At 35.1% G+C, this 244,625-nt stretch overlaps 5 protein-coding genes across 6 annotated transcripts; 2 read left to right on the top strand and 3 right to left on the bottom strand.

Annotated features, from left to right (window-relative positions):
- Positions 1 to 8,405: 8,405 nt before the first annotated feature.
- LOC123684525 lies at positions 8,406 to 9,737 on the bottom strand. The gene is made up of 4 exons (XM_045623817.1): positions 9,340 to 9,737; positions 9,117 to 9,247; positions 8,720 to 9,048; positions 8,406 to 8,445 (listed from the first exon to the last, which is right to left on the bottom strand). The coding sequence occupies exons 2-4, from the start codon at positions 9,189 to 9,191 to the stop codon at positions 8,406 to 8,408; spliced, it is 444 nt and encodes a 147-aa protein (XP_045479773.1). The 5' UTR covers positions 9,192 to 9,247; positions 9,340 to 9,737.
- Positions 9,738 to 27,837: 18,100 nt separating this feature from the next.
- Positions 27,838 to 97,087, top strand: LOC123684660. 2 transcript variants are annotated; one of them, XM_045624001.1, is made up of 16 exons: positions 27,838 to 28,015; positions 28,899 to 29,320; positions 29,387 to 30,586; positions 53,645 to 53,920; positions 65,257 to 65,457; positions 76,879 to 77,119; positions 79,773 to 79,953; positions 81,463 to 81,655; positions 87,056 to 87,265; positions 89,075 to 89,368; positions 92,845 to 93,215; positions 93,471 to 93,648; positions 93,965 to 94,269; positions 94,543 to 94,709; positions 95,891 to 96,065; positions 96,228 to 97,087. In XM_045624001.1, exons 1-16 carry the CDS (start codon positions 27,978 to 27,980, stop codon positions 96,399 to 96,401), a joined length of 4,626 nt encoding a protein of 1,541 aa, XP_045479957.1. In that variant the 5' UTR covers positions 27,838 to 27,977; the 3' UTR covers positions 96,402 to 97,087. The 2 variants fall into 2 exon arrangements, with proteins under 2 accessions (XP_045479957.1, XP_045479956.1); XM_045624000.1 differs by having other exon boundaries at positions 28,899 to 30,586.
- A 4,051-nt stretch (positions 97,088 to 101,138) lies between these two features.
- On the bottom strand, positions 101,139 to 230,035 carry LOC123684447 (cholecystokinin receptor-like). The gene is made up of 6 exons (XM_045623719.1): positions 229,919 to 230,035; positions 209,493 to 209,791; positions 198,355 to 198,520; positions 108,668 to 108,865; positions 105,291 to 105,467; positions 101,139 to 103,242 (listed from the first exon to the last, which is right to left on the bottom strand). The coding sequence occupies exons 2-6, from the start codon at positions 209,688 to 209,690 to the stop codon at positions 102,728 to 102,730; spliced, it is 1,254 nt and encodes a 417-aa protein (XP_045479675.1). The 5' UTR covers positions 209,691 to 209,791; positions 229,919 to 230,035; the 3' UTR covers positions 101,139 to 102,727.
- LOC123684449 lies at positions 167,251 to 168,140 on the bottom strand. Its single transcript, XM_045623721.1, has one exon. The coding sequence runs from the start codon at positions 167,858 to 167,860 to the stop codon at positions 167,273 to 167,275; it is 588 nt and encodes a 195-aa protein (XP_045479677.1). The 5' UTR covers positions 167,861 to 168,140; the 3' UTR covers positions 167,251 to 167,272.
- On the top strand, positions 171,935 to 172,606 carry LOC123684448. The gene has a single exon (XM_045623720.1). The coding sequence runs from the start codon at positions 171,936 to 171,938 to the stop codon at positions 172,557 to 172,559; it is 624 nt and encodes a 207-aa protein (XP_045479676.1). The 5' UTR covers position 171,935; the 3' UTR covers positions 172,560 to 172,606.
- Positions 230,036 to 244,625: the final 14,590 nt, after the last annotated feature.

The following is a 244,625-nucleotide window of genomic DNA, read 5'->3' on the forward strand; positions in this document are numbered from 1 at the left end:
ATAATATACACGCATATCCTAACATATTTGTCTTGAATTTTCTGTGATCCTGATGAAGCTGTTCACTCGAAATTTTTCACGATGCTTTGAAATGCTTGTGCAATATATACGCGCAAACTTTCAACCCGAGCAGATCTGTAATCACGAAAATATTGGGTATTATTTTTTCTTTTTTAATTTTATATAATTCTGATTTTCTGTATCACGTATTCGACAGATAATAAATAAACCCCTGACAGGAGAGTTCCGAGTACCTACATATAATATTGAAATGAAAATGAAATCTGTGTGAAACTGAGATACCTACTCCCGTACAATTTTGTTCTACAAGGTATGACAGTATAAACGAATTTGTCACAGAACGGAATTAGAGAAAAGTAATTAAGAAAGCTACATTTTCAATAGAAATAGATGGGTGAAAGATACCGAACAAGTGAAAAATAGGAATTGAAAAATTCCAATTGTAATAAAAACTAATCTTCGTAATGAGTCGTCTTCAAATTTCAACCACCCTTGCACAATCTCTCATATTTCCACCCCTTATCGATGAGGGAAGGATAAGAGCGACCCCATTATTGGAGCATTGGAGATGGAGGGCAGATATGGGGGAAGTTACAGGTAAAGCCCTGTTTGTACTCAGCTACAATGCGGGATTTCATCGAAGTTGTGCTTTGAATACAACAATCTCTTATCTTCCAGTCTTTCACTTCCACGAAAAATGTTTCTACTGGGAAGTGCGACAGCGTTAAAAACATACTCATTCGCTCCTTCAATCTCCACTTAATACCTTATACTAAAGAAATTGCTTCTACGTGAATAAGTACGTAATTCTTGATTATTCCAACAATGCATCATTCGAAGAATTCGAATCTTTTCGCGAAAATACAGCTTTGTTCAAGATAATAGGCGAAGACTCGAAGATTTATAAGAAAAAATTCGAGAGAAGTCTCCTTAAAATCAACTCGAGTTTGGTTCATTATTTCTAGTAAAAAACATTAAGAATTAGTAAGGGATTTTCTTTTAACCCCGCTGAAATGTTCAGAGTGTACGTTTTGCGATGTGAAGAATAAAAAAACTGAATGAAAAAGCTCGTCCAGAGTTTTTCTCGAAAATCATTATAGCTAATTGCATGAAATAACAACAATCAGATGCTCTTTAGTATTGATCATTTTAAAGACAACAAATCCAGGAATAAAATCTTAAAAAATTCATCATTCTGCAAACTAGCACTATATCACTAACGATGTTTCTTTCTCACAAAACTTTCAAAACTCAGAGCTTTTCCTGTAACAAATCAATCATAAACACTTGGCAAATTCAATAGTCTATTCGTTTTTAAGGGATGATTGAGAGATAAAAGATGTTAAACAAGTGCATATTTGAACGAATTTCATTTATGAATAGTTCGAAATACTCAGTCATAGCAAGAACCTATTTGTTAGATTTCAATAATCCCTCGATTTGAGGATATCAAATTCCAATCGATTATATTTCGGAAATTGAAAAGCAAAAAATCCTAGCATTTTTCAGCAGAAGTGGGGAAGCTGCTACATTTTTTTTTAATTCTGTATAATCTTTAATCTCTTTTATCAAGTCCTAGGTTTAGCGCACAGATGGCACCTCCAGTGTCAACTAGCCATACCACTTTTTTCTCGTTAGTTCCAAGCTTCAAGAGAAGTGTATCAAAATTTTCTTAAAGTTAAGTCTGGATGGAAATATTGAAGGTGAAGTGACGCTACATTTATTGTAGTTTAAGAAATGGATGAAAACGAGTTTCGTGTATTGATAAAAAATAAAAAATGAGATTCTATTGGTAAGGCTGGAGTGAATTGTTGTATCCATTCATCAAAGCTGCTTCGTACATTTTCACTATACTCGTTTCAACAGTGACAGGTGTCCTTGTCGGAAAATGAATTGAATTTATATTGAATTACGTTATTCTGTTTGTCGCGTATACATAATAAATATTACAATAGTTTCGTTAATATAATAGCAACGTTATTTTACATTGAACAAAACTGTGAATTATTCATGAAATTCCAATTTCATTGAAGTTGTTCATTTCCAGTGATTCGATCAATTGGAGGGAGTAACTGAATGCTTGTTCCAGGTGGAACTCCATGATTTTAAATTTTAATTTTGAACCAACTGGTCTCAAACGATTTCGTTGAACTCGTTGATGAAGAATTCAAGATAACTCGAAATGGAATCTGCTGGAGACTTGAAATTTTCAGTGTAGGTTCAGCTTTTCAATAACTCGGTTGAGTTAAAATTGAAAAAAATCCCATCAAGTGAAAATCGTGTCAATCCAATATTTGATACATCAATGGGCGAAAAACATCACAGAAAGTAGTACCATAGAGTACTCTTCGGTGTTGTCAAGTTGACATCAAAATATTTGTTTTTCTATGGACTAATTATTACCAATGCTAGCTCATCAATAAGAGTGTTAAATTATTCCATTTTCAACAAATTTCAAATTGTCTATATGGAAATAATAATAATAACAATAACTCTTTATTCAGTGAAAAACACTAGTTACAACAGAAAAAAGAAATATCGAAAGGCGAGAAATCGAACCTCCCTCGCCAACCATTAATTATTTTTTTTGCTTTTGGTGTTTCCTTCAATAATAAATCTTTGGAATAGCTCAAGGAAAGAAAAGTCACATACCTGAAATCTTCACAGTTAAAGTTTTGGAATATGTAGAATGCAAAAGCGTCCAGCGCTTTTCTTGAAAACTATTTCAGATATTTGCACGAGAATTGTTTCAAAAATTGATAGGAACAATGCCTCACCAAGCTGGAGAACAAAATCCATGCATTTTAGTGGCAAAATCGAACAATCTGAAAAACTCGTCAACTAAGAACATGCTTTGCCACGATTAAACTGAATAATATTTTGTCACCGCAATACCCTAGCGTTTATTGTTTCACTGTTATGAATTTTTCAATACCTATTTCCTCTGAATATTTAATTTCCCCGAGAGAACCATTCCCAAGAGTTGATAAAGGACATTGTGTTGAAAGTTTCAGGTAATTCTATATTTTAATGGCTTGTTACCTTGATCAAGCACTCTAATGCTCATGACTTTTCTGCTCTTCTTATTTTGCTCTATTTAGACATGTAGGATTTTATAATTCTGATTGAAAGTATGTCGTCTCTTCAATGTACTATAATCCCAGCTAGAAATTGATTCAGAAGAAAAAAGTTTAGGAATAAATCATGTACCTATATATGATGGGTTTCATAAAACTTTTATCGTGGTGATTGGCTCGATTAAATCACTTGTGTTTTCAATTTTAGTTAATTTTTGACGCTTCCATAGATTTTAAACTACAATCAATGAGTTTATTGATCAATCAAAGTTTTATGAAACCCGTCCTTAGGCTAAAAAGCGAAAAGGTCCTGTTCACATAAATTAAGAAGATTCTTGAATATTGACATCCAATTGAAACCACACCTATATATTTCTACGGTTGAAGTATAATTCCATTTCAACTGCGGAATATAGTATTCACTGGCTGTATAATGTTTGAAGTGAAGACATTGTTGAAAATCGACCATTGTTTAGCGATCCCAAACTTACTGAATTCAGTGTTTGTTTTAGGTTCATTCTCATGAGATTAAATACAATATTGTAATGGAATTATTGAATTCCTTATAATCTCGTAGCATGAGGACTGGGTTCTGCAAGGATTCAACAACCTCCTACTGAAGAGGAAGAGGAAGGTGAATTGGATATCCATATTCACCGTTTCAATGTATTTTATCCCAATTTTCATGAATCTGTGAGTGAAATCTTAAAAGCTTAGACTTTGTTCGAGTAAGGAGAATTGGTTATGTTCTGTATAAGATTTTCCTTTGTATCCCACACAACCTAATTGTTTACCCAACAACGAATGGTCGAGATATGAACATTTCTTTTCAGTCTGGGACTTGAATTCCTTACCCTCGATTAAGAACGTAACGATTAAGAAAAAACTAGACCAACTATATAATCTTTCAGCCTTGAATTAATGAAAACCATTCATTTTTCTATTCGAGCTCTTCTGTTATTCTGTTGTATTTTGTAGTGTAGATTAGTGGTGAAAGACTGAAATAAGAATTCTTTATAAAATGCCAACGTTTTGATCTTTGATTACGGTCTAGATGCTAGTAAGTACAATATGAAACCATTATGTGAGAAAATAACCTATAGCAAATAACACAATTTTAAACATTGGAGACCATCCATATTGCATAAGAAAGCAACCCGTTGGGATTTATCTTGAACATACCAATTCATATAAAATATTGTAACATTATACGCAGTGAAAGAAAACTCAAATAAGAAATATAAAACCTGATAGTAAACGACATCGAAGAGTTTGATGTTTTCTGAAAAGTTGAAAAGATCTCTTGTCAGTACGCTAATATCAATATTTTCATTATACAAGGTGCGGCACGGAGGGCGGACGTTTTTCAGATGGGCATAACTTTCCCCCACTGAGGACGAGAGAAGTGGGGAAGGTGCCGTTAGACTTGTGTGTTCCTAGCATTTATTTACCAGTTGTCGTCATGGAGCCTTGGACGGTGGAGCATCGTGTTTTCGCCTATGATAGTTTCGTCCGAAATAATGAGTCAGTCACGGTCGTGCAGCGTGAGTTTCGTCGCCATTTCCACATTCATCGGAATAGAGCTATTCCCTCTCGAAACACCATCCTTCGTTGGGTTGAATCACTTCGCAGACGTGGTGAACTGATCAACAGAAGACCAAGAGGACCTGTGCGAACAGTTCGAACGCCTGAAAATGTTGAACGCGTTCGACAAGCCATTCTTCGCAGTCCGTCGAGATCTGCTCGGAAACATACTGCTGCACTTCGCCTCAGTGATCGTTCGGTGAGGCGAATTTTGCATATGGATCTTCGCTTTCACCCCTACAAATTGGCCATTGTGCAACAGATACACCCCGGAGATTATGCACAACGAATGAACTTCGCACGTGAGATGGAAGCACTGATCGATCAAAATGAGAACCTCATTTTGTTCATGAGTGACGAAGCCCACTTTCACCTCAACGGCATGGTTAACCGGCAGAATTGCCGTTATTGGGCTAATGAAAATCCGCAACACTTACACGAAAGACCGCTGCACAGCCCAAAAGTTACGGTTTGGTGCGCTGTATCGCAAACTCGCATCATTGGCCCTTACTTCTTCGAAGACGTTAATGGTCGTGCTGTTACCGTGAACTCAGAGCGGTTATTCGCCCTCTCTTCCCTGGTCGCCTTATTTCCAGGTTTGGCGATGTTCATTGGCCTCCCCGGTCCCCAGATTTATCCATATGCGATTTTTTCTTATGGGGACACCTCAAGGCTAGAGTATACGAGACCAAGCCCCGAACTCTGGACGAATTGAAAAGGGCTATTCGCGTGGAAGTTGCCCAAGTTGAGAGAGCGATGTTGGAGAGAGTCTACGCGAACTTCCAAGAGCGCCTCCAGCACTGCATCACCGATTTCGGCCACCACATGCCTGATGTGATTTTCCACACTTGACTGTCTCAAATGCTATTTCCTTGAGAATCTGATTCCGTCAATAAATGTGTTTTTGAGTAAAAATTAACGCTTTTATTATTTTTTTAAAACCATCCATCCTCCGTGCCGCACCTTGTACAGGGTGGGCAAATAAGCGAGGTAAGCGGCTATATCTCAGGATCCACTCATCGTAGAGACTTGCGGTAAAAAATTTTACCACTAAAGCAAACAAAAAAAAACACTGGAAATTGTTTTGAAGTTCATACCTCCACCGCTAGGGGGCGTAATAGCTATCGTCGAGTAGAAAAATGCATTTTACTCGAAAAATTTTCATATTAAGTTGGAAAAAAAATATCATCACTGTAAACCTTGGAAAATTCGCTATTTGTTTGAATTGTCACTTTCGATTTTGCGACATCGAATAAGGGTGGCGGAAAGATAGAAATCTGACTGATCGAAATGTCTGTAACTTCAGTTTGGCTCAAAATTTTTGAGCAAATTAGATCTTATTTGAGAGACAACATCTTGTTGATTAAGGAAAAAATATACTCATGATGAATTTGATTCAGCTGCTTCCGATAGGGAGCGCTAAGTCAGAAGTTCATTGTTTTGTTCATTTATCTCTGAAATTTCAAATGTAATGATAGGATTTTCTTAACAGAAACAAAAATTTCATTGAATTCGCATGAGAAAACCTGAAGGTCGCAAAGCGATCATTTCAGGCGTTCTTAAGTTATGGCCGAAAGAAGATATTTTTCAACTGATGCACTGCGAAAAACCAAATTGAGTCTTCAAGTTCTAACAGAAACAGAAATCCCATCAAATTTGTATGAAAAAACCAAAAGGTCGCAAAGCTATAGCTTCAGGCGTTCTGGAGTTATGGCCGAAAGAAGACACAATTTAGTTTTTCAGTGCATCAGTTGAAGAATATCTTTTTTCGTCCATAACTCCAGAACCCCTGAAGCTATCGCTTTGCGACCTTTTGGTTTTTTCATACAAATTTGATGGGATTTCTGTTTCTGTTAGAACTTGAAGACTCAATTTGGTTTTTCGCAGTGCATCAGTTGAAGAATATCTTCTTTCGGCCATAACTTCAGAACGCCTGAAATTATCGCTTTGCGACCTGTAGGTTTTTTCATGCAAATTCAATGAAATTTTTGTTTTTGTTAAGAAAATCCTATCATTACATTTGAAATTTCAGAGAAAAATGAACAAAACAATGAACTTCTGACTTAGCGCTCCCTATCGGAAGCAGCTGAATCAAATTCATCATGAGTATATTTTTTCCTTAATCAACAAGATGTTGTCTCTCAAATAAGATCTAATTTGCTCAAAAATTTTGAGCCAAACTGAAGTTACAGACATTTCAATCAGTCAGATTTCTATCTTTCCCCCACCCTTATTCGATGTCGCAAAATCGAAAGTGACAATTCAAACAGATAGAGAATTTTCCAAGGTTTACAGTGATGATATTTTTTTTCCAACTTAATATGAAAATTTTTCGAGTAAAATGCATTTTTCTACTCGACGATAGCTATTACGCCCCCTAGCGGTAGAGGTTTGAACTTCAAAATAATTTCCAGTGTTTTCTTTTGTTTACTTTAGTGGTAAAATTTTTTACCGCAAGTCTCTACGATGAGTGGTTCCTGAGATATAGCCGCTTACCTCGCTTATTTGCCCACCCTGTACATGTCTTTCTGTGATTGACAATTTTGATCTGATACTTTTGCAACGCTCGACTTATTATTGACAAATTCAAGCGCCAGTTACACCTTTGGGTACCACCTATACCTATATGCTGTCTCCAAGGGTAATATTGCCGCATGAAAGAACAAGTGCCGAGAGATTCTGACTTTCCTGAATTTTTTTAAGACTTAGTTTATTTTTGTGCGAATATATTTGTGATATTTCACTATTTTGAACTAACACATGGACTTTTTGAACACAACTTTGTTCAGACTGTGTATATAGGATTTGGTGTATTTACTAGATTTAGTGGTTTTCATTTGATTGATTGCGGATAGCATACACAGATTACAACTCCAGAAGGGGGTTAGAATTAATCCATTTAAGAGTTGCGGCAGTTGTCCAGAGAACAGTATCCAATTGTCGAATGAACTAAATAATTAGTGGAAAAGCAGGAGACGAACTAGTTCGCAATGTAGACTCTCCAAGAGTCTGTAGACCTAGACCTTGACATTTTTAAGGATGATAATTTCTTGGAGGCAACTAAGCTTGATATTGAACTCGTGGAATAATATCAATCCCTTCTGCAATTATATTATGAATAACTTTTCTTTATATACAGTATACACGCAAATTTTCAACCTGATCAAATCTGGAAATATTGTAAATTTATTTCTCAATATTTTCTTGAATTTTTCATAGTTTTGCTTATATATTCAGGTTAGGTTAGGTTAGGTTAGGTTAGTTTTGCTTATAGGGCATTCCAAATCACGTGACCCAATATGGCGTTTGCCTACTGACGCCATGTTTATCTGTTGTCTGTTGGCGCCAATATTCAAATCATCAGGGTCATTTTCCTTTTTTATCATAGATATTGGTATGGAATCTTTGAAAATATTGAATTTATTTTTAACATGCCAATTGTTCTTTCCACATGTATTCTTACATGAGCTATATGTCTTGTAGCCTCAATATCCAGAGGATGTAACTGCTTTTTACCCTTCGTGAAGGCAGGGATAACCAATTTACTTTGTAAAACTCCTAAAGTTTCTTTTATTAAGAAACCCCTATCAGCTAAAACAATATCCCAAGGGATATGATTTAAAAAACCACTGTTCTCAACAATTTGTTTGTCTGAGGTACGCCTACCCCATGCCTTACTAATATAGCTTACTGTACCTTGTGGTGTAATTCCTATTAAAAATTTTACAGTGTTGTGGTGTTTATAATGTGACCAGCATTGCATCTGTGTTTTTAAAGACGCGGGTTTTTCAATAAAAACTTCAAAACAATCTAAAATGATGGTTGTTTTATCTTGAAATGCTTCTTGGAAACAAGATGGTATATTTTTGGAGGCCACTGAACGCTCAGGCCATATTATTAACTGCTGTAATGTTTTATGGAGAATATCTATGACCTTTCCAAAATATGTTGAAGCAGTTGATCGGGAAATTTTAAAATGAAAAGCTAAGTCTCGAAAATGTAAATTTAATCTTAACTTAATTAGAGTAAATATTAACAGATTGAAACAACTGAGAGCAGTAATACTTGTTGTGGGAATATCATCTTCTATAATCTTATATAATATACCTTCTACAAAAGTATACGAAAAACCTGTATAGTAAATCCATTTGATATCATTACTAGGATCGTCTCTGAGACCAAATGGCGATGTGTCAATTTTTTTTTCAAGTCTTTCTATCGTTTTTGAGGCAAAACTCAATTGGTCGAATTTTAAAGTTAATTCTTCCATAGTAATGTCCGTCTGAGATGCAACCCCAGTATCGAAGTTACTACCATGGTCTGGAGCCTCTGAATTAAGTTCGACATCAATATCTGCGTGTTCAATCTGCAAAAAAAAAAAGTGTTTATTTCCTTTGCAAAGAATGATATAAACGTGTTGATTGTATTACTTACGCTCAATTTCCTCTGTTTATCAAATCTTCCTTTCCTCTCAACATCAGCCTGTTTCCTATGAGATTTGTGCCCCATTTTCTGTGATGGAACCCAATCCGGATGATTTTCATCTTCCAAAGCAGCAGGTTTTCCTAGAGGCAATTCAGACTGGTGTAAAATACTTTTAATGTAAATATCATTATAACACTTGGTCACTTAGGTTGATTTCAACTATATCACTTACAAGTTAAAAATGTTTACTGCAGACTCTCTGATTCTTTAGTTTCGATTCAGTAAGATCGTCCCTCTTAATTGCTGCTATCCATAGTGCCCTACGCCTTTCAGACAATTCGTTTTTATCCGTAAGAAACCCGTGGCTTAAAACCGCAGGCACTGAAAAGAATTTTACATCATCCCTGTTGGAACAACTTCTACAATCAACTACAAGGCATGTCAAAGGAATTTTTTCGTGAGAATACCACTAATAAGCTCTAAACAATATAAAAATCATTTGATGCAGTCACGAAAACAAAAATCTCACAACTTTAAGATCAACTTATAACAGAACAATATGAAAACTCAATGACAACAAAACAATGTTTTCAAAACATTGGCCTACAGCCGCCATATTTGACAGGTCATTGGAATGCCTTATATATTCAGGTTAAAATCATGCAATTATAGATTCGTGTTTCCTTTTGAGGACATCAATTTTCTGTAAAGAAAAACCAGAATCAGAAGGTATGTCTGCAGGCATTCTTTGGGTTAGTACCTACGTCATCGCCCTTGGGGCATGAACATCTTATTTATGCCTTTGGCACATAAATAATTACTGCTACGCCGATTTTTTGTTTATTTAGCATTTGCCAGAATTCAGTAGTTGAAGAACGACGAAATGATATTATTAATTTTAGTTTTATATCTGTTGTACTGTTGTACGTATTTAAAATACTTCAGAAACTGAGAAAATGTTTTGAGCTCTCGATTGAAAATTTTTCCACAACTGTTATAACCCCTTACCATGTTTGTGTCAAATTTGGAACATGTGCTTTTCAACAAATGAATTGATTCGAAGGTGTAAAAGCATTCTATTATTTATTCGGCCCTCTAGCATTTTGGCTTTCAGAAACTGTTGGCGCCATCCGACGCTTATTTTGTAGGTTACACAAGTTACAGTTTTTGTGGTCGAAAAACCTGGAAAAATAGGATTTGAGTTGAATAATAAATATTCTTCATACAGTAGGTGTTTCTTATTTTGATTTCTTCAAAGAAATACCTTCCACCTTTCTCCTTTTTTTCTTGAAAGTTGTTTGTTAACTTGTGCCATATTCGGAACAGTTCACAATGAGTTTTGTGGCAATTTGGCAAACTGTACTTGAGAATATTTTTCCATTTCCTATATATGGTGTACCGAATGTATGGTTGGATATTGTGGAGATCATTAGTAGCCAAAAAATGGAATGGCTTTTTACCACTGACTGAATTCAAACTTGGTCTAGCAGAAATTCTGACAAGATCTTACGTGACACCTAAGAAGCGAGGTCGACCAAGTATCTCAATGCAGCCACAATTGCATTACAAAAAAAGAAATATCATTCATCACAGATACCTGCTCCAGAAATACTTGCAATTATATAGTACATTTTTCTGAATGTCACGAATATCGCCTGAGATTTAAATATCTCGAGTGCAAAGCAAAGTTTCCTATGAAAAATACAATGTTACATTAAATCTCAACAAATAACGAAATTGTGTTTGTAAATGTATTCCATTTAACAATACTTCAACCTATTTCTTATAGATTGATTTGAATAAGTGAAATGTTTCATTTCCCTTCAACGCGAGTTGTGCCATATTTGGCACATGTTATAATAGCAAAGTTTTTCGCGGAAAATTTGAGGAGACAATTCTATTAACATTTCTTATGGATGCATACTTACCAATCTACAACACCAAAAAAATTAAAAAAAAAATGCCCGATAAAAGGATAAAATATAAAATTGCTGGTTGAGCTGAACCTCTGATTTTGTCCACTTACTCCCTTACGAATTCCCAAATTATTTCCCGTCGATTCGGGTTATCAACTTTTATTACGGTCCTGATTATACTCCCTCCATCTGCCAGAATTTGACTCTATTCCATAATCGCAACTGCTGCGCGTAGCGTAATCTTGGCTCGAAAAATTATTTTCTTGAGAGGAAAGCAATGTTTTCAGCATTCGCATTCGGAACAAGAGTTCATGATTAAGCTTTATCTTATGGCTACAACCATTCACAATGGAAAGTAATATTTAGCGATCAACAGATTCTTCCCAGGAATGTCGAAGAAACCAATATTTCGTTATTGGAGGACTCGTCCTGCCGGCAAGTAAATTTTTCATTTGAAAAATTCTTTTTCAGCAGAATGGTTTGAGACAAGGAAAAGATCTCTGTTCTTAGAAAGCTCTTATTATATTTCCCTCAGATCTGGCTTCAGGGAATTATCTAAGGATTCAATGATTCTATCTTTAAATTCGAGAATCCCATCTAAAACAATTTCTTTATTTTTATATACAAAAATAGGAGAATTACAAACCAATTATTTTGAGGAAATTTGGGAAAAATTCAATTTCCCTCCAAAAAACGTTATATCTCCTGAAGTATTCGTCACAGACCTCTCAAATAAAACGTTTTTCGAACATCAAGTTCTGATCTAAAACATAGTGAGGTTTCAAAGGCGTAGCTCACGTCCAGAAGAAGTTGCAGTCTCGGGAATACTATCAAGTATTTTTCGAAAATTTCAGATTTTTACCTATAATTTCTGACATAATGCACTATTCGCCCAACTGCAAGCATTTTCGTGATCTTAATAGTCGCATCAATCAATAAACTGATACAAAATCCCCATGAAGGAACTTTTATTTTTTTACGAAAGTTATTCGACAATAGTAATTCACGTGACAAGTCCGGAAAATAGGGTTTTTTTGGACGAATAGACAAAATTCCAGGACGAGCGTAAGCGAGTCCTGGAAGTCTGTTAGTCCAAAAAAACCATTTTCGGGCGTGTTGCGTGCAATATTTTTTCGGCAACTGTGTAGAATAACACTATCGCTGCTGCTCTCCATATTTTATTGCGATTGCGATAAAAAAACATGCAAATTGTTGACAACTTATTTCATATGAATTGTCAGTCGTTTTCTCGGTTGCCATGGTAATGATCAACTGAATTTTAAAAAATATACCTACCAAGATTTTCATATTCACAATGACACAAACGACGTGATTCTTTTCCGGCCTAGTCCGGGAAGTACGTACTTTCCGGACTAGGCCGGGAAATGCTACTTTCTCAGAGAAAAAGCGTCCGGGAAGTGAGCACTTCCCGGACGGTTGCCGAAAAAAAATTTTTCCGGTGAGATCGAAATTCGGCTAATCAGAGATCGTCAATTCTGGCATCGCTCACCGATTCTTCGTAGAGTTCATGGTTTTGAAGAAATTCGAACTCGAAATTCCAGTAAAAATTAAATTTTCCCCTAAAAATCGTTATAACAATTATTCGTCACAGCCCCTTCAAATGAAAAGGTTTTTCAAACATCAAGTTCTGATCTAAAACAGAGTGAGAGGTTTCAAGAGCGTAGCTTACGTCCAGGAGAAGTTGCAGTGTCGGGAATATTATCAAGTTTTTTTTCGAAAATTTCAGATTTTTACCTATTATTTCCTTCTCATTCATAACCAAAACTCAAATAAATGCCAAAAGTTGATGAATATTCTTCTCACACGATCCAATTATGAAACTGAAAAACAAGTATTCCGTGATGAAGCCCTAGTTTTTATCGGAGGTATGAATTTTTGGAATTTTTATTCGAATTTCGTGATGCATATTCTCTAAAATTGTTTTCCATCAGTATTTTCATACTTGCTTTTTACAAGTCGAGAGATATTTCGAATAAAAATAGGAAATAATGAACCATAGTGTAGAATTTTTACAGTAACCTCTGGACGGCGCGCGTAGGGATACTTTTTTTAAAATTTTTTAGTTCATACATTGCAAAACGTAAACTGTGCAAATTTCATCTCACCAATAAGCTCACATATCTAAACATAACTTTCATTGATCAATAGGCTCTGAATATAAAACAGTGCAAAAGTTTTCAACTTGAAAGATTGATATTAATCTGGAAATACAGCGTGATTGAACAATTCATTCGTAAGCTGTCACTGAACGAGAAAGCTGAACAAAATAAAAAAAGTGTCAAGACTTCCTTCCGAATTGGATTATTCTTGGACATTTATTTGATTAAGAAGGTTGGTGCGGTATTTCTACTAGGGAAACGAAAGAACTTCCGAAGGTAACGGGAGAAACTTTTGACAGGAGAACTATTGACAAACAAAACACCACTCTTGAAATGGGTATTTCTCGGAGATGAATTTGATCGGATGTTACCTTAATCGTCTGAAGTTTTGAAGCAGAATACACAAAAGGAATAGAAGGTTTCTGTTAGTTTTGTATTTTCAGTCTGAAGTTCTACAACAATGAGCATAAAACTCTCGATAAAACTTGTAGAGAATTTCTGTTAGTTTTGACCATTCAGATAGGTAACTATTCTTCAATATATAGGTACACACCAGCAAAATTAGGAGAATGGACAAAATCTCAACAAAGTTAACTGTTTATTTCCTCTTGAAGTAAATTTACAATTTTCGAATTGTAGCTCAATTTTTTGAGAACATCACTGTTCATACTTTGTCCTCAGTTATTTCGTTTTTTGTTATATACAGGGGTGAACAGAATGAAGAGTAAGTTTTTATTCAGAACACCTGTGGTGTGAGAGAATTATTTGAAAGATTCTATTTAAATCGATAACAGATACGACAAAACAATGAATCGAAAAGTATATTACTGGACCGAAGTTTCTTTTAAGCCTTTCATAAACTATGAATGGTTCACAAAAGAAAAAAAATTGGAGGAAAAAAGCGTGAACTGTTCCAGAAAAAATATCACACTGTAGATTTGCATTCAAAATTCATATGCTATGATGAAAACGTCAAATTGAAATATCTATGTAGGCTTGGTTAATCGATCGTCCAGAGGTATGATTCGATTACCTGGCCTTTCGTCTTTTTCTCCGTGACTTTGTTGAATTCGTAATGATTAAACTCTTTTGAATTATTTACATCTATTTACAAAGCCACACTCATACAGTACAAACTCAGTATTGAGAAGATCCTAATTACGTCTTAATTACAAGGTTCTCACTACGGTACTGAATTTCGTCTTCAACTCTAGTTTTAATTACTCGAAACGTCCTCGATTATCACGTCTTTGTCGTACTTCAAGTTTTCGGTCGTCTCGTCTTTGATTTGTTCGCGACTCTTCTTAATCTAGTCCGCGAACCGTCTTTTCGTCTTACGTCTTAAGTTTCAATTGAAAAAACTTACTCTTACTTCGACTTAGACCGAACTTTACTCGTCTTCCTCTTAACTTGAACTCGAACTGTCTCTCTGCCGATTGGAACTACCCTGTCTCGAATATCGACCTCCCTTCTTTCGGCTTGACCACACCCTCAGGGAAAGTACCATCCCCTAGTACAATAAGAGCTTCGCCGTACCGCCCACAAAGATCTTCGCGGATTCCTGGAAATCGAATATTCTCGAAGGACTAGAACCTGATACACAGATGTGACACATCTGGTACGACCATATTGTCTTCGAACTTTCACAACCCCCCAGTAAATCTCTTCAAGATTTACAACTCCATGACATACCTTCGACACCTCGAAGAATAACACATCCTTTTTACATTATATGTACAATAACAATTCGTTCTTTGTAAATTCATTGAAACTGTCATGCCCTCGACAAATCAAAGAAACTAATAGGTCTCCAAGCATCCGGTTGACCATCTCAATTATTTACAGGGAACAATAACTGGATCCTACATCTATACTAAATTTAAGTTCAATATCTTGGAAAAAAGTGCTATGAGAAAACAAATTTCAACACCCTGTATCTCGGAAACAAAGTGTTTGCGGACCCATGTTTATAAAATTTGTTTTCCTAAAATGTTCCGAGGAATCATTTTCGTTTGTACCTCCATTTATTCGTGTTGAATAAACCACTACAAATATTGAAAGCTCAATATGAGAAAAACTTGTTTGTCTTCAACCGTCGAATTCTCTCCAATATTGTGGAAATTTATCTGAACGAAGAGTGACACATATTTCGTTCTTTTGCTCTGAGGCTATTCTTGTTGGGATGAAGGAAACAACATTCTAGAGCTTTCTCCTTACATTGGGAGTCTATGCTATCCATCTTATCCTGAGGCTACACTTCAGAATAAGATAAATCATCACAACAAAATTATTTCACCTGTAAAATATTTATCTACACACCTGAAGTGGATGAAATTTGGATCTGAACAATGAGAAATATAAAGGAATATTTGAAATTCAACACGATCGAAATGGTATCCCTGTTGATTGATATATCTTGAATAATCAGATTTTAAATGTCATGTAAAAGTTTTACTTCCGTAATTAGGATAATAAAATGTATTTTTATAACTAATTTAAGTTTTTTTCCTGGTTATATTCTAGAAATTTCAAAAGGAGGATAAATAAAACGTAAGTTGAAATTAGTTGACTAGTGCAAGTGACTTTCAATCATAGTCTCTCCGCAATGCCTGGTCCATTTTTTTTTAAATCAAAGAAACCGAAAACCGTATAGATATTCCTCTTAATTTTCTCCAGATTGGCCTATGAAAGTCAACATTTTTGGGAAAAAGAAATCTATTACAACACCGTCTCAATAAAAAAACCGATACTTATTCATTTTATACAGGTTTCATGTTATTGTATATTTTATTGAACTAAGACAAGTGTAGTCTGTTGGTGGGATCGGTTCGTCCTTTTTTTGAAATGATGTCTAAAGAGCTATGAGATATCATTTCTTTTTCTACCGAAAAAACTGAAAAATATTGAAAATATTTGAACTAAGGACATGTAGTTTCAACAAAATTGGGCTATCTGTCATAGACAAACTTTAAAATCACTGCATACAAATTTTTCAGAACATGTATTGCCAGTTTCGTTGAGGTGAATTGGCCTTCAAGATTCTGTGATTTGACACCGTTAGATTTTGTTCTGTTTGTCATAAAAAAACACATGACTAAAAGGATAATCCAAGAAAAGTTGAAGCATTGAAAGTAGGAATTATTCGAGTTTTTGGTAACTAGCAAGAGAGAATCGGCTACTGTAGAGACGACAGTGATGCTGGCTCACTAATGATAGCTATCGAAACGGGCACTCAGGCAAATTATAGGAAAATGAAAGAATTAGGTGTGACATGGAGTGGAAAAAGACCTCACACACTTAATTCACTCTATACCCTATTTCAGAGGGAAATTTAAATATCAAACTGTGAAGTCTGCTAAGCCCAAGTCATGAATGTTTTCACGAAATTAACCAGCCAGATCCTGAACCATGAATAAACCAGGAAAAGAGAAGAAAAAACATCAAATCGACGGACATTTCTGAGAGGAAAACGATTCAACAAAAGGAATTTCATCATCAGATCTATTCAATTCAATTTGCAGCGTCCTTTTTGTCATCGGAATATCGAGGAGCTATTATAAAATCAGATGCTTGTCTCGAAGGAAACGAGGTTATTTAGAATCAAAATGGCATGTTTAAATTAACGTTTAAAAACGACAATTTGAATGTTTCGGACGACGAGAACTCGTCGTTATGCAGTGTTCGAGATCCTCGAACCCATTTCGATTGCAAATTGAATTTGGGAGAAAGCAACTGGTATTCCACATCGATTTTGGGGGGTTTAGATTATTTTACATAACTCGTTTCTCGGAGAATAATTTGAGAACGCTCCGAATTCGATACACACTCTTGTTCTTTGAATATTTTTGAACACAGTGCAATATCATTTCGTCACGATGAATATGTTTCTTAATTTTGGGCTGGGAATGGTCTGAAACGATTCGACTCATCAATGAAATTAATTTACATTTATATTAGAAATGGTGATTTGAATTTATCTGATGCTTAAATATTGTCTGTTGAGGAGATCAATCGAATCACATGTTTCAAAACAGATAAGAACGAACAAAAATTGAAAACTATGGGATATAAGGTGAAAACGTTGACTGGGACATTGAAGAGACAGAAAAAAATTATTATGAATTCCCAACAACAAGAGCTGATAAATATTGACAAATTGAAAACACTGGAATTATACAATGATCGCCTGCAACAAGAGAAGATAAACAATATTTGTATTCATGGAATCCCTGAATAGCTTGAAGATGATTTGTAGTTCAGAATCCGGAGCATCCAAAAAAGCACAAGCCAATTATAAGGCTTGTAACCATACCGATACAATACCAAATATTGAAAAACTGCACCACATAAATTGTTAAGATAGAGCGCATTCGCCATTTTGTAATGAATTGTATTTAGTGGTGATCTTCTCAACTCTTCTGAATCTTAGTTGGAAGTAAACAATTTCAGTTCATATTTTGAGGAAACAGAATTGGATTGAGGAGAAAATAGACGGTAATCTGAAAAGCATCCCATTGAAACGTTCGCAAATCATTGCAGCATCCTTCATTTTAGAAACACCTGTTAGTATCCCGATTACAAAGTTTCCATACATGCAGATTACGCTCTCCGACGCTAAGTGAAGCATTCAGTTTAAGTGCAACACACTTCGAAAAACAATTTTTAATGAATATTGTTACACATGACAAGCATTCAGAACGTTTTTATTTTGGTATAAGTGATTCCTTTTCAGCTCATGATTCCCATAGAAGTGAGGGAACGGTAGATGAACGATCATGAAGGCAATATATTATAACTTTCAAAATATTGCATAATTGAGCCAAAACCTTCAATATCGGAGATATATTTTTTATATATACTTCTTGGCTTAGAAATATAATTTCAACTTAGATTTGCATATCCATTTCACAAGAGAGTAAGAGAGAAGGTCTTTAACTACCTATTGAGATTTATATCTCTGAAAATATCAGATACTGAATACAATGATGTCATAATTTTGACATTCATGCCAGTTAAATCACTTATCGACATCTTCGTCCTAGCAAACAAGACCCAGCATCTTGGGAACCTATATCATGAGTGTTTCACAAAGCTGAATTTGGCAAAAACTTTATGCTATAGTTTGGGAGGCGAACACGCCAGACGTTAATCTGAAAGCATCCCATTGAAACGTTCGCAAATCATCGCAGCATCCTTCATTTTAGAAACACCTGTTAGTATCCCGTTTAGAAAGTTTCCATACATGCAGATTACGCTGTCCGACGCTAAGTGAAGCATTCAGTTTAAGTGCAACACACGTCGGAAAACAACTTTTAATGAATATTGTTACACATGACAAGCATTCAGAACGCTTCGTGAGACAAAGCAATCGGAGGGGAATGGTGGTCGGAGGTCTCCCTCCCAGAGCAGGGCGAAAAGTTGGCCAAACCAGGCCTAAACGAGGACCCCTCAAGTCAAAACCCGGCCAAATGGATCCAGAGAGCGGACGCAGAAGGTTGGTTTGTCGTCCACGACTGTAGGTCTCGACTGCGGCTGAGCGCCATTGACGTCATCTGCGTAGTTATAAAGACGCGTGTGCATTCTATCGGTGTTCAGTAGAACCTCGATTCTTGGCGAGGTAGGCGGTGCAAAGTGCGCTGTTCCTGTGCGTTGGGGATGACCGTTGATGTACCATCCTTAGAGTTTCCACTACCGTTCCCTAGTCGGAGCAACAGGCTGACAGGACTCCTGGCAGTTCCCTCCAGCACCTTCAGTTAGGGGACTTCTGAAACTCCGCTGAAGGAAAACCTTTTATCCACTCAGAAATTTTGAATGCGTGATCGCGGTTCAGTTGAATGTTGCTGAAACGCATGTCAGTCACTGTGGTGCAACGAATCCCGTGGTAGATATTTGTCGAGGATACCTCCGTGAATACTGGATGTGAACACTAGTTGCTCTTACCACCTGTTACCACTGGCACTCTCCGGAGGCTGTGCTGTATCCGTTTCAACCGTCTGGGCTCTCGATCAACGACGTTTCTCCTTTGTCTGATACACATCAGGGCATGAGGTGAATAAAGTAGGTGATTTGAATTTATCCAAGTGTAAATTGTTGTATTTATTATCGTTGGTGGATCAAGACTGGAAGTCGGTTCGGTAAAAAAAAAATTAAGCATGGTTTTTTTTCTTTAAACGTGGATCATTGTTTCTTATACTATATTGTCTTTGTGTATCACTCTGTTTTGAGACTTTCTTCTTCTCTCAATTGTTCACATATTTCCATTGAATGTATTCTTGGTTCAGTTCAATCAATCTTTGAATTATTCCATTCTTTATTTTTTAATTTAAGTGGATCTTTGATTTGTTATCGGATAATGATGAAACGATTCAAGATGATATTAAAATTGCTGTTCGTCATCTTCTTTCACTGAGAAGATTTAATTTCAATTCATTCAAGTGAAAAAAATTGAGCGTTAAAATAATAATATTGATTGAAAAGAAATCACCCTGAAATCATACTAATTTGCACCTCATAATTTTCATGAAATACTGAATGCAGCAAGTAATGATGAGTCGTTCGATCACTATTCTTTCGTAGAATGCTATTGAAATGAGTTTCGAAAGTTTCACTAAATTCCCAATCCCAATGTAATCAAATATATGAATAAATAATCGATTGAAAAGTTTGTTTAAAATAGTTTTGAATTTTGCTTGCTATATTTGAAATTGTAGAGAAGTTAATTTTTATTTTAATAATCCTTTCATTCTGAAAATTTACACCGTTCAAAATAATTAATGAGATTGATATCGCCAAGAGAATATTCATCTCAAAAAGATTGTGGAATGAAGCTTTCGAAGGTCTTTCGCATCCCAATGTATTCTTTGTGAATGTTTCATCGTGTGTTCTTAGTAGTAGGTATAATTTTGATTTTTAGAAATAAATGTTTTTCGTTATCATCTTTTATAATACCTTGTTTTATTTATCAACCATATATTTTTCAAATTTATCACTTTGAATCATTTCTGTATACATTGATTCACGGGATTTAAAATACATAAATGATTTTTGATAATATATAGAGTCATTTTTCATAATATGGAAAGAACCCGAAATGAGTGGATTGGACATCAGAAACAAGCACAACAGCAGATATTATTCGTAGTCAAATTTTACCTTGTTTATGATAATTTTTTTCTTAATCATAAGAGGAAATAAAATAAAATAAAATATAGAAATATAAAATACAATTCGAATGGATTTCAATGAGGTGAAAGCCCTGCCAGTCAAATATGATAATAAGTTCAGAAACATTTTTCTATGTATATTTGTTGAGTGCTCGTTCCCCGAACAAATCATTTTATTAAATTCATCATGATATCTGTATTTTTCGAGTATTGGGCCAGTAATAGTCCTAAATTCAAAGTAAATTTTGGCCGTCGGTTCAACCATAAATTCTCGCAACAGCGCAATAGACTTCGCTAGTGGGTAAAATCCAAATCAGAGTTCCGTAAATATGGCAGTTCCAAATCCTTCAGATATTAATCACAATTTCAAGCAATTCAAATTGAAGTAGTTATCAGCTATCTGAGGGTGTTATAGGCCCTGGTTCATGAATAAATACCAAAACAAGCAATATAAGCTTTTTTTCACAAAGTCAGAAGCTTTTTTTCATATTTTTGAGGGTTCTTGCTATATAAATAACAACACATCTGTATGATTTACACAGCTAGGTTTGCTTATGGATGTCATTATTTCAGTTCATATTTTTGATACTGTATATAAAAATGAGGAAAATTTGCAATAAATGTTAGCATAATTTCACTTGCGTAAACGTAATACTACATACTAAATCGTGTACGACCAAGGGATGAATTTTCTACAAGTATGACAGGGAAGGGTCTTAGTCAATTCCAACACTTAAATAAATAATTCAAGGGAAAGGATTGAGAGGGGCAGGTTAACCTAGTATGAGACAGTTGATTCAGGTATAATTCCAGGTATGTATATCGCTTATAGCTTATAGAAAAAATTTGGAATCAGTTTTTGAAATCAGCACATCAATAGCATTCAAAATCAATTTTTGAATTTCTGGAACCAGATTTCATTTCACAGATTTCATTTCATTTTGTCGGCTTGAGTAATAAACCTTTGAAACCTGTATAGAAAAAATATTTTTAACCCTCTCTTAAAATTTAGTAGTTTTGCAATATATACCATCCAAAAATAGAATGGAAAAATAGGCAATAATAGCATTGTATCAAATGAGCTTCAATCGGATAATAAACATTTTCAATTAAACATAAAAAAAGAATTTGTTTTAAAGATCCCCTGATCTCAAATGAATGGATTCCATCACATAAGATACAAAAAAAAGTTGCTGGATGAAAGAATAAGTTATGCTCATTTATTTGTCAACTATGTTCTGCAGTTTCATATGACAAGAAGTTGAATCCAGTTAGAATTGAACGAATCTGCGGTTGTGCTTGTCCTGGGAAAATGTTTTCCATCCCTTAGGGTACCTATCTCTATAAATATCTCGGTGAGATCAAATCCAGGAGAATTACCAGTTCTACCCTTTCAAATACTCAGATGAGAAATCGATTACCTAGCCGACCTCCTGCATCATATTCTTTGATGTCTGTGGTTCATGGAACATTGAATTTGTGAAATAGAAGTTCAGATATATGGAGATCAAATACGTTATATTGCTTATGTTAATATAGACTTTGCTTGAACAACGTTTTCCCAAGTGGAAACCTAACTGAACTTCTATTTCTTATATCCGTTGCAAATGTATATTTATTTAAATACGATCTATGATGATGAGTGTGTAGACAATTTGTTAATTGTATTCATCTGCTCATATTTAATTGATGCATTATCATAATTTTTTCACCAGTATCTTAATCAATCAAAGATTGATATGTATAAATTTTTTTGGTGGGTGAGTACACAAAATTAATCTTATTCTGAAATGAGTTAGGAAAGACGATAATCATGATTTCAATATATAATTCAAGTGCATTTATTATTGATGAATATCAATATCAATTTATTACAGTATTGAATTTATTTATTCAAACTGGGTCAAAATATAATAGACTCCACTTTAGCCATATAATAAAAATTTATTTCAGGAAATTGTTTTTTTGAACAGAAATTATTGATTCGCAAACTTATTTCATTGAAGATAAGACTAGAGAATCTATGAATTATTTGGGAGAAGATTTTATTTCGGTGGACAATTCCAGTAAAACTAACCTCTATCATTTACTTTGGCTTTGGTCTCATGTTCAAGTCGGTAAAATGAAACTTGATCAGAAATCGTGTTCAAATAAATAAGTACCTCGAAAATACCTTGAAAATGAGGGTTTTCCTTATTACCTACTATTATAACGTGATATTTATAGTTTAAAACAATGATTAGGATTATCTTGGTTGAAATATTGACACTTTTTCCCACGCAGACTATCTATGTGTTCAACGCCTTTTCGACAACAATATTGTCAGCTTTAGAAAGTAAATTTTACTGACCTAGTAACTTACCTCATTTCATCTCATAAAATAACATAATACGGGGGTTACTATTTATGTATTGAGAATACAAGAATAAATAAGCGATTTTGATGCAAAATATTTTTATTGCTTTCCAAAATGATCGCCTTTAAGATCTATACACTTTTGCAGGCGATTGAACCATCATTCAGAAAATTTTTTTCAGTCAGAAATTGGTATTCCTAAAACATGCATTTTGAAGACCTCAACCTCACCTTCAGGCGATTAAAATCGTTATCCACGAAGTTTTTTTCCAATTTCTGGGAAGAACAAGAATCAGTTGGGGCAAAGTCGGGGTTGTAAGGCGGATGACCCTTAAATTTGATTTTTTATGTGTCCAAACACTCATTCGTTGCGTTTGATGTGTGTGAGCTCGCATCATAATGATGCAAGGTGATTCTACATTTTGGGTTTGTTTCTCTCAATTTACCCGAATACTTTAGGTGAACAAATGGTTCCTTACCACTCTGAATTAACGGTCTTTCAATTTTCAAGAGCCACAAACTAGTTCTCGTGAAGAAAGAGGCCACTTTTTGCTTCTTAACGCTTCAAGAACATATAACTTTTGTTGGCTTTGCTTCACATTGAAACACCCAAATTGCTGACTGGCCTTTTCTTTCTGGCTCCTATGCAAAAATCCACGACTCATTACCTGTGACGATGTTGTATACTGCTTTGGATGCACCACAGTCGTATTTCGGAATCATTTTACGGCACCAATCGACACGAGCAATTATTTGAGCATCATTCAACAAATGTGGAAGTGGAATCCAACTTGCACAGACCTACCGAACACACAAATGTTCGTGCAAAATCTTATGTATGCTAGTCATACTAATGCTTAAACATCTTTCGATTTCCTGATATGTCTCATGACGATCTTCTCCAATTAGTTTTCGCACAGCATCAATATTTTCCGCCACAACGACGTATTTTGGACGACCTTCTAACTTCGTCCGTGAACGAACTACGTCCACGTTTGAATTCAGTGTACCAGCGATATACAGTGGCTTCAAATGGTGCTTCATCGCCAAAATTTGAATTTAGTTGATACATGCATTTTTCTTAAGTTAAACCACGTCGAAAGTCGTAATTTTCATAGTTCGAACATTTTCACGAGTTAAATCCATATTTTGGCAGAGATGAAATTTCCAATTAACTGTAAACAACAAAAATTGTGCTCGTTCGTCAATAAGTTATGGGTACTTATAACACAAAAAAAGTCAAATTTTACGATTTCAATATCAGATTTCACCTGGCAATATCAGTTTTGCTAATTCTCAATACATAAATAGTAGCCTTCGTATAATCGATTAGAAATGTTTTCGATCCATAAATCAATCGCAAAAATGTGAAGCTTTTCAAATATTTTGTAGTGTGCAAGTAACGCTTCCAAGATTCAGCTTCTGTAATTCAAGAACGTTCTTAAGTTCATCTCATCCGTCTCCATAAAGAAATTATTCAGCATCGTCAGTTCCTGGTTCATTTGTGTTCTCCTCTGATTACTAATCGAATTCTAGACTAGACGCCTCGAATATAGAAGGAAAATATTCTTGGTATTTTCGTGAGCTGCATTCTCGATGTTCGCAGTCGAGCCTTTGTGCTGTTAGTTATTATTGTAGGCTTTCTACCCCATACCAAGTCAGGGTTCGTCGATGTTATCTATTTGGGTTAGCAGCAAGAATAGGTTAGCTGCTATTCAATGATTTCCACCAGTTGCGATATTCATCGAAATTGGACACATATGTAGGTCACAATATTCTACAACTTTTATTGGTTTGATCATTATTGCTGACTGCATCACTACACATTGGAAATATGATAGTTTCGGAAGTGACAACCTTGAGAAGTTGGATACTAATATCATCTCATTTATACTTTGCTTGCTATCTCTAGTTTGAACAACGGAAGAGTGTCTGCCTTTATTTCATGTATTAGGTACTTCACCATTTAAATAATTGGAAAAATTGTTTCCAGCGTTACGCACTGCCAGAATAATACTTGAATAATTCATATTCGTAAATATGAAACCGACGCATCCGCCATTTTGCAACGACGTCTTTTTTGAGCTCTTTCCCTCAAAAGAACGATATATATTATGATTTCGTCACGATGTCTATACTTTTTGAATTTTAATCTGGTATGGCCTCAAATGAATTAGCCACAATTCGAAATATGGCAGTTGAAAGTTTTGTTTATCTGATAATTCAAAAACTGCGTATCCAATCTAAATTAAATTTGACATTTGATTGTAAAATAACAATTGTAGGCCTCATGCAAAATTGTATGTTGATCGTTCAATCAGAAGTAGATGAAATTAAAAAAAAATTCGAAAAAATACTCATTATTTTATGGATATAAAATAACAATTCCATAATTGATGCAAAATTGAGTATTGATAACATCAAAAATTAGGACAGATAATAGTAATTCACAAATTCCCAATAATGAGTTTTTCTAATTTGAAATGTTTTTCATATGAGAATATGAGATAATTTTCAATAAAAAGAATCCGTTGTATAGGGTGTTTTTTTTTCGAGGTATATAACTTCAAGTTTGCATTACTGTTCAAGATGGCGACCGACTTAACAGTTGTTAAGCGATTTATTCTCAGTTTGGTTTGGCAATTCATCATGAATAGACTCACGCCTGAACAACGCTTGCAAATAGAGCAATTTTATTTCGAAAATAATGGTTCTGTGCGGAATACGTATCGCGCACTACGTCCATTTTATTTTGTTTAGCGATGAAGTGCACTTCTGGTTGAATGCCTACGTCAAAAAACAAAATTGCCACATTTGGAGTGAAGCTAATCCTCAAGTGTATGTCGAAACACCGTTACATCCAGAAAAACTGGCTGTTTGGTGCGCTTTATGGGCTGGTGGAATCATTGGTCCGTACTTCTTCAAAAACGATGATGGCCAGAGCCATGATTACTAACTTCTTCATTCCTGAATTGAACAACCATGATGTCCAGGAGCTTGGGTTCCAACAAGACGGCGCAACATGTCACACAGCTCGTGCCACAATCGATTTATTGAAAGACACGTTTGGTGACAGCCTAATTTCACGTTTTGGACCTGTGAATTGGCATCCAAGATCTTGTAATTTAACACCGCTAGACTACTTTCTGTGGGGCTATGTAAAGTCATTGGTCTATGCGGATAAGCCACAAACCCTTGACCATTTGGAAGACAACATTCGCCGTATTATTGCCGATATACGGCCACAAATGTTGGAAAAAGTCATCGAAAATTGGACGTCCAGATTGGACTACATCCGAGCCAGCCGTGGCGGTCATATGCCAGAAATCATATTTAAAATGTAATGCCACAAGATTATCTTGCGGATAAATAATATTTATGTCAATCGAATAATCCATCGTTGTTTAATTGCAATTTAAAGTTCTATAGCTCTAAAAAAAACACCCTTTATATTGAAATTCCGTTTGAGTATTCTTTTAAAACCATTGGATTTAATGACATTCTGTTAAATTGGCACCAGTTCCTCATGATGATTGTTAGATGAAAAATGTCGCTTTCCTCAAACAATTGATACAGAATATCGAGGTCAGGCTATTTAGGTACCTTCTTGATAAATTTCTTTGTGCGAGTCTCGTAGAATCTAGCATTCATACTCTTTGCGTATTCTTCAAAAATTTCTCCATTAGCCAAATTACCTCATCTTCTGAAGGAGCTGCTGAAAAGGAGCATCTAATCAAGAAGGTAGAGTGGGATGTTAATAATGAAGCATCCATGAAGTTTACTTTACCTTCTTGACAGAGTTTTCATTCGATGCGTTTTCTGAAAGTCTATATTGGAATCAGAAACATACTACAAAGAGGTTTTTATAATCTACCTCTTCGTGAACTGTCCTACAGTTCCAGTTATTGAAACTACGTTCTGTGAAAATTTTGGAAAATAAGAAAATTCTCAATTAAGTCAACAATTCTCACAAAAAGTCCGGAATGAAACAAAAAAAATTTTTTTTTCTTGAAAATTCGAATTTACATCGTCTGCCCCAAGACTGATACATGTTCTCTAACGATTCTCTAACTTTTCTCTACTTTTTCTGTAGGAAGTTTCGTCTTTGATTTCGGAAAAGGCTTCAACCTCAACTATCAAATTTTCATTTTAGCCGAATGTTTATCTCGGGAGTATTCTTTCGAGCTCTGCAAATAGCACTGGTATCCAGATCTGAAAGAAAGCTAGATTGGCCAAAAAGGTTATCTAATATTCACTGTTGTCAAAACAATCAATAAAAAATTTGAATATAACAAAATATTTTCTATAAATCAATATCAAAATAAAAAAAATACCTACAACAAAATTCAATAAAATAGCTAAGAATCGAATAAATACAATTTATCTACCTCATTGTTTTATAGTTCAAAAACAAAATGAACAAACTTGAAATTTGCACGAATTGAACATGAGAGCTTACTGATATTGTTCATAGGGGTAACATATACACCTAAAAAAGTCTTAGGGTATCTCCACTTCAATGAAACGAATTGCGAACCAATACACAATTTCAGTTCAGAATGACAATTTTGAATGGAGTACTTCTTCAAGTAAGACTACTTATATTGCCAAAATATCAAGTTGAAGAAAATATTCGTTCTAAGTTTCCTAAGTCATATTCAACAACTGAATATATAATTATTAGTTATCAAGTAAGTGGTAATCAGACTACTCATTTCTAAGAAGGTTGTATTAACCTTACCCTTGTCCATGAAATTTTTATTTGTTTTAACGCCGTTTCGACAATTTAGAGATTATGAAGTTTACTCTTACATAGTACGTTATAGTTATAGTATCTTGGATATTCAGACAGAAATAACACAAATCAAAATCTCGTAGACAATAATGTAGTTACGTCATATGTACTATTCTTAACTTTCTCATTGTGCTTCCACTATTTTTGGGAGGTAAGCGGAAAAAATTCACTCTTGATGCTTTTCTTTAGAACAAATTGATATAACATCTCAAGATACCGATACTGAAAAGAAAGTTATTGATACTGATGAATTCCCATATCTCTGTATATTTTTATTGTCAGTCGATGATTGAACAATGAAGTTATAATAAAATTCATATTGGGATTGACCCAAATTTAATAAATATGAGCAGATATTCAGTGTTTGGTGTTCAGCAGGATGTACAGAGTGTTACCGACGGCCACTATGACTATGAGGCATCGAGTAGAGGAAGATGCGTCTGATGCAGCGATTATAGAGAGGAGAAGATAAGAAGATTGTTGTTTTTGGTCGAAGAGGTGAAGATAATCCAGAATGAGAAATGGCGCAGATACCATCGCCGCGCTTGCGGCACTACAGGTCCGAGATTGAAATTTCTTCGAGGCCATATATGGTCATTTTGAAAAGGGTTTTCATTCATTTCAGTATTTTATGCCAGTGATATTCGAGATGATGAGGTTTTGATTATTGCTAATAAATAATATCATTCCATTTAGAGAATCCCCTTGAAATATCACTCGATTTTCAATGAGGTTCTTTTGACTGAGCAGTTCAAAGTCGGCGGATTCAAAAATTTCGAAGTCAGATTCCGCAATTAGAGAAATTCAGAGATAACAGACTAAGGTTTATGAATGAGATCAGGAAATATATTCATTCTTCAAAATCATGTCATGAATATTCTCTCAACATCGAGTATTTGTGATTTGAAATTTTCCTATATTTGTCAAAGACGTCAATTTTCGAATTGCTGAATCCAACTCTCATGCTAATTTTAAGATTGCTTGGCCAGAATTGTATTTCTGAGGAGTGATTCATTCGCTTCGTTGAGTTGAAATTTTGCCACCTCTAATCAATAGTAATCACTCAGTTCAATTTGTAGAGTGCTCTTTTTATTAGACCTCTTCCATTTATCTTGAAATTTCAGCACAAATTGCTTTCATTTCCCATTTCGAACGCAGTTGCATGCAAGTTAGCAGTAAACAAAACTTCGATGTAATTTAGGAATAAACTGTATAAAATTATCTTCGATTACATTTCTCGCTTCATTTTAATATTTGATGAATCGTTCCACCTTATAATCTCGAAAATTTCTGGCGGAAACACTTCTTACATGACATAATGTTTTCCATTCTTCAGCATGCACGAATTGCACTTATACAGAAGTCGAATCTGCACTTTACTTAGACGGTATTTCATTGTTTTCTGTAAAGACCAAATATTTTCTATTTGAAATTTTTTTCAGAACAATGACGGCGATCTGCTTCGTTTGCAACCTTCCTATTCTATCACATCAAGTTGGACTTGTTTGGCAAGGAGGCAATGGATGGGACGATCTGGTTCGCGAGCAAGTGGAGGAATCTACCATCAGACAACGTCTCGGTGGAAGAAGAGACTCTTCAACGCAGATATGTAACATTTCACCACCAGATCATGAAAATTCTCCCCCACAAACATCAAGACGCAGGAGAAGCTCTTTGGCTCAACTTACAGACCTGCTGAGAGAGTGGAGTGGAACGTCTAAAAAACAGAAGCAACTATGTCGTCGCGAAACTCTTGCAGATCTTGCCCGGTCTTTACCGTGGGGAAGACAGACAACAACGGATGGAGGGGGTCCCATTACATCCATATCAACGAGAAAAAGGAGGGAATCAAGTGCAGATTCAGGTATAAGAAGTATTAGTTCGAAATCTCGCAGAGACTCTCATAATGTAATTTCCGATTTCAAATCAGAGGTGGCTAGACTCTGGCATAGGCGGGAATCGAACTCTACCACCATAATGACTGCAAGCACTTCCCCTAGAAGAGGAAGCGGAGAATCTAGCAGAAGCGGTAGAAGAGATTCTTCGGGACATTCCGGTCATTCTAGAGGTGCATCAAGAAGAGGTTCTGGTGAAAGTGGAAAAAGCGCGAGGAGAGAATCTTCAATTATGACACCATCACCTCCTAAAACCATGGGTAGTACTAAAAAGAGGAGAGAATCGAGAAATATAAGTGAAACTCCATATTACAGACAGGATCAAAGGCCATCTACTTCCTCGACCGCCTCAGATTCTGCCGGACCGATGAATAATATCCCTTCAACTCTTGTCATTGGTGTTACATCTACGAGTGATTTTGGCACACAAGCTTTACCCCCTCCTACTATAATAACTTCGAGTGTTACTCCACCAGCAACCTCACCAACTGTTCCCTCTCAAACTACTGCTACAACTCCAACACATCCTTTGTTAAGTACGAGAAGGGATTCTACGACGCAGTGTGGAAGGGTGAATAGAAGAGATTCTCGAACTCCTGTTAGCCCAGAAAGAGCGAGTAAATTGTCTAGACTCCAGAGACAGAATACTGCATATGATGAGAGTTGCTTACCTCCAGGTGGTTGGAGTCGCAGAGGATCTCAACCAACCGCACTCAGTCCAGATGTAGATGAATCTGGTAGAAAGGCTAGAAGAGATTCTCTGAGTCCTGACTCAGCTTCCAAGGGAAGGCGAGATTCACGAACACATTTAAGTCCAGATAGATCTGGCGAACGCGACCTTAGTCCAGTAAGACGATCGAGGAGAGCCCGTTTGCGAAGACAATCAACAAGTATAGCTCGAGGGCCCACAGTCAAATCACCGGATTCCTCGAGTTGTTCAAGTAGGGACCCCAGTCCATGTAATAGAGCTGCACCTCCTCCAGCTGAAACTCATAGACCTATGATAAGAAGACAATCAACCACTGAAGAAATTCTAATAGCTAGAGGATTCAGAAGACAATCAACCACTGAAGAGATGATAAGATGTAGAAATTTCAGAAGGCAGAGCTCTCAAAGTGACGACTGCCAGAGGTATAGAGGCAGGAGAGATTCCAGCGCCCAAATACTAGATGGCACCATTGCTTCCATGACAGTCGAGACTTCCAGTACATTCTTCGACTCCAGTACACAAACAGGTGGGTGGATAATTTATATACCTATATTTATAATTCATTTCCAATTTATGGAATACTAACATACACTAAGGTACCATACTTATTGCTTGTTATTATTATTATTATTATTACATATAAATGAAGGCTGTGGTCTAAGTCCTATGTAAGCCTAAAAACCAAAGAAATCAATAAGCTGACTGAATGCATGCAGAGAAAAAAAAAACAATTAATATATGCACAGAAACAAATTAACCAAATAAGCAACTGTCTATTTTGTTTTTAAAACTATTCACTGAGTCAGAATTCACCACATCACCAGGTAAGCCGTTCCATGTCTCGAATATACGGTTGAACAAAAAATATTGTCTCTGTCTTGTGGAAAACTTCTCCTTTTTCAATTTGAAAGTGTGACCTCTCAACCGCGGATCATTGTTGAAGATGAGAAGTTCTCTAAGGTTAGCATAATTGTACTTGGCTATACGGAAAGATATGACAAGGTCCCCACGGAGTCGACGTTGGTCAAAAGCTATCAGTTGTGCCATCCTCAGTCTTTCGGGATAGGTTGGCAGCACTTCACCAAAAGTCATACGCGTGGCCCGACGCTGAACACTCTCCAACAAGTTCCTGTCGCGCACCAAGACCGGACACCACACTGAACCTGCATACTCCATAATTGGACGAACGTAGGTTTTGTATAGTTTTATCGAACTTGAAAATGATAAATGGGAGAACGTTTTGCGGATGAGGTAGATCAGCGTATTGGCGCGCTTGCATGTGGATATTATGTGTTCGGACCAAGTTAGGTCAGCGTTAATAGTCACTCCCAAGTCCACATGTGACGACACTATGCGTAACGGTTGACCGTTTATCGTGTACGTGCGGAGTGGATTGTTCTTTCCTTGGTGAAGTACAACGCATTTGTCAACATTAAGAGGTATCAGCCATTCCTCACACCACTGACTAATCGAATCTAGGTCTTCTTGAAGGAATTGATGGTCTACTATGGCATTTCCATACAGTTTAGTATCATCGGCATAAAACGACTTGCGGGACTTTATATGAAGCGCAAGATCACTTGCATAAACAACGAAGAGGAGTGGGCCAAGAATAGACCCCTGGGGAACCCCACTTGTGACTTGTCTGTCCGAAGAAAAAGAATGACCCACCTTGACAGTGAAAGTCCGGTCCGTCAAGTAATCTTGAATCCATAGGCTTAGTTGGCCCCGGATACCGAATGTGTCGAGTTTATGCATTAGCCTCCGCACTGGGACCCTGTCGAAGGCCTTGGCAAAGTCAAGATAAACGATGTCTGTCGGTATTTTTTTATCGTAAGCAGTCGTCCAATCGTTCAGGCACTGTAGAAGATTGCTGGTGGTGGACTTACCCTTGACGAAACCATGTTGCTCCGATGGAATGATTGGGTGTTTTGTTAGAAATCTTGACATATCTTCCACAATTATTGATTCCATTACTTTGGAAGGCACGGAAAGAAGACTAATGGGCCTGTAGTTGATTGGATTGAGTTTATCACCCTTTTTGAAAACAGCAGTGACAGAGGCCCTCTTCCAGGCCCGTGGGATTTGCGATTTTGCGAAAGAGACAGACATGATTGTTGACAATGGAGAGCAGAGAACCTCGGAAAATTTGTTGAGAAAAAAGGAGCTTATTCTTTCGTGGTTTTTGGTGGTTCTCGGAATTAAACGCTATGTGATTTGTATTTCAAGAATTTCGAGCCGCTATGATTTCTTCGTTCGTTGCTAGTCAATATTCTGTTAATTGAGGTGTGGTTACTTCGATCTTTCAACTGAAATTCATGTTTAGCTATAAACTTCACGCCCGGAGAAATGAATACGTTATCTGAAAAATATTCTGTGATAGGCTGAAGGACCCAAGGTCGATGGCCATTTGCTCCGCAATAAATGACAGTTAAATAAAATAAAACGAAGTAATTTCCACTATGTTATTTAATTGTTAGCAACAATTGTTTCGCCACACTGTGGCTTCATCAGGCTACATTTCTGAACTGATAAGAGTACAAAGGTTTTCGGAATCTTATATAGGAACAAAATTGACACAAAAATATTCGAAAGGGTATAAATTACAAAGTTATATTGGACCATTTACAGCCTGGGATTTCCAAACTATCGGAAGAAATTCAATAAAGGGGATGAGTTTACATCCGTTTGTTCGTTCAACAGAATATTTTGGGTATTATACCTGTTTATTTCCAGGGATTCTAAGAGTGTTAGTCTTAAGCTCTTGTTTTCTAAATGAAGAATTTTAAAGTTATTATTGAAGGTATGGTCCCATTCTTTTAAGTGATTCGCGTAGGTTGAAAACGAACTATCAGATGTATAACTCTTTTGGTGTTCCTTTATCCTTTTATTGAACGATCTTCCTGTTTGTCCAATATAAACCATAGGGCAATCATTACAGGTTAACTTGTAGACACCGGATTTAGTTTCTTTATCTGTTTTGTCTTTATTGTTTTTAATGAACATCTCTAAGTTGTTACTTGTTTTGAAGGATATTGTGTAATTGAATTTTGTTTCCAGGTATTTAGCAATCTTTTCAGAAAGCTTGCTTTCTTTGTTTAGAAAGCAAGCTTTGAGTCTAACATACCCTAAGGTAAATTATGGTATTGATACTAAATTTTTTTCGTTAACTTATGTTAATAATATTTCTGAAAAGATTGCTAAATACCTGAAAACAAAATTCAATTACACAATATCCTTCAAAACAAGTAACAACTTAGAGATGTTCATTAAAAACAATAAAGACAAAACAGATAAAGAAACTAAATCCGGTGTCTACAAGTTAACCTGTAATGATTGCCCTATGGTTTATATTGGACAAACAGGAAGATCGTTCAATAAAAGGATAAAGGAACACCAAAAGAGTTATACATCTGATAGTTCGTTTTCAACCTACGCGAATCACTTAAAAGAATGGGACCATACCTTCAATAATAACTTTAAAATTCTTCATTTAGAAAACAAGAGCTTAAGACTAACACTCTTAGAATCCCTGGAAATAAACAGGTATAATACCCAAAATATTCTGTTGAACGAACAAACGGATGTAAACTCATCCCCTTTATTGAATTTCTTCCGATAGTTTGGAAATCCCAGGCGGTAAATTGTCCAATATAACTTTGTAATTTATACCCTTTCGAATATTTTTGTGTCAATTTTGTTCCTATATAAGATTCCGAAAACCTTTGTACTCTTATCAGTTCAGAAATGTAGCCTGATGAAGCCACAGTGTGGCGAAACAATTGTTGCTAACAATTAAATAACATAGTGGAAATTACTTCGTTTTATTTTATTTATAATGAATTTCCGCCAAGTAAGGACCGAATCCATTAAATGACAGTTATCATTCTGTTCATTGGTTCAAAGGATTATGAGATTCAAAAAAAAACTCTGTATGAATACACACGATATTTTAGTGGAATCTTAAAGATAGAATCTGGGATTTTGATATTTCACGAACATTTTGTTTCAATCTCCAAATTATACATGATTATTCCAAAGTTTGGCATGAACATTAGTTTCATTGTTTTGCGATTAAGTTCTGAATTTTAATACCATTTGCTGCGGAACCATCAAACGGATTTTGTCTCTAAATAATAATTGTCGAGACAATTGGTCACGGAATTTAACCTTCACATTGAAGCCATTTATTTCCTTGAATTATTGAAATTAGATGTATGTGTCAATAATGTTATTGTTAGATAGGCGTACAACTTTGCTTTCGCCGTTTTTTTTCGAAATTCGAGGCTTTATAGTAAAGAACTGGTTATACATTTATTATTCAAAGTATTGTCCATTGCTGGTCACTGACTTCTCTCGTATTTCGGACAGCGTACGAATCCCGCGTTGAAAAAACTGGTCATGTTTTGAAGTGATCCACGAATCGATCCAACTTTTTACTCATTAATAAGAGCGGAAGTGATGGTTAGCCAGACCGTGTGCCTTTGATCGAAACAAGTGACACTCCAAGAGAGCAACGTCTGGAAAATACGGCGGGTGGGGTAGGACTTCCCATTTCAACGTTTCCAATTATGTCTTGACCACTTTCGCAAGATTGGTTCGACCATTGTCATGCTGTAAAATCACTTTATCATGTCTCTCGTTGAATTAGAGCCGTTTGTCTTTCTATGCTTGGCTCAAACGAATTCATTGCGTTCGATAACCATCACCTGTGATAGTTTCAGTCGGTTTTAACAATTCATAATACACTACGCCGAGCTGGTCCCACTAAATACTGAGCATGACCGTGAATATTCGGTTTGGCCGTCTCCATGATGTTCTGCGCTTGGGATTATCGTAATGAACCCATTATTTATCTTCAATCACAATGCGATGCAGAAATCTTTTCCGTCTTTGCCCTCCAAACAGCTGTTCACGCCGTTCGATATGTCTCGGCTTCAACTCGTACGGCACCCAATTTCCTCGTTTCTGAATCATTCCCATGACTTCCAGGCGATTTGAAATGGCTTGTTGCGTCACTCCCAATGATCCTGCCATTTCTTGTTGCGTTCGACACGAGTCTTGATTAAGTAATGCCTCCAATTCTGCATCTTCGAAAACCTTCTCTCTTTCACCGCCATGCTGGTCTTCTACATCAAAATCACCGTTCTCGAAGCCACTCTCGCACGTTCTTTCACTAATAGCAACCTCACCACAGATATTTGAGAGCATTCTATGATCCTCAGCCACAGATGTCTTCATTAAAGCAGAAAATTAAACATCCCGCAAATGACGAGAATTTGGCTCGTAAGCTTATATGTTTGATCGAGAATTACTTTATTATGCAGACGCAAATCGACTATTATTCCGATGGCGTTATGTTTACAAATTTCTAAGCTCATTGTATGACATCTACGATCTATTAATGTCGACTACCGCTTACTACCTAATACACCTAATAGAATTTTAAGATCTTTTATAAGGAAAAATTTATCGGTTGAACTTATCTTCGCACTTAAACAAAAAAAAACACTAGAAACTTGTATTATTGTGGATCCAACACTTCTTCATGCATTGTTTTCGATAATTCATGGTGGATTTCACGAAACTTTGATTGACTTGTTGATTGTGACTTGGCATATATGGTGGAATCAGAAACGAACTGAAATTGAACACAAATGATTATATCGTTTCAATCACTACAATAAAGAATTAAAATATTCATAGATTTTAAATAAATTTGAAAATAATACGAAACTCAAAATTTCCAATTTCTCTTCCGACAATAAAAGCACAACTAGTCCTCGATATAACGCAATATAACGAGAGACATGATAAAGTGATGACAATGCTCGACTCCATGTTGCAAAAGTAGTCAAGACATACTTGGACGTTGAAATGGGAAGTCCCATCGCACTCGCTGTATTTTCCAGACGTTGCTTCCTCGGACTATCACTTGCTTCGATCAATGACACACGACCTGGCTGTCCAGCACTTCTGGTCTTATGAAGAAGTAAAAGATGAATCGATTCGTGGAACGTTTCAAAAGATGACCAGTTTTTTCAACGCGGGATTCGTACGCTGCCCGAAAGATGGGAGAAAGTAGTGGCCAGCGATGGACAATACTTTGAATTACAATTGTATAACCAGTTTTTCACAATAAAGTCTCGAATTTCGGAAAAAAACGTCGGATGCAAAGTTGTACGCTTATGTAGATTCAACTATTCTTTATGCATTATTTTTGATAGTTTATGGCGGATTTCACAAAACTTCGATACATTTATCAACTTGTGGATTGTGATTTGGTATCGAAGAAATGAACTGAAATTGAAAACAAATAATAAGATCGTTTCAATGACCACAACAAAGAATTAATACTATCATAGAATATATGAGAATTTAAAAAATTCAAAAATCAAACTTTCAAATTTCTCCTCCAACTCCGAAAGCACAACTAGTCCTCGATTTTTCCCGATAAAGCCAAACAAAACTCACAGAGCCGTTCAGTCTAAACATATTCAATTGAAGAATGCTTGCACTAGGTGCCATCATCGCAATTATTGCGTTTGAGCCGAGTATTGAAAGACAAACGGCCGCAATATAAAGAGAGACATGATAAAGTGATGACAATGCTCGACTCCATGTTGCAAAAGTAGTCAAGACATACTTGGACGTTGAAATGGGAAGTCCCATCGCACTCGCTGTATTTTTCAGACGATGCTTCCTCGGACTATCACTTGTTTCGATCAATGACACACTGCCTGGCTGTCCAGCACTTCTGGTCTTATGAAGAAGTAAAAGATGGATCGATTCGTGGATCGTTTCAAAAGATAACCAATATTTTTAACGCGGGATTCGTACGCTACCCGAAAGATAGGAGCAAGTAGTGACCAGCGATGGACAATACTTTGAATCATAAATGGTTAACCAGTTTTTACTATAAAACCTTGAATTTCTGAAAAAAAAACGGCGAAAGCAAAGTTGTACACCTATGTAGATTCAACTATTGTTCATGCATTATTTTCGATAGTTTATGGCGGATTTCACAAGGCTTTGATACACTCATCAACTTGTTGATTGTGATTTGGTATCGAAGAAACGAACTGACAATGCAAACAAATAATAAGATGGTTTCAATAACCGCAACAAAGAATTAATACTATCATAAAATTATAGATGAGAATTCAAAAAATACAAAAATCAAACTTTCAAATTTCTCCTCCAACTCTGAAAGCACAACTTGTCCCCGATTTTTCCTGATAAAGCCGTTCACAAAGTTCGAACAACCATTCACTCTAATCAGATTCATCGGCCAATTAAAGAACGCTCGCACTAGGTGTCATCATCGCAATTATCTGCCTCAGTTCTCATTATTTTGACAACAGACTTAAATGTGCGCGTCGGCATTTTCAGTAATATCTGTGATAACACAGTCGAAATCGATCGGGGGTGGGGTTCTAAACGTTCCGACGCTACTTCAGTGGCCCCGTGGCGTTCCGAACACGTGGACCGAACGTCGTGACGCTATTGTGCACCGTTATTTTCGTGTCATGACTCGTTTATTGGTGAATTTCCTGATCGGAATTATGATTTGCCTATAGGTCTTTATTGCTGGGCTAACCAGCCGGAAGAACCCGCTTTGAACGTGCCGACAGGGTGGAGGAATTCGGGGATCATCCCCGAGGCGGCCTTCTACAGGGCGAAGCGTCTCGTAGGTATTTCCAACAAAAAAAATTAATAAATTCAAAGAATAACAAATTGTTGTTGCCTCTTGCACCCTCCCCTCAGCTGGACGAAACATTACATTCGAGGTAAACAGCATACCGTCGAATTTTAAGGTTATGCCACCTGATTCTCCGTGAAAGGGAGAGTTTCGCGTTATGTAACGATAAGAAAGTGGATTCTTCCATTTTTCCAAATTCACTCGAATTAAGTTTTCGAAAGTAGTGGATGTTGTCGTGGAAACGACTCATTCGGTTTGTTGTTTGCGAACCACCAGTTGCGTTTATATCATCAAGTTAGTGACGTATTGATTCTGAAGGGGAAAGTAATGTAGGCGGTGCACGGAGAGACGGTAAACGAAAAGACAAAAATAGAACAAATATTTGAGAGGTGCACATCCGTAGAAATACTGATCCTGTCAAATGGAGTTATATGGATCTGTTTACATGAGTTTGAGAATGAATTGTTAATTAGATTCATGAATATTCATAGATGAATTTAATCAGGAAATTGCTAATTGAACACAGTCGTTTATAGGTTCAGACCTAGAACTTTCTGAGAAAAGAATATTTTATTCAGTATTATTGCAGTAAATTTACTTAATTCAAAATTATATGTCTTCAATAACTACACTTGTTCGTATTATTCAGAAAATCAAACTTCAATCTCAGAAGAGCGGACATGTATTTCTGAATAGGAAAGTATAATTTAGAAAAGAAAAAATGGATTTGAGAATAGTTAATTTGATTTCAGAAAAACGTAATTGAAATTCAGATTAGGGAGTTGGAATCCAGTAGAACAAAGTTGTAATTCAAAATACTGAATTGAAATTCAGAAATAGCAAATTTTTTTTCAGAAAAAGAAAATTGTATTTCAGAGATTATCTATGAATTTAATTATAGCTAATGTTAAATGTAAATCAGAACAGTACCGAATGTGAGGTTCCAGTACAATATGCAACACAGGTATTACATGGATATGGTTATTATAGATATTATTATTATAATAATGAGGTGAAGGTTAATTGTTATCATTTCTGGAGTACATGTTACCAATTCTGAATTAAAATTTTGTGTTTTTGAATTCTAAATTAGCAAATCACAATTCCAATTGGTATTTTCTGAAATCACGCTTTCTTTCTTTGAATTTACATATTGATATTCTAAAATACAAATTACCGTTTCTGAATTCAAATTCCCTATTCTGAATAACAACTTCCAATTCTGAATTACAATTTCGATCTCCTGAAATTCAATTAGCTTTTCTCAATTACGTTTTAAGCTTTCTGAATATAGTGATTCCAAGTTTGTTTTGATCACTCGCAATGCAGGGTCGAGCATTGTCATGCTGTAAATTCACTTTTTCATGTCTCTCTGTATTGCGGCCGTTTGTCTTTCAATACTTGGCTCAGCCGCATTAATTGCGTTCAATAACGATCGCCTCTAATTGTTTCAGTCGGTTTCAACAACTCATAATACACTACACCGAGCTGGTCCCACCAAATACTGAGCATGACTTTGGAACCGTGAATATTCAGGTTGGCCGTAAGTGGAAGCAAGGCCAGGATATCCCCATGATTTTCTACGCTTGGAATGATCGTAATGAACCCATCTTTCGTTTCCAGTCACAATGCGATGTAGAAATTCCTTCCGTCTTTGCCTTGCAATCAGCTGTTCATAAGCAAACAATCGCCGGTCAACATCTATCGATTTCAACTCGTACGACACCCAATTTCCTTTTTTCTGAATCATTCCTATGACTTTCAGGGGATTTGAAATGGCTTGTTGCGTCACTCCCAATGATTCTGCCATTTCTTGTTGCGTTTGACATGAGTCTTGATCAAGTAATGCCTCCAATTCTGCATCTTCGAAAACCTTCTCTCTTTCACCGCCATGCTGTTCTTCGACGTTCAAAATCACCGTTCTCGAAGCGTTGAAACCCCTCTCACACGTTATTTCACTAACAGCGGCCTCTCCATATATATTTGAGAGCATTCTATGATTCTGACGAGAATTTGGCTCGTCAGAGAATAACTTTATGATGTAGACACAAATTGACTAATATTTCTATGGCGTTATGTTAACAAATACCTTAGCTTATTGTATGATATCTTCGATCTATGACGGAAGCCGAGTTGTATACCAATACAAGAATGAAATTTTGTGTTTAACTAGTGCCAACGAAATAGCACTTCCAGATTGTAGGACTCACCTCGAAAAGATGAGGAAAATCATTCCTCAAAAACTTTGCAATGAAGAATTTATTGGATATTTTTCTGGTTGTTAATTTTTCAAAAAAAATTGCATGAAAACAAATAATAATACATGTTGCAATTGAACGGAATATCAAGCTACTACTGTGTTGGATGCTCAATTTAATAATATATGACCAAAGACTAATAAACGATTTATTTGAGAGAAACATCTATGTAAAACATCAAGAGCTTTCGAGGACGGTTACGGTTGATTGGTTCGTATCTCTCAAAAACGTAATATAATTTTTTATTCCACCTGATTCCATCTAATTTCCAAATTGTCAGAGTACATTCCACATCCACGCATTCATCCTAATTCACTCCTGGATTTTGTTTTCCATCCACTATTTAATGAAGACTTAACTGTCCGCAAACACATCAGCTATGCTTCTGTGTGAACAGGCACTAAGCCAATTTCTCATTTCCACCCTATTTATCATGTTAGCTATATCTAATGTGACTGAGTAATTCAAAGTGAATTTCAGCAAAGCTAAGCTTTTTGATCTTTGGATTTTTGTAGCCTCTGATGACTTCTCCCCTTGAATCGAATATTGTGGTACGATGTGAACAAAATACATCAAAATAATGCTGGAGGATTTAACACAGGATGGTTCTACATTATCGAAAGAATATTACGCAAATTTTGCCTGACAACAATACTGATTTGGTTGAGAGTTAGGATTTTGGGGATTGATATAAATACCAATTTCAGAAATAGTAGAAAATTTAATAACTGATTACATCATCAGAATCATGGATGTTTCAAGAGGAAAATTTGATATTTGTGGCCTCCACGAAAGCAATGGGCGCATGAATGAAAGAGAGCGCGAAAGCTCGCAATTTCTTTCTCCATTGTTTGAAATATTCTTCTTGGATTTTTTATGAAACTGATGACTCTATCTGCACGAAATTTTGCAAGAAATTTTGAATTTGTTATTTTCTGTATACACGCCAAATGCAACTGGGTTGGATATTTTGTCATTTGAAATATTTCTCATGTCATTTTTCAACACGTTCATAATTGAATTTTCCATACAGCAGATATATAAGTCTTATAATATTATAAGCGATTATATTCGATTCATTGCAACATACACTGTTTACTTTTAGGAAAAATAATTGGATTTGAAAAGCAACAATAAACGGTAGGAAATCTCATTATCCACAAATACTCATTAGAAAATATAATCAATGAGGAATTTTTGCCGTCTAATTTTATTATCGTCTTTTTCATCGTCCCTTTCAGAAAAGACGGTTCTCCAGTTAATGAACTGCTTCTTCGTGTAACCTGGAAAGGCAATCTTAATTTAATTTTCATCTCTCAATGATTTTAGCCTCATTGAATTCAATCTAATTGGAGAAACGGTGCTTTTCCAATTTTTTTTCATTCACCATTTACGTTACCTTCACCTTTTCAAAAGATATGCAAACACATTCAAAGTGGAATTCATACCGTACTTGAGTTCGATATCGTTCGAGTTTGAGATTTAGGTTCGATATCAACTTTTCCATTACGCTCTCTCACATATGAATCTATTCTTGAAATAAACTAGGGTATTACTAAAGGAATTGAAATCGAGTTTTCTTATAACGAAGCACTATCAAAATAGTTCGAACGATCTGTCGAATTGACGGACAGAAAGAGAATGAATGTGACAGGTCTATTAGGTCCTCACGTTTTGCAATATCTTTTGTCAATAACACTAAAGGCAATAAGCCCCATACCTAACAAGTATAAATATATAATGTAAGGTGTACTAAGAAGAAAACCATTATTTTTGCATGAAAAACAACACTTTAATTTCCAAGTAATAATATGACGCCTTTTGTTCGATAACTAGTTGCCATTTTGAAGGTAATATCCTTATGCTTCTCACATAGAAACCCTCGTCCTTATTGGCAAAAAATTGAGACAGTCGATTTTCACAAGCCTCTATTGAAGCGAATTTTTCACCAGCAAAATTATTCGCCATGGACAGAAACAAATGGTAATCACTTGGTGTCAGGTCTGGAGCATAAAGTGGTTGCATAAGAACCTCCCAACCAAGCTCTCGGAGCTTCTAGCCAGTCACTATTGATGTGTGTCGCCTGGCGTTGTCCTGATAGAACACAATTCCTCTCCTACTGACCAAAGCTGGACGCTTCTGGGTGATTGTTTCCTTCAGACGGTCCATTGGTTGGCGGTACAGTTTCGAGATAACAGTTGAGCCGTAGGGGATAAGCTCATTGTAGAGAATTCCCTGCCAATCCCTCCTAACACACAGCAAAATCTTTGTGGTTGTCAATCAAATCAATTCAAATGAGATATGATTACTTCATTAAACATAATAATCCTAGTTTGGCTACTGTTTTCGTCGGCTCTCCGCATTTCTACACGACCGTTTTTGCTTGACGTTGTCGTAAACTGTTGAACAACAGTCAACAAACGCTTCAAAATAGGATTGATTTTGTTGCGATTCGTAGATGGAAATTCGGTCCATGAGGTTTCTTGCATTAACTACCCATACATCGAGCTCCATTTTGAGACCAGTTTTATGAAAATGGTTTCAAACAGTTTTTTGTGCAATCTTTAGCTCTGGGGCAATCGAAACGATGCTTACATAGAGGTTGGACACGAAAATGTTTGTGGTTTTATCAACATTTTCCACAATTGGCCTTTCAGTGTGTGGTGCTTATTTTATATTTCTTTGGAAGCGATCAACACAAAATTTTGCATCAAAGATTCACTACTGGTCCAGTCTCATTTACGATATATCCACTTGTGTAGATCCAGCTAAGGGTATGATAGATTAACTGAATATTATAAATATTGTCGTCGATATTGGCTAATCCATCATAGTAATTGTCTGCCATGACAAGTGAAGAATCGCTGGCCAAAACACCTAAACATCAATTTTTCACTTTGGGTAGGTATTGAAGATAGTTAAAATGTGACAGGGAGATCTTACTGAAGGTTCAGACTCCTCTGTGCATTTATATTCTGCTTCAAAACCCAAGAGAAGTTTTTACAAGTCCTGATCTATTAGGAAGTCATCTATTAATCATTCTGCATCCATATAAGTGCGGAATAATTCAAATGTTTTAGAATGTTTGCACGAGTTCACTTTTTATTTCCAACCCCTAGGGGTAAGACGCTGGGATGAATACAGCATTATCTTATTTTTGTATACAGAATACATCGCAGGTGGAAGAACAAACCCTTGGTTAAATATTATTCTCCAATATATTCTCGATACGTATGTATCAGAGAAAAAAATGATAAAGCTATTACGTCTAGTCAGGATCTTTCGAGCGCTGGTTCATTCAGAGCCAATTCCGCTGTTGGATACCAAATTCTTGGATGGAGGGTTTTTCAATGAGATGTTTCATTTTGTTTAAAAAATAGTATTTTTCGAAAGAAATCGGAGAATGCTAATTTCATTGTCATTTGTGTGCCATAAACGATGAAAAACGATATCAACCGAATGGCCGCCACTGCTATTATTGCAGTAGCTTATTCTCTCCATAAAAATTCGCATTTTTGCGACTATATGGCCTCGATAATTTGACGAATTTGATCTCGAATCGTTTGTGGAGCATTGGTATGAACCTTATATTTTGCGTGGCCCCAAAGAAAAAAGCCTGATGGTTTTAAATCTCAAGATCTCGGTGGCCAGTTGTGATTACCTCTTAGATAAATAACACGGGCAGGATACTTTTCTGGCAACATTGCGATTGTTTCGTAGTTTGTGTGATACCTTACTCCGTCTTGTTAAGAATGAACGTCGTTAACATAAATATCTTCCAATGCCGGCCATAATTATCATGACAAGAAAATTTCGAAGATATCTATTGTCTGGTTTCTGTTTTTATATCTAATGATTTGAAAATCTTTGAAGATTTTTCTCTGAGTCTTATAATTCTTGAATGTTCATAGTGAGCATCAGATTTGGGACTCCCTATACAATGTCTTTCATTGTACAATGACAAAATGCCCTACCGTATCGCTTACCTCTACTCGGTATGAAATTTTCATTGAATACAACTTTTGACAACTTTTATAATAATGGTCGCCCCTCTTAATATATTACCCTGTGTATCTCAGAACCTGGTCATAGCAAATCCAATAGTTTTCGATATTATGATAGGGAACTCGAACTAAGATTAATGACAATAAATTATGCAATTCCACGGACGAATTCTTCAATTACAGGGTGAATTATGAACTAAATGAATTTCATTTTGAATAATGTTTGACTCACCCCGTATCTAATAATTTTTATTGAAAACCAGTCTGAAATTATTACGTTATGGGTAAGCAATATTTGTCGCTCAAAAGTGTTTTATTCAAGATGTTATCCTATGAAGAGTGTTACTTAAAAGAAATGCAATTTTCCAACTTCAACACCTTGTATCTTGAAAACTAGACATAGGATTGAGTTGTATCCTCAGAGAAATAAACATAGATAGAGAGAGCATATGTCATTTTCAGTAAGCAAATTTTGTCCCCAACATGAACTATCAAATTTGACATGAAGCGCGCGGAAATGAAAACATATCAGTGATACGATATTTCACTCAATTCGCAAGTTTCTCCACAAAGAACGTACTTCGTATGTCCAATTGTGAATCAAGGTTTCATATTAACTCAAAATATAATGAAATAAATACCTTAATATATCAGAAAGTGGGAAAACAAATTTCAAGCGCGCCAAATAACGTGAAACAACCGATGACACTAAGAGAGCAAAAGTTGCCAAACCTTGGAATTCAGCAGGTAGCTACAGAAAATAATAAATATTCTACATACTATAAATTCGACAATTAGGAAAAATATCGGATTCCAAATATTCAAATTTGCATATTCAATCGAGAATCTTTCAATCAAATATATTTCATTCAATATAATATACATTCATAACGATATAGTAAAATTGTGGATTTGAAAATATATCACAATCCAACAACGTAATCTAACCATGTTGGGGACATGTAAAAATTGCGTATAATCACTCTATCTACGTTCATTACTCTATGGTTTCTAGACTTTCTTGTTCAGGTCATATTCCACAACAGGCGAAAAATCCAAAAAAATTTACCGGTGACAATTTTTCCATCAAGCTGCTGCCTGGTCTTTCACAGACATCCTGATGAAATGACAAAACGATCAGTTCGTAGAACGACCCCTCAAAAATGATTAACACAATCGTAGCAAGTGAAAAGAAACCTCACATTCGATCGCAGAGCCACTCACGACAAAAATTATGGCTTCGACGAACCACTCAGCAGCTTAGGTTGGAGCTCTCGTTGACTTTTTCTTTCCAATTAATGTAGGAATAAATCTGAAGAACATCAATAGGACTCCGTTCTCTCGTTAGGGTCGTCATTATGATCGCAGTAGGTCTTGCAGGAATATGAGTTTCCCGTGGTGTTTTCAACGTAATTCCCAGTTTGCAAGAGAGAGGATATATATTTATACGTTGCCTACAATGAATGGATAGAAATATTCTTATTGGGTGAAATCTCAATAAAAAGGGATTTATTGGATGTAGAGGACGTTCGAGTATTGAATACAATGGCATCCAGACTTGTGTTTTTCATTTTTGAGTTGCATTCATACATTCAACAATGAGCATTATGAACATATTTCCATTTTAGAGGAATTCGAAGTATTCAAGTAGTTTTTAATATAGTTTTATCTTTCTTGCATTTACTGAACCTTTTCATTTGGTCGATAATATTGAATTATGGGCATCATAATGTGATGGATTTGGAACATCAATGGAATTGTTGAGAAATCTTTTAGTTGAAATAAAATAATAAATTCGAATGATCTATTTTACGAGTTCATTCATTAATATTTTGGTTCTTCTATTTATTGTATAAAATTTGTATTGGAGCATTAACGAACTAAGTTAAGATATCTTATAAAGAGATTTCCAATAAGATGCTTTGTTTTGTTATTGAAAAAACGAGAGTAATGTAATAGAAATCGATGAATTATTTATTCAATTCAATTACTTAATTTGGTCATTTCGAATAGAATGACAAGCAATTTCTACTGACGATATACAGGGTGTTCTGATTTGTTTCCGACAAACTGAAACGGGTGATAGATCACATCATTTTAAGCAAAAAAGTTTTTATAAACATGGGTCCGGAAATGCTTCGTTTCCGAGATACAGGGTGTTAAAGTTGAAAAAATAATTCGCGTTTTCTTAAATATCTTTCGACTGATACCAAATAATTGCATGAAAGTTGGTACATAGGGTTTTTTGAGGTGAGAAATTCAAATTTGTGGTCGATTTGGTTGTATTTTCTAGAGGGCGCCACTGGCAATCATTTCGTCCCCTTTAAACCGTAGCAACTTTTCTGTGTTACCCTGTACGTCATTCTGGACTAAAAAAATCGATTCCTCTGACTTTTCTAGTTAAAAACGGTATAACTCATTTAAGTTGCTAGGGGCAACCGTTTCAGAGAAAAACGCATTTAAAGCCAAATCCATATTTTTGTAATCTCTAAAACATGTAGAAACAAATTTGTAATAATTTTAAATTAAATATTTATCAGAAGTAACAATTTAGAACAAAACAAAATAACATAATAATTTTTAAAGAAGGTGTTCGAAATGTCCACCGTTCTGTTGAATGCACAAATGACATCTTCGAATGATTGATTGTTTTACATTCAAAAATTGTTGCGGCAATAGATTTAAAATGGCTACACACAATGACAGATTTAAAGTGTGTTAGGTTCAGATGTCATTAATTATAATTATAGTTAACTAAGTTAATAGCTTATCAACAAATACAGGAAAATGGTATTGGTTACCAAAGGCCCGAACGAAGCATACAAAGAAGAAATCATCTACAGAGAAATAGGATTTTACAGACCTTCGAAGAAAATAAAAACTCAGTATTCGTAAAGCATCCCAACAACGCAATATTTCAGGAAACAGAATATTCAGAACACTTAAAAACAACAATTACATAGCATACCACTTCTACTTATTAGTGGGCAATAGAAAATCCGCATGCATTACGCCTTAGAAATTTTCAAAATGAATTTAAATTTAATATTTGAATAGGAATAATTTCATGAAAGGATTTCGAAGCAGTCAAAACATATTAAAGAAAACGCGAATTATTTTTTCAACTTTAACACCCTGTATCTCGGAAACGAAGCATTTCCGGACCCATGTTCATAGGAACTTTTTAGCTTAAAATGATGTGATCTATCACCCATTTCAGTTTGTCGGAAACAAATCAGAACACCCTGTATAGGGGATGCCATTTGAAAATAAAAGTGAGGGGTAGCTACCACAAGGATGTCAAATGTAAGAACCTTTTTTATACATCATTGGGAAGGTACTTTGATGTTATTCAAAGCAATTTTTTTATTTTTTCATTATCTCGTCAAATGAGCGAGATATTGCAGGGGGACACCCGGTATATGAAAGAATGAAAGGGCGCTAAAATGTTTCAGACTTCAAGGCAATATGTTCCTCTAGTTATTATAGAGGGTGAGTCTTCGACTTGTACATACATTTCAACAGAAGATTACTGAGGTCAAAAGAAACACTTTTTTCCTTGGCTATTTTTTCCGAATTGATTTCGTTTCCTCACTTATTATAGCGAGTTCACCGGACTTTGATGGAAATTTATGTTTGGTGAATATTCATCACATTGCGAAAATCATTTCCTTCGATTTCATTCTATTTGCGAGTTTAAACTAAAAATTACATTTTTTTATGGATTTTCAACAGCCTGTAGCTTTTCATCCTAGCCGAATCGAAAAAAATGGTAAAGGAAAAAAGTGTCCTTCGACCTCAGTAATATTCTGTTGAAATGTATTCACAAGACAAAGACTCACCCTGTATATTGTTTGAATTATATGTAGAAACATATTTCTGGCAGACGTCGGCCAATTATAAATGTAATTTCCTTTGGTATACAGTAAGTTCAATAAAAACCCAATTGCTTAGGAATCTTATCCGTTTATTCATTAAATCGAGAATGTTCATTTCAAGTTCAGCGGTCTAGTTTATTATACTTTCGAGTAGAATGAAAGAAAGAGAAATAAGTGGATTTCAAGATCAAGCCCCAAACCATACTTAGCGTTAATTTGCTGAAAAGCATTGGAGTGGGATAGTTATGGAACAAAATAATACTTGCTATATTTCGAACTTCTAGGGCACCTAAGTTTCTTATCGAGTTCTCCCAGGCAACATATTATTTTGTGGAAATAGTATCCATACACACAAATGATTAATTGTTCAAGAACTTGCACTAAGTACTCAATCTCCTGCAGATTATTTGATATTCTGGATATGATCTAGTTATTTTTTCATGGTAATTTTTAAGTGCCATCCAAGTGCGTTGTTCGAAATTATCACAAGATTTTTCGTATTAAGATGCAGGGTAGATAATTTAGAGAAATTTACGGAAAGTGAATCTATTTGTTGATTTTCAGTATGTCGGTTGTATGAAGAAATTGAATTCTTATATCATTCTATAATTCGGAGATTGAACTGAAGATTGAAGTTAAAGATAAAATAAATAATTTTGAATATCCAGTTTTCTTTTAGATTTTCTTTGCCAATCTCAAATACGTTTTCAGGGGGTAGAATCAGTTGTTTCTGGTGTGCGCGTCGGTACATACAAACATACAAAATATGTTGGGTAATCCAGATATGTTAGAAAATGAAGGCACATCACATTTTTTGAATCAGTTTTTCGTATTTTTCGAAAATTCCTTCTTCCACAACTTGAATTCACATTCAAGGGTTATTTCGTTAAGTGTTTCTAGATACATTTCATATAATTTTGTTACATTTTTGAATCAGTTGAAGAGTCATTACTCCGATCAATCAAAAACGAGAGTGATGGATGATAACACAGATTGGGAAATTTGTCACTCAATCGGAAATTTTGAATTAAGATATTTCTATTGATTTGGAACCTTTTCTCAGTATAATAATTGAATATTTTTTATAAGCGAGCAATCTCAGCATCAGCCGGTAACTAAATATTTTTAAGGACGCGTTCAACCATAATAGTTGATTCAAAGAAATAATAATATTCATTTGACACATAGTGTTCGACTATTGAACTACTACCTGCAGGTAATAAAATCCAATTTTTATGGTTATCTTTGAAAAGCCACCCCAAGAAATTCTTTCTATATAGCAATCGAAGAAATAAACGATGCTGGGTCATAAATAATAAACGAAAATCCATTGGGGTCATAATGTTCTTTTCAAGGATAAACTTTCTCTGAATTGTTGGGAATTTTGAAGGGGGTGCTGAAGTCCTAAAGCACATGACTCGTTTGTTCGTGCAAAATTTGTTCCCTGTTATTGATCGGCTTCCGATTTCAGATGACCCAAGTGTAAATAATCAGGCGTTGTTAGGTTAAGATAGGAATATCTATGCTATTCTTCTACCTCGCCCAATCTATCCATTAGGATTAGTTTTAATAAGAAATTTGGTGGGTCACCGAATTGGAAAATATTCCTCAAATTATCCTGATAAAGGACCCCGCACGTTTAGTATGGGAAATGGCTTTCCGTGTATTTGCCTGAATTTTTGATATGTTGTAGTTCTTGATGAACTGATCCGAAAAGTCCTTAGCCGCAAAGCTCAAAAATGGACAGTTTTCGAGATATGGAGCTTTGAAAATGGATTTTTTGCAATTTTCGGGGTTTTTGCTCATCAATCGGGGAGCTCTCATTTCTGGTTTTGATGGAATTTGGATGTTCGGCGGCCAGAACCCGACTGAGAAATGATCTTCCTTGGTTATATTAGGCACCGCCATCGATAATTTTCTATACACTGCTCCACATTGGCTATGAAATAAGATACAAAATCCAAGATCTTCCATACATCTTTTCATGCCACGAGATGACGTCAGAATAATTCACATGACCGAGAAACGACATATTGTGAGATTTTTTCAAGAGAGACCATAATAACTGAATCCTCATATATCTGATGTCCGATAATATCAAATATGTTAGCCGAAATGTTCATAACCAGGCATCGCGAGCTGTAATGGGGGAAAATGGGAAAATCATAATCATATATCCTCAGGGATAACAATTGTGATCACTATTGATGTAATTTACATATGATATGTGATTTGTTTCTCACAAATCTCGATAATCTGACAATGGGGTGCCAAGACATTTTCCTCAGAATGTCTCGAAATTGATGAAAGCATCTCACAGACAAACGAATCCGTGAAAATGTCTACAGTTTTGATACAATATAGTACTATCCGGGTAGAATATAGGAGTTTATTTCCACTAGGATGTTCATAGAACAAAAAGCTTTTAAACTAAAGCACGTCCACCCCTTTTTTTTAAATCTTCAAAAATTCTTCGTTTCTGAGTTCTGTTGAGGCAAACTTTCGTTGGGACGTTATAAAATATTTCCTGCTATGAAAAATTCCGAACATAAAAGATCATTCCGAGGATGTTGGGTCGAAATACTGCATAATTCGACAAGGGCTTCGCTTGCCGAAGCACCGAAAATAAGTCGAGTGACCGAAGAATAAAAGAGCAAGGGCCATCAAGGTTTTCTGTATTCAAGACCGGACAATCCCTCCAAAAGCCCCCAAGAAAGGGGATTCTGAGGAAATACGTCACGCATGTCAATTAACATTTGATTCGAAGAAAGCAGGATTCAGAGATATCGGGCTGTCTTGAACAGAGCTCAGCACGACCCCTAGGGGGTGTTGATAGAACGTGATTTCTGCCAAATGAACACGAAGAATGAAAATGGAAGTTCGAACGTTTTCAAACTTCAACCTTGTTATGAGAGATTTATCAGGGAATTTGTTACCCGTGCTCTCCCTGTCTACTTGATCCATGAATTAAACATGAAGGCCATTAAATTCGATTTCTGATGTCGAAATTCCATTACAAGTTCCATCTCCCGTTTCTCCAGTCGATGTAATGCTCAGATTTTTTATTAGATTGATGAAGATGTGATCGTGTTGTTCACAATAAGTCAACGAATAATTTTGTTTTAAAAAGAAATGATTCATGAGCATCTTTAGGTCCTATAGAATGATATTCTGTTATCATTTCAGCCATCTGATTGTCTTTTACTGTTTATGAGTTTATTAATTTCCATTCAACAACACATTGAAATTGTTAAAATTCACCTCAGAAGGGTAAACATTTTGCAGATACAATTCGCAAAACTGCAGTACTTTTGTCGATTCTTTGTCGATCTTGGGAATTAGGCCTTCCACAAATGACATAACATTGCATTTTGCATGAAGACTTTTAAAGTACTGTTAACACAAGAACTCAAACCGGTCGAGCACTAGGAACTTCGCTGATTGGGCCATTGAAATGCATCAAAATGATCCGGATTGTCATTGAAAAATCATCTTCAGTGATGAGGCCCATTTTCACCTCGACGCCTACTTTGATGAGCAGAATTGTTGCATTTGGTGCTTCGAAAATACAATAATGATTGGGAAAAATCGAGAACTTTCAGCCGTAAATGTGCGAAGTGGTCTTGGAAAATTTCATAAAAAAAATATGAGGCTGTTACCTTAGCCGTGGTGGAAATTGGTCTGATATCGTTTTAGATCGATTATGTCATACCTCTCTAGTTTAAATGAAATAAATATATAAATAAATAAATAACGTCTTTATTCAGAGAAGCAGGATTATAATATGCCTGGCAATCATGACATCAAGGGCGAAGTCTAGCAAGCTATTCAACTCAACCCCACAGGGTTTGAGTGGCAGAGGCATCATCGAATGCCATCTGAACTTCGCCCTGGGATTGTTTTGATTTTCTGTTCATTTGTAAAGAATTTAAATCAATAAAGTCCTATTATGTACGAAGCCAGACTAATATTGCATAATTTTAATGAAAATTGAAATATCCATTGATTTCTCTTGAAATATATTCCTATTTTCTTATAAAATCGAATTGGAAAACCTTCTATATACAAATGGAATAGGTAACCCAATTCTCGCATAGCAAAATGTTTTTGAATGATTAATCATCTCTCTTGATATCCAATATCGGATATGTCTATCGGATTATCCTTCTTGGCGTAAAAACAAACCTTTTTGAACATATCCGAGATACCAAAACTGATGCTCTATTTTCTACTCTAGTTTGAATAATGGAAAGTAATTAGCCAATTCGGCACCTGTTGATCCCGATGTATTCAAGGAATCTTTTTGAAGAAGAATACAGACACGAAATGGTTAATATCTAGACAATTGATGTGTATAATGAGTAGCGAATGACATAATTAAATTTTCTACCTCACTCTAGAAGATGTAGACAAAGGGGAGTAATCGAAGAAAGTTGTCTAGACGGCGGAATAGCCTAACTTTTCAGTAGAATCCTAGAGAAATTAATTAAAACAGTGTTTGTTACCGCATTCAGTGCTGCAGGCGAGAAGAGAATAATGCAAATTATTCTTTATTCTGATTGAAGAACTTTTTATAAATAATATGAAAAGTATTGAAGTCAAAATGTGCTGAAGAATAGGCAAACTTATCATATCCGCAATATTTGCGATATACGTATCAATAATATTGTACAAATATAGAATTATTGAACCCTGGCCTTTTCATTGGATATATACTATGTTTGTCAAAATATACAATTATTCCAAAATTTGATATATCGATCAAAAGAAGAAATAAAATGATCCTAAACTACAAGAGTTTTTAAATGGACGAGTGGTAGAATCTGTACCAGTATTATACATTATTTCACTTCACTAAATTTCATTATTTCAATTCACTAAATTTCATCGAAATTAATGGAATATTCCCATAAATATCGTTCAGTGATTTTGGCATTGAAAAATGTGAGTTGGTAGAACAGTGTTCTGTATCACAAATTTGACAGATAATGGATTCATTCGTGACAAGAGAGTTCCAAGTGCCAACATATAATAATAAAATATAAACATAAATTCTGTGCGAATCAAAAGGAAGATTCAAAATATGATTCAACTCTTCTGTAGAACACGAGCCGCCACTGCAATACAACAGTAGCTGTTGAAATTCATCACAAGAATCCTTAGTAGGAATTCAGCAACTTAATGATCTTATCCACCTACCTCTTCAATTGTAGGTCAAGACATAACGGAAAAATGCACAACAAGCAAAAAAATATACTTGACGGAATTCCTTTTAGATCTCTCAAGATCAGGGTGAACATCGTCCAAAATATCCTCTCAGGAGATAAAAAATAAAATAATATATGTGTATCGAAAGTAACTAGACCAGCAATCACACTTTTAGAATTCAAATTAATTCAGAGAGTGACACAATACACTCTTTTGAACATGCTTCAATAACTCGAAAACAAACATAGCTTCTTGTGAGAAGTTGGCGAGAAAGTCGAATGATCTCAAACTAATCTTTCAAAAAAACATTACTCAGAAAAGGGAACAACTATAACGGCACGTTTCAGTGTTGTTTGCTTTTTTATTAATTTCGTCCTCTCTTTATCTACTGTTCTGTATACCTTTTATCTTTGAAATAACTCCAAATATCATTCAATTTCGATTGAAAATCACTTCTTCACACATATACATTCTAATCTGAACTTGATGAAGATCTTATAGAAATATTTAAAATTATTTTTCTTCTCTTTTCAGAACCATCACCCTTGTATGACAATAACCACTACCACGAGGAATGTCTCCGTTGCAACTCTTGTGGACTGAACCTGACAGGACCGAACCAAAAGCGTGCAAGACGGTTCAAAAACATAATCCTCTGCGACTTACACTTTGCTGATGTCGCTCTAATGGAGTGCTCTGATTTCATGCAACAGCTGCGTTCATTCAAACCACAATCCTTGGGATGTGCAGTTGCTAGGAGAAAAAGTTCAACAACGCTTATTTTTCCATTGCCACCACAAGCATGCTCAGGTAGGTTATTGATGGATGTGGGGAGTGAAATGTCAAGTTCTGAGGATGTAAAGGGGCGTTTTAATACAATGTAAAAGATTTAAGGATGTGATATTTTCACGGAAATGAGGAAGGGGCTTTGATATCTCTTTATTTGTTCTCAGCCTGTTCCCTTCCAAGTTACCATACCTTGCAGTTGGGGTAAAAATATCATCGACAAGAAATAAAGCAATATTTCTCCTAATTAACATCAACTAAATTATTTATATGAAACAGGGTGCGGCAGAGCCGATTGACGAGTTTTGACAGGTCATTGCTCGGGATGTGGTGGGGGCTGGTAGGTGCGAAAGGGGTTTTTGTGTTCCTTAGAGTCAGTAGTTTTTAGTCAGCAACATGATTTGGACCAAAGTGAAGTGAGGCATTGTCGTTCACGCGTTTTACGCAAGCAACCGTTCTGTGATCATGATCTAGCGGGCATTTCGGCGCCATTTCGGCATTCTTGTTAACGTTTCAGTACCCTCTGGAAACACAATCAAAACTTGGCTCGTTCACTTGAGTGAACAGTAAGTACACGACGAGGGGTGTGTCTCAATTCGGAGTGATAGGCCCTTATTTCTTCGAGGAGAAAAATGTCACCGTCACAGTTACTTTCCAGCATTATGTGTCAATGTTGGACCCTTACTACAGCCTGAATTGGAAGAACTTGCTGGAGAACACGATCTTGGTGACATATGGTTCCAGCAGGATGGCGTTACAGCCCACACAGCTCGAACTTTATTAGCTGTTTTGAGACAGATGTCCCCAAGAAGACCGGTCTCACTGAGAGGGGACATTGGTTGGCCAGAACGCTCACCAGATTCGAGCATCTGCGACTTCTTTCCTTCTTTGACTTGATTATGGATACGCGAGGCCACAAAAACCGATTAAGACAGAAAAATCCAAGGATTTTTATTGATTTTATGATATACTTTCATTATACGATATACTTTCATTTCTTGACAGTATGCTTCGTGGCTTTCTTCACTTTATTATTGTAGCACGTTCATTATAATATACCTAAGGCTGAAGGAATTCACTCCCGAAGAGTTCAAGAGAGAAGAAAAAGGCCGTGGTTTTCCAACTCTGTTGAAAGTTTATTATGAATTGCTGAAGTTCTCGAATGATAATTGATATTGCAACTGTGCCCCATAAAATGAAAGATGTATTTTGAAAAACACTCGAAGATATAACGAAAATAGACCTAATGACACATGAATTCATGAACCTGCTGAAATTATCGTGACACTTCGAATGAAATGTTCAATGACTACGAACCTAGTAGAATAATTGATATGCGGACTTAAATGTAACAAATATATTCTGTAATTCTTCTCAAAAAGTTCAAAAGTTTCACAAGAAGATAATTGCTTTGTGTCTTTGAGTTAGGTTAAAATTGATTTTTCTTCGAAGAGAAAGAATATGGTGGCGTAATTTATGTTTGTTTACAATGTTGGGCGCCTAATATTATTTTGGCTCAATAATGTCATTTTAGTTTGAAAATTAAGTAGAAAAAAAAGTAGGTATTTAATTTCAAGGGATGGCAACAATTGAACTGCGGTGCCTGACGATCCACCATTGTCTACTTGAATAAAATCTCGACGAAATTTCGAGTACCTCATTCCTCATTCCTTTGAAGTAAACGAACGGAATTTTCTCAGGTACAAAAGATTCACCCTAAAATATTGTTCACATTATCCTCTGCACGAATAATGTACAATAATCTGTATTGTTCTAAATAACAGTGAATTTTTTCTCAAAACCTGCTGCATACAATAACGTGAAAAATATGGCAGCCAGGACATAAATCACAGAGATTTCATAGGCGAAGAATAAGTTCGCGTGATTAAAAAAAAAAATTTGGGTAGCGGTGCCTTACCGCTTCGCTTAATCCTGATTTATTTCATCAGTATCATTCCTTAGCGGAGAGGCAGACAGATTGGCTTGCCCCACCGCAAGCATTAATTCAAATATAATCGAGAAATTAAACTTTTTGACATCACATTTAAGTACAACAAATGAGATAAGGTAGAGACAAGAAAAGGTGGATTACTTCTCTTCTTATCCTTGATGAAATGAAAAAGTTGAGGAAAGAAGCATTAGAGCGCTCGTAATCCATGCGCCCTTTGAGACCACCGAAATTTATATCTGATTAAGTGATAAGATCTTCTGACGCAAATATCATATCGAATTTCGAGACATGAACGAAAATTGCAATTCTACGTTTTCATCAATTCATAACAAATTCTACATTCTCTATGTTATTGCTATAAAGTGAAATATTCCATACAGTTCGATGGTCTTCAGTTTATCTCGATTTGGACTTATGGGATAAAGTTATGTTGAATGACGATGAGAACTAAATATGTCGTATATATTCAGTGAATATTCTAGGTCAAGGATTTTATTCATACAACCATCCTTTCGTTTCAACTTCATTTCAAAGTCTTCATCAGGGCTCTGAAATGAACAACATTAATAATTTGGGTGGTCGAAACTTTACATTACAACCTGATTATTATACCATTCTACAGCCTAAACCAATTACAGAATGGGAAAAAATACGAAATCACACTAAACAATACAAAATGAGAATACACAAACAGATTTTTATGTAAATTGCGACTCTAAAACAGCCTTTTTCATATCAAATTGAGTACAGCAAAAAATGTCCAAAACATTGGAACATTGCAAAAATCTCGACAAATTCTGAAATAAAAATTTTGAGCTTCATGCGTAATTTTCATGCTGAACATGTCATCTGAATTATTAGAATGAAAAATTCGAGAATAATAACGAAATAAAATTGAGAGATAATTGTACATACTTTATATTCCTGGTTGGAATGGTGAATTAATTAATCAAAAACAATATTCAAGGGTTTTGAAAATTTATGTTTGATGCCCTCATTTTCACCATTCACAATGACAAACTTGAAATTTATTTTGAGATATAAGAATATTCATTGACCAATAACTATTGAACGGAAATAATACTTCAAGAACCATTGAGTTCCATCGGTAGCATCGAGTTAGATATGTGGACTCAGAGATGAGGTGAGGACCGCCTTCCCCATATGAATGATTCTTAGGCCAGCCAGCTGTGGACACGTGCATACCATGTGTTCAGCTGTTTCCACTTCTGATCCACAGAGCCTGAAAATCTCATCTGCTGATTTTCCCATGCGGTACAAATAATGTTTGTACCCACAGTGCCCCGTCAGCAGTCCCACCCGAAGATCAGCTCGTGACAGCTTCAAGAGCTTTCTGGCATAGGTAGGTGAAATCATCACGATTCCCTTGGCCTGAGTAAGTCCAAGAGTGTTTGTCCAGTGGGTTATTCTGTTATTCAACTCCCATTGCTGGACCACTGCCCTATATTGGTCTTTTCTTAGCTCACAGAAAAGCTCAGGTCCAGCAGGAGTTAACCCTGATGCACTTTTTGCAAGTTCATCGGCTTTTTCGTTTCCTTCAACACCACAGTGGCCTGGTACCCATAGTAGCGTCACTTTATTCCCTCTATGAGGTGAGGTAAGTAACACTAGCATAAATTCTAAAAGTGAAAAGATAGATAGATAAAAGCCTATAATAATAGTAGAAAGTGATCCATTATATATTTTCAGATCTCTTACATTAAACGAAAAAATGTTTTCTTATCATAGTATAACTTATTAATCTACAATATATTTCGTAGAATTTAATGTTTTTGAAATAATATAGTGACTCTTCGGATTCAGCTGATGAACTTGTGCAACAAATTTCGATAAACTGAGAGAAGATGCAGAGAGACTACTGTGTGTAGTCAGATCACTCTAAGATTGAACACCAAGCTATTTTATTTCGTTTGGTGTTCTACCTTACAGTGAGCGGACTGCACAACAATATACCACATCAGCAGTGAATTATTTATCAAGAATTTTGTGTTTTCTTCATATTTTACGGATATTATTGAAATAATTTAATGTAAAATGAAAATTCTGTAATTGGTGAGTAATAAATGCTCTTTTGAAATTTTTGGATTCTTTTCAACATTTGCACTATCTAGATCCCTGGGAAGTGAGCCCTCTATTTTGCAAACCGAGACACTAGCTATCTATACTGGAGAGTGTCTCAAAAGAAACCTGAAAGGGCCACGCTGAGATCCCTGGAATCATATAGGTATTTACTGACATGGAAGTGACGTAATACCATAAAGCAACTGGCCAGAGGGTATAAAGTAACTCTTCTATGGGTACCGAGGCATTGTGTTATTGAAAGAAACGAAAAAGCCGATGAACTTGCAGACAAGGCATCAAGGTTAACACCTGTTGGTCCTGAGCCCTTCTGTGAGTTTGCAAAAAAACAATTTAAAGCAGCGGTCTAGCAATAGGAGGGGGACAATAGAGAAACCCCCTGGAAAACAACTCCGGGTTTTGCTCAGGTAAATAAATTTATGGTGCTTTCACCGACCTTTACCAGGAAGCTTCTGAAGCTACCACAAGCTGAGCTTTGGTGAATGGCGAGACTGCTGACAGGACACTGTCGGTGCGAATCCTGTATAATAGGAATAAAGCTGCGTTTTGTTGTAACGAAATAATTCCATCCTTTTGTATTTATTTGTTTCTTATAATTTCTAAGCCCCAAATAGAAAAAATAGAAAAATATCAGTCTTATTTTTCGAGGTATGTGTTTCCACACAAATAAATTAGAAATTTCAGGGTGGACGTTCGAAACTTCTGTCCCTTGAAATGTAGGAGGATTTATCATGAAATAATAACCAAAGCAATATGGCTGAATATGAATTTCCACTTCAGTAGAATGAAATAATTATCTTCCTAATTAATAAGGAAATAAAAACAGAATCTTCAGAAATTTTTCATAATTGAATTAAAGCTCCAAAGAAAAGCACTGACGTGAAGTCAGGAGATTCTTACGATTGTTGGATTCATAATTTTTTCACAAGTAGATCTTGCTTCAATAAGTATAATGAAGCAGTGTTTTTTTATCTTTGTTTGCAGGTATAATTTAATTATGAAAATATTTATGAAGGAATTGTGTATTGTTCTCTCCTTCAGTCTCCTGATCACTAATATGAGAATACTTCCTGGTTTCCTTTCATGAATTAAAATATTTTGCACACAAAATAATTTTTACTTTAATGATTTCGAGAAAAACTGAAGTATATTCACGAATGATTCAATAAAAATGTCATTATTGAGTTTTGGATTGTAGTCCAGACTCTAGAGCAATTATTGAACCTTATTTTACGAAGGAATCCTGGTAACAAGTGAACTCAGTCAATTTCATGTTGCACCATCTTTCGGAGATTGCGATGTTTCATTCCGAAGTACTATTACAATCGTCAGTTTAGCAACTCAGCGGCCCCTGCCATATACACCCTCCATCTCCTTAATGGAGAGTGGTGGGTTGGGTTCATGTCTCAAGTGGTAACGTTCTTCTGAGAATGGCGAAGCCTTCGACGCGATCTCTCGGTCTAGCAATAAACGACTACAGAAGTCAATATGATTGTCTACAGAAAAACATGTTTCGTTGAAGATAAAATTCTTGCATTCTCATTGAAACCCAATATTTCGAAAATATTTTCGTGAAGAACGTATATTTTCAATCTGCTGTTAGCCCTACATAAATTCATACAGTGTTCATTGAGGATTTTTGGGATTGGTATTCTCCAATTTTCCTATCGATTTTAGATAATTTTGAAATAAATGGTACCTCGATGCTATATAACCGAAAACCTGGCTCAGCAAAAACCGTATCAATTCAGGGAGTGGCTACATTAGAAATATTAAATGTCAATTTCCATTTTCAATAACGGGTCCCAATAAAACAGATAACTTTTTTGCAGTTACTAACAGTGATGCTATTCTAGAAAATTATTGCCTGGATATTGTGCCAAACGAAAATTATGACTTTTTGCAGTGTGCCATTCAGGGTGGATAAACCGAAGCTCAGTTTTATTGATGATATATGGGAGCGATATCACGTTTCCTAGTATCGATTTCACTGGGAATATTCAAACCCCAAATGAAACATGTTCTGAGAATATACTCAGTTATAGTTTAAGTGTTGTAACATGAAGGAATAATTCTTCAACTTCATGTTTGATAGGAGGACTATGTTATGGATGATGATTAACTATTCATTTATTTAATTCATTCCAGAAATTGACTTGTCCAAAAATACAAGGAAATTGTGAAAAAGTTCAGAAAGTGAAAACATAAATAGGTAATATAGCAATAAATAGGTAATATGCCAAACGTTCAATAAGATGCCTGCTATTTCGTTTGTTCGTCATCTTGGGTTGAGTTATACTGATGATCCTTAATAAGGGTGAAACCGGTATATCGCTACTCTCCCTTGATGACATGCATTCTCCTTGGTTCACTTTCGATTATGATTCCTATGAAATAGCGTGGAAATCTTCTGTTTGACAATGGTTATGTTGATGGCATTTTTTTTTGTTGATACATTAACCAGATAGATAATTAATATCGTATGATATTACACACTTGGAAATCGTACTTCTTTTTCTTTTTGTATTTTCTTTATTCATTACCAAGTGCAGGTCTTAGCCTGCATATCACGATACACCATGGGACATTATTTATAACTGGATTTCACCCGCAGTTCCAATCGCTTTCAGTTTTTATGGAATATACAGGGAGATTCACCGAGATGGCCTATTAGACGTCAACGGAAAACTAATAATAATTTTGAGCTGAAAATTTGAATATTGGGATTTGAGATATTGATCTTTCATTGATTGATATTTTCAGATCTCTACAACATTCGGTTATACCGAATATTTCCCTCCTGTCAAAAATTCTATGTATATGGAGAACAATTATCGAAAATTACAGCGATAATTGCATTGTAGGAAGCGAAATGGCACTGCGATAATTGTTCTGTTCACAGATGCATAGTTTCTATGCATCTTACACAGTTCGAATCTATGGCAATTCCATTCTACATCAGTTTGACAAGTGATGTAACAGTTTATTCGGGAAATATTTCCCCGAATTACACTCGTGCATCAAAATGACCGGATAATTTCGCATTCCAGCGTGTTTTCTTTGAAAAACTGCATTCGGTGCATGAACTCATGCAGTTTTTATGAATATTTCCCTCCTGTCAAAAATTCTATGTATATGGAGAACAATTATCGAAAATTACAGCGAATATTTCCCTCCTGTCAAAAATTCTATGTATCTGGAGAACAATTATCGAAAATTACAGCGATAATTGCATTGTAGGAAGCGAAACTGCACTGCGATAATTGTTCTGTTCATAGATGCATAGTTTCTATGCATCTTACACAGTTCGAATCTATGGCAATTCCATTCTAAATCAGTTTGACAGGTGATTTACAGTTTATTCGGGAAATATTCCCCCGAATTACACTCGTGCATCAAAATTACCGGATAATTTCGCATTCCAGCGTGTTTTCTTTTAAAAACTGCATGAGTTCATTTTCATTTTTGGAGAAAGAGCCCTCCACCTTCGGTGTCGGGCTCTTTCTCAAAAAATGAAAATGAACTCATGCAGTTTTTATGACAACACGCTGTCATGCAAAATTATCGGTAATTTTGATGCACTTGTGCAATTACTTACGATAATTGCATTGTAGGAAGCGAAACAGCACTGCGATAATTGTTCTGTTCATAGATGCATAGTTTCTATGGATCTTACACAGTTCGAATCTATGTCAATTCCAATCTAAATCAGTTTGACAAGTAATGTAACAGTTTATTCGGGAAATATTCCCCCGAATTACACTCGTGCATCAAAATGACCGGATAATTTCGCATTCCAGCGTGTTTTCTATGAAAAACTGCATTCGGTCATTTTCATTTTTGGAGAAAGAACTCATGCAGTTTTTATGACAACACGCTGTCATGCAAAATTATCGGTAATTATGATGCACTTGTGCAATTACTTACGAAAACAGGTTACTACTTCCTTATTTCAAATAGCAGACCCAGTATATTATTGCATCATTAGATAGCTTTTTTAACGAAAATTTCGGCAATATGCCATACCTTAGGTAAAAACTCAATGGTTCATAACATGCAAAGAAATATGAGTCCTCATCGCCACCATTTTTTTCATAAGAATCTCATTAACTCATGAACCGTTGAGTTTTTATACAAGGTATTGCATATTGCAGAAATTGTCGTGAAGAAAGCTATCCAAAGATGCAATAATACACTACTAATATCTCCAAAGTTGAATATCTGTCTAGTTATCGCTGAGTGAGCAATACACCCTCTATCTAAATTATCGTTTTCGTGTGAAAAGGCATTCCCCTAATTCCTGTAATTTTTCATGCAGTCTGCAATATTTTACAAACATAATAATTCAAAACTTTTCGAAATCCTGAGTAATTCACGGCATAATATATCAAAACCACTAAGGCTCCAGAAAATGGATCCGTTATTTTACTACACCTTAATTCCATCCCCCTCATGTTGGGTATAACATAAGTATACATTTTATATGAAGATGGGGCAAAGTATAATGGCCTAGAATATCGAAACAGTCATGCTTTTGTTCGCTTGTGGTCCCCTAGGTCTTCTCCGTAGAATTTTAATATTTGATGTGAAACAATTTCTGCAACAAAATTTTCGGGCTCCATAGAGGCACTCTCTTGTACTCATTCCAGACATAACTCTGTGTCCCTGAAGCAACTCGCGCAAGAACAGACAGAAAACTATAAGCATTTCTCGTTCGGTTTTGTGTATGATGACGCTTGTTTCGAATTGGATAGGAACTTCAAACTCTATAGCCTATTTACTCGTAGTTGAGCTGTCTTTTTGGTGGAGCACGTTGGGGATTCAATTCGAATTTAACTTTCAGAGGAACCACCTGCTAAATCACTTTTATTGATCGTATAAACACTTTATTACCCTCCCAAAATATCATACAGTTTTGATATTAAAGATTAACTAACAATGTAGGAATTTGTAAGTTTTATTCACTCATCGAGTTCATCCTGAAATTAATTTTAAATAACTGCATATTATGTACAGGCCGATTGTTTATATTTTACTCAAAAGCTATCTCAGTTAATTTTAGTCAAAACTATTAAATGGACAAATATGACGTATTTTTTATGGGGATTCAGAATTCAAATATCATGTGAGTATATAGGAATAATAATTTCGACAAAATAAGTTTTCCTAGACATGTGGATATGCGTGCAGGAGACAACGTTAATATAAAAAAAAAAAAAATAGAAAAACTTGTTCTTGATTTTAATCACTTAACAGGCCAATTGAAAAGTCCCCGGTCTACCATAGTAAATCACATTTTTCTGCCAAAATCCGATTTAATATTCAATATAATTGCCTTCGAGGTCGATAAAGCGATTATAGCGATCTTCCAACTTTTCGATACCATTTTTAAAGTACGATTTGTCTTTCGCTTCAAAATAAGCGATTACTTCTTCATTGGCGCTAAATTTCTTTCCAGCGAGCATTCTTTTGAGTTCTGAGAACAGGAAAATGTCGCTGGGGGCCAGATCTGTCGAATACGGTGGATGCAGAAGCAGTTCGAAGCCCAATTCGTGCAATTTTGCCATTGTTTTCATTGATTTGTGACACGGCGCATTGTCTTGATGAAACAGCGCCTCGTTTTCTTCAAATAGGGCCGTTTTTTAACGATAATGATCCAATAACGCTATATAATATTCGCTGTTGATGGTCTGGCCCTTTCGAAGGTAATCAATGAATATTATATCTTGCGCATCCCAAAATACTGATGCCATAATTTTGCCAACTGACTGTTGTGTTTTTCCTCGCGTTGGATTCTGTTGATCGTGTGCAGTCCACTCAGCTGACAGTGGATTGGACTCCGGAGTGCAATGATGGATCCATGTTTCATCCATTGTCACATATCGACGCAAAAATTCAGGCTTATTGCAGTTAAACTGCTTCAAAGACTGCTCAGAATCATTAACACGTTGTTGCTTTTGATCGGTTGTAAGCTCGCATGGCACCAATTTTGCACACAGCTTTCTCATGTACAAATATTCGTGAATGATATGATGTACACGTTTAGATGATATCTTAACAATGTCTGCTATCTCGATCAACTTCACTTTACGGTCATTCAAAATTATTTTGTGAACTTTCTTGATTTTTTCGTCGGTGATAGCCTCTTTTGGGCGTCTACTGCGTTCGCCGTCTTCGTTGCTCTTTTCACCACGTTCAAACTTAGAATACCAATCAATGATGGTCGATTTTTCTGGTGCAGACCCCGGAAACTCTTCATCAAGCCAAGATTTTGCTTCAACGCAATATCTCACAAACTAATGGTTGGACTGCTGTCAAATTTTGACACGCATCGTTCGAAGGTTGGTACTAACTAAAAATCATATGGATTTAATACTAGCACCGACATATGTGCATCAGACCGGGGACTTTTCAATTGGCCTAATATTATAGTTAATGAGTTATATCAATTCTCAATGAGCATCTCAATTCTGCGAGATGATTTGCATATCTATTTCACAGAAGAGTAAGAGTAAATAAGGGGAAAATGCAAAATAAAATACGAAATGACACTCAAACTTCATGTGAGTATGGAAGGAACTAATTTCGTCAAAGAATGTATTCTAACAGATGTGGGAATGCTTTCAGAAGACAACGTTAACATCGGAAAAAAGAAAATAACTTGTTCTTGGTTTCGATCGATCACTGATATTTAATGAGTAGCCGAATTCCAATGATTGTTGGAATATTTTCATTTTGGAATTCAATTTTTCATAATTCAGAGAAATTTGAAATCACGAAATGTGCCTTTCTCATATATTTGACTTTCTCGTCAATTATTATAATAATCGGGATAATATTCATTCGAATATCGAAGCAATAAGCTGGACTGAGAATCCAGCTTATAATATAATGCTTCGGAATCATATGATCCATCTGAATACTTAATCGATAACTATTGAATGTCAATTAGAAACGGAACTAGCGATATAATCAATGATAACTTAGTACAGATTGCTTGTATTATCCAACGTCTATCCTCCACAAGTGTATTAATTAATTCTGGATATAATATAGCTCAGGTATTTAACTACAACGATCCGGAATCTGATGAATTTCCATAAAAGCTCTGAAGGATATCAGGCAATAAACAGGGGGTTAGTATTATCAAGCGAGTTTGAAAAAAAAAACTATAAACTGTACATTGCTGAGATTCCCGGAATTCGATATCCGGTTCCCTTCTTTATTCACAGAGTAATGTCGAATTTATTATGTGTTGAAGCAACCCTTGATTTGTGTAGACAATTTTCACATCAAAATGTTTTTCCAGATGAATTCTGCGAAGAGTTCCCGCACAATTTTATACCAACGCCAGGCTACTGGATCGAATGTTCCAGGCAGAAAATCAACACGGATACGATATGGGATGAGTCAGAATCGGACCATGATATCCGGGAGAGCGAAGAGCTCAACAATATCGACGGCATGGACCAGGAAAATGGTCATCCATGCATCCGGAGGAGAGATAGAAGTGAGTAGAGGGGTAAAGGGACGGGATGTCATCTTGTTTTTATCGAAGATGGATTAACCTCAAATTGAATGTCCTAACTAAGTGATTATATCGATAAACTGCATGAAATATATTGGTTCGATAAGAAACTCAATTTTATTACGTCAATGCAGCTCATTCGAATCATATTTTTGGTCTTACTACCACTTAATACCATGCATGAAGGCTGGAACATCTATTGTTTGGTATATTTCAATACAAGAAAAATATTTTCAGTGAAAATTATTATGAACTTTGAATGAGTCTACTTTATGAAGAATATCTAATAGAAATATCGAAAAATGTATAATATAAAAACCAATCAAAAATAAACTATTCAAAAGTGTAGATTTGAGTAAACGGCTGATGAATTGAATAACTGATAAATGAATTAACATGAAGACTGACGTACGTTCCAGAATTTTTTTCCAATAGATTTTCTCATCTTCTCATCAGTGTCTCATTGTTCAAAAAATTTAAAGTAATCAGATATATTCATTAGAATCGCCCTAAAAAAGAATGAAATGAAATTCTCGAAAATTGTTATTTTATTTCTAAATGATGATTTGCATACCCATTCACAGAAGAGTAATGGTACATAAGAGAAAACTATAATACAATTTCAAAATACAGAATCTTTTTAGAGCAGAAAGTTACTACCTACACTCCAACTACACAATTAGTTGCACATTAGTTTCTTTATCTTGAAACTGTTTCTGATTTTCATTTCGATTTATTCAATTATTTGGAGAACCATATTTTCCATATAAGAATACTATAAGTTCTACATACGAGCTGAAATATTCGATATTGTCCTGTGTAGGCTTTGTTACTGTGTCCAAGCTTCACTTCAGACATAACTAAGACATAATTTATGACCTAACAGCGAGTAGTTGGATGGTCCCCTGTGACTAGAAAATTTATATTCTTTCAGGTAGAGCGCTTTGAATGATCGAACAGATTTGCTGACAATAAATACTGTGTGAGTACGAACCTGGCTGAAAATAAATAATTCACAATAAAGAAACGAGACATTCCGAGACGCAACTAACGTGAATTCCATTTAAAAACCTTGTATTTTCGAAAATTTATCTGAAGGATGTTATTTCATCACCGGTAGAAGACGTCCGGAGTGGTTGCCCAAAAGGGGACTAGGCACGTGTCCAATTTACTAAGGAAACATTGCCGGCAGCATTTGTTTGCTTACAATATCCACAATCTGCTTAGTTCGCTTATTCAGCACACATTCCTTCATTGCCTTTCTCATTTTGAATTCTCAACTCCTGAGGGTAGATGAAATATAATTTGATACATTTTTATTGTCTAATATAGCCTTTAAATATAAATGGTGGACTTGTAAAACCTTTGAAATTATTATTACGTGAAGGAGAACCACACCACACCACTTGAAGGCATCATCGTACACCTATTGCTTTGCTCACAATTTGTCCCTCCTGAAATAAATATTGTATTTCAGGATAATCTTATAAAAGGTTTTCCCATATGAGGTGTCTTTTGATACTAAAACTTTTATATTTTGAGAGAACTCACTATGGAAAACGATATCAGTCAAATGGCCACAGGCTACGGTTTCAACACAATATCCTGTTCAAGAAATATCCAATGACCAATCCCCACATTTGCGGCTGTATGTTCTTCGCGAATTCCATCTTTAGGGTCTTGAATCGGTTGTGGAGCATTGATCGATCTCATATTTCACGTGGATAGTCTTAAATCTAGTTTTTATTCCTAAGATCGCTGAACTGACAAACCTGGGTTTTCATCAACACTACGGGCTACAGCAGCAATATTCCCAGTTATTCTTGTGCGACGCACACGGTGTCAATTCTTCACATTACTAACTTGTCCCAACAGCTCAACTTTTTCCACCAGTTTTACTATTGCTGGCCTAGAAGGAGCTTCACCACGACCCAAAATTGCTTTAGTTTTGAGACTGCAAAATTTTCAACCATTTTGTGGTGCCATTTGAGAATGGCGTAGTTCTAATTTGTGACACGATGACAAAAGATTGCAGCTTCAAAAATTACAGATCCAAAAGGATAACACTCTTTTGTTCGGGTGGAACCCATTCCTGCTTTAGTTATAAATGTAAGCTTAGAGCGAGAGAATATCCACAGGAAAGTCTAATGGACTTGTATGCCAGCCAATGCTTCTACATGTACATATATCAAGTAGTATTTCGAAAGTTTGATATTATATCAAACTCAAGCTGGAGGAAGTAGGAAATGTAATATCTCAGGATTAATATTACTTCAAGTTGAAAAGTTTGGGTTAGTGAGTGGCACTATTGAGGAACCTAACTGAAACTCTAAACCCTGCAACAGTTTGAATAAGGGTTTGCAAAGAGGAATAAATTCACCTTCATATATTCAAGAATCCATTAGTTATTTTCAGATGTGTATATATATTGCTTTTTCTTTGTCTCCATATATTCCAAGTTAATCAAATCAGAAGGATTTTTTTTTCATGCAGGCAAATAGTTTTATATCATACTTCTTATGAAGGAAGAGAGAAATCAACTTTATTGAAATAATTCGAATCGCTAATGATTTCTGAAAGATCTGTCGAATGTCTTTATGTTGTTCTTCGCATAATGCATGCGTTTGATAATGTCGGCATCACAAACGCTTAGGAAAGTTCATAAAAAAGTAGAAATATTATTCCGTCCATATTGCTCTACTTGAATAATTTATTACCCTGAATTTCCTAGCTAGAAATTGAAAGAATATCCACCTTTCGTTCTAATCAATTATCCCATCATACTATATCTGTGGATATGAATAACTGTACATCGTTAACCGCTACAAGGTCTTATTAGAGACATATTGCATAATATGTCCTTAAAGGGTATATTCGATGTGATATTTATGTCATGATAGCTGGTCCCTGCTCTGAGGGGATTGCTCGACCTTGCAACTATACGGATACATGATATGTTACTTAGATGTCAGTAATTGAATGAGGAAACTATATGCTCATGGTCTTTGATGGACTCATTAAGATATATGAAATCGATAAAAGAGGCAATGGTGCTAGTAGTCTCAAAGAAAAATTTTTATCTCCGGAACTGCGATGTCATCGTAGCAATGAAATATTTCCAAGTTCATTATTGAGCTGTTAATTTTCTGAGATTTCTCCTGAATTTTTTTCCATGATTTCATCACAACGTAGGAGGATTAATGCGCTATCGTAAGCGAGTTTTGGTGCAAATTTCATATTTGCATCATAAAGTTATTCCTGATTAAACATGCCAGCTTGCGAGCCAAATTATTGTATTTTGCGGGAGGTTTAATTTTCTGCTGATGTGAAGAAAACAGCGGCTGAGGCTAATCGAATGCTCTCACATACATACATACATTAGTGGAAGTACGTGTGGATAGTGGTTTCAACTCTTCAAGAACGGCCATTTTAACGTCGAAGACCAGCAGGGCGGCAGAAGAGAAAAAATTTTCGATGCAGAATTGGAGGCATAATTTGATCAAGACTCGTGTCAAACGCAACAAGAATTGACAGGATCATTGGGAGTGACTCAACAAGCTAGCCTGAAAGTCATAAACAAGGAGATTGGATGCTATAAGAGTTGAAGCCGAGATATATTGAACGGCGTTTGTTTGCTTGGGAACATCAACTTGCAAGGCAAATACGGAAGGGATTTCTGCATTGGATTGTGACTGGAGACAAAAATGGGTTCATTACGATAATTCCAAGACCAGAAAATCATGCGGATATCCCAGCTGTGCTTTCACGGCGACTGCCAAACCGAATATTCACGGTTCCAAGATCATGCTCAGTATTTGGTGGGAACAGCTCGGCGTAGGGTATTATTAGTTGCTAAAACCGACTAAAACAGTCACAGGTGATCATTACGAACGCAATTAATGCGTTTGAACCGAGAATTGAAAGACAAACGTCCGTAATACAACGAGAAACATGATAAACATTACAGCATGAAAATGCTCGACCTTATGTGGTCAAGACATCTTAGAGAACGTTGAAATGCCGTATTCTCAAGACGTTGGTCCCTCGGACTATCACTTGTTTCGATCAATGGCAATCGGCCTAGCTGACCACTACTTCCAGTCTCATGAAGAAGTGAAGAATTGAATCGATTCGTGGATCGCTTCAAAAAGGGGATCAGTTTTTTCAACGCGGGATTCGTACGCTACCCGAAAGATGGGAGAAAATAGTGGCCAGCGATGGACACAAATGAATCATAAATGTATAAACAGTTTTTTACAATAAAGTCTCGAATTTCGAAAAAAAAATGCGGCAGCAAATTTTACCCCCATGTAGTTTCTGAGTTCCAGAGTTCTGGACAAGATACGACTGCAGACGGATTTAATGAATCTAATTTGTGATTCTACACAACGTTCGGAACTTACGTAGGGGGTTAATTTTTTCCTTTGGCGATGTCAAAGATTCATCATTCAAAATAATGAACCAGATCGATCTCTACCAAAATTCAGAGAGGTTCTGCAATGAATAATTCTAGAGTGGTTCTTCATCCTAAATCCGATATAATCCTCTTCTGGAAGATCATTCAGTGCACAAAGCGCTATTCAATCATATCGCATATACTTCCCAATATGATGGACCTCGAAATCCATTTTGTTAAAAGCATCTCCCCAAATCCTCAAACTCGGACTCTCTTTCTTTCTTAACATCCTGCTCAGAAGAGCGCGAAGCGTATAACTTCAGCAGATACCCTCTAACCTATTTGGCGGAAGTCGTCGATCATAATAATCCGGCTGGAATTCCGGTTTTGAAGCTGACTAGGAAATCAGGAGTTTACTATCTGGGCGCCTTTTAGTTTCCACTTCGTAAACAGGAAAAGCGAATTCACTCCACGAGCATACTGGAATTTCTAAGCTGTATTATTCCTTTGACAATATCCATTTTCTTTCAGAATATCCTCGTGTCGTTTAATGGAGATATTGAACCTTTCGCGAGCGCTCGTTCTCGGAGACAACCCTCAATTATTTCATGCGAGTTTTACTCTTTAGTAGGATACGGTCTCGTATGAAATTCTGTTCGTAGGTTCGAATATAAAGGGTGTTTTTTTTCGAGGTATATTACTTCAAGTTGGCATTACTGTTCGAGATGGCGACCGATTTAACAGCTGTCGAGTGATTTATTCTCAGTTAGATTTGGCAATTCATCAAGAATAGACTCACGCCTGAACAACGCTTGCAAATAGTGCAATTTTATTTCGAAAATAATGGTTCTGTGCGGAATACGTATCGCGCACTACGTCCATTAGATGGACTTCTGGTTGAATGGCTACGTCAACAAACAAAACTGCATTTGGAGTGAAACACCGTAACATCCAGAAAAACTTACTGTTTGGTGCGCTTTATGGGCTGGTGGAATCATTGGTCCGTACTTCTCCAGAAACGATGATGGCCAGAACGTTACAGTCAATGGTGATCGGTATAGAGTCATGATTAATTTTCATTCCTGAATTGAACAACCATGATTTCCAATAGCTATGGTTCCAACAAGACGGCGCAACATGTCACACAGCTCGTGCCACAATTGATTTATTGAAAGACATGTTTGGTGACCGCCTAATTTCACGTTTTGGACCTGTGAATTGGCCTCCAAGATCTTGTGATTTAACACCGCTAGACTACTTTCTGTGGGGCTATGTAAAATCATTGGTCTATGCGGATAAGCCATAAACCCTTGACCATTTGGAAGACAACATTTGCCGTGTTATTGCCGATATACGGCCGCAAATGTTGAAAAAAGTCATCGAAAATTGGACGTCCAGATTGGACTACATCCGAGCCAGCCGTGGCGGTCATATGCTAGAAATCATATTTAAAATGTAATGCCACAAGATTATCTTGCGGATAAATAAAATTCATGTCAATCGAATAATCCATCGTTGTTTTATTGCAATTTAAAGTTCTATAGCTCTAAAAAAAACACCCTTTAGTTTCGAGAGAATTCACAGTTTCATCAAGAATAGTCCTAATTGATATTTTAAGCATCCTGTTATAACAAGCAGTAGGTGCTGAGGGTTTACAATGAAATAGAGTTGAACAGAAAGCTATAAAATCCGAAAAATTATCAGATTACATCAAATATTATCACAAAAGGAATAAAAACAGGACCATATTGTAACGTTACAATTGCCCATGAGACTCTAAGGACTAATTTCTAGGGGTGGTTTGGCTTATTGGGCAACAAAACTCCTACCCAGGTTTTTACAAATTTAATAAAATTAAAATATACAATGATCGATCCTTTTCACTCCAAACAAATAATAAAATAGAAACTTAACTTAAAACGATTTTAAATGAGTTACTCTGCTACTAGGATGGAACCTCTTCTGTAAACTATCTTCAGCCTTCTGAACACCAACCCTCATCAGGATGCCACAGTACTCCAATCCCCATTCAACGAAGTTGATGTGATAATGCCAGGTATTTCGCAGGTATTCTCTCAGATTCAGGAAGTAAAGTGGTCTAACATACGTACTATTCCAAATTCTGTATCTCAAGGAAGTAGTTCTTGATATCTATCAATCCCAAGAAAGGTTTTCTTTGTTCTAATCCCACGGGAGGTTTCTTCGTTCTAATCCCACGGGAGGTGCTTTGAGAAAATGAACAAAAATGATATCAGAATATGTTAACTGAATTTACAACTCCTTCTCGGATTTCTAACCAAGAAATTACAAAGAAATCATTACATTTATTATCAAATAAACCTGAGAAGGAGTTTTGCTGACATTATTTGACACAAAAAGAATTCTTCCAAACCTGAAATACGTTTCAACAAGATGGATAACTCTAAAAAAAACTACTGTTTCAAATTAAATTCATTCATTCTGGTGAGATTATTACTTGTTGAATACAAATATTCATGTCAACACTTACCGAGAATCCCGACACAATTCTCGCCGATAAATAAGATTCCGAGCCTCAAATTAAATTAATAATGACTGAAATCTAAATCTAAGGTACTTATTCTTGCTGAAGTTTCAATAATCATTGAAAATCTTTCAGAAGATTCTCTCTAAATCCGCGCATGTGCGTTCCAACCGATGGTACACGATATGATACGATTAATTGACAAATTACCGCGTCTTCAAAAATTCCAGTAGCGTAACATGGAATGAAGCGTGCACAATCGTTGCAATATTTCAAAAAAGTTACATAACACATGAATTCTTTCGTTTGCTACTCCTTTGAAAGAAGTGTGCCATTCAAAGTTAAAATTGAAATCATTAGACAAAATCATGTATTTTCTCAATCCAATTACGATATTTCTCTAAAACGTGTAAAATATATGGATTTTGAAGTCTAAAGAAAAAATAATCTGAATACTGCCCTGAAATTATTGAAATTACATTAATTGCTTTGAAGGGATGCATGAAGTAAATAAACTTACAAAATTTTAATAAAATTGCACTGCTGACTCCCAAGTTATGAAGATCAGAAATTCAAACCAATTTGCATGAATCACCCTGTATCTCCCCGAAGCTAACAGCCTTAGGATACAAAACAAGTTGATTTTCTGAAAGGCCTGAATGACTTACATTCACCACTAGGTTATGGCCAGTTACACCTTGTATAGAAACAATAGACACAAATTAATATAGATTCGGCAAGAAGGCTTGTAGCGCATTCGGAAGAAATACCTGTTCCTTCATTCATCAGTTCCCGAACTCCCAGAAGGTGATATAGAAACGTCGTCTGATAAGTTTTAATAATTCAATTTGATAACGGCAGCGAATTAAAAAAAAATTTAATAACCCTGCAGTGTTTCAATCCAAAAGAATTCGACGATCTCATAAGAGACCTAAACTTCTCAAAGGAGTTTGCTGAAATACTTGCATCTAGATTGAAAGACATGAATCTACTCTATCCAGGTACCTACTTATATTACATTTTATCGTCAAAGAAATGAGCATCTATTGTTTTTTGCTGCGACTAGAAATCTGGTATTTTATAACAATACAAAATAACTCTCAGTAAAAATGGGCTTGACAGAATTTACTCCAGACCATTGAAACATTTTTATTGGCAGTTCAAAACGTAGATTAAAATGTATTCTTCTGCATATCGGTTACAAATATTGTTCAATTCATATTGGTCATTCTAGTAGAAGGAAAAACTAGTTTTGAAAAAAATTAATTACGAAGAATATTGATAGAAAATGGCAAACTTTCTCTTTGAACAGCCAAGTGGATATACAGAATATCCGTGTATTTTATGTTTTTGGGACAGTATAGCTGAAATGAGAACTGGTTTAATATGAGATATTATGTTTCATATAAAACAAAACGTAATCAACGAAGCTTTAGTTACGAGAGAGAATAGCCTTTGTATATTAAGTTGGAGCTGATGAAGCGTATTGTGAAAGCTTCAAATCGAGATGAAATTTCTTTTGGGTACTTGTCAGTTGAATTTCATGAGATTAGCACATAAAAACTTGAAGCCGGTATATTTGATGGTCTTCAAATATGACAACTTGTTATGATTCATTATTATTCATCACACCGATGAATGAGACGGAATCTAACGTTGGCTGTTCATTTGTTCGAATAGTTTATTTTAGAATTTTCAGTTATAACACCATTCCTGCAGTCATCTAGATAGATTTCCAGAAAACCTGAGATATTTCAGTGAAAAACAAGGGGAAATAATCTATCAAAAAATTAAAACTATGGAATATCGATATCAAGGACGATTGAATATTCAAGTACCTATTCAAAAAATTTTGAAATTTTCAATTGTAACACTACCTTCACAGCCAATAAAAATCGCTTTCCAGATAACTTGGTTTAGTTTAGTGAAAAAGAAGAGGAAATATTCCATCAAAACATTAAAACTATAGAAGACCGATTGGTATCCAGAACAATGGAATATCCATATGTTGGAGCCTTCATCGGAACTACTAAACTGCTAGAAAGTCATATCAAAGAAAATTTTTAAATGATGAGTTATAAATGCATGTAAATTTTGTTAGATACCTAAATCTGTGTTGACGAAAATCAAATTCTAATATGAAAGTATTTTAAACACATATTCCCTCAATTTCAACGTATCTATGAATATATCCCTATAAAATTTCTTCCATTTCAGGATGTCAAAAAGGGTTCACTAAAGGATGTCATCCACTACGGGATTTCTCTCGATGAAAGTCGATGAAAGTATCGGGAATATTTTTCAAGTACCTACGAGTTTTTGAACTCGGTGAAAGAACGCCTGAGGAATTAGAGTATATGAAGCTCGCCCACTATTTCGATACCAAGCGCAACGTGAAGAAGCTTCGTTACTTGTTTTCAAATACGGGCCCCATTTGCATGCGGTTGATCCTCGCAGATGCAACATTCTCATTCATCTTCATCATGTTTGAAATAGAGCGTTCACGAACTTCAGAAGCTACTCAGGGTCTAATTTAATTTCGTTCCAATGGAACCGGAATATTTCCTCGAATTGAATTGAGTAGGTTTTGCTGTACTTGCAGCACGATAAATAACATGAAGCAACAGATCGATAAAAACAATGAGGGTACCTTTATATATGTCAGGAGAGTCATGTTGTTCTATATGAACTAGACGGTTTTAACAAATTTTTGGCTTTCCCAATGAGGTTTTCCATCCTAAAAATATCGGATCCTTTCAATTGAGGATGGTATTCCATCACTATCGAGATCTGTATAATATTGATCTATACTAACTGACAAAGAAACTGCAACACCCAGAAGGAGCTGTTTAAATTTTGAATTTTTTTTTTATAAAATATTTTTTTTTTTGGAAATATATTTTGTTACTTAAATATTGTAGTCGTTTTTTCTAGTTTTTTGAATTACTAAAAAAACCAGCTGTTCGATGAGATCTAAAGTCGATGTCTAGTTGTTGTTAAAATGCCTAGGGCACGTGTACGCAGAATTTATCGCCAGCTAAGTGAATTTGAAAGAGGTCGAATAATTGGCCTACGGGTGGCGGGGTTGTCATTTCGAGAAATCGCTAACCGTCGAACTGAAATCCAACTTCTCTTATGATGTTGTCAAGCGTGGTTTGATAATGCCCAAAATAAAAGGAGAGTAGGCACAGGATGTCGAAGGGCACAAATGAAGTTCAAGATCGACGTCTAAGACTTATGGCCATTAGAGACCGAGTTGCGACAACTCGATCTTTGGCTGATAAGTGGTTAGGAAAACAAGGCCATCCTGTAACTGTCCGAACGGATAAAGTCTTTTGTTACCTTTGACGATTGAGTATCGCCGGTAACGATCACAGTGGTGCAGAGAACGTCAATATTGGAATGTGGAATGGAATCAGGTATTCTTTTCTGATGAATCCCGATTCTCCTTGGGTGCACATGATGGCCGAAGAAGAGTTAGACGACGTCGGGAGAAAGACGTGAACCTCAGTTTAATGTTGAGCGTTATGTACACCGGACAGTAGGCGTTATGGTATGGGGTGCTATTGCACATGCAAGTAGGTCACTTTTAGTCTTTATTCGAGGTAACATGACAGCGCTGCGTAACCTTCAAGAAATAGTGAAGCCATATGTTTTCCCTTACCTTAACCAGCTCGAGAATCAAATAATTCAGCAAGATAATGCCCGACCTCATGTTGCCAGAGTTAGTTCAAACTTTTTCGGAGAGATCCATGTAAATCTAGCCTAGATCTCTCGATCTTTCACCCTAGAGAATCTTTGGGACATCATGGGTAGAAGGCTTGGAAATTATCAGCCTCCACGGACTTTGGCGGCTCTGAGACATGTATAGGAAGCTTGGTATAGTATCCCTCAAGAAGAAATAGACCATGGTATTGTATCAATACCCAGACGTGTTGAGGAGTGTATAGATCAAAGCGGTGGACAAACACATAATTAACAAATTTATTAATAAGAATTGTAAACCCTTCGTTTTTTTCTCGAAATTTCAATCATTTACTCCTTGCTATACTTTCTATGTTTCAACAAAAAAAAATGAATTTAAACAGCTCCTTTTGGGTGTTGCAGTTCCTTTGTAAGTAAGAATATATTGCATTTGATCATTCGTTATTTAGTGAGGAAAATTCAGAAAAATTAACCGGTGACAATTTTTCCATTAGGCTGCTTCCTGTTTCTTTCATAAAATAAGAGGATATAATAAACTAAAGTGTAAAATTTGAATTGGTTTTTTATAACATAGTTATAGTTAGTGGACCAGTCGAATAAAAATGAAATATTATGAGTGCACCTCATTATTTTGAGTTTTATTCCTCTTTGAAATCACAACGCTATACCTAATTAAATTTTATTTTAAAGACAATTCGTCCTCGTCAAATTCCACCCCTTCTGAGAAGTACCCAATTTATTTCTAACGAAATTAAAATTCTACCGGTAATATTTATTCATGACCTCCCCCTTCTTTCAGGCTGCAGTGATTTATATGAGGACGATGAGGAGGACGATATGGCGCCTCCAAGAAAAAAGACGGCCATCGAGGAACAATGGGAGAAAAATCAGGGTTTTGAACTTACAAGTGTGGAGCAAGAGACCTACGAAAAATATTTTTATGGGACGGAGCACTGGAATTATTTCACAAACGATGAAGATTTGGGACCTGTTGTCTTGTCCATCAAACAAGAAACGCTCAACTCTCGAGATCAATTCCGGTGAGAAATTTTTCGATAATTCAATTTTTTTATAGGATAGGATCAACCTTTTTTTCATGAGAACCTATACCTACATAATAATCTACAAGGTTGTTCCTTAATTCTTGAAGGGTGTGAGATCAGAGCTTTTGTCACAAGCATATTGAGTTTTTTTCATATTCTCATCGAATTTTCAAAAATGTCCAATTTGGCGTGTGTCATTTGAAATGATCCCAATATTCACAATAAAAATCGTATATTTGGTCATTTACACTTTTTTAATTCACCGTGTCTATTTCCAAGCAATTTGAGAAAAGAAACCTTGGAAAAGAACCTTATGATACTGTGTCAAAAAATATTCGAATATTTCAACGCTTAACCTTAATAAAGCATCGCTTCAATAATGAAGCACCCTGTGTTAGCTTCGTATAGCTTGGAGAATATTTAAATTGTCAAAATACATTAGATGTTTCGGAAAAACCTGGTATTTATACAGAAAAACAGAACACGTACACTTTTATTTATTGGGGATACTTACTCGTGTATTTTTCAACGTCGTACGTTTCCTACTACAAAGGGGTTGTCACCCTTCAGATCATTTCAATAGGAAAGGAAAGCCGAGTTTGAAGTCATTTGGAAGGCTTTACTGAAAGGTGCTCAGGAAAAGTTTCGAACACTTCAATCAAGGGTGACCAAATGAATGAATATTGTTCAATGTTTTTGCCTTGAAAGGAGATTGTGTCTGATAAAATAATAAATGAAAATGAAAAACTTTTCTAATTGTGAATAATGAGGTTTTCACTATGACATGACACTTTTTTGTTTAAGGAATAACGTACGGCACGTATTTTTATCGAAATAATAAAAACCAGGTACTCAAAGAAATTGAAGGGTTTTATCTACTCCTGATAGTATTTTATCTGATTTATTTACTGCATTCATATATTTGAATGATTCAGCTTATTCATTCAATAATAATTGAAATTACAGTTATATACCATATTTCTCCCTATTAGGCAATATATCTCGAATTTTGAATTTTCAGATGGAATTAATAACGTCTTTCCATGTGATTGAGCAATATGATATATCAATTCTGAAATCAAACAAAGGGGTGTAGAATGGAAACTCCCATGATGAAATTGTCACTCTCATTTGAAATAACCACGAAAATTTGAAATGCTTCGAATTGAAAACATTTTAATTCGCTATCAGATTCTGAAAATAAAACTATCAAAAATTCGGAATTATTATGATATCTTCAGGCCTTAATGAAAGCAATATTCTGAACATGTTCATGGTTTCTATGTAACATTTCTTTGACAGTTCAAAGGCCTCTGAAACCTCTGCTGAATCTCTCTGTCTACATTATCAGTTGCGATATGAAATCTTCGGATTTCATTTCCATCTAGAATCTAGATTAACTTCGATGTCATCGCTTTGATCTGAAGGTCATGTGAAATATAAGTAAAAAGTTATTAGAATGCCATGAAGAGTAAAGGACTCCTCAGAACTAATAATATGTATATTGCACGACTATAGTTGGCCAATTTTCGTACTTTTACTTAAATGAAAATGCATAGCTGAAAATTGAAACGATTCAACTCATCAGGAAGAAATAAAACACGGAGAATAGTTATCCAAGTCCTCTGGGAACAGCTAATTACAACTTTATTACGTATTTGTTCAGAATGTTACCCCTGGGCAATTCGATTTTTCATTTTTTTTAGGCCAAAGTTTGAAATTTATTGGCTGCTTCTCTGCAATCTAAAATCATGTCGTGTACTATACTTTTTTCCATATTTAGAAACCCAATTGTTGCATTTTAAAGTAGGTGACGACATATTTAAAAAAAAATAAAATTGTGCAGCACAAACCCCTGACAAAAAACGAGCTACAATACGTTCGTTACAATACAATTCGAATTAATTTCTATTTCAGCCCTTATTGATCTGATAAAATGAAATATAAGGTGTAGTGTGAAAAATTAATCATTTTTTCAATAGATGCCCTTAGTAATCTGTATCTCGTGTTGTATAAGCGTTGGAAATATGATATTTCATTCTACAAAAACTTTCCTGATAGTTTTGTGATTAGCTGACTCAGTTTAGTTTGAGCACGCGTCGAATATGGACACTAGCAAAGGAAAATTACGCTATATTTTACAGTTTTTCTCCGGTAAGAGAGAGAATGCAAGCCAGTTGACTAAAAGTGTAAATAGGGTTTATGGTCTTAATACTGTAAGAGCCAATTACGCGCAATTTTGGTTTCATCGATTCTGTTCCGGTTATATTGATGTTGAAGATGCACTACGCACTAGAAGGCCAATTGTCGAAAATGTCAACAAATTCATGGACATTTTCGAGTCCTACCTTGATGTCAACACTGTTTTCATTGTCAAAGAGCTTAAGATTGCAAAACTATGGTAATTAAAGCCTTGTTTTCGATCCAATAATGGATTTATTTTTACTACATCATAAAATTTTCAAACTCTTTCAATATTAATTTGAGAAGAGTTCATTATTCGTAAATACCTAATATTGAAAGCAGATGTAGAAAATTTTCAGCATCATTTTGAAAGGGTCGATGAGCGAAAAACTATAAAAAAGATACCCTTCCATTTTTATCTTCGGCGTTAAGGCTATCTTAGTATTCTTCGGATCGTTTGTTTCAGGATATTGGTGAGGGCGATAAGTTACACAGTGCATGGGTTAATACCTGCCAGTTGTGTATTTGCTGACAGATACAACAGAGAAGAAGTAGTACGGTCATTAGGAAAAGAAGTGAACATTAATCCTCCTCTTACGTTAGGACAGCTTCCAGATACGCCAGAGGAATTACTCAAATTGGATCAAGTAAGTGAAATAGGATAAAATTTTTCATTTCAAGAATAAAAGAGTTCTGATTATTTATTGTCAAACAAAATTGTATTGTTTCATTTAATTGAAATAATCCAATTATTCTATCTTCAATTCATTCTGTTTGCACATTCGAATGATGAATTCAAACTGACTGGGCATCAGTAACTGAATTTCGTGGGAATGATAAATTACCTGAGGTTCTCAATAATTCAAACTGAGCCATCTATCTTCATTTGAAATGCCTCCAGCCACCTCAGATAAACTTTTTTCCGAGGCATCTCTTCGAAAAAAACTTTTTGACCTTTGAATATTCAATAACATTCGTGAAAATAGAAATGTTCCCTTATTCTGATGGCTTGTTGGAAACATCTATCTCTGAGAAAATGTGATGATTTATAATTAACCATAATTGACTTTCTTATTGACACTCTTTCATTTGAGTATCGTAAGCAGATATATAAAGGGTGTTTTTTTTAGAGCTATAGAACTTCAAATTGGAATAAAACAACGATGGATTATTCGATTGACATGAATTTTATTGATCCGCAAGATAATCTTGTGGCATTACATTTTTGATATGATTTTTGGCATATGACCGCCACGGCTGGCTCGGATGTAGTCCAATCTGGACGTCCAATTTTCGATGACTTTTTCCAACATTTGTGGCCGTATATCGGCAATAACACGGCGAATGTTGTCTTCCAAATGGCCAAGGGTTTGTGGCTTATCCGCATAGACCAATGACTTTACATAGCCCCACAGAAAGTAGTCTAGAGGTGTTGAATCACAAGATCTTGGATGCCAATTCACAAGTCCAAAACGTGAAATTAGGCGGTCGCCAAACGTGTCTTTCAATAAATCGATTGTGGCACGAGCTGTGTGACATGTTGCGCCGTCTTGTTGAAACCACAGCTCCTGGACATCATGGTTCTTCAGTTCAGGAATGAAAAAGTCAGTAATCATTGCTCTATACCGATCACTATTGACTGTGACGTTCTGGACATCATCGTTTTTGAAGAAGTATGGTCCAATGATTCCACCAGCCCATAAAGCGCACCAAACACTCAGTTTTTCTAGATGTAACAGTGTTTCGACATACAATTGAGGATTAGCTTCACTCCAAATGCGGCAGTTTTGTTTGTTGACGTAGCCATTCAACCAGAAGTGCGCTTCATCGCTAAACAAAATTCGCTTATGAAAATCGGGATACGTATTCCACACAGAACCATTATTTTCGAAATGAAATTGCACTATTTGCAGGCGTTGTTCAGGCGTGAGTCTATTTATGATGAATTGCCAAACCAAACTGAGAATAAATCACTTAACAGCTGTTGAATCGGTCTTCATCTTGAACAGTAATGCCAACTTAAAGTTATAGACCTCGAAAAAAACACCCTATAGAATGTTTAAGGCAATAAATCAAAATTCAAGGAAGGTCTTTCATGTGAGCAAAGATAGTGAAGATTTTACAAATCGAAAATATCATAAGACTTATTGTTCTAGGTGTTCATCAAATCGGAATTGAAAGTTGGAGTCATTTATATCACCGAAGGACAATACACAGAAGAAGAAATATTAGACAATAATGATAATTCTCCTCTTTTTGAAGAATTTCTACAGATCCTCGGTGAGAAGATCAGACTGAAAGGATTCGATAAATACAAAGGTGGCTTGGATACAGTACACGATTTAACAGGTGAGGAACAATTTGAGATATCATTAGTAGACAGTTTAGTTTCCTAAATGTACTATTTTTAATTTCAATTTCCGAAAAATTTGATACAAGGTGATTCAATGTAGAGTGAAATTCAGAAGAAATTCAGTTGTGACCAAATATGGTTAAATGCTTGGGTACATACATCGACAATTTTTATTGATGCTTCCATAATTCGTCGTTAATTTCATTGTTTGCTTGGTGGAATGAAAATATTGGTCGTCAATATTGTTTATTGGGTAACACTTATATATCGTGGAAAATTCGTATGAATATTCGATAAAATGAATATCTTCGTCGATATAAATCAAATTTGCTGCATCTGTTTATTGATAAACACGCTTGTAAAATAAAAACACATTATCTCTACGTCAACAAATCAAGAACAACGAAATCACTCAACGAGAAGGCAGCTTTTCGCGTGAGCTTAACAAAAAAATATGAAATTTTATGAAATTATTCAATTCACGATCCAAATATAAATACCTACCAAATTTTATTGACATCGGACAAGTTGAACGCAAGATATGGAAATACCGGGAATTTCAGGTTTACGAATGCTTTATCTTCACCTTCTCCTATTATTATTCAGAAAGCGTAAAATGTAATTGAGGAGAGCAAATTGAATTTGGGAAAATTAAAATTGTAATTCAGAATTGGATGTTGTTATTCAGAATAGGGGATTTCGAATTCAGAAAAAGAATTTCATATTTTGAAACGGTGATTTCTATTATAGAATAGCAATATGTATCTCAGAATAGTTATTTATAATACAAGTGCAGAAGGCATTGATATTCTTCCACGAGTTCAAAATTCAAAAACGAGCCACGAAGTGGCGAGTTTTGGAATGAACGAGTGGTAGAATGAGCCTTCTGTACGAGTATTATACATTATTTTCTCTAATTTATAGCATTTTCGTTGAAATATTTCCATAAATATCATTTAGTGATTTTTGCATTGAAAAATGTTGGTTGGCAGAACTGATTTCTTTAAGGCAAATTGATGAATTGACAGATAAAGCCGTGGCGGAAAGTTCGGAGTACCAACATAGAGTAATAAAATATAACCATGAAAACTGTGCGTTTCTGATATATTCTCGCACGATTTTGCTCTACAAGATGTGGAAGAATGAACGAAATAACCACAGAATTAGAGAAAAGAAAAACTGATTTCAAATATTAAAACGTCAGTTTCAGTCATTTTTATAGTTTATTTGGTACGCATAACAAATCATAAATTAATCTTGGTCTTAGCGATATTGAAGTCATTTTTCAGAAACGTCCTGTAACTCGATAACGAATCAAGATATCTATGATATATATATATGATCTACTATGTGATATCTTTGGAGAGATCGAGGGTTCTTGAAAATTTTTTCTTTGAGTCTCTAGTTCTCTAGATGTTTTTAGTGAGCATCGAATTTGGGACACCCTGTACATAATTATCAAGAAAATGTCATTGGACAACCTTCAATAGTGATTACAGGATTTTTCGTTTGTTTCTCCCGTTGAAACGAATTTATCTTTGTGCAGAATTTGTTGCATTTATAACATCATAAATAGTTTGGAATCATAGAATAATTAATAGTGTACAGCGTTCCTCTTAATGTTATCAATTAGTAAAGTGATTGAGTTAATGGTTCTGGCGGGATAATTCCTCTATTAAGCGAATTAAATAAGCATCATATATATTTGGAATTATCCCACCATTCATGAGATATTGACAACACTCACATTAAATTATTAATATATTATGGTTATCCATCAGCCAATCAATATTTCGAGTAATATTGAAATCCCAAACTAGGATTCGGAACAAAAGGTCACATATGAATTTGAGGTCACAATTGAAATTTAATTTGATGGTCAAAATTACCATAAAGGAAAAAAATTACTGACGTGAAGTAAGGAGATTTCGCACGCTTGGTTTATTATCGATTTTACATGAAATATAAATTGTTTCAGTATTGCTTTAACAAATCCAAATACGTAGGTAACATTCCTTGTCCAACTACTAAGTTCATCCAAGCTTACTTCACTTAAAATTTGAATTTTAGAAACATTTGTACCTCCATTGGCGAGCAAAATAGGGTTACTGAAATTTTACACTGTTTTTTCCAATAGACTCACAGGTTCAAATTGATTTAATGATATTTCATCATCTATATTTATGCGCAAAAGGTAGACGTATGGACTCAAAACTCGATAAAAGAAATTGTCTTCGAATAATTCCTCACGATAAATTCATCGTTTCTCAGTTGCATTCAACCTTGGTCATTAAAAGTTTGTTTTCCATTCTCTGAAAGGAACAATTTCATGAAATGAGTTCACCAATTGAGGATTATAGGCGAATAATGGGTTGAGCCAGAGATATACTCTCATTTCTGTGAAAATTCGAAAGATACATTTTCATATATAATTTGACAAAATAACAGAGAAAGTGAGTTCATTACACTCAGGAATGATACTCCTATCTCTAGGTTTTTCACCTCGGCGTTGCGCTCATAGAGACGTCTGAGGGAAATGGATTTTCCATTCTCCAAAATTAAATTGCAGACAATCTCTTCAGTAGGTGTAATAATGACAGGATCATTTATTATGGAACTGATTACATCCAAGCTAATCTGTTCATCCTGATGAGTCTCATTTCAAAGTACTGTATAACTTTTCTAAGAAAGGTAATGAATGTTTCAAGCGAATATAATGAATCTATAACAGATAGCTAATATTCCCCCTATACAGGGTGGCCACTTTTTCAATGGGATTGTATTGGTAACTTTTAAACCACAAGAGTTAGAAGGTCGGTCAAATGGAGAAAAAGTTGCATTCATAGGAGCATTGTCAAGCAGTCCAAACAAATCGAGATTATCAGGGCCGGTTATTGAGATATCATAGGAAAAGTAAATTCTGTCATTTTGATTTTTCTTTTTTTTTCCACTTTATTTCAAATATTATCAAAAAATGTTTCAGGAATTTTTTATTCGTCAGTATATTATCCTCAATTTGACGTAATCAAATTTCGTATCCAACGTTTCGTACTCTCTGGGCCACCCTCAACCTCATTTTTTTCAATACGGACCTGCATATTTTATGACACTTTTCGAAATAACTTTTAACGCTGAATTCAACGATATATCATACGATGTCATTCAAAGTTGATTTTCAGGTTTATTTGACCCTTATCCAAATTTCTTTGGGTCGGATCTGTATTACATTTAGGTACTTTTAGTTTAATTAACAACATGCAATACATTTCGATAGTGTATAATGAGCATGACAATGCTCGAAAGTGGTCGAGACATACTCCACCAGCCTTTTTCGCCAGACGTTGCTCCCGCGGACTATCACTTGTTTCGATTAATGGCACACGGCCTGGCTGACCAGCACTTCTGGTCTTATGAAGGAATAAAAAATTGAATCGATTCGTGGATCGCTTCAAAAGATGACCAGTTTTTTCAACGCGGGATACGTACGCTGCCCGAAAGATGGGAGAAAGTAGTGGCCAGTGATGGACAATACTTCGAAACATAAATGTACAACCTGTTTCGGAAAAAAAACGGCGGACGCAAAGTTGCACGCCTATGAAACAAAATAAAAAAATAATGAATACCATATGTATTGTTATTATTTTTTCCAAAATTTAAAACAGAAATCTCGGGAAATCTATTCATAAACCGGCACATTATGAACACATTCTGCGGTGCACTTCGCTCAACTCGATGTAATGTAATGATACACATTGAAACAAAGATCAAAGTTGCATTATGATGAGAGTGATGTTTCGTGGGGTACATCAGAGGAAGACCGCACTTGTGGCAATCATATTCAATTAATTATCATCAGTTACACGAGACTGTGAATTTAGTTTGAGTGCGGAATCAGGTAGGAGAGTAATTATACTATGAAACAAAACATTTATCTGCCACAAAAGGGTATACAGGGTGTTTCCAAATTAGACGTGGACCTTGCAGGATGTGTTGTTATGGCTTATTAGTTTATTGTTCAGTTATGGCCACAGTTTGTCTGATACACGAAAAACCACGTGGTGGTAATCCCTTCAAAAGTTTCAAAATATCCAATCTTGTGTTCTGAAATAAGAAGACGATGACATTGTAACAACATTGAATACTAAAACAGAATAGAATTTCGTTCGCCTAACGAGGAGAATATTTTGTGAAGCTTTTTTGATTAACAAACGAAGATTATATCGAGAATGGTAGGTATGTTAGAAAATTAAGCAACTGCGCTGAAAAGCTTTGACGTGAAACATATATTGTGGGTTATACTTATGTAAGCACACTGTTTGAATTTATTGTCTTTCACTCTAAGCATATGTCATATGTAATTGTCAGAATTGTGTAGGTACCAATTGAATTAAAACAAGGACGAGGAGGACAAAACAGAGGAGAATTTTCAAAGCTGTCAAGTAATCGTTCATTTATTTTATAAATGGCATGACGTCAGCGATCGACGAAATCTATCGTTGCCAGATTGGCGAAACAATTCTTCTTCTGATTACAAAACAAATTCTGAGGTTCTGTTCCGAACGTTTCAATATACACTTGATGATCAATTATGATTCATTGCTGATGAATATAAATAGGTATAACAGAAGAGAATTGAATCTATAACGAACTAAACCAATTTATTGTTAGAAATTAAATAAATGAGTAGGTACTTCGGGAACAGAGCAAAGAGTTGATAAAAAAAACTGTAGAAATCATACGGTTTTGTGTACGTTTTCAAGGTGAATACAGTTACATACCATAACAAAAAGCGACTAGAGTTCCATCAGGTTGTGCAATTTATACACAATTTCCGAACTTTATCGTATCTATACCTACCTATCAATTTGTCCGTTGACCCGAAATTGATTTTTAATATCCCCTCGTTCAAGTTATCTGCTTGAATATCATAGCTGACCAAACAAACAAATTGAAAAGTGATTTTAACACGTTGGCTGCCAAAAACTAGTTAACACCTGGTCTATATTCTGCAGCCAGGTGTCAGCCATAGTTATCTCGTTTTTGACTCCTTTGTTGCGCCCATCCTGTGGTTGAAATTTGTAGGGCTGGGCCTGCATGATGGTCTATACTAGTAAAACACAAAAATGTCATTATAAAATGAATATTTCCATCTGTTTTAGTAAGACGTGCTGAAATGAGTGAATATAACAATGTTGAAAAATTGTGCTTTCAATATACCATCCACTTTTTTCAAATTTTTCTGAAATTATTTCATCACATATACCGAGTGATATTTTTCACCCGACACGTAATTCAAATTTTTCTAGCGGAATTTTTTAATAATATCTTTCATGAATTAACAGAGTATTATGTCCCCCTTCTTCTTTTTTACAATCAAATATGTTCAATTTTTCCAGGACTATACTCAGTTTACACCAATTGGCGGAATATCGAAATAATGTTTCATGTTTCAACACAACTACCCTACGAGAGACACGATCCTCAAAAATTGCAACGGAAAAGGCATATTGGAAATGACATTGTGTGTGTCGTATTTTTGGAAGCCGATAATACTTCATTCTCACCAGCTTGCATCAAGAGTCATTTTCTACACACATTCATTCTGGGTAAGTCTTTTTTAATTTAATTTATTCATTGAACTGTACACTTGATATTCTACTAATAGAATGGTATATTTTGCAACAAGTGGGAAAAGTTCAACTTTCTCACGAGTGAGCAAAGGTCTTTCTCCACATGTTGCATACTATACTTTTCCTACAATTGCACAACAGTATATTCTAAAACAAGTTGCAGAATGGGCTCCTATTCCAACACGAATGCGAAATTCCATGGAACGCATGAGTGTTGGAATTGCCTTCTGCAACGAGTATTAGACGATATTTTCTCTATTTCAGTCTAGTTTTGTGAAATATTGTCGAAATTCAATGAAAAATTCAGATTATATATCCTAGTGACATTTGGATTGTAGCTTGGCAGTTGGTGTGACTGTTACGAAAATTGACAGATTACGAAATTTCAATTTGAATCGTACGTTTCGAATTTTGAAATAATTACGCATTGAATTCGTGAATTATGTCTGACGAAATCGATTTAACACCAACAGAATTAAGAGAAATTGCGAATAATGTCGCAAATCATTTCACTACATCCAAATTTTACTATATTGGCAATAATTAACGTGTGATGACGTGTGTGACGTCTGTGTAAACAACCACAAAACGAAAAATATAACTGAGAACAATGCTGTAATGAGTTCATTACAGTACTGCTCTTAGAACTGTTTAGATCTCATTACGATACTGAAATACAGGAAGAAATAATACAAGTTATGTACCTAATTCAATTCAAATGACCTTCTTGGACAGTACTTATATGCATTTCTTAAATTTACTTTGTTGTACCATGCGTGGTGTGGAAAAAGTGCCGTGAGGAACAATATTTCTCACAGTACGCGCAATACATAGTTTTGAAATTCAGTGAGTTTTGAAATATAGGCTACTCTTTATTGCAGTTTTAGGAAATAGTTTATTGTGCAGGAAGTGGAGAAAGTTCAACTTTTCTCACGAGTGTGGAAGTTTGTGGCACGAGTCTGAAAGGCGAGTTCTACGAACACACGTGTGAGAAAAGGACTTTCTCCACATGTTGCACACTTTACTTCTCCTATAACTGCACAAATTTAAATAATTCAAGTAATGTACCTAATTCAATTCAAAATCGCCTTCGTTGACAGTATATGTTCATTTATTGCGTTTCCATAGACAAGACTTCTCAAAATTCTAATTTCATTGGTCTACCAAGCGAGGTGTGGGCACAGTGCCGTGAGGAATAATATTTCTCACAAATTGAGTAAGCTATGAAGAATAGGCTACTTTCCATAGCGGTTGTAGGAAAATGATGACTTCCATTATTCAAAGATGACAATGATTGCAATCTTTTTTAATGCATTGACTCGACGCTCTATTAAGGGTGAGCGCTGAAATTTTCGAATTTTTTTCGACACAGTATCATTAAGATCATTCTCAACATTCTCAAATTGTTTACACGTTTTAGTTTTTCTTACACCCTCTGTATTCCCAAACGATTTGAGAATTTGTAGCTATAATAGATCCTAATGATACTGTGTCAAAAAAAAAATAGAAAATATCAGCGCTTAACCGTAATAAGCGTTGCTCCAATAATGAAACATTAGGCATAGTCATACATTCTCATTTTTGTGCTTGTATGAGAAAAAATCAAATAAATGGAGCACAAAATATTGCATTTTAAAATGCCGAATGGGTATCCCATCATGAAAAACTTCTCTGTCGTTCAACGTAGAATTCCTCAATATCCATATCAGCGATCCATCTTCTTTCATTGACAATTTTTTGTCGGCCTATCGTTTCCAAGTCTAATGATCCGAATGATCTCACTAGTGAGGACATCTGCGAGGATAAAACGAAAACCAACCAGGTACGAGGTTTCCGTGGTTACCAGGGATGAAGTAGGAGCCTACAAGCCATACTTGTGGGAGCAGAGCGTCTTCGACAAGGGCCCAATGTTCAGGGAATGGCTTTTGACGAAAATCGTGAACGGTGAAAGAGCCAGCTATTCAGCTCCGAAGTTCGCGAGGATGCAGGAGAGAACCAGATCGCAGATGCTGGAAGATATCGTTGCCAATTTGCAGAACCACGCGGAAACAGGCCAAATACCCAAACCGTACAGGAGAGGTGAGTTATTGTACCGATGCATATTCATGTGTCGCAATATTCTAATTAGTTCGATGCTGGTGTAGTAGCGAGATGAATCTAAGGAGTAGGATACCTACTCTTGCGGTTGAACAATGATGTTATCTGTAATATTCATTAATTAAATTCTCTGTGCAGTCAAACGGAATTATCAACATCATGCTTTCTATGTTACGCTTATTGTCGAATGGCGGTAATTCTATTCAACAATCTTGTCGTTAAAGCAATCAGCGTTATATTGAGTCTCTTTTATTGGAGAAAATGCACTCTCTGCAAATTGAAATAGCAAATTATAAACGGAGAGGAAAAAAGGTCGACAATCTATGTAGATACCCTTCAATTTTCTCGAATGTTGTCGAGATTTCAACATCAATCAGAATTTCGCCAGGCTCAAGTGACTATTCACTAGTATCCAAGCTCATTATTATCTGATTATCTACGTGAAAAGCGTTGATGTCATAGAATCCTAGATACGTCATTTTCAGTAAGCGAATTTTGTCTTCAACATGAACTATCAAAATTGACATAAGGAGGGAAACTAAAACACATATCAGTGTTACGATATTTCAATTGAATTCGCGGGTTTCACCTCAAAGAACGCATTTCTTGTGTCCCGTAGTGAATCTAAAATTCTTTTAAACTCAAAATATACTAACTGACAAAGAATTTGCAGCACCCAGAAGTGGTTTAAAATTTGATTTTTTTTGGTAAAAGATAGATAGTATTGTAAGGAGTAAATAATTGAAATTTGGAGAATTTTTTCAATGAATTTGTTAATAATATGTTTGTCAATTACGTCTCTGCATTGAAGCAATAAGAATAGTCTATTTCTTCTTGAGGGATACTATCCCAATCTACCTGTACTACAACTATCAGAGCCGCAAAGGTCCGTGGGGGCTGGGGTAAATTTCCAAGACTTCTACCATGATGTCCCAAACATGCTCTACGGGCGAAAGATCGGGGAATCTGGGCGACCGTTGCAAAATATTCCCATGGGTCGTTTCGAAAAAGTTTAAACTAGTTCTGGCAACATTAGGTTGGGCATTATCTTGCTGACATATTGGATTCTCGAGTCGGTGAAGGTAAGGAAGAACATATGGCTCCACTATTTCTTGAAGGTGACGCAGCGCTGCCATGTGCAATAGAACCCCATACCATAAAGCCTACTGTCCGGTGTACATGACGCTCAACATCAAACTGAGGTTAACGTCTTTCTCTCCGGCGTCGTCTTACTCTTTTTCGACTATCATGTGCACCCAAGGAGAATCGAGATTCATAAAAAAAGACGACCAGATGCCATTCCACATTCCAATGTTGACGTTCTCTGCATCACTTTAATCGTTGCCATCGATGCTCGTCAAAGGTCATACAAGATGGGGTCGATAATGCTGCAGTCCAAAAGACCTTATCCGGTGGTACACCGTTCGGAAAGTTACAGAATGGCCTTGTTCTCCTAACCACTCATCACCTAAAGATCGAGTTGACGCAAATCGGTCTCTAATGGCCATAAGTCTTAGACGTCGATCTTGAACTTCATCTGTGCCCCTTCGACGTCCGGTGCCTACTCTTCTTCGATTTTGGGCATTATCAAACCACGCTTGAAAACATTTCATTAGAGTAGTTGGATTTCTGTTCGTTCGGTTAGCGATTTCTCGAAATGACAACTCGAAATGACAACAGCCAATGAAATAACCATTGAATGTGAATTCAAGATATGCAAGACTCCACACAGTTTTTCGCGAGGAGAAAGTTAAGTCAAGTTGTCTCGAACTCGAAGAATCTCAGTTCATATTGAAGAGACTAATGTTGCTTTGCCTAAGATTCGCACGGCTTCCTATGAAACGAATTTTTTCGAAAATGTTTTCGGCTCTATTTCTGCCCCTTTTTGGAATTGTTATATTGAAAACTGAAGCTTAACAAGTCTGTTATGAAATCAGAGAGTTTTCATCATTAACAAGCTGAAGGCACGAAGAAGATCAGGAATGTTATAATGAGGAAAATTCTGGGGGATCGAAATGATATACAATTGTCACTCCATGATGACCTAAGGTGGGATGATGTTACAGATAGTTTTGCTACTAATCAACAGTTGACTGTTTCATTCCGACGCGTCGTAACGTAGAGAACATCGAATGAGATTAAAAAACTTGTATATGTAGAGATGTCACTAATTAAATTCCAGTCCATTGTATTTCTGCAATATTTATGCAACTAGTGTGTAAAGTTAGTTTTTTCTCACTAATGGAATCTGTCGCATGCACCGTAGGTGAATTCATTACAGGGTTGATGTTATTGTTCGGATTTAAAACAATAGCTAACCCTGAAACTGAAATAATTCACACGATCCGGTACTCATGTGTTGAATCTAGAAATGGAATTGGAAAACTAGGAAAGCACTGACGTAAAGTTGGTGACCTTCATATGCTCGTTCATATGAGCCAATTAGCATTATCGCGGTCCATATATAACGCACATCTCAATAAGTCAAATTTCTTTGCCTGAGACATGCTTCAACTGTTATCGTTAATGGAGCACATTCTGAAAAACACTTAGCAAGCTTGGATAAAACAATGCTCGAAACTCGTTTCAATATCTCGATCCAGAAGTTTTGACACACATCTTTTGAAGCTTGGTACTCATGAGAAAAAAGTGATATGGTACTAGTGGTGCCATATCTGTTATTGAGTGATCAGATGTATTGGATGTAGACATGGATAACGTTACATTATGCAGTTTTCTCTAGGGTGGCATGTGCACAACACCGTAGGGATTATGGTATTGGGTGCTATTGTTTATGGGTTAAGGTTTCACAAGGTATTCACCCGCAAGACATTCAATGAAGCGCTTTGAAGAGATCTTTTGCCTAAAAAACATGTGTGCGACATATGTATAAGACAAAAACAATTAGTCAATTATCCACAATCAGAGCAGAAACCCTCTGGCATGAATTACATATTGAATGCGATACCTTGAGAAGCAATCTCACCTGGTGAAATTCATGCCAAGAAGGGTGCAGAAGTGACAAACTGATTGGAGTGGTGTAACACTTATGGTTTGGTTCAAATTTTTTGAAATTTTGACTCTTCATACATTTCTGTCGAAAAACTTCAAAGCCTTCCTGGTGTTGCATTTTTTAGGACACAGAATATAGATCCTTTACTACTATATTACTTTGTTGAGGTCTACTTAACAAACCTTCAACGCACCCTTGGAATGGAAATTTTAGTTTTTTATCTCGAAAATAGTGGTAAAATCATCTGCAAAGTTACCCAGTGTATGGGTGTATGTGGTCTATTGACTTTCACATCTCCTTAGAGGAGATTAGGAGAATTTTTCCAGACTATGGCGTCGTGGTTTATGACATTCTAATCTGAATTATCTTCGTTGAGTGCTTATGTAGTCAGAAGCTTTTTTTTGTAATTGTTACTACTTCCTATCAATATTCTATATTTTTTCAGGTTCCTGGCGTCCTATTGGCCACATGAGACCATCTTCACCATTACTGGACAGCGTCCGTGATCAGTTCGAAGACCACGACCAGATTGCCAAAGACTTCACACGAATGTTCTTAAACACCGAGGAAAATATCCAGATAAATGGTCAACTTTTCGACGTGATCTTCATGGTTGGACAGTCCAAACAGAAAACACGGTTGATAGGAGTAAGAGCAATCCTGGGTGTTAGGAGTAGGGTATTTCAAGAGATGTTGTACGGCATACAAACTGGATTTGGTTCGCCACAAGTGCCAGTAGCCGAGCTTCTAGCGAGGCCTGTACCTAGCTTGATAAGCCCCCAGCAGAGCAGGCCGAAAAGTTCCAACTTTTTGCAGGTAAAAAAATATTGATATTTTAGAGCTAGCGCTCACAAACTCTTGCCTTCAAGTCATTGTTTTTCTTATGTTCAATATTCAAAGATTGCTTTTCGAGATCTTTTCCTTTTGAAGAGAAAAATATCCGTTCTCCTGAGATACAATTCATTTTGGTAACAAGAGATATCTTGTACAGAAGTCTAGCGGCTGTAAGAGAGATTGGAAGGCCATATCATTTATCCATAAAATGAACACGTCTTTGATATTGGTCTTTAGGTTCCAGATATCGAATCTCCCCGACCAAAAAGTGTTCCAAGTTCACCAATGATGAAGAGAGCTTTCTCAAGATTAGGCACGATAACAGCCGGATGGGGAAGAAGTATAAGAAAGCACAACACCGCTCAACTATCAACTGAAGATAAGAAAAAATGGGCCAGTAGTCAGGATTGCTCAAGTAGGAATTTATTATTTTACTGTTTTCAAAAATGCACCTTTTGAGTTGTCAGAGGAAAAACCATTTTTATCGACACCTCCATCTGAAATTTGCTCAATCTACATTTTGGAATAGGTAGATCTACAAATCAAACAAAAAAACACAGTCCGCGTAACTTGAGGATTCAGAAGAAAAAAATAGGAAAAAATATTAAACTGTTGAAAACTCCACACATAATCATGAAATTGAAAACACATATTGACATCGAATGCAACGATTACTATAGCAAATGAATCATGCGATATGTTTTGCCAAATCTGACTGATTGTTTTTCCAGACAAGGATGGAAAGGATAAGGAAGGAAAAGAAAAACCGCATGTTTCACAGCTTCCAGTACCAAGACTGAGTGTTTGTGCGGACGCACAAAAAGTAGACAGGGCCAAACTAGCCCAGACTGAATTTTCGATAATCGAATTCGACGCTGATACTTTTCGAATACTTTTGGATTACTTGCACACTGGTTCTTGTCCTCTTACGTGCTCCACGATCCCAGGTCTTATTTGCGCAGCTGAACACTACGATCTGCCGGAACTGTTGCAAGCATGCTTTCACCATGCCAAACAATTCCTTAGGATAGAAGTGGTGAGTGAATATTTACAGGACTAAAGCACACTACACTGTTATTGAGTACCAGTATTTTTAATTTCCACCATTTTATTTTGTAAATACTACACAGATTTCCTTTATTTTGATTAACTACACTTAGTGATGAATAAATGTCAAATATGTGGAGATAGGTATATGACAACAACAAAAAAGGAAATAACAGCAATATATAATTTTCTTGATGGTTAAATAATATCTATTACATAGCAAACATTGCATTATAAAAGTACATTATTGTGTAATTTTCAGGTCTGTTGTATGCTTTGTTCCTTGGAAAATTATTACTGGAGGTATACTTCAGCCTCTGAACTGGTAAACATGATTTTAGCCTTTGTGGAAACCCGAGCATATGCCTTATTTCAAATAAAAGACTTTCTCAATTTGAGCGAATCTATGGTTCAAATGATAATGTGCAGGTAACTAGAACTATAATATTGTGCATGGAGTGAATTTACAATTCCGAAAAAAATTTATTGTCATTCATGCCCCAATTGCACCTTTGTAGACCACTGTATGAAGTAACTAACAGGTGTTTTTTTTCGAGGTATATAACTTTAGGTTGGCATTACTGTTCGAGATGGCAACCGATTTAACAGCTGTCAAGTGATTTATTCTCAGTTTGGTTTGGCAATTTATCATGAATAGACTCACGCCTGAACAACGTTTGCAAATACTGCAATTTTATTTCGAAAATAATGGTTCTGTGCGGAATACGTATCGCGCACTACGTCCATTTTATTTTGTTTAGCGATGAAGCGCACTTCTGGTTGAATGGCCACGTCAACAAACAAAACTGCCGCATTTGGAGTGAAGCTAATCCTCGAGTGTATGTCGAAACACCGTTACATCTAGAAAAACTGACTGTTTGGTGCGCTTCATGGGCTGGTGGAATCATTGGTCCGTACTTCTTCAAAAACGATGATGGCCAGAACGTTACAGTCAATGGTGATCAGTATAGAGCCATGATTACTAACTTTTTCATTCCTGAATTGAACAGCCATGATGTCCAGGAGCTGAGGTTCCAACAAGACGGTGCAACATGTCACACAGCTCGTGCCACAATCGATTCATTGAAAGACAAGTTTGGTGACCGCCTAATTTCACGTTTTGGACCTGTGAATTGGCCTCCAAGATCTTCTGATTTGACACCGCTAGACTACTTTCTGTGGGGCTATGTAAAGTCATTGGTCTATGCGGATAAGCCACAAACCCTTGACCATTTGGAAGACAACATTCGCCGTGTTATTGCCGATATATGGCCATAAATGTTGGAAAAAGTCATCGAAAATGGGACGTCCAGATTGGACTACATCCGAGCCAGCCGTGGCGATTATATGCCAGAAATCATATTCAAAATGTAATGCCACAAGATTATCCTGCGGATAAATAAAATTCATGTCAATCGAATAATCCATCGTTGTTTTATTGCAATTTAAAGTTCTATAGCTCTAAAAAAAAACACGCTTTATATAGTTCAATATAATGCAATTGGCGCATGGTTGATTTGAAGTTAGTTTAGCTCTGTTTTCAAATGATTCAGAATCTGGTTGAATGATTTTCATCGCGATTATCGTTTATTAATAATTTTTTCAAATAGGAATTTGGAGATTCCTGAAATAAGAAAATTCGAAGCCATGTTGGAATGGACGAAACATAAAATAAGAACTAAGACTTCAAGTAAACTAGATGCCAAATTGGAATTCAAATGTATAATGGAAAGACTGGCTAGAGATTTGAAATTGTATAGAATATCACCCCAAGAACTCATCAAGGTAAGTTCGAATTCAGGATATTTTTGTCAAAATTTCATCATTAAACATCGAATTTGAACCACCCTATTCACTACCATGTATTTGTTATCAATAGTGTCAATAATTTTTAGATTTTTCTCCGAATATCTTTAATTGAAAAATAATGAAAATTGTTTTGAATAGGTTGTTTTGCCATCGAAAGCCATAAAGAATGAACGCATCCTAGAAACACTGATGTTCCAAGCCAACTCCGGCATGTACCGGATTCAGGATTCCTACCTTCAAGAGTGCACGCAGAAACTCCAGAAACAGGACTCGAGATTTTCAGAGTGGGAATCTTTCGATTACAATATCTGAACGCACTTATTGGCCTATTGGTCAATCCAAATGAAATGCTACCGAATTTGGAGCATGATCTCATGAAAAATTTCCACCAACGTTCAGATGTTGCAAAATCAATTTATGGTTAAGAAGAAAAACAATAAGATGTTAGGTACTTGGGAACAATATTTTCATATTTCTCATTTTACATTGTGACAATCTGTCAGCATGTATGTTTCTGACTCTGGTGTTTATCCGGGTTCTAAGAGTAGACACATTTTTTCATTAGTGATGGTCGTGAATATTACTGCAATATATTCAATGGGGTTACTTTATCAGAGGATACATGACATGCATTCTGCTTCCAATGAAAACATTGTTGCTGTTATTTGGAAGGGTTATAATGATATCATGATTATCATTTCTTTGCAATTTTTATACTGCTTGACGTCATACATCCACATCTTCTCATTTTTAACAATATCCAATTCAGTTGATGAAATGAGAAATTATATCAATAATTACTCAATTGTTATATCATTTAGTGAGTACAAAATGAAAACGGTTATGTATTAACTTTAATCATCCAATGAATTGAATTGAATACAATAATCAACAAGAATGAACACATAACAATGCCTGAATATAACAAATAATGATATCTAGGTTACAGACGGTTTTACAATTCAGTTTATAAATATGTATCGGGTTTTTTACCATAATTTGACCCCCTCCCCCTTTAACTTTGTTACTAAAAGGGGTACAAAAAAATGTTTCCAAAACTAGTGACTAGTGTTTTTTAAAATGATTTCACAAAATGAAATATATACAGAGTGTCCAACATATTGATTGCAACTTCATTTTTTCAAATAACACACCCTGTATATTTTTCTATATTTGACTAGCTCTTTTTCCCTGATTACGAATATATAACATATGTTTGGTCTATCTCTCTTATTCTGAGTACCACAGAGTTTCAAATTTAAAGAACCACCTGATATGCTCAGTAATCAGTTTTCAAGTGGTAGGCCGCGATAACTCAAAATGCCCTTTTTTAAATTATCTCGTTGGCAACGATATGACATACGTTTTTCACTATAAATTGGAATTGGATGATAAGGATGAAACTCCATATATTCTCTCCTTGTAGCGTTTTTATTTTTATTGTTCTTCACATAAAGTGAAAATATTTAAAATTTTTCCGCTTCTGTGTAGTGCATATTCGTTGAACAGTTTCATTCAATGACAAACGTATGTCATATAATATATTGTTGCCAACAAGATAACTCAAAAAAGGGCATTTTGAGTTATCGCAGCCTACCACTTGAGAACTGGTTACTTAGCTTGCCAGGTGGTTCTTAAAATTTGAAACACTGTGGTACTCAGAATAAGAGAGATAGACCAAACATATGTTATATACTCGTAATCAGGGGAAAAAGAGCTAGCCAAATATAGAAAAATATACAGGGTGTTCCATTTGAAAAAATAAAGTTGTAATCAATATGTTGCCCACTCTGTATATATTTCGTTTTGTGAAATCATTTTAGAAAACTCTAGTCGATTTCGTGAAACTTTTGAAAGAAACATTTTTTTGTATCCCTTTAAGTAACAAAATTAAAGGGGGGGTCAAATTATGGTGAAAAACCCGGTACAATAATATATTTTGACCATTCGTTCTTAGCCTATTCATATGGTGCGCCCTCTCTTAGGGTACTGCGGTATTCACTGATGAAATCAACAGTATGGCAACTTAGTGGTCCCTGCATTATACACCTTTCAACTCCATACCTTAGCGTGAGGTTTTTGCAGTATAGCGATTGGGTTTATTACCCTAGGGGTGCCGTTCTGAAACAAATTGTACAGAATGCGGCGCCATCTCTCGAGCTGACAGTGTCACCAAAATATATTGCTTAAATTATTACAAATATCATTATTCCGAGAAAGAATGAAAAAGACATTCTTGACAAGGATTTCAGGATATTTTCTCTGATGAAACTGTTATTCTGAAGGAAAATCTTCTGAGGAAACTCCTTTTTCCATATAATACTCAGCTACATAGATTCACTGAATGCTTTCACAATTGAGTTTTGATTGATATTTTCGAATAATTCATATTATTTCAAGACTGCCAGACGTCAATCATTTTCTGAATTTCAATATATGTTGTACGAATGACTTCAGAAATTATTCTAGCATCGCAGTTGTCTTTGAATTATTTTTTGCCGCCTTCACTATACCTATATCATAGAATTTTGAGTTGTCATGGAAATTTCAGCCATGAAAATTGTAGTGTGGATATGTTTGTCATGGCACAGTCATTCTATAATATAAATTCTGTGGAGTATTCGAATGAAGCGGCAAAATAAGAATAATTCAATGAGAGTTGCGATGTTACATTTATTTTTTGAGAACCTGTATTGTCGAAAATGAAATTTGAACCATACGCCTTTATAAGACCTACCAGAGACTACTAACACATTTTATGAATAATGAGATAAGTAAAGTCTGGTAGTTTTCACACCCTTCTCTTTTTGTGTCCAGGCTAACTATCAATTTTATCACTGATTTTGAATATTCTATATCTTCGAACTACAGCAGTATATAATAATATATACGTACCTAGCTTGAATGACTACCCTCCTTATTTCATCTCATGAGTTCATAATGAAATGTTGAGCTTGTTTCATCAACATACATTAAAAATATAATATATCAGAGTTGTTACATGTGATAAGTTTGCTATAACTATATGAAATATTCTTGTGAGTCCATTCAAATTTCTTTTACAACTGAGCCAAACTGGAAAAATGATTGATCTGTTCAACCAACTTCATATAGTGGAATATTGTTACAGAATTGATTGTGGATTTAAAAGGGATGAATCCATTTGAAATGGAAATGATTGGATTGGATTTAAATTGAAAGTTTTTCGTGCACTCGGATGGCTTTTACGAGAGGAATTTCTAGATATTGTCAAATGAAAATCAATTCTTTCATAATGAATTTTCTGATTCGGGATATCCTCAATGTTGATTTTTCCAAGTTGTATTCAATGAACAAAACATTATTCCTCCTGGTATCTAGAAGTACTTACTGATGGTATTTTTCTGCAGTGTTTGATATATGTTGTGAAATCTCGGCTGGTTTCTTGAACCTTCTGTACATTAAAAACTGTATAATTGTTCGATGTTTAATATAGACAGGATGAATACAAGGGAAATACATAACGAGCATTAACAGAAGATATTTTTTTTCATTCATGTACTTGATAGAGGTTGATTTCAACAACTACTAAAATTTTGAAGAACATTGTAAAGCCTTTATTTTCAAAATATGTTCAGATATATATTCATTTGCCTAGAAATAAATTTCAAAAAAGGACAAAAATTAGTATATCAATATAGTAAATTTTAATCATTGCTGTAAATGTATTTGTAGACAAATGAATATGTTATATGGAAAGATACATCAAAATGTTCCTTGTGACTGATATTCCTCACCATCGCATCAAAATATCAGTCTCTATAGGGTTTTATAAAATTTCAATATTTACATTCAATATATTTACCAAGACTCATGAATTTTAATAAAGGTATCATGATTCAATGAAGTTGGATACTACGGAGAGATTCAATTGCGAAAAGCTATGTCCACAAAAGTTCTAAGAGAATAACTCGTTTAAACAACATGATTTGTTGAAAATGTTTGGCAAGAAAATGCAAATAAAATGGATAATTCGAGTATTTCAGAGATTCATGATTCACGAATCTTTAATCGATTGATCAACTTGTTGATTATAGATTCCATTCTATGGTGGAGTGGTGGATTCAAAAATGAACTGAAATTGAAACGTTGAATTATTTGATCATGACAATCTTCACAAATATTTTGTGAAACTCGCTGATTGTACTGATTGAAAGGATTCTTTCAGCATATTGTCTGAGTTTGGGGAAATTATGAATTTTTTTCACTCAAAGTGAATGTTTGAATAGTCCTCCAAAATCATAAACAAACTATGCTAATTGTGAATGTCATAAACGAATCATTTCTGAGTTCAATTTCAGTTCATTGTCAAAGAGTTGATGGCTCGATCTGCGTTTTGTAAATATTGTTTTTTGATATTCAATAGATTCGGTTCTTACTTGATGGAACTTCATTTGTAGATGAAATAATAATATTTCATTGTTCTTTGAAATTAAAGCTTGTTTTAAGCTGATTCATTTGATCATTGATTAAATACTGAGTCTCATAAAATGAAAATACTGATTTAATTTGAATATATATATATATAATCAAAACACATGTAGAAATTTGATTCATTGTTTTCATCTCAACAAAATGAACAATTTTTCCTTGTTATACACCAATATATAAAATTCTAACACCAGACATATCCTCCAAATGAGGAATGTGAAGTCGTTTTTGTTGAGTTTCACTTGTATTCATCCAAAAATGAAAAAAAACGGAATTATATAAACTGTGAGCGTGATTATATTTTACTTACTGTAGGTAAGATAGTCCAAATAATATTCATATATTTTAATACTAACTCAAAAATCCGATGAAAACACAGATTGATGTTTCTTTGCCAAAGTATGTTGAATATAATAAATATTTGTTGAGTATTTGTCCATTCCTACTATTTCTTTTCCATATTTTCCTCAAACCATCAAATATAGGATAGGTATCATCACTCTATTTTCTTTAGCAGGCAGTTACAACTTATTAAAAATGAATTGAATCATTGAAATAAATTGAACGTTGTGTCATCAATAACATTTATTTGATCAGAAACCACACATGCAAAATATAAAAATATAATACAGTTAGGTAATTAGTTTTAATTATATCTTGAAAAAATCTCTGAAACATAAACATTATCAAGCTCTTGATTGATATGAATTTTGAATCCTCAGAATTCCAACAGTTCCTCTCAGAAATCAATAAATGTGTATTATTGTATTACATAGATCAGATGTATAATTTAGTTTGTACATTTCATCTGGTCTTCATTGTTTTGAAAAGAGGAAAAATGTGGCGTTTATCATATAAGAAGGTATAGATACATTGTACAATCGTCAATTCAAACTTTCGATTTGTTTGTCTCTTGCTTGCTCGGTAATGTTCCTGAATGGAATTGATGGCCAGATTTCATTTTTTTTTATAAAAATTACACTTTCTTCTCGAAGATTTGAGAAAAGTAGATTATTTATTGAAATTATAGAAATTGCGTCAGATGAACGACAAATAAATTGTTTTTATTCCCGAAATTACATGATCGATTCGAATGGGTACCAGTACTAATAGAAATTATAGGGGTTATAGTTGAAAACTTTTTTTGAGGTACTCATCAACTTTAAGGATCAAATACATGAAAATTAGTTGCTGATTACCACTTGGAAGCTGAAGTGTTTGACTAAATGATATATTCGTGGAATTAACTGAAGAACTGGTAGTAGAAAAGATATATTTCCAACACTTTGAAATGTCAATATGACAACTATTTTGTTATAAGCCAACTAGATCATCGTTTGACTTCAATTATATCTATGATGGATACATGAAATCATATGCAGGAAGATATCAAACTTTCATGACATCGTTTGAAAAGGGCTTTAGTAAAGATGGTTGTAGTCATAGTACAAAGGTATACTTCAGCTTTCAAGTATAATATCAAGTTCACAGAAAACCGGAATTATTTCATATTCAATATGGTGTTGACCATAATTATATCACAGACAAAGAAACATTACATTTTATTCTTTGATTCAAGAAACGTACATCAATGTATATTTTCAACATCCAGACAGTTCAATTTAGTAGGTAAATAATGCTTTTCTATAAAATTCATCAGATTGCTGAGATGATCTTATAATATGTTTCACAATACTTTTATTTATGTGATCAAATCATTTCTGCGTTCAGTTATACTTTAGACAAAACTAAAAGCAGCAAGTTATCTGATCGACTGAAGTTTTGTGAAACACGTAATTGAATATTTTTTGAATTTTTTTTTCTGGAATTTGTATATATTTTTATATGTATCGACTATCCTCTCGAGTATAGAATAGTAATTTCAAAAAGATTTTATGACGGATGATTACCGCCACAGTATGAAAGAATTTTTACTGGCTACTGTGGCATTTGTTTTCTTTTATCTCCAATTTCTCTCGAGATCTCTTCTTTCAATATTCATCCAAGAAACTCATCAAAATTGAGCGTGCCTGATAACATTTGCGCACCTACAGATTGAATCTCCAATCTTAAAATGATATCTTACAATAAATATGGTCATAGTCAACATCTATAAAAAATTTCCAACCATTTCAAATATTGAATAACCATATTTATATAACGAACTCCTAGGTGTTTGGATCAGGAAACTTATGGACCAATTTGGTGACCATATTGATGTCACTTCCAACTAGGTCATTGTTATACTTAGAGAAACATCCAAAAATATTCACAAAAGTCTTTCGGAAAGCTCTATTCATGAAACAGTAAGTTATTGGGTTGCAACAGCTGGAAGTATAAGCTAAGAGCTGAAAGAAACTTATAGCTGTGTAGCCCAGGCCGTTATAAATGATGAAAGGATCGAACAAAGCTACTGTATTGATGATGTATAGCGGTGTCCAGCAAATAAAAAACTCCAAGACCACTGCGAATAACATTTTGATGACTCGTTTTTTGTTGTGAAGACTGCGATCGGCGTTTGTTCTTCTCAAAGTCAAACTCCTCATTAATATCTTGGTGTTTCTTTTCGGCGTTGACGTGGTTTGGGAATTGTTTCGCAAACTGGAATGTGCACTTGAGTCCCTTTGGCTTAGTGTTTTTTTTGTAGATTTATGATGTAGGAAAACTTCCATGTCGCCGTTAACTGCAAGAAATCAAAATCAATTCATGTATACTAGAGACATATTCAGATCATTAATCTTAAGGTGATCCATTCGAAAAAATTCATTACTATTCCGGAAAAGAGAAAGATGTGACAATAATGTAAATTCCACCATATCATCAGCAAATCATCAAACCTTGCACAACTAAATCTGTAAAAATCGGACAATCTGTCTCCAAGATAATTGAGGCCTTCTCTACTTCTTAACTCAATCAGTATAATCGCTAACACAAATATTTCATTGGCTATCCCATTATTGCTGATACAATGAAGTGAATTATATTCAAAACTGATTGCAGAGAAGTTTATCATGGATTCTCCTTATTTGCTTTTGATTACTATGAACCACAAATATTTGAATGACAAATACTGGCAGACAAATAATTCTAAAGTTCTATTTCTACAGATACTCTATAGCATTATTAATTTTACATTGTACTGATGCAAATTAAATTTTCCAATTGAGCTACATTTGCTGCTGTAAGAAAACAGGAATCGAATTGTGAGAACTTTGTTCTTGAACACATTTTTTTTTGAGACTCTGTTGAAATTTGGTTTTAGTTATTGTACAGCCTACAGCCAATGAGGCTCAAATGAAAATTTCAATTTGTATGATTTACTAGTACTTTTGTACAGGGTGTCTCAAATTCAATGCTCACTAAAAGCGTCTAGAGAACTATAAGACTATAAGAAAAGGACCCTTCGAACTCTCTCTTCGAAATAATAAGATGAGATCAAAAATCAGATCATAGATATCTTGAGTCGGTCTCGAGTTACAGGGCGTTTCTGAAATGTCTTGGATTCTGTTCGAGATTTTTGAAGAATTCTAAAAAAACACGCCGTTACTTGTTTTTCAAAAATACATACATTTCGAAGATATCAACGAAGACTTCATTCTTGGAGTGAGACACCTTATATACATATAAATTTTTTCCATTTATTTCGAGATCTGATTCATTTTGTCTCTATTGTATTATTGTAATCAAGGCATATACAGGGTGTTTCCTAAACATGCGGCAAAAATTCAGGGGGTTGTTCCTTGGACTATTTTAAGCATGTTTTGTCCTTGGATGATTTTTGAAAAACCTCTTTGTTTCGAAGATACAGGGCGAACAACATTTTTCATATTTTTAAAATTAATAATAGTTTAAATAAAAATGCGTACCGCACTGTGTTTATTAAGTAGGTACAATTTATTTTTAAATTTGTTTAACAACATTCCAATTACTAAAAACGGCCAGTTTTTTGACTAAAAATTGATAAGTGCAGATGGTAAAGGAATACAGATTAAACACGGTTTTCATTTGAATTCGTTTTGTGATGTATTAGCAATTTTTAGTCAAAAAACTGGCCGTTTTTAGTAATTGAAATGTTGTTAAACACAGTGCGGTACGCATTTTTATTTAAACTATTATTAATTTTAAAAATATGAAAAATGTTGTTCGCCCTGTATCTTCGAAACAAAGAGGTTTTTCAAAAATCATCCAAGGACAAAACATGCTTAAAATAGTCCAAGAAACAACCCCCTGAATTTTTGCCGCATGTTTAGGAAGCACCCTGTATAGTGTATCCTATTTCAAATACGCCTAATCTCCTCCATATATTCCAAACAGCAATTAATTTCTATAATTTGTTATGAGTATAATATGAACCATAAAAATTACTGATAATACGTTTTAGAATTTTAGAATATCTGGAACAGAAACCAAGATATAGCGAAATATTTGAAACAGTCATTTTTTCGAAACGCCCTGTAATTCGAGAACACATTGAACAGATTGAAGTTTTTTTATCTAAATCTTATATTTCTCAAGATGCTTTCAATGATCATGGAATTTGGGAAATCCAGTAGTGTAGACAATAGAAAAAGACGATCAAAAACGAAAATTCATTTTCTTGCCAAAATACTGATCTTAGAAATTCTTTATTTTCTCTCGTTTCTAGCATCTTCGTTCTCTGATATTTATTGAACGCAAGTTATGAAAACCTCCCATACCTTCGAATATTGAAATAAAATGAGAGTTACATACCACATCTATCTCTCAATGCTTTCTCCGATTTGATTCCCTTGTACAAAGTTCTGGCAATCAGTGTATACGTAGTCATCATAACAAGTAATGGAATGAGGAGAAGGATGCCGTCAAGGAAAATATTGTATGCCCTTTCCTGCCTCTTGGAAAACCAGCTCTCTCGGCATTTATGATTACCTGAAAACAGAACGGGAAGTTTTGATTAATCGTCTGAAGTCAGATTGTTTGAATTTCAGTTCAGTGAGGAAAGGAGTCTGCTTCCGAATGATATGAAATACCATTTACTTCCTCCACTTTCTCAATTCACATTCGTGGTTGAAACATGGGCGCCCGCAGGGGGGGGGGCAGGGGGGGCCATGGCCCCCCCTGAGATTTTGATAACCTCTTTTTCAGCACAACACCCTCAATATTACTTTCTCAATCCAAAGGGCAAGGAAAAAAGGAAAGTAATGGATTCACAACAATTTTCCAGTTTTCAATGGAATTACTATAAAGACATCCATAATATACAATACACATATCCATAATCGGCAGAGGTATTTTTTGAATTGAAAACTTTTTTAGACGCGTTGAGCACTTCTTGGGTGAAGAAAAATCGTGGAACCGAACGCAATCCATGCGTGTCAATTTAAAAAAAAAAATCTTATATATACTCTCCTATTGTCTTTAATAGATAAAGGTAAGAAAAAAAGTATTGGAGAAAATAGAAAAAAAATTTACAGATTATAAAAACAAAAGTTTTTTGCGGAACTCAAGATATGCCTATACGAGAGAGCAACAAGAACTCTGGAAATTTTAGTGATCTTTTGAAATTCAGAGTAGACGTTGGAGATAAAGATTTAGAGATCCATTCATTCAACGCAGCTGGTTTGAATTTGGACAAACTTGTAGCACAAGGTTATGATGGAGGCTCAACAATGGCTGGTGAAATTCTCAGGGTTCAAAATATCATAAGAGACAAGTACAAGATAGCAATTTATTTCCGTAGTGCCTCCACTAGGTTGAATTTAGTAATAAATAACATCAGTAAAATAACTGAGATTCGTAAGAGCATTGGAACCGTTAATGACATTATAGTCTTTTTTCGAGAGAGTACCTTAAGAATAAATCTGATTCCAAATATTCCTTTGTTTTGTGAAACTCGTTGGTCAGCTAAATATAAATCTTTGCAAGTTTTCGCTGAAAACTTCAATACTATATTCAAAACTCTTTTTGCTATAAAATCTGGAGAAATCTCAATGAATTCTTCATCAACAAAAAGAGCTGCTAAGTTATGGGCTGCAATAAACTCTTCCACTTTTGTGATTTGTTTGACGGTAGCAAGTAAATATTAAAATATATTGGAACCAATAGCAAATACACTATAAGGTGTTTCTATTAATTTTGTAGATTTTCACCGTCATATAAATTTAATTATAGAAATATGTGGAAAACATCGCTCAGATGATGCATGCTTCACAGAAATTTTTTCCAAAGCATCAACTTTTGCTCAGAGTCTCAATATAGAGATTGGAAAACCACGAATTTGCGGTAGACAAATATACAGATCTAATTATGAAGCAGATTCAGCTGAAGATTACTTCGAAAAATCTATATTCATCCCATATTTAGATCATTTGATTTCAGCCCTTGAAACGAGATTCTTGAAAGAACATGTAAGCTTTTTTCTTTCTTCAATTGCCAAAGAATTCAAAATTACTAGATATTAAATCTTTCGCATCTGAGGTCGGCAATATGTATAACATTGAAAATTTAGAAAGTGAATTGAACATTTGGAATGAGTATTTATCTAAATCACAAATGAATGAAAACATAAAAATTGAAGATCTTATCGGACAATGTAAATTTTCTCCGGCTATCAGAGAATGCCTTATTCTTCTCCTTACATTTCCATGTACTACTCGTGCAATAGAGCGTAGTTTCAGCGCAGAATTAAATTTTAGATCAGAATAAAATATGCCTACTCTGTTGTATAGCGATTAAGTATTTTGTCTTCAGAATTAATATTGTTTTTATGAGTTGTTTTTTGCAATTTATGATTTGTTAATTTTGATAAAATACTTGTTTGTTGTTTTTACATTCTGGAGCAATTCTGTGCTATTTTGAATCATATTTTAGTATCATGTTTTAAACTCCATTGTTTGCGTCATTCACTGTATATTTCAAGATTTATCATTATTCTTTTATTATTCTTATGAACATAGTTTTATCGAGCATATATGTATATATTTTTTATTTCATTATTACTCGTTGTTTTTTCTTTATCAGCAATTATAATAATTATTTCATTTCGTTCTCCATATTTTATATTTATTTTTTTTGTAAATTCGTCCATTGAATGTGACTCTTTTTGAAGAGAGTTACCGTATTATTTTACATCACCCTATGTTGTTGATGTTTAAAAAAAATGTTGAAGTGGAAAATTTCATCATTTTTATTTTGCACAGTCCTCCCCCCACTCATGAATATAAATACAGAAATAGAAAGAAACGGAATACTAATATCGCTTACGACAATCATGGACGCCTTATCAATTTTCAATAATTTTCATCTTTTGCCCCCCCTGAGAAAAATTTCTGCGGGCGCCCATGGGTTGAAAAAAGAAGGATTGTCCGAAAATGTTTTCATTCCAAATAAATGTTTTCGTTTTTTTCGGAATGATATAGTGAGTTGTCGTTGAAAAACACTGCATATTAACATATTCCACACCATTTTTGAATCTCAATATCCCGAAACGTAGAGAAAAATATAAAATATAATTGTGAAACATTTTCAATGAATATGCAGCTGCAAGATCATCGAATATGAATCTCAAAAACGCATAACTCTCAGTATATGAGGGATAGGATTCTGTGGTAGTTTTGTTTAATTTTCCAGAATTTTTTTGCTAAAACGATATTAGCATTTTATTATTGAAAAAAGTAAACTAAAATTGCAAACCGGTAACTTAGTAAGAAATCATGATTGCCATATCTTCTAAGAAATTATACTCCAAAAGATTTCGATGGTTTCAGCAGGTTGATTGAAAAAAAAATAATACAGGGGGATTCACCGCCATGGTCTATTAGACGTTTGTGGCATATTGCTGAAATTGTCATCAAAAAAGCTATCTAGTGAAGCAATAATATACTGCGTGTGACATTCGAAAGAAGGAAGTAGTCTGTTTCCGGTATAACTGGAAGTTGTAGAGAACTGAAAATATTTTAGGCAGAAAGATCATTGTCTCAAACCCCAACATGCAAATTTTCAGCACAAAATTGTGATCAGTTTTTTATAAACTGCTGATAGCCCATCGCGGTGAATCACCCTGTATATCCAATTTATTAACGAACCCACTATCGTCATTACCGTATGAGGTCCAACTAAATGTCTCTCACCCTGTTTTGTTGGTTTCAACTGGCTGAGTAAAGCGATAGGTGACATGCAAATGAGGCTTCCCATCCAGATGGCTGCAATTAGTTTGTAAGCGTGGCTTGAGGTTTGCCATCTTAACGATCGAAGTGGATGACAAATGGCATAATACCTTTCAACGGATATCGCTACCAGCGTCCATGCTCCCACAGAAACTGAACAAGCTGCAATGAAGAATCAAATATAAAAAAAAATTAGCACTGCAATTGAATCAATTTGAAAAAATCATGGTGTAAAACTTCCAAGGAGTGGGTATATCATCAATGAATATTTTTTATTAAAAAGATTGCATTGTTTAACTAACAGGACAATTAAAAAGTACCCGGTCTACCATAGTGAAACACATTTTTTTGGCGAAATTCGATTTTATTATTCAACATAGTTGCCTTTTCGATACAATTTTTGTAGTACGATTTGTCTTTTGCTTCACAATAGGCCTCAGTTTCCGTCGATTACTTCTTCATTGGCAATTAATTTATTTCCAGCGAACATTCTTTCGAGGTCTGAGAACAAAAAAGTCGCTGGGGGCCAGATCTGGCGAATACGGTGGATGCAGATGCAATTCGAAGTCCAATTCATGCAATTTTGCCATTGTTTTCATTGATTTGTGACACGGCGCATTGTCTTGATGAAACAGCACCTTTATTTTCTTCAAATGGGGCCGTTTTTTAACGATTTCATCCTTTAAACGATCCAATAACGCTATATAATAATCGCTGTTGATGGTCTGGCCCTTTTGGAGGAAATCAATGAATATTATAATAATAATAATATAATAATAATAATAATAATATGGTTTATTCACAATTAAATTTACATTGATTGCTTTTGACAAAAAAGTAATGTACATACTGGAAAACTGAACAAAATAATAAGCCAATACAACACAAAAAAAAAGACTGTTGCTGAATAGGTTATACCTTGCGCATCCAAGAATACTGATGCCAGAACCTTGCCAGCTGACTGTTGTGTTTTTCCTCGCTTTGGATTCGGTTCATCGTGTGCAGTCCACTCAGCCGACGATCGATTGGACGGAGTGAAATTATTTTATCATTTTCATTTATATGTTTCATCCATTGTCACATATCAAAGCAAAAATTCAGGTTTATTGCACTTAAACAGCTTCAAACACTGCTCAGAATCATTAACACGTTGTTGCTTTCGATCGATTGTGAGCTCGCGGGCACCCATTTTGCAAACAGTTTTCTCATGTTCAAATATTCGTGAATGATATGATGTATACATTCAGATGATATCTTCACAATGTCTGCTATCTCGATCAACTCACTCTACGGCCATTAAAAATTATTTTGTGAACGCCATGCACCGCCATCTGTGCATCAGACTTTTCAATATGCCTAATATGTTATCAATGAATATTCTTTATCAAAAACATTGCATTCTTCAACATTTCAAATTGAGTGTAACCTCTGTATGTTCCAGGTGGATGCATTTTAAAACATGATAATTTTATGATTCATTCAACTGCCATCTCGAAAACATATTCCAAGTTTTTAGTCCCGTTAAATTGATTCTCAATGCAAATGAGATGAAAGAACTTCTTCGCTGTGATAAATATGGTAGTTTTTCTCTTGAACTGCGAACTGTAGAATTAGTCAGGATTTACGTCAGTGGAAGTTTTTCTTCTACACAAAATGACATAGTTAAAAAACAATAACGAGTTGAATCCTTTAGCGAAATTCAGTGCTAATGGCGCCACCAGAAACACAAAAAATATCGAAAAGAAATGACGATAACAGTGACAGGATTTGGGGATTCCTAACGTAAATTAGGTAATGATTTTAGGGGGATTAAAACAAGGTAATTATTGAAAATATTGTAACCAAATCATTTATATGGCTATAAAGGAAGCTCTCCATACTCAATCAATTTCCATACTAAGAGAACAACATCTACGCGATGATGAGAGATACATTCAAGCATATGCATTTCAACTGAATTTCCTTTGTTTGTACGCTCCCAGTGAAACCTGCAGTTGAAGATCCACGTTTAACATGTCATTTCCACATTTATAACTACTTAACTTACTTGGTGGAATTCATGTGGTATAAACTCCAAACATTCATTTCCAACTAATAAATGAATCTGATATAAACGGAAGTTTTCTATTTCGCTGCAGGTTTATTGAAAATTGTTGGAGTTAAAGTCCTAAACAACTTGGAAATTCAGAGAGAGATTCATTTTGATGGTTGAAGAGCTTGTCTCGAAATGATATTAGATATCTGCTTCCGCCACGTCTTTCATCAACTTTGATATCTACGTTTTGCGGTAAATGCAGTAAACATTAAAATTCGAATGAGAATAAAATATCACAATTACGTTTATACAGGGCGAACTCTGTGGAAATGCACATACTTCAAATAGATTTAGAAGATAATAAGCCGTTTCCAAAAAAGCCCCACATGTACAGGGTGGGCTAATTTCGATGTTTTAGCACTACAACTTTTAAATCAGAGGAGATAGACAAAATCTGATGCCCCATTCTCGTTATCTTATTCAGAGAAATTTATAAATAGTAGTAGAGTAGTTTTCATTTGTGGCCACCTACTTGTGTTTTTGAGCGAAAATTGGAAAAATGGTGATATCGAAAAAAATTATATCTCCGCTAATATTGATGATAGAGCTCTGAAGTTGAAACATTATAGAGGTATTTTTTTACGCAGAATCCAGTAGCGTGCACGTATTTTCAACAGAATTCTCAAATACGAAGGTATTCGATTACTTTGTGATCTCAGAGAAATGGAGTGAAAGGCATAGAAATGAAAAAGGCCATTATACGATGCTAAATTTTTATGTGCTCATTATCAATTAAAACCATATAAATATTGAGGTTCTTAGATGAAAAACTTTTCTGTTATACATATAAACCATACGATGTTGTCAATTTTTGAAATCAGTAAAAATTTCAATCAATTGACGTTCGGAATTTTTTTTATTTCGCCATAAAAAGTGGTTTTTTCACTGAGAAAAAATTCTTGTGTCAAAAAGTATGTCCTCTTTAATTGACTTTGCGCCTTATAAATTGACGCCCTGGCAAAATGTCCGGTATGCCGGTCCTGGCGATATATCCATCTTATTATTTGTTTACTTTCCGAGTAGGTAGACACCGAATGCACAGACAGAATAATATGTATATATTGCTGTGTTTATTTTCAAAGTAGACAACTAGATGATGTATCATTGAAATTATGTTACTGTCTGAGAATTCCTATAAGAACTAGGAGGAGATGTCGACAAATCATAAGACATTATTAAATTCAAGTTGTCTTAGGGAACTTTCTCAAGACGGGACTGACATAATGAAGTGTATTTCGAATTCGAGTTATTGCATTTTGAGGAGAAGTCAAGAATACTTCATACTTCGTGTTTGAATATGTCTTGGAAAAATAGACCAGAGGTTAAGGCATCCGATAATAATGGATTCATGGAACATTGGAGCTGTGTCCTTTATGAAATTTCGTTGTTTTTGTTCCATTTATTATCGTTTCTGTAAAAAGCTATAATCATTTCTCTAACGAATGAGAGCCCTATTTCATAACGAATATCAATATTTATGAAAACTCCAGCGAATTATTATTCTTCAAACAGAGGCAGGTGCTGGCTCTAGCCATACCAATCAAGAATGTGGTTATTGAATTTCGCAATACCTAATGTACCGGGTTTTTCACCAATTATTTGACCCTCCCTTTAACTTTGTTACTAAAAGAGGTACAAAAAATGTTTTCTACAAATGTTTCACGAAATCGACTAGTGTTTTTTAAAATTATTTCACAAAACGAAATATATACAGAGTGGGCAACATATTGATTGCAACTTCATTTTTCAAATGGAAAACCCTGTATATTTTTCTATATTTGACTAGCACTTTTGCCCCTGATTTCGAATATATAACATAGGTTTGGTCTATCTCTCTAATTCTGAGTACCACAGAGTTTAGAATTTTAAGAACCACCTGGCAAGCTCAGTAATGAGATTTCAAGTGGTAGGCCCTTTTTTGAGTTATCTCGTTGCCAACGATATGATAGTCAAATTGCCAACGAGTTAACTCATAAAAGGGCATTTTGAGTTATCGCAGCCTACCACTAACTAACTTCATTCCTGAATTGAACAACCATGATGTCCAGGAGCTGTGGTTCCAATAAGACGGCGCAACATGTCACACAGCTCGTGCCACAATCGATTTATTGAAAGACACGTTTGGTGACCGCCTAATTTCACGTTTTGGACCTGTGAATTGGCCTCCAAGATCTTGTGAATTAACACCGTTAGACTACTTTCTGTGGGGCTATGTAAAGTCATTGGTCTATGCGGATAAGCCACAAACCCTTGACCATTTGGAAGCCAATACTCGCCGTGTTATTGCCGATATACGGTCACAAATGTTGGAAAAAGTCATCGAAAATTGGACGTCCAGATTGGACTACATCCGAGCCAGCCGTGGCGGTCATATGCCAGAAATCATATTTAAAATGTAATTCCACAAGATTATCTTGCGGATAAATAAAATTCATGTCAATCGAATAATCCATCGTTGTTTTATTGCAATTTAAAGTTCTATAGCTCTAAAAAAACAACCTTTAGCTCAATTCGTTAGGGATTCATGGTGTTCACGGTTGGCCGGAAGAACAGGCATTCTCCATATGACCAAGAATGAAAGACATCTTGATGAAATGATATCTGATCTGTTCAGAGACGAGCGCACAAAAAATTATAGCTTTTATCAGAATTAGTGATTATGGTTTATTTTTATGATTTTGGCGAAATTGCAAACCATTAACTCTCCCGGTTTAATCTTGTGAGAACTATTGTTTCTGAGATAAATGGACAGAGATTACTATTTCTACGAATTTATATCCAAACTTTTTCCGCTGATTGAAGATGAAAGATATTTCGAGATGAAAAGACCAGAGTCAGATGAACGAGGACCGATAGAAGATGAAAAGTCGCCCCAACTTCCATTAAATTCAACGACATTATCAAGTTTATTATTAGTTTCACCAATGAAAGATATCAAACTTTGCAATCATTTCTCAGTTCCCGATTAGATATTTTCTCATCGACAATCAATTTATTTTACTATAAATAAAAAAAAACTTTGCTACTGATTTTTCGTTTCCGAAATGTAAAAAAATGTAATGTAAAAACCATATGGTTTAATTTCCTGATCGATTTGAAACTGTATGTGTGAAGAGTAAATTCATGAATTTACTACTCGCTACTGTGTACACTCTTCCTATCTCTGTAGGTTCTTCAGTGCAGATTCTTTCTCTTTTTTTTTCATCCAATTTTATTATTCAGAAGCAATTCGAAGCCGAATTCATGCAATTTTGGCATTGTTTTCATTGATTTGTGACACGGCGCATTGTCTTGATGAAAGAGCATTTTTTTTCTTCAAATGGGGCGGTTTTTTAACGATCTCATCCTCTAAACGATCCAATAACGCTATATAATAATCGCTGTTCAAGGTCTGGTCCTTTTGGAGGTAATCAATGAATATTATACATTGCGCATCCCAGAATACTGATGCCATAACCTTTCCAGCTGACTGTTGTGTTTTTCCTCGCTTTGGATTCGGTCATCGTATGCAGTCCACTCAGCTAACTGTAGATTGGACTCCGGAGTGAAATGATGGAGCCATGTTTTATCCATTGTCACATATCAACGCAAAAATCCAGGTTTATTGCACTGAAACAGCTTCAAACACTGCTCAGAATCATTAACACGTTGTTTTGATCGATTGTGAGTTCGCGCGGCACCCATTACCCACACATCTTTCTCATGTTCAAATATTCGTGAATGATATGATGTACACGTTCAGATGATATCTTCCCAATGTCTGCTTTCTCGATCAACTTCACTTCACGGTCATTCAAAATTTTTTGTGAACTTTTTTGATTTTTTCGTCGGTGACAACCTCTCTTGGGCGTCCAATACGTTCGCCTTCTTCGGTGCTCATTTCACCACGTTTAAACCTAGCATACCAATCAATGATGGTTGATTTTCCTGGTGCAAACCCCGGAAACTCTTCATCAAGCCAAGATTTTGCTTCAACTGTATTTTTTCCCTTCAAAAAGCAATATTTTATCAGCACACGCAATCCTTTTTTTTTTTTCATCTTCTTTTAAATAACAAAAGTAGCTTCATTCACAACGCCATATCTCACAAACTGATGGTTGGACTGCTGTCAAATTTTGACACGTATCGTTTGAAGGTTGGCCCTAACTAAAATCATATAGATTTAATATGAGTACCGCAATCTGTGCATAAGAGTGGGGACTTTTCAATTGGCCTAATATAATAATAATAATAATAATAATAATGATCTTCATTCCGAAAGAATGTCCAATATAATACATTACATACAATACAGTACATTAGATGGAATAGTGTCAACTAACAGAATTATTAAATCCTCACTTCTTGAATGTTGTATTCATGAATGGAATAAGGTTCCATATTAATGAGTTTAATTTTCACATCATTTTTAAACTTATTGAGTGTTGTACTTTTTTTTATATCATCTGGTAATTGGTTGAAAAATTTTATTGCGGCATATGTTGGATGTTTCTCATATTTGACCAATCTATGTTCAGGATAAAGAATATTTACATGTCTAGTACTATAATCATGGACGGAACTACTGTATACAAACTTATTTCTATTCTTGAATAAATAAACCAAACATTCATATATATACAATGCAAATACTGTCATAATCTGATTTTTCCTGAATATTCCTCTACATGATTCTCTGTGTTTGAGTCCAAATATAGTTCTTATGACTCTCTTTTGTATACGGAAAATCTCCAACACCCCTGAATCAGATCCGTAGAAAATCAATCCGAACCTCATTAAACTTTCAAAATTAGTGAAATAAAAAATTTTCAAGCAATTTTCATTTAAATATTTACTAATTATTCTTATACTATAGCTGACTGAATTTAGTTTTTTTCCTATACTTATAATGTGGTTGTTCGAGTTTAGATGTTCATCAATTTGCATACCAAGAAATTTAGTACAATGTTCAGGTGTGATGCTCAAATTTGACAGTTGTATCTGCGATGGTGTTGTGATCTTTTGTTGTTTGGTTCTAAAGAGAACAGTGGTAGTTTTCTCCTGACTCAAAATAAGACCATTCCTTTCAATCCAGTTTTCGATTTTCTCTCTCATTGTTTCCGAAATAGCTCAGGAAAAAGGAAGGCGGATTTTTCATCCGAAATTTGATTTCTCCACCTGCCAAAACATAAATATAAAAATATCAGAGGTGGTTTAATGTCTCTCAAACGATTCCACAGGTTCATCATTGAAATTAATAAACCAGAAATCATTGCTCTTGATTCGAATCGGAAAATTATTCAAATATGATAATTGAATACCATTTTAATCTCCAGCAGCTAAAGAATTCATGAATGGATAATAACGACCATAACCCCTCTGGATGATTATCAATATTCAATAAAAGATGAAATCAATACTTCAAGATTCATCCGGTTTACCAAAAATTCAAATATAACACAAATGCCTTCCATCAGGCAGGATTAAGCCTTACCTCTCTACAATCAAGTCCTTTGATACGATACAAAAGACTGCAACATGAAATTTGAAATTCAAATAGGATTATGGCGGTCCAGGATTCAGACGTCGAGAGTGTTTAGATTAGAAGGACTCATCCAAAAGCCAGTAGTGTATAAATCGTTGACGAGAGGGAGAGTTGTTCAGATTTCGCAATTGACATGAATTTCGTCTACGACAGTTTCGATTATGTAAACTTCTAGTCCTTTGTCAGATTTTGAGTTCAGTTGAAAGAAAATGATGACTCTTATTGGAGGAGCGAGGAGAAAGAATCTCAGTGAATTCCTAATTTTTTGAACAGAAAAACAGTGGACGTGAAGAGTGATATTCCAACTGAATTTAGGATTAGAATTTATTGGGCAGGTCTAGACATTCTAAATGAAAAATATCATCAGCCAAATTTTGTTGGGTTCTAAAATGGATTTTTTTTCACTCGCACAATAACGTCATATTTTTTCTGACAAGATCATCGGAAATTTCTACTTTTCCTACGCTGGTGGAAAAAGTTTTGCTATGTCAAAGATTAATTACTTTTCCGTCCATCGCCGGAAATAACATATTTTATTCGAAGAAGTGACTTTTCTCTAATTCTGTGGTTATTCCGTTCATTCTTCCACATCTTGTAGAACAAAATCGTGCGAGAATATATCAGAAACGCACAGTTTTCATGGTTATATTTTATTATTCTATGTTGGTACTCCGAACTTTCCGCCACGGCTTTATCTGTCAATTCATCAATTTGCCTTAAAGAAATCAGTTCTGCCAACCAACATTTTTCAATGCAAAAATCACTAAATTATATTTATGGAAATATTTCATTAATTTCGATGAAAATGCAATGAATTAGAGAATAGTATATTCTAAAACAAGTTGCAGAATGGGCTCCTATTACAACAAGAATGCGAAATTCGAAAACGAGCGACGAAGGAGCGAGTTTTCGAACGCATGAGTGTTAGAATAGTCTTCTGCAACGAGTATGAGACGATATTTTCTCTATTTCAGTCATGTTTTATGAAATATTGTCGAAATTCAATGAAAAATTCAGATTATACATCCTAGTGACATTTGTATTGTATCTTGGCAGTTGGTGTGACTGTTACGAAAATTGACAGATTATGGAATATGAATTTGGATCGTATGTTTCGAATTTTGGAATAATTTACAATTACGCATTAAATTCGTTAATTATGTCTGACGAAATCGATTTATCACCACAGATATTAAGAGGAATTGCGAATAATGTTGCAGATCATTTCACTATATCCAAATTATATCATTTTGAAAATTATTGACGTTTGTCAAAATTTGATAGGATTGAAAGTCAGTATAGACAGCCACAAACCGAAAAATATAACTGAAAACGATGCTGTAATGAGTTCATTACAGCACTGTTTTTAGAACTGTAATGAACTCATTACGATACTGAAATAGAGAAAATAATGTATAATACTCGTACAGAAGGCGCATTCTACCACTCGTTCATTCCAAAACTCGCCACTTCGTGGCTCGTTTTTGAATTTTGAACTCGTGGAAGAATATCAATGCCTTCTGCACTTGTATTATAAATAACTATTCTTGGCTCGCCTTCAATTACCCGCCTCACTACGTTCGGTGTGTAAACACGAGCTTGCCATGAAAAGTGACACTTCTCCTTATGAAATAATATATTAGGTGTAGAATTTTGCTTCCGCCGTTTTGCAATAGATGGCTTTAGCGGTAAGAGGTAGTCGAAATGAATAGATCGTAGATCTCATACAATAAGCTTAGGTATTTGTAAACATAACGAAACCGAAATATCAGTCGATTTGTGTCTGCATCATAAGATTATTCTCGATAAAGCATGTCAGCTTAAGAGCCAAATTTTCGTCATTTGCGAGAGGTTTTAATTTTCCGCTTTAATATGAAGAAATATGTGGCTGAGGCTCATAGAATGCTGCTTAATACCTATGGTAAAGCTGCCTTTAGTGACAGAATGTGCCGAGAGTGGTTTCAACGCTTCAAGAACGGTGATTTTGACGTCGAAGACGTGGAAGACAGAAGGTTTTCGAAGGTGCAGAATTGGAGGCATTACTTGATCAAGACTCATGTCAAACTCAACAAGAATTGGCAGGATCATTGGGAGTGACAGGCCATTTCAAAATGTCAGAAAGTCATAGAAATGATTCAGAAACAAGGAAATTGGTTGCCGTACGAGTTGAAGCCGAGAGATGTTTAACAGCGTTTGTTTGCTTGTGAACAGCTGCTCGTAAGGCAAAGACGGAAGGGACATTGCATTATGACTGGGGACAAAAAATAAGTTCATTACAATAATCCCAAGCTTAGAACATCATGGGGATATGCCGGCCATGCTTCCACGTCGACGGCCAAACCGAAAATTCACGGTCATGCTCAGTATTTGGTGGAACCAGATCGATGTAGTGTATTATGAGTTGTTAAAAACAACTGAAACAATCACAAGCGATTGTTATCGAACGCAATTAATGATTTTGAGCGGAGCATTGAAAGCCAAATGGCCGCAATACAACGAGAGACATGATAAAGTGATTTTACAGCATGACAATGCTCGACCCCATGTTGCGAAAGTGGTGAAGACTTACTTTGAAACGTTGAAATGGGAAGTCCTACCCCACCCGCCGTAGTTGGCCAGTTTTTTCAACGCAGGATTGCCGCTGCCCTAAATATAGGAAAAAGTAGTGACCAGCGATGGATCATACTCAGTTCATAAGTTCGGAAAAAAACGGTGGAAGCAAAGTTGTACGCCTAATGTAAAGGGTGTTTTTTTTTTAAGTTATAGAACTTTGAATTGCAATAAAACAACGATGGATTATTCGATTGACATGAATTTTATTTATCCGCAAGATAATCTTGTGGCATTACATAATAAATATGATTTCTGGCATATGACTGCGACGGCTGGCTCGGATGTAGTCCAATCTGGACGTCCAATTTTCGAAGACTCTTTCCAACATTTGTGGCCGTATATCGGTAATAACACGGCGAATGTTGTCTTCCAAATGGTCAAGGGTTTGTGGCTTATCCGCATAGAACAATGACTTTACACAGCCTCACAGAAAGTAGTCAAGCGGTGTTAAATCACAAGATCTTGGAGGCCAATTCACAGGTCTAAAACGTGAAATTAGGCGGTCACCAAACGTGTCTTTCAATAAATCGATTGTGGCACGAGCTGTGTGACATGTTGCGCCGTCTTGTTGAAACCACAGCTCCTGGACATCATGGTTGTTTAATTCAGGAATGAAAAAGTTAGTAGTCATGGCTTTATACTGATCACCATTGACTGTAACGTTCTGGCCATCATCGTTTTTGAAGAAGTACGGACCAATGATTCCACCAGCCCATAAAGCGCACCAAACAGTCAGTTTTTCTGGATGTAACGGTGTGTCGATATACACTTGAGGATTAGCTTCACTCCAAATGCGGCAGTTTTGTTTGTTGACGTAGCCATTCAACCAGAAGTGCGCTTCATCGCTAAAATGGACGTAGTGCGTGATACGTATTCCACACAGAACCATTATTTTCGAAATAAAATTGCACTGTTTGCAAGCGTTGCTCAGGCGTGAGCCTATTCATGATGACCAAACCAAACTGAGAATAAATCACTTGACAGCTGTTAAATCGGTCGCCATCTTGAACAGTAATGCCAACTTAAAGTTATAAACCTCGAAAAAAAACACCCGATACTATTGATTATTTTCCAAATGGGAATGGAAAATCCCACCAATCCTGACCCCTGAGATTTTAAGGATTTCAATCTTGTTATTGAAAAATTTCGGAATATCTGGTATCGTATTGTGAAGTCGAGACACAGCATCGTTCATTACATTAATAGTCTGGATTGGAAACTGGCACAGGCATCAAACATGACCCATAATACTTTGGAGTGCTTTCTAACTAATTGGGATGAGTAATCTCCTATGAAATTGTAGAGTCGAAAAGTTTTCCTTCAAATCATGGGTGACCTGGAAATTTGATACTTGCATTGTTGTTTTGAATGGATTTTAGTGCCTTGCTAAAGGGTTTGTCAGCCTGTGTAATTAGACCCTCCTTAAGAAAATCTGTCCTAGAATCCCTTCAATGGAATTCAATCTAGGTGATATTTTGACATTGGTAGTGAATAAATTGTTTTGAGCTCTTGATCTAGGTCCTCAATTTGCACTCTGACTGTATATAAGATAACTTGCGAACAGAAGGATTTATAGGTGGAAATTTTCAAGTACGATCGGATCTTGAATACTACGATTTAGTTTTTCAATTGGTAAAATCCAACTGGAGGTTCTGTGAATATGGCAATTCGAAATTTTATTTCCCTTTTGATTTCAAACCTGCAGATTCATCGAGATGAACACATTCAGTTATATTGAAAAAAGAATTTAAAATCTTGAGCAATATTTGCCATAAGAATTTGAAAACGTTTTTACTCAATTGCTTCACTCTAAACGTTCTGTTATATTAACAGTTGATGGTTCTATTACTTTTTTAAGTAAGCCAAAAAAACAATATATATCATAAAAATTTTCAAATAACTATGAATATAGCCTCTCTAAACTACAATATCTCGATCCTGGCTTAACTCTTATGTGCAGAAATGTTAACACACATCTTTTGAACCTTGGTAATTCTTCTTCTTTCAATTCCCATGCGTTCCAGATATTGGCTATGGTACATGCCAGTTTTACTCTGTCTGGTTCGAGAAGATTGGAGCACATGTAAAATAAATCACACTCTCTCCTGGTCCTCTTGGTCTCTATAGGACTCAACTTTTTTCTGCTTCTTAAACCTAGCAATATAGTATATGTCTACTACAGTAATTTAGAAGAAAAATGTGGTGTGGCACTGGTGTTGCGATCTGTGCTTCACACCCGAGACTTTTTTCATCAGATAATTGCACTCAACATCAATACTCTGGTAGATAATGCTAATGAAGTATCCTCCAATATCATCATCCTTCAATATACGATCTAAAGTAGAAATCATATTTATCGATCGATTTTGAACACATAGCACAGGTATATGTGTACTATTACGCTTTAATGAAATCGCTTTCGTCATTTTATACCACATCTATCTCTGTGGTCTATTAAATCACGTCTGTTCATGACCACAGAGAATATGTCCGCTCCGATTGAATCTGACAAATAGGATATTGCCATTAGTATAGGTACCGGTTGCTTTCATTATTACATTACGTGGGTGAGAAAATTCAATAATATCTATTCGTGCGTTTATTACATCCAACAGGATAATATTTCTATATTTTTATGGAAAATTGGAGATGACACAACACAAATATTTCATCATTATGATATTATAAACCGATATCACAGAAGACTGTTCCTTATGAGTCAATTAAATAACTCGTAAATATAAACTTGCTTCAATTATAATCATGGAAATCATTCTCATTTGATTATAGAAATTATGTGTAAAAATAATTTGCTGATACTTTTGTGCAGTAGGTTAAAGCCAATGATTCTGGAAAGATATTTATATTCTTCTCCTTCTGATATATCTTAGAGACTACATCAAGGTATGTGATATAAAGACTCGTATAAAGACGTTTCTCCATTTCAGTTCATTACTGTTCTAAAAACAGTGCTGTAATGAACTCATTACAGCATCGTTTTCAGTTATATTTTTCGGTTGGTCGTTGTCTATACTGACTTCTAATTAAGATGCATAGAATACCTGGTGTGTTTACTGATTCGATTTTGTTTCAGACTTTTTGATAGACCCACCTGTTGCTTTGGTGGTCTGCTTCACCAGAGTGCTGTAAGGTGGCGCTCTTTAAAATTTTTCGAATTCCCGCATTTGCCTGGTGCCGTTTAAAAAGGAAATACTGATTTTAGACACTGCAAATATTCACAATAAATTACAATTCAGTTCATATCGAATTTTTACTCAAATGAATGGAATATAATGACAGACCATAGAATATAAAATATTATTTTTCTATACTCAAAGTTCACGACAAGAGCGTAGAAATAGGGGTAAACTGGGGGTAATTACACGGTGCTCCTAAATTGGAGATACAAATGAAAATGACAGATTTCTGGATCATTTTAAGAAAAAAAGTCCTATAACATGAGTCCCCAAACATTTTGTTTTGAGATACATGTGTTGAAGTTCAAGTTATTTTCTCGTATAACCTTCCCTTCACAAGATATTTAATATGAATTGGCGATAGATATTCCAGTTTAGTTTTCACTATGTGATATGCTAATTTTGAATGCAAATCTACAGGGTGATATATTTTCTGGAAGGATGCCTGCTTCCTTCCTCCAAAACTATATTTTGGTGAATGGCTGTTAGTTTAGAAAAATGTAGAAAAAAAACTCTGGTCCAGTACTACACTTTTTGGTTTGTTATAGTTTTGTCGTATCTGCTATCGATTTCGAGAAAAATCTCTAGTAATCTTCAGGAAAATCCAAATTATTATGAAGATTCAGCTAGTAAGCTCTAATGAATGCATTAATTATAAGTTTTGGTATTTATTTACCTAATCTGTAGCGAAGATTAATAAATATTTGATAAACTGTACGACACACTAGAAACAACCTGTATATTGAAAGCAAAGCCTTTGTGAGCTCAAAATTATCCAAGTATTTTCTCATTTTCCTTCGTAACTCTTATTTGAGAACAAGGTAAGAACAACCGAATTAGTAACAACAAAAATTATTTCGAGTAATTTGGTTCAAACTTCATTATCAAACTTCTTTTTCTAACATTACAGATATGAATAAAAGTTGTCGTCAAAAATTTTTTTTTCGATTATCCCTCCCCAAGAAAAAAGAGATCTACGCCCTTGGTTCACAAGAGTCGAGAATTGAGAGAAGTGTCAAATGTAAACGATGTATGCGTCATCTGAAAAGCCCGCGATCCCTCGAAATCAAGTAGGTATAAATCCAAAAAATCTCCCGTTTTGTCTGAAAGTTTTACAGGTATAAGTAGACACACCAGGTATTCTATGCATCTTACTTCTAATCCTATCAAATTTCAACAAACGTCGATAATTGTCAATATAATATAATTTGGATATGGTGAAATGATTTTCATCATTATTCGGCATTTCTCTTAATTCTGGTGGTGTTAAATCGATTTCGTCAGAGAAAACTCACGAATTTAATGCTTGATTTCAAATTATTTCAAAATTCGAAACGTACGATTCATATCCAAATTTCGTAATCTGTCAATGTTCGTGACAGTCACCCCAACTGCCAAGATTCAATACAAATGTCACTAGGATATATAATCTAAATTTTTCATTGAATTTCGAAAATATTTCACAAAACTTGACTGAAATAGAGAAATATCGTCTAATACTCGTTGCAGAAGGCAATTCCAACACTCATGCGTTCGAATTTCGCATTCGTGTTGAAATAGGAGCCCATTCTGCAACTTGTTTTGGAATAAACTATTATCCTCATGTCGACTATTTTGAATGTTTCAATAACAAATGAAAATTTTTTTACTGTTTAATATATAAGTATTTTAATGTCTACTATCAATACCATTGTATCTCTCATCATACGACATCCCGACAAATATATTCAGTGAAGCTTGAGCAAATAAGGGTAGAGCGTTGAAAGTATGGATATTAAACTCCAACGTGGAAGTCACTTTGCGGTCGAATGCATCGCAAATCGTGGGTGGTGTGTATTTTGAGAATGGATTGCTATGGTGCAATATTTACACACGGAAGAGAATTAACCTAGGTAATGCTTAACAAACTACTGGAAAAGTGATTTCTGATTAAACTGTCTCCGGCTTGCTTGTGACTTGGCAGCAGGAATATTCGCAATATGCATGCAGGGATAATTGGGCGATAGAATTTCCAAATCAGAAGATATGGTATATTTTCCTGCATTTTGTCCTTGAGGGTGGCGAGGCCCTGTATCCCATTGGAACACAAAAGATATAAGCCAGTTTCAGTTATTCCAGGCTTCCTAACATACGTGATATATACCGGGCTTCCTATCATACGTGAAATATACCAATTGTATATACGGAGAGCGCAGTGGTCCGTCTGGCGACAACCATGACGAACTAGTGGTATATAAATTGAGATATAATACCGACTTATGAAGCCCGATGGTAAAATGCAAATCAATGCGTCACCTAGCCAGGATATACATACTCATATATAAAGGGTGTTTTTTTAGAGCTATAGAACTTTAAATTGCAATTAAACAACGATTGATTATTCGATTGACATTAATTTTATTTATCCGCAAGATGATCTTGTAGCATTACATTTTAAATATGATTTCTGGCATATGACCGCCACGGCTGGCTCGGATGTAGTCCAATCTGGACGTCCAATTTTCGATGACTTTGTCCAACATTTGTGAACGTATATAGGCAATAACACGGCGAATGTTGTCTTCCAAATGGTCAAGGGTTTGTGGCTTATCCGCATAGACCAATGGCTTTATATAGCCCCACAGAAAGTAGTCTAGCGGTGTTGAATCACAAGATCTTTGAGGCCAATTCACAGGTCCAAAACGTGAAATTAGGCGGTCACAAAACGTGTCTTTCAATAAATCGATTGTGGCACGAGCTGTGTGACATGTTGCGCCGTCTTGTTGGAACCACAGCTCCTGGACATCATGGTTGTTCAATTCAGTAATGAAAAATTTAGTAATCATGGCTCTATACCGATCACCATTGACTGTAACGTTCTGGCCATCATCGTTTTTGAAGAAGTACGGACCAATGATTCCACCAGCCCATAAAGCGCATCAAACAGTGTGTTTTTCTGGATGTAACGGTGTTTCGACATACACTTGAGGATAAGCATCACTTCAAATGCGGAAGTTTTGTTTGTTGACGTAGCCATTCAACCAGAAGTGCGCTTCATCGCTAAAATGGACGTAGTGCGTGATACGTATTTCGCACAGAACCATTATTTTTAAAATAAAATTGCACTATTTGCAAGCGTTGTTCAGGCGTGAGTCTCTTTACGATGAATTGCCAAACCAAACTGAGAATAATTCACTTAACAGCTGTTGAATCGGTCGCCATCTCGAACAGTAATGCCAAATTAAAGTTATACACCTCGAAAAAAAACACCCGTTACAAGAATTTTTAGGAAGCCCGATTTTGAGTTTTGGTTTGTGTAGTAATATTTTTAAGTTTCCGATTTCAAATTTCTTGGTCACAAGATGTATTTCAGTCCATTCTAAACAATTTTGATGTAACTGGAAATTGGTGGTCAAAAGTTCCTGACTTTACACAACATTAGGTCTTTGAAATGTTGCCTTTAAATCGGAAAATATTGGCGTAGGATCGTAAAAATTGCTTTCAAATTTACCTTAAGTTTGAATTAGCCTTCAGTTTGAAATGCTGTGTTATTTCCGGAGGAAATGAATGGAACTCTTCTTAAGGGTGATGGAGCTGAATGCTTATTGCTCCGTCGAGAATTATTTTTCAGAAAAAAAATTTGAGCCGATGCCAATATTTTTATCGTAAAATAAAGGGGTGGATTAGTGGCCACTAATGTTTATTAGGACACTAACATTAAAAAGGACTTTTTCGAATCAATGCCGATGGGGTTAGGTATTCCTATTATACCAGCAGAACCTTTATTTTTTCGTTAAATGCAATAAGAGAGAAAATTCGAATTCCTCTCGACTAGCAATCTAAGTGGCAAATAAAGTTCTCTAAACATTCCCTACTACCCAGACCAGGGACATGGAGATATCGTCTCGGTCATAAAGGCACACGGCGTTTCTTTATGAGTAGGACCCTTGTAACAAGATTAAAACAGCTTCTCATTCTGGAGTGGTTCTACAGCAAATTGGCGTTATTTCCAGTTGACGCAAAATCAGAGAGCCCTAAATGAATCGTGAGATGGCATATCTAGTGGTGTTTTTATAACTGAATGAACACTTTTAAAGTATAGGTATATTAGGATGGGTCTTATATTTTGGTTATGACGTTGAATGAAGAATACTCATAATAATTTTTTAATATAAATTGACAAAAGCTTGAGATGGCATTTCGTATTCCTAATGAAGGGACGGCTTTGCCGTACAACTTTGCTTCCACCGGTTTTTTTTCGATATTCAAGGCTGTATTGTAAAAACTGGTTATACTTTTATGATTTAAAGTATTGTCCATCGTTGGCCACTACTTTCTCCCATCTTTCAGGCAGCGTACAAATCCCGCGTTGAAAAAACTAGTCATCTTTTGAAGCGATCCAAATCGATTCAATTTTTACTTGTTCATAAGACCGGAAGTGTTGGTCAGTCAGGCCGTGTACCATTGATCGAAACAAGTTATAGTCCGAGGTAGTCTGGAGAATACGGCGGGTGGGGTAGGACTTCACATTTTTAACGTTTCCAAGTAGGTCTTGACCACTTTCGCAACATGGGGTAGAGCATGTGATGCTGTGAAATCACTCTATTATGTCGCTCGTTGTATTGCGGCCGTTTGTCCTTCAACGCTCGACTCAGACGCATTAAATGTATTCGATAAAAATCGCTTGTGATTGTTTCAGTCGGTTTTAACAACTCATAATACAGTACGCCGAGCTAGTCCCACCAAATACTGAGCATGACTTTGGAACCGTGAATATTCCGTTTCGCCGTCTACGTGGAAGGATGGCCGGAATATCCCTATGATTTTCTGCGCTCGCTTTAATCATAATCAACCCATTTCTCGTTTCCAGTCAATATGCGATGCAGAAATCCCATTCGCCTTTGCCTTGCAAGCAGCTGTTCAAAAGCAAACAAACGCCGTTCAACATCTCTCGGCTTCAACTCGTACGGCAACCAATTTCCTTGTTTCTGAATCATTTCTATGACTTTATGGCATTTTGAAATGACTTGTTGCGTCACTCTTAATGATCCTGCCAATTCTTGTTGCGTTTGACACGATTCTTGATCAAATAATGCTTCCAATTCTGCATCTTCGAAAACCTTCTCCCTTCCACCGCCATGCTGGTCTTCGACGTCAAAATCACCGTTCTTGAAGCGTTGAAACCACTCTCGGCACATTCTGTCACTAAAGGCAGCTTTACCATAGGTATTAAGCAGCACTCTATGAGCCTCAGCCGCAGAATTCTTCATATCAAAGCAGAAAATTAAAACCTCTCGTAAATGACGAAAATTTGGCTCGTAAGCTGACATGTTCAATCGAGAATATCCTTATGATGCAGACACAAATCGACTGATATTTCGGTGACGTCATGTTTACAAATATTTGAGTCTATTGTATGACATCTACGATCTATTCATTTCGACTACCACTTACCGCTACAGCCATCTATTGCAAAACGGCGGAAGCAAAGTTGTACACTTGAGTTTTATATACAATTTCAATAGGTTATATTGCTACTGGCTCGGATTTATTGAGTATTTTTTCGATATTCTGTTCAAATTTTGTGTGGTTCTGATGGCTTGAACAACATGAAGCTTCAAACTATTATTCTACATATAACCTCAACATTTGAGGAAATGATAACACTTCATCAAATGATATACAGGGTCTTTCACGAGGAACCTCACCCATATTTATACGGGAAACTACTGAACGTATTTTCATGAAATTCAGCACTTATAAGTATTTCACGATGCTGATGAAATCTAAAATATTTTCAAGACATGAGCACCTCCGGTTTTTCCGGAAATGACGTCAACTTCCGTTTTTCAAATTAGAACACCATTTTTTTATTGCAGAAATAGATTCCTTAGAAAATTTCAAGTTATTTTGATGTTACATTTTTCAGTTTTGGTTGGAAAATTCTCTCTGAGCGGGAAAATTCGAAAAAAAAATTGAAAATAGAGCTCCGCTGAAACAAGAATAACTTCGAGGTTTTTGGATGGAAAATTTTCATTTTTGGGATTTTTCAAGATGTAAGATTGATGTATCCACTTTAAAAATCGAAATCGCGATTCATGATACAGGGGGTGAAAAAATCGCTTTCAAAGTTAGGGATGACAAAATCGTGAAAAATCAATTTTTTTAAATTAGAACCCCATTTTTTTATGGCAGATATTGAATCTACGTTAAAAAATATTGTGAGTGTATGCATCACACCCTTGCCCTAAAATGGATATTTTCTGAGTTATTCTCAAAAAACTGTTTTTCGTCTTGAATTTTCAGCTATTTCTTTTCCCTTCACGCCAAAAAGATTAAATTTTCAGGAACTGTTATTTGAACCATGCTGTAGATTTTTCACCCCTTCTTGAAATCGACTTCAAGTTACTATTAGTATTAAAATTAGGCATAGTGATCGATTTTATAACTTAATACGAATTATCACCAAATTAATAGTAAACACAAAATGCTACTGAATAAAGAGGAATTTGGCAGATGTAATTAATGATATCTATCATTAAAAAAAAAGAATGTAAAACATGGTAAGTTTTTGCATATGGTTCATAAGGAATTATTTATTTATCACTGGAGAGAAAATCGATGGCCGATTAGTTGAAATAAAGAGGTTTCCGATACAAATTCGAATCAAAATTCGCCATCTATTTAGGAACAACCTGTAACTTTTTTCTTTTGCATATTAGGGTAGTAAAATCTAAAACATGGTTTAAGTAACAGTTCCTGAAAATTTCATCTTTTTGGCGTGAAGGGAAAAGAAATAGCTGAAAATTCAAGACGAAAAACAGTTTTTTGTGAATAACTCAGCAAATATCCACTTTAGGGCAAGGGTGTGATGCATACACTCACAATATTTTTTAACGTAGATTCAATATCTGCCATAAAAAAATGGGGTTCTAATTTGAAAAAATTGATTTTTCACGATTTTGTCATCCCTAACTTTGAAAGCGATTTTTTCACCCCCTGTATCATGAATCGCGATTTCGATTTTTAAAGTGGATACATCAATCTTACATCTTGAAAAATCCCAAAAATGAAAATTTTCCATCCAAAAACCTCGAAGTTATTCTTGTTTCAGCGGAGCTCTATTTTCAATTTTTTTTTCGAATTTTCCCGCTCAGAGAGAATTTTCCAACCAAAACTGAAAAATGTAACATCAAAATAACTTGAAATTTTCTAAGGAATCTATTTCTGCAATAAAAAAATGGTGTTCTAATTTGAAAAACGGAAGTTGACGTCATTTCCGGAAAAACCGGAGGTGCTCATGTCTTGAAAATATTTTAGATTTCATCAGCATCGTGAAATACTTATAAGTGCTGAATTTCATGAAAATACGTTCAGTAGTTTCCCGTATAAATATGGGTGAGGTTCCTCGTGAAAGACCCTGTATAGGTAGGACTCTGAACTGAACGGGAAACGATCTTCTAAAAATCAGAGAAGTAAGGAAATGTTCAAATAGCAGTTCTGCAGTTGCACCGATACGTGAGTTGAATAGTTTTTGTCCTTACTGATTTATAATGAGGAAAACTTCCCAAGTATGAGATACTCGTGAACTATCTCTATAATACATTTGAGTGTATAGTTGTAGGAAACTCTTGAAACACGCTGAAACTCTACAAGAACAAAATGACGCATTTCAGGAGGTTTTCGGATTTAGGATATTCAGGAACTGATCATAAGTTATGAAGATTAGGGAATTGTTAAGCTCAGATTTATGCACAGGGATGTTATTAATGCCTGACTAGATTTTGAAGAGCTATACACCGAAGAGATCACTGTATCATTTCGTTGCATGTCCGTATTTTTCGAATTTAGAGCCGGAAATAGGCTGAAAGGATGAGCTAGTGGTCAGATCATACAAAGGTTATAAATTTCATGAATATTGAACAAGCAGAACGAATACCAGCAATTTTTTTTCGAAAATTTCAGATTTTTATCTATAATTTCTGATTAAATGTACTAAGCGCCAAATTGCAAGCATTTTCGTGATCTTCATAGTCGAATCAATCAATAAAATGGTCTAATAGTCCCATGAAGGAGCTTTCATTTTATTTCAATTTTCTAAGGGTTAGGTATGGAATTTTTTACGAAAATTTTTCGACAAAAAATTTTTCAGGTGAGATGGAAATTCGGCTAATCAGGGATCGTCAATTTTGGCACCGCTGACCGATTTTGCGTAAACCTCACAGTTTTGAGAAAATTCCAACCCGAAATTAGGGAAAAAACAGAAAAAACCAAATTTCCATCCAAAAATCGTTATATCTCCTAAAATATTCGTCACAGACACCTCAAATAAGAACGTTTTTTGAACATAGTTCTGATCTAAAACATAGTGAGGTTTCAAGGGCGTAGCTCACGTCCAAGGAGGAGATGCAGCCTCGGAAATTTCAACCATTTTTTTTTTAAATTTCAGATTTTTACCTATAATTTGTTATTGAATGTAGGTACTAATCGCCGAACTGCGAGCATTTTCGTGATCTACATAGTCGAATCGATCAATAAAATTGTACAATAGTTTCATGAAGGGACTTCAATTTTTTTTCAATTTTCTAAGGGTTAGGTATGGAAAATTTTGCGAAAATTTTTCGACAAGAAATTTTTCAGGTGAGATCGAAATTCGGCTAATCAGGGATCGTCATTTCTGGCAACGCTCACCGATTTTGCGTAGACCTCACAGTTTTGAGAAAATTCGAACCTGAAATTAGGGAAAAAATAGAAAAAACTGAATTTCCATACAAAACATCGAGTTCTGATCTAAAACATAGTGAGGTTTCAAGGGCGTAGCTCACGTCCAGGAGGAGATGCAGCCTCGGGAATTTCATCCATTTTTTTTTCGGAAATTTCAGATTTTCACCTATAATTTCTGATTTAATGTACTAATCGCCAAACTGCAAGCATTTTCGTGATCTACATAGTCGAATCGATCAATAAAATGGTACAATAGTCCCATGAAGTACCTTTAATTTTTTTTTCAATTTTCTAAGGGATAGGTATGGAAAATTTTACGAAAATTTTTCGACAAAAAATTTTTCAGCTTAGATGGAAATTCGGCTAATCAGGAATCGTCAATTATGGCACCGCTCACCGATTTTGCGTAGACTTCACAGTTTTGAGGAAATTCGAACCCGAAATTAGGGAAAAAACAGAAAAAATTGAATTTCCATCCAAAAATCGTTATATCTCCTAAATTATTGGTCACAGACCCCACAAATACAAACGTTTCATTTTACGAAAATTTTTTGACAAAAAATTTTCAGACGAGTTCGAAATTCGGCTCATAAGGAATCATCAATTCTAACCAGGACATGGAAATCCAGTAATTGTAAAGATTTTCGGAAAGCCTTCGATAGAATCACTCATTTGTAATTACTTATTGTTTACAATTGGGTAGAGCCTTGTATTACCATTCCTTCTCCTTCCGTACTACCACAGGCACCCATACTTTTGTTTTGTTAAATATATCGCTACTGTTTTCACAGATTCGTCCTTTACTGTTTGCTGATGTTATAAAGTTTCTCAGGTCCATCTCTACTATACGGACGATGCCCTCGACGCTTTACAACATGGCGTCGATCTTTTTAATGCTTGGTGCGAACTTCATAGATTACTGTTGAATACCGATAAATGCCATGTAATATCCTTCCAGCGTGGAATCTCCCTGAATCATAATTATTATATTGGCGATTCATTTTTACAGAGGGTTGGTGAGGTTGAGGACCTTGGTGTGTTGCTAGACTCGAAACTAAACTTTGGCGATCATAAAGGGTGTTTTTTTTAGAGCTATAGAACTTCAAATTGCAACAAAACAACGATGGATTATTCGATTGACATGAATTTTATTTATCCGCAAGATAATCTTGTGGCACTACATTTCAAATATGATTTCTGGCATGTGACCGCCACGGCTGGCTTGGATGTAGTCCAATCTGGACGTCCAATTTTCGATGACTTTTCCCAACATTTGTGGCCGTATATCGGCAATAACACGGCGAATGTTGTCTTCCAAATGGTCAAGGGTTTGTGGCTTATCCGCATAGACCAATGACTTTACATAGCCCAACAGAAAGTAGTCCAGCGGTGTTAAATCACAAGATCTTGGAAACCAATTCACAGGTCCAAAACGTGAAATAAGGCGGTCACCAAACTTGTCTTTCAATAAATCGATTGTGGCATGAACTGTGTGACATGTTGCGCCGTCTTGTTGGAACCACAGCTCCTGGACATCATGGTTGTTCAATTCAGGAATGAAAAAGTTAGTAATCATGGCTTTATACCGATCACCATTGACTGTAACGTTCTGGCCAACATCGTTTTTGAAGAAGTACGGACCAATGATTCCACCAGCCCATAAAGCGCACCAAACAGTCAGTTTTTCTGGATGTAACGGTGTTTCGAGATACACTTGAGGATTAGCTTCACTCCAAATGCGGCAGTTTTGTTTGTTGACGTAGCCATTCAACCAGAAGTGCGCTTCATCGCTAAAATGAACGTAGTGCGCGATACGTATTCCGCACAGAACCATTATTTTCGAAATGCAATTGCACTATTTGCAAGCTTTGTTCAGACGTGAGTCTATTCATGATGAATTGCCAAACCAAACTGAGAATAAATCACTTGACAACTGTTAAATCATCGGTCACCATTTCGAACAGAAATGCCAATTAAAAGTTATATACCTCGAAAAAAAACACCCATTAGTTTATTCATAATTTATTTCAAACAATATTTTCACAATTGAAAGCCATATTGAGTTCAAAGTACTGTAACAAAATTTTTTTATAAACCTTCCTATTTTCGGTGAGCTATATTTTCTATGGAAACAATTTGGCCACTCCTTAGTAATATTTTCGGCAGTTATCCTTTGTCTTATAATTTTTTTTCACCACTTATCTCAATAACAGAGCACATAATTACTCTTTAATCTAGAGACTCTAGAGATTTTTCAAATATTACAATTATGTGTTCTACATCTATGGTACAGAGATTTTTTGCCCCCATAAATTACTACCTCCTTTGAAACTCCCCCTGCGTTATTCTGAGATCCTTTTGATCATTACTTTTTTCTGTCTGAGTCGAAATATAACATAGCACCCTTCAACCAATTTTAAATGAACACATTTTGGGGATGAGTTTTCACAAGGGATGATAGACTAGCTACTGACATCCCTTGTCAATATTTCGAACATAATGAAATCTCTGGAGGAAGTAACACGCCGAGGGTTGCTCCAGCTCTGTCAAATTCTCATGAAAATATTAAATGTTATCCTTTCAGTTTCTGAAGTATCACTGAATATGTGACCTTTCTACATCGATTGTTTTTAAATAAAATAAAACGAAGTAATTTCCACTATGTTATTTAATTGTTAGCAACAATTGTTTCGCCACACTGTGGCTTCATCAGGCTACATTTCTGAACTGATAAGAGTACAAAGGTTTTCGGAATCTTATATAGGAACAAAATTGGCATTTATTTTATTTATAATGAATTTCCGCCAAGTAAGGACCGAATCCATTAAATATCGATTGTTTTTTATAGTGGAAATGAAAACTCGAAGTTAACTAGGAATTACTCCCTTTTTTTGTTATTTACTTTTTATGTGGAACATTGAATCCGTAATTAATATATAATTTTATATACAATTTTTGTCACTTTTAATTTTTGGTGTAACTTTTCAAAATGAGCAATATCGCGGAGAATCGCCTTTATAAAATGTGCAAAATCCCAAAGTCCAAGAAATTTTCTATAAAAGAGACCCTGATGGAATAATATTTCATAATGATTCTTTACAGAAGAGTGCAAAATACATAAGTATACTTTGCAAAGGTACTTATGATTATTACTAGAAAAATTCTTGTTTTTCTTCGATCTGACCAGCGGGCACCAGTCTATAGGCTTTGTGATTGTGCTAAAGTCAATATTAGTCTATTGTAGTTGTTTATTTTAAGTTTTTTTTTTTTTTTTACTTCTTTATATCTATCATTTTTTGGAGTACTTGCCAATTCGTTAGGTTTTTTAGGGAATTCACATGTATTTTCTTTTCTTTAAGTTGATGTAATTTGTTACCATGTTACTGGGAACTTTCCTGTTGGGTAAATAAAGTTATTTGATGGATCCGCTGTGTGTTGCATATCTTTCGGTAAGAGGTAAGTGGTCCCTGTTGTTAAAAATTTGGGCATTTCCGTTGGATTACTTATAACATCATTTATGGTTTCAACTAGCCTGCCGTGTATACACCAAAATTTTTTCAACCAAAAGTTGTGGATTCCATCTGGGCCGGGTGATTTCCAGTGGATCCTGCGCAGCACCTTCAGCGGTCGGAGAAACTCGTGTTATTCTTCTCCTAGAATGTTGAGATTGTGGAGGCGTAGCATTTTGTTCGACAGACGCCCGTCTCCTTAGCACTCTGTCACCGACGTCCCGCATACTGTCATGTCCAGCGCCGGCTCCAGACACGCCCTGACGAACCTCAGGCAGCGGCTCTATATTCCTATTCCTTAAATTCACCATCATTCATGGGTTCCTCCGTGTCGTGGGGGAGACGGCCTTTGATCGCTTTTTACGATCCGCAGAGCTACGGTGGGAGAATTCTTGAGCTGCTTTCCACACGGCTTCGTCCGTTACCCTGGACAGGGACCCTTCGACAGGTTTCAGCTTCCAGGGTCAGAGAGCTCCTGGAATCTGCGGTGGGCAGGAGTCGATTCAACTCTCCTGATAGGTGAATCGCTAGAGATTCACCTACCGCTACCGCTTATTATTATTATTATTTGACCAAGTTCTCCTCAATGCCTTATAGTTTGAGTCAGTGGCATTCACAATGAAACGGGCTAATTATGTTTGAAATGCTAATTCCATTAAATTCATATTCATTTTCCACTTCTTTTTAGTTAGGCTTAAATAAGCGCTGTCAATTACATGTTTAGGTAATGCAATAATAATTTCCAATAATATGTCACTGAATTATTGAATTATAATATCATGAATGCGTTATGATTTTCTCGTTTTCATTCAATGGGGTGATGCAATGTTGATGACCAGTATTCAATATTCAGTTCAGTATTTAATTCATGATGAAATTAAGGATTATTTATGCATACAATTTAGCATACAACAAGTTATTATTATTCTATGGGCCATATAAAAGTTCATCTTCAAAAATGCCATCAAGAACTTCGGGAATTAATGTTTTTTTTTTGTTTTATGATATTATGATGACTTCAAATACTCAACCTAATTTTCAAATATACTAACTGACAAAGAAACTGCAATACCCAGAAAGAGCTGTTTAACTTTTTTCGGTAAAAGATAGATAGAATAGCAAGGAGTAAATGATTGAATTTCGAGAAAAAAATCATGAAGATTTTTTCATATAAACTATTTTTATTACTTGAATATTGTAGTCGATTTTTGAAAATTTTTCAAATTTTACAACAAACCAGCTGATCGAGGAGATCCAAAGTCGATGCTTAGTTGTTGTTGAATACCTAGAGCACGTGTACGCGGAATTTATCGACCGCTAAGTGAATTTGAAAGAGTTCGAATTAGATATTGGTCTACAGGAGGCAGGGTTGTCATTTCGAAAAATAGTTAATCGTACGAACAGAAATCCAACTACTGTTATGGGTTATTGTCAAGCGTGGTTTGATAATGACCAAAATCGAAGAAGAGTAGGTACCGGATGTCAAAGGGGCACAAATGAAGTTCAAGATCGACGTCTGAGACTTATGGCCATTAGAGACCGATTTGAGACAACAAGATCTTTGGCTAAGAGTGGTTAGGAGAACAAGGCCATCCTGTAACTGCCCGAAATGGTTTACCGCCGGATAAGGTCTTCTGGACTGCAGCATTATCGACCCCATCTTGTGTAACCTCTGACCGTTGAGCATCGCCCACAACGATTACAGTGGTGATGAGAACGTCAACATTGGAATGTGGAATGGCATCAGGTCATCTTTTCTGATGAATCTCCATTCTCCTTGGGTGCATATGATGGACGAAGCAGGGCTAGATGACGTCGGGGAGAAATACGTGAGCCTCAGTTTGATGTTGAGCGTCATGTTCCCCGAACAGTAGGCGTTATGGTATGGAGTGCTAATGCACATGCAAGTAGGTCACCTTAAGTCTTTGTTCGAGGTAACAACACAACGCTGCGTTACCTTCAAAAAATAGTAGAGCCATATCCGTATCCAATATTTCAGCAAGATAATGTCTGACCTCATGTTGTCAGATTTAGTTCAAACTTTTTCGAAACGACCAATGTGAATATTTTGCCATGATAGCTTAGATCCCCCGATCTTTCGCCCATAGAGCATATTTGAGACATCATTGAAAGAAGGCTTGGAAATTTACCCCAGCCCTCACAGACTTTGGCGGCTCTGAGACATAAAGTACAGGTAGCTTGGGATAGTATCCCTCAAGAAGAAATAGACCATCTTATTGCACCAATGCCCAGACATGTTGGAAAGTGTATAGATAATCGCGGTGGACAAACACATTATAAACAAATTCACTGAAAAAAATTGTAAACCCTTTATTTTTCTCTCCAAATTTCAATCATTTACTGCTTGCTATACTATCCAAGTCTTATAAAAAAAAATTCAAATTTAAACAGCTTCTTCGGGGTGTTGCAGTTTCTTTGTCAGTTAGTATAAATCGCTTATTTTCATTTTAATTTCAGAGAATTCTATGCATTCCAATTTTTTTCTATCATTAGTAATATTTCATCACGTTTTCTCTCAAATCTGCTTCTGATTCACTGGATAATTGATGTTCCTCATATCCACTATATCCGAATCAAATCTACATTGTTCGTCCAGGAACATAGGTATTATTACACCTGCAATCTAATAAAACCCAATTTCCTATATGTGCGTACGTTATACACAGGAGACAGCAAGTTAAATATATCCCACCATTCTCCCCAACAGGAAAGCACCGAGAATGAACAATAAGGTGGTTCAACCCCACCCTGAAGGTGCAGACAGAGTACACAGCGACGGTTTAGGAAACAGGTTTTTGCTCAAAGCAGACGCTCACTTGTACCCATTCGTATTTACTGTACCTAAATTCATGATTGAGTCCTCATATTGCTTTCAGATGATTGTTGGAGCTGAAATATCCACGACTGCTTTAGAATATAGCTCTTTTCTTGCATTTTTTCATGATTCATCAATGAAATGGAAATACATCTTCTGAAAAACATTTTGAAGAGAACTCTTCAGAAAATATCTCCGTTTCGATTCTCAATTTTAATAATTATCAAATGAAATGAATAAATCCCAATATTCAACTGTAACCCAAATATGCATTTCTCAGAGTATCTAATGACCACGAGTAAAATTTCATTTATCAAACTGAATACATAAGAGTACAACTTTGCTTCCGCCGTTTTTTCCCGAAATTCAACGCTTCATTTCAATAAACTGGTTATACATTTATGATTCAAAGTATTGTCCATCGCTGGCCACTACGTTCTCCTATCTTTCAGGCATCGTACGAACTCCGCGTTGAAAAAACTGGTCATCGTTTGAAGCGATCCACGAATCGGTTCAATTTTTTACTTCTTTATAAGACCGGAAGTGCTGGTCAGCCAGGCCGTGTGACATTGATCGAAACAAGTGATAAACGAGGAAGCAACGTCTGGAGACTACGGCGGTTTCAACGTTTCCAAGTATGTCTCGACCACTTTCGAAACATGGGGTCGAGCATTGTCATACTCTAAAATTCCTTTATCATATATCTGTATTGCGGCCGTTTGTCTTTCAATACTCCACTCAAACGCATTAATTGCGTTCGATAACGATCGCCTGTCATTGTTTAATTGGTTTTAACAACTCTACGCCGAGCTAGTCCAACCAAATACTGAGCATGACCTTGGAACCATGAATATTCGGTTTGGCCGTAGACTTTGAAGCATGGCCGGGACATCCCCATGTTTTTATGCGCTTGGATTTATCGTAATGAACCCATTTCTCGTCTCTAGTCACGATGCAGAAATCCCTTCAGTCTTTGCCTTTTCAAGCAGCTGTTCACAAGCAAACAAACGCTATTCAACATCTCTCGGATTCAACTCGTACGGCGCCCAATTTCCTTGTTTCTGAATCATTCCCATGACTTTCAGGCGTTTTGAAATCGCTTGTTGCTTCACTCCCTATGATATTGCCAATTCTTGTTGACTTTGACACGAGTTTTGATCAAGTAATGCCTCCAATTCTGCATCTTCGAAAACCTCCTCTCTTCCACCGCCATGCTGGTCTTCGACATCAAAATCACTGTTCTTGAAGCGTTGAAACCACTCTCGACACGTTTTTTCACTAATAGCGGCTTCACCATAGTTATTTGAGATCATTCGATGAGCCTCAGCCGCAGATTTCTTCATATTAAAGCAGAAAATTAAAACCTTCCGCAAATGACGAGAATTTGGTTTGTAAGCTCACATGTTCAATCGAGAATAACCTTATGATGAAGCACAAATCGACTAATATTTCGATGGGGTTATGTTCACAAATACCTAAGCCTATTGTGTGATATCTACGATCTATTTATTTCGACTATCACTTACGCTAAAGCCATCTGAGAATTTTTATTCGTTATCAATCAATCATATCAATGGATAATGAATGAAACTCATTACCTTATAAATACTTGAAATGGGGCATATGTTCCCACACAAGGTTTTTTTTTCTTTTTGTTAAAATTACATATTCTTTTATATAGCAAAGTTTCTCGGTGCGCTAATAAATCCTGTATAATAAGCGGATGCAATTTCAGAATAATCACTATAAAAAATTTCGAAACGATTTTTCCACCGGCTGTGTAACTAAGCATCAAAAGCTGTTGACTGAAGTTTCTTCATACCTTGTCGCCCCCTACTTCATTAACCATTAGACTAATCCTTCAGACATCTCGTCGCTAATTGATTACCTTCGTTTGCTCAAATATTCAACAGGGATAGAAAACTCTTAATGATTTGGGGGGATTTTCTGGTTTAATAGCTTGGAAACATTATTCCCATGCACCTGGTCCAACATCCGGGTGTTTCGCATGGAATTCCCTCAATTTATTATCCGTTTCCTGTGATCACCGAGCGGATAATTCCATCCCAATTGAAAATTATTACATTCTTCAGACTAGACGTTCTCTGGTACAGTTGGCTTGGTTTGAAGCGGAACCGAATAGTTCCGCTGCGAAATAAATGGATTTTTTGTCAGGAAACTCATTCGAAAATTCATAAGATGGTTTGTAAACATCTATTTCCATTTGCCGAGTTTGCACTAGTTAATTGCTCATCTTGCTAGATTTAAATGACTAGACTAGATTTATCGGACGAAATGAACTTCTGTTTCTTCGTGTTTGAAGAAGAGAGTACAAATAACGTGTTAAAAGAATTTTATATTGCTATTTTTGATTTGAAGTCTGAATTAAATCATTAAAAGAAATATATAATAAGACTTCTACACCGAATTTGCACAGTTACATTGATCAATTGGCAAGATTCAGGATTGGAGGCATTACTCGTGTCAAACGGAACAAGAATTGGCAGGATCATTGGCAGTGACGAAACGAGCCATTTCATAATGACTGAAAGTCATGGAAATGATTCAGAAACAAGGAAATTAGATGCGGTACGAGTTAAAGCCGAGAGATGATTAACGGCGTTTATTTTCTTGTGAGCGGCTGCTTGCAAGGAAAAGACGCATTGTGAATGTAGACGAAAAATGGGTGCATTACGATAATTCCAAGCGCAGAAAATCATGGGGATGTACCGGCTGTGCTTCCAAGTCGACGGCCAAACTGAATATTCACGGTTTCAAGGTAATGAACAGTATTTGGTGGGACCAGCTCGGCGTAGTGTATTATGAGTTGTTGCAAACGACTGAGACAATCACAGGCGATTGTTATCGAAAGCAATAAATGCGTTTGAGCCGAACATTGAGAGACAAACGGTCGCAATACAATGAGAGATATAATAAAGTGATTTTACAACATGACAATGCTCGACCCATGTTGCGAAAGTGGTCTAGACATACTTGGAAATGTTGAAATGGGATGTCCTTCTACACCCACCGTATTCTTCAGACGTTGATCCTTCGGACTATCATTCGTTACGATCAATGGCACACGACTTGGCTGGCTAGCACTTCCGGACTTATGAAGAAGTCACAAATTGGATCCATTCGTGGTTCGCTTCGAAAGATGACCAGTTTTTTCAACGAGTGATTCATAGGCTGCCTGAAATATGAGAGGAAGTAGTGGCCTGCGACGGATAATACTTTGAATCATTCATGTATAACCTTCTTCCTACAATAAAGCCTCGAATTTCGGAAAAAAACGGTGGAAGAAAGTTGTACGCCTATGTAGATTCTTTTTTCCCATATCATATACGTTATGGAAGTCCAGATATTTTGAGACTGTTCCAAAAGTTTCCATTATTTTAAGACATTTTCTCAAATATGACTGATATAAATGTTAATTTACTTATCTAACTCATTCTTTCACCCATTTCTTCATGGGTTCCTCAGTTCCACCTTCAGTATTTGTAGTATAGAATCAGTTCTAACAAAAATTGAAAAAATAAAATTCAGCGAAGAGTATGGCCTCCTCAAACATCAACCACAGCCTGACAACGCCTTTGTATACTACTGGTTTGATTGTTGAAGCAGCCTTGATCAATTTCTCTCCAGAATTGCGGTGAAAGCAGTATGAGTTCTTGAAGTATAACGAAGAGGTGGTTGAGGAAAATCCAAAGCTGTGTGTAGCTGATCCCGAGCGTAATCAATGGATTGAGGTCTGACGACCTAGGGATCAGTGCTGATAGCGGAATACAATGGATATCCACAGCTCATTATCATTATTAGGCTCGATAGCAGCATCAAACAAAGGAATGATATTGTTAATGACTTGCTCTATGTAAATCTGAGTATTCATGGTAGCATCAAGCACCATCAATTCCGTAGATCTATTGAAACGTATGCCCAAACAGTAACAACACCATTTCGGAAAGGATGAACGTCCTGAACCAATCAGCTATTTCAGGGCACTATATGAAGGGCTCCATTCTCGAACACGCCGACTATCCGAATACCGTGCATATCTCGACCCATCTGTGAACAATATATATCTCCAATGATCTTTCCAATTCACGTGCTCATTGGCCCATTCTAATCGAAGTTGCATTCCCCCTTGGTTACAACTTACAGCTGTTTAAGACACGCACAAACCGATTTCTTCTAAATTCATCTCGGGGCGCTTGAAAGGGCGTTATAAGCTCAGTCTTTTCCCGAGAGATATGTATAAAAAAAAAATTTGATTTTGAGTTGGTGAAATATTTCACAAATATCGTCGAGAATATCTTCGATGAACTGTTTCAATCGAGATCCATCAAGTGAGTATATAAAGAATAACTTTTTGAAAGCTTCGCGTAAAATTTTGTGATGACAGCATCTACAGGGTGTCCCGTAAAGACCACGTCAAACGGAGGGAGACTATAGATCAAAGGATAACCCACCTGCTATGACAAAATTTCCATTATAAAAGTCTTACCGTTTTCGAGATATATTTTTTTCTCGAAAATAATGAATTTTTGCCCCTTTCAATAGTTTTGCTCTTACGGTTGGTACAATTTTACATCTTTCTGGTTAATTTTTTCAGTAAAATATTGCTGAAGAATGATTTTAACGTTTTCATTAAAAACATCCTCCGAAAATTTTAAAGGGGGGCTATGAGAAATATTTTTATTGGAAATTTTGGTAATGGATTATTTTGTTCATGAAGTTTAGCCCATCGTAGTGGGAAAAGAATGTACCGAGCTACTGCTGCACATTACACCAATAAATTGTCTATTTTATAGTGATTTCAAAGAGGTATCACACAAGTCATTTGTTATTAAAAAAAAAAAGATATGGCTGTTTTCATCCAAATGGGTACGTTTCTGACAAATTCAGGTTTGTCAATTTTATTAAGAAATCTTCGATGTTGCATTACTTAGTGAACAATGGCAATTGTTAACGTGCGAAAATATTACTCGCATAATTATTCACCTCAACGAAATTCAATTTTGCCGGCAAATTTTGGAAAACATCAAGCAGATCCAGATTTTTTTAATAAGATCATTTGGAGCGACGAGTCTTCCTGTACCAAGGATGGGTACATGAACCTCCACAATTTGCATAGCTGGAATATCATAAATCACAATATCGATTCAAGATCAATTTATGGACTGGAATATTTAATGGTGCAATTTTGGGCCCGATCGAACTGCCGCCATCACTGAACGAAAACAATTATTTGGAATTTTTAACCAACCAGCTGCCCATTTTATTGGAAGATGTGCCACTGGCGCTGCGACGTAGTCTGTGTTTTCAACATGATGGATGCGCAGCACATTACGTACTCGAAGTTACCGCACATTTGAATAGAACTTATCCCCACCGGTGGATTGGAAGAGGAGGTGAAATTTTGTGGCCTCCTCGTTCACCTGACCTAAATCCTATAGACTTTTATTATTGGGGCTGCCTAAAAGACAAAGAATACGCAACACCCATACGTGATGAAGCCGAATTGAGAGAACGCATCCGCAATTCGGCTTCATCATGTATGGGTGTTGCGTATACTTTGTCTTTTAGGCAGCCCCAATATTAAAATTCCAGAGGATTTAGGTCTTCATGTACCCATTCTTGGTACAGGAAGACTCGTCGCTCCAAATGATCTTATTAAAAAAATCTGGATCTGCATGATGTTTTCCAAAATTTGCCGGCAAAATTGAATTTCGTTGAGGTGAATAATTATGCGAGTAATATTTTCGCACGTTAACAATTGCCATTGTTCACTAAGTAATGCAACATCGTAGATTTCTTGACAGAATTGACAAACTTGATTTTGTCAGAAACGTACCCATTTGGATAAAAACAGCCATATCTTTTTTCTTTGAATAACAAATGACTTGTGTGATACCTCTTTGAAATTACTATAAAATAGACAATTTATTGGTGTAATGTGCAGCAGTAGCTCGGTACATTTTTTTCCCACTACGATGGGCTAATGAACAAAAAATCCATTACCAAAATTTCCAATAAAAATATTTCTCATAGCCTCCCTTTAAAATTTTCGGAGGATGTTTTTAATGTAAACGTTAAAATCATTCTTCAGCAATATTTTACTGAAAAAATTAACCAGAAAGATGTAAAATTGTAACAACCGTAAGGGCAAAACTATTGAAAGGGGCAAAAATTCATTATTTTCAAAAAAAAAATATATCTCGAAAACGGTAAGACTTTTATAATGGAAATTTTGTCATAGCAGGTGGGTTATCCTTTGATCTACATTCTCCCTCCGTTTGACGTGGTCTTTACGGGACACCCTGTATATTGAACTTTCATTTTCAGTTAAACATATATTCGAAAATATTCCATTGAAATCTCTTGTTGTGAAGCTGTGTGTGTGTTGGAAGTGAATTAAAGTCTTTCAAATATTGGGACCTCGACAAAAAAAACAATATATTTCACTCGCTCAACAAACAATTCCACCGAATGCAAAAAAGGAGAAAGATACAAACGAAATCCAGATGTATCTATACCGAGAGGTATTGATGAGGATTCAGAGGATTGGTGTCTGTTATAGATGTCAGTTCAATCCTCTGGGTATTTTTCTGGGGAATTACCTTTGGCAAAGGCGAACACGATTTCACAATGGACTAATTTTTCATGTCCAGACATCCAACTAAAAGAAATAGAATTGGATAGGGATACGAACGAATCACATCAGGTTGAACGGTAATATATTCTGGAGTAATTTGTCGATCGATTCAGCAATATTTTAACATGATGAGTAGGTATATTTCATCTTTAAACGGAAGACGTTTGTAACCTAGTATCGAGATTAATTGTAAAATACAGTTCTCTGGTTGATCGCACCATCAGAATGATAGGACATTCCAGTAGAACATGAAGAGCCTCATATTCCTTGCAGACATGAGGGAACATAACGGTCAAGACGCAACTATATTGATATATATATATATATATATATTCTTTTGAGAAAGAGCAATACAAAATATTAATTTCAAACAATCAAGCATATGTGTCGATGAATCTCAGTATTAGCAGAGGAAATGTAACGGGGCATCATACATTTCAACGTATGATACAAGAGAACAGATAAAAACCTCAGCAAAAACTCTGTCTCCCCGTATCGGTGTAGTGACTGGTTTGTGTAAACGTTTACAGAATAAGCTGACATAATTTATATTGAAGGACTATATTGATAAGAAAATGGCAATCAACAACAATGAAATTAGCTCAATTTGAAAACCATACGAAATTCCCATCAAACTAGACCTGATGAAGTTGAAACTAGTTTGCTTACTTCAAAAAAAGTTGGTTTTGTGAAGAAAAACCTATTATTATTATTATCATCATTATTCACTGAATAGGCGTTATTGCTGCTCTGTTAGCCCTCCGGGAACAATTTGATCTTTTGTTATTAACCCTGCCTATTCATAAAACCCAGGAAGGCTGTCGATTCTGTTAACAAAACCGACGACATCCTTAAGAGCCTTGGCTGAGAATCCAGAACTTACTTTCCCATGTGAGTGGTTCTTAGGACAGTCAGCCTATGTGTTCGGCTGTTTCTACTTCCTTTCCACAGAGCCTGCAGATCTCACCTGCTGACTTACCCATGCCGTACAAAAGGTATTTGCACTGACAGTGTCCTGTCAGCAGTCCCACCATTACCCGAAGCTCAGCTCGTGGTCACTTCAGAAGCTTCCTGGTAAAGGTCGGTAGAAGCACCACAAATTTCTTCGCCTGAGCAAGACCTGGAGTGTTTCTCCAGAGGGTTTTTCTATCTATTGTCCCACTCCCATTGTTGGACCGCTGCCTTATATTGGTCTTTTCCAAGCCCACAGAAGGGAAGAAAAACCCAACCATTTCCATGAAATATGCCAGCATTGTATCATAATGATATAAAGATTTTCGGAATGTTTGTATTGAGTTGATTAAATAAATAAATTTTATTCTTATTGTTGTTTCTGATATTGAGATTGAATTCAGTTCTCAGGCACCACCCTTCGAACTAATTATGTATGTAAGTAGAGACAGAGTAGAAACAGAGAAGTGTGAAAAACATTACCTAACAGCATTGCTAGGTAATGCTACTTCTTTAACACACTGACTTTTTTTCAATTGAAAGTAAATCAATCACGCATACTTTTGTAGTAGAAAAAATATGATACACAATTCAGAAAGGAATTATCTTGACCAGCCTTGACCTTCTACGTCCTCGTCTGGTGTCACTTGCCTCCTTTATAGTGTAAATAACTAAATTAAGATTTCCTTAGACTATTCGTTTCATATTTTCATTCAGAGGAATATCTATTCGAGGTTTATTTATTTTAATCCTGAAAGCTAGATTAATTATAAGTGCAGCTTCATCTCAAAACACGAAACATCAAAAACAAACAGGGAAAACAAGGAGCAAAAATGATCTGGAAGTTGTTTTTCTCGAACGCAGTTAACTGTGAAATCACCCACGTAGCGACCTACATTTAACTCGCTCAAAATTATGGATTTTCCTTTAACAAAGACCGACTCACATCAACAAGTATGGTGAATTACGGACCTCAACAAGTATGATGAATTACGGACCATGTAAAACGAACAAAAACCGATTGTATTATTAGATTGTAGATACAGGCTGCGGTTTTTAAATTGAGACAGTATATTGTCTCAAAAACAGACAGAAAACGAACATATTTTTTTCAAATATACCTTTGACTTCAAGGTTATTTTAAAGTCGAATTGATTTTTTTAAATGGAAAGTTATATTTTTTGGTGTGGATTCTTATTCCACATGAAAAAGTGGAAATAATTTTGGTTGATCTCACCTAGTCCTTTTCGTATACCACCAAAATTTTTTTTCAGTGGTATGACGCTCCTTAGATACGAAATCATTTTCTTCAGAACTCGACGTATCATTACGGACTTTGGAACTCTGTAACTTTGTAACTCTTCAGCTACTTCAAAAGTCTGTAATGATAGAATAGATTTTTCACAGAATATTGGCAAGATTCTCTAGATGACTGTAAAATCCTCCTTCAGTGTTTGATAAACATCTTCTACGACTCCTAATAACTCTCCAAACTAGTTCTATTGAAGTGATATGATGATGATCACCACTCCTACCAATAAGATCGATCAAATTGCCACGCGGCAGCAAGTGTTTTATTTCGAGCAATGAAAGTGACCAAATTGACACACACTGTTTTAATAGATGATCAACAATCATAGGTACTGGGATTCGTTGAAATGGACAGCTCCCTAATAAATTTCTGGGAACTGGAGCAAACCTCATAAAGAGCTATAGAACTTTAAATTGCAATAAAACAACGATGGATTATTCGAAAGACATGAATTTTATTTATCCGCAAGATAATCTGGTGACATTACATTTTGAATATGATTTCTGGCATATGACCGCCACGGCTGGCTTGGATGTAGTCCAATCTGGACGTCCAATTTTCGATGACTTTTTCCAACATTTGTGGCCGTATATCGGCAATAACACGGCGAATGTTGTCTTCCAAATGGTCAAGGGTTTGTGGCTTATCCGCATAGACCAATGACTTAACATAGCCCCACAGAAAGTAGTCTAGCGGTGTTGAATCACAAGTTCTTGGAGGCCAATTCACAGGTTCAAAACGTGAAATTAGGCGGTCACCAAACCATGTAAAACGAACAAAAACCGATTGTATTATTAGATTGTAGATACAGGCTGCGGTTTTTAAATTGAGACAGTATATTGTCTCAAAAACAGACAGAAAACGAACATATTTTTTTTAAATATACCTTTGACTTCAAGGTTATTTTAAAGTCAAATTGATTTTTTTAAATGGAAAGTTATATTTTTTGGTATGGATTCTTATTCCAAATGAAAAAGTGAAAATAATTTTGGTTGATCTCACCTAGTGCTTTTCGTATACCACCAAAATTTTTTTTCAGTGGTATGACGCTCCTTGGATACTCTGTAACTTGGTAACTCTTCAGCTACTTCAAAAGTCTGTAATGATAGAATAGATTTTCCACAGAATATTGGCAAACGTCACCGTCTAAAAATCTATCTGATTCTCTAGATGACTGTAAAATCCTCCTTCAGTGTTTGATAAACATCTTCTACGACTCCTAATAACTCTCCAAACTAGTTCTATTGATGTGATATGATGATGATCACCACTCCTACCAATAAGAGCGATCAAATTGCCACGCGGCAGCAAGTGTATTATTTCGAGCAATGAAAGTGACCAAATTGACACACACTGTTTTGATAGATGATCAACAATCATAGGTACTGGGATTCATTGAAATGGACTGCTCCCCAATAAATTTCTGGGAACTGGAGCAACCCTCATAAAGAGCTACAGAACTTTAAATTGCAATAAAACAACGATGGATTATTCGAAAGACATTAATTTTATTTATCCGCAAGATAATCTTGTGGCATTACTTTTCGAATATGATTTCTGGCATATGATCGCCACGGCTGGCTCGGATGTAGTCCAATCTGGACGTCCAATTTTCGATGACTTTTTCCAATATTTGTAGCCGTATATCGGCAATAACACGGCGAATGTTGTCTTCCAAATGGTCAAAGGTTTGTGGCTTATCCGAATAGACCAATGACTTAACATAGCCCCGCAGAAAGTAGTCAAATCACAAGAACTTGGAGGCCAATTCACAGGTCCAAAACGTGAAATTAGGCGGTCACCAAACGTGTCTTTCAATAAATCGATTGTGGCAAGAGCTGTGTGACATGTTGCGCCGTCTTGTTGGAACCACAGCTCTTGAACATCATGGTTGTTCAATTCAGGAATGAAAAAGTTAGTAATCATGGCTCTATACTGATCACCATTGACTGTCACGTTCTGGCCATCATCGTTTTTGAAGAAGTACGGACCAATGATTCCACCAGCCCATAAAGCGCACCAAACAGTCAGTTTTTCTGGATGTAACGGTGTTTCGACATACACTTGAGGATTAGCTTCACTCCAAATGCGGCAATTTTGTTTGTTGACGTAGCCATTCAACCAGAAGCGCGCTTCATCACTAAACAAAATTCGCTTATGATAATCGGAAACAACGGCAATCTCATTTTGGGCCCATTCGACGAATCTGGGCCACATAATAGAAATATTTTGCCTTCCTCCAAGTAATATGATTTTGAATATTTATCATTTTCGAAGATAATTGCCTCTTATTGAAAATTTTCCTCCGTATCAGGACAACCTCCGTGAGCTCAACTGATTAACAAATTTTTCTAAATTTCATCCTCTGCCTCATGCATAGCAGTACCGAAAGCTCAAACCATAATGAACGGTGACTTAATGGACCCAGTCATTCGATTCTGACGTTTAATTCGATAATCCTGTAGGAACACACGAGGCAAACGTATTAATAATCACGATCGAAACACGAATTGAATTCAGATTGGCATCGAATTTGATATTGCAACCAGACGTTCAACAAGCCCTGGTTAACGGTTCGTCGACTCAGCCTTAAGCCAAACTCGGACGCATTCACAATGGGCTATCGACATCTCCCATGAATTCTGCTTGTTAGAATGAATTCCCTATCGACTTCGGTATTTCACTGTGAGCTTAGTTTGAATATTTAAAAAATTCCAATGTCGACGGGACTTAAGCTTTCGCGCGTTCGTTGTGAATAAATTTCACTGATTAAATAAATAATACGATGAACTCCTGATTGATAACGTTTGCCTGAATACTGCGGTAACAAGTCACTGACTAAGACCTGAGTTTAACCAGAAAAACACATTTTCTTCTTCAAGAGTGATACATATAACTGGTGTTTTTTTTAGAGCTATAGAACTTTAAATTGCAATAAAACAACGATGGGTTATTCGATTGACATGAATTTTATTTATCCGCAAGATAATCCTTTGGCATTATATTCTAAATATGATTTGTGGCATATGACCGCCATGGCAGGCTCGGATGTAGTCCAATCTGGATGTCCAATTTTCGATGACTTTTTCCAACATTTGTGGCCGTATATCGACAATAACACGGCGAATGTTGTCTTCCAAATGGTCAAGGGTTTGTGGCTTATCCGCATAGACCAATGACTTTACATAGCCCCACAGAAAGTAGTCTAGCAGTGTTAAATCATAAGATCTTGGAGGCCAATTCACAGGTCCAAAACGTGAAATTAGGCGGTCACCAAACGTGTCTTACAATAAATCGATTGTGGCACGAGCTGTGTGTCATGTTGCGCCGTCTTGTTGGAACCACAGCTCCTGGACATCATGGTTGTTCAATTCAGGAATGAAAAAGTTAGTAATCAAGACTCTATACCGATCACCATTGACTGTAACCTTCTGGCCATCATCGTTTTTGAAGAAGTACGGACCAATGATTCCACCAGCCCATAAAGCACACCAAACAGTCAGTTTTTCTGGATGTAACGGTGTTTCGACATACACTTGAGGATTAGCTTCACTCCAAATGCGGCAGTTCTGTTTGTTGACGTAGCCATTCAACCAGAAGTGCGCTTCATCGCTAAACAAAATAAAATGGACGTAGTGCGCGATACGTATTCCGCACATAACCATTATTTTCGAAATGAAATTGCACTATTTGCAAGCGTTGTTCAGGTGTGAGTCTATTCATGATGAATTGCCAAACCAAACTGCGAATAAATCATTTGACAGCTGTTAAATCGGTCGCCATCTTGAAAAGTAATGCCAACTTAAAGTTATATACCTCGAAAAAAAAACCTGTTACTACCGTAGCCATGGTGGCCATTTGGCTGATACCATTTTCCATCGTCAATGCATACCTTTCTCTTCATAATGAAATAAACATCCAGTGATTTCCCTTCATATATATTCGTTTTCTGAAACCTCTTATTTATTAAACCTCAGTACAAATAGGAAATAAATAACAAAGGTGACATTTAGTTTCAAATTGAGAATCCCATATATATCTTATACAAAATGTTGCCAAAGAGATTGCATTCAGTGAGCACCCAGTAAATCTTCCGGTTATTTTCCACAGCACAGATTCCGTGATAAACCGAATGTTTTCTATACAGTCAATTAATCCCTGGAAATCGCTGGACCATCCACAATGCGCCATATAAGAAGCGAATGTGAAGCGATGTCGCATAAACTTCCCTCGATTCCAGTTAACCCAGCCTTCTATCGTAAAAGCTTTCTACCGAGATTCGATGTCCTTCATACAAAACTAAAAGTGTCTGTATATCGGAAATCCACGAAATGTCTGATAGCATCTTCAGGATTCGTCATTTCAGGCGATGACAGCTGGAAAATGTTTCTTTTTTTTTTCCGAACCCGTATAAAGACAATCAGGGCCGGCGCGAGCAATTTTGGCGCCTGATGCAAATAATTTTTTGGCGCCCCTGCTGAAAAAGTATCACCCTTCCACCCAACAATAACATCACCGGCCCCGATGATAATTCGCCATTTTTGATTTCTCTAGCATTTTGCTAATCGTTTCTTTCCACTGGGTTTCTTTTTTGTCGGACATTTTTACCTACAATAAATTCCTGGATTCCTCCGACGCCGATGAACAATGCGTAAGTGATATATCTGATTCTCACATTCACAATCGATCATATGCGATCGATGGAAGATTACCTATCACACCACAAGATACGAAGGGCGGTAAGGCATGCAAAGCTTCGAAAACTAAATGGGATTAGAAACATATGTTCCGCTGAAAACATTTAGCATTTATCAGTAACTAGTTTCGAAATCAAAATCGTAGGAATTTTCCATATGTTGAATGTGTAAACAACTTCCACGTAATTCGAAGTGTTGTTTTTCGTCTTGGTGAAATAGATTCCATCCCTCATTCAATTAGGATAATAGGCAATGCTGCTTATATCGGTTGGGTTGCCATGTGTTATTTATTGAACAGGCAGCTTAGTAAAGACGGTTTGGAGCTGAATTTTTATCGCAGTGAATGTTGATAATAGCAAAGCGGACCAACCTCATGTTGTTTTTAAGAATCAAGAGTATATTTTTTCAGAAATATGGAAGGGCGGCCACAAACTGGGCTAAATTGCCGCCCCACGAAAAGAGGCGCCTGAAACAGTCGCTTCACTGTTTTACCCCTAAAACCGGCCCTGAAGACAATTCTATCGAATTCATGTAGTTTTTCAGAGGCTGAACCATTTTATTCAGACTCTTCTGCACAATAGGTGAAAGATTTTTTCAGAATGTCAATCATAATTCCTTAAGAATATGCTCATAAAGGATTCTACAATAAATGATTTCATTTTGATATCGAAAACGAACGACTATATCTATATATATTTCAAGAGAAATCGAAGGATGTTTATTTCATTGAAAAGAGAAAGCCATTCATGATGGAAAACGATATCACCCAAACTGCTACGGTTTACAGTAGGACAGTAGGTACCATATTTTCCATTACCAATTTATATAACTTCACGAATTTCATCTTTAAGGTCTTGAATCGATTGTGGAGCATTGGCATGGACTTTATCTTTCACGTATCCTCAAAGAAAATGATAGTAATCATCTCTTTGAGAAATCACACGCTCAGGAGACTTTTCTTGTAAAATTGAAATTAATTCATTGCTTTTGTGGCACGTAGCACCGTTTTGTTGGAAATGAACGACGTTCATGTCAATATACAGGGTTAGACTTCTATTTAGAGGGGCACTACAGGGATATCGAAAACCGTTAGAGATATACAGGGTTGCTTACATTACAAAAAAAGTTGCTTTATTTAGGGATTAGTGTGTTGGTGTTAACAGATCGAAAATATCTCCAATGGTTCTCGAGATATCTCGAAAGAACTAAAAATCGAGATTATTTTTTTGTATAATTTGTTCGTATCTGGAAATAACTTCTCGAAATTCGGTTTGTAGCCATTATCCAATATAGAGATTCTAATGGTGTCATCAGATTTTTTCTGTTTTCCATTGTTTCCGAGGATAAATTTTGTCATGAAGAAAAAAATTACGAATTCAACAATGTATCACACTACAAAAATATCGAGTCCTGCTGACAAATTTGAACTTTTCATTTTTTTTTTTTGAGTAGTAGGCTGGTGTTAGAATTGTCAAATAATTTGTGACAGTTGTTTTGTTCTACCTTCTACCTACCTGTTATAAGAAAACTTTCTATCATGAAGATATCTAGGTACAATGGTAGCAAGATTTTTTTTTTCAAATTGGTATGGAATTGATCCCTAAATATTAGCACGTTTTCGAGGAAAATTCTGTATAGTCAGGAAAACCTCCTTGAAGTTTTGAAGCCATATCGACAACATCTGAACCTCAGAAAAGATTTATTTCGTAATTTTTTTCTCAAGAAATAGGAGTTTCTTTACTATGAAAGAAATTAAACTGCTTTGAGGAGAATTCGCAGTTTTTCTGATTCATCGTTTTTGGAGGCCTCGTTATCCGAACGAAACTGAGCGCTATATCATTTCTTCACGATGTTTGAATTATGAACCACATTACCAATAAACTGGTTCCACGAAGATTTAACAAGGAGAAGATCTTATTTCAAGTGGAAAAATTTAAATAAAAAATGTGTTCTTTTCTGAAAAAGCCCATGATTTATTGAATGAAGTGTTAACTTTGAAAGAAGTAATTTTCAGGTGGTTTTGTAATGGGTGAAATAGAGGTATAAAATAAATAAAACCATTAAAAATTAAATTTTACTGATTACTCCAAAACTACAGGTTTTATGTTACAGGTAATAAAAATCCAATGATTATATATGGATTCTAGTAAAACATGCCTGAAGAATGTTTTTGTTGCATGTTCATAGAACCAGTAATAAAACATTGATGAGAACTTTTTATTTCACTTGAAAACAGGTGGATTGATGAGGTAACAATTTTCACCAAATTAATTGTCTCAAAAAAAGAGCACGAATATATGTCATTTTTTTTAGCTCGAAGGGATTCTGAGATCTCCTCACTTGACAACGAATTTGAGACACCTGATTCATCGAGTACCTCAAGTACTAATTAATTAATTTTTAATTGAACTCTGAGGGATGACTTAATTTTTCTTTCAATAAATTTTTTTCACTCAAATAATTGTTGATTGCACGAAGGCACAAATTCCATTGAATAAACTACCTTTATTGAAATTGTGAAAGAACGCAGGCTCAGATTATGTTTCGAGCATATGGTGTATAATGAGATCGATTGATTATGGCCAGAGGTAATTAACAATCGATTTGCTCTTCATAGCAGAGACTCGTTGAAGCAAGGTCTTTTGAAAGGCAATTCAACTGACTAGTATATTAGAGTGGGCTTTCAATGTTTGACATTGATAATTGCCACTATAAACCATATAGTCTGTATGATGGAGGAATTCTCCATCAGGAAATTTGCAAACGTAAAACCACTAGTTATTAAATTTTCCGGTCAATCACCAGCAATGTCGTATCTTCTCCAATTGGATCCTTTAAATGCATCAAAATGATCCGGATTCTCATCGAAAAATCATCTGCAGTGATGAGGCCCATATTCAGCTCGGAGGCTACGTTAATAGGCAGAATTGTCGCATTTTGGGCTCGGAAAATCCAAGCATGGTTAATGAAACTTGTTACTGTTTGGTGCGGTTTTTCGGCTGGTGGTGTGATTGGTTCTCACTTATTCGGCAATAATAATAATAATAATAATTTATTCATCCATAGCGACATATTACAAATACGTATTGAAAAAGTCAATAAAACAACAATAGAATGAAAAATTTCACATACTAGCCAAATTTCCATATTGGTTATAGATTTTAACCTATAAAGAGCATAACAAACAGAAGACAACTTTTTACATAAACATTCAATATGCTGATACCAATTGAGGCTGTCATCAATGATTATACTTAAAAATTTTGTGATGGTAGCATGTTCAATTGACCTATGTTTCACCCTTAACAGAAAACTTTTATTTTATATTCTAAGTAGTTCTTAAGCCTAAAACAAACAAAAAGCGTTCTAGAAGAATTTAGAAACAACTTGTTCGATTCAAACCAATCACAAAATAAATTCATATGCCTCTGTGCTTTACATAAAACGTCAGTGAGAGAGGTTCCCGAGCAAAAGTATGTAATGTCATCTGCGAACAATGTTAGATCATCAGCATTCTCAACAATATCTGGCAAGTCGTTGATATATAATAAAAAAGCAAGGGTCCAAGCACGGAGCCTTGGGGAACACCCGAGGAAATGTTCAGAATAGACGACTTACAACCATTGACCTCCACTAATTGCATTCTACAGGGTGCGGCACGGAGGGCGGACGTTTTTCAGATGGGCATAACTTTCCCCCACTGAGGACGAGAGAAGTGGGGAAGGTGCCGTTAGACTCGTGTGTTCCTAGCATTTATTTACCAGTTGTCGTCATGGAGCCTTGGACGGTGGAGCATCGTGTTTTCGCCTATGATAGTTTCGTCCGAAATAATGAGTCAGTCACGGTCGTGCAGCGTGAGTTTCGTCGCCATTTCCACATTCATCGGAATAGAGCTATTCCCTCTCGAAACACCATCCTTCGTTGGGTTGAATCACTTCGCAGACGTGGTGAACTGATTATCAGAAGACCAAGAGGACCTGTGCGAACAGTTCGAACGCCTTAAAATGTTGAACGCGTTCGACAAGCCATTCTTCGCAGTCCGTCGAGATCTGCTCGGAAACATGCTGCTGCACTTCGCCTCAGTGATCGTTCGGTGAGGCGAATTTTGCATATGGATCTTCGCTTTCACCCCTACAAATTGGCCATTGTGCAACAGTTACACCCCGGAGATTATGCACAACGAATGAACTTCGCACGTGAGATGGAAGCACTGATCGATCAAAATGAGAACCTCATTTTGTTCATGAGTGACGAAGCCCACTTTCACCTCAACGGCATGGTTAACCGGCAGAATTGCCGTTATTGGGCTAATGAAAATCCGCAACACTTACACGAAAGACCGCTGCACAGCCCAAAAGTTACGGTTTGGTGCGCTGTATCGCAAACTCGCATCCAAGAGCGCCTCCAGCACTGCATCACCGATTTCGGCCACCACATGCCTGATGTGATTTTCCACACTTGACTGTCTCAAATGCTATTTCCTTGAGAATCTGATTCCGTCAATAAATGTGTTTTTGAGTGAAAATTAACGCTTTTATTATTTTTTTAAAACCATCCATCCTCCGTGCCGCACCCTGTATTACTTAGATAAGATTTCAAAAGTTGGTTTATTTAAACCGCGAAGAGGCTGACGCAAGATGCAACTGTTACGGTAAATGGAATGCACTAGCGAGGACGACGATTTTCAGAAAGATGGCGCAACGTGCCAGATTAGCAACGAAACAATCGCAATTCTGCAAAAAAGTTTTTGTTCGTGGTATTCCTCAAAGAGGTTTTTATATGTGGCCAGCTAGATCTTGTGATTTAACACTTTTAGAATTTTTCTTTGATGTGAAAGATGGAGTCTATGCAAATGCTCCATAATAGATTCAAAACTTTAAAGATGAAATTCTTGAAGTTATCCAGGACATGAAACTGCAAATGTGAGAAGTGGTCACGAAAAATTTTATAAAAAGAATATGGTGCTACAATAGAAGCCAATTTGATGAAATAAACATCCATTGACTTTTTTCCTCGTTTTTTTTTCAACTTTCAAATGAATCCTTTTATTGAAAAACCCTTCACATCTAAACGCGTTTTTTCTGCATAAACTCCGTACAAACTATACAGAATTGATTGGACCAGTGATATTTCATAAGTGAGTCCATTCCCTGTTCAAAGTTTTTGAAATACAGACCTCGGGAGCTACAAATGCAACAAAAATATCGGTTATATCCACTCATGTCATCCCAGCTCATCTCGAGAAATAAATTGGCGAATATATACATCAACAGGGAGAAGAATATTTACATATATCTTCCCGCGTTCTTTAAGAAGCAATAAATCATCCTTCGCTGAGAAATTGTCTGAAGATTCCTAATTTAATTCCATTCTATCAGAAAATAATGAATACTCAACGAGAAGTGATGAAGGGCAATCAAGTTGGGTTGGTTTTTAGATGAGATCTCCCAAGAAACGTGGTTTTCACCCTTTTTCATTTTCTTCCTTATTAGGCAAATAATGGTTATGAGAACTTTAGGCAAACACGATATTTTCGAGGTAAATCACTCATTTATCGATGGTAGATGGCCTGGAAGAAATTTTCAAATGAGAATTCTCATGTAAGAAAAATATGTGTTTGAATTTTTTTTCATGGAAGTAGACCTCAATTCTTACTTTAGGTATTTTTCAATACTCGATGAACATTCCACGTTTGACTGCCATATACATTTTTTCATCAGAAGAATTTTACAGTGAAACATAATGATCATTGAATCTGCATTTGTAAATCGTTTATGTAAAGTTTTCAACGAATAAACAACTGATATTTCAATCTGCAATCACATTGAAAAAATTCGAAAAATGAATTGACTTCTACAAAACTTTTCTAACGCTTTGAGATAGTTAATACCTACTCGAACTGAAAGGTTTGGCAAAGAATTTCAGTTGGGTTATTTCCTCAAAACTAACGGAACCAGTGCTACAAACTTTCAGAAACCAATATCCAATCATATTTATTTTCGTTCAATTCGTATACGGCATTAATACGAAAATAGTCGAAAAAAACTAACATCAATCTCAATAACCCAAAGTAAATACAGAATGTGACTACTGACTGTGCCACATATAAACCGAAAGAATTTATTTTAACGATAAAACTGATTCTGACGAAAATAGCTCTCAGCGGAACATAACCGTTTGAACATCAATATTAAAAGTAAACTTTATGCCTCAACAATGTTGAAGAATGTAGAAGAGGCAAATATTTACCATTAATTTCGAGTATTGATGCACTTTGTTCATCTGAGTCACATTTTCCTTCCGTTCTTGTAATAACAGATAAGAAGAACAATTTTATGAAGTCCGATATGATAAACCACATTTGATACCAATTGGATCGATCCGTATTTTGGCAAATATACAGGCTTTTTCATCGAAAAAGAATTGAACAAAGCGTTGACTTTTTGTCCAGAGTTCTTGCGCCTTTGTTCATTCATGCATTTATTGAAGACCTTAAAACTTTTGTATTCATATGTGACAAGTAATTTATTATGAAGTCACTGCTGTTGATTTTGATCATTTTATTTTCCTGAAATTTGGCGAGTGATGATTTCACATATACAGTATGTACATGAAATAAGGAATAATTTCATTATCTAGAAAAAGGAAGGCTTTTCGAAAAAATCCGTGAATAAGTCAACTTTTATTTCAAGATGCGCTTTTTTTGACGTCTCATCGAAGTCGTCATTTGATTTCGGCTAAGACGTCATTGATATTTTTTCGAATTGCTATTTTCGATAGTGCCGTTTGAAAGAGCATATTTTTCTCCTCTCAGCACATCAAAAGTTTCGTCATATATATAAAAAAAATTCCGAGCAAATTAATGTTATAATGATTTTAATATCGAGATTAATGATCACTTGGATTACAAATGAATGTAACAGTATTACTTAACAAACTGTCAATAAGGTCTAACGAGAATTTGTCGACTGTCTTGTATACTACCAAGCTTAGGAAGGATTTCATTTTGAACATTGGATCAATGTTACAATGATTTTACAGTATTTTATATTACACAACTGTTCAAACTGGAGTACTTCCTGAGATTGGGAGTATTCAAGATTTTCAATAAATTCTCGTTGGAGTTTCTAAAGAATTTTACTTTTTTAAATAATGAATTTATATGTTACTGAAGAATGTACTTTATGTACACACTGTATGGTCATAAGTACCCAAATTTAACCTAAACCGATTTATTGTTACTAAAATATATAGCATTTTTTTCGATAATCTACTCAAATTTTTTAATCAATCAATTGCATAATTGCTGAATTCTTCACTATAATTTTCTTCTTTTCTATAATAAAAATATATGAACTGCGATTTACAATTCCTTATTTTCCATATTTCCCAGTATAAACGGGCAAAATTTAAATTGATCTGGAAATATTTCCATGGCTGTACTGATGGTTTCGTAAGATTTCCACACGAATAATTATGTATTAAATATTTTTTCCCAAAAGTAGATTTAAAACTTTTTTAAATAATGAATTTATATGTTACTGAAGAATGTACTTTATGTAAACACTGTATGGTCATAAGTACCCAAATTTAACCTAAACCGATTTATTGTTACTAAAATATATAGCATTTTTTTCGATAATCTACTCAAATTTTTTAATCAATCAATTGCATAATTGCTGAATTCTTCACTATAATTCTCTTCTTTTCTATAATAAAAATATATGAACTGCGATTTACAATACCTTATTTTCCATATTTCCCAGTATAAACGGGCAAAATTTAAATTGATCTGGAAATATTTCCATGGCTGTACTGATGGTTTCGTAAGATTTCCACAAGAATAATTATGTATTAAATATTTTTTCCCGAAAGTAGTTTTAAAACTTTTTTAAATAATGAATTTATATGTTACTGAAGAATGTACTTTATGTACATACTGTATGGTCATAAGTACCCAAATTTAACCTAAACCGATTTATTGTTACTAAAATATATAGCATTTTTTTCGATAATCTACTCAAATTTTTTAATCAATCAATTGCATAATTGCTGAATTCTTCACTATAATTCTCTTCTTTTCTATAATAAAAATATATGAACTGCGATTTACAATTCCTTATTTTCCATATTTCCCAGTATAAACGGGCAAAATTTAAATTGATCTGGAAATATTTCCATGGCTGTACTGATGGTTTCGTAAGATTTCCACAAGAATAATTATGTATTAAATATTTTTTCCCAAAAGTAGTTTTAAAACTTTTTTAAATAATGAATTTATATGTTACTGAAGAATGTACTTTATGTACACACTGTATGGTCATAAGTACCCAAATTTAACCTATACCGATTTATTGTTACTAAAATATATAGCATTTTTTTCGATAATCTACTCAAATTTTTTAATCAATCAATTGCATAATTGCTGAATTCTTCACTATAATTCTCTTCTTTTCTATAATAAAAATATATGAACTGCGATTTACAATTCCTTATTTTCCATATTTCCCAGTATAAACGGGCAAAATTTAAATTGATCTGGAAATATTTCCATGGCTGTACTGATGGTTTCGTAAGATTTCCACAAGAATAATTATGTATTAAATATTTTTTCCCAAAAGTAGTTTTAAAACTTTTTTAAATAATGAATTTATATGTTACTGAAGAATGTACTTTATGTACACACTGTATGGTCATAAGTACCCAAATTTAACCTATACCGATTTATTGTTACTAAAATATATAGCATTTTTTTCGATAATCTACTCAAATTTTTTAATCAATCAATTGCATAATTGCTGAATTCTTCACTATAATTCTCTTCTTTTCTATAATAAAAATATATGAACTGCGATTTACAATTCCTTATTTTCCATATTTCCCAGTATAAACGGGCAAAATTTAAATTGATCTGGAAATATTTCCATGGCTGTACTGATGGTTTCGTAAGATTTCCACAAGAATAATTATGTATTAAATATTTTTTCCCAAAAGTAGATTTAAAACTTTTTTAAATAATGAATTTATATGTTACTGAAGAATGTACTTTATGTACACACTGTATGGTCATAAGTACCCAAATTTAACCTATACCGATTTATTGTTACTAAAATATATAGCATTTTTTTCGATAATCTACTCAAATTTTTTAATCAATCAATTGCATAATTGCTGAATTCTTCACTATAATTCTCTTCTTTTCTATAATAAAAATATATGAACTGCGATTTACAATTCCTTATTTTCCATATTTCCCAGTATAAACGGGCAAAATTTAAATTGATCTGGAAATATTTCCATGGCTGTACTGATGGTTTCGTAAGATTTCCACAAGAATAATTATGTATTAAATATTTTTTCCCAAAAGTAGTTTTAAAACTTTTTTAAATAATGAATTTATATGTTACTGAAGAATGTACTTTATGTACACACTGTATGGTCATAAGTACCCAAATTTAACCTATACCGATTTATTGTTACTAAAATATATAGCATTTTTTTCGATAATCTACTCAAATTTTTTAATCAATCAATTGCATAATTGCTGAATTCTTCACTATAGTTCTCTTCTTTCCTATAATAAAAATTTATGAACTGCGATTTACAATTCCTTATTTTCCATATTTCCCAGTATAAACGGGCAAAATTTAAATTGATCTGGAAATATTTCCATGGCTGTACTGATGGTTTCGTAAGATTTCCACACGAATAATTATGTATTAAATATTTTTTCCCAAAAGTAGTTTCAAAACTTTTTTAAATAATGAATTTATATGTTACTGAAGAATGTACTTTATGTACACACTGTATGGTCATAAGTACCCAAATTTAACCTAAACCGATTTATTGTTACTAAAAAATAAAGCATTTTTTTCGATAATCTACTCAAATTTTTTAATCAATCAATTGCATAATTGCTGAATTCTTCACTATAATTCTCTTCTTTTCTATAATAAAAATATATGAACTGCGATTTACAATTCCTTATTTTCCATATTTCCCAGTATAAACGGGCAAAATTTAAATTGATCTGGAAATATTTCCATGGCTGTACTGATGGTTTCGTAAGATTTCCACAAGAATAATTATGTATTAAATATTTTTTCCCAAAAGTAGTTTTAAAACTTTTTTAAATAATGAATTTATATGTTACTGAAGAATGTACTTTATGTACACACTGTATGGTCATAAGTACCCAAATTTAACCTATACCGATTTATTGTTACTAAAATATATAGCATTTTTTTCGATAATCTACTCAAATTTTTTAATCAATCAATTGCATAATTGCTGAATTCTTCACTATAATTCTCTTCTTTTCTATAATAAAAATATATGAACTGCGATTTACAATTCCTTATTTTCCATATTTCCCAGTATAAACGGGCAAAATTTAAATTGATCTGGAAATATTTCCATGGCTGTACTGATGGTTTCGTAAGATTTCCACAAGAATAATTATGTATTAAATATTTTTTCCCAAAAGTAGTTTTAAAACTTTTTTAAATAATGAATTTATATGTTACTGAAGAATGTACTTTATGTACATACTGTATGGTCATAAGTACCCAAATTTAACCTAAACCGATTTATTGTTACTAAAATATATAGCATTTTTTTCGATAATCTACTCAAATTTTTTAATCAATCAATTGCATAATTGCTGAATTCTTCACTATAATTCTCTTCTTTTCTATAATAAAAATATATGAACTGCGATTTACAATTCCTTATTTTCCATATTTCCCAGTATAAACGGGCAAAATTTAAATTGATCTGGAAATATTTCCATGGCTGTACTGATGGTTTCGTAAGATTTCCACAAGAATAATTATGTATTAAATATTTTTTCCCAAAAGTAGTTTTAAAACTTTTTTAAATAATGAATTTATATGTTACTGAAGAATGTACTTTATGTACACACTGTATGGTCATAAGTACCCAAATTTAACCTATACCGATTTATTGTTACTAAAATATATAGCATTTTTTTCGATAATCTACTCAAATTTTTTAATCAATCAATTGCATAATTGCTGAATTCTTCACTATAATTCTCTTCTTTTCTATAATAAAAATATATGAACTGCGATTTACAATTCCTTATTTTCCATATTTCCCAGTATAAACGGGCAAAATTTAAATTGATCTGGAAATATTTCCATGGCTGTACTGATGGTTTCGTAAGATTTCCACAAGAATAATTATGTATTAAATATTTTTTCCCAAAAGTAGTTTTAAAACTTTTTTAAATAATGAATTTATATGTTACTGAAGAATGTACTTTATGTACACACTGTATGGTCATAAGTACCCAAATTTAACCTATACCGATTTATTGTTACTAAAATATATAGCATTTTTTTCGATAATCTACTCAAATTTTTTAATCAATCAATTGCATAATTGCTGAATTCTTCACTATAATTCTCTTCTTTTCTATAATAAAAATATATGAACTGCGATTTACAATTCCTTATTTTCCATATTTCCCAGTATAAACGGGCAAAATTTAAATTGATCTGGAAATATTTCCATGGCTGTACTGATGGTTTCGTAAGATTTCCACAAGAATAATTATGTATTAAATATTTTTTCCCAAAAGTAGATTTAAAACTTTTTTAAATAATGAATTTATATGTTACTGAAGAATGTACTTTATGTACACACTGTATGGTCATAAGTACCCAAATTTAACCTATACCGATTTATTGTTACTAAAATATATAGCATTTTTTTCGATAATCTACTCAAATTTTTTAATCAATCAATTGCATAATTGCTGAATTCTTCACTATAATTCTCTTCTTTTCTATAATAAAAATATATGAACTGCGATTTACAATTCCTTATTTTCCATATTTCCCAGTATAAACGGGCAAAATTTAAATTGATCTGGAAATATTTCCATGGCTGTACTGATGGTTTCGTAAGATTTCCACAAGAATAATTATGTATTAAATATTTTTTCCCAAAAGTAGTTTTAAAACTTTTTTAAATAATGAATTTATATGTTACTGAAGAATGTACTTTATGTACACACTGTATGGTCATAAGTACCCAAATTTAACCTATACCGATTTATTGTTACTAAAATATATAGCATTTTTTTCGATAATCTACTCAAATTTTTTAATCAATCAATTGCATAATTGCTGAATTCTTCACTATAGTTCTCTTCTTTCCTATAATAAAAATTTATGAACTGCGATTTACAATTCCTTATTTTCCATATTTCCCAGTATAAACGGGCAAAATTTAAATTGATCTGGAAATATTTCCATGGCTGTACTGATGGTTTCGTAAGATTTCCACACGAATAATTATGTATTAAATATTTTTTCCCAAAAGTAGTTTCAAAACTTTTTTAAATAATGAATTTATATGTTACTGAAGAATGTACTTTATGTACACACTGTATGGTCATAAGTACCCAAATTTAACCTAAACCGATTTATTGTTACTAAAAAATAAAGCATTTTTTTCGATAATCTACTCAAATTTTTTAATCAATCAATTGCATAATTGCTGAATTCTTCACTATAATTCTCTTCTTTTCTATAATAAAAATATATGAACTGCGATTTACAATTCCTTATTTTCCATATTTCCCAGTATAAACGGGCAAAATTTAAATTGATCTGGAAATATTTCCATGGCTGTACTGATGGTTTCGTAAGATTTCCACAAGAATAATTATGTATTAAATATTTTTTCCCAAAAGTAGTTTTAAAACTTTTTTAAATAATGAATTTATATGTTACTGAAGAATGTACTTTATGTACACACTGTATGGTCATAAGTACCCAAATTTAACCTATACCGATTTATTGTTACTAAAATATATAGCATTTTTTTCGATAATCTACTCAAATTTTTTAATCAATCAATTGCATAATTGCTGAATTCTTCACTATAGTTCTCTTCTTTCCTATAATAAAAATTTATGAACTGCGATTTACAATTCCTTATTTTCCATATTTCCCAGTATAAACGGGCAAAATTTAAATTGATCTGGAAATATTTCCATGGCTGTACTGATGGTTTCGTAAGATTTCCACACGAATAATTATGTATTAAATATTTTTTCCCAAAAGTAGTTTCAAAACTTTTTTAAATAATGAATTTATATGTTACTGAAGAATGTACTTTATGTACACACTGTATGGTCATAAGTACCCAAATTTAACCTAAACCGATTTATTGTTACTAAAAAATAAAGCATTTTTTTCGATAATCTACTCAAATTTTTTAATCAATCAATTGCATAATTGCTGAATTCTTCACTATAATTTTCTTCTTTTCTATAATAAAAATATATGAACTGCGATTTACAATTCCTTATTTTCCATATTTCCCAGTATAAACGGGCAAAATTTAAATTGATCTGGAAATATTTCCATGGCTGTACTGATGGTTTCGTAAGATTTCCACAAGAATAATTATGTATTAAATATTTTTTCCCAAAAGTAGATTTAAAACTTTTTTAAATAATGAATTTATATGTTACTGAAGAATGTACTTTATGTAAACACTGTATGGTCATAAGTACCCAAATTTAACCTAAACCGATTTATTGTTACTAAAATATATAGCATTTTTTTCGATAATCTACTCAAATTTTTTAATCAATCAATTGCATAATTGCTGAATTCTTCACTATAATTCTCTTCTTTTCTATAATAAAAATATATGAACTGCGATTTACAATTCCTTATTTTCCATATTTCCCAGTATAAACGGGCAAAATTTAAATTGATCTGGAAATATTTCCATGGCTGTACTGATGGTTTCGTAAGATTTCCACAAGAATAATTATGTATTAAATATTTTTTCCCAAAAGTAGTTTTAAAACTTTTTTAAATAATGAATTTATATGTTACTGAAGAATGTACTTTATGTACATACTGTATGGTCATAAGTACCCAAATTTAACCTAAACCGATTTATTGTTACTAAAATATATAGCATTTTTTTCGATAATCTACTCAAATTTTTTAATCAATCAATTGCATAATTGCTGAATTCTTCACTATAATTCTCTTCTTTTCTATAATAAGAATATATGAACTGCGATTTACAATTCCTTATTTTCCATATTTCCCAGTATAAACGGGCAAAATTTAAATTGATCTGGAAATATTTCCATGGCTGTACTGATGGTTTCGTAAGATTTCCACACGAATAATTATGTATTAAATATTTTTTCCCAAAAGTAGTTTCAAAACTTTTTTGAATAATGAATTTATATGTTACTGAAGAATGTACTTTATGTACACACTGTATGGTCATAAGTACCCAAATTTAACCTAAACCGATTTATTGTTACTAAAATATATAGCATTTTTTTCGATAATCTACTCAAATTTTTTAATCAATCAATTGCATAATTGCTGAATTCTTCACTATAATTTTCTTCTTTTCTATAATAAGAATATATGAACTGCGATTTACAATTCCTTATTTTCCATATTTCCCAGTATAAACGGGCAAAATTTAAATTGATCTGGAAATATTTCCATGGCTGTACTGATGGTTTCGTAAGATTTCCACAAGAATAATTATGTATTAAATATTTTTTCCCAAAAGTAGTTTTAAAACTTTTTTAAATAATGAATTTATATGTTACTGAAGAATGTACTTTATGTACACACTGTATGGTCATAAGTACCCAAATTTAACCTAAACCGATTTATTGTTACTAAAATATATAGCATTTTTTTCGATAATCTACTCAAATTTTTTAATCAATCAATTGCATAATTGCTGAATTCTCCACTATAATTCTCTTCTTTCCTATAATAAAAATTTATGAACTGCGATTTACAATTCCTTATTTTCCATATTTCCCAGTATAAACGGGCAAAATTTAAATTGATCTGGAAATATTTCCATGGCTGTACTGATGGTTTCGTAAGATTTCCACAAGAATAATTATGTATTAAATATTTTTTCCCAAAAGTAGTTTTAAAACTTTTTTAAATAATGAATTTATATGTTACTGAAGAATGTACTTTATGTACACACTGTATGGTCATAAGTACCCAAATTTAACCTAAACCGATTTATTGTTACTAAAATATATAGCATTTTTTTCGATAATCTACTCAAATTTTTTAATCAATCAATTGCATAATTGCTGAATTCTTCACTATAATTCTCTTCTTTTCTATAATAAAAATATATGAACTGCGATTTACAATTCCTTATTTTCCATATTTCCCAGTATAAACGGGCAAAATTTAAATTGATCTGGAAATATTTCCATGGCTGTACTGATGGTTTCGTAAGATTTCCACAAGAATAATTATGTATTAAATATTTTTTCCCAAAAGTAGTTTTAAAACTTTTTTAAATAATGAATTTATATGTTACTGAAGAATGTACTTTATGTACACACTGTATGGTCATAAGTACGCAAATTTAACCTATACCGATTTATTGTTACTAAAATATATAGCATTTTTTTCGATAATCTACTCAAATTTTTTAATCAATCAATTGCATAATTGCTGAATTCTTCACTATAATTCTCTTCTTTTCTATAATAAAAATTTATGAACTGCGATTTACAATTCCTTATTTTCCATATTTCCCAGTATAAACGGGCAAAATTTAAATTGATCTGGAAATTTCCGAAATTCCCTAGCCTGGTAGGCCTTTCGCAGTAATAGATAATCCTATTTCCCTCAGGAGTTATGAATATCATTTCTGTATGATGAAGGCAGTCTTTTGAATACGCAATGAATACTTTGAACGATGGTAAACATATCTTTCTCGTAAAGGGTAGAACCAAAAATTGCATGCACGTGCCTGAGACAGGGTCAAACACGAGGTTTATTCCTATGTCTACATAACTGAATGTATTAAATTTTTCACCCAAGAAGCATGTCAGGATCAAATAAGTGTCAAATAAAATGAAATGAAATCATTCATTCGAAAAAATGAATAGAACTCGTTGAGAGTTGTTTATTTGAATTCATTCAGAGAAATTCGTTTTTTGAATATTTCTTAAAATGTACTGGATCAGGGGCAAGGAACCCCATAATGAGAAATTTCGATGCTTATTTCTTTTCGATCAATTAAATGTTTTGAAAAATCTCATTGTAATCTCCCTCAATTTTTTTTTCGGTTAGCGGGTTTGAAAGGAGAATGAAGTATACAATAATTCGATTCCTTTTTCACAGAAGTTTTGATCAATAGAAAGAATTTTCATTCAATAGGCGTTAAAAATGATTCATTAGAATGTATATTAAGAGGACACAAAAGCTTAAAAATGTAAATTATATATTTTCATCGAGCATATGACTTTTTTTCGAAAGAATTTCCTTCACGAAATTTTTCGAATGAAATGATTATTCTATAAAATAATTCTTTTCAAATATTACCTCTCTTCTTTATTATCGAATGAAGGAGAAGAATTTGATATATGTTCAATAATAAAAACGGGTATTGAGTGTTTGTATAATAACATTTATTCCCTAAAACTCTTTTCTACATTATTAACACTATTTTTCACAACCTTTCCAACTTTCGTGGCACCATCAATTATAGAGTCCAACACATGTTTTCCACTGGTTTCAAGATCATCCCTAAATTTTTGCGCACTGGGTTGTACAGCTTTGATTACTTTATCAATGGGTTCCATGGCGGCTTCTAAATTCTTATTGAAACTTGCCTTCAATTCTTCTGCTTTCTTAACGTTGTTAGGACCAACGAATTGTTTCAAGGAGTCCGATGTCTTGGCAAGATGAGTTTGTACATTACTGACTACTTTCTGGAACTCTGGTTTGTTAGCTTCGATACCTTTCTTGACTATATCCATGAAACTTTCTATGCTGGAAGCGACTTTTTTGGCATCGGTTTTGATTTTTTCCATCACTTTTTGCGATGTCACATCACTGAATCCTGTTGCATCAGAAAAACTTTTCACAACGTTGTTGGCATCTTCAGTAAGTTTTTCCACCACCGACTTATGTGTAGTTTCCACTGGTTTAGCACAGAGCAATGAGCTCTGAAGTGCTACAATGATGAAAACTGTTAACAAGCTTATTTTATTCATCTTGTTTCGTTTCAAAGATGTTTTGCAACTGGATATTTTGCAGCTTCTACTGGACTGTATAAGAGCCGTTTCTACCCCCTTCTTCGTCAATAGTTCTTATCGCCCTATACTTTATCTTAAGAGAAAGTGGCATAAATGGAATACCTTCGAGAGTCATATCGGATGTTATCTGAAATTAGGTAAAGGTATGTCTGCACATTCTTTCAAATCAAAACACTTTCCATGTTATTTGATTATTCGTTATTCATCTTAAGGAATCTACTCGCATTTCTGATTATTTGATCTATAGATTTTGAAGACAAACATTCCACGATGAAATTTGAAGAATTATTATGGTTTCAACATAATTTTAAAATCAATGATGTGAAATTTCAGATGATTTATTGTTTAAAATAGTATTGTTCCATGACTCCTCATATTGGTATATTGAATTAAGGAAATTATTAGTAAGTTTTGAATGGAAACGAGGAAAGCAATGGCGGGAGTCAGGAGTTTTTGAGCGCTCGTTCATTAATTAGCCAATGCACCTTGAAGGTCACTTAACTATATATATGTGGCCTCCAAGGGTGCTATTTACGCTTGGATATACTAGCTCTCACAAGCTCATCACTTCTCGCTACTGCTTTTCTCATTTTCTTTTCGATATTCTTCTTGAATTTTTGATAATTCTGGTTTTGCTGTCAGTACGAAATTAAGCATGTAACTTGGAATTGTTTTTTATATTCACTTGCAGAATATCACCTAAGATCTTTTGTCACTGCAATATTAATTTCTTTTTTCGATCCTGTTCAACTTTTTTATTGTTCTGATTAAGCTATCACCACGGAATCTCGATATAGTTATTTTATTTTATATACAATGTACTGCCAAATCCCAACTCCATTGGACTTGCAGTCATGCAAATGTTGGTTATTTCTTTTCGAATATTCTATTTTTATAATTTTGATGATGTAATCAGTATAGAATGTTACATGAAGATCACTTAACTGTTTATATGTGGCCTCCAAGGGTGCCATTTACGCATGGATGTACTAGCCCTCACAAGCTCATCACTTCATGCTACTGCTTTTCTCATTTTTTTTTCGATATTCTTCTTGAATTTTTGATGATTTTGGTTTTGCTGTCAGTACGAAATTAAGCATGTAACTTGGAATTGTTTTTTATATTCACTTGCAGAATATCACCTAAGATCTTTTGTCACTGCAATATTAATTTCTTTTTTCGATCCTGTTCAACTTTTTTATTGTTCTGATTAAGCTATCACCACGGAATCTCGATATAGTTATTTTATTTTATATACAATGTACTGCCAAATCTCAACTCCATTGGACTTGCAGTCATGCAAATGTTGGTTATTTCTTTTCGAATATTCTATTTTTATAATTTTGATGATGTAATCAGTATAGAATGTTACATGAAGATCACTTAACTGTTTATATGTGGCCTCCAAGGGTGCCATTTACGCATGGATGTACTAGCCCTCACAAGCTCATCACTTCATGCTACTGCTTTTCTCATTTTTTTTTCAATATTCTTCTTGAATTTTTGATGATTCTGGTTTTGCTGTCAGTACGAAATTAAGCATGTAACTTGGAATTGTTTTTTATATTCACTTGCAGAATCTCACCTAAGATCTTTTGTCACTGCAATATTAATTTTTTTTTCGATCCTGTTCAACTTTTTTATTGTTCTGATTAAGCTATCACCACGGAATCTCGATATAGTTATTTTATTTTATATACAATGTACTGCCAAATCCCAACTCCATTGAACACAATTTTAAACAGTCATATTTTACCCTAACAATTTTGAGTCTTTAGGATCTTTTGTTCTATAGTTATCGTGTTAGTAATCGGCCGAACAGATGGACAGAATTGAATTTTAGCACGGATTCGTCATAAGTCTTATCGTTTTAGACCATTTCCGGACCAAGATTCGAAAAATATTGTCTGAACGAAATTTGAATATATTGTTCTCATATTTTTTCTAACAAAAAATATATTTATGAAATTTTTTAAGCGATTGAAGTTTCGTAATTAGATTAAACCAAAAATTTATAATAACGAATATCTTCCATCAGTAGTAGTCAATTCACTGGTTTCTATACATTGTTTATAGAGATGATTCATGCTAAGATACTTTCATGATTTTATGGATCGCTGATAAAATATTGTGAATTCCCTAGACCTTGATACCCTAGTAATTGTCACAAAGTACAAAATGAATAAATAAACAACCAATTAATTAACTTTTAAACAAGGAAATAACTATCAATCATATAAACAATTAGTTCATTATCGAATTCTTCGATTTATTTACATCTACATACCGCTTAGGAAAACTTTTCTTCGAACATTGTTTGTAATTCTTCTCATAGAGTACTTCGGATTTAGCGATGATATTAATTTTGATTGATTCGAACTTAATGTGATATGATTCTTTAGAAAAAATATTGCATGGCTGATCTGTATTGGTTTCACAAAAATTTCCACAAGAATAATTATGTATTATATATATTTTCCCAATGTTAGACCTTTAAAATCTAGAATAAGCATTTTGGGAGAATAGCAACCAAAATTAAGAAGGAACGACTGTTCATTGAGGGCATTCATCAAATTTTTTCTTGAAATTAGGGATAAAATCGATTGCTATTCCACATTGATTCTATCAGCTTGCGAACATTCCATGAAAAAGTGACGACAAACGATCATGAGCATAGAAGATTATATTACTGAGATTATACCGAATATAATATTCCTTGATACAACATTTTTTAATGTTCATATGTAAAATTTAAAATTTCATTCAGATTTAAAATCCCTCGTCGGTATATTTATTATAATTATATCGTTTACGTGATACCGGCCGTCTAGCCGGCCGTGAACATCATGATAACTTTCGAACTAAGCAATACAGAAACTGGGAGAAATTCGGAAATCAAATTACTCATTGAAGTTTTTTTAGGTCAAAATTCTATTAGTGGTTTCATAAATATGACCGTTCAAAATGCTTTTAGATGTGAATTAATAATCTCAAGCTTCATGCAAAATTCTTTATCGAAGGCGTCATGAGAAACCAGAAATATGAGGGAAAATCACCCTAAATTTCCGTGATCAATGACATATGCGATAACAATTTCAAGATTCGAGAAAATTTGGTTAATTCATCTGGAGCAGAGAAAATTGCAAAGAAAAATTGAAAGAGAAAAACTAATATTTCTTGTTAACAGATCCAATCGTGTGGAGATTTCACTTGTAGATATGAAATAACAATTTTAAAATCGATGAAAAACACCATATTGCTGACTACACAAAAAGGAGTGAGGTTTTTTTTACCCCATAAAAGGAAATTATACACAAGAGTGTAAAATTTTGTCATCATAATCGTGTAGTACGCCCTGATCAGTGAATCTGAATTTCATATATCTCTCTTGAAAAAATATAATGAACAGAATAGTTCCGAGAAAAAAAAATTAATATCAGCAAATTCCATTGAAACAATGCTGCATAAAAAAAATGTTGTGCTAATATATTCTAAGATTTCAGTATTGCAATAACAAATTTTTTAAATCTGTCTAGTACCTATAAATATTCAGTTTTGAAATACCAATAATCTAATAGAAAGCAATGACAGTTTTTTTTCTCTCACAATATCTTAGTACCTTTTCACGAAAAAAATCTCAATTGATAAAAATGCGGCGGGACTCGAAACTATAGTTTTTTGAGTTACGATTTTTTTTTTATTTGATCCTTATACACTTTAAATGTATTATCAATCAAAATACCAATAGATAAATTCACATTTTTCTTTCATGAAGATATCAGAATTTGTTATACTATTCCACATTTATATTCCATCAAAATAAAAGCCTCCCCAGATTAATACTCTTCAAAAATGTCCCCTGAAGATAAAGCGGAACAAGACATCCTACCTTAAAAGATATCGATAATGGATCGAATGGCGTCGAAGAAGTTTGGAATTCTTTCACGTCAAACAAATGACAGAATCCGTAGATAACAACTTACCGAGTTTAAACTGATAAAGGGAGAGTATATAATCCGAGGTTTAACAGTAGATGAATCAGTTCTTCCTGGTTTGTAATTCAAGCATCATCAACATGAACAAGTTCATCGCTACCACAATCTTGTGCTTGATCGCCTTCCAGGCATCAATGACCACCGCAAAGGTAGTCCCTGTGCAAAAATCAGTTTTTGAAACTCTCGCCGAAGATGCCCGCAATGTTGTCAAAAGTTTCGCCGACGCCACTGGAATCAGTACCCTCAGCTCCGAAAAAGTAATCCAAACCATCGAGATCGATGCCAAAAAAGTTGCAGCCAACATCGATAGTTTCGTTGAACAAGTGAAGAAGGACGTTGATGCAAACAAACCAGAATTAGACAAGGTGATCAAACAGGTGAAAACAGAACTGATCAAAACTTCCGAATCTCTGAAGAAATTGGCTGGACCTGAAGCAACCAAGAAGGTAGAAGAAGTAACAAAAGCCCTAGAGAAGAACCTCAACGAAGCCATCGAACAAGTCAACAAAGTAGTCAAAGCAGTGCAACCTAGTGCTGAGAAGTTGAGGACCGACCTTGAAGCCAGTGGAAAAGTTGTGCTGAAATCAATTGTTGATGGAGCTAAGAACATTGGAAAGATCGTAGATGAAACTGTGAAGAAAGTTGAGAAATCTTTGAAATGAAAGCATTTGTAATATACCATTCTGAATAAAAAGTTTAAATCATTGCATATTAATAGAATAATTTTGTGTCCTTACTTGAGATCGAAATGATTTCGCTGCAAATCCTAAATAATTGTGCATCTCTTATATAACAGTAATCATGAAAAGACCTAAAACGGTGAGTGGATAGTTTCCAAATTCAATAATAACTTAGAGTGATTGTTTATTTGAATGATAACTGTTGACCTAGGTTCTATCAATTCAGCAGAATAATAAATTTTATTGGTATCACATAATTTTCTTTCTCCTGAATGAATGTATTAAACATTGAAGGGGATATTCCCAATATAATTTCGTGATGTTAATCTTATGACAGACTTTTTTTTGTATAGGTTGGATCTTCTAAATCAAACAATCAATCGCCAATATGGAAATCTTGAATTTTTTGACGCTGATCCCAATTAGATAATTATCTAGCTGCTTACTAAATGTTTTTGAGCGCTTATCTCAAGGGACCAGATATAATAGATAGATATAATTTTGCTGAAAAATATGTCGTCTATTTTGAACATTGGGAAGAAAGTGCTCGAAAACGATTAAATTCTACTGACTGATGAACAATTCGAGTTCAAAATCGATTCTGCCTGTCGTCAATTCGAAAGTAAAACTTTAGGGTACAAACATCTTGCCATTCGTTAATGAGCAAAATCCATTAGATGGTTCTTTGATCATACCCAGATGAAATTCTGTTGATGAAAGGATCTTCTCTCTCGTGTGAAATAACATATTTCACAGCATATTCCATGAAAATCAACAAAATATGTATGGTACAATGATTTCATTACATATGAATGCACTATATTTCAAGATTTTTCGATATTACTATGGAAAATCCCTATGAATGCATTCCAATATGAATTTTATCAATAATATTTTCTCTCAAAACATTACTTCCGGTTGGTTATTCAGTTGCGAGGCGTAGCGCATCACGGAAATAATTCACAAGCCCTAATGGTTTCAATAGTTCACTGATAACACAAGTAATGCCCTGACGGCGCAAAATGTTTGAAAGATAAACTCATCGTAGAACAACTCCCCAGAACTATCTTGTGTTCGGAACTCACCCTAATAATCTGTCTGGCAGAACTTGTCGGAACGCATCGTGATATGACGTTAATACAGAGACTACTCCATATGAAGCATCAAAAAACGATTCACAAAAAATTACCACATTAAAAATGATTATTAAATCATACCAGTGTGTAATTTCTTGATGAGAAAAATAGCAGACAAGTTCAAAACAACGCAGATTCAAAAATATTGATCTACAATAATATCGAATAAGTAAGAGACACACTGAAGTGGCTTTTGCGAGCCACACGAATTCAAAACGTCTTAAGCTGTAATATGGCATTTTTTTCAATTTTTCTTTGTGATATTCTCTGATTCCGGTAATGCCTTCAACATAAAATTCACAATGAGACTTGAAATTAATATATTACATCTAACTACATCTAATCTACTTCGGCTGATTTTTGGCATGGATCCACGTTCCTCCTGTAAACCATTTTTCATTAAAAATGGCATCTTGACCGTTCCATGTGTCTATATTTATAAGTCTCTTGTACATATCAGGGATCATTATGCATCTTTCGAAAAACTTTCTAGTTATCACAGCTATGCTACTAGAAACACTGCTATACTCTCTCTGCCTAAGCACAGCACATCCAAATTCGAAAATTCACCTACTTATTAAGGACTAAAATTGTTCAATAAATTGCCTGAATCAATCAAATTTTTAGATCGTACAAGTTTCAAAAAGAGAATAAAGTCTTTATTGCTTGGAAAATGTTTTTATAGCATAAACGAATATTTCCATGTTTCTCCTCTGAATTGTTAGGCATTTGTTCTATTATTATTGTTGCTATATATTATACTGAATTGTAATTCATTTGTTTATTTTTCTTTTCTTCTTTCTCTATGATGTGACTTATCTCATACATTTTATAATGTCTTAAGAGATCAATAAATGTTGTTATTGTTATTGTTATTATTGTTAAATGCTAAATTTTAGGCGAATCGAATAAGTTCATTCGAAATGATCAAGAAAAATATCTCGGGAACCATTGGAGATATTTTAGATATGTCCACACCAACACACTCATCCTTGAATAACGCAACTTTTTTTGTGATTTAATCCACCCTGTATCCCTAACGGTTTTCGATATCCCTCTAGTGCATCCTAAATAGTTCTAACCCTGAATATCTAGTCATTCAATATGAATCGGTTCTCAATCCAGAAAATACTTCAGAAAAAATTCAGAGATAAATGGGCGATAAAAAGAGTTCTTTCAACGAACTTCCTCAGCATCTGCTGTTCATCGCGTAAACGCTTCAATTCGCAGAAAAAAAATCAGCACTCCTGGACCCCATTCAACTTGAGAATTTTTTTTTCGCCTTGACAGGAATTTCATGAAAGAAGGCATAATCCTCCTTTTCAAGAGAGCAAAAGACATTACGAAAAAACTCAATGTTGACACTATGAAATATAAAAAAGTAGGGAAGTGGACGAATTCAGTTTCCACTTCTGCAATTGCTTAGTCAAATTCAACTCCTCTCTGAAAATGAATCAGCGGTATATAAACGCACAGAGTTAAGGGTAACTTGGCATGAAATGGCTTCATAAGAAATTATGAGTATCCTTCAAACGAAGGATTAGGGTTGGTAATCTCCTCCAAAGGGGGGAATACTGGGAGATTTCCAAATTCTATCCTTAGTCCTTCAAAAAGCCTGCAATCTCTCCCAGCCCCACAGCTTTAGAACTATCTGAAGATGGAGTGAACAGTAAGCGTGAAATTATCGAGTAATCGTTTGATGAAAATTGGGAATTCACTCTCAATAATTTAAAAATAAATGATTCAATTCCAATTTTTTGTTTCCTGGGACGTTCGACATTTTTCAGTGAAGATCTTTTTGAATTGAACTATTCTTGATATTGAAGTACTCTTACGGCTATAGGGAACTACTAGTCAAAATTTCAAAAGTTCATCACAAATATTCAGAGATTTGTAGTGAATATATTGAATTGATTATTGTCATCAATCAGATTAATTATGATTTCATTTCAAGGATAAAACCTTTCTTAATATCTTCATATAACTCTGAGCGATATTTGCTATCACTGTATAACTAGACCAAAGCTTTCCTTATCATTTATTTTTTCCACTTCGAAAGAGACAAAAAACATACCCAAACTGGATAGATTAACATTTCAAGAAAGTATGAAACGTCATATCATTTTGTCCCAAGGGAAATATGAAACGTCATATCATATTATCCCAAGGGAGAAATGAAACGTCATATTATATTGGCCTAAAGGAAATATAAAACGTCATATCATATTAAATAAAATAAAACGAAGTAATTTCCACTATGTTATTTAATTGTTTGCAACAATTGTTTCGCCACACTGTGGCTTCATCAGGCTACATTTCTGAACTGATAAGAGTACAAAGGTTTTCGGAATATTATATAGGAACAAAATTGACACAAAAATATTCGAAAGGGTATAAATTACAAAGTTATATTGGACCATTTACCGCCTGGGATTTCCAAACTATCGGAAGAAATTCAATAAAGGGGATGAGTTTACATCCGTTTGTTCGTTCAACAGAATATTTTGGGTATTAAACCTGTTTATTTCTAGGGATTCTAAGAGTGTTAGTCTTAAGCTCTTGTTTTCTAAATGAAGAATTTTAAAGTTATTATTGAAGGTATGGTCCCATTCTTTTAAGTGATTCGCGTAGGTTGAAAACGAACTATCAGATGTATAACTCTTTTGGTGTTCCTTTATCCTTTTATTGAAAGATCTTCCTTCGTTTTATTTTATTTATAATGAATTTCCGCCAAGTAAGGACCGAATCCATTAAATATTCATATCATATTGTCCCAAGGGAAATATGAAACGTCATATCATATTATCCCAAGGGAGAAATGAAACGTCATACCATATTGTCCCAAGGGAAAAACGAAACGTCATACCATATTGTCCCAAGGAAAAAACGAAACGTCATATCATATTGACCCAAGAAAAATATAAAACGTCATACCATATTGTCCGAACGGAATTATGAAATGTTATACCATATAGTCCACAGGAAAATATAAAACAAAACGTAATATCATTTTGCCCCAAGGGAGATATGAGACTTATTATATGGTCCCAAGGGAAATATAAAACGTCATAATTTACTATGTTAATGTGGGGTTTTCTAATCGCAGCAACAAATATAAAGTGTTTGGTGAATATTTTTTCTGGATTAGTCATCATCAAAAGCGACATCGTCAATCAAATTTTTTGTTCGCCACTCCTGAAAGTCTTCATACGCTTTAGTGTGAGCAGCTTAGGTTTTGCCAAAAACGAATAATCACGGTTTTTCACCCTTTGAGTTGTCAGATAGTTTGACATTTCATCAATTTTATTTATGATAAAACGCGAAAATTAAACCAGTTCATCATACTAACAAGGCCCTTAGCAACGTAACCGATCCGATAAATTCATAAATACACAATCCAATATTTTTCCATTTTCAGAACGATATTGTTTCAGCCAGAAAAAAAAATTTGATTACAATACGGACAATGTGTTCATATTTCCGCTGTTTCAATAATATTATTTATATTCCTCTAGTTGTTATAATAGTTATAATGAGTGTTTTTTTGAGCTTGAAAATTTCGAATAATAATATTACAGACAGAAATATTGTTGAAATTTATTTTCTATTATTAAAATCTGGTAGATAATTTCATGGTGTTAATTTTTTCATTTTGATTTCCGCGGCTACGAGATACATAGTTCATTCGATCATTTCAATTTTTACTACTTCTTCCGATAATTCTTGCCGAATAGCGACAATAGTGTTTTGAATATTGGCTTCCATGAGTTGCTGGTTTCTCCGCATAAAACAATGACTCAACATATCACTATATAAAAAAATCGAGAGTCGGAATGAATTGTTTAACGCCAAAAAAATGCTTATAAATTGTTGAAATTTACCTTGAAAAAATCAAGTTCATAGAGCACTTCGTCCTTTTTTCGATTAACATAAACGACCCGGTAAGAAAGTAATTCGAGCAGTTATTGATCGTTTTCGCACTAATTGTTCGTCTTCATTCAAAACCATCAACAATATGAAGAAATGTGCGTAAATGGAAGGGTATATTGCTGCTATAGCCTGCAATGAAGAAGAAGAAATGTTGATACGTCGCCATTCTCAACCTGTTGGTCTTTATCATTTGACTACGTGGCAAATTTTACTAAAGAATCTTGCATGATCAAAATATTCTGGCTTCGTCCAAGTGACTTTGGATACACTATAGAAGAGTATAGAGTGCTGAATTCTCAAAAGCGAAGGACGAGGATCACATTTGCACTAGCCATAACTTCGACTATCCTCCAATCCTCTGAACCAATCAGAGATGGAAATACATCCCTCTTGTTCCTATAGCTGGTCCTTGGTGGCCTAATTAACAAGTCTCCAGAAATTCCCGGGAGAATGCGTGGATATCCTTTGATATGCTAAATTCAATTACCGCAGTCTTATTCCTATCATTGGAAAGGCACAGTTCGATCCTCACCCAAAATCTGTTTTATGCGACCCCCATCAAAATAAATTCTCATTCCTTCTTTCATCCACTCCCCGACTAATATTTTTCAACGAGCCTCCGATCTTATCAGCGAACTGGGTTATAAAACGTTTCGAGTAAAGGGGATTCCTCAGCACCTCTGGAGGTAAGCGACTCATTCGCATTCGGCCTTCGTTTCATTCACCACAATATAAATAACTCTCAAGGGCTTGAAATTCGGACGGAATTCATGAATGGAGAGAGTATCCTTTTTGCTGGGATAAAGGTGGAGTCGACAGCTTTCCATTGGTGCAGTTGACTGTTCAATGACAGGGGAACACCCTGAAATAACATATTATTCTTATCTTTTTTAATACTGTGCTGCACAGTAGGTACTATTTTTTTTTCAATCCAATCGAGACAAGAAGAAATGGATAAGTTAAAACACCCTAAAATAACATATTATTCCTATCTTTTTTAATACTGTGCTGAATAGTAGCTACTGAACCATTTTTTTTAAATATCCAATCGAGACAAGAAGAAATGGGATAAGTCATTCTCAAAATGTAACAATATTCGCCACAAGAATTAACTATAGTTTTAGAGTTACTTTATAAGTTTTCACTCAGAAAGGGAGTCATTTTTTCCAGAATTTTTCAGAGGGAATTTTCAACTAGTAAACCAAATATTTGTTTCATCCTTTGCGTTAGGTAGTTTCGACAACTTTCCATTAGTGCAGTTGACAGTTCAATGATAAGGAAACACCTTAGAATAACATTATATTATTCTGATCTTTTTCAATACTGTGCTGATCCGTAGGTACTGAAATATTTTTTTTTCAATCCATTTGAGAAAAGGTGAAATGGATAAGTTATTCCCATCAAAATGTTTTCGAAGGACTTCTGATGTAACAGTTGAACAATCTTCGTTTCATTCACCGCAATATGAATAATTCTCATGAGCTTGAAATACAGATAGAATTCATGAAAAGACAGAGAATTATTTTTGCTAGAATGAAGATGGAGTCGACAGCTTTCCATTGGTGCAGTTGACAGTTCAATGACAGGGAAACACCTTAGAATAACTTCATTTCATTCTAATCTCTTTCAATAGGCAAATTCAATCGGATCTGTTATAACGGAAATACTGGGTTTCTTTTACAATACTGCGACTGCGAAATTTTCATCATTTTTAGCAATTTCATTTACGAAGTTGAAGCGTGTATCGTTACATTTCGTGAAAGTGACACCTGTCAAATGTCTAAATTTGACAACTGCCAGATAGCGAGCTATTCAAAATGAAACCTTCAATTAGAAAATCCTTTGTAATAACGGGTGTTTTTATTTCGAGATATATTTTATTTTGTTTAGCAATGAAGCGCACTTCTGGTTGAATGGCTACGTCAACAAACAAAACTGCTGCATTTGGAGTGAAGCTAATCGTCAAGTGTATGTCGAAACACCGTAACATCCAGAAAAACTGACTGGTGCGCTTTATGGGCTGGTGGAATCATTGGTCCGTACTTCTTCAAAAACGATGATGGTCAGAACGTTACAGTCAATGGTGATCGGTATAGAGCCATGATTACTATTTTCTTCATTCCTGAATTGAACAACCATGATGTCCAGGAGCTGTGGTTCCAACAAGACGGCACAACATGTCACACAGCTCGTGCCACAATCGATTTATTGAAAGACACGTTTGGTGACCGCCTAATTTCACCTGTTGGACCTGTGAATTGGCCTCCAAGATCTTGTGATTTAACACCGCTAGACTACTTTCTGTGGGGCTATGTGAAGTCATTGGTCTATGCGGATAAGCCACAAACCCTTGACCATTTGGAAGACAACATTCGCCGTGTTATTGCCGATATACGGCCACAAATGTTGGAAAAAGTCATCGAAAATTGAACGTCCAGATTGGACTACATCCGAGCCAGCCGTGGCGGTCATATGCCAGAAATCATATTCAAAATGTAATGCCACAAGATTATCTTGCGGATAAATGGAATTCATGTCAATCGAATAATCCATCGTTGTTTCATTGCAATTTAAAGTTCTATAGCTCTAAAAAAACACCCTTCATAAGAATTATGAATATTATCGGTGAAGCATTAAACCAGATCAAAATGATTCAGAATATGGTGAAATCGTATTCGAATTTACTGTTCAGATGAAATTCCGGCCTGACTCCCTCATCCTATTATATTATGTTGCAATTGAAGCACAGTACTGTGGTCCTATAGTGTAATTAAATCACCGAATAATCGAACAAGAAAACCAAATCGACGGACAGATGGAGTTTCACTGTAGTATTATTAGGATTGTTATGCAAGTTGTTATGCAAATACCGAATATTCGGTATTGGGCATTTATGGTTAGAATAATCACCTGATCAGCGTTAAGAATTTTCTGACCTGGAAACTTTGTTAACCATTACCTTTTGGGTGAATGGGAAAATTTAATAGCCTCTGTGGTATTATAACAGGATCTAATGTTTATTCATCCTGGCTGTGAAATGACATAATAAAACGTTTTCCAACATCGTTGCCAGACTGTGGATTTTTCCAATTTTTACCATGAAAAATTTGTCAAAATATTCATACACTTTGAACTTTGTGATCGATTTCGGAAAACTGTGGAAGGCAAAGTGATTTACCGGGATGGCCTATTAGACGTTTATGGAAAATTAATCACAATTTTGAGCTGAAAATTTGCATATTGTTGTTTGAGACAATGATCTTTCTGCCTAAAATATTTTCAGATCTCTGAAATTTTTGTTTATACCGCAATCAGACTACTATTTTCTTATTTCAAATGGCACATCCAGTTTATTATTGCATTATTAGCTTGTTTATGACAATTTCGGCAATATGCCATTCGTTGGGTAAAAACTCAACCATTCATGAGTTAATGAGATTCTTTGAAAAAAAAATCGTGGCGATGAGGACTCACATCTTTTCGAATATTCCGGCAGAGAAGCTTTTTTCGAAAAATGTTTTTTCTTTTAAGATTCTGCAAATAAGTAGTAAAGGGTGTTTTTTTTAGAGCTATAGAACTTTAAATTGCAATAAAACAACGTTTGATTATTCGATTGACATGAATTTTATTTATCCGCAAGATAATATTGTGGCATTACATTTTGAATATGATTTCTGGCATATGACCGTCACGGCTGGCTCGGATGTAGTCCAATCTGGACCTCCAATTTTCGATGACTTTTTCCAACATTTGTGGCCGTATATCGGCAATAACACGGCGAATGTTGTCTTCCAAATAGTCAAGGGTTTGTGGCTTATCCGCATAGATACATGACATAGCTGTGTGACATGCTGCGACGTCTTGTTGGAACCACAGCTCGTGGACATCATGGTTGTTCAATTCAGGAATGAAAAAGTTAGTAATCATGGCTCTATACCGATCACCATTGACTGTAACGTTCTGGCCATCATCGTTTTTGAAGAAGTACGGACCAATGATTCCACCATCCCATAAAGCGCACCGAACAGTAAGTTTTTCTGGATGTAACGGTGTTTCGACATACACTTGAGGATTAGCTTCACTCCAAATGCGGCAGTTTTGTTTGTTGACTTAGCCATTCAACCAGAAGTGCGCTTCATCGCTAAACAATATAAAATGGACGTAGTGCGCGAGACGTATTCCGCACAGAACCATTATTTTCGAAATAAAATTGCACTATTTGCAAGCGTTGTTCAGGCGTGAGTCTATTCATGAGAAAAACCAAACTGAGAATGAATCACTTGACAGCTCTTAAATCGGTCGCCATTTTGAACAGTAATGCCAACTTGAAGTTATACACCTCGAAAAAAAATACCTGTTATTATAAAACTGTTTGCAGTTTGTACCAAAAATGTATAGGGTACTTGGACAAGTCAAATTCATCAAAACTCAAAATGTTCAAATTGGAACCTATATTTTTTATTAATTCAGTTGAATTGCTTTTCCTGAATAATAATATGTATGAGATGAAAAATAATATGAATTAAATGTATATGTTTAATATTTTGAATAAATTTGATTTGATTCGATTTGAATTTTGATTCTACGTACAAAGATAGTGGAGGTTACTCAAGCAAGCCCTATACCTAGAATTAATACTTAAATTCATAGTTTTTGTATTGTCATCGATAAGATGGAGCATCGACATGCAATATAATCAATGAATCACTGTCATTATTTCATGAAGATGATAGCAATTAAATCAACTCTCGTTGGAAATAATTGATTGTGTTTACTTTTTTCTAGAGATTAATCTGCTTTCAGTATTTGTACTATAATAAATCAAACACCATTAAGAAGTGATAAATGAATACGATTATGGAATACCTTGTTAATTGATAAAGTTCTTCTATTTGCAGATACTTCCGTCTGGAATTCTTGGATATAACAAAGTAATTAAGATCCGACTAGGGTCTAAGAATAGATACGACAATCGAATCAATCTTCATATCGATTTCAATTCCGCATTCTTCCACCGGATGTAATAATAACAAAGGGACAAATCAGAATAGCACTCTTATCTGGATGTTCGGAATTTACTGACATAGAATTAATGGGGACCAGATTCAGATTAAACAGATTTGATCATCTTCATCGGGTGAGAAGCTTAGAGGTGGAATGTTATCGATTGCAATATTGCCTGCAGCTCTTATTTCATTAGGGATTAGGTAGCCATGAAATTTACTATATTTCGAGAGGTTCATGAATGATGCTATCAATAAAAACCCTGAAATTTTTACACAATGGTTCAGATGATTTTTTCTCCTTGCTGATAGAATATCTCAAATAGTTAAAAAACAATCCAGGAAATTACTCAAGTGTCAGTAGTTTTTGAGCGCTTGTCTTTCATGCGCCTATTGATTATGATGACCATACGGTACTGTTGGAAGTTATTATAGATTTTTGAGGATTTAATTATCAACAAGCAACGAAACAATCGCAATTTTACAAGGAAAGAAGTTTCCTGACATTGATCTCCAACTTTTAACACCTTAAGACATTTTTTCCTTGAGGCCATGTATAGATGAGGTCTAAGCCAATACTCCATAATCGATTAGAGACCTTGAAGTTAGAATTCGTGAAAATTCTCTCCAAAATGTGTGAAATCTATAGATTTTTCTTGGAACCTGGAAACAACCCTGTGAGTTTGAGGTCAGGCTGCAATAAAAGCACTGAGCTCACATATCATCTATTCTAGATGATATTGGAGTACCGAAGAAAACTCAATGCAATAGGGACGAATAACAAGGTCTTTTAAGTCTGCCAGAAAAGAAGCACAAACTCCTTTCATCCGCCCGGAACCTTTCTGTGGCGAAGACAAATGTACCGGGTTTTTCACCCCTTTAACTTTTTTACTGAAAGAGGTACAAAAAAAGGTTTTCTACAAAAGTTTCAAAAAATCGACTAGAGTTTTCTAAAATGATTTCACAAAACGAATTATATACAGAGTGGGCAACATATTGATTACAACTTCATTTTTCAAATGGAACACCCTGTATATTTTTCCATATTTGACAACCTTATTTTCCCCTGACTTCGAATATATAACATATGTTTGGTTTATCTCTTTAATCTGAGTACCACAGAGTTTCAAATTTTAGGAACCACCTGGCATGCTCAGTAATCAGTTTTCAAGTGGTAGGCTGCGATAAAACAAAAAACCCTTATTTGATTTATCTCGTTGACAACGATATGACATACATTTTTCACTATAAATTGGAATTCGATGATTTGGATGCAACTCCATATATTCTCTCCTTGTAGCTTTCTTATTTTTATTGTTTTTCACATAAAGTGAAAATGTTTCAAATTTTTCCGCTTCTTTTCATTCAATGGTAAACGTATGTCATATATCATTTACAACGAGATAATTCAAAAAGGGCATTATGTATTATCGCAGCCTTCCACTTGAAAACTGATTACTGAGCATGCCAGGTGGTTCTCAAAATTTGAAACTCTGTGAGACTCAGAATAAGAGAGATAATCCAAACATATGTTATATATTCGAAGTCACGGGAAAGAGAGCTAGTCAAATATAGAAAAATGTACAGGGTGTTCCATTTGAAAAAATGAAGTTGCAATCAATATGTTGCCCACTCTGCATATATTTCATTTATTGAAAACATTTTAAAAAACACTAGTCGATTTCTTGAAACATATGTAGAAAACATTTTTTTGTCAAATTATAGTGAAAAACCCGGTACCTACAAAAAAGAATTCCAGCAGAAGGAAAAAACCAAAAGAGCAAGACTCTGGCGTAATCTTCCTGGTTTGGATCATTCCAAAAAGTTTCTTCGGAACTTTGACACTGCGAGGTCCAAGAAATATCTGGATCTTGGCAAAAATATACTACACCTCCTCACAGGGCATTATCGCCTTAGGTAACGCCTCATGAGATTGAGTCTAACAGAAAATAACGAGTTCAGATTCTGTGGGGAGGAGGAAAAAATCTGGATCACCTGGTGACGGAATGCCTTGCCATCACTAGCCAAAGCAGAATCTGCTTTGGACAAGAACCTTGTCGAAGTGAGGAATTGGCCTCCTTGAAGCCATACCAGGTACTGGAGTTGATTAGAATTCTGGAACGGGAAGGTGAGCTATAGATCACGTTATGGAGAGAATAGCTCTGATGGGGGGCACAATAGACCATTAGGTCGCAGTGAAACGGAAGGTACTTAATTAAATCTAGAATCTTATATGGATATGGAATTAATTTCGACCCAATCTGAATAAACAAAACTTCCATAAAAATCGGACAAGGCAAGATATGGAAAAAAAGTGAATTACACTTCGAGCATGCTCACCTTGTACCCTATATTCAAAAAAGCTTAAATTCTCATGAGATTCTATCTGAACAGACATAACAAATTTCATCATAGCAAAACGCGAGATATGGATAAACCAGGAATTCTAACTTTGTGCATGGCATGCTCGGTGCTTACCCTATAAGAGGAAAAGCCTACATTTGCATGGGACTGTCAACAGTTCCAACAGGATACCAACACCAAATTCCATTAATTCGGATAAGAATTATAGAAGTAAAGGTTTGCGGAACACAGACCGACAAACAGACACGTACCAAAGTTGTCAGAATGATCTGAAACGCATTTTGCTAGGGGAAACGTTGAAAACGCGAACCAAAAATTATTTTCATTTCAGAAATGATCACATAAGCTCCGATGTACTGGAAAACAATATTCAAAAGTTCCTTAACTATTAGGCTAGGAGTTAAAAAATACTTCATTCAGAATTATCAAAGCAATGCGAGTTGGCACAATGTCAGAGCATATGGGAATGTGCATATCTAAGTTTTACTTATCAATAGGGAATTGAAGTTGGTAAAATACCAGAATTGAAGAATCATCTGTAGACCTGATACGAACAATCAATAAATAAAAAAACGATAAAACCATAGCGATATGCTGTTAAACCTCTCCAGATGGATCTGAGCGGAATGAAGGGCGGTTTTATTCCATCTTTTTCATTTCTCAAATTACATTAGAAAAAGTTCAACTCCTCCATAATTTCTCGAGTTTGATATTTATGATTAATTTATCTTGGTAACTGTTCTGAACTTCCAGATAAGTTGTCGGAAGCTGGAACGCCCATTAGATGGAAAATCGAATGAAGGCGGTCCAGTTGGTTCATTATTGAGAGCTCGTTCCCCGAACAGATCGCTATAATTTCGTCACTATGTCGGTTATTTTCTAATTTTGAGCAAAGAATTGTTTCAAACAGAAAGATTAGAGTCACTGATGGCAAATTCATCCTTAAACTCAATGTGGTCTTTACCGATGAATATTTGGACTATAAAAACTCGGAGAAAATGTTTCAGAAACTATCGGAGCTGTACAGTTTAATTAATACACTTCACAAAGTTTTGCAACATTTTGGTACCTTTTCATTCCCTTTTTTCTTCTTCGTTTATTTTTTGAAAATTTAAAATTTTCTTCCTTTCCATGTTTTGATGTACCAAGAGAATCCGTAAATTTCCCATAGTAACGGCGTATTAGTGGTTATACCCTTGACGAAGTGGTATAATCGTTTTGGTGTTTCGCCTCCTGTCATATTGAGATCATTTCCATAATAACATTCTTGGTCGTTTACCAATAAAAATAAAAGTCAAGCGCAGTGGAATGTCATTGAATTATCAGAACGCAGTACTTTAGTTATAGTTATTGAAATTAATCGTTATATAATCGTAACGAATACCAACTCGAACATAGACAATATATTTCGATTATACGGACCTCTTCTCTCGTCTCGACGTATTTCGCGAAACACCACTCGAGCTGCGCTCTCGTGACGTTTCGCGAACTACGTCTCGTGACTCGGTGTATAATCGAATATGGTCTATGCTCTTGTGATATTATAACTTGATATTCAAATTTGTGAATGTAATATTAATTGGTATGACAGAAAGTTTGTATACAGAGTGGCCACTTTTTCAATGGGATTGTATTGGTAACTTTTGAACCATAAGAGTTAGAAGGTCGGTCAAATGGAGAAAAAGTTGCATGCATAGAACATTATCAAGCAGTTCAAACAAATCGAGATTATCAGGGCCGGTTATTGAGATATCATAAGAAAAGTAAAATCTGCCATTTTGATTTTTCTTTTTTTCCCACTTTATTTCAAATATTATCAAAAAATGATACAGAAATTTTTTATTCGACATTAAATTGTTCTCAATTTGACTTAATCAGATTTCGTTTCCAACGTTTCGTGCTCTCTGGGCCACCCTCAACCTAATTTTTTGAAACAAATTACAGAATCGAACTTTATTTTGATATCATTACGATATAAGTTTTGCAAGGCTTGGTATTCAAATTCAAAATCATTGTATTCGCGTCTCTTGACTATTTTATTAACAGCAATTTTTGATAAATTGCATTCACTACAGATCCGACCCAAAGAAAATTGGATAATGGTCAAAATCACCTGAAAATCAACTTTGAATGACATTGTATGATATATCGTTGAATTCAGCGTTAAAAGTTATTTCGAAAAGTGTCCGTATTGAAAAAATGAGGTTGAGGGTGGCCCAGAGAGTACGAAACGTTGGATACGAAATCTGATTACGTAAAATTGAGGATATTTTACTGTCGAATAAAAAATTCCTGTAACATTATTTGATAATATTTGAAATGAAGATGGAAAAAAAGAAAAATCAAAATGACAGAATTAACTTTTCTTATGATATCTCAATAACCGGCCCTGATAATCTCGATTTGTTTGAATTGCTTGACAATGCTTCTATGAATGCAACTTTTTCTCCATTTGACCGACCTTCTAACTCTTATGGTTTAAAAGTTACCAATACAATCCCATTGAAAAAGTGGCCACCCTGTATACCACTAGTATCAAGATGTAAATGCTCTCGAACAATTTACAAATCCTCGGACAAGAGAATCTCAGGTTTTCACGTCATCGCTATTGGGACATAAACAACTTTTAAATGGTTGCAGATTGAATGAATATCGTTGGCAATACAATATTATAATTGGATGAATAATATGTATCATGCATCTTATGCATCCCTTCCCAATACTCTTCCTACACTTCTACTCAGCTTCATCTGATGATACTTGGTTATAATTCAACGATAATAATCACTCAAACTAGTCGATGTATAGAAACTCTATTGAATTCGAATTTCCAATGTAGAACTATTGTAGAGTGAATGAAGCTTCAAGTTCTGGAATAGTTGAGATCTTCTCAATATCCCAAGATTATCTGAAATTAATTTAACCGCAAGCTGTTCCTACTTCTGAGAACGAAATTCCTGATGTTGATAGCCAGACGAACCCAAATGCAATTCGACGAATTACATCAGAAGCCATTGATTCAGCGAGTTTGTTGGGAATGGTGTGGGGCACGAAGTAAGGTTTTTATAATGCAATTAAAATGAAGTGTTCTTTTGTTCAGAGACTCATTATTGTGAGATGTAGTGATGGAATGAGGAACTAGAACAACGCCTGGGGACTTTTCTTCAGCTGCAGAAGTAATTAATTGATTTAGGTGCTTTTTTTTTCTCATTAGATGCGCAATTTAAGGAATAACACAATTAGGAAAAAGCACTAACTTGGTGTCAAGAATTTTTTAGTGATTGTTTATTCATGCGCCTCTTGGAGACCACGGAACTGTTGAAAACGGTTAGTTTATCTCATGATTAGAGCATTCTGAAACTCGTAATTAAGATTCAAATGATTATTTCACCTACAAGATGTTGCAGGAAAGTAATGAGACTGATTTTTATTCACCAAAGATTTATTTTTTCCAAACATCAATGTTATCAACATCAAAATAGTTCCCTTGGGAGGCTACATACTGATGAAGACGTTGTTTACACGGTGGTTACCAATGCTTGAAGTCATCAACCGGTTTTATGGTCTTCATGGGTCGCTGTTATGAAGGAGCATACATTTGTCAGAGATGTCTGAAATCACTATTGATTTGATCTCAAATTTGCTCAGTCGAGCTTTCTTTGGAAGAAGAAATTTTACAATTTTCCACTTTTCACTTTGCCTGTTTCCATAGGCATGTTTCAGTTTTTCATATGCCACAAAATTTGATGGGGTGCTGATGCCAGCACTCTTCGTTCGGAAGCTTTAGCCTTGGTTCTTTCTGCTGCTGAATACTGTTGTTCCGTTTGGTTCAATAGTGCTCATGTTCATAAAATTGATGCACAGCTTAACCTTTCTATGAGAATTATCAGTGGAACTATTCGATCTACACCTTCACATTTGTTGCCAGTGCTATCTCAGATAACACTGCCTCATATTCGTAGACAGATCTCAGTCCAGAAATCTTGGGAAAATTTCATTTCTACCCGAACTTATTTCCAAATGGTCTTACCTACCAGATACTAGAACTGCCAAATTGAAGTCACGCAAACTTTTATAGATTGAAACCTTCCTTCAATCTCAAAAAGGAAATTTAGAGTTCCAAATGGAGTTCTTGTAATGTCTTCAGCAAAATTCTAATCGTTGATTCCTCAGAGAAAGTTCTAGGCTTCAACCTTCGTAGGAAAACTAAGTGTATTTTAAATCGACTTAGGACTGATCATGGTCGTTGCAGTAGTATGCTCTTCATTGCATTCTATTGAAAGTTGACTATGTGAGTATGATGTAGAAGAAACCATTGACCACTTGGTGAATACTTATCGAATTTATTAATTCCAAGCTATCCATTCAGTTTCAGATCCTTTTTTAGAATGGGTCGCTAACAAAACAATATAATGAAAAGTAACATTCATTACTCCTTTCTGTTTCTTTTCTTTTTTGTTTTCAGATTCAATTATGAAGTCTTCAACCATTGGTGAAGAGAAATGATGGAGAAGATTTTGCTTGGATGAAGAGGATGCCCTTCAATATAAATATGTCACCTCATTCTGTAAACAAATACACAAACCAGTCACTGCACCTCTACGGGGAGACAGGGTTTTCGCTGAGATCTGTGCTCTTGTATCATACGTTGAAATGTATGATGCCCTGTTTATATTTCCTCTGCTAATACTGAGATTACATATATATATATATATATATATATTACTTTAAGGAGTTAACAGAAGGTGTTGAGAATCGCACTGAGCTGTTGGAAAGAACTGATACACGAGATCTATCAAGGACTATAACGTAGCATTTCCAGATAACTTGCAATGTTGCCAGTCTCGTGACTTTTCTGCCACACCTTGTATATCACTATGTTCGAGTAGCGAGCGCTTGAAAACTGTCTTAGTTGAATCACGGTGCCCTGTTTTCTAGATTAAGTGCACAAAGAAGAAAATCAAATAATTCTTTCCTGTCGGCATTTTCAATTTTTCGTGTAGTCAAGGTTCAACCCCCATCGTTTTCGATCGTGAAGATATTCCTAAGTAAACATTCCAGACAGATTCCTTCTGTATCGGAATCTCACAACACCGACATCCCTTTTACTTCAATTTCTTGCAAATTCCAAGAATTCAATTTCTTGAAATGTTCACTGCTGCAGGAAACGAAAATTGGGATTTATAGGCTTCATACCGGCCTTCAAAATTAATAAATTTGGAAGCACTTATGAATTTTACCTTGTGATTTTCGAGATTCCCCTAGTATTCTTAAGTGATATACAAATTTATATAATTTGCAATTCAACTAAAAATTAAACTTGCCGTACTAATTTTATGGAAAAATTGACAACTTTGTGTCTATTCCTTCACAATAATATATCTTTATGATATATTTGGTTTATTTTTGTCTTGGAATATAATTTCACTTCTAAAAATGATAAAATTAATAACCAACCAAAAAAAATTCAAAATAACTACAACTGTACAAATTGAGTAAACGATTAACAAATTGAATAACTAAATTAATATAAAGACAGACGTATGTATGTTTCGGAAGTTTTCATTTAATACTACAATTTTTCCTCATTCGTGCCTTATAGTTCAACAAAATTACTGAATTTACCAACTCACCACTTGTATATCTACTTCACAAAAATGGCAATTGAGGAACTTCAAACTAACTAAACCTAACTGTTTCTCTAGTAAGGATTCACAGAGAAAGCAATTACTTCAGGTAGTCATAGATTTCGTTCTTGTTATTCTCATGAAATATATATACAAATCGACATTTACAAATGAAAAACAATTTAAGAAATTTTAAATTCATCCTTTGTGGGGTAATGATTCTTAGACAATGAATGATCACCTCAAATTAGGTTTAATGAGTCTACTTGATGAAGAATATTCAATATAAGTTCATAGGATATTCAATTTATAATTTATATTGAATATCCTTCATCAAGTAGACTCATTAAACCTTTATAGTATTAGTTTCAATTTTTTTCTCTGTACCCTAACTTCTGAAAATGAGAAATGATGTTTTCCATTTTTCTTCAGAATATTCCAGACAAATTTTGACATAGGCTAATTTCAATTTTCATTTGCTACAATGTTTTCCTAGAACCTAATGTGATACCTTATATACCTTATACCCTTATAGCTTGGCACGAAATCGTGGAGGAAAAACTACTCTTATCAATTAATCTTCAAATTAATTTAAATGAGATATGATTACTTCAAACTTAATAAGAAAGTCCTTTCAATTATCTTTTCATTATAGGAATTTTTAAAATGACTAATACTTCATAAAATTTGTTAATTTGCGCTACATTCATTCTACAATAACAATTGTTTGCATGACTACTAAGAATTGCGTAGACCTTTTAGGCATATTCCTGTCGAATGACTCCCCAAAAATATTTTCGCAACCACTAGGAACGCAAGAAAGAAAATATTATTTCTCTCAAACCAACCCTAATGGGGTTGAAACAAGCTGGCTTAAAAAGGGGATTGCAAAGTGTTTCAAACCTAAAATGTAGGCCCAGGAGAACTGAGAATTCGAATTATTTTTCAATTTACGAGGTGAAATTACGGTATTTTCTAAATAATGGAGAATAAAATGAATATAAAATCTAAATGGGTATTACCCCAGAAAAATAAGCTGTTCTTGTGTTCTACAGAGGAAGACTACCAATAGGTTACAACTTGCTATTGTTAACGGGGCTAGGGTACACCTATACAGGGTATTACACACTGCAAATATTGAGTAACAAATTTTTTCCTTGAAATTCACGAAGACTTTGAAAAAATAGCTTTTTGAGGACATGTTCAACCTATAATGAACTACCTATGAAAAAGTTTTCCATTTTTTTGATTTTCATAAGGCGTCAAAAATGCAGAACCATTTTTCAACAGAACATTTGAATGAAACAAATTTTCTCAATTCAAAAATATGTATTGCAAGTATTTATAGCAAGACTTCTACAATCATTGGGCTATGTTCGTAAAAGTCCTAATAGTTTTCAAATAAAAAAAGGGACATTGTAAACGAATTTTTTAAATGTAATCGAAAAAATTTGGTGAGAGGCGGTTCAGTTTGCACATTTTTATTGGTGAAACATGCCTATACAATGACCATCCTTCCTTTTTTCAAGTAAAACTTTGTTAACTTCAGAAATGGAATAATTTTCTGGAAAAAAAAACAGTGGCCTAGACTTTCAATAGGAAAAGGATCATTGCATCCCTGTATCTACACCAGTGGATTATTTTGGCAGGAGATTATTACCTAATTCAAAACACTACATTATCCATAACTCAATACCTGAAAATTAAGGCAGTGAATGTAATAATTCTATAGTTAATAGTATATTATTCAACGAGCGGTAATGTAGGTCATAACTCACGCAGATAAAGTTTGCAGCACGAGCCGCAGGCTAGTGCTGTAATTCATCAAGTTATGACCATTACCACAAGTTGAATACTATATTTTATGAACAACTATTACAATAAATACTTTAATACAAGAATAGAGAAAGCACTTTATCGATAAACTCCAAAACTTACGTCTATCAGACGTCAAAGTAATTGAACTAGAATCTGGTCCACTCTGTAAAAAAACTACTCACTAGTTTGTTGTAGTTAATACAATCGTATGTTGAAAAATTCTGTTGAATTAGTGACCGAGTAATAATGGTTCTTCTAATTGCAGACCGCCAATGACAATTAAACATCTCAAACGATGTCCTGTGCTTCAATTCATTCTGAAAAGAGTGGATTCTTTTTGAAAGCTTCATGCCCGTTTCATTCATCGCTCTGTGCGCTAATTGGTAATGCATTCACACTAATCAGTGAACACAATGTTCTCCCATGGAGACAAAATATTTTTTTAATGGGAGCATTTGTAACAGAGTTGAAATGGGAATGTACACCTCACTTGTAGTTAGCAATAGACAAAGCTTTGAGCGAGTTAGGTACGTTCAAATGAATATGTAGAATACCTACTCATTTTTATAGTTCTGCTAATCCTAGTACATGAAGCTTGAAATTGTTATGATTCATATGAATAGCAAATTCTCAACCAAGTCGGATCTTTAATCATAATTTTATGTGGTTTTCATGATGTGATCAGCTCTCAGAGTAATTAACATAGATAAAGGGAGCATATGTCATTTTCAGTAAGCAAATTTTGTCCTCAACATGAACTATCAAACTTGACAAGAAGCGCGCGAAAATGGAAACATAGCAGTGATACGATATTTCACTCAATTCGCGAGTTTCTCCGAGAAAAAACCACTTCTTATGTTCCATAGTGAATCAACGTTTCATCTCAACTCAAAATATATTGAAATAAATACCTCAAAATATCAGAAATTCAGAAAGCAAACTTCGAGCGCGCCAAAAGACGTGAAACAACCGATAACAATAGGAGAGCAAAAGTTGCCAAACCTTGGATGTCAGCAGGTAGTTACAGACAATATTAAATATTCTATCCAATAAATTCGACAATTAGAAAAAATATCGGATTTCCAATTTGCATATTTAGTTTTGAATCACTCAAATAAATATTTCATTCAATATAATATACATTCATAATGATATAGTAAAATTGTGGATTTGAAAATATATCACAATCCGACAACGTAATCTAACCATGTTGGGGAAATTTATCTATCCATGTTCATTACTCTATGGATCAGCTTGAAATTGATATAATTTCTATGATAGCAAATTCTCAACTCAGTCGGATCTGAATTCATGAAAATATTCAGTATTTTTTTCCAATATTTCGTCAGGACCAATTTATATTTGGTTCATTTACTATTATTATTTTCGAACGATCGTTCCCCGAACAGAGGGTTAAGTATATCATTTCAAAACGATTCCATTAAAATTTCAAGCCGAGATGGAAATAACAGAGCAACTTATAATTTACTATTTGGTTTAAAACTCACTATTCATCGAAAGAAAAATGTTTGTGCTGAATAATATCCATAAAGTAAAGTAAACAACTAAACAACTCGAATTTTATGATGTCATCTTGATGCTTCCTCAGATACCCCAGCAGCGAAATATAAATTTTGATCAAAATACGAAATATTGCTTCAGAATCCAGGAAAGGGAGAGATCAATGTTCTCAGTCTCATAAAACTTCATAAGATGTTCTCTACTCTCCACTATTCCACTCCAGGCCAAAGAAAAATAGCCACAGTTAGTTTGAACAAGAAAACTTTCTTGATTCTTGTAGCAACAGCTGCAATAGAGGGCATCGACGTGATGAACCCTTCTGTGAAATCTCAGAAGGTCAGATAGAATGACTTGACTGATACCGTTCTATCCTAACTCGTCTGCTACGATGTCATTCTAGGCATTGGCGCCTCGTCAGAGATGAAACAAGGAGAGCTGAGGGTTTTGGACGATAGGCATCAGGATGTTAAGTACTGGATTCCAATTAACCTTTGTTTTCACTTGGTTGTCATCGTTGTTTAAGTTATGCGATACCGATGAGCTTTAATCTGCCCTGATCTACGATGACGGTTTTATGTAATCAATATTTATCAAGTAATTTTCAAATTTTTGCTTGGAATTCCAAAACGACTTATTCATTACAAATCTATGATCAAGTTCATTTCTTTGCGTCCATACGACCGTACATACCAGGCAATATCAAAAGAAAGTTTTGGAATTAAAATGAAATTTCAAGCAGCATGTAACATATTCCCATCAAATTTATGCTCTGCAAAAAAAACCGAATAAAAATTTTGGCAGTTCAATGGGATTTTTTTTCATCGTCGTAAGTACTTATATTTTCATAACCTCCTATTTGTTTATTGAAACAAAAACAAAACAGAGTTTAATATAAGCCCTTCATATTTAATCTGAGTCTTATGAGGAATTTAAAAAAATTTTGGGGAAGCTGAAACAACGATGTCAAGAAATGCATAGGATTAAGTATTTATTTCTTTTCAACTTTATCAATCCAAAAAAATGAGGAGATGTGAAGTCAGTAGGAGAGATTCATCAAGCCAAGTAGCTTGACATTTTACCAACTACTTGACTTGAAAATCAAGCTTATGAAAAATAACATACTTGAGCTTGGCTTGACTCGATTTTAGATATTTATTGCTTGACTTGATATCAAGCTACTTGATATAGCTTGATATGCACGCGTCGCACGGCATATATTTCTGCAATCTCGTGCGCTTTTAAACTAAATAAGGGGATTCCTCGAGCGCCGAGAGACTGAAGCATTCGTCAGTGTGACTTTATTAGTAGTGTTCTCACTTTTCTATGAAATCTTTTGGTAGATTTTGATAGTTTCAGAAATATCTTTCCAAACTTGGCCAAGCCAAGTAGCTTGAAAATCAAGCCAAGCTGTGAATCCCTAATACAGACATAAAATAACAATTTCCAGCTTAGTGCAAAATATTGAGCTGATATCATAATCAGATCCATAGAATATTCAAGAGAAAAATAAATATTTAATAGAAAACATCCGGAAGTATATGTAATATATGGAAGTATTTTCGTTACTTTCGATTCAGGTGATATTGAACAATATAATTTTTTATGATGATGTTTCCTAATATTAAAATGTATATCTGTACCTATCGAAACTTAACTATTTTTCATTCTTATTTTTCGGAGAGTTAATGGAGATGATATGTCATCAATCAATTGTCATCTAATCAGACTTCAAACATGACAAAAATTTCATTTTATCATTATTAGTTCACCTACACGCAAAATTTCAGATTTGTCGAAGTTTTTAGATTCTCCCGTTCAGGAGTCATCGTATCTACGGACGGCTCCGTGACAGAAAAGTCATCACGACGAAATTTTTGAGGGTTGAAAATGTGAAGGATCGGATGAAATATCTCAAGGTGGCGTTGAACTTCGGACTATCCAAGATATATACGAGTATTCACGAGTCCCCACTTCTAGGTGTTTCTCCATTGAATGGCAAATGAATGAATTTGTTGGAATTGCTAAACTGTTTATCCGAAACTCCATTCAACTTGCCAAAGCTAGCAATCATAATGAATTCAATTATGTTGGGATGAATAAGGGATGAATGACCTGAAACTCTTCGATAATTCAAGTGCTCCGTCTTGATTTTTCCAGACATTTTCATCTCTCTTTCGGATCTTCAATAATTGATACTCGAGACTAGGGAGGGTTGATCAAATTTCAGTTGAAAAGCCCATATTTAATGTTATTAGAATAGATCACGAAATGACTAGTAAACCAGGAGGTCACAATTGAGCTATTATCAAAAATTATACGAGGGTTACTATTAATGTATTGAGAATAAAAATAATTAACAAGCGTTTTCGATGCAAAATATTTGTATTGCTTTTCAAAAAAGTCGACGTTTTTTGGACGACCTTCGTTAACTTCGTCCGTGAGCGAACTACGTCCACGTTTAAATTTTGTGTACCAGCGATATACAATGGCTATAAATGCTGCTTCATAGCCAAAAGTTGAATTTAGTTGATAGTTGCATTTTTCTTGAGTTAGACCACGTTGAAAGTCATCATTTTCATAGCTCGAAAATTTTCGCGAGTTAAATCCATATTACAGTGAATGAAAACTCCGTATATGCATCATTTCCATGTAAATACTCGATAATATGAAACAGAAACATAGAAATCGATCTGATGGGCCTTTTGCCGTCAGATACATTTCGCATATTAGGCATTCGAATTACTGCTTTGGGAAATTCTACTCTCTTCCGGCCAAAATGATTGGACCTCCACCGATTTTAATTTCTCGATCAACATTCAAAAATTGGGTTGATTGAGCAAGCAATCAACCAATATGCATGGTTCTCGATAATGTCGAATATCTGTCTACACGGAGACCACACACACAGACCCTCGCAGGCATGATTGGGTATAAATTCATGTTATGCAATTTTAGTGTGCCCAACTCTGTTTCAATTGAAGGGTACGATTGTACACTGTTTCTTATTGTTATTGATTTTCGTCGACTTCTCCACTTTTTATATTGTTTCTCTTTTCCACTGATATTATCACACTTCAGTTGAAAGAATAGGCACTTCTTTTCTAGATATGCGCTTGGTTCAATTTTTATCTATCACAGAAGTCTCTGTGATTATATTATAAAGGGTGTTTTTTTTTAGAGCTATAGAACTTTAAATTGCAATCAAACAACGATGGATTATTCGATTGACATGAATTTTATTTATCCACAAGATAATCTTGTGGCATTACATTTCAAATATGATTTCTGGCATATGACTGCCACGGCTGGCTCGGATGTAGTCCAATCTGGACGTCCAATTTTCGATTTGTGGCCGTAAATCGGCAATAACACGGCGAATGTTGTCTTCCAAATGGTCAAGGGTTTGTGGCTTATCCGCATAGACCAATGAGTTTACATAGCCCCACAGAAAGTAGTCTAGCGGTGTTAAATCACAAGATCTTGGAGGCCAATTCACAGGTCCAAAACGTGAAATTAGTCGGTCACCAAACGCGTCTTTCAATAAATCGATTGTGGCACGAGCTGTGTGACATGTTGCGCCGTCTTATTGGAACCACAGCTCCTGGACATCATGGTTGTTCAATTCAGGAATGAAAAAGTTAGTAATCATGGCTCTATACCGATCACCATTGACTGTAACGTTCTGGCCATCATCGTTTTTGAAGAAGTACGGACCAATGATTCCACCAGCCCATAAAGCGCACCAAACAGTCAGTTTTTCTGGATGTAACGGTGTTTCGACATACACTTGAGGATTAGCTTCACTCCAAATGCGGCAGTTTTGTTTGTTGACGTAGCCATTCAACCAGAAGTGCGCTTCATCGCTAAACAAAATAAAATGGACGTAGTGCGCGATACGTATTCGGCACAGAACCATTATTTTCGAAAAAAAATACACTGATTGAAAGCGTTGTTCAGGCGTGAGTTCATTTATGATGAATTGCCAAATCAAACTGAGAATAAATCACTTAACAGCTGTTAAATCGGTCTCCATCTTGAACAGTAATGCCAACTTAAATTTATATACCTCGAAAAAAAAACACCCGTTAGTTTATTTATATTATATCATGTAAGCGATCAAAAATATTCATTGCTTTAGTTTCGAAACAATCCTTCTACTGTTACGTAAATAATCGTTAAAATTTAAATACTAACCTATGAGTAGGTTAACCAGAAACCTTTAGACTGAAGAAGTTGCAAGAGCGAGCTAAATCTTAGATCCGAATTGGAATCACATTATTATTTTTAACATTTCTACTCTGAAATTGACAAGACCTAAGTCTACAACATAAATCCTTGGAAGTCCTCAAGAAAATTGATAAAATATGATGCCACTTACCTTGAAGGAAAGGTACCAATTTACACATAACTTCTCCGAATACAAAATCCCGCAGGAGAGCACCAATCAAAGTGAATGGCATGCAGAGAACTCCTAGTAGTAGATCTGATACAGCTAAATTGAGCAAAAACAAATTCGTTATCGTCCTCATTCGTTGATTTCGAATCTGAAATTTGAAAAATTAGAATTACAGTGAGATTTCTGTTACAATCATAAAATTCGATAGAAAATTTTGGAAGGTCTGTTTGTCTATTACAAGATTGGTTTCCCTGAAAAAGCTTATAGGGAACAACTATCCTGTCAGTGATTTCTTTATAGTTTGTGTCCCCGAAAAAATCCAACTATGTATGAGAGATTAGGGGATCTTCATGCCATAAATCCTTTAGTTGTCAATTATTTGTATATTTTATGAGATAGAAGAAAATAATGAACCATATTGTAAAGTTCTCATGAAGAATCAATAGAACCCCTCAGCAATCTGTAATCCCTTCGTTCAAAGTCTGTTGGAAATTCTCCTCTAACACAGAATCAAGTCGAATATAGGCCACCTCACTCACATTTTTTGCTTACATGCTTTTAGAACTCTTTTCTCTTTAGGAACTTCAATAATGAATAAAGTAATTCTCGAGAGTTCAAAGCTTATGAAAATTAAAGTTATGATAGCGACAAGCTTCGTTGCCTCGTCCCTTAGACATCTAATTTATTTTGTCATTGATTCTACTACCATCGGTTGATGGATTTCGATCGCGTCTTCTCCAGAAACCACAACATCATGAATTCGTAGCTTTTGGTATATATGGTGTTGCCAAATAAGTCCAAAAATTTGTAAGGGTGACCTAAGGCCTTTCCTTGAGAATTTACTCGTTTTCAAAAATGAGAAGAAACTATTTAATTTTTTTTTTTTGAAGTTGCTGAGTTCGATTTTGTGAATATGTTTAATCAATGAACAGGCTATGTATATGAACTATTAAACGAGACAAAATTTCTCTATTTGAAAATATGAGCTGAAAATAACAATTCATTTCAAAAATTTTCAACTCTTGTGTTGTTTAAAAAAGTAAATGAAATACCTACAATATTGTGAATAAACTTCATAGACCTGCCCTTTCTTCAACTTTTAGTAATTTCAAATTAAAATTATATTTTGTCAGAGAAAGTTTGATTTCAAAACATTGATTCCAGTGTTTTGCATTTTGTGATATTCAATGAAATATCTGAAGCAAAACAAGGAAATGAAGTTTAAACGTGGTGAAATGAGCACCAAAGACGGCGAACGCAGTGAACGCCCAAAAGAGGCTGTCATCGACGAAAAAACCAAAAAAGTTCCCAAAATAATTTTGAATGACCGTTGAGTGAAGTTGATCGTAATAGCAGACATTGTGAAGATATCATCTGAACGTGTACATCATATCATTCTCGAATATTCGTACATGAGAAAGCTGTGTGCTAAAGGGTGCCGCGCGAGCTCACAATCGAACAAAAGCAACAACGTGTAAATGATTCTGAGCAGTGTTGGAAGCTGTTTAAGTGCAATAAGCCTGAATTTTTGCGTTGATATGTGACAATGGATGAAACATGGCTCCATCATTTCACTCCGCAGTCCAATCGACAGTCAGCACACGATGCACCGAATCCAAAGCGAGGAAAAACACAACAGTCAGCTTGCAAGGTTATGGCATCAGTATTCTGGGATGCGCAAGGTATAATATTCATTGATTACCTCCAAACGGGCCAGATCATCAACATCGAATATTATATAGCGTTATCGGATCGTTTGAAGGATGAAATCGTTAAGAAACGTCCCCATTTGAAGAGAAAAAAGGTGATGTTCCATCAAGACAATGCGCCGTGTCTCAAATCACTTGCAACAATGGCAAAATTGCAGGAATTAGGGCTTCGAATTGCTTCTGTATCCACCGCATTCGCCAGATCTGGCCCCCAGCGACTTTTTCCTGTTCTTAGACCTCAAAATAATGCTCGCTGGAAAGAAATTTGGCGCCAATGAAGAAGTAATCACTGAAACTGAGGCCTATTTTGAAGCGAAAGACAAATCGTACTACAAAAATGGTATCGAAAAGTCGCTTCAATCGCTGAATCGCCCTCGAAGGCAACTATGTTAAAAATAAAATCGAATTTCGCCAAAAAAATTTGTTTTACTATGGAAAACCGGGGACTTTTCAATGGCCTGTTATATGAACTTATTAAAGACACGAAATTTCTCTATTTGAAAATATGAGCTGAAAATAACAATTCATTTCAAAAATTTTCAACTCTTGTGTTGTTCATAAAAGTAATAGTTTCCTAATAAAATACCTACAACATCGTGAATGAACTTTGAACTTCTGTAAATGTTATCGAAAAATTTAGTAGGTGTCATTCACGTTTTTTAAATTAGTAGACCTGCCATTTCTTCAACTTTCAGCAATTTCAAATCAAAATAATATCGAGGAAAAACCTGAAAACTTTTATATACACGAAAGACTCCTTTCATTTCGCTAGAATGATTTACCTGAAAACTTTCATACTTATTCGATGACACCCTGTATTGTCGACACAATTTGGAATTGCAAGTGGAAATTGAAAACATACAGTTGAATTTGAGAGGCTAAAGAAAGTGAAAGTTTCAAAATGCTGGAAAAAATACAAATGATTCACTTCAAAGATGGCAGCAAAGCATGGCACTGGGCAGAGATTTAATTTCAAAACATCAATCCCAGTTTTTTGCATGTTGTGATATTGAATCAAACATCTGATGCAAAGGAAGGAAATAATATTCTCCCGAACCTGACCTGATTCTCCTTGGGAAATCATCTACCTCTCCTGGAAATTAGATTTCTGTGCAGATTGTGTTCGAGGACCCAAACGGACGATGCTTCTGCATATTTGTAGGTCCATTAGGGTTGTAACAGCAGACACATTAAATCAAATTGACGTATGTACTTGGTAATGATAATGTAATTTTCAATTCGAATAATGAAATAGCTTTGGACGAATTATTTTAATTAACAAAAGCGTTTTTCTCATTAAAGGTTTCATTTTGATATAAAAAGTAAACTTTAGGAGAAATCAATGAATGTTCATTTAATGTTAATTTCATTCAATTGTGATTTGATAATTTGCCTTTAACGATGGAAAACGATATCAGCCAAATGACCACCTCAGCGACTGTTGGACTACCATATCATTTTCATGAAATATTCCAAGACCAATTCGCACCTGTTTGTCCTCGATAACTTCACATCTTTAAAATTTTAAATCCATTGTGGAGCACTGGCTTATACCTCATCTTCCATATAGCCCAAAAAAAAATCTAAAGATATTAAATCACAAGATCTCGGTGGCCAAATGTGAGCAATAACACGACCAGGAAACTTTTTCTTGCGAAAATTCGATTGTTTCGTTGGTCGTGTCATGTGTGGTATGTGTAGCCACATGAAATTGAAGTCATTCACATCAATATCTTTCAATTTCGACCATAATATTTATCATAGCTCGGTAACGCAATCCATTCACTGTAAGAAATGCACCAGCCTTATTTCAAAATAGGGTGAGCAAGATTTTCAGTTTTTCTTGAGCGACGTACACGGTTTCTATTCTTCATAACACTAATTCGTCTCAACTTCTCAAATTTTTCCATCACGTGGAACAACCGATGACACTAGCAGAGCAAAAGTTGCCAAACCTTGGATTTCAGCAGGTAGATACAGAAAATAATAAATATTCTGCTTATTATAAATTCGACAATCAGGAGAAATATCGGATCCTACTATTCAAATTTGCATATTTAAGCGTAAACCACCCAAATGAATATATTTCATGCAATAATATACAGGGTGGCCACTTTTTCAATGGGATTGTATTGGTAACTTTTAAACCATAAGAGTTAGAAGTTTGGTCAAATGGAGAAAAAGTTGCATGCATAGAAGCATCATCAAACAGTTCAAACAAATCGAGATTATCATGGCCGGTTATTGAGATATCATAAAAAAAGTAAATTCTGTCATTTTGATTTTTCTTTTTTTCCCACTTTATTTCAAATATTATCAAAAAATGTTACAGGAATTTTTTATTCGACAGTAAATTGTTCTCAATTTGACGTAATCAGATTTCGTATCCAACGTTTCGTGCTCTCTGGGCCACCCACAACCTCATTTTTTTCAATACGGACCTGTATATTTTATGACCCTTTTCGGAATAACTTTCAACGCTGAATTCAACGATATATCATACAATGTCATTCAAAGTTGATTTTCAGGTGATTTTGACCCTTATCCAAATTTCTTTGGGTCGGATCTGTATTACATTTCGTTACCTTTAGTTTGATTAACAACAAGCAATACATTTCGATGAGAAAATCAACTTACTCATCTTGAACTGAATGGAACATATCAGAATCAAATCAAGAAACAAGTAATAATTATTTACATATTTCAATTCATAATAATTAAACGAATTGTCGAAATGTCCACCATTTTGCAAAATGCACTTAACGGTTCTGGAACCCATACTTCTTATACATTTGCTTATTTCGTCTTCTTGAATATCTTCCAATACATTCTCAATCTTCTCGCGAGAAATCACCATTGTTGGATTTGTCATTTGTTCCAGAATCGAACTTTATTTTGATATCACTACAATATAAGTTTTGAAGGCTTGGTATTCAAATTTAAAATCATTGTCTCTTGACTATTTTATTAACAGAAGTTTTTGATAAATTGCATTCACTACAGATCCGACCCAAAGAAATTTGGATAAGAGTCAAAATCACCTGAAAAATAACTTTGAATGACATTGTATGATATATCGATGAATTCAGCGTTAAAAGTTATTTCGAAAAGTGTCATAAAATATACAGGTCCGTATTGAAAAAAATGAGGTTGAGGGTGGCCCAGAGAGCACGAAACGTTGGATACGAAATCTGATTACGTCAAATTGAGAACAATTTACTGTCGAATAAAAAATTCCTGTAACATTTTTTGATAATATTTGAAATAAAGTGGAAAAAAGAGAAAAATCAAAATGACAGAATTTACTTTTTTTATGATATCTCAATAACCGGCCCTGATAATCTCGATTTGTTTGAACTGCTTGATAATGCTTCTATGCATGCAACTTTTTCTCCATTTGACCAACCTTCTAAGTCTTATGGTTTAAAAGTTACCAATACAATCCCATTGAAAAATTGGCCACCCTGTATATACCTACATTCATAACGATAAAGTAGAATTGTGGATTTGAAAATATATCACAATCCTATAATGTAACCATGTTGGGGACATGTAAGAATTGCGTTTATTCCCTCTATCTATGTTTATTACTCTATATATTCTTTCATGTGACCTTCACTCTGGGTGTTTCAATTTCGAGCGAGAACCTTATAAGTTCAATATTGTATATCACAAGGCAGCAAACTCCAGCCGCATTACGCTCAGTCGAAAACTTTCGAAGGTGTAGGTTATCACTCTTTTTATGACATTTAGCCGACTTCTAGGCGTTCGCACTTTTTTTCAGAAAGCGAAAAGACGCCTAATGGAAGATATACTGTTGGAATTCTGAACTGAAAAAGCTGTCTCGAGGTATGCTCTCTTGACTAATATTTGTCGTTTTCAACTACCTTTAAAAACTCAATTTAGGTTCATGGTGCGTAGTTCATTGAAATAAGAAAAAGTTTACAAAGATATCGTCCGCTTGTAGCTCAATGAATTCAATCTGAAGTGCCATTTCTCTTGCTCCAAATTCATTTCGAAAGGAGACATGTATAGTTGGAATCCAAGTTCGCATAAACGAAAATCCTCAATTCACGATGTGAATTCAGTGTTCAATGAAGACAATTCCTGGGCTAGAGTATTTTTGTTGAATTTTTTATGAGCAGTCAGGGTAGGAAAATGACATGTAGTTCCATCAAGAATCTGATTTTCCCACAACCGAAATTCGCTTTCGAAGGACCTGATGGCACTAGCAAATTGTCCTTGTTTCTGCATATTTGAATTCAATTTCTTCAAGTAACTGATAATATCGACCAAAAATGCCAAATTAGATAACCATGTGTTGTCCATACCTAGTTTGCTCTTCATTTCCGTTAATGTTTTTACTTCCTCTCTCGGTTCATACGAGTAAAATCTCTTCAACACTTTGCCTTACTGATCCAGCAAAATCAAGAGGTGAAAAAATAAATTGGTGGCCAACAAATTTCAATTCGCTGGTTGCAGGTTGCTCATGCCTGATGTAGGGCAAGAGAAGACATTATAGCCAACGATACATCTTGACATGTCCTATTACTTGAATGAAGAAAGTAGATGCGGTCATTTGAACAATTTCCTTTCCAATACCGCTTTGAGGTAAGGGCGGTACACGTAGACGTATTTGACAGGATCAGTCTAGACTATCTGAATTCTCAGTTAATATTTGTTAAGAAATGGATCGAGTCGAACCATATCGTTCGAGACAATTTCTGGATCAAAATTCGATATGTACAAACAGCGTAAATGGAATGATATAAACTATTGCTCAAGTAAAACATATCTGTTACCGTTGCCAAGTTTCTGTGGGAAACTATGAAAGCTATCCGCCTGGAAGTTGGTTGAGAAAGTGAATTGATGGCTCTTCTACCTACATACAAACTGATTTATTTCCTAAATTTCATACGCACATTAGGTGAAACTTCAAGCGATATATATGATGTCTGCTCCACTCTGCTAGAAGCATATTCAACAATCATCTTCTCTCTCCAACGAAATACCTACGAAAGCTGAACCAAAAGGAGCCACAGAGGAACAGTTGTTGTTAATATTTATGGAAATTTATTTTTTTTCAATTTCTACCAAATATATACCGAATCAATAAGTTGGATACCTATGAATGTTCAATTGAATGGATATTCTCTCTGGAAAATTGAATTTTTTTTTTAACTTTCTTCATTCCATCCAATAAAAAATCAATCTCTATAGAAAGAAATATATTCGATATTTGAGTATCTCGATACACATCTGTATTCCAACATTTATCCATTATTTGAATTCCAATTTTGACTTGTTATTTCGTCTCGAAAGGTAGGGATAAAAGAGCATCAAATATATTATTTATCCACGAAGTGACTCAAAATGGCGCAGGTGCCGGTTACAAAAATATCAATTTTTGATTAATTACAATCTTTGAACAATTAATTCAGAAGGAACAGTATGAAAAATAATTATTTCTTCTTGAATTTCATGTTTTTTATAAGATCAGCTTGAAATTCTGCGAAGGGCTTCAGATTAATACTTCATATTATCATTGAAAATCTCAAACGTGTGGGTCTTTTTCGATATATTTCTTTGACTTGTTTTTGCTCGAGCAATCAACCTAAAATTCTGCAGGCTATTTGAAATTGTCGTTCAACATTCAAATGCGAATATTTATCGCTATCGAAATTGCAGGAAAAAAATGTTTGAACAAATATACACCTACTACTAACTGACAAAGAAACTGCAACACCCTGAAGGAGCTGTTTAAATTTTAAATTGTTTTTGGTGAAACATAGATAATATAGCAAGAATGATTGAAATTTGTAGAAAAAAACCAAGGGTTCACAATTCTTTTAATAAATGTCTTAATTATGTGTTTGTACACCGCAATATCTATACACTCCCCAACACGTTTCGGCATTGATGCAATAAGATGGTCTATTTCTTCTTGAGGGATACTATCCCAAGCTACCTGTACTTCATGTCTCAATGCCACCAAAGTCCATGGGGACTGGGGTAAATTTCCAAGCCTTCTACCCATGATGTCCCAAACATGCCCTATGGGCGAAAGATCGGGGGATCTGGGCGGCCAAGACAAAAAATTCACATGGGTTGCTTCGAATGAGTTTAAACTAACTCTAGCAACAGAAGGTCGGGTAGACAGACCCAATTTGCATTTGACCTTCAAAAATTACAGACGTTCGAACGAGATGGTTAAACGATCAGTTAGGTGGAAAAGGTCTCAAATAAATAAACGTTCGCAAAAAAGCTTCTGACCCGGCTTCAAATTTACTTTATTGGAGTTTTTACGCTGCTTGAGGGAATTTGAAATTGTATAGGAATGAATCGATTGCTGTGCGATATAATTTTGTTCATTCATTCGTGCCTACGCATATTCAAATTTGGTGTAGATCCCTCCGAAACTTTCGCTTCAATGTTAAATAATTTTCAACACAAGCCGTTGTTGCTGGTTGTCAAACCAACGGCAATCTGAATATTCATTAAATCCACGGTAAATTGACCATATACTAACAAGAGGGGTAGGACTCAATTAATCTCAAAGAGAATAATGCGATTTTACAAATATGTATGCGCGCAAATCCACATAATTACAACAACAATGATCATCGAGATTAAAAAAAAAGCACATTCAAAATTAATTGATCGCAACAACAATATGCTTTAGCAGAATAACAAATTCAAAAACGTGATTTTGGTTAATTATTTCCAACGATAGAACTTTGGAATTGTCCGCGGCAATAATAATTTAGTTCCTCTGAAATGTTCACACTTTTCGAATATGTGAAATCTGAAATTTGAATGAAAAAATCCATTAGCAGTTTTCGCACCTTTCTATGAAATCTATTGGTAGATTTTGCTAGTTTCAGAAATATCTTTCCAAGCTTGGCCAAAATGGCCAAGAATTTTTCATCAACGCCAGCATCTTCAGCTCCTGTTGAAAGACAATTTTCCAGAGCTGCTATTACCATTACAAAAACTAGGAATAGGTTAGGCGACAAATCTATAAGATGCCTCATGTGTCTTAGATCCTGGATGAAAAATTATGAAATCAAACAAAGGCTGGAGGTTTCTCAATAATAAGAAACTTTAATATATTTTATTTTGTTATGATTTACAGTGATTTAATTTTTGTTTCTATTTCAAAAAAATTCCTATTTTCAGTTCTTTTATACAATAGGTTTAATAAATAAAACTGTTTTTTGCAAAGTTTTTTATCATTCCATCATTTTTTCTTATTGATGTGACACTTCACAATAAAACTGCTAAAAATCAAGTAGCTTGATATGATTAATGTTCTTGATAAATAAATACTTGACTTGAGATTGAAAAACTACTACTTGACTTGAGCTGGATTGGAAATTAAGTCAAGCTCAAACCAAGTAGCTTGAAAATCAAGCCAAGTCGTGAATCTCACATCATAAGGTTCGACAGAGTGATCGCAAATCCGTATACACATCGGAGACACCTAAAAGCTCAAACTTTCTTGAGCAGGGAATGATCCCAAACGAGTATATTGAATGTTTTCTAATTTAATTCTCCTAGGTCTCTGTAAGACATTTCAGGATCTCAAAGGTATAGCTGGCACCGAACATTCCTTCAAGCAGACTGAGGATTGTCGAAACTTTTGACGTTGCGTATTTATAAATCAACTTCCTACGTAATCTAGATTAATTTTCTCTCTACGGGTTCTCGAACTCAGTTGTTAGCATCAAACGTGAAAACTTTCGATGAATTACACCTGTAGATGGAAAGTTTTTTCGTGTAGTAGATCAGCACTCTTTTCATTATGAATGAAACTGTGAGGTTTTTTTTCTCAGAGAATCATAAGCAGCCTCATCGGAAAATTTATGTTCGAATTTCAAACAAGCAAGGCGTTGGAGTATTATACAATTCATGCAAAACAGTGAATTCGACCCTTTTTATGATCTATTTTCAGATTTTCTTAGGATTTGTATAGAGATAGGAGGAAATAATTCATAATGTAAAATTTGCATTGTTTTTCGAACACCATCATATAGTCGGTATGTCTGCAATTTTCGAATTCTGAGGCAGAAACAGCATTAAATGATAAGAGTATTTTTTTTAGAGCTATAGAACTTTAAATTGCAACAAAACAACGATGGATTATTCGATTGACATGAATTTTATTTATCCGCAAGGTTATCTTGTGGCATTACATTTTAAATATGATTTCTGGCATATGACCGCCACGGCTGGCTCGGATGTAGTCCAATCTGGACGTCCAATTTTCGATGACTTTTTCCAACATTTGTGATCCTATATCGGCAATAACACGGCGAATGTTGTGTTCCAAATGGTCAAGGGTTTGTGGCTTATCCGCATAGACCAATGACTTTACATAGCCCCACAGAAAGTAGTCTAGCGGTGTTAAATCACAAGATCTTGGAGGCCAATTCACAGGTCCAAAACGTGAAATTAGGCGGTCACCAAACGTGTCTTTCAATAAATCGATTGTGGCACGAGCTGTGTAACATGTTGCGCCGTCTTGTTGGAACCACAGCTCCTGGACATCATGGTTGTTCAATTCAGGAATGAAAAAGTTAGTAATCATGGCTCTATACCGATCACCATTGACTGTAACGTCCTGGCCATCATCGTTTTTGAAGAAGTACGGACCAATGATTCCACAAGCCTATAAAGCGCACCAAACAGTCAGTTTTTCTGGATGTAACGGTGTTTCACATACACTTGAGGATTAGCTTCACTCCAAATGCGGCAGTTTTGTTTGTTGACATAGCCATTCAACCAGAAGTGCGCTTCATCGCTAAACAAAATAAAATGGACGTAGTGCGCGATACGTATTCCTCACAGAACCATTATTTTTTAAATAAAATTGCACTATTTGTAAGCGTTGCGTAGGCGTGAGTCTATTTATCATAAATTGCCAAACCAAACTGAGAATAAATCACTTGACAGCTGTTAAATCGGTCGCCATCTTGAACAGTAATGCCAACTTAAAGTTATATACCTCGAAAAAAAAACACCCGTTACTTGAAATTTAAAGAGATTTCTCAACAAAAAGGAGACTTTACTCTCGATTATGAAACTGACCCTTAATAGGGGTTCCGTAAATATGGCCGTTCGGATAATTTTTTCCCTATAATTCGACAGAGAGGTTCGTGTAGATCTTAAATAACTGTTCAAGTCTCATTTGAAACTTTATGTTGATTGTTTCTCCAGAGCCATAGAAAATTTGACCAGAATAGCCGTATCACAAGATCTGACTAGGTTTGAAATGTCAGTCATTGTTTTTCTTGACTTCTATCCACTATTTGTCAACACATTCCATAACAACTATTGAAGGTCACTCATATAACATATCATTATAGACCAAATGGCTCAAAAAAATAGAAAAATTCAAATCCAACTCACCAAAGTCAAAATAACCAGAGTGTTTCCCACAACTGCCAACATAAAAATAACGGAGTATAAAGGAATCTGGACCTTTCCAGTCTCATACCAGGTTGGTGTGGAACTTTTTGGTCTCGTTATGGTTCTTGATGTGCTGAATGAATTCCAACCGAAATTATCTGTCCAATTCGATGGGAAAGGAACAGTGAAGTTCTCCATATTGAAACACTTCAACACTCTTTTACGTATTGTGAAAACCACGAACAGATTTAACCTCGTGAATCACTATCACTATTTACTTCTTGAAGGCGACATTCATTCTGGAAAAAAAAATTGAAAAAATGAAAATTTGAATGAAGATCACTTACAAAGATTGGGGAATGAAATTTTATGATATATTCATTATAGTATAATATGATTGAGAAATAGATCAATGTTGAATTTAAAATATTAATATTGTTCACACAAATAACATCACTGTTTTTAGAGTTATTGAACATAGTCTTTAATTCCTTCCATAACAGATGTACAAGGTCACCAAATTCAGAATTTTTCATTTTATTGGGGTAATAACTGAATCGTTGATAAAATGAGAGTCCCTTTGCAGTGAATATTCTGGAAAGAGTTATTCGTATAAGGTGTGTGAATAAGTCTTTCCCGTTTTTTTTCAAATTTTGAGCCTTTATTGTGAAAAAATGGTTACAAATGAATTATTGAAAGTATTGGCCATCGCTAGCTACAACTTTTCCCCATCTTTCTGGCAACATACGAATCCCGTTGCGAAAAAATTCGACCGGTTTGGCCTCTATCCAGTCATCCACCCATTTTTTGGCTTCCTCGTAGGAATGGAAGTGCTGGTCAGCCAGGCCATGCGTCATCGATCTGAAGAGATGGTAATCAGACGGCGCAATGTCTGGACTATACAGCGGGTGGGGTAGGACTTCCCATTTGAGCGTTTCTAAGTATGTTTTCACCGGCTGTGCAACATGTGGGCGAGCATTGTCATGTTGCAAAATAACTTTGTCGTGCCTGTCGGAGTATTGTGGCCGTTTTTCTCGCAGTGCGCGGCTCAAACGCATCAATTGTCGTCGATAGACCTCGCCTGTGGTCCTTTCATTCGGTTTCAGAAGCTCATAGTAAACCACACCTAGCTGGTCCCACCATATACAGAGCATGAGCTTGGCGCCATGAATATTTGGCTTGGCCGTCGATGATGATGCATGGCCGGGTAGTCCCCATGATTTTCTTCGCTTCTGATTATCGTAACGGATCCACTTTTCATCGCCAGTCACGATACGATGCAGAAAACCCTTTCTTTTATGTCGCTGAAGCAGCTATTCGCAAGAGAAAAAACGCCGTTCGACGTCTCTCAGCTTCAGTTCGTACGGCACCCAATTTCCTTGCTTTTGGATCATTCCCATGGCTTTCAAACGCTTGGAAATGGTTGTTCGGTCAACTCCCAATGCTTCAGCAAGTTCTTCTTGCGTTTGACACGAATCTTCATCAAGCAAAGTTGCCAATTCTTGATCTTCAAAGATTTGCGGCCGCCCGGAACGCTCCTTGTCTTCCACGTCGAAATCGCCACTTTTGAAGCGTCGAAACCATCCGCGAACACTTGAATCATCGACACAACCTTCTCCATAAGCTTCCTGAAGCAACCGATGCGCTTTGGCAGCAGATTTCTTCAAATTGAACCAATAAAGTGAAACTTGACAAATGACGTCGACTCGGCTCAAATTTCGACATTTTCACGATTTCAAAAATTTATGATGCCAAAAAATTTCAACTAATGTGTTAGTGTGGAATTGTTGACAGATGAATAAGCTTTGATTATGACATATGTAACCATTAAATACTCGCACAGTATTGGTGGCGCCATCTCTTACAAAAAACGGGAAAGACTTATTCACACACCTGAATATCAATACATGAAAATCGATCGAAAAATTATCACTAGATCGCATTTTTCCTACTGACTTAGGGCCATTTGCACCATTTGCCTAAAAATTGATTAAAATTTAAACGTCGATTAATTTCTGATTTCTCTTAAGAAATCGTAGAGTAATCAACGTTTAAATTTTTGATCAATGTTTAGGCAAATGGTGCAACTGGCCCTAAGAAGCCTGTATTACTGATTAGATTTTGTTTAAGATAATTCTGGCAACTTGAACTCGGAAACGTAAAAAATTGCCATATTTCCATGGAAATGACTGAAAACACTTTCCATTTCTTTCCGTAAGAGGCGCTCTATAATAAAATGATCCTATTTCCATGGAAACGACAGAGGAATTTGAAGTGAACATTCTAAGAAACGATGCGGAAATCGAGTGAGGTACCTACCGGCAATCTCCTTGAAATATAAGAAATCTGGCCTCTTCTAAAGTCGCCAGTTATCTCAAATTTTTTCAAGAGTGAGTAGGTATATACTTCTTAGGACTTACTCAGATGAAATTTAATTCGTTGAAGTTTCTGGTAGAGACATTGAAAGATTCAGTATATTTTGCCATTCGGAATTTAAAACCCGAAAGGTCTAAATTGTCCGATTAATATTGGATCGACACTGAGGCTTGTTGAATAATAAGGACATATTTTTGGATCATTGTCATTGTCTACGTGGATTTCGATTGAATAGTTATTTATAATACAAGTGCAGAAGGCATTGATATTCTTCCACGAGTTCAAAAACGAGCCACGAAGTGGCGAGTTTTGGAATGAACGAGTGGTAGAATGAGCCTTCTGTACGAGTATTATACATTATTTTCTCTAATTCATTGCATTTTCATTGAAATTAATGAAATATTTCCATAAATATAATTTAGTGATTTTTGCATTGAAAAATGTTGGTTGGCAGAACTGATTTCTTTAAGGCAAATTGATGAATTGACAGATAAAGCCGTGGCGGAAAGTTCGGATTACCAACATAGAATAATAAAATATAACCATGAAAACTGTGCGTTTCTGATATATTCTCGCACGATTTTGTTCTACAAGATGTGGAAGAATGAACGGAATAACCACAGAATTAGAGAAACATTTTTATGCAACGTTTTCGCAATAATAATCATACTAAAAAGACCTTCCCAGTACGCAATTTCCAATTTATATATTTATGATCACAACGAAAAGAACGTTGTCTAGTGAGAATGGCGTGATATGAAAAGTTCTCATAACTTCATGTTATTTATTTTTGAAAAGGAAAAAGTTTGGCGATTTTATTTCTTATAGAAATTGTTACGGTTTACATTTGAAGAAACAAAAGTTTGTATTATAACTTCAAAACTAGTGGCAAAAAAAAAATTATTAAACCAATGGATACTACTAAAAAATGCCTGTAGGATGTCTTTGTTTCATGTTAATAGCACCAATAATGAAGAAGTTATGAGAAATTTTCATTTCATGCCATTTTCCAATTTTCTCTTATAGCTTGAAAACAGTCGTACCTATATGGTTAAGGAATGATTAATTCTATCAAAAATCAAACCCGAACATGTGCCATTCATTTTTTTCTAGCTCAAAGGGATTCTGATATCCCTTAACTAGACAACAAATTTGGGACACCCCATACAACATAGATTCAATTTGAATATATAAGTAGGCCCTAAGGTTTGAATGGAAACAACTCTTCAACATTCTGATTTTAAAATGTGTATATATGGCTGAACGAGAATTTCAATAAGCCATTACCACTTTGGGTTTATCTGCCGTTACTAAGGGCAACGACCATCAAATATTATTTCGTTGAATATGTAACTCCTTCCAAGTTCTTTTTGCGTAGGTTTGTACAAAAGCGTCTTTTTTGTGGCTTGTAACATTTTTTCTGATAGATATGGGTGTACTTTATGCAGACATATTTCATTCATTATAATTCAAGCATAAGTTTGAGTTTGAGGAATTAATTAATATAATTTCGTGCAACTGCATTGTTTAGGAATTATACAGGGTGTTCCTTAAATGGAGGTAAAATATATTGTAAGTATTAATGAAAACGTTCACGTACTGGCGATATTGAGTGATATTGAGTGGCCACCCAGATCACCTGATCTGACTCAACTGGATTCTATGGGATCACTTGAAATCCAAGGTTTACGCTTCCCAGCCTGAGTCTATAGATGATTTGCGAACTCAAATCAAATTACACCAGAAATCTTGATTACCGTACACTAACGTTTTCAGCAAAACTAACATTACTGCATGGAAGTGAATGGTGCCTATTGCCAGCTTTTGATAAACTAATCACAAAAGTAAGTACTCTTCCACTATTTTACTTGTCATTTCGTTATGGATGGGAATTTTAAAGCGAAATTTCAGGATCAGATAGTACCCAATAAAATCTTCAAATTGAGGTATCGCAACCTCCGATCACTATTCAAAATCAAGGGGATGTACTCACCACCGTTAGAAGTTTAAAGTTCAGAAGGGGTTATACTACTACCACTCTTCTTTTAAATGTAGCAGATGAGATCCTGCGCTCTTTGGATAGTGGACATGCTTCAATTCTTACCATGTTAGATTTTGCAAAGGCGTTTGATACCCTAGACCATGAGTTTCTTTGTGCTAAATTAAGCTATTACGGTTTTGATGAATCTTCTTTGAGATTTTTAAGGTCTTATCTCTTTGGTAGATATCAGTGCGTTAAATTACGTGATGCATTTTCGGAGTACTGCCTGATAACTTCGGATGTTCCTCAAGGTTCCATTCTTGGTCCTCTGCTATTCCTTGTATATATAGCTGATATGTATAAGGTTGTTAAGTTTGTTGACATCTATTTTTATTGCCATGACACTCAGGTTCATCTATCTTTCCTCCCCTCTGCCATTTCTATAGCTGTCAGACGGTTAAATGAAGACTTATCAAGCATTGTGCAGTATTGCAGAAGGAACAATCTAAGAATAAACGTTAAAAAATGTTTCTATATACCCTTCTTTCCAAGAACGTTTCATGCGGAGGTTGAGGTTATAATAGGTGTTGAAAATATTTCATCCTCCTCCTCCTGCTGTAGGAACCTTGGTATATTTTTCGATTGTCGACTGAGATTTAGGGAGCATGTCTCGATGCTGTTGAGAAATTCTTTTCTCTAATTCTGTGGTTATTCCGTTCATTCTTCCACATCTTGTAGAACAAAATCGTGCGAGAATATATCAGAAACGCACAGTTTTCATGGTTATATTTTATTATTCTATGTTGGCACTCCGAACTTTCCGCTACGGCTTTATCTGTCAATTCATCAAATTGCCTTAAAGAAATCAGTTCTGCCAACCAACATTTTTCAATGCAAAAATCACTAAATTATATTTATGGAAATATTTCATTAATTTCAATGAAAATGCAATGAATTAGAGAATAGTTATTTATAATACTCGTACAGAAGGCATTGATATTCTTCCACGAGTTCAAAATTCAAAAACGAGCCACGAAGTGGCGAGTTTTGGAATGAACGAGTGGTAGAATGAGCCTTCTGTACGAGTATTATACATTATTTTCTCTAATTCTTTGCATTTTCATTACAATTAATGAAATATTTCCATAAATATAATTTAGTGATTTTTGCATTGAAAAATGTTGGTTGGCAGAACTGATTTCTTTAAGGCAATTTGATGAATTGACAGATAAAGCCGTAGCGGAAAGTTCGGAGTGCCAACATAGAATAATATAATATAACCATGAAAACTGTGCGTTTCTGATATATTCTCGCACGATTTTGTTCTACAAGATATGGAAGAATGAACGGAATAACCACAGAATTAGAGAAAATAATGTATAATACTCGTACAGAAGGCTCATTCTACCACTCGTTCATTCCAAAACTCGCCACTTCGTGGCTCGTTTTTGAATTTTGAACTCGTGGAAGAATATCAATGCCTTCTGCACTTGTATTATAAATAACTATTCTGGCACGTCGTATCTCTGCGAAACTCTTGTGCTGTCCTAGCTGAGCTATGGATTAACAGTTTTCTATCCTTGCCTAGATTCCATCGAGAGATATAGGTTACAAAAAGTGCAGAATTCGTGCTGCCGCCACGTTTTAGGTTTGAGAAAATACGATTTTGTAGATGAGTTTCATTTTTGGTGATATTCATGGTGTATATCATTTATGTTATATTTCCTTTCATTCATTTTGTTTTTTTCTTTATTTCTATTTTGTTGGAGGTTGAGTGGATTAGCTTTCGCTAAACTTCGCCCCTAGAATTTTCCAAATAAAGACTCTATTATTATTGAGTTACGGGGATGCGAAGAGCGGAAAAGTTGTTCTCCCTCGAATCAGATATTGAGGGACCCGAGCGATTTTCCACATTTCCATTTTAAAGCCGGAAAATCGAGGTATTTAGTTTTCATTGGAACACACTGTAGGTATATACTGACCGTCATATAATTGTGACGATTTCACGAAAAATCAACAAATGAATAACCATTAACAAAGTTTCTCGAACAATGTGCACAATTCAGACTGAACTGATGTTAGAAATTCAGAATGGGTGTGCTATATTAATTCTCCAGTTATTATACATTCATGTACATTAAGTCACATACGGACATTTACACATTCTTTGTTCTAATACATAACCGAAGTTATAACAAAGCCCTGTAGGGTGAAGTCGACCCAGCAGCAGGCTGATATTTGGGCCTTTCTCTATCACATCCGTTCAAATCTGAACACGAAACGTTCTCGTAATTGCTACAATGCAATTTTCGTATTTTTATTGGAGAGGTAACTTTGCGCTGTGTGGATAAAATTGGTTCTTTGACAGCAGTATTGAATCAGCCTGACAGGAATAATACAATAAATATAGAACACGTGTAAGTGTATACCGATGACGAATGCAAAAATCACCAATGGGAAAACAAGGGGCACAAAAACGTACGTGGCCGTGCTCATAGTGCAATGAAAGTAATAATCTTGAAAGCGATAATAAAGTCATGAACTATCAAATGGTCCAATTATTTACTTGAAAGAAGAGTAAAATGGTTATTGGTTCATTCTTTTTGGAAAATGTTCGATCTTCGTCTTGGCGACAATTCTGAAATTTCAAATTTTGGAATTCTTGATGAGGTAATTACCCCCAGTTCCCCTCTATATTAGGCCAATTGAAAAGTCCCCGGTCTGATGCATAGATGGCGATGCTAGTATTAAATCCATGGAGGATCCGGTTTATTGTTCCCTGTAAATAATTGAGATGGTCAACCAGATGCTTGAAGACCTATTAGTCTCTTCAAGTGCCAAGGGCATGACAAATTCAATGAATTTACAGGGAACGAATGGTTATTGTACATAATGCACAAAGGATGTGTTATTCTTCTGGGTGTCGAAGAAATGTGTCAGGTCGATTGTAAAACTTAAGAGATTTATTGGGGGGTTGATAAGGTTTGAAGACAATACGGTCATACCACATGTGTTTCATATTTTTTCTCAGGCCCTAGTCCTTCTAGAATATTCGATTCCAGGAACCGCGAAGATCTTTGGGGGCGGTACGACAAAAGATTTCATTGGACTAGGAGATGGTAGGTACTTTCCCTTAAGGGTGTGGTCAAACCGAGACAGGGTAGTTCCAATCGACAGAGAACACAGTTCAAAGTTAAGCCGAAGACGGGAACAGTTCAAGTTAAGCCGAAGACGGGAACTGTCAAGATTAAACCAAAGACGGGTACAGACGGTACAGTTTAACTCAAATCAAAGACGAGATAAGTTCGGTCGGTCAACTTAAGACGTAAGACGAAAAGACGGTTCGCGGACTAGATTAAGACGAGTCGCGAACAAGTTAAAGACGAGACGACCGAAATCTTGAAGTACGACGAAGACGTTTCGAGTTATCAATTAAACGTGTTAAAGACGAAATTCAGTACCGTAGTGGGAAACTTGTAATTAAGACATAATTAAGATCTTCCCAATACCGAGTTTGTACTGTATAATTGTGGCTTTGTAAATAGATGTGAATAATTCGAAAGAGTTTAATTATTACAAATCCAACAAAGTCACGGAGAAAAAGACGAAAGGCCAGGTAATCGAATCATACCTCTAGACGATCGATTAACCAAGCCTACATCCATATGATTTTTAGTTTGTACCAAACTTCAAACGATACGTGTCAACATATAACAGCAGTCCGACCAATAGTTTGTGAGAAATTGCGTTGTGAGTGTAGTAACTTTTGTTATTTGAAAAAAGATGGTAAAAAAAATTTCGTGTGCTGACAAAATATTGCTTTTTGAAGGGAAAAAAATTCAGTTGCAGCAAAATCTTGGCTTGATGAAAAGTTTCCGGCGTCTGCACCAGGAAAATCAACAATCATTGGTATGGTAAGTTTAAACGTGGTGAAATCAGCACCGAAGACGGCGAACGCAGTGGACGCCCAAGAGACTGTCACCGACGCAAAAATAAAAAAGTTCACCAAATAATTTTGAATGACCGTAAAGTGAAGGCATTGTGAAGATATCGTCTGAACGTGTACATCATTTCAGTCACGAATATTTGTACATGAGAAAGCTTTGTGAAAAATGGGTGCCGCGCTAGCTCATAATCGATCAAAAGCAACGATTTAATGATTCTGAGCAGTGTTTGAAGCTGTTTAAATGCAATAAACCTGCATTTTTGCGTCGATATGTGACAATGGATGAAACATGGCTCTATCATTTCACTCCGGAGTCCAATCGACAGTCAGCTGAGTGGACTGCATACAATGAACCGAATCCAAAGCGAGGAAAAACACAGCTGAAAAGGTTATGGCATCAGTATTATGAGATACGCAAAATATAATATTCATTGATTATCTCCAAAAGGGTCTGACCATTAACAGCGATTATTATATAACGTTATTGGATCGTTTATAGGATGAAATCGTTGAAAAACGGCCCTATTTGAACAAAAAAAGGTGCTGTTTCATCAAGAAATTGCGCCGTGCCAAAAATCAATGAAAACAAGGGCAAAATTGCATGAATTAGGCTTCGAATTACTTCTGCATCCACCGTATTCGCCAGATCTGGCCCCCAGCGATTTTTTCTTGTTCTCAAAAGAATGCTCGCTGGTGCGGAATTTAGCGCCAGTGAAGAAGTAATCTTCAAGCAACGACCATGATTGTTAATGATTCTGAGCAGTGTTTGAAGCTGTTTCAGTGCAATAAACCTAAATTTTTGCGTCGATATGTGACAATGGATGAAACATGGCTCCATCATTTCACTCCGGAGTCCATTCGACAGTCAGCTGAGTGGACTGCACACAATGAACCGAATCCAAAACGAGGAAAAACACAACAGTTAGCTGGAAAGGTTATGGGATCAGTATTCTGGGATGCGCAAGGTATAATATTCATTGATTACTTCCAAAAGTCCAGACTATCAACAGCGATTATTATATAGCGTTATTGGGTCGTTTGAGGAATGAAATCGTTAAAAAACGGCCCCATTTGAAAACATTCAATGAAATCAATAGCAAAATTGCATGAATTAGGCTTCGAATTGCTTCTGCATCCACCGTATTCGCCAGATCTGGCCCCCAGCGACTTTTTCCTGTTCTCAGACCTCAAAAGAATGCTCGCTGGAAAGAAATTCAGCGACAATGAAGAAGGAATCGTCGAAACTGAGGCCTATTTTGAAGCGAAAGACAATTCGTACTACAAAAATGGTATCGAAAAGTTGGAAGATCGCTATAATCGCTGTATAATCCTTGAAAGCAACTATGTTGAATAATAAAATCGAATTTTGCCAAAAAAAGTTATTTTACTGTGGTAGACCGAGGAATTTTCAGTTGGCCTGTTATCTGAGCAGTTGGTTTTCAGGGTGGATATCTCAGATTCATCATCTATCACGTCAGGTCTTAGCTTAAATAAATTAAGTGTGCCAGCATCTTTGACCGAACAGAAGTTGAATCTTGAATGCTACAGTTGACTTTTTTAATGAAATTTCCGTAAATATAACCCTACTCTATCCTTCTACTCCCAGCAAAAAAACTAATAACGGAAACTTCTCAACTATAACTCCATAATTATTCAAAATTAATTTCGAACGCAGGAGTTGGAGATCTAATTAATTTGAATCAAGATGAATTTGATTACGTAAATTATGTCGTCAAGTGAATATATATATGCCTACCCAACCTCTTGAAACTTCCCAGGTAGGAAATTCATCGCCTCCCATGCAAAATTTGTGTTAGTTATTTGCCATTTTTTTTTTCAGTAGGTAATGAGTCAAAATTCATATGCCAAATTTCGTAATATCGCTCAAGTGGAATTGAAATTGAGTAATTGAATTCAACCACAAATTCTTCATCACTTCGTCCTTCCTATTCGTTTACTGAATAAAAAAAAAGGATGTACTGTCGTGAAGTTATAAGCTTTTGATCGCTCACTGATTCTTGTTCAGTGTTGCTTGTCAGTTAAATAATAAATATATAGTTTGGTAAAAAACAATTTGCCGAGTATGACAAGACATCTTTTACACTGTGAAATGTTCCCTGTGGCGAAATCTGCTCTAAGCGTCAGGTGCACCTACTAGAGCCGGTCAGAGAGCTTATTGTAAAGTTGGGGCATTGCGCCCAAAAGCTACTGACTTCACTTCAGTGTTCCTCATACTCCCCATACGATTCGCCTTCCTATTTAGAGACAAATTATTATCCTAATTCCTTCTCGACATTACCAAAACTGTGCTTTACAACATCCAACAAATTACAGTGAACAATGATTATATGTAAAGGGTGTTTTTTTTAGAGCTATAGAACTTCAAATTGCAATAAAACAACGATGGATTATTCGATTGACATGAATTTTATTTATCCGCAAGATAATCTTGTGGCATTACATTTTAAATATGATTTCTGGCATATGACCGCCACGGCTGGCTCGGATGTTGTACAATCTGGACGTCCAATTTTCGATTACTTTTTCCAACATTTGTGGCCGTATATCGGCAATAACACGGCGAATGTTGTCTTCCAAATGGTCAAGGGTTTGTGGCTTATCCGAATAGACCAATGACTTTACATAGCCCCGCAGAAAGTAGTCTAGCGGTGTTAAATCACAAGATCTTGGAGGCCAATTCACAGGTCCAAAACGTGAAATTAGGCGGTCACCAAACGTGTCTTTCAATAAATAGATTGTGGCACGAGCTGTGTGACATGTTGCACCGTCTTGTTGGAACCACAGCTCCTGGACATCATGGTTGTTCAATTCAGGAATGAATAGGATTAGTAATCATGGCTCTATACCGATCACCATTGACTGTAACGTTCTGGCCATCATCGTTTTTGAAGAAGTACAGACCAATGATTCCACCAGCCCATAAAGCGCACCAAACAGTCAGTTTTTCTGGATGTAACGTTGTTTCAACATACACTTGAGGATTAGCTTCACTCCAAATGCGGCAGTTTTGTTTGTTGACGTAGCCATTCAACAAAATAAAAAAATGGACGTAGTGCGCGATACGTATTCCGCACAGAACCATTATTTTCGAAATGAAATTGCAATCTCATTTTGGGCCCATTCGACGAATCTACGCCTTACTTGATGATCGTGAGTCTATTCATGATGAATTGCCAAACCAAACTGAGAATAAATCACTTGACAGCTGTTAAATCGGTCGCCATCTTGAACAGTAATGCCAACTTAAAGTTATATACCTCGAAAAAAAACACCCGTTACTATGCAATACATCCTATTTATCCATCAAAAGGATTCGACTAGTTTTCTCCTGAACAAATTCAATTATTCCTTAGTTAATAACATTCATATTACCACAGAGCACTTCCTGATTACAATCAAGGTCAGTTGTTACATTCTCCATTATAAAGAAGCTAGTAAGCAAATGTTCAATTCATAAATTTGGCAATTGCATGAACTTCAATGCTCTAAGTGAGGAAAATTCATTGAATGGAGATTTTTTTTGTATTTTAACAGCGCGCGCGGGTCCAAGTGACTCTTCCATTAACCCATTTCAGGATTGTCTCGCAAACAGCCTTCCAAAATTAAATTATCAACGAAAGAATACCTATTCTGTCATAATTGAGTCATTACTGCAAACAAATGTGCCCATATGAAAACATGCCTTGTTGAACTGTACACTTTTCCATTGTTACTGAAATAGCATTCTATCCCGAAGGCTATGACCCCATTTCACTCGTTCCGAAAACGACAAATTCCTGGTGATCGCCCATTGACTAAAATTGTTTCTTTTTATCCGTGAATTCCGGATTGTATTTCGGAAATATTTTTTCACAGAACCAATTCAGGATTTTTTCATTGAAACTCTTGAAAAAAGATGAGTGTCCTCGAAATCATGTCAAGTATGGAAAGGACTAGCTAATTATTTCAATGTTTTCAGTTTTTCCATACCTCTCGTTGTCGATAAGTGGATTATTGGTCTATATTCATGCTGAAAAATATCTGGTGAAAAATCAGATGGCAGAAAATTCGAAGAATATTGTGCGTTGGATGACGTAAATCGGATTACTCTGGTGCATAATCCCGCATATACGTTAAGCCTTGGATGGACATCCTTGGAAATACAAATAGAATGAGTGAGGACAAATATTATTGTCCATTCGGTCAAGTTAAGCCTTGGAGATCCCAGATTCTGTGAAGAAAGTAAGAGTAATAATTGATTCTGAACGTTTTTCTAATTATGTTAATAACATTAGGAGAATTTGTTCTTATAGACCTGACAATGAAGTATGTATCAAAAATTGAATTTTTGAAATACAGATTTTGATTGTTATTATAAGTTGTGCTTCCTTCCATCAATCGAAAAGTACTAATATTAGCTGTATTATATATCCGAAAAATAGAATTAGGGTGGAAAATAAAATGTTTCATAGTTTATTAAGTTAAAAATAAACTTTTTTTTTCTTCTCATTCATTTTTTATAGCTATGTCATTCATTCAATTAAAATTTTCAATAATTGAAAGAAGTGACAAAGAAATTATTCACCAAAATGATGGTGGATATAAGGATATAAGGACTGAAGACTGTTGTATATCACAGGAGGAGCAAGGTTGGCGCAAAATAGATTCCATATTCATTATAAGGCAAATAGTGGAACAATCCATTGAATATGCTAAACAGGCATTTATGTGTTTCATAACTCTTATTACAGCTTTTCATGAAGTGGAACTAATGTAAAGCAAAGATATTCCAAACAAACTTATAAACAACAACACTCAGTAACAATCTTAGTAAGCGGCAACATATCCGAAGATGTATCGCCAGGATACTATACAAGGGAATTTTTTAAGTCCTTCAATGTTCAACTCAGTAATGGATCAAATAATTGAAATCGGTCCCACGCTATAAAGTGCATATGGGTGTAATTAAAATATAATGTTATGCTCATGATGCCGTTATTATATCAGAAAACAATCAACAAACACACTTTCCTATATGCACCTCATACCATAAGTAAACAATTGAACATGAGCATACCATAGAAAATACCAAATCGATAGTAATTAACAAGTAACCTTCAGATGCGAGCTAGTGGTGGACACCAAAACCCATAGAGCAGGTTATGGTCTTCAATAACCGAGATTTTCGCAAATCAAGACATATCAAGAGAAGTGAGAAGCCAAGTAAACAAGGCTGATAGAATTTCAGGATGCTTAGCGTATGTAATATGGAACAACAAATATTTGAGCATGATAGTGAAAGAAAGAGTCTACAAAACTTGTGTTAGACCGATCCTGTTATATAGAATAGAGGCAAGAATTGATAATGTTATCAATTCGTTTCCGTGAGAACTACTGAAGGTTTTTTCTTATTGGTTAATCGCCGTGCAATTTACTTCACAAATGCTGCTGTATTGGTTGTTGATCGTGTTTTCTGTTTACGGTAAAGTAAATCGCACAGTTTCAAGTTGCACAGTGCGAGATGTCCAAATTTCGTCACTTTCTATAGGGGGAACAGATTAAGTTATATTTATATATAAAATGACAGACCCACGTCCTCCTTTTGCTTCTTTCTACATGCAGATTTAGTGAATATTTTCAATATTTTTTCTGTTATAGTATTCAATAAATTTCTATTCAGCTCTGTTATGTTAAATTTTTACTCAATGCAATTCAAATGAAGAACAGTTATATTTTTTTCCTCTATTTTTGAGCGAATCTCATAAACACAACCGAGCAACGCATTCATTGTCAATTTCACAGCCAATATTCTTCAAATGGACTGATAAGCAATAACTCTAACTAGCCAACCATAAATTTCAACAGAGAAACAATAAAGGGGAATTCTATGGTATGGATTTATTGCATTGTCATGAATGGATTCGAAACTCTAACCCAAATGCATGCAAACCGACCGTTTGAAGTCGTAAAGGGAATGTGACACCTTTATATAACAAAACACTGCTAATTTTACACCATGGTTCATTATTTCAACTCCTATTTCAACATAACTCAAACATGACAAAGATACTATTGATTGATGTAAAAAAAAATAATACCAATAAGTATCGGACAAAGGGTAATAATTTTCATAATATGATATCCAAAAATTTCAATACTCAAAATGGAAAAGAGGGCTTTGGTGACGAGTATGGAAAAGTTAGTAACTATATTTCACAATCTTCATTTGGACACGTTTTAAATCAAAAATGTACCGACCTTAACTAAGAATTTCAAATATATTAACGCCTGAAAGTCATCGAAAAGATTCAGCAATAAGGAAATTGGGTGTTGACCAGCGTTTGTTTGCTTGTGAACAGCTGCTTCTGCATCGCATTGTGATTAGAGAAGGAAATAGGTTCATTACGATATTCCCAAGCGAAGAAAATCATGGGGATATCCCGGCCATGCTTCCACGTTGACGGCCAAACCGAGTATTCACGGTTTCAAGGTCATGCTCAGTATTTGGTGGGACCAGCTCGGCGCAGTGTATTATGAGTTTTTAAAACCGACTGAAACAATCACAGGCGATTATTATCGAACGCAATAAATGCGTTTGCGCTGAGCATTGAAAGACAATTGGCCGCAATACAACGAGAGACAAAATAAAGTGATTTTACAGCATGATCATGCTCGACCCCATGTTGCGAAACTGGTCAAGACATACTTGGGAACATTGAAACAGGAAGTACTACCCCAACTGCCGTATTTGCCAGGCGTTACTCCCTTAGACTATCACTTGTTTGGATCAATGACACACGGCTTGACTGATCAGCACTTCTAATGGAGAGATAAAAAATTGGATCGATTCGTGGATCTCTTCAAAAGATGACCAGTGTTTTCAACGCGAAAGATGATAGAAAGGAGTGGTCAGCGATGGACAATACTTTGAATCATAAATGTATAAACAGTTTTCTACAATAAAGCCTCGAATTTCGGAAAAAAGGCGGAATTAAATTTGTACGCCTATGTATTTGCGAAGTTGTACGCCTATGTATTTCTCATTTTCATTCTCCCTATATATCAACTTGTCGAATAATGATGGATGGCATTTCATTTGCCAAATGGAAAAGAAAAAGTGAAACATCGGTTTGAAGGAGTAGAGACCTGAAACAATCTATTTTTCAGAGAAGCGAATGAAAATCTAACGTTTCTATATGTCAACAACGTATCACGGCAGGTTCGGAAGTAGAAACCTTCTTATTGAGTGAGATAATCTTACTCGAGAAACGTGAAATTGCAGTCGAGCTAGAAAGACGTTCGACATTGATGAATTACAGAGCCTCCATGTACTTACCAGATTACTCTTATCTTGAGACATTCCCAAGAATAATTATTTTACATTCCTCATCTTGATGGAAAATCGGATATCTGATGAAGTTCTGTGAAGGGTTAACAGTCGAGGAATTGAATACAGTCGATATAAAATGACACTTGTATATCTCTTATTCAATCATATCTATTATATGTCTCCGTCTTCTCCAACTAGAAGTAAGTCAAAACGGCAATGTGAAGAAAATAAATTCAAAACTCGAAATTCTAAATCATGAAATTTCTTTGGAAGTAATCAACAAGGTAACATACCTGAGCGTTCACTCACAAGAGATAATATACCGAATAGACAAGTCTAGGGCAGTTTCCAATCGCCTCAAGAATACTTTATGCAATATGCATCTGAATACAGACTTGAGAGCAGAAGTTTTGAAGTGCTATGTATTTTTCACACATCTTTATGGAGTAGAAGCCTGGACAGAAGTTACATGCAGGCGATTGGAAGCCTTCTATAAATGTGGTGCTACCGGCGAATACTCAGGATTTTGTAAATTCGAAAACTTAGGTAGTTGTAAACAAAACGCCATCGAAATATTAGTCGATTTGTGTCTGCATCATTGAGTTATTCTCGATTAAACATGTCAGCTAACGAGCCGAATGCTCGTCATTTGCAGAAGGCTTTAATTTTTTGCTTCAATATGAAAAAATCTGCGGCTGAGGCTCATCGTATGCTCTCACATAACTATGGTGAGGCCGCTATTACCGAAAGAACGTGCCGAGAGTGGTTTCAACGCTTCAAGAACGGTGATTTTGACGTCGAAAACCAGTATGGCGGTGGAAGAGAGACAGTTTTCGAAGATGCCGAATTGCAGGCATTACTTGATCAAAACTCGTGCCAAACGCAACAAGAATTGGCATGATGAACAACGAAGACATACTTAAAACGTTGAAATGGGAAGTTCTACCCCACCCACCGTATTCTTCAGATTTGCTCCCTCGGTATATAACTTATTTCGATCAATGGCACACGGCCTGGCTGACCAGCATTTTTGGTCTTATAAGGAAGTGAATAATTGATTCGATTCGAGTATCGCTTCAAAAGATGACCAAATTTTTCAACGCGGTATTCATACGCTGCCCAAAAAATGGGAGAAAAAGTGGCCAGCGATGGATAATACTTCGAATCATAAATGCATGACAAGTTTTTTACAATAAAGCCTCTAATTCCGGAAAAAAAAAAACGGTGGAAGCAAAGTTGTACGCTTATGTAAAAATCATCAAATCATGCAAATAGTCATTTATTTTTGAATATTCCTCGTTTTTGGTATTTTTCCACCTGTTTTCCCAAGCTTGAGTCGGTGGAAATGTCATTGGTCAGCTGTAGACGGTTTTTCGTCAAGAATGGAAACTTGACATTTGATTTTGCAATTCGCTTCATCTCTTCAGCCTGTTTTATGCGAGCTACCAAAATCCGATGTTTTTGCCACTTTTATTGTGTTGAGTCTGGATAAAAAATACAGCAGTTCCCTCCAACATGAAGGCCTGATTCCAGACTTGGATCTTGCCCCTGAAACTTTCTAATTCAATCACAATAGGGCTTTTTTCGGAGACATCCTGTTTGTAAATATCCCTGTTTCGGTATTAGGTGGCAGTAATCCACTTAACACCGGCTCCTTTGGTTCCTCAGGAGTGCCACCATTAATGTCCAGTCCGTATACTAGTAAATTGTGCTTTCTAAGTCGCTTCAGCTAATCACCTCTTTGAACAGCTCTCAATTGTGGGTTTCTAAATTCTAAATCTACAATTCCATTTTCGTTTTCCTCCAATGTTTTTTTCTCCTTGGACTCATCGAATCTCATAAGACTGTGGGTCTCAGATGCTCCAATATTCGTAGTCAACTCATAAAAAAAAATTTTGATTTTTTTTTCAGCGTTTCAAGCAGAACATTCAACATGCTTGTCATCTTCAGAGATAAGATACGGGGCTGCTTTTATTATGTCATATGCAGAATAATCGCTCAGCGCCCTGCAAATAGTCAACTCAAAGGCTTTGATGAGCACCACCCCCTCTCACAAAACTGGTTGGACGGTTTTCAGAATTTAAATAACCCCCTCATATATCAAAGTGATTGAGTTTTCAGGATGTGACATGATCCTCTTAAGGGTCGTCATGTGGAGAACAATAAATTCTGTGACAGAATTTGCAAATCTGATCAGTATGCATATGAACGCAGGAATGAAAACATTCCAAAACTGACTGCTATATGACAATCATATCTAGTTACCCTGTGTCATATTCCGTTTTTAGGTTTCCTATTGATTCATTTGAAATCATGAATTGAATAGGCTCTCTCCCTTTGGGAATACTTTTTCTCGTTAGGAAAATCTCTGAACTGCATAATAGAAGATCTAAATCTACGATTACGAGCGGATCTTTTAGGGTAGAAAAGAGATAATTTCCTAAAATTTTTCATTCAGCTTTTCTTTCACCCTAGGGCAACATCTTTTGAAATATGTTTTCCTTCATACCTCACCACCGCTTTTATAAATATTGTAATTCGAACTGAAAGGAGAAATGGTATGGAGGATGATGAGGTTTTCTCAGAATGGGAAAAAAATGAGAAATTCTTTGATTAATATCTTTCAATTTGAAACAGATCTTTGAATCCAGTAGTACAGTTTTTTCACTTCTCCTCATACAATCGAATTTTTTTTTCTTGTTTTAGAAGTTTACAATAAAATGGATTTCTTAGAAGTCATTTCAGTTTTCATCATTTTTGAAATGTTGAATCCCTTAAAATAGAAACTCTCAGCATGAAAAAATTATTTCTTTTTTTTTGTGAGTACCTACTTACTCTAAGAATCAGATTTTAGCTTGCATTGTTCATCAGAACTGAAAAACATGGTGTATATACAGGGTATTTATAATATAAATAAGAAATCAGAAATTCATTTTTTTTCGATCAATAAAAAAATAGCACTCTGTAATAATTTTTAATCATATTTGAATGCAGATATTAAAAGAGCCGAAAAATGCTTTCATATCCATCCATCAAATGGGATGATACTAATTCTCATCGTTATTCTACTACCACATGAATGTAATCAATCGATTTTCGCAGGCTTCAATACTGTTCGTACTGAGTACATGTAATTTTCAAATTTAAAACTGAAAACGGTATGCGATTGGGTTAAAATCATTATTGGAGAATTTTTGTTCATAGAAATGTACATTCGAGTTTATGAAAATATTGTATCGCGAAAATTTCAGTTGCGTAATCGGAGTTTTCCTTTTGTTGAGAGAAAAAACAATCAATCTGATTGTTCTTAATATCTGAATCATACTTTTATTGGCCTAGATCTTTATTTTCTTCAGGGGTTATGGAAAAAAATTTTGTTTACGACAACGTTAAACCAAATCTGTATTGTCAAAAAAGGTTTGATAACGAAATTTGAACCAAGTTACTCGAAAAAATAGTATTTTTTATTACCGATTGTTCTTACCTTATACAGGGTGGTCCTGAATTGGATGTACGAAGCAAAATGAGAAAATCTTTGGATCATTTTGAAAATTAAAAGTCCTATAAACATGGGCAAAATATTTGTTTTCGAAATATGTACAGGGTGTTTCTCGTAGTCTTACTTTTTGGTGATGCTTGAACCAGTTTATCGAAACAGGGTCATTATAATAATTTGAATTTTCCTGAGGATTATTAGAGGGCATTTTGAAATTTCTTTCTCGAAATCGGTATCAGATACGCCTAAACTACAAGAAACCAAAATGTTTTACTGGACCAGAGTTTCTTTTGAGATTCTTCTGTGGTTCATCAAAAGAAAGTCTGAATGAAAGGAGTGGGCACTCTTTCAGGAAAAATATCATCATATAGATTCGCATTCAAATTAGCATGTCTCATAATGAAAGCTAAATATAGAGGGTGTTCCTAAGTTGAATTTACAAAGGAAAATAAGAGATTACTTGAATATTTTTGAGAAAAAAGTCCTATAAACATGGAAACGCAAAGGCTTTGGTTCCGAGATACAGGGTGTCCTATTTTTTTTGTGATGATAACACCAGCTTATCGAATCTTTATCAATCATCGCTGAATATTGACTAAATACGTACTAATCCTTTTAATAACTTCATTCATTCAAGCTTACTTATGGATCTCTGTGAAAATTTGGATTTTCTTAGGATTACTAGAGAATTGTTCGTATTTTTTTTCTAGAAATCGTTAGCATATACGACAAAACTACAAGACACCAAAAAGTGTAATACTGGAACAAAGTTTCATTCTACATTTTTCTAAACTACCAGTGGTCCCCCCAAAAAAAAAAGGTTCTATATGGAACAAGCGGGCATTGTTTAAGACAAAAGATCACCCGGTAGATTTGGATTCAAAGTTAGCATATCACATGATAAAAAAGTTGAAATTGGAATATCTATGCCTAAGTTAAAATGAATAGTTAATGAAAACTTGAGAAAAATTAAACTTTAATACCCTGTATCTCGGAAATAAAGCCAATGGTCAATTTTTTTTTTTGAAAATGATCCAGGAAATCTTTAATTATTGTTTGCACCTCCAATTCAGTCTGGATATGAATGTATCCTCCTTGGAGTTGAATAATAATAAAATAAATTTCCCCGGTAAAAATATATATTTCCAAAAGATTGAACTATCGAACAAGAAAACGCAACAAAGCGTAGACGTAAGACTTTTATATTGAATATCAATCATCAAAGAGATGCCGAACTGACGACAAATTGTGGCCTTTCATCATGTCCGATTCAATAACATCAAAAAAACAGTCTTACCGCAATCGCTTCGAACATTCGCACCGCTTCAGAAAATAACCGCACACTTTTCCAGTTGCACCTTCATCTAGAGCTCCTTCAAAAGAGCGCTTGACGCAAACTGAACTGAAATTTTACGCTCTCCAGAGGTTGGAGCATGCGAGAAGCAAGAGTTACTGAGGGAAATCTGTCAAAGTGGAGGCGCGTTGGAAGGAAATCGAGTCTATTCGATACTGTCTATTATCCGATAATTCTTCCGGAATAACTCGAAATGGTAGTTCTCCAAACAATGAATTTTGTTTGGCGATTTCGACTGTAATGAGAAAATGGAAATGGAGTGTTTTCCTCTAATGCCCGAATATTTCCTGAATTTTTTCGTGCAGTAGCTGTTCCGACAAAATCAATAAAATTTCTCTTATAAGAAGAGTAAAGCTCTATTTGAAAGGCGGCAATTCGGCACAGTTTGTTGGCCTCCTTTCATATTTCATCCTTGATTCTCAAAAACCAAATGAGGTTGTTCCTCTCCACTGCGATTGTCAATATTCCTGCAATAAAAATCTCCAAACCGCCTTCACAAAGCCGCGACACTTTACTAAACACGTGATTGCCCAACCAATACAAGCAGAATTCCCTATTAGCCTCATCGAAACAAGGATGAAATCATTTTATATTGAAATATTGTATCTTTGTGAACAAAGACAAGGAACAATAATCGTAATGTTTTTTTTTTCTTTGAGTGGGTGCCTATTGTGGAGGTAATGTTTTTATTGATGCTTCTTTAGCAGGAGCAAAGAAAAATTAATAACCTCAGGCAACAAAATCACTCGCACCAGCCCTGAATTTGGCCATAGTTCTTCAATAGCAATTCAAGCGACATATGAAATGCCCTCTTTTAGATGATTAATTACTTGTTTCTATTTTTTTCCTCATTGTTCTATTTCTCTTCAGCAATGTATGTACTGAGATTCTCATTTCATTAATCCCCTATGGACCATTCTGGTGTAAGTCATGAGAAATATAATAAAGAAGTGATAGATATACGTGGCTGCAGCCAATAAGAGTTACCAAAACAGCACCCGGTGGAACGTGGACTATTTTAGCCAATAGAAACAACCAAATCGAAACATTCTGGTTCAAAAGACGGGGTTCATTGAAAGTACTCTTAGGACATAAATATCCTGGCTCTTAATGAATTACTCTAAATGTGGACATCCCTTGTATGTATATTTTTTTGTATCTTCAACATTTCTTTTGTATTATGTCCTTTTAACTGTTGTACTTTGAGTTTTTTTATGCAACTGCTTCGAATTTTCCGGAATAACTCGAAATGGTAGTTCTCCAAACAATGAATTTTGTTTGTCGATTTCGACTGTAATGAGAAAATGGAAATGTTTTCCTCTAATGCCCGAATATTTCCTGAAAATTTCCTTACAGTTGCTGGTCCGACAAAATCAATAGAATTTTTTTTGTTGAAAGAGTACAGTTAACAATGTTGAATTTGGGCAAATGACGTTAGAGGTCAAACAGTGAAGCGACCGTTATTTGAGGGGCGGCAATTCGGCACAGTTTGCTTGCCGCCTTGCGGCCAGCATTTCGTCATTGATTCTCAAAAACCAAATAAGGCTTTCCAACTCCACTTCGTTTATCAATATTTCCTGCAATAGAAATCTCCAAACCGCCAATACTAAGCCGCAACACTAGTATGGTATGCTAAGTTTAAACGTGGTGAAATGAGCTCCGAAAATGGCGAACGCAGTGGACGCCCAAAAAAGGCTCTCACCGACGAAAAAAAAACAAAAAAGTTCACAAAATAATTTCAAATGACCGTAAAGGGAAGTTGATCGAGATAGCAGACATTGTGAAGATATCATCTGAACGTGTACATCATATCATTCACGAATATTTGAACATGAGAAAGCTGTGTGCAAAATGGGTGCCGCGCTAGCTCATAATCGATCAAAAGCAACGATTTAATGATTCTGAGCAGTGTTTGAAGCTGTTTAAATGCAATAAACCTGCATTTTTGCGTCGATATGTGACAATGGATGAAACATGGCTCTATCATTTCACTCCGGAGTCCAATCGACAGTCAGCTGAGTGGACTGCATACAATGAACCGAATCCAAAGCGAGGAAAAACACAACAGTCAGCTGAAAAGGTTATGGCATCAGTATTATGAGATACGCAAGATAGAATATTCATTGATTATCTCCAAAAGGGTCTGACCATTAACAGCGATTATTATATAACGTTATTGGATCGTTTATAGGATGAAATCGTTTAAAAACGGCCCTATTTGAACAAAAAAAGGTGCTGTTTCATCAAGAAATTGCGCCGTGCCAAAAATCAATGAAAACAAGGGCAAAATTGCATGAATTAGGCTTCGAATTACTTCTGCATCCACCGTATTCGCCAGATCTGGCCCCCAGCGATTTTTTCCTGTTCTCAAAAGAATGCTCGCTGGTGCGGAATTTAGCGCCAGTGAAGAAGTAATCGTCGAAACTGAGGCCTATTTTGAAGCGAAAGACAAATCGTACTAAAAAAATGGTATCGAAAAGTTGTAAGATCGCTATAACCGCTGTATCGCCCCCTAAGGCAACTATGTTGAATTATAAAATCGAATTGTGCAAAAAAAACATGTTTCACAATGGTAGACCTGGGGACTTTTCAATTGGCCTGTTATATCAACGTGAAACATGTACAGCGCTGAATAATTATCAAAAGGATCGATAATATGATTGCTGTTATTTCTTCAGGTTATTTCAACCTGAAGAAATGAAACAATTAATTATGCTGCCATCATCTAATGATCACTTCCGACAGTGGGAATGACATAATGCTATGTTCTACTTACTCTTCTCCTAACAAGAGAATCATTCTTCTTTTTCTACATTCCGCCGGCAGCTAGTTCCTTATTATCTCAGAGTTTTGCTCGACATATATGTAGGATGAGAGTTATTCGATTCCTTCTTGAAGTTCTGTAATTACTGAAAGTCTCAGATCCTTACTGGGACTGCTTTCTAATAAAGTGTCATATATATTGAATTTCCTTTTCTTTGTTAATGTTTGAACGACTTTGAAACATGATTGAGCTTTTTTTGTTCTCCCTACTTCAAAAATTCAAAATTGTTATCTTTTTTGTAGTGTGTTTGTTTCATCATTATTTGAAATTTTTTCTTTGATTTCACTGAGGAAACTCCATACTAAATTAACAAAAAGTTTTGTTATTTTAGTTTATTAATTCATTAATCCTTTACTCGATTTATATAGATTTTGATTAGATATAGGATTTTTGTTGGCTAATTCCTGATATTTTAGCAATTTGGAATTATATTTTTGGATAAAAAAGTATATATCAAGAATTTATATCAAATAGTGAAAATTTTGGCAAAATATAAATTTTCAGATTCCAAACTTACCGGACGTCAAGTCTCGAGATATCTGATGTTCATCTCGACTACTAAAAATCTAATTAAGCAAATCATTTTATTTTAAAAGAAAATGCTTCAGAACGTTTTTGATCTCAGCTTTCTGAGAATTGAAGTAAATGGTTTCCTCCCCTACCAAAGGTTAAATGCTCCCTACGCCATCATGGTAACACAATTCTCCGGAAATCCATTTCAAGATTATTAATGGTGTTTTTTCAGCTTTGTTATCCATAAAGCATTGTCAGCGATTTTTCATTAGGGGATATATTCAGTTGAAATTTAATTTTTTTGCGTGTTTACTTCTGCATAAGTAATCTGCATCAGTTGTTCGCTGAACAATATAAATTACAGGAGAATTATCCAAAGCGGAAACGAATGAAATCAATGATTTCGTCTCACTTTATTTTTCTATTTTCTTCGGAGAAAAATTAATTAGCTTCGCAGATTTACAGTTTGAAATGCTTGACATGGAAAATACTTGACGCCGATTCTTCTCCTTTGTTTTTCAGCCACGTTCACATTATCGTTGATAATTGCTACTTCAAACCATTCGATATATGGTTCATTCAATTTTAACCCATTTTGGTCTATTATTTTCAATAAACTTTTCAAATCTGAAACATATTTCGACTCTCCTGCAATTTCCACAGTTTCAGAATGGGAAAATTGAATAATAGTATGAAAACTTCGAACCTCCTCCATATAGCGAATTTTATTTGGAATATACATAACATAACAGCTATTTGCATGAAAATTGGTACAAAAATATTTAGTACTTATTCTTCATAAGTCTATTAATTAAAAATTTTTGAGATTTAGAATATGATCTATCTAAATTTGTCACTGTATCACAATTCATATCAATTTATTTCGTTGAGCATATTCAGTAGAACTGTGGAATAGATCATAGATCTCGGTGAAAAGTCACTTTGATCACGATTCAGAGTAAATAGAAAAAACACCTGTTGGTCCTGAGCCCTTCTGGTAGCTTGGAAAAGACCAATACAAAGCAGCGGTCCAACAATGGGAGAGGGTCAATAAGAAAATCCTCTGGAGGAACACTCCAGGTCTTGGGGGAGGATAAGGAAAAAAAAATTTCTCCAAAAAGTTTTCTTACTCATTATAAGATTGTAATATATAAGGTTGTAACATATAATGGATATTCCTCTTGAGCGGGATATATCTCCTTAATCCCCCCCTTGGGTACGCTACTGCAACTTTCAACAATTCAATACATTGATCTCTTGTTTATTGTTTCCTTTCACGGCTCTTCATTGCATCGAGACGCTGAAAGGTTAAGGTAGGTTCGCATGAATGAAATGCGAGAGCCAGAATAGTCTCAAGTCCAATGTAGTGGAAATTCTTGTGAAAACTTGTTTTCTCACCGACTGAGTACGAATGAAAAGAAACAATGAACTCGCTTACGTTCGGTACATTCGAAGAAAAAACTTTATTCATAATATCCGTTGAACTTTTTAGAAGTGTGTTTAAAAGTGGAATGTTTATAGTGGCTGCGGTACACCAAATTTACGATACTCTTGTTTCTCAGTCAGTAAAAACAACGAAAAATAGAAGGAGGCTAATTATAATGTTTGAGAATATCCAATAATTCATTGAGAACTACAATCGTTTCGTCAACTAGATTTCATTAGATTATCTTTCTATTTAACATCAATTCACATAAAAACATAGAAGGTAAAACGTGGCATTTCTGAATCTTCCAGAATATCATGCAAAAAGTCTCGGTAATAGTTTTTATTCAGGTCTGTCTGGTCGTTGAATAAAATATGTTTTTATCATATACCTATTTACTTCCAATGCTTTTGAAAGGTTCAATATATACCTTGAATTTCTAATGGGGAGAACATTAGAACTTCGTTCAAAATTGTGTCCGGTGTCCTAAATATACTGGTAGTTGGAATTTTCCATGGTTAGATATTAATATTCCTTCATCCTATATTCGAAAGATCTTTAAGTTTGACCTTCTATTTTATTGTATAGAGATCGAGTCCTAAAATTACTCATTGAATGTTATTATAGATTCATTCCATCGCTTATTTCATTTACCATTTTCCAGATTCGATGAAGGTAGAAAGTTTCTGGCTATTATCATGTTATATTGAAGCAAGCCAGCCTCTTTTTAATTTTTTATTTTTATTTAGGGCATTTATTATAGCTTCGAATGTGAAAAGTACATGGTTCTGTGCAAAGCCTTTTCTTGGAGTTAAAGGACTACGCAGCCAGTAATCCTTGAAGAAAACGTAAAGAATTCAGTGGAATATGAAATTGAATAGAGAGGTGATTTTTTTATTTTTGTTTGTTACTTCTGAAACTAGACGAAACTCTCTCATCCGAAATGGGGTAGCTCATATATCATATTTCCACAAGTCTGGGAATGATGTTGAATATCCGGCACTCCCGAAGTGCATAAAAGTTTAGGGTAAATTTTCAACGAAACCTTGAAACATATCAAGGCAGCCGGCTGCGTTTTAAGTCCTCGAAACCAATCCCCACCAACCATTTCGTTTTCACACCCTTGAGTGCAATCTGATCTGAACGTTACTGTGGAAAAAAAAACTCGAATTTGGCAGAGAAAGGCCTCATTTTACTCGCTAATTCGATTCTACCCTTACCCGAGATACGACTAAAGCGTTTAGTCTCACATAATTTATTTACAAGAATTCATTTGGTGAACGGCTTAGATGAAATTAATCGAGAGGAGATTTGATGAAGGGCTGAAGGTGGAGAAGTTCAGATAGGATCGTTCAATCGACTGACAGTCGAAAGAAAGGCCTCTTATTTTGATGGTTCATATCCATGACGAAGGAAGATTAATTATGCTTTATGATTTTCTTTAACGATTCCGGAAGTGGAATTTTCCGGAATTGCAATGCATTGTGTAGGCTTGGTTAATCGATCGCCTAGAGGTATGATTCGATTACTCGGCCTTTCTTTTCTTCTTCTCCGTGACTTTGCTCTGGTTTGTAATTAAACACTTTTAATTTTACACGTCTTTTTACAAAGCCACGATATTACAGTACAAATACAGTATATACGGTACTGAATTTCGTCTAAAACTCGTCGAACGTTTGTAGGCTTGGTTAATCGATTGTCTAGAGGTATGATTCCACTTCTCCTCCATGACTTTGGTTGGATTTGTAATAATTAAACTCTTTTTAATTATTTACATATATTTACAAAGCCACTCTTCAGTACAAGCGCAGTAGATACGGTACTGAATTTCGTGTTGAACTCGAGTGTTAATTACTCGAAACGTCTAAGCATATCACGTCTTCGTCTTTAATTCTAGTTTCGGTCGTCTCGTCTTTAACTCGTTCGTGACTTGTCTTAATCTAGTCCGCGAACCGTCTTTACGTCGAACGTCTTAAGTTGACCGACCGAACTTGCTCTTAACTCGTCTTAGACTTAACTTGAACTGTCCACCAGCTGGAACTTACTGACCTCCCCTGAATATCGACTTCCCTTCTTCCGGCTTGTCCACACCCTTAGCACCACTCCGATATCGGGGGAAAGTACCAAGTACCACCCCATGTCCAATAAGAGTTTTGCCATACCGCCCACAAAGCTCTTCGCGGATTCCTGGAAATTGAATATTCTCGAAGGACTAGAACCTGATACACATATGTGACACATCTGGTACAACCGTCTTGTTTTCTATCTTTCCTAACCCTAGTAAATCTCCTAAGATTTACAATCGAGTAATCGACCCGACATGTCTTCGACATCTCGAAGAATTAACACTTCCTTTGACCTTTTTACAAGAAGCAATTGGTTCCATGTAAATCCATTGAAACTGTCATGCCCTCGATAATTGAAGAAACTAATAGGTCTGCAAGCATCCTGTTGACATTCTCAATTATTTACAGGGAACAATAACTGTATCCTACATGTTAATTACTCGAATATCCCGTCTTCGTCTTACTTTAAGTTTCGATCGTCTCGTCTTTAATTCGTTCGCAACTCGTTTTATTCTAGTTCGCGAATCGTCTTTTCGTCTATACGTCTTTTTTTAGAGCCTCAACGGACCGATAACTAACTCTGAACCTAGCTTCGACTTAAGCTCACTTAGACTGAACTCTTCTCTGGCTATCGACTTCCCTTCTTCCAACTTGACTACACTCCTAGCATCACCCCGATATCGGGGGAAAGTACCAAGTACCACCCCTAGTCCAATAAGACGTTTGCCGTACCGCCCACAAAGCTCATCGCGGATTCCTGGAAATCGAATATTCTCGAAGAACTAGAACCTGATACACAGATGTGACACACCTGGTACAACCGTCTGGTCTTCGATCTTTCCTAACCTCAGTAAATCTCTTAAGTTTTACAATCGGCATGACACATCTTCGACACCCCGAAGAATTACACATCCTTTTTACATTATATGTACAATAACAATTCGTTCTCTGTAAATCATTGAAACCGTCATGCCCTCGACACTTGAAGAAACTAATAGGTCTCCAAGCATCCTGTTGACCATCTCAATTATTTACAGGGAACAATAACTGGATACTACATGTTAATTACTCGAATATCGTGTCTTCATCTTACTTTAAGTTTGGATCGTCTCGTCTTTAATTCGTTCGCGACTCGTTTTATTCTAGTCCGCGAATCGTCTTTTCGTCTATACGTCTTTTTTCTGTCGAATATCAACAATAAAATTATGATTTTTGTTGAAATTTGTTTTGTTTAATCTTCAGAGGTTTTTCAAAAAAATGTTATACCATATACCCATCTTAATTTTCATCATAGAATCACCCCCTTCCTTTTTTCAGTGTTATTCAGATACACCCTGTATACTGGTTGTTTCTAAAATGGAGTTATAAACGAATATTCGATGCAGAAATCAATAATAAACAATATTTTAAGTTCTGAAGTAAGACGAGCAGTCAGAACGACATACTGCATGAAGACTTTACACTTCACTGTACCAGGTTTTTCACCATAATTTGACCCCCCCTTTAACTTAAGTACTAAAAGAGGTACAAAAAAATGTTTTCTACAAAAGTTTCACGAAATCGACTAGTGTTTTTAAAAATGATTTCACAAAACGAAATATATACATTGATTTCAACTTTATTTTTTTCAAATGGAACACCCTGTATATTTTTCTATATTTCACTAGCTCTTTTTCCCCTGATTTCGAATATATTACATATGTTTGGCCTATCTCACTTATTCTGAGTACCACAGACTTTCAAATTTCAAGAACCACCTGTCAAGCTAAGTGATCAGTTTTCAAGTGGAAGGCTGCGATAATTCAAAGTGCCCTTTTTGAGTTAGCATATATGACATACGTTTGTCATTGAATGAAACTATTCATCGAATATACACTATAGAAGCGGAAAAATTTGAAATATATTCACTTTATGTGAAGAACAATATAAATAAGAAAGCTACAAGGAGAGAATATACATATAGAGTTGCATCCAAATCATCCAATTCCAATTTTTAGTGAGAAACGTATGTCATAACGTTGCCAACGAGATAACTCAAAAAAGGGGTAAGGGGTTTTTGTTATATATTCGAAGTCAGGGGAAAAAGAGCTAGTCAAATATAGAAAAATATACAGGGTGTTCGATTTGAAAAAATGAAGTTGATATCAATATGTTGCTCACTCTGTATATATTTCGTTTTGTGAAATCATTTTAGGAAACACTAGTAAATTTCGTAAAACTTTTGTAGAAAACTTTTTTTTTGTTCCTCTTCTAGTAACAAAGTTAAAGGGGGGCTCAAATAATGGTGAAAAACCCGGTACATTTCATAATATATCATAACATATTCAAGAAGAATTGTTATGTTTCATACGCTGATGTCATTAAAAATAATGAATCAAAAATTCTGCTGATAGTCAACAATCGATTCAATTTCATAGAGACTCACTATCAGCGACATCTCACGGTTGGCCTCTGAAGCGAATTCTTCGAACAAAGTTCCAAGCTAAAGTACAGGAAAACCTCGTAGAATGCTTATTGATTTTCCGACTGAACTAATAGATGAAAACTGCGTACCGTTCTTTCAATTTTCCGTATATTGCTGTAAGGGGTCATCCAAGGTATAACTTCAGAAAGTGATCTTTTACTCTGTTAGGTATATCTACTAGACTTCATACTCACTTTTTCTTGCGTGCTGTTTTAAAATATTTTCAAATGACATTTTCCGCCGACATCATAGGGTATACCAGTTCAATTTTACGTACACGGAATCATTAATTCATTTTAATGGTATAGTTTTTTATTAATGCATGATTGTTAGGGCAACCGAATAGAAAAATATTCAGCCACCATCTGAATAAGGTCACAACTTTATTTTTTCAATTCAATGTCTGTGTACCTACTATCAATACTTCACTATGTAATTCCATAGAACAACCAATTTATCATTGAAATCGAGGACTAACTTGGTAGCACAGTAGACTGAAGAGTTGTCTGTGGTGCCGAAGTTACCGGGTTCGAATCCCGGCTAGGTCATGGATGTCAAGAGTGGTGATTAAGATATAGTTAATAATTTTTATAAGAGTCTTATAGTTGATGAAATGTTCGCTGTGCAGATGGCCTAAGTAGCCAAGCACATACAAAGGAAAAAAAATTCAAATCGAGGCACCATAGCGCTGTCAAATTTATTTATGTGGTTTCAATTCGACTCTGATTTTGCCGATTACGTTAACTATGTTCATTTCTCTGAGTGTTAAACGAAAATTAATTCCGAAGAAAATGTTTCTTTGACAGTATCAGACAGTATGTGGCAAAAACTGAACAGCATCCTTGTGTTTGTTACCCGAAAATAGATAAAATTTGTATATATCAGAAGGACGCTGCTCACTATTTTGAGTTAGATTGTTGGAATACTTTACAAGCATTGCAAGAAAGGGATTTCTAGAAAGGTTATGGCATAACTATTTTTTGCAAGCAACTTTAAGTATCGAAAATATAAAATCTTATAATGAAATCGTTAAAAAACGTCCCCATTTGCAGAAAAAAGGGTGCTGTTTCATCAAGACAATGCGCCGTGTTACAAATCAATGAAAGCAATGGCAAAATTGCATGAATTGGGCTTCGAATTGCTTCTGCATCCACCGTATTCGCCAAATCTGGCCCCCAGCGACTTTTTCCTGATCTCAGACCTCAAAAGAATGCTCGCTGGAAAGAAATTTAGCGCCAATGGAGAAGTAATCGTCGAAACTGAGGCCTATTTTGAAGTGAAATTTTGACAAAAAACATGTATTTTACTATGGTAGACCGGGGACTTTTCAATTGACCTGTTACTTTACACTTTATTTCTTGACCAAAACGAAAACAGAACAATACCATTCTTTATGTAGAGGCTGTTATTTACCAATGCTTCTACTTCAATTATTGCTTTTACATATCCTAATACTGCAAATTTTACAGATTATTTATTATTCCCTTCTGAAATATCTCAAATCAATATACGGAATTTTTCAAAAAATTCAGCCACATATATTAAAAATAAAAATAATTTAAGAACCTCAGTAAATTCATCAAACACAATAAAAATATCACATCAAAATATAATGAAAAATATATATTGGACAAAGAGAAAACTTTTTTCTGAGCAAAATCAATTACAATCTAACGAATTTCGTTAACAGCATATTCCAATGACTAATTAGAATTAGGGCATACGTTCAACAATAATTGTGAAATTAACCATACCGAAAAAGTTATGGCTCAACATTCCTAGAAGCGCTAGAAATAAATTGACACAATAATATTAAAATATTATTGAACTGTCAAGTAGAAGTTAATAACTTTCGAGAAGTCATTTCTATGGAAATGCAAGAAATTAACAAATACTGTGAACTACTTCGGTAGTATGGTCGACTGGGAGGTTGACTGTGGTGCCGAGGGTACCGGGTTCGAATCCCGGCTAGGTCATGGATGTTGTGCATGTCTGGTGGTGGTTAATGAATTTGATAGAGTCTAATAAATAATGAAATGATCGTTGTGTAGATAAGCCAATGAAGCCTAGCACATATGAAGGAAAAAAAAACAAATACTGTCAACGAACGCCATTTTGATTTGAATTAGATACATTACATGAATTATTTGAATTTGTGCAGTTCTAGGACAAATATAGTATGCAACATGTGGAGAAAGTCCTTTTCTCACTCGTGTGTTTGGGGCACTAGCCTTTTATGCTCGGGCCACAAACTTCCACACTCGTGAGAAAATTTGGACTTTCCCCACTTGTTGCAGAATATAGTATTTCCTACAACTGCTATGAAAAGTAGCGTATTCTTCATATCTTACTCGATTTCAAAACTATGTATTGATCATACTGTGAGAAATATTATTTCTCACGGCACTTTGCTCACACCTCACTTGATAGACCAATGAAATAGGGCTTTTGAAATATACTAATCATTTCACCCGATCAATATTTATGGATTTTTTTCGTTAGAGAGCTAAAGGGTTTATGAAAGGGGGGGCAAAACCAATTTCACTTCGACATCCTGGATTTAAATTCGAAAAATAGTCATTGTGACGAAATGATCTAGCGCTCTATTCGAAGAACGATTGCTTTGATAATAGGAACAATGAATTACATTGAAAATAGAGAGAAAGTTCCTGCTGAATGTCAAGATCGGTATCACTCAACTCTAATAGAACCCTCTGGGAATGAGTAGGAAACTACAAGGTAGGTAATAAATGAAAATAGGAGTATCAGAACTCGCTAATAATAATGGACTTTGTGTGTACTTGCCCATCGCCTGTTCGGCCAAACTTTGTTGCATTCATCTCCGAAATATGACTATACGATATCATTTGCCCTGGCGTATTCGAAGGATCTGACATCCGTGGCGCTAGGCAGGTATATGAAGACGGATATCATCATTGTGTTTCCCGAGATGCTGTGGCGTAAATCGACGGAGTGAAAATGCGTTGAAGGTTTCCAAGAGGAAGGTGTTTATAGGTCTTCAGAGGGGGATGAAATGGCATCTTTTGCGACTTATCCTTAACATTTGATTACACTTGAAAAATGTGACTCTTTATGTATACTTACGTCAGGTCAAGGTGAGTTGGGAAAACCGGAGATGTTAAATGAGATTCATGGGTGGAAAGTTCGGTGGAAAACTGAGTATTTCTAGACCCGAAGGATGCATGTTTTCCAGAGAATATTTGCAGCACAATACTATTTTATCCTTCTTTTGATTGATACAATAATTTTTTGTCGTTGTTGAACGATCGAATGTAACGGGTGTTTTTTCTCGAGGTATATAACTTTAAGTTGGCATTTCTGTTCAAGATGGCGACCGATTCAACAGCTGACAAGTGACATATTCTCAGTTTGGTTTGGCAATTTATCGCGAATAGACTCACGCCTGAACAACGCTTGCAAATAGTGCAATTTCATCTCGAAAATAATGGTTCTGTGCAGAATACGTATCGCGCACTACGTCCTTTTTATTTTGTTCAGCGGTAAAGCGCACTTCTGGTTGAATGGCTACGTCAACAAATAAAACTGCCGCATTTGGAGTGAAGCTCATCCTCAAGTGTATGTCGTTACTTCCAGAAAAACTGACTGTTTGGTGCGCTTTATGGGCTGGTGGAATCATTTGTCCGTACTTCTTCAAAAACGATGATGGCCAGAACGTTACAGTCAATGGTGATCAGTATAGAGCCATGATTACCAACTTTTTCATTCCTGAATTGAACAACCATGATGTCCAGGAGTTGTGGTTCCAACAAGACGGCGCAACATGTCATACAGCTCGTGCCACAATCGATTTATTGAAAGACACGTTTGGTGACCGCCTAATTTCACGTTTTGGACCTGTGAATTGGCCTCCAAGATCTTGTGATTTAACACCGCTAGACTACTTTCTGTGGGGCTATGTAAAGTCATTTGTCTATGCGGATAAGCCACAAACCCTTGACCATTTGGAAGACAACATTCGCCGTGTTACTGCCGATATACAGCCACAAATGTTGGAAAAAGTCATCGAAAATTGGACGTCCAGATTGGACTACATCCGAGCCAGCCGTGGCGGTCATATGCCAGAAATCATATTTAAAATGTAAAACCACAAGATTATCTTGCGGATAAATGAAATTCATGTCAATCTAATAATCCATCGTTGTTTTATTGCAATTTACAGTTCTATAGCTCTAAAAAAAGCATCCTTTATTATAACTTGAGATGACGATCAGTAAATGAATGACATTTAATTTTCGACAATTATCTTTCTACCTAACAATGTTGATAGTCCTATTTAGAGTATTAAAGAGTACAAAATTTCATTCACAAAAACGATACTCCTTCGCGAAATCAATCGGGAGAAACGTACTCGTCTCGAGTGAAATTTCGCACTACTTAAACCAGAGCGCAATTCAGTGCGAAAACTTGCGCGAGTGGGTTGAGCTATTAAGCGAGATGCCTCCAGTTCTACTTCCTATACAAATTGAAAAGCTAAGTTCAGAACTAATTTCCTTCCACACATCTCCTCTTTGATCTCCGTTCAAATAATTCTTGTTGATTGGATTTCTATAGAGTACTCTTGTTGATGCATTCCTCGTGCAATTGAGTGGGGCCACATTTAAACTAAGCGAATCTGGATGAGCGAAATCTTTAGATTTCACTGAGCTCTAGCTCGCAGCGATGGCCCACACACCGCTATCATGTGAAGGTAGGGGAGCGTCCACACTAGGCGCAATTCCCTCGCGAAATAGTTTCGAAAGGGAATTGCGCTCAGCGTAAACGCAGCTTTAGTGATGAACTGTTATATTTTTAGGTTGTTGAGTGTGCCCAATGTTTAGCTGCCCCAAAAAACCTTTTGGATTGACTTATCATCGGCTAAACAAAATCGACCCATTTCTGAAGCGGATTGTAACTGAAGATGAAAAATAGGTTACTTACGACAATTTCAAGTGGAGCCCAGACCATGACCAAGCCAGGATTGATGGCGGGAAGGTGTGGCTGTGGTATAGGCGGGATTAGCATGGTCTGCTCTCCTATGGTCAAACCTCTACTGTGGTTTGAAGCTGCCAATCAAACATAAGCAGCCAGTATTGGAGAAAAGTATAAGAATCGTCTTTCATCAGGATAATATCTATCTGGCTGCACATAAGTCAGAAGCTCATGAAGCTCATATGGGAAATTTATTGCTTTCACCCTGGCTCTAAGTGACTACCACCTGCTCTTGTATATCGTCAACTAACTTGAGGGTTCAAATTTGGCCTCAATTCAGACCTATGAAGATTGGTTGTAGGAGTTTTTGGCGAATAGGGACAAGGGATTCTTCAAGAGGGTTATTA

The sequence above is a fragment of the Harmonia axyridis genome, chromosome 7, assembly GCF_914767665.1.
Source record: "Harmonia axyridis chromosome 7, icHarAxyr1.1, whole genome shotgun sequence".
NCBI lineage: Eukaryota > Metazoa > Arthropoda > Insecta > Coleoptera > Coccinellidae > Harmonia > Harmonia axyridis.

Coding starts and splice junctions, on each gene's coding strand:
- LOC123684447 (XM_045623719.1), bottom strand. CDS start 209,690: ATGGAGAACTTCACTGTTCCTTTCCCATCGAATTGGACAGATAATTTC. Junction 198,521..209,492: donor CTCTGGTTATTTTGACTTTG/GTGAGTTGGATT, acceptor TTCAAATTTCAG/ATTCGAAATCAACGAATGAG. Junction 105,468..108,667: donor GTTGAAACCAACAAAACAGG/GTGAGAGACATT, acceptor TTCTGTTTTCAG/GTAATCATAAATGCCGAGAG.
- LOC123684660 (XM_045624000.1), top strand. CDS start 27,978: ATGGCGCAGATACCATCGCCGCGCTTGCGGCACTACAG. Junction 53,921..65,256: donor GCCACCACAAGCATGCTCAG/GTAGGTTATTGA, acceptor ATGTTTTTCCAG/ATGAATTCTGCGAAGAGTTC. Junction 81,656..87,055: donor TACAGTACACGATTTAACAG/GTGAGGAACAAT, acceptor CAATTTTTCCAG/GACTATACTCAGTTTACACC.
- LOC123684525 (XM_045623817.1), bottom strand. CDS start 9,191: ATGGGGCACAAATCTCATAGGAAACAGGCTGATGTTGAGAGGAAAGGA. Junction 9,049..9,116: donor ATAAACAGAGGAAATTGAGC/GTAAGTAATACA, acceptor TTTTTTTTGCAG/ATTGAACACGCAGATATTGA. Junction 8,446..8,719: donor GCTCTCAGTTGTTTCAATCT/GTTAATATTTAC, acceptor TTAAAAACACAG/ATGCAATGCTGGTCACATTA.
- LOC123684449 (XM_045623721.1), bottom strand. CDS start 167,860: ATGAATAAAATAAGCTTGTTAACAGTTTTCATCATTGTAGCACTTCAG.
- LOC123684448 (XM_045623720.1), top strand. CDS start 171,936: ATGAATCAGTTCTTCCTGGTTTGTAATTCAAGCATCATCAACATGAAC.